Genomic DNA, 287,585 nt, shown 5'->3' with positions numbered 1-287,585 from the left:
TTTACATAGGAAAATGGTAGCTTGGCACGGGCCGAGTGTGCCTTTAACTTGCATGTCCCTTGACCCAAGAGGATTCAGAATCAACTAGAGAGGTGACTAAATATATCCCATACATCTGGGCACAGTGGCATACTCCTGTAATCTCACCCATTCAGGAGGCTAAAGTAGGAGAGTGGCAAGTTCAAGGCCAGTCTCTGCAACTTAGTGAGACCCTGTTTCAAAATAAGAAATAAAAAGGGCTGAGGCTATAGCTCAGTGGTGGAGAACCCCTGGGTTCAATCCTCAGTACCACTGAATAAATAAATGAACTCAATACATAAAATTAAAATTTTATATTTGACTTTGGACTAATTTAAAACCTACTATGGGTGAGAAGATGACATATTATTAAATTCTGAATTTAATTGCAAATGCATTTTGAGTGTGTTCACTTTCTATTGTTGCCTTAACAAAGTATAACAAACTTAGCACCCCTAAAACACAAATTTATTGTCTCGCAGGTAAGTAGGCCAGAATTCTAAAGCTGCTCACAATGAGCTGTGACCCAGGTGCCACATGCCCATGTCCCTGGCTAGAGGTCCTGAGAAGAATCTGCACCAGACTCAGGTTGTTGGGGGAATTCAGTTCCTTGCAGCTGTAGGTGGAACCAACCTTGGCCGGTTGTCAACTTCAAGAGGCCATCCATGTTCCTGGGCTTGTGGTTCCTCTGCCTTCCTGCAGGCCAGCAATGCAAGGAGAAGCCCCTTCTCAGGCTTCTAATCTCTCCAACCAACCTCCACTTTTGCCTAATATTTCTTTCCTTCTCCACTGCAGTTCTGTTTCCCAGATGAAGAAACTTCTGTTTTAAGGGCTCGTCGAGGGATTAAATTGCTCTCACCCAGATAAGCCAGGCCTATGTCCCACCTTCAGGTCCAGAGCATCATCTGTGAAGCCTCATCTACTGTAGCATCACATGTGTGCTTGCAGGTTCCTGGAAGGGGATGTGGGGCATCTTTGGGAGGTCATCCCACCACCTGTGACTTGAAGGAAATTAATTTAGCAGAAAGATTCAAGAATATTTTACTAAGCCTATGAACAACACTGGAACATTTAAGAGTTAAATATTCTCAAAAATTTAATTCATTCAATTAACAAGTGATATTTAAATAAATGATTGTTGACTTTTTAGGTTATAAGATATATAAGAAAATGATATATAAGAAATGCCCCAACCCCAGCAATGCACTGGGTGTGCGGTTGGGGTTATCCCCATTGCCCCTCTGATTTCAGGTCTTGAAGAAAATGATATTCTCCATTTTCTTAAGCAGAGCCAGTGAGGTCCTTCAATGTTGGCCAATACCTTTTTCTCTAGGACTCCTTTGCCTTCATTCTATTTAAGATTGAGATGATTTTCCTTATTCCAAATTATCCACTCTTCAGCTGGAAAGCAGCTGGCTCTGGTCCTCATTACTTTGGTAGAAGAGGTCAACTGTGATGCTTGGAAGGCCTGACACAGTGCAGTGCCCCCACTGGCGTGCCATTAATATTTTCTGTACCCAAATGAGATGCCTCTAGCATCTCAAGGACAGACTTGATTTCGTCTTGCTGACTCTGAAGCTCAAAGAAAAAGCTTTCTTCATAATCCTCAGTTAACTAGAAACTTAGATTTGTCCATTTGCTGAGTGCACTCACCAGTTAATTGAGGCTTTATTGAAGGAGAGGTGATAAAACAATGCACAGTGAGCATTCTGAAGACAGTCTCCAGTTTTTCTCTCTCATCTATCAGCTTGATGTTAGCTAAGTGTCAAGCTAATGCGTGTGTACACTTGGCGTGCTTAAGAGTGCTAATGAGGGCTGGTTCTGGCTTTGCCTCAGGATAATGGTGTGGTCTTGGGTAAGTTACTTATCCTGTCTTAGCATTAAACTTGTCTTAACCTAAAATCATGATACTAGTACTTACTGCATAAGGTTTTGTGAGATTAATGATAATGTGTATGTAAATCTTTTGGCATGCTGCTGGGCAAATACCTGATTGACAAATACTAATTACTATCCCTAAATATTGTTTTCTGTTACTGTCAGCTATACCTCCCAAAGTTCATAGTGATTCTCATACAGTGCTGTGTTAGCAATTCATTCTAATAAAACGAAAATGTGACAAGCATTTCCAACAGTCATGGAACCTTAAAGCTATTGAAATTGTTCTGTGCTAAAAATAAAGCCTCCAGGATTGATTTTCTTTATAGACACAATTAAATGGCACTTTACTGAGAAAATGCAGGGGATGCTATTGATTCTTTATTTCAACAGAGCCACATTTCGAAGATGAAAGTCCAGGTGTTCAGGGAAGCAGATCTGGTTGTCCCAACCAGGAAAACTGGCCCTAGCAAGGATATTTTGCAGTGCCTTATTGGGTCCTTCTCTCTTGCCTCTCCTCTTGCTCAGATGCTCTTGGCGAACGTCTTGCCTCATTCTACCCTGTTCCTAGGCCTGGCTTAAATGTCCTGCCTAGGAAACTCCCACATAACACATGGCACCACATCCCTCCTAGGCAAGCCCTCTCTGTCAGAAGCTGAGCAGTAATTACCTCCAGGAGACACCCTCTGGGGCCCTACATTGTTTCACCCACGCCCTTTTCCTGACCGTCAATTCCCTGTAACTTCTCCCTTTCTCTGGAAGCTCTTCAGGAGTCAGGGGACAAGAGCTGAGTTATTGTGTGCCACCAGTCCCAGCCCATGCAAGATGTCCAACTCGTCTTCAATTCAGATGAATGGAATGTTCATGGAGAAGCATCGAGAGGCCTTCTTATTTTGGTGCCCTGAGGTGCTTCTCACTGATGTGGCACCCGTTGTGAATATTTTCAAATCAGCAGCCAAATGTTGCTTGTTCCCAGAGGCCACTGGATAAACAGGAACTACGCTCTGGGTTGGAGGGATGTGTGGGGCGAGGAGGAGGAGGAGAACGACTCTCAGTAAAGTTGAATCCGGAGATTCAAGCGTGTCCTGAGAACATCCTTTCCCCTGACCTTCTGCTGCAATGAATTGTTTTCGAATGCAAGTTTTCCTATCTCGGCCCAGCGATTTCACCAAGGAGCTGATCCCTTCAACTATTTGGCCTATGATCAGATGAGGACATGGCTCATCAAGAAGATTTCTAAGATATTTATTTCTTGGATGGATAAATCATTTTCTGTAAGCATCTAGCAAAGTGGATGTGAGATGGTCTCCTGATTGGCTAAGCACCTGCCAACACACTCAAAGCCAAATGCACGATACACAATAATATGATGCTGTTTATCCATCCTTTGAATCAATGAGCCATAGTAATTTACAATGAAAACTATCTCACCCATGCTAACTTGAAGTTCCTGATATATATATATATATATATGAAAGCATAGAAAAATATACATGAAAGTATAGAAACACACACACCATATATATATATATATATATATATATATGATATATAAATTAAGTTGTAACCAATGTTATACTAGTAGCTCCCAATTCAGATGAGCCGCCATAGAGACGCAGTGGCTAATGCTGTGGAATCCCCTCTGGGGCTCACTTGGTTTTGATTGGGTCCTCCATCTCTGATTCCTAATTCATGTGAGAATGGTTGGGCTCTCCACAGGAAACACAGGAGGTGCTGATTTGCTAGAGGATCCAGAACAGTTCTAAGTTTCTGCTCATAAGCGATAGCCATCTCAACGTATTAAATCATATTTTCTATGAGGATATGAGATTTACTGAAAAGCACATTTGGTTTTCTAAGTTCTTTCTATACATCGCTGTGGTTTTTGCCGTCCCCTCCACACAAAGCAACCAAAATTAAATGCTTTTTGCATCAATTAACAATCGTCTGGCAGATCCACAGAGAACGTTGTTTTCAATAATGCTCGCCAGAGTCAGAGCTCCTACAGAGCTGTCCTACAAGAATAGCTCCTTTCCATCTTTTATTTCCTTCTCTGTGAAAATGGATTTTGTGTTTTGTGGTTTGTTTGTGTCTTGTTTTTACAACTAATTTTCTTAATATCTGAATATCCATCTCTGGGTTCCATAATGAAAGAAGAAGGTCCAGGAAAAGAAATAGAAAGAAACAAATTTAGGCAGAAAAAAAATAAAAGAAGAGAACTCAGATGAAGATCTTACTAAAAGGAGGAAGACAGCCTCGTGGTTACACAATTCCAGATCTCAGGATAGACTGGAAAATCTAAGGAAAAGGAGCATTTTCACCTCCTCCCTCCCCGCCAAAACATGTATCAAAGAAATTAAAGACTTGGCCAGAAATAAAGTACATAATGGCAAATACTGTCTTTTATGAAGGTAGTGAAATCAGTGAGAGAGTTTATAAATTAGAAATAGAAGTATTTCCTGCAAAGTCATCTGATTATCATTTTGGATTTCTTTGGCATTCTGATTGCTGTATTCTTCAAACAAAGATGCTTATTGCATCCTTCCCCCTGACACAATACGGGAACTGAACTTTAGACTTCTTAATTTGTGCTTTCTTTCTTACCATAAATTACTCCTGGCAGTAAAAAAATCAGTTTTAACAATGAAATGATTACCCAATCAGAGGGTCACAAGCAGTTAAATCATTCATAATCTATTTGACCAATGAGAAAGGGCTAAATGAAAGGTGACACAGAAAATACACTTGTCTGGAACTTTTAGAATAACTTCACCCCTTTTTGTCTTCCACCAAGAAGTTATTCTGAAATTGAATATGAAAAAAAGCAATGAGACCATAGTTACCTTAGAGCCACTTATATATACTTTAAATAAATTAATTGAACAAAACATAAGTATTAATTTTCAAGCTTTCATGCATTTATTATAATTGGCAATACTCTATTTTTTGTACCTGGCACTATTTAGTTCAATCTGCTGGTGAGTTGTGCCTTCAACACAACTGAACTTGATCTTTTCAGGTCCCCGGGTTCATCTTGGTATAGAGCAGGCACTGTGTTAAGCATTTAACATATATTATCTGACAAAATGCTGGCCACATCCTCCATTTATATAAGAAAGGAAGACATGAGCCAATTTATAAGAAATGGAAGCACAATTTGAGCCTAGGTCTATCTGAGTCCCAAGGTCTCAGCATCTACTCTACACTTGGACTGATACCTTTGTTCCCAAAGAAGAAAAAAGTTTCCTTCAATGGACTGATCTCTAACAGAAGAACAGCGTGATTTGTTTACTTAGAAAATTTAGAAAATATGGAAAGTTAAGTCTCACAAAACAAGAATAATTCCAGAGAAACTATATTCAGTGATAATATGGGCCTTCTGTTAATATTCTGCTGGTTTCCTCCTTCATTGCCTATTGCACTAGAAGAATGGAGCCACTATCTGCTTCCAGACAGGGAAATAGAATGGGGCTTTTGTCCCGAAGCCTAATCAGGTCCCTACAAGAAGGAATTCCTAAGCTTTAGCCAATTGTTTGGATTTGTGAAGGGGAGTTTGGAAATGGGTTTAAGGGGAAGAACTAGTAAAAGCTGAGCTCTTATGCATAAGAAAATTTAGGTTTTTATTTCTTTGTGCCTAAGAAAGAAGGGAGCAGAAAAGAAAAGGGAGGGGAAACGAGAGAGAAATGAAAGGGGGAAGGGAGCTTTCATTCCTCTCTTGTGGTAGAACAGCCAAAAGACTCTTAACTGGAATGTTTAATTTTTAATTTCAGGTCATTTCTGGTTTAAGATGCAGCTCTTGGGATCTCCTGCAAAGTTGACACAAAAGGGCTTGTGTGAGTGGTTATGTGCTCATGGCAAGAAAAGTGGCTGTGTTCCATTTGGGCCAATGACAGGACTAATGACAAATTGCAGCAAAACAGGAACACAGAATCAGCATTTAGAAGAAGCAGGAGTCAGAGCCAAAGGCAACCACAGATGATGGGTTACCTGGAAATTCCAGAAAATCACTAGGGAAATCGCCTGATCTCAATAAGCTATAGAAGGAACAGAGACTTGGACTTACCTTTCCAGATTTTAAAAGGCCAAATAACTGCTATGTGTTAGTCTAAAAAAGAAGAAACTTTTTATATATCTTATATTACCTTAGTCATTTACATTACCTCTAAGATTCCAATATTATGTGATTACCACCAAAGAGTGTTTGCTGACATAAGTCTATAGTAAATACCACAACAACATACTCACCAGAAAAAGCAAAATTAAAGACAATACTGTTTCTTTTTTTGTTTGTTTGTTTATTTGTTTGTTTTTGAGAATGAAGCAATGAAATTCCCTTTCCTCTCTCCTGGGGATCTGAATTAAAATTCCAACACTGGAAAGTGTTGAGATTCTAAAGCTCACCCCATAGCCCAGCAATTCCACGCCTGAGAATATGCTCAAGAGAAATGAGTGCACATGAACATCGTAAGTTGAGCATGTCGATGCAGGAGTCCCTGCTTGTCATGTACTGGGAAATGTATGTTTTCCAATTCTGAGAAAAATCAGCTGAAAAAAAAAATGGGAAAAAGTATCATAATTCTCCTGTGAAAACTAAAGCCTCACAATTTGCACAAAGATGTTAGAGATTTGGAAGAAATCCACTGAACCATGCTGAAGGCAAGATCAGGAGTCAGAGGCTAAGGTTCACGTCCCCTGATCCAATTCACCGACATGGTTATAGTCACGGCCTCTTTCAAGTAGTGTACACGTCCCCATCTGCATCCTTGCAAGGAAAATAAACATTAGCATAGTCGTATGAATAGAATTTTTGACAGATCCTGTGAGTGTTCCAAGAAACCATACATTTCGGAAGAAAAGAAGTCCAGACATTGGCAAGTTATTTGATGACTACTAAATAACGTTTGCTGGAATTTTTCAGTATTTCAAATACTGCCTATAGGCTACAGTTCTTTATAAACACTTTACCAAGATGAACACAAAAGAGACGCGTACGTGAAATGTCATGTAATACTAAGAGAGGCTATCAGAAATGAATCCAAATCTGAACTAGCCAAAGCAGTAGCATTTTCAACGACAAGTCCAAAATCACGGCAAGCAGACAATAGATTGTCCTTATTTTAAAAAAGCAAACGAGCTTATATGAGGCAACAGGGATCCCAACACCCAGATTGAAAATGCTTTTCGTAGCAATCAATGATTCAACCAGTATCACATAAAAAAAAAAAATGAAAAACTTACATCTTGAATATTTGTCATGAATCAAAGATCAGGATGACCGTATAAGGAAGTGGAGGTTTGAATGCTTAGAAGTTTTAGTTTAAAAATAACTTTTAATCCTGTGTGATATTATCTTTCAATCTTTAAAATGCATATTCAACATTTGCTTTGGATTAATGTTTCCTTCTTTTAATATTCCCTGGTATCAAATTATTTGTAAAATATAACTACATTTACACAACACTGAAATAATCTTGTCATGGTATTAGTTTCTACTGATAATGAACAGTACCTTTATAATCATATAATTTTTAAAAGCAAAAATACTCTGCAACTGAGTATAAATTTTTACCACAGGAAAGCAAAAGTTCATTATGGTCATTCGTGATGGCTTTAAAACATATAAATAAAATATTATAAAATACAGAATAACTTAGGATTTCAAGAATTCTGATTACTTATTCCTAAATCCCAAATATGACTATATGTTGGGAATTCAGAAACACTACAAAAAGACACATAAAAATTGTCCTAGAAGCTTTTCATAATAGATAAAGCTAGACCAACCCATTCTTAACGTTTTTCCCTAAACCCTACCTCTAATCGAAATGAGACGCACATCCCTTATCAGCATGATTCAGTGAAATACAGCCAGTCGGCTACAGGCCAATCAGTTCACACAGCTCTATTTTACCTAGAAAGAACATTAATGTGTAACAGCCAATCGAGGAAAAGGTCAGAGCACCTCCTCATCTCTACTTCCTAAGCTGCCCCAGCTGCTGTGGCTCCTGCCCATTTCACCTGAGGTCTCCTGGTTTTTTAACTGTTCTTTTGTCTGCACGATCAACTTCTGCATTTTAAAATTTTGATCTCATTTTATTTTTGACACAAGGAAGTGAGAAGACAGACAACAAAATGGCAGAAACGTGTGCCAATCATATATCTGATAAGGGCCTATGATTTTGAAGGCATTTTAAAAAACTCATACTGCTCAATGACAAAAAGACAAATAACTTAATTTTTAACACAGGCAAAGGATTTGAGGAGATGTTTCTCTGAAAAAGAGATCCAAATAGTTAATGAGCACATGGAAAGATGCTCAGGGATATTGGTCACTGTGCTAAGTATAGAAATATCAAATGAAATTTATCCCTGGCCTCCAGGGAACCATCAAGGGGCCACCTCTACCTGCCCATGCCCCTCACCACTGCAGGCCTAGGTGTGAAAAAGACCCCTTGGTCCAGTTATGCGCTCTCCCCAGCCCATGGCTCCCACTACCACCTCCTCCAGCATTTCAGCACTTACCTGAGCCAGGTGTGCCTCCCATTGCAATTCCTAAGACTTAAATTAGCATTTCTAAACCAGTATTTCTTCACTTTAAGGCAGGAGGTAAAGTTAACATGGGAAATCTGAGTTTCCATTATGGAAAACACCCAGGGTATTTGGGAAAGCATTTTTAGTTAACTTAGAAGTGGTGTCCTCATTCAATGGGAAGCTCTCTTAGCACAGACCCAACTGGGTCCTTATTTTGGTGAGTACTGGCCATGTACATAAGAAAATTAAGGGATGCATTCCTTATCATTTTCGGTAACTCCAAAAGAATAATACCTCTAAAATACATATTTCAGCAAGCATAATTTGTACATTGTTTCATCACCTTTGTTTTGGTTTGGATGTGAGTTGTCCCCCAAAGCTCACATGTGAGACAATGCAAGAAGGTTCAGAGAAGAAATGATTGGGTTGTGAGAATCTTAAACCAATCAATGAATCAGACATCTGATGGGATTAACTGAGTGGTGAGGAAGGCAGGTGGGGTGTGGCTGGAGGAGGTGGGCATTAGGGGCGTGGCTTTGGGGTATATATTTGTATATGGCAAGAGGAGTCTCTCCCTGCTTTCTGATCATCATGTGAGCTGCTTCCCTCTGCCACACTCTTCTGCCATGATGTTCAGCCTCACCTTGAGTCCTGAGGAATGGAGCTGGCTATCCTGGACTGAGACCTCTGAAACCGTGAGCCCTCAAGTAATCTCAAATAAAATTTTCCTCCTCTACAATTGTTCTGGTTGGGTTTTTTAGACACAGCAGCAAAAAAAAAAAAAAATGCTGAATTAAACAACCTTAGAAGATCACTTTTGTGATGAGTAAATAGAAGGCGCCATGCTTTAATCTCACACCAGCACCATGAAGTCTGCACCTGCACAAACTTTGGTTTTGTTTACATAGTTATGAGTGTGACACAGGATTGCACATGAGGTCAAAGACTGGATCTTCCTACTGTCTCTTACAGTAAGACACCTGTGACTATGCCTTCCTCAGAGACTTCATACCCTATACCAAGAGCAACCTGTCCTACCTTTGGGACAACTTAGCCAAACTACTTAGTGTTTCCATTTCTCAATATCTTCAGCATCCAAAAACCAAAATTATTTGTTCATCATCTACTGGAAAGAACATTCTTATACTAAGTTCTAGTCCTACTACCAAGAGACTTTAACAAATGATATGGTTATTTGTGCCACAGTTTCCTCATTCACAAAGTCTGAAACAGCATGACACTGACCCCTGGCCATGGCCAACTGGACAATTGTGGAGTGCTGGCCCTGTCTGGGAAAACCCAAGCATTCTTTTAGACCTAAGAGCCACTGTGAACCTTCATGGGTTGTTGTGTTAAGAACATATAAACCTGTGAATGAAGGGAAGGGGGATATCTTCCACCAGGGAAACCAGGAAAGCCAGTCATGGACAAGCGGAAAGCAGTATGAGAGACCCATCAGATCTACAGGGTCATGGTTCCAGTTCCAGTCCATGGGTGAGGTTCCGCTCACTGAACCCCCAGGCTCTGGAAAGTACCCATTAGCTTACATTCATGTATCTCTGATGCATTCAAGCAGGTCTCTATTACACAAAGTCCCGTGTTTCCTAATAACTAGTATATATCAGGACCACATCAGAAAAGGTGGAAATATCCAATTTAGGCAATTGAGAAAGTTTTTCATCAATGTGTTAGGGTCTGTAAACAAGTCAAGATGGCGCCTGGCATTTTGCCAGAGGGAGTGGTTTGTGAAGTAACGCCAGCGAGCCATTAAGTGTGGAGATTCCTTATTGGTTGACTGCTGTATCTAGTTTATGTTAATTAAAATAAGCTGTGTGGAATGTATATATACCCCTCCTGTCCTACAATAAACGGCTCCCACTCCTGCTGTATCAATGCACACAAGTTGCTCGTCACCCCCCGGCTATTTTGCTGCAGCCGGACTGCGGCATTAATGGACTATTTGCAAAGTTATGAGCAGGTTGTTGGGAAGCTACAAGGAACAGAGCAGTACCCTGGAGAGGGTACCAACTTCACCAGCTCTAGGGCTGGAATGCTGACTGGGTAGGGGAAGGTGACCTGATCTGCTTCTCTGCCCCCCTCTGTCTGGCCCTTTCACCACTGATCCCCACTGGCTGGACCCATCTGGAAGCCAAGAGCAAGCGAGCAGGGAGAGGTACAGAAGGGCCAAAGTGGGTGAAGGAGTAGTAAAGGCACCCAGTACTGGGGTGTCCCCCAGGCCAGGGCTGTTTCTACTGTACCTCATGCGTCTTACAAAGATAAGGTCTCCAGGTTCCCAGATCACTTTTTATTAACTCACCAATATTTATTTCCTGAATCCGATGTGCCTGGTATTATTACATTGGGTGACATAAATGCATTGACCTCAGGTTAGACCAGCTTCATTTCCACAGGGTCTGCTCCTATTCTTATGAGGACACTTGTTTAAAATACAGAGCTTCGCTGCCTTTCCGTGGGCTGGTGTGAATGTCCCTTTATCCTTTACATCTTATTCATGTCAGACAGCACTTGAGAGTGGTGGATCGATTGAAAATATTTTCAACAGTAGAAAATATGGTATCTTTGTCCATTTGTGCTTCTTTACAAAACTGAGACTGGGTAACTTATAAAGAACAGAAATTTATCTTCTCGCAGTTCTAGAGGCTGGAAGTCCAAGAACAACTTGCCAGCAGGTTCAGTGGTCTGGTGAGGGCTGCTCTCGGCTTCAAAGATGGCAGCTTGTGCTGGCCCTCTGGAGGGGAGGAAAGCTGTGTCCCCACCTAGTGGAAGGCAGGAGGGTAAGAGAGCTGAACACCGCAGGAAGTCTCTTTTATAAGTCTTAATCTGATTCAAGAGGAAAGAGTCTTCATGGACTAATCACCTCCTAAAATCCCTACCTCTTGAAATTACCACATTGGCCATTAAGTTTCAAAATCGGGATTTCGGAGGGGATACATTCAAACCATAGTGTGTACTTAGCTTTTGTAATTAAAGTTCTAATTTCCCAGTGGAAGAGGAAAGCAGTAATTTACTGTACACACACACACACACACACACACACACTCAATAATGTAAGTCACACAAAAATTTACATTAGAATTGCTTCAAGAAAAACTAATACTCGCCATGCTAAAGATACATTTACTGGTTAGCCTGCAAATGGTCTTACTCATGTTTTTACAATCTTCCTGAGTTTTGCCTTTTTGCAAGACCCATCTTGTCAGGCCTGTCTACGTTAAGGAATCTGGGTTCACCTGTAAGAAATCTGGCTTTTAATCCCACAAACAAGTTGTGATTTCATTCATCCATCTACTTATTCATTCATTTGTTGTCATCCATTTAACTTTAACAGCTTATCTAATATGTGCCAAGAACAAAATGAAAATATGGAATCATAAAAATGAGATGTTATTACACTCAAGAAGCTCCAATAGGGGAGAGAGTGTTAGCAAGGATAATAAAACAGCATTACAGGACTCAAAAGGAGCTGTGTAATGAAGCCATGGAAAGACTTGGAGGAAAATGAAGTGCACTAATTGCTAATTAATTACTAAGTGAAAGTCGCTAGTCAAATGACTACATAATGCAATTCCAACTATACGGCATTCTAGAAAATCTTAAACTATGGAAGCAGTAAAAAGATCAGTAATTATGGTGTGAAGGACAGGGAGAGGTGAACAGGCAGCATGCAGAGGGTCCTCTAGGGCAGTGAAACCATTCTGTACTATACTGAACGGTGAGCTCATACCATCATGCACCATCCAAATGCACCTGCAAAATGCACACCACCAAGAATAAGCCCCAGTAAACCAGGGACTTGAGGTAATGGCAATGTGTGGGTTCACTGGTTGCAGCAAATTCACCATTCCGGTTCAGGCTTCTGATATAGGGGAGTCTTTGGGGTGTGGAGATGCAGGGGATATATGGGAACTCTCTATACTTTCAGCTCAATCTTTCTGTGAACTCAAAATTACTCTAAAAAAAAACCTACTCAAAAATAAAAGCTATTACCATGTGTTTTAGAAATCGTGAGAGGAAAAGCAATTTATTCTGCCTTTGGAAACTGGAGAACAATTCATAGAGGTCATAAACGTGAGCTAAACTACTTACCTCCTTTTTCTAAGTTTCTTCAGTTTCCAAATACAATAATTATTTATTCATCACTCACTAGAGAACGCATGAACTTTAGAGGCAGACAATCCTTATTCTAAGCCCTGGTCACACCACTATGTGACCTTAGCAAATGACATGATTATCGGTGCCACCGCTTCTTCATGTATAAAGGCAGAAATGAATAATTGGAGGTAACACCATCTTGTACAAGTAGGTTTTCTCTTCCTTTTTTATTTTTTAATCAACACCTAACAGTCATAAATAAGTCAATTTTCCTAGGTTCTGGCTTTCTAAATTCAAGTGCCAAATTCCCTGTGATCCTGCCTTCATGTATGATTTTTTGAGGCAGATGAGATAAAAATGTGGATTCTCTCTCTGCTCCGAGTTAGAACGATACAGTTGACCTAAAGTCAGCTCCCAGCTGGACCCATCTCCAGGTCTCTCTCCAGCAGGACTTCTCTCCCTGCTCCACCAGGTTTTCCTCTTCTGTCCTTCCCTGTCTCCTGGAGCCCTGTCTGTTGAATCTTCTCGGAACATTCTGTTTGGTTTTCTAGGTTTAAAACGACCTATTTTGACCTCCCTACACCCTTGGCAGGTCACCCTACTTATTTCCTTTCTTTCAAGACTATCACCTGGAAAAGGCTTTCTATTTCCAATTCCTGTCCTTCCATTAACTCTCGAAACTATTTTGATCCGATTTTGTGGACTCTTCCCCAACTTTATCAAAATTGCTCTTATCAAGGTCACCAGGGACCTTCACGTGGCGACAGTCAGTGACTGATTTTCAACCTGGACCTTACGTGGTGGTGAATCTCTCCTGAACCCTCAAAAGACTTTCTTTGCTTGTCTTCCAGGACAACACACTCTTGGTTTTCCCTCCGACCTTGAAAGTTGTGCCTTCTCGGCCTGTCTTTCTGGGGACCTCTTATCCCCCTGGCCACTTAACCTTGGAAATCTTGGGCTCCTGCCATGGACTGGTCCTCTTGGTCTATGTGTTCTCACTGTTCCGGTGATTTTGTCCAGCTGCAAGACTGAAGTGGCACCTGTATCAGCATACATAATGCCAAGATTCACGTCCTCAGCCCTGCCTTCCCCCCATTCCATCTCACATCCAGTTGTTTCCACAGTGTCTTTGAAGCTTATCTTACAGATATCTCCCCTGGACACAACACAATTGAAGGTCTGATCTTCTCTCTCCAGACTCCTATTCCAGCAGCTCTCTCCATGTCATGGATTTTAACTGCAGGGTTCTAATGGCTGAAGCAAAAGAACAGACTTTGGGAATCATGCTCGCATCCTCTCTTTCTTGCATTTCTGACATTCAACCCCTAGCCAACCTCTGGCCCCGTCCTTAAACTGTTTGAAAAAAACTGACCCCTCTTTGGCCACCACCACCTTGTCTGTGTTGACCCGACTGCTCCTCCCTACTTCTCTGATGACTATGAGAACTCCCTAATTCTTCTACTTCCACTCCTGCCCTCCTTTAGGCACGACAGTCAGTCTGGGATTGTGAACGATGTGTCGGATCTTGCCGTGGCTCCGCTGGAAAAGCCTCCACTCCCTCCCATCTTGCTCCACGGAAAAGCAAGGGTCTCTTGTTACCTGAGAAGGAGCCACCTGATCGGGTTGTCCAGTTCCCCTCTTGGTTCTCTGCTGACCTCTGCTGTCCTCTGTATTCCTCTGTGCTCCCTGTACTCCAGCCACACCGCGGCCTGAAGTAACTGGTGTAGAAAGTGAAATATGGCACCTGTTCTGTGAGATTGTCTGATTGTGGAGTCAGGGTCTGTGGTGAGCTGGATAATGACTCCCCAAAGATGTCCACGTTCTCATCTCTGGAGTCTGTGGATGTTACTTGATGTGGCAAAGGGGGACTCTGAAGATGTGGTAAGTTATGGGTCTCAAAGACAAAGGGTCACCAGGGAACTTTCAGAGACGATGGGTACTACCACCCTGATGGAAGTGAGGGCGTCAGGGGTGTATGGGTGTGACTGAATTCATCAGATTGTAAACATTAAATCCGTGCAGTTCATTTATATCAGGTGTAGATCAATAAGGGTGTTCTGCTGTTGGTTTTAAGTTAAGGATTTTGAGATGGTGAGGTTCTCCAGGGGATGTAATGAAATCACAAGGTTCAATAGGTGGGCAGAAGGGCAAAGGTAAAGGAGGAGATGGGAAGGTTCTTATGTACTGCTGCTGGGAATCCAATGAGACAATCAATTTGGAAAAGTGTTTGGCATTTTCCTAAAGTAAAATGTACACCTACCATATGACCCCAACATTCAACTCCAAGTTATTTACCCAGGAGAAATGAAATGTCTTGCCCACACAGGAGCTGGCACATAAGCGTTCATAGAGCTTTATCTATTCCTGATGGCCAAGACACGAAACAACCCAAATACTCCTCACAGGTGAAAGGGTAAGTTGTAGTAGCCACACCATGGAATGTGACTTTTATTCTTTAGGAGCAAATTATTGATGCACACAACAGTATGGATAATTCTCAACAATTACTGAATAAATGAATCCTGTTTATGTAACTGAAAGCATATCAGCTGTAGCCAGGGGTGGAGACAAGGTAGTGAGTGGGAAAGGATCTGAGGGTGCATCTGAGGATGATGGGGATGATGGAGGACTTGACCACGGCAGTGGTTCCTGGATGTGCCGATCATTTTCTGAATCTGTGTCAGAGTTCATCAGATTATATTTTCAATTAATGCAGCTCACTATACATAATTATGGCTCCATAAAAGTGATTTTAAAACCTCAATAGAATGGGAGGACTGTAGATCAGGACAAAACTATCAAATTATATTACAAATATATGAAATAATTCCACTGAAAGGGGAAAGCTACGGATCTAAACGAGTCTTAAGACTAAGGTTAAAGAAACTTCCCATAGCATGTGCTGCACTGGATAAGGTTGTTTCCCACAGGGATTTGGGTTTTCAGTTCCAATGCTGCCATATGTACATGTGAACTGGAATTGAGCATTAAATAAATGGGTGGCAGACAGCAGGATCCAGGTTGTCTCCCTGCTGGAGTGGAAGTTACACATAAGCAAGGGAAAGGAGGTAGAATGGTCGTGCCACCATGGGTTGAGGTCAGTGGCATCAGTGGGAACCCATGTCTAGCTTCACAGAGATGGATACCTACAGAAATCCTCTACACCTGCGTAAGTACAGCTGGGGGGCACATGTGCATATGTTTCCTTGTTCTGTCAGCTGAGAGGGTCCAGAAGTAGAGAAGTCCATATTTGGGGTTCTAATACCATTCTTTAATAAGAAGAATCAGGCTGCGGGAGGAATGGTTGCTTCTTGGACCAAGGCAAGAAATATATGAGGTGAGCCTGGAGCACTTTTAGTGCCTGAAAGTAAGGAAGTATTAAAAAAAAAAAAAAAAGACTGGTCACATCCCTGGGGGGTTATCAGAGGAACACAGGAGCCAACAGAGAGTTCCCCAAATGCCAAAGCTGGAACCAATACCAACTACAAAGTAAATATATCAGTATCAGATTCTGATACACAGTGCAATACAAATACCCACAGCTCCATACTGATACAAATATGTTGAATAACTGGATAAATGAAAGATCATAGGAATCTCCTGTGCAGTAATGCGAATAATTTACATAAATCCCACACCATTGAGGGGATGGGACATGGCTCCCTGCTCCTTTAGTGTGGATGGCACATGGTGACGTTCTTCCAAAGAGTGTGGTGTGGACATGGGAAGTAAGCAGAGGAACTTTACAGTAGAGAAACCTGCAAACGCTACCTCAGCCAGGTGATCAAGGTCAATGTCAACAGGGATGAGCTTTCTAGAGATGGAGAACTTCATCCCTACTGAAGTTAGAGTGTGCACTGTTGACAGGATCTGCTGAGAGTAACTGTAATCTAGTCACGGAAAAAAAAAAAAAAAACCAGGTCAATTCTTATTAAACAACTTTCCACAAAATCTCTGACCCACACTCCTCGAAACTGTCAAGGTCATTGAAAGCAAAGAAAATCTTAGAAACTGTCAAAGTAGGCAGAGCCTAAGAACATGTTACAGTTGAATGTCATGTAGTATCCTGGAACTGAAAAAGGCAAAAACTAAGGAAATCTGAATAATTCTAAGGAATCTGGTCTGTGGTTAATAGTAAATTATCAATACATAAGCAGCTATTAGTAGAGGAAGCTGGATGTAGGATATATATTTCTTAGGAACTCTTGGTATTCACAATTTTCATATAAATTCAAAATTGTTGAAAAATAAAAAGTTTATCTTTTTAAAGTCTTCTTGTGTTAACAGCGATAGAGAGGGATACTACAAAACAATCAGGACAAACCATCAAAAAAGAGACAGTAATCATGACCGTCATGATCACAAACATGACCCTGAAACATGCACAGCAAACCTAACGCAAGTGCCAGGAACGTGGCACACAGCCCAGAAGCAGGGGGCTGGCTGTGATGCACGTCCAGCAGAGACAGAGCCATCCGGGAGGTGAAGTGACCTGACTTCCCCACCCCAAATTGTATGGAAATGAGCTAGCGGAAACCAGATGAGGTCTTTCCCCCTGTTCTTCTAGCAGGAGGGACTCACAAGAACTTGAGATCCCAAGGAAATAATGACATATGCTCCCCCATGAGGCAGGTCAAAAACGAGGTCCCCAGGTGCCAAGTAGCTCACATTGCCGACAGCTTCTGCAGAGCTGAGCCCCACACCCAGACGACTGGGTGCAGCCTCCTGCTTCCTTCACCCCTGGAAGCCTCCTTCCCACCCTGACCCAGGGGAAAGAAGACAGGAGAGGAAGAGGCTCCCTGTGGCCAGGCAGGAACTCCCCCTGCAGGCCTCTCTGTGGGTCATGGAAAGATGGGGTGGCAAGGACCCTGCTTCCCCTTGTATTTAACCTTGACCTCTGTCCGTCTTCCCAGTGAGGGCTGTTCGTGAATCATGTCTTCACAGAGTGATGTGACATTCATCCCGTACACCTGGTGATGACAGGTGTAGACGCAGCTTGGGACCCACAGTTAGAAATTCAGAAAAGATCCATCTTGCAGGACAGTCACCAAAACCAAAACTAAAATCAGTACTTAAGAAAAAAAAAAACTAACAAAATAAATAGGGCTATTGGAAAAAAATATCTATCTATCTATCTATATAAATATAAATATATATTATATATGTCAGCAATGAATAAGAGACCATAGTGACAGATACTGAGAATAAATTTATACCAAGAAATTTTAAAGATTAGATGGAGTGGAGTTTTTTAAATACATAAGTTTCTAAAATTGACTCCACGATGGATAGGAAAACATGAGTAATCACAACCATTTTAAAAATTCAATCAGTGCTCAAAGTCCCCCGCACCCATCCACCCACAGACATCAAGCCCAGATGGTTTTGTATACTATGTTTTTTCAAACCTTCAAGGAGCAGATAAATAATCCACCTCTTATTAAACTGTTTCAGAGACAAGAAGAAGATGATCATCTACCCAACTAATTTTCAGAGCAATTTTTAAGACTAGTTTTATGTCAAACTGCACAATTATGGAAAGAAAAATTACACACAAATCTCCCCTATCATCATGGATGAAAGGCCCTTACTTAATAAAAATATTTGGTTTTCTTACCCCTTCTTGTGTTTTGCCCTCCCACCCGAGTCTCCTGTGGACAGGCTCCTGCCCGTGGGTGTGGGGGATCAGTACAGTCCGGCCGGAGGACGGGTGCTGGGAATAAGGCAGGTGTGGTAAGGTCCTGGGTCTTTAGTTTGTCTCCACATTTCCTTGCTGCTTTAACTCATTTTCCTCCTTCTGGGGTCTGTTCTTACCACAGAGGATCCCACCTGATCCTTCCAGAGCCACATGGAGAAATGGCCTCACTGTCTGGGCTTCTGCTCAAAGCAGGGGTTTCCATCCTTCATTCTGAGCTCAAAGGCTTGTCCTAGTCCTTCCCAGAGGCAGGGTCAGGTCTTGGAGGCTCTAAAACTCTCAAGGCCTTCACCCAGCATCATCTGAAAGGTTTGATTTGCCTCGTGACGACTCTGAGAGGGTATGTGTCTGATGATGTTCACCCTTCTCCCTTAGAAGCCGTGGAGGAGTAGAGAGAAGCTGAGATGGAGGTGACCAAGGGCAACTTCAGAAAGTTGGTATCGGGGAGAGAGGAAATCACACAGGTGATAAGCTCCGACGGGGAAGCTGGAAAAGTCAGTGATCCAAATATAAATACGTGGACCAAGCTACAGAGACATCCTTTTTAGCTGACTCCGCCTTAAGATATCCTCTTAGGCCACCTAGAGCTGCTGTCGCCTGTTCCCTAAAACCTTGTGGGTGGCTATGGGACCCTGTAGATAAAAAATGACAGAGTGCCCAGTTCATGCAATTGATGGCCTCGTGGAACAGGGTGCTGCCCCCAAACCTCCATGCTTCTCACTGTGGTGCCTTGGGCAGAATAAACAGAAACCACGCTGCTGGCCCCCAACCTGTGAGGCCACAATACTTTTCAGAGCTCTTCACAAGCTTGTAGGCCATTGGAAAAGACCAAAACAGGACTATTGTACAGGATCCCCTATAGATACCAAAAAATCCAAGGATGCCCAAGTCCCTTATTAAAAATGGCAGAGTACTGACATACACCCTACTGACACCTTCCGGTATATTTAAATCATCTCTAGATCACCTACAATACCTCATACGATGAAGCTGCTGTGTGAATAGTTATTATGCTGCGTTGTTGTGTAGACAGTAATTACAACAGAGAAAAGTTGGCACAACACAGTAGCCATGCAAGAATTTTTTTGCAAATATCTTCTATCCATGGTTATCTGGATGCAGACATGGGGAGCCCTGGATGCAGGGCTGACTGTATTTACTTTGGTAAGGCGTGCTGAGACCTCAGCACCTAGGGGCTAGAAAAGAGGTGAAAAACTTCTGAACCCAATGAAGTAAGAGCTGTGGGACACAACCCAGCTTTAGAGGTTGACTCAGAAAAGGCGAGTCCCATAATCCAGGCACGTTTTCCAAAAGTTAAAGATAAGGTCCATGGAAGCAAGGGCTTTTTGTTTGCCTTCTCTCTTGTTCATTCCTGCATTGCCAGGGTCTACATCAGTACCGGGAGCAACATGGGTGTTGGTTACATCGTTGTTATCCAAATTAAAATTCTAATTCTGGAAGCAAGCAGGAGTGAATGTCAATTAGGTGTGAGAGAGCGATGCTGATGAGCGTGTCCTAGACAAATGACTAGGGACCATCCACAGGATCTCGTCCAGGTGGCCACTTCATTAGTGGTGGGACAGAAGCCACTAAATATTCTGCTATGCCAAAGAAAAATGATTCACAAGTGAAAATGTATCCTCTAAGCACTGACTGAATTTTTAAATGGTTGTTGATTATGCATGTTTTTTCCTATCCATCTCTGAGTCCATTCTACAGAACTTTTGGATTTTGAAAAAAAATCCATTCCATCTAAACTTTAAAATTTTTTGGTAGATTTAGCTCTCTGAAATTCTTTTGCAACTCAAATATATCTTTTAAGAATATCTCAAAAACTCCTTTCGCCATCCACCCTGCAACACATTTTTTTAAAAATCAGATTAACGTCAGACATCTCGCGCTGAGCCTTGTCATAAGATAATGAAAGCAAGGAGGCTTTGTCTACAGCAGGGTTTCTCAACCTCACCAGGTGATGCCTGGGGACACTGGCACACTGGGACACTGTCCTGTACACAGCAGGTTATTCAGCTGCTTCCCAGCCTCCACCCTCGTGCACATGCACAGTTGGAAACGATAAAAGAGTCTACACACCTGATCCAATGTCCCTCCAGAGACAGGGGCAAAGGGTGACTCTTCTCCCTTAAGAGAGTCTCTGGTCTACCGATTTGAGAGCAAAAATGATACTGCCCACCAACTTATCATTCAAATGTAAAGCCCACTGACATTTTCAGATTTTAAGCAAAGTCAAGTACACCATTCTGAAAGGGAAAAAAAAGAATTTCTTAAGGATATATTGACACCTACGAGGTCGTCAATCAAAAACATTCTGAGAATGAAGGGAAAGGAGAAGGGAGCTTGCGTAACAAACCACTGCAGCAACAACCCCCCTTCTCGCCGTGTGTCCATCTCTTTCCACTTGTGTCGCATAGGATTCAGGATTCAGAACATCTTAAACATGAAGATATGTCTTTCTCCAATTCTGGAAAATTCTTAGCTACCACCTCCTCGAATATTGCATGTTCATCACCACTTCTCGAATTGGACACAGAAGACATTCCTAGGCCTCGCTGCTGCCAGGAACTGCATGTCACTGGGTTTAGGCAAGCTAATGGAATCCTCCCACATATAACCCTCTCTCCTCTTCGCACAGGCTGGAAGCAGAATACATCAAGATCCGGAAGGACAGCAGCACCACGAGACCAAGCCTCTGTACCTTAGTCACCCTGTAAAGACGCACTAAACTCTCACATTGGGGGTGGTGTGTTAGTCAGCTTTTAATCACTGTGACCAAAAGAACTGAGAAGAACAGCTCAAAGCAGGAAGAGTTTTATTTTGACTCTGAGTTTCAGAGGTTCAGTCTGTGGTCATCCAAGTCCATGGCTCTAGGTCCAAGGTGAGGCGGAACAGCATGGAAAAAGGGAGGAGGAAAGCACACAGGACATCGATGCCAGGAAGCAGAGAGAAAGAGCACAAGTTCCCAGGAACAAAATGTAAACCCCAAGGAGACCCCCAGCAACCTCCTTCCGCCAGCCACACCCAACTGTTAATCCATCCGTTACGGTCTGGATATCTGGTGCCCCCCAAAAGCTCATGTGGGAGACAAGGAAAGAATGTTAAGAGGTGAAATGATTAGATTCTGAGAGTGAAAACCAACCAGTGGATGAATCTACTGAAAGGATTAACTGGGGGGTAACGGTAAGCAGGTAGGATGTGGCTGAAGGAGGTAATTCCCTGGGGTGTGCCTTTGGGATTTATCTTTTGTCTCTGGTGAACAGAGCTCTCTCTTTCTCTCTCTGCTTCTTGTTGCCATGTCCTGAGCTGCTTTCCTTTGCCATGGGCTTCCACCATGATATTCTGCCTCACCTTGGGCCCAAAGTTACAAAGTCAGCCATCTATGGACGAGACCTTTGAACCAAGAAAAACTTCTCCTCCTCTGCATTGTTCTTGTCAGGTCTTTTGGTCACCGTGATGAGAAAGCTCATGAAAACACCCTTCAAATGGATCAATTCACTGGTCGGGTTCCACCACTCATAATCTAATCATTTACCTCTATGCATTTTTGCATTGTCTCACACATGAATTTTCGAGGGACACCTCCTGTTTAAACCCTAATAGATGGAATAAGTTTTATTGTATGAATCAAATACATTTTGAAGTATGTTTGCTATAGCAGTCAGGATTACCTTAAATAAAAAAGTACAGGGTACAGTGTTAAGGTCTGTAAACAAGTCAAAATAACACCTGGTATTTTGCGAGGGGAATGTTAGAGTTTGTAAACAAGTCTGGATGGCGTCTGGCATTTTGCCAGGGGGAGTGGTTTGTGAAGTAATGCCAGCGAGCCATTAAGTGTGGAGATTCCTTATTGGTTGACTGATGTATCTAGTTTATGCTAATTAAGATAAGCTGTGTGGAATGTATAAATACCCCTCCTGTCCTAAAATAAACGGCTCCCACTCCTGCTGTATCAAAGTACAGAAGTTGTTCGTCACCCCCCCTGCAGTACAGAAAATAGGGAATCCCAGGAAAAATTTCTAGAGGAACTGCAAAAGAAGTCCCAGGATTATAACTGGGCAGTGATGAAGGCAGCAAAGCTAATCCTGATTAGAAATGGACCGAGATCTTCACAAAGGTGTCAGTAGAAAGGAAGAAAGAGAAGGAGAAGGTGGAGTGGGGCGGACAAGAGCTTGAACACGTGAAAAGCAGGGCGAGAGGTGTTTTGCATCGACAGTGGAGCACACAGGAGGAAATTCTAAGGAAGCCAAGAAGAAACCGGAGAAAATCTACTTGGGAAGATAAAAAGTTGACGCAGAAATGTAAACATAACGTCCTTTGTGGCTCATCAGGGGAAATATTTACACAGTCACAGTGCTGCAGATGCTGGATCCAGATCTAGGCGAAAAGTGTGTTAGATTCCTACCACGGGGATGTGTGTGAGAGACGTGAAGAACGCCAACTCCCCAGCCACCAGCCTGTGAGGTCGCCAGATGACGCAGATGAGGTGGGGAACGGAGAAGCAGAGAAACAGCAGCCTCAGTGTCGACTGAGGGCAATCGAGAGTCCGAGGAAGAGTTCATAATGGTAGGAAACAGCTGCCATCTCACTGGAAGAGAAAGTCTGTCTTCAGGACAGGGAGGGGAGAGTGAAGGGACTGTCCTTTGTCATTGTTACCACCACACTACCATTTGTGTTTTAGAAATACACATGTGCATTACTTTGATAAAAAAAAAAAAAATGAAGAGGTGGTTGGGCCCGGTGGTGAATGCCTGTGATCCCAGCAACTCAGAAGGCTGAGGCAGGAGAATCAAGAGTTCAAAGCCAGTCTCGGCAGATTAGGGAGGCACGTAGCAACTCAGCAAGACCTTGTCCCTAAATAATATAAAAAGAGACTGGGGGTGTGGCTCCGTGGTTAAGCATCCATGGGTTCAATCCCCGGTACCAATAAATAAATGAAAAAATGAATAAGTGTTTTTTTTTCTTTTTTTTAAAATAAGAATAGAGCATACTTGTATCAGGCTTTTCTAGTTCTCAGCCTAGATGTGGTACACATCTTTAAAAGAGGTTTATATTCAAAAAGGGATAAATTTACCTTCATTGCAGGAGGTTTAAAAAATTAATGTGCCTTTATTGTGCTTTTTGTAAAATTAAACAATTACTTGAACATATAATATATATTTTGGGTGTGGTGTGTGTGTGTGTGTGTGTGTGAGTGTGTGTGTGTGTGTAAGGAGGGTGCATGCATTTTAGCCACTAGAATGACACTTTAAATTTTGGAGAATAACTTGATGAATGTTTGAAGCAATGGTGAAATGTTACTGCAGTCTATATATTGAGGTGTGAAAAGCGTCTTTCTATAAAAAAGCAAACAAACAACTCTCCAGCAGGCACATCCACGCCTGCAGTGAGAAGCACTTTAGGACTCACCTCATCCCTCAGGAAAGGTCAGTGAAGAAAGGACAGATGTGCCCGGGGTCGGGGCAGGAGCCCGTCAACAACATGGCCCTTATGCCAAAGAAGCCAAACTCTCATTGCATCCCACGGTCAGAGCATGGAATGCACCTCGCGTCCAGACGGTCAGCTCAGGAGACGCGGCAGTGCAGGGCTCAGCAGTGACTGGAGAGGACAGGAAAGTCGGAGCTGGCGGGTTTCTGTGCACCTCGGCAGCAGCCAGGCCCCGCTTGAATCCTTCCCTTTACCATTCTGTTTTCTGCCCTTATTTGTCTACCCACTTATTCCTCCCTCCCCCAGTCTCTTAGCCAGGGGGCTCTAAGAAGGCAATAGGTCACTCTGGATCCTTTCGTTCGTCTCAACAGCTCCTGGGAGGAACTTTTGTTAGAGTGAAGGGAGTATCCTCACTGCTTCTGGGAAACTCCAAGGTTCCAGCTGCCCATCCCAGGCCCTGCCTGTGGAGTGCTTGGTGCCACTTTCAGAGCTCAAGTGTGCTGCCACCAAGCGAGGCAAAGTCAATGGGGTGAACCAAGAAAGTCTGCACGGCCGTCCAGACGCGTTGACACTGTGCTGCACAGGGTCACCTGAAAGTCAAGCAGAAGATAATGCCATTCCATCCTGGCCCAAGCCAGCTCACGCTGGCAGTGAGAAAGCAGTCGCCTTGGGAGACAGCTGCCATCTCCCTGAAAGAGAAAGTCCATCTTCAGTGAAATCTGAGAAGCTACTTTAATTCAGAGACACCAGAGAGCTTGCCTTCTGCTCTGGGGTGGGGTAGTTCCTTCTTTTAATCTGTAGGCACAAGTGCCCATATTGCTGAGAGAATGAAATGAGCTAATTCATATAAACCTAAGGACAGTCTGGGGGACGCTTAGTAGACAAGCAGATATTGGCTTTGGGGAAGTTATTTTCATAAAGTCCCCAGTATTCCTTGGAAAGCCTCAGGCCATGTGGCTAGATGGCACTGAATTTTCCCACTTCCAAAAGCACAAAATGAGTCAATCAAACCAGTCCATTTGGCCACAGAATAAGTTAAGCAATATTGTACCAGGAATCCAGCAACTCTGGGAAACAGCTTGCCAATTTCTGTAAATACTAAACATGCAACTACCCTAGGACCCAGCAGTTGCACTCTTGGTTATTTTCCCCAGCAAAATGAAGACTTTGTTTGGATGAAAACCTATACAAAATGTCTATAACAAAGTCTATTCATAAGAGACCCAAACTGGAATCCACCCAGATGGCCCTCAGTGGATGAATAGTTAAACCAAACTGTGGTTCACCCTATGGACGACCACTAAGCAATAGGAAGGACAGGACAGTGCATCCAGGCAGTCAACCCGAGTCTCCAGGGAGTCATGCTGAGTGCAGGTGCCAGCCGCAGGAAGCACACAAGGAACTCTGTTTATACTGTAATAGTGAAATGATAAAACTACAGAAACGAGGAAGAGAAGACAGGGAGTTAGAGGGATTGGGGACAGGAAGGAAGTCAGCGCGGCCACAAACAGGCAACACGGAGAGCCATGAGGCAGTGGATATGTATGTACTTTGACTGCAGCAAAGCTGATGCCCTGGCTGTGATGTTTAATTCATCTTGCAAGACGTCATCACAAGGGGCTCTGGGAAAAGGGTGTGTCTTTGCATTATTTCTTACAATTTTATATGACTCTATGACTTTCTCAAACTAAGTAGTTTAATTAAAAAGAAACAAATAATTCCCCAAGTGATTTGTACATGTCACCGAGGTTGAGGACCACAGATCCACTCCCCAGCTATTTGTAGGTCTTTTCCTATTCAGTTACAGCATTTTTAACCTCTAGATTCTTTTCTAGGTCCCAGTTCTCTAGTGAAATCTTCCATTTTGTCACCTTTTCCTTGACTACATTAATCATGATGATAATAAAATCCATATCTGATCATTCTAGTATTTGTGTTATCTACAGATTTGTGTGTATTGATTTAGCTCCTCTGTCTTGGCATGCCTAGTAAGTTTTTTATTGACTGCTGGGTATTATGTAGGCAAAACTGTAGCAGCTCTTGCTGCTATTATCTTACTTCAAGGATGACTCACCTTTCTTCTGTCAGGCAAGTAGGGAAGGGAGGATCACCTGCATCCATTTGGGAACTGAGACGATGCAGGGCGGTTTTCTAGTCTTTGTGAGGACTCTTCTCCTAGTTTGCCTTCTGTTCATGGGGCACAGCCTCAGCCTATGCAGTTCCTGCATGTTCAGGGTTTTTGCTTTCTGGAGGACACCCCCAGCTCAGCTCCCTGCTACCTCTGCAGATGTCCAGACCCCTCCACGTGGCTTTTACTTGGGTCTGCCCTCTCTGAGCATCTTGTGGCACTGGACTTTTCTACATTTGTCAGAGTCTTTCTCTCAGAGATGCTCTCCCTTAGGTAGGTAAGTTGGTTTAGTTACCATTTCAGTGTGGTTAGCTTTTAATATATCTCCATTGTAACAGAGTTTTTATCTGCATCTACTTTGCTGCGAGACCCTGGGAGGATAATGATTAATGATAATAATAATGTACTATGGGAGTTGAAAGAAGGATTAGGTTTGCTTTAGCTCAAGCATTTTAGGACTCCATGACTCTAGTGGTACACCCCAAAGGAAAAGTTTTGTTGTGTTAAGTTTGGACAGAGCATTAGTGAACATTCATACTTTTCAAAGGATTTAAAAGAATTCAATAATCACTCATTTTATCTGTTATCTCCCTGGTCCAGGATTTCACATTTAATGGTTTCAGCTACCTTTGACTAATCATAGTCCAAAAATATCAAGTGGAAAATTCCACAAATAAGGAATTACTAAGTTTTTTAATTGCATGCTGTTTTGAGTAGCGTGAAGAAATATCACACCATCCCTCCTGTTCTGCCTAGGATGTCAATCATTCCTTTGTCCAGGGTATACAGGCTGTATATGCTATCCTTCCATTAGTAACATAGGAGCTATCTCAGTTATTAGGTCAACTATCACAATATTTCTGTACTATGTTCAAGTAGCACATATTCTTAGTACCGGCCTCAAATCATAAGAGTAGTGATACTTCCAATTCAGATATGCCCAAAAAAAAAAAATCATGAAGTTCTTCCTTTGAGTGAAAAGGTGAAAGTTCTCAATTGTATAAGGAAAGAAAAAATATATGTTGAAGTTGCTAAGATCTATGGTAAGAATGATTTTTCAGTCCATGAAATTGTGAACAAGGGAAAAGAAAAAAGTGCTAGTTTTATGGTTGTGCCAAACAGCTGAAACTTATGGCCACAATGAATAGTGCTTAATCAAGTTGGAAAAGGTGTTATATTTGTGGGTGAAAGAAATGGACAGAAAATGTGTTCTATTGGTGGCAACGTGTCATGATAAAAAGCATTAGCCTATGGAGAGACTTCAGCCAGTGATTCCTCTGAAACACACAGCATCAAGCCATTGACTGTGGTAAGGGTTACTTATACAGACTCAGGAATAGGTTCGGACTGAAAAAAATATAAAAAGCACTGGAGAGTTTATATCTGCCAATGAAGAAGCTGCTGCCACATTCCCAGCAGACTTGAAGTATTTGATTAAGGAGGTCCCCAGTTATGATTTCCAAGATGAAATCACTCTCCTTTGCAAGAAAGCGCCCAGTCAAACTGACATCCATAAAAGATCCACCAGGGCAAAAGATATGGAAATGGCAACAACCTCCAACTAGAATGTTTTCCCAAAAGGTTTTTTCAAAAACCTCCAACAATAGAGGCTCCTCAGCCATCAACATCAGCTGCCCCTGACATCCAACCACTGACACTGACATGACTCAGGGATCCAGGATCCCTTGAAGCAAGTGTGCCATCAGGAGGTAAGTCAGAGCCCAACACTACGTCACCGTGCCTGTCGTTCACTTCACCTCATCTCGTCACACAGGCGCGGTGCCAGCTCTCGTCACCACAAGAAGAAGGGAGAGGACAGCACAATACGGTATTCTGAGAGAGACCACACTCATTACCTTTATTAAAGCACATTGTTATAATTATTTTATTATTATTTATTAGTTTTAATCTCTTGCACTTAATGCATAAGTTAAACTTTATCACAAGTATGGATGTACAGGAAAAAAATCATAGTATATACAGGACCAGGCATTACTCAGGGTTTCGAACATCCAGTGGGGTTTTGGGAACCCTGCAGACAAGAGGGAACAACTATACTTGAATGTGGAAAGTGATAGGAGCTTGGCACAGTTGTACATGCTGCAGACTCATGTATTCCAAAGGGTTAGGTCCGAAAGTCTACAGTAAAGAGGATATGGACCCTGGTAGGGTGTAAAATGCATGCTTGAATAGCCCTGGAGTATCCAAGAGAGTTAGGTTAACCATGTAGAAGACTGAACTTTCAACTCCATTCAGGTAAAAAACAAATCTCAGTTTTCCCCCCAACTTAAAACTTTCTGGGCTGGGAGAGCTCAGTGTTAATGCCCTTGTCTAGCATGAGTGAGCCACAAAACAGAAAGCAAAACTACTATTTCTTCAGCTGAGCAACAAAATATCTAGTTTCTATTTGGAGGTCATATCATATTTTAAAATGAATACTTAAACAATAAAGTCACATTGATGCTAACAGTGCTCGACAGGAACTGAGATTGTTAGAGAGGAGCATGACATTCCCCAGTCAGTGACACTGTGGTGGGGGGTGGGCTTCAGCTCATTGAGCAGCATGACGATGGAAATTACCAATGCTGGAGTTTTTCCCCACTTGTGTACAATTAAGTTCTTATGAGTTAAATGTGCATATTATGTGATCTCCACTGTGACAAATAATGAGAGAAGATTCAAACCATGATGTCATATACATATAAGTAGTGGAAAAGACTTTAAGTTATGGGTTAGAAATTATAGACTACAGATTCAGTTAGCCAGAGCACTGAAATTCCTACCCATACCACTGTTTGTTCAAGGATTTAACATAATAATCCTATGAAAAGATGACAAAGAAGTGGTCTCTTTTGTGCATCTATTAGTATGAAGTGTCATATTTAAACTGTCTCAGCAATTAGCAAGCTTTTACTAAAGAAGCAGAGGATCTAAGAGGGAGACCAGCTCATTGATGTGGATCTATTCTCTTCACCCAAGATGGCCTAATTCAAAGCTACCATGTTCTGGAAAGCTGTAAATGTGCTGAATTTGGGAATCTTCACTGTTATAAGCTCTCTGTTGTGTTTTGTTCTCTGTTTGAACTTACACATGCAAAGCAAAAAACAATAGTGAAGGTGTTGCTGACTGACTACCCACACATGCACACTTTGTGTATGTGTGTGCACACCTGTGTGTGTTAGTGATCTTTCGCTATGACAACACACCTGAGAGAATTCAATGTAAGGAGGAAAGACTCATTTTGGCTCATGGTTTCAAAAAGTTCGGTCCATGGCCACTTGGTTCTGTTGTTTCTGGGCCTGTGGGAAAGCAATCCATCATGGTGGGAGGCAATGACAGGGCAAAGCTTTTCACCTCATGGTGAACCAGAGAGAAAGAGGGGCCAAGTCCCAATACCTCTTCAAGGACACGCCCTCAATGACCTTACTCCTATCACTAGGCTTTACCTCCTAAAGATCTCGCCATCTACCAGTAGTACTTTGGGGATCATTAAGATTCAGACCATGATGTCATACACATGTAAGTAGTCATCATAAATATGAGAGTTGACTTTAATGTGTCAACTTGACTGGGCTAAGGGACGGCCAGAGAGCTGGTTTTACTAAACGTCTGTTATTTCTGGGTATCTGCAGGGACATTTCTGGAAGAGATTAGTATCTGAATGAGTCGACTGAGTAAAGTACATCACCCTCTCCAAGGTGGTGGGCTTCAGACAGCCGGAACACAAGTGCCGAGGAGGCGCAGCTTGGCTCTCCCTCCTGAGCTCCTCCACCCCCCACAACCCGTGACATCGCACACCAGGTTCCCAGGCTCTTGGGGACTTACAGCATCACCAACCCCCTTCCCCAGGCTTCAGGCCTTTGACCACAGGCTCCCCTGGCTCTGAGCCCTTGGATGCAGACAGACTCACACCACCAGCTTTCCTGCTTCTCCTGCTTACAGAGAGCAGGTCCTGGGACGTCCTGGCCACGATGATCACAGGAGCAAATTCCTATGTGAAACTGAGAGAAAGAGAGAGAAGAATGTGTTCTTCAGGACCTTGACTGATACAATCTACCTATGTATTATCTACCTCCCTATCCATCTATTTATCTACCTATCTCATGACACAGGCATCACCTTGTGACAAAAAAATGAAAAATACAAAAATAAGGTAACCCCCGACCCTTCTCCCACACCAGGCAAGGACAAGGGTAACCAAGTGGGAAGATGCTCTTGGCCTAGTGAGTGGAGCTGTGAATCCAAACACTGACCCATATTTATGATCACTAGAGCAACGAATCAGAGACACCACTGAGAAACCATCATGCGAGGGAGAGCCACAGCTCTTCGCTGCCTAAGTGGAGCTTGATTTAGACGTAGAATCACTGACAAGGTCATATCTCAAGGTGAACAGGCACATGCATACGTGACCGTGACCAAGCTTCACTGCAGCCACTCAGGCCGGCTCTTCACGTGTCTCCTCTGCCTGCCTGGATGCACCACGCCTTCCCTGGCCTCATCTAAATTAGGCTCCATTATACAAAATGGCATCTGAAAGTAGCAGTTGCTTCTGGGTGGTGGTAGCAACATAGAAAACACATATCTTGTGTGGGACAATTCTATGAAGGGACTTCCCTCAGTCTTTCAAATGGAGACGTCCACATCTTCCCCGAGCACCTGTTCTTGGGGGATTATGGCTTCTGGGTCTATTTGACATCATCATTTCCAATAAGGTGGATCTTAAGAAAGACTTTGGAAGCCTCATGGGATACTTACAAGCCAATAGGAGTGTCAGGTGGCCTGTGAGTGGCACTCACTCTACTTTATCAAATGATTGCTACATTGATGAAGATTTGTGATACAGGTAAAGATGTCAGTTAAGGGACAATAAAGTCATTTTATTCTTTCCTCTTTATTTTTTTTATTTGTTCATAAAAAAAAAATAGTAGGTGTTGACCAAAGCTGGGTCACATGCGGTATGACTGCATTCAATCATGCAGATGAATTTTCCAAAAGAAAGCTCTGTGTGGTCTTCTGTTGCACCTGCCTCCATGACTCCTCCCATCCCTTTAAGCACATTTGATAGATACTTTGCTTTCAGTCAACTTCAGTGTTAAAGTCCACTCTAGCTTTTCCCATGGAAAGCACTGAGGTAACTGGGTCCTCAGGTAAGTGCAGTTCACAAGCCAGCTTCCCCCCACAGGACTCAGGTTCCTGCCTCCTGCAGTTACGAGTCACGCCACCTGTCACAGACAGCTGCAGTAGCTCTTCTGCCTTTGAAACCTCAGGTCTACTGTGCCCATGTGCTGGATTAGGACAAGGACAGACATAAAAGCCACTTGCCTTCTGAGGCACACTGATTGGAGAGACAGATCTCCTCGCCACGTGGAGCTGGATGGGAGCCCTGCAGGGTGCCAGGATCCTTAACCCGCGGTAGTGGGCCAAGACTGAAGGGACGCCAGAGACGCCTCCCACCATAACACCACCGCTTCCTGGCTTTTCTGCTTGTTTCCTCCTTTTCTGTGGCTCCCTCTTCCTCCTGCATCCTCTTCCTTTTCTTCTTCCCCACCTTCCTCGCCTCTTTTTTTCCACATCTCTTTCCCTCCTGCTTGTTTTGTCCCCTCCCCCACTCACACCTCTTGTACTCCCTGCCCCGGGGCCCTGCTCAATGTGGAATTCCCTTGTTATTCCCTCAAAATCCCGTGTTTGTCCTGTCTTTGGACCTTTGCTTATCCGTAGCCAAGCACACCAGATGTTCCAGGAATGCTAAGACATAATTATGATGTGAAACCTTAGTTTACCAACTAAACACCAGTTTCACCAATTCCAAATCTGAGGTTTAGTAAGAAATAAAATATGGCAAGGGGGGGGCAGGAGGCCACCGAAATCTGAACTATTTACTGCTGAGGAATATAAATAAAATCTGTAAGTATGAAAGTCTCATGCCAGATATTTGTGAGATTTTTGGAAGAGGAGAAGGCAAAATAGGCTTTTGTTGATTTAAAGATTTCAGCAAATATCCGGATCATTGGTTTGAGACCAACATAAACCATCTGCATCTTAGCCTGACCTTTGGCGGTGTTCATGCTTGGCATTCTGGGGGAGGAGAATTTGTTGTGAAAAGACTGACTTCACATCATCAAAATTAAAAACTTCTGTGTTTCAAAAGATACCATTAAGAAAATGGGAAAAAAATGACCCATGGAAAGTGAGAAAATATTTTGTAAATTATGTATCTGAAAAGGAACTTGCACCTGGAATATGTAAAGGTGTCTTTCAACTCAACAATAAAAAGACTTAATAACCCAATTTAAAAATGACAAAGGACCTGAATAGACAATTTTCCAAAGAAGAATATGTACAAATAGCCGATTTTCATAGAAAAAATTTCATTAGTCGTCAAGGAAATGATAATAAAAACCACCAAAGAGAAAGATGCCCACTGGGCCAGCCGGAATCTCAAAGATACAAACGTGGTGAGAACATGAGAATTCAGGGTCCTGTCCAATTGCCAGTAGGCATGTTGGACATAGTGGAGCTGCTTTTGAAGATAGTCAGGCAGTATTTCAAAATGCTAAACATAGAGTTACAATGTGAACCAGCAATTCTACTCCTGGGTTAACACCAAAGAGGAATAAAACCATGTGCCCACACAAAAACTTGGAAGTTCATGACAGACATAATATTCATGATAGACAAAAAGTAGAAACTACTGGAACATCCATTAAATGAAGAATGACTTTTTTTTAATGTGATATATCCATATAATGGAAACTTATTCTGCAATTAAAAAAGAAATGGAATTCTGATGTATGCCGAAACAGGAATGAACTGTGACAACATTATTACTAAGTGAAAAAAGACAAAAGAACTATATATATATATATATATACACACACACAGTATGTGTATGCATGTATATATATATATATATGCATATATGTCTATATATGTATATATGTATATACATAGTATTTATATTTATATAGAATGTGTATAAGACAAATCTGAAGAGCAAAAATGTAGATTTGTGGTTTACCTAGAGCTAGAGATGAGGGAGAAGTAAAGAGTTTGATGGAAATACTTTTTGTGATAATGAAAACATTCTAAAATTGATTGTAATGATGATTGCACGAGTTTATGAATATACTGAAGGACATTGAATTATGTTCTTTAAATGGTTGAATTGTATGGTATTTGGATTATATTTCAGTAAAGTTTTTTTTTAAAAAAGACTTCCTGAGACATTATAAAACTGACCCTACAACCCCTCATCCCAAATGCCAGTAATACCTCTCTGCCATTGTGACCAACTGAAAAAAAAAATGTCTAAATTCCTCCGAAAAGGGGAGCATACATACTGATCCCTACTGAGAAACACTGAAAAGAATAATGCTGAACAATGGGCATATAAACACACACATTGGAGATTTCCAATGCTCCTGCCAAAAGGAGCTCATGCAATAACACAAGGCTTCTTTGCTGTTCTTTCTCTAAACATCAGGGAATGCAAATCAAACCCCTGCAAAAATAAAAGAAACTCCCCTTTAAAACCATCCTCCGTGATTCTTTCAAAAATGCATGAACAGGGTGACATTGAACATGACCTCACATTGATTTTGCCGAGGCTACTTTTACAAAATACCAACAGTTTTAGTCTCTGAATGGATGTGTTCACAAATTCAGAATCTAGAGAGGAATTTGTTCACAGGCTATACACGTGTCAAGGACAAAGTGCTTCCACAGATCTTCAATGGAAAGCCATCTAAGATGTATCCACAAACCTAGGCCAAAGAGAGCGTGAGGAAAGAGCTCAGCTCAACCTCATCAATGCTTACGCAATAAAAAATAGTCATGCATTGAATAAGAAAAATCCAACAAGTGAATTATTTCATGAGACAGAGCTAGAAGCTGCCTGAATGTGGTACCATTATCACATTCATATTGGTTTTGTATTTTTATTTTTGGAAAACAGTGAGTTCCATTGTCAGGCTTTGGAGTTTCATTTTTCAGGAGGAGGAGCATGAGGAGAAGGAAGAGGAAAGGAAGATGACCCTTTATATCGTCAAGGGTTCCAGATATAAAGCCCCATTCCATGCAGAATTGAATGCTGTAATTGGGGTGGGAACTAGGGTGGAGTCAGAGGTATCCCTTTATGTAGGACAATGGCTAATTCTCCATCCTAAATAGCAAAAGACCTGAGCAATATGTGTTTCCGTATGTGTGGTCCTCATTCGATAACTTGGGCTCCTCCTAGACCTCCCTACATCAGTCAAGGTCTCCAGCAGAGGCCCCAAGGTAGCCTGAAGGGCTCAGGAGGACGCCAAGCCCTCTCCTGCACACGGTGTGAGCTTGGGGACACAGGTGCTGTCTGGGCTCAGGGCAAGCCCAGTGACTTCCATCACGCCTCAGGAAACCTTTCTCAGGAAAGCTCAGCAGCTCCAGGGTGAGAACAGAGGCCAGGGAGAAAGACAAGCCACCCACAAAAGGGGAGGTTTCATCTCGGGCCAGCTGAGACTTCATGGCGCTCCCACCCCATCCAGCGCTCCATGGCCAGGCCCCCCCCCTTATTTGTTCCACACAGGGGAGGATGACTATTTTTTTCCAGCCCGCTGAAGGTATATTATGCTCCTCTTGGGGGCTATCAAGTGACAGGGCAAACTGAAAGTATTTCTTCAGGGACTTCACCCTGCAGAGGGAAATCATAGGAGTGCCTGTCAGTAAGCGCCTGAGGACACTTCACAACGTGCTTTGGAAGTTTCTTAGGCGCCCTCGGGGTTAAGAGCGAATGGATTTCCCGGACCCTTGACAGATGGTCAAGCCAAGATAGGGGGGGTCAAGTCTAAACTTGGAAGTTGCAATCGGACTTTTTAAAGGCATTTGCACAGCAACAAAGGTTTCGCTTCTGCTAAAACAATTAGAGGCCGGAATCATGTGTTTCAATCCAATTTTACTTATTAGGTCAGCATGAATTCCAGCTCTTTACCCGATGGAACCATCCTCAGCCATGAATCCATTTCCTTTCAGGTCCTTTGGTTCCGTAGCTCACAAGACCAGGAACCAAAGCTCTGCTTGTAAGAAGAGCAGGTGACAAAGTGCCAGCCACCTCTCACATGCCACTGGCAAGTCTGATTCACCTGGGACTCCCAAACAGATGCTTCTGACTTTAGGAACCATGTTTCTCGAGCTAAGGAATGTGAACTCATTTGGTGCTTCCAAGTTGGCATTTATAGCCACAAGCTTACCTACCCAGGAAACTTCACAAGTGAAGACCTGCCTCACTAGTTAGAGCTTTGACCCATACCTTAGGATCATCTCCCAGCCTTGGTATATGGAGCCCATCTAGTTTCTGTAGCCTAGACCAATAGTTCTCAAATTTGGGGGTTCAGGTCACTCTTTACATTCTTAAAATTAATTCATAGCTTCAGAAAGCTTTGGCTTATTGTGCTATAATATTCATCAATATTTATCATAAGAAAAATTAAGACAGATAAAATATTTACATATTTAGTAATTCATTTAAAAATAACAACAATGCATCTTGTGTAAGCATACGCAACACGTTTTTAAAATATGACCAATAGTTTCTAAAACAGTGACACTATTTTACATTTTTGCACACCTCTTCCTGGAAGACAACAGGAGTCTCACACTTGTTTCTGCATTTGATCTGTTGCAATATGTTATTTTAGTTAAACTATATGAAAGCTCAACAGATATTTAGCTGGGAAAGGAAGGAGTTTTCACGATCTTCTTAGATAATTGTAAGAGTACAAAAAGTTCAACAGATCATGGTTTCTTAAAGACATGAAATTGTGCTGATGAACTTCTGCTCAGAGATTAGTTTAACACCCAGAGGTCTGTTTTGCATTTTGAATGGGCCTTTTATTCATGCTCCATTTTACAACATCACACAGTGGTTGTGTGTAAAATATTGGTTCACTAAGTTATGAACATTTTCTAAATGTTGACACATTTCAATATTTCAGCATCAAAAGAATCACATTTGTTAATGTCACTGCTGATTTAATCAGAATTGCCTTGAAAGCTGGGAAGCTGTCAAGCTAACAGTGATGGATGAAGGCTTTTCAAAATTCTATTTTTCTTTGTCTGACATTCTCTGGAAGTTTTTTTTAATTTTACCACTCGCAACAAATCCAGTCAAGTTGTTTTCCTTGAAATGACCCGGGTCACCTTTTTCATTTTCAAGAAAATATCTACAAATACCCAAGTCTGAGTGACTGCAGTTTGTCAGCCATTCCTTCAAGTGAAAATGGTGTCCCATGAGGAAAGCAGCCAGTTCAGATCCACATCCTCGCAGGATGATTTCTTGGTACTCAGAGGAAGGGTCTCAGGTGGTTTTCCTATTTGGTCATCCAGAATATCGAAAAGATGTGTGTCAAAGTTCAACATTTAATACAATTAATGATTTTATTTAATTGCTTTGTCAAGAACTTTTCTAATTGAAACTGGCCTTTCTTTTCCCTGAGAGAATATTTACTAAAGAACTTGAGGACCATGAGTACAGTTTCATGCCACTCTCAGGATTCATGCCAAAGATTCATCAGAATTTTATCCACCAGAGCTTCTGCATCATCCTGCCAATATCAGCAGGTAGGAAAAGATACAGAATGCCTTAGGCTTATCATAAAAGCAGTGTTGACACCATAAGATCACAGAATCCCAGGAAAGGCTTTGGGAACTCCCTCCTTTCTTTGAAAACCCCTGGCCTGTGTCAAAGGATGGTCTAAGGGTGGCTCCATCTCCCTCTCAGCCCTACCTTGGTTCCAGAGTACCTGAGACGGAGGAAATGCAACTTCCTCCAGTTACCCATCGACATAAAACAAAGACTAAGAAAAGAAACAGAAAACCAAATGATCAATGGGACCCTAGGATCCAGAAAGCAAGCCCCAGGGAAGACAGAGCATTTCACTAGACTCCTGTCATGGAAAGTTACTCCTGAGCAAGACAACCAGATCCTTCCTGGGAACGGTAATGGACGCAGAAATCCTGAGCACCACCCCCCTCCTAAGGGTTATGACATCTCGATCCCATCCTGCACCTTTCTTCATCTTGTACAAAATGTGGTCCAAGGTCAATTAAGGGTGTTATTGTTCCCATTCAGTGAGTAATTTGCAAAGGACAAGGACGCTTCCTCCAAGATTTCCCTTTATCCTAAGACCAGCCTCTCAGGATCGTTTTCAAGTGTCTTTTCCACATTTCCCCAGAAGTCATTTTAAACATTTTCTTTTAAAGAGCAATTTTTTTTTAAATTTTAAAAGTGTATCCTGTATATTTCAAACACACTTAGAAGCTTTAATATAATTGGGCGGAGGAAGCATTAGATCGATCGAGATGGCTCCAGGATCTTGGGTTTTCATATAAGCAAACCAAAACCCCACTCAATGTAGGCAATAAAATAAAAACTCAGGTTTAACCAACAAAAAACTGCAAACTAACCTCTAACTAGAGACTTTACCAATCGGAAACAATCCACCAACCTACAACTCATTAGGAACTTTTCGGTGTAGCCAATCCAATTCTTTCTCTGCCTTGCTTCTGGGAGCATGTCTGACAGCCTTCCTTACACACTCCCTCCAGGGAGCTCTGGCCCCCTGAGGTTTCCTGTTGCCTGGCTCATGAGTCCCCAAATCCCCAGATAAAATTAAAATGTCAACGTTCCAGAGTTTATCATTTAACAGAAGGGAAGAAAAATAATATGTAGGCTCTCTCTGTATCCTTCGCCTAGATCAATAATCACTAAGATTTAACCCTATTTGCTTCATTTATCCCATTCCTTTTTTTCTGTGTTACATATTTTAAAGCAAATTTCAGACATCGTGTTATTTTACTGTACATAATTCCAAAGGTATCTCTAAAAATAGGGCCTCCATGTAACTGTATAACAAAATTAACAGCCATTCCTTTGTTTCATATAATTTCTAGTCCATTAAAAATTTCCCAGTTGTCTCAAAAATGTAATTTACATTTGGTTGAATCAAATCAGAATCCACGAGCTACCTTTGGCTCTCCTGTCTGATGTCAGTTTTAATCTAGCATTATCTTCTCTGGCCTTTTTCTATGCTAGTCATGGACAAGATGCAGGAACCAAATCAGCTCCCTATAAAGTGTCCCACGTTCTGAAATTGCCTCCTTGTGATGTTAACTGGTTTCTGTCTCTGTGTTTCCTGAAAATGTGAGTCAACCCTGTAAATTTAATTAGATTCGGTTTTTTTTTTCTGTACTTGAAGAATATTTCATGTTATGCTTTGAGCTTCACACTCTGTCACACCAAGAGGTATGGATGCCTAAATACTGCACTATGGTGATAAGTGACGAATCTATGGGTTCCAGAAGTGGCAATCTGGTCTCCTTCCCCCAACACAGCTATCAAGCTCATCGGCCTTTCAGCTTAGTGCTTCATCTATTGGTGGTCATCAACTGTTGTAAAAAGGTAATTTCATAATTCCACCCCTCCTTCATACTTCTAGTGGGAGACCTTCTATAATAAATGACTGTTCCCCTCATTATCTAGAGGATTCTGATAACCTTGATATAGCACATTGGGAAAGACAGAATCGATGCCTAATTCTTTTCCTCTGGTTTCCAGGGTTTTTTTTCCTTATTTTTATTGGTGCATTATAATTATCATAATAGTGGGATTCATTCTTACACATTCATACATACACTGACATCACAATATGATTTGGTCAACATTGTTCCCAATTTTGCTGCTCTGTTTCCTCTACTAATCTCCCTTTGATTTTCATGAGATCCTCCAACAACACCTTTTTTTCCACTTTTTCTTCTCTAGCTTCCACATATAAGAGAAAACATACAGCCCTTGACTTTCTGAATTTGGCTTATTTCACTTAACATAATGTTCTCAAGTTCTACCTACCTGCAGATGACATAATTTCATTTTTCTTTGTGGCTGAACAAAACTCCATTGTGTATGTATACCACATGTTCTTTATCCATGCATTCATCGGTGGACACCTGATTCCATACTTCTGTTACTATAAGTCATGCTTCTATAACCATAGGTATGCATGTATCACTGCAGTATGCTGACTTTAATTCTTTATGATAATTACCAAGGAGTGGTGCAGCTGGTCATATGGGGGTTTCATTTCTAGTCTTTTGAGGAACCTCCTTACTAATTTCCATGAAGGTTGTACTAATTTACAATTCCACCAACAGTGTAAAAGTGTTCCTTTTCCCCTCACATCCTCTCCAGCATTTATTATCGCTTGTTTTCTTGATGGCTGCCATTCTAACTGGAGTGAGATGAAATCTCCGTTTAGTTTTAATTTGCATTTTTCTAATTACTAAAGATGTTGAACATTTTTTTCATATATTTGTTGGTCGTTGCATTTCTTCTTTTTTGGTGGGAGAGGAGTACTAGGGATTGAACTCAGGGGGCACTCAACTACGGAGCCACATCTCTAGCCCTATTTTGTATTTTATTTAGAGACAGGGTCTCACTGAGTTGCTTTAGAACCTTGCTTTTGCTTAGTCTAAATTGGAATTCACAATCCTCCTGCCTCAGCCTCCTAAGCCACTGGGATTATAAACGTGCACCACCATGCCTGGCTGCATTTCTTCTTTTGGAAAGTGTCTGTTTTTTTAATTGTTTTAGTTCTTTCTATATTCTGAATATCAATCCTCTGTCAGAAGAGCAGCTAGCAAAGATTTTCTCCCATTCTGTAGGTTCTCTCTGTGCAGGAGGTTTTTAATTTTATGCTATCCCATTTATTAATTTTTAGTATTATTTCCTGAGCTTTAGGAATCCTACAGAGGAAATCATTGTGTGCACCTATGTGCTGGAGTGTTGACCCTGTGTTTTCTTCTAGGAGTTTTATAGTTTCTGGTCTAATTCCTAGGTTTCTGATCCATTTTGAGTTGACTTTTGTGCAGGATGACAGAGGATCTAGTCTCATTCTTCTATGTGCATAACCAGTTTTCCAAGTACCATTTGTTTAAAAAAGACTGTCTTTTCTATAACTCATGTTTTTGTCACCTTTGACAAGAATCTGATGACTGTAACTCTATGGTCTTTGTGTCTGTGTCTTCTATTCTGTTCCATCCATCTATCCATCTGCTTTTATGCTGGTCCCATGCAGTTTTGTTACCATATCTTTGTAATATGATTTTGAAGTTAGATAATGTAATGCTCCCAGCATTGGTTTTTGTGTTTTTTGTGGGGTTTTTTTTGGGGGGGGGGGGCTTATAATTGTTTTTATTCTTCCAAATGAATTTTAGGACTTTTTTTTCAAGTTGTTTGGAGAATGTCATTGGTATTTTGATAGGAATCGCCCAGGATCTGAAGATCACTTTTGGTATTATAACCACTTTAACAATATTCATTCTGCTTATCTACAAACATGGGAAGTTATTTCATATTCTAGTATCTTCTCCAATTTCCTTCTTCGGTGTTTTATATTTTCACTGTAGAGTCTTTTTCCTCCTTGGTTAGATTTATTCCTAGGGTTTTGGTTTTTTCGTCTCGTTTTTATTTTTGAGGCTATTGTGAATGGGATTGTTTTCCTGACTTCTTTCCCAGCAGATTCATTGTTGGTGTGTAGGAAAGCTATTGATTATTGATTTTGTATCCTGTAGTTTCCAGATTTTGTAGTAAGTTGTCTTTGGTCTAGCTACTTCAGGATGTATTCAATGAGTTTTTTTTTTTTAAGGATCATTTTGCACCCATGGGTTTTCATACAGTCAACATGTTTCAGCCAATTGTATTCCTTATTCACTTTAATATTTAAAGAATCCCATCGTTGCCAATGGGAGTCCCTTCTTGGTGGTCCTGTGGACACGCACTATTAGCATTTTATAGCTTACTTTGTGACACAATGGAACTTTCCAGGGTCATAAGGTACATTTCCCTCCTGACAACTGGGTACAACTCTTCTGTAGGATTCTTACAGCTTTTCTGTAGGAATAGTATTTTGAGATCATAATCTTGGTTGATGAAAAGTGCATGTTGATTATGTTCTGTCATCTTATTTTAGTCTATCAGTGTATAAATCTAGAAATAGGTCATTTTGACATAAAAATATTAAAGGCTCACGATAATATTTCCTGTTCAGAAATGACAGAATTTTTCTTGTATTCTTTAATTTTTATACTTGTGCCTCTTTTATCTTACACTGAAAATGTTGCTTCTAAACACTTTTAGCATAATAATCTACTTACATTATCTTTCACTAACAAACCATTGAGTAGAATTTAATAGTATTTTGTTTCTTTATGTCTCCTTAATACATGTATCACTAAAAATGTATAGTCAAAATGCAACGTTTTAAAATTAATTGAATTAGATAATTGTTGAGAGCCACAGCCGAAGGGGCCCCAGTAAACTGAGATGTTGAGAGCCACAGCCGAAGGGGCCCCAGCAAACTTCCAGCTGCCGGCTGATGATTGGCTCACAGCGGCCCCAGCAACATCTAGCTGATTGGCTCCTCTGTGGTGATGCTCATTGGGCTGTTTCCCTGCCCTTTCAGACCACGGAGCTGCTCATTGGGGGACTTTTTTGGCTCCGCCCACGTGACTCAGCCAATAGGCCTCAAGAGCAGGAGGATTGTGGGAGGTGGAGAGGCTGGTGTGGGGGTGAGAGGCTTGTGGGAAGCCGGTGGTGGCAGTTGGGCTCTGAGGGTTTTTCCTGAGGAGCTGTTTTGTTTGGCGTTTGTAGTTCTAAAAATAAAGTTAGTTTCTTTTGACAAGTGGCTCCTGAATTGTGCCCGGCCAGACTGCGGCAGATAATTATTTTTTTCTCTATGGTTTATTTAAAAACTACATGTTAATGTTCATTTTATCTTGTTTTCATTTTCTCTTATGCATAGTTTTTATAGATTTTTTAAGCAAAATTACATAATAAAAGATATATTCAAGGGTGTTTCACCTCCAGTTTTCTCACACATGCTTTCTTACTTTACCCATGGGTTTCTTGGTATTTATTTTTTCTTTTCAATGTTTCTTTATTGCTTATATAGCAAGCAAAGAATTACATTTGTATCTCTATCTTTTCTGGCTCAAAAGATAAATGATATGTACAATTCTACTCCTTGTTTACTGTACTTATCTATCTATAAAAAATAGAGATTACTTCACATTCATTTACAGAGTTCAAATCCATTCTTTAATGGCTGGATACTTTCCCATTGTATGGATGTGCCTTTCTTTATTGGACTAGTCCTTATCCACCTCTGCCAGTGTTATCCCATTCTGCATGCCCATCAGCAGTATATCAAAGTGCCTGCTCCCCTCAATCTTCCCAATTGACCATGTTTCCAATATTTGTATTTTTTTTTTCTGAACTTATTGATAGGAAGAGACCTGGTTTCAGTTTGTATATCCTTATTTAGGAGTGAAGTTGAGTACTGTTTTTCATCTGCTAATCACTTATTCATTTTCTCTGTGTATTCTTGGTTTGTATTTTCTTGCTCATTTTTAGAAACTCTTTTGAAAGTTTCTAATTATGAATTCACTTAAATGAAACCCCACATGATATTACACCTTAGTCCAAGAAATGCATCTACAATCCATTTCATTTCTTAAGTTTTGTCACTGTGCCAGCCATCTCCTGACAGTGAGTTATCTCCTTCACCGGCCGCCCTGTTCCGATTGCAACTCCCTGCCCTGCCCACAGCCTCTCTTCCTTCCTGGCTGTGCCCTTCTCCATAATCCTCCTCCTCGTCAGGCATGCTCTCTGTTCTACTTATTTATCTTACTCATTATCTATCTCCCTCCTCTAGAAGGCAAGACCTCAGACAGCAGGGACTTTTAAAAACCTGTATTATTAGACCAAGTCTAGCAGAGCTTCTGGCCTCTACTCAACCAAGAGCCTTGAATGGATGGGTGAATGAGTGGATTGCATTACATTAGAGATAGAAAGTTATAGAAAGCAGCAGTACAGGGAAATTTAACACCACAAAAACGTGGAAACTATAAAAGATCACAGAAACTAAGCAATGAAATTGGCAAGATTGACTCAGTAGCTATATACTGTGTATCAAACTTAAAATCATGCAATAGAAACTGTCCTTCACTTTCAACCAGCCACAGTACGTTTGCATTAACTAGTCACACGTTAGGCCACAGAATCGTCTAATATTTTTATTGGTTTGTTTGTTTTTGATACTGGGAATTGAGCTCAGGGGCACTAAACCACCGAGCCGCATGCCCAGCCCTTTTTTATTTTTTATTTTGAGTCAGGGCCTTGCTAAGTTGCTTAGGGCCTCACTAAGTTGCTGAGGCTGGCCTTGAACTTTCCAACTCCTGCCTCAGCCTCCTGAATCAGCTGGTATTATAGCATGCACCCCTACACCCAGTTTCAATGTATTTTTTAAAGGAGAGTTGGTACAGAGTATTTGTAAAATTGCTATAATAAAAATGAAAATTAATAATCAATGTATAAATAAAAAAGTATCCTCCCTTAAATAATTACTGGATCCAAGAGAACACCAAAACTGCAATTACTAATTATTTACAAAATAAAGCATCGAGAACATGACATATCAAAACTGATGAGTTTCTACCAAAAACATATAGGAAATGCTAACAAGGAAAGAATGAAAATAAAAGAACTCAACACTTGATTTTGGAAGTTATAAAGTAGAATCCAAAACAAACTTCCACAAAGCAGGATGAAATTGATGAAAAACAAAATATTAAACCAGAGTTGGAATAAAAAAAAAATTATAAGTAAATCCAAGTGCTAGCTCTTTGAAAAAGAATATAGAGAAATTTCCAGCAAGTCTACTTAGGAGAGAAGGTTTTTTTGTTTGTTTGTTTTTGTTTTGTTTTGTTTTGTTTAAAAAAAAAAACTCCACAGTTATATAATCTAGGAAAAAGAACCACAATTAAAAATTACAATAAAATGCAATGGTCCCTGCTTTTATATGTTAACACTTGCTGAGGGTTTCTGTTGGCAGGCATTTGACTTCCTTGTTTCAGCTGAGTCTCTCAACAGCCCAGTGACATTGCAGATGGGTTGCCTTATCTGCAGATTTACTGGGGAGAAATACCCCAGAGAGACAATTGGGAAGGGTATTGGAGGAGGCAAGGCAAGACATCAGACCAAGACAGGGAGAGGGGCAGAGAAGAAGGAAGGCACCCGGGGTCTGAGGGGTTTAGACAGCCAAAATGCAGAGCTAAGGGAGCCCCAACAAGGATGGAGAGACCTAAGAAGAAGAAATATAACATATAAATCCAGGGAGGGAGGGCGCCCACCAGAGGAGGACGCTGCAGCTCGGGACCTGGACGACTCTGCAAACCTGATTCATCCTCCTCCCAGCAGGACCTCTGAGGGGCACCTGTCGGGGCTGCCACAGACCCTTACAGAATGTCCTCTGGCTTCTGCTAAAGCTCCCTGCCCTGGGAGATGAACGTCTCCTTAAATATGACAAACGCACCTACATTTCTCCATATATTTCCAATATTATGCTCCATGTTGGAAGAAGGGGGCATTTCTCCTGAAGTCCACATCAAGACTGGGGTACCCGCTGTCTTTGCTCCTGTTTAATAGCTTATGAGGTTCTAGAAAATGTGATATGTAAGAAGAAGAAATATAACATATAAATCCTGGGACAGGGAACAAAATATTTGTAGATGACATGATCATCAAACTGGAAACATCCATCTCGCTCACTAAATTAGGTAAAGGTATGATGGATTGGTGAGATTACGAAACCAAAATTCGTCCAAAGAGTTAGTAACGTCAAGCTAGAAAAAATAGTTACATAAAATACAAAACACTCAAGTACAACATTAACAAAATATTTATAAAATCTATTTGAAGAACACTATAAAATTTTCCTGAGGAACATAAAAGACACTTAAATAAAGGGAGAAAAAGTCAAACTATTTCTAGATGAAAATATTTAATGAGCCAAGATTTTCAGTTCCCCCGACTTAAACTATTAATTTTATCCAAATCCAACAAAATATATAATATAATTTTTAGAAGGCTGGAAATCATTTCTAAAGTTTATTTATTCTTTTCCCTGTGCAAGAAAACTTCATAAGTTAGCCATAATAACTTTGAGCCAAAAGAAAAATTATTTTGGAGATTTATTCCACTTTATTTTCATGTATAAAAGTGGCATTTGTTAAAATAGTACTGGAACAGGAATAAAAATATAGCTTAATGGAACAGAAAAAGAAATCCCAGACAGAGGTCAATGAACAGAAAATATCATTCAATTAAAGACATGGATTACTCAAAATTAGTATCAAAACAACTGGTTGTAAATAAATAAAATAAAAAAATATTACCTCAATGGATACATCCAAATGAATTCCAAATGTAGAGCAGGAAATAAAATTCAAAAGAATCAGAAAAAAGAATAATAAAATATTTAGTAACTGTGGAGTAGAGGAAAACTTTCTCAACAGTAACCCAATGGCAGAGACGTTAAGGGGAAAAAAATACTTGATTTGACCAAATAAAATCTTAATATATCTGTTTATTCAAAACAATGAAATAAAAATAAATAAATGTAACAAATTGGGGGAGATCGTTCAAAATCTACTTCAAAAGTTAAATGGTCATGATATTAAGAGCAAGTATAACTGAATACACATTCTGAGACAACAAATAAGTAGTGGACAACATCACAAAGTAAGAAATATAATGCCAAAGAAATTATGTTTAATGTGCTTACCTTTCTATAAAGAAATATCTGCTAAACCAATAAAATCCATCATTGGAATTTGTGTTTTAAAAGATGAGACTATCCTGGCATGGGGAAGAGAAAACGAGTGCTCCTGATACACAGGTGAATGTGAAGTGGGTCAATACTCATACCAGCTAATTTGGCTGTGTATCTGAACAACCTTAAATTTTTAGATTTTCTCTGAGGCAACAGTTCTTCCAGTAATTCATCCAAAGCGATTAATCATAAATATATGGGGAAAAAAACCTTGCCTCTTAAATAAACATCTCCTCATTGTTTTTGGATCATGTATCAATGAATTATTACACATGTTTTAAAAAGAAATAGTCAAAGCACTCATTGCTCAAAATATAATTTAATCATGGGTATATTTTAAAATTTTAATACCAATACAGCCATTGAAAAGTCAATGGCATAGAAAGATGTTAATGATATTTTTTTCAGATACAAAAAGTAGATTACAAAAAGATTATATAATATTATAGAATACATATGGAAAGATAGGTATACATGCATAAAACAAAAATTAGAAAGATGGTTTTAATCTGAGTGGTGAGATTAATTTTAGTTTCTTCTTTTTGTTTCTCTTTGCTTATTTTTGTTTATTATTCCTTATAATAAACATATTCAGTTTTCTAAAAAGCCAGGATTGAAAGCATTTTTATAGATGTCAATGATTAAGGTGAGATCATACTAAGTTACGGGGGCCCTAAATCCAACAGCTGCTATCTTTGTAGGAGAAAAGACAGGGAGGCGTGGACATACACACAGTGAGACCATGGAGGATCCTGTGAAGGTGAGGTAGAGACTGGAGGGATGCATCTACAAGGCAAGGAATGACAGAGACATCAGGCAACCGCCAGAAGTTAAATTATCATAATTAACTGAAACACCTCTTTCCTGAATAGCCTATCTGTGATGATAACAATTTCAGAGCAGAGTGGAAAGGAAAAAAGTCCATCACCTGTCCAAACCAATCTCCCTTAGAATGCAGAATTTACAACATTATTGTCCCCTGGGAAACTTAGACTTTAAAAAAAAAATGGGACCTCCAGTCTCCAAATCTCTTGGTGCCACCCCCACCCTCAACTTCGTCTATTTTAGATTCTGTATCCCCCACTAGATTTATCCTCAGGTCTCTATGTTCCAAGCATGAATCAAATATGAGTTCTGTCCATAATTCTGTCTTGTGCATCTGACATCCACTCCTGCAAAAGTTAACTTTCCAAGGAAGTTGATGACCACACATTCCCACTCCCCACAGTTCATTTTCTGGGTTTTCTATGATATATCTAAATATGCTCTTCTTTGATTCTACACTGCTTACAATTTAATTCTAGAACAAGTGGATTATTGATTTTCTTCCACTTGGAAAAATTGTTCAGTCCTGGTTTTTCATATATTGTTTCTACCTTATTCTTTCTCTACTTTTCCCCCCTGAGATTTCAAAATATGGATATATGTATCTACTCTGTATTCTACATTCTCATCTCTATTTTCCATCCTTTCTTCTGTTTCAGTCTGGTTATTTTTTCTGATCTGCTCTCCAGTTCACTAATTCTCTTTCTAACTATATATGCTTATTATATTCTCCTATTATATTCCCCTATTATAGTCTCTAATCTTCTTAAATATTTAATTCCATCTAATGATGTTTTATCACAATGACTGTAGTTTTCATCTTAGATGGTGTATCTTTTTCTTCTAGGTGTTTGATTTCTGACTTTTTTAACATCTTCCATGTCTCTTCCTAACATGTACAAATTTTTCTACTTTTCTGAACACATGCACTTTAGGTTTCAATAACTTATTTAATACCCTTAGTTCTAGTTGTGTAATTTGTGTATCTTTTTCTATTGATTGGCTTTTCTTTTTCTACTCTTTTGCATACCTAGTAACTTTTTTCATTAGATGTTAGCCATTATGAACTGTAGCTTGTTGTATGGTGGATGGTTCTGTATTTCTAGAAGTATTCTTGACCTTTATTTTGGAACACAGTGAAGTTACTTGGAAATAGATTGATTCTTTCAAGACTTGTTTTTAAGCTCTGTTAGTGTGGTCTTTGGTTTAGAACTAACTTTGCTCATGTACCCAGATAACACCTTTCTAAATCTTCTACAGGATACCCATCATGAGGGTTTTTGTTCTAGCTCAGGGGATTATTCCCAACCCTTTAGGGGTGCCAGGGATTCTTCCCTGTATTCCTTCTGAGTAGAACTTTCCCTGCCATGGGGAGTCTCCTCACCTCCATACTCAGCTGAGGATCCTTCTGGAGATCTCCAGAACTCTCCATTTACCTCTGTCCTCTGCATATCACACAAGGTCACTTACAGCTTGCTTGTTATCTCCATGCTCCTTGCTCTTAGACCTCTGGGTCTGAGAATCCTCCCTGCACTGTGACCCTATCAGTCCTTTGTACCTAATGGGCCGGGAACACCATACAGTGTATCTTTTGTTCCCCTTTCTTGGGAAACCATTATCTTGTGCTACCAGATGTCTGATGTTTGAAAACCACTGTTTCATATATTTTGCCCATTTTTTTTTTTATTTTTACTTTTCCGGGCAGAACAATAGGTCTAATCTTTGTTACTCTGTCTTGGCCAAACACACAAGTCTTTACTACTTAGTGAGCCGCCCAGTGCCTCGGTGTAAATGTTTTTATGTAGCTATTCTAATTGTCTTGGCTGGGAATGTCCTGCCTGGTTTTGAAGTCCCCTGTGGCACTCACCATGGTATTCATCTCCCCTTGCTCTTCTTAAGTGTATCTGCCGAGTTCCAGCCATGGCTTAAATACACTAATTCTCCTAAGCATGCTTTGATCTCTTTATTTTCTCCTAAGATCTACGGTCAGGCATTCTGTCGGTCCCAGGGGCTCTCTGTCTCACTGATAGCTCTCTCAGCACAGAGCCTCTGTGAGAATGGCAGTCACGTTTATCCTCTTAGACTTCAACCTCTGACTTTTGTGTCATCTCACTTTTCCCTGTTTAAAACGTATTTCATTAAGATAATTTGTTACACCTATTTGCTTGACATGACACATCTGATTTCTCCTTTCTGTCTCTTCATCCATCTCTGAGTACTTTATCATAAGCATTAGCCACACTGTAACCCCCATGGGCACCAGACAATCCCAGCCCATACCCCAGGTCCTGAGTCCCCAGACACATCCCCACAACCAGAGGCCAGCTGAGTGCCAAAACGAAATGTATCCTCCCTTTCCCACTGACATCGGATAGCAGCCTGAGAACCTTCTTAATGCATAAGCCATGCTTGCTCACTGGGGACTGTGCTCACATGATTTATAGTTATTTTTGTAATTTCAATTACCTTTATGATCCTTCTTCCCGATTATTAGTCCTCTGTTTTCACAGCACCCTTCAGTCTGCTAAAGTTCTTTCTCAAACACTGATTCTTGTTGTGTGGTGCAGAAGAGAGCCCAGAACCCGGTTCTGAGCCCACATTCTTCAAAATTACACATACCAACCAGGACCCTAAGGAATATATATATTTTATCCTTGAGGACATTTGATGTAAAAGAACACTATGATCCACGCCGGGGCTTTGGCACACCCACTTTTTACATATCTGTACTCTTCTGGGAAATTCTGGACCTCATTTTACTGGGAGAATTATTTTTTACCTAGTTCATAGACGGGGCATAAGACTGCTCAAGACCGCCTCGGGTTCTGCCCTTGGTTCGGGCTTCCTCTTCTGAGAACTGGAAGGAGTCATGGGGGGAGTGACCGCCACTGGGAGTGACCGCCACTGTACCACATCAGCCAAGTTAGGAGTGAGCAATGATCCGGAAAGGAGAGTGATTCAGGAAAACATGGTGGCCGTGACAAGTGGGAGGCACCTTTGAGTCCCTGAATTCCCGCTCTGAGAGGGTCACCTCCTCACTTCAAGTTCCAAAAACTGTGTCCCCTGGTGCCTCAGGTAGGCTCCCGGCTCCCAGAGTGGGAGGGAGGGTGGGAAGCTGGAGAAAGCCTGGAGCCCCCTGAGGCTTCCAGAACAATCATTTCAGTGGACTTCACCTGACACTTGGAGAATCTTCCTGAGTGAATGAATCGAGAGAGGAATGGGCGGCATCGTTTTCAGAGATATCCAAAATATTTGAGTATAATCAGAAGGGAGGAAAAAACAGATGAAAGAAAAGAGGAGAGGAAGGAAAGGGGGAGTCAGAAAGAGGAGGAAAGGATAAAATTATGGAAAGAGGAAGGAAGGACAGAGGGATGGAAAGGTGGAACGGAAAATGACACTCAGGAACGGTACCATCCAAATGTATTTCCAGGAGCTTTGTATGATTTATGTGTTTAATGGTCACTATGGTCTTAGGAAGAAGCGTTCTTCTAAGGATTTCTCACATTACAGAGGAAGCAACTGTGTTGCGGACAAAGAAAATAATAACAGTGTTAGTGTGAAGGGAGTGTCTGCCCAAGGCCAGGCAATGGCAAGAATGTGGACAAGTGACTGAGAAGGCATGTGGCCATTTGGAAATGGAGGCTGATTGGTAGAATTTGGGCAAGAAAACCTGAAAAATGTTGGAAATGTTCAGAGGGACTTTAGGAGAAGAACAGAGAGAAGCCACAGTGCTCTCAGAGTCAGCGGGCAGGTCCAGAGCACCTCTGAGTTAGGGACTGCATCACTGCCCGTGAAGTGTATTCAAGGACAAGGGATGGACAAACCAATCCTACAAAAAAAATAAATAAATAAAAAAGTCCATTCCTTTGCCAGAGACCAAAGGAACTGGGAGATCCCCAACCTTATACTGGAAAGTGGAAAGAAGCAACATGAACAGTTAGCAGATGGACATATGTACAGGTCCATGGGATGAATATTTACTTAGGTAACAGCAGGAACTGGGCACCATGCTACAAAATGATCTTTGAGAGTAGCCCACCCAAGAGGAAAGTACAATGGAGAAGAACCTAAAATTCACAGAGAAATAGTTACCATAAGCCACACTTGAGTACTGTGAATCTGCAAACTACATCAAACTAAGTTACCACCTTGATGTTCAAATTCCTTCAGACTGTAGTCAATTTGTGAACTCGAAAGAGCAAACCAAATATGATCTCAGATAGCTTCCTGATTTATGTTGGGGATTATTTGTATAAAAGTTGAAATCTCTGCCTAAAGGATTGTGTCTTGTATTCATAAAATTTTTTAAACATTATATAACTCTTTATAATCAAATAAACAGTTGGAATAACTGAATGTGAGGGTCATTGATTTTTACTTAGGCTGGTAATTAAAGCCATTAAGCTCATCTGCTCGGTATGCCAAGGAGTGATGCATTGATTATCAATGAATCCTAGCACACATAACCTTCGGGTAACTAAAATATCCTAAGTAGAAGCTGACTGTCAACCTTCGGGTAAACTTGGGGGCTTCATCAAAAGGAACCTGTGAATTTAGAATCAACTGAAGAGGTTTTTAGAAAAAACACAGATTAAGTTCTGATCAAAAGCTCAGCCCTCATTATGGAAGCAAGGGAAGATGGCAACCGAATAGAGGAACCGGAGACAAGGGCCTGATGCAGAAAAGCAGGCGGGTGTGAACACTAATCACCTGACTAAAACTGTCCAGTCAGCGTGAATCACGAAGCCATATTATGTAAGTTTCTATTTTACAATGAAATAAGCCTCCCCCAATTTCCCCAGGAGCACTGCCAGCCACGACGCCTTGGCCAGGTTTAGATTACTTTGGGAGCCTAAAATACTAAAGTTCGCATCTTCTAAAAGAAAGAGCACACAGCAGAGGAGGGAGGCTGTGGGATTTGTCAGCTCTGAAAATTTGTTGCACAGAGTCTGGGAAGAGTGGAAAACTCAGAGTGAAGACGTTTGCATCCCACCCTAGATGTTGGTCTTTTCCCATGATCTTGCCTCCTGATGCCCCAGGATGCCATGGGTTTCTGTAGCCCGTGACACTGGGAGCAATGAGAACAACGGGAAATGAAGGTAACATTTGCAGAGGACCCAGCTTCGTGACAGGCACTTTGCTGCCTGCTTGCATCTGTGACCACGTCTCATTCTCCAAGAAGCTTGTGGTGGGCTTCCTTAGCCCCCATTTCAGAGATGAGCACATGAGGGCTCCGGGGGCCCTTCCTCCCTCATCTCATGCAACTCTTGTGAGGTGTTCTTGAGCCTCAGTTGTTTCAACTCAGAGTCAAGCAAAGGCTGAATATTTGGAGAAAAACCAAATTCTTCTCCAAAGAAAGGTCTTTCTGTTTCTTCCATGGAAACCGCATATAGTTACTAAAAGGAAGGAGCCAGAGGCTTTCTGCTGAGTGCCGGAACTCAGGCCCAGTAATGAGCAGTCTCCTCCAGTGGCCTGGCCCAAGAGGGTCAGACACACAGGACACTTCCTGAGCAAGGCAAGAGACACAGTGACATATGCAAGATCAAGTGTGGGTGACGAGGACTCCCCGGGGAGACATAGCATGCCAGGGCAGAAGCTCAGCGTTCCTGCATTTTTCTGGGGTTCATATAGGTTGTTTTAGGATCAATCACAAAGTAATTATTCACAAGGGGAAGTGTCTTTCTGAAAAATTGCTAGCAACAAATTGATCTTAAAGTGTCAGGAAAAATGGGACAACATGGAAAATAAGTGATGAACAGAAGCAAAAGTACTTCGATATTCTGTCCTATTGTGTGACCATGGTAATATTCCTGTGCCAGTTACAAATGACTTATTACTAATGCTGTTTGCTGGCTATGTCTTGGTGTTGAATTCATTTGCCTGTTGAAGTTATGGTAAAAGATCATTAGAGTCAGGTGTGGTGGCACATGCCTGTAATCTCAGCTACTTGGAAGGCTAAGGCAGGAGGATCACAAGTTGGAGGCCAACCCTGGGCAACTTAGACCCTGTCTCAAAATAAAAAGGGCTGGAGATGTAGCTCAGTGGTAAGGTGCTCTTGGGTTTAATTTCCAGTACCAGAGGGGTTTAGAAAAAGTGATTTGCAAAGAATAATTGCAATTATTGGTGTCTGTGGATAGATGATTCAATTCAAATATATTTCTTAGGAGCCAATAAGCAACAATTAATATTAATGGAATCTCCATCATAACTAAGCCTTTGTTCCACCAGTGCCACAGAAAAGAACTGACCATTTTGCTGGGGAGACCTACATAAACATTAAGCAGTAATTGAGCCCATTATCAATAGCATAGTCATTAACATTTCAGGAACAAGATGAAGAGTGATTCCCTAAGAGTTAATGAATAGTCCATTAAAGTGGTTCCAAATGATGTGTGAGTTTTAGAAGTGAAACAGAATTTACAGACTAGACTGTGGTGCACTGTGAATCTCCAAGAGCACCAGCAGGCAGTCTTTCCAGAATTGTTAGAGGGATGGAGTCTTTATTTATGAAGCATTTTAATGAAAACCACATTGAGAAATGCTAGCAATGGAAAATTTTTTTTAAAAAAATACAGAAAATGACAGAAGCCCAATGTGAAATAAGATAAAATTGTTCAAAAAATATATTCTGCCACTCTCAACACCCCAATTGTAGCCCATAAATCACAGAACAACATAATATAGCCACCACTGCAGTTTGCAGAATTTTAGGGTATTTTCATGACCTTGCTATGCCAGCCATTAGCATCAAGGGAAGCAATCTGATGGCTCATTGTCATTGGCTCTTGCAAAGCTATAAACATCCCAAGACCCCCCTCATCACCATAGCAACCTTATCCCTAATTACCAATTGCAACAGCTTTGGTGCAGTAGTCTCTTTTGTGCAAATCTCTTCTGCAGAACTATTCTGAGGCACCCAGAGTAGAAGTAGCAAGAGCACCATCTGCTGGACATGACTATCTTCTGCAAGCTCCTGCTGAATTGGAGGCGCACAAGCCAGGCCAGGCCAATACCCAGAGCTCCCAGCTGCAGGAATCCCACCCAAACTAATCCATCTTGACTAAGAAGAATCTGCACAGCACAAAACTTCCATTATTATCTCAATGAAAAAAGTCCCAAACCCAGCGGCAAATTATCAAGACCTAATAGAAAGTCAAGACAGGAAAGTAGCAACTAGAACATGAAAATATATTTTATCTTTAAGAAACACACTTGATCCCAGCGGCTCAAAGGGCTAAGGCAGGAAGATCATGAATTCAAAGCCAGCTTCAGCAACTTAGCAAGGCCCTAAGCAACTTAGTTAGATCCTGTCTCAAAATAAAATTTTAAAAGTGGCGGGGGGGGGGGGGGGGGGGAATAGGAGTGTGGCTCAGTGGTTAAGCGCCTCTGGGTTCAATCCCTGGTACTAAAAAAAGAGGGAACAAACACACGTGACCTGAAAAATAAGTTTCTACTTTAACTATATCCTAGTTTTCTGATCCCACAAGTTCCCTTTGATGCTTAAATTTTTTAAAGATAAAGTTCTATTATCTGTATCAAAAGGATACTTATTAATGCATTGTGTATTTTATTTATTTATTGACTGTTTATTTAGAATTTTTTATTTCTCTGTTTTCCTGTGCTTTTTGAGAGCATTTTTTAAGTTTGTATTACATTTGGCTTAAATCACGCACTCATGGTGAATATGCATATATTTTGTTCTAATGCATGTCTTGATTTTGATGCCCTTTTTATTTTCCTTAAATACTTCAGATATCATATGCATTTTCATATCTCTGTCTCAGCCAATTTTGTATTCATCTGATTTCTTATCATCTTTAATCTTCCATTTGGTCCATAGCTTTTTGAATTTTTGGAGACAAGGCAGACGCTACTTACAAAGATTTTCCTCTTTTTTATGATAACTCTTTCTCAAAGCAGTGCCAGGCCTTCCCATGCAACCTGATCTCCACAAAGCCTTATTTGGAGTGTCTGTCCATTTTCATGGAGTTAGGTTGGTTTTCCCTTTATACATCCTTGAACAAAGATAGTTCTATGTGGCTCTGGAATTCTTGGGTTCTCCCTGGGCCCTTTCAACATCTCTCTGGTTCTGTGTGTGTGTGTGTGTGTGTGTGTGTGTGTGTGTGTATGTGTGTATTTAGAATCCTCCTCACAGAGCATAAGCTAAGGGATTGGTTGATAATAATCAGTTTCATCGCTCAGAGAGTTAGGCAACTGAAAAAAGTCTTGGGGAGCCTCGGAGGCAAAATCTACCCTTGAGCCACCTCTTTGGCATGTTTTGGTGAAGTTTTCTCATCAGATCTTATCTTTGGTTTGACCACACCACGGGGTTACTGAGGGATATGGAAAATAATATTCCTATAGCTTCTCAAGAAAAATGTGGAGGGAGGGGAAATTAGCCCAACATTAGTAATGGGTCCTGAGGGAAAAAGCAAATTTTCACCTCTTCCCAACCACAATGGGTCCTGCAGGGAGGAGGCGAGTACCAAAACCCTGGGCCTTGGACTTTCACCCTTTCCCATTGCAGATGAATCCTAGAAGGAGAAAAGCAAATGGTGGAGCTCTAGGTCACAGTGGGACTCAGAGGAAGGAAGATAACCAGGGAACACTGAGTTGTGAGCTTTTCCCAGCGACAAGGAGTTTCAAACTTTCTACCACTGCCTTCCTGAGTTAAAACCTTAACCTGCACAACCAGGTCCCTGACTGTGCAAACGGCATGTCCACAGTCTCCAATGATTAATTTAAAACAATAAAATCCAGACTCCTTCCATGACCCGGGGCCATTTCCTGTACCCAGAAAATGAGCCCTCTCTTGCCTGATGGATGGACGTCACTGCAGAATAAAGGAAGCTTGCTGATCCGAGGCTGGCCTCCCACCTCCTGCCTCCGTCATTTGTGGGCCATGCGCTTGCAATTACCACGGACTGTTCTTGGCGGTCTTTCCTCCTTCTTTCCAAAACTTCTAGAACTTTCTGGCTCTGCTTTTCACCAAGAACTTGTTTGGGGCATGCAGCCTCAGGGAGATACACCATGCTCTGAGTCCCCAAGGGAAGTGCTTCTAGGAACCCTGAAAGAGACACAAGTGTCACCGCCTGCCCTTTCTCCAGAAGGGAACGGTAGCTGGCGCTCATACATCCTGTTGGTAATTTTTATTTGGATCTCTTGAATCTACCAGAGGAGAGTCTTAGGAAACCAGTGACTTGCCCTGATCTCAGTAGGGCAGGGATGAGCAATCCTGAGCCCCTGTAAATCATGGACCCCACAGGGTGACCGCGGTGGTAAAATGAAATGAGGTGGCAGCACAGGCCGCGTGTCCCATCTAAAAGGCCCGTGGAAGGCTCTTCCGGTTTGTTTTCCTTCTGTCCCTGGTGTGAAATGCAATTTCAAGATGACAAAATTTTCCTCTGGTGTTTATAAAGTATAAATCTCAAATTAAGTAGCTCACCATATACAACACTTGCAGAAACCCAATCGAAGACATTTAATATCAATCTCCATTAACTGACGGGAAAGCCCCATAAATAAATGGAGGAAAGTGTGAAGATCTCATTACAAACAGAGATAGAGACAGTTTTCTCCTTCCCTGAGGCAGAAAAGTTCCACAGTCTCAAATGTTTAAAAATTCACCTTGATCTTTTTTCTTTCATTCCTTTGAAAAATTTGTTCTGATAAGAGTCTTCAGCTTTTCTTCTCCAATATTTACCACCTGGAGTTTCTATTAAGCTTCTATTAACAACACACACACACACACACACACTCCCTCCCTCTCTGTTTCTCTCTCCCTCTTTCCTGCCTCCCTGAGTCCCTTGGTGAAACCTTGAAAAGATCCTGTGTGACTCCTCTGGAGAGCCCCTGCACTATTAGCCCCTGCACTATTTTATTGGTAACGGACCGTGATGTTCTGACTATGAAACTGTGATGGAGTCCATAACAGGTGTGAACAGCCTCCTTGTCTCCGTGCATCCTCCAAGAGCTCTTGGTTGCCTGTAAATGAAGTCCAGCTCCTTACTGGATTCTTCACACTGGCCCTGTCATTCCAGGCTGATTGTCTGCAGTCTCATCCTCCATGACGTCCTGTCCCCCTGGGTGACATACTAGTCTCCAACACCCCGGCCTTCCAGACAACGCTGTGGCCTGTGGCCATGGTGCGTGCTCCTCGAGGTGCCCTCTCTGAGCACCCCTTCTCCACTTGATGCCAGCCTTCTCATCCAGAAGCCCCTTACCAAGGTGGGCTGGTGACGCCCCCCTCATGCCCCCTGTGAAGGTCAGTCATAGAGCCTGCCCCCTTGTCTTGGTGGAGCGTGAGTCTTCCCAACAGAACGCAGGCTTTCAAGTAGTGAGAGCCTTCGTCTGTATCCATCACCCCAGTGCCTTGGATGCCTTGTGATAACCTCAGGATGTAGGAAGGGCCAGAATGTCATTTGAATTTTGTGAATGAGAACAGAAAGTATATCCAATGGGATTAGATCCAATTGTAATTGGAAACAAATTCTCCAAATAATGTTTTCTCTTTTTTAAAAGCCGAGGTAGAAGGTCTAAAGAGCATTTGGTGGCCTTGGGGCCAGAGAGACAGGGTTCTCCCACCCTGTTCCACCTCTGTGCAAACTGCTTTGCCAACATTCACCGGGGGCCCAAGACGGCTGCCCTAGCTCCATTTATCAGACCCACATTCCATCCAGCAGGAGATCGCAAAGGAAGAAAGATCCAATTAAAAACACTTCCTGGAAGTTGTACTTGCCATTTCAACTTCCATTCCAGAGACCAGCAAAATGACAACACTCAGCAGAGGACAGGCTGGGGACATAGAGCCTTTATCTGCAGTTGCTCCTGCAAACTAAACACATAGTCATGAAACACTCCACCAAGACCCTGAGTACAAACACTTGAAGTTCATCATGAGATAAATTAAGGCGCCATGAATTTAGCATTCATTGGTTACTGTGCCTTCAAGCGTATCTCCCCATACGTGTTCACAACTAGGAGTCAAGTTTAACTGAGTCGTGTGTTAAGACGTTGCTCCTGAGATCACGTCAGGATGGTTCTCAGCAGGCTTGCTCTCCACAGCTGTGGTTGTTAAACATAGAGCTCCACCGTCTCCCTGATTATGCTAACGGAAAACAACTTATGATCCAGTTCCATGACGTAATCGTAATCAGAAGTTGGCCTGGTCATGTTACCTAAAGACGTGGCAGCTGCAGTTCCCCACTCCCACACTGGGTCCTCCCCATGACCCTTCCCTCCTCCGACGTTCTCACCCTGAGACTGGCACCATCACCAGCCTGGTCCCCTGTTGAGACCAAGTTAAGATGGCGCCTGGCAGTTTGCCAGGAGTGGTTTGTGAGCCAACACCACCGAGCCATTAAGATGGTGGAGATTCCTTATTGGCTGATTGCTGTATCTAGATGATACTAATTGAATCAAGCTGTGTGTAATCAGTTAGGTATATATACCTCTGCTGTCTCGTAATAAAGCGGCTCTCTCCATACCTTGAGTGCCTGCTCAGTTCCCACTGAGTTTCTCTGCAATAAAGCAGTTCCCGCTTCGACCTTCAAGTTGCTTGTCACCTCCCGGTTGTTTGCCGATCCCGACTACGGCAGTCCCTAAGCTCTGCTGATCTGATCCTTCCCTTCACTCCATCACCAGGGTTCTCAGCTCAGGCTGCCCAGTCACCATACCTTCCCCGTCTCTGGTCACAGCCCCCTTCTCTGCTGTCAGAATGACCACCAAGAGTGAGTGTGCGGCTCTCCTGCTTTAGACCTTGCTCACCCTCACACAATCGGCCCTTGCTCCTAACTCCACCCCGCTAGCAAGAGAACCCTCTGGATTCTGCAGATCTTTCAGCGACAGGCCCTGGTGCTTCCCTTTCAGTGCCCTAGATGCTACTTTAGGGAGCCTTAGCCACTCCCAGAATTCCAGGAGGACACTGCTTTTCCTCTCTGTCCCATCCTCTTCCTGCCTTAGCCTCTCCTGGATGCCCTTCTCAGGGTGCTCGACATCACTCCCTGGAAAAGCTCCTTTGTCTGCCCTCCTGGGGAGCGAGGACCTCCTTTCACCACGCCCATAAAACACCTGCGTTCATGATGTACCTTATCACAACAGTTTAAAAGGACGCTATTTAATGAGTTCCTGTAGATTGCCAGACATTTAGGAACAATGATGTTTCCTGTTTTTGTTTGCATCCTCAGATTCTTGCACAATGTCTGGTACATAATAGAATCTCAATGGAATGAACAAGTAAGCCAATAAATAAGCATCCTGTTGCATTTATGCCTGCATGATCTTGTACAGATGAGAATTGTTGGATATATAATTCAATATTATGGTTTTGTCCTCCTTGAATACATAATAAACTTTTTAAAAGTTTCATATAGTTTGATGTATAAAATCAAGCACACCGTAGTCTTGATTTTTTTTTAGTAAACCTCTATCTGCCCCATACTTTCAAAATGTTTTCCTATTGCTAGACATTTGTATTAGCTGTATTTTTATATTGTACTTCAGACTTTGATGAACATCATTGCCCATAGACCTTTGTAATTCAAAGCATTCTTTAGAATAGGTTCCTAGAAGCAGAATTTCTAGAAAGAGAAGCACTAAGTCAATGGACATGGATGTTAAAGGTCATGGTGAATATTGCCAAGTGGCTTGTCAAACCCATTTGGATGCACACAAGCAGAGTATGAGAGTGACATCTCATTTTAAGAGAGGTCTAAGCTGGCCAGGAGGCATCCACAACAGAATGCAAATAACTGGAAGAATTTGTGAATCATCACACACAAGTCATTTTGGATGGCACATGGAAAGTTGACCCAGAGAGGAGTAATGAGAAACAATGATAGGTATCTTCACATACTTGCTGCACTAGCATGAGGAAGAGGAAGCAGACTTCAGTATCATTCCCCATGAACAGCGCTAAACATTTATTGAGCATTTGCTGTGCCGGGCCCTGTGCTATACATCTGAGCTGTCATAGTTACTGAGTCTTTATTTTGCAGATAGTTAATTAAGACTCAAAGAGCTTCTGTCACATCCTAATCACAATGGAAATCAGTAATCAATCTGATATCATAAATCCAAGTTGCAATGATTGAAAAGCTCATATTTTTAACCATGTCACCAAGACTTCCCAAATGCTTGCATCAAGGTGAACCTAAAATAGAAAACAATGAAAGCAGATTCTTGGGGTCTGTGGGGTATAGACAGAGATAGCCCTATTTAAGCAAGAAAATTTCAAAATTCAAAAATACTCTGTCTTCTCTTCAAATATTTATGTACATTTTTGCAATCACTATGGGAAACGATATGGCAATTCTCAAATAATAAAATTACTGTATGACCTGGCAATTTCACTACCGGGTATCCATTCCCAAGACCTCCAAGAAGGATGTAGGGATACAGTTTGCCATGACTTTAGCCATGTTGGTCAGGACTGCCATTTTGCACACCAGAAGACCCTAGTGTGCATCTCGAACCCTGAAGGACACACAAAGTCATAAGATACACAGGTGCGTGTGTTATGCCAGCCACAGATGCCTGGACTCCTTCTTGACATTGGACATATTTGTATTAGAGGAGAAAGCCAGGTACATTCCTGTAGGCTGCAGCCCACCTTTGTCTAGCTTAGCATAAAAATTCCTCCCTCCTACCTGGGCGCGCGGGAACTCTCCTGTCTTACTGCCACCTAAGACACTCCTTTGTCTATAAGTCTCCAGTAGGTGGCACTTTGGACCATCCTGGTTCTTTCTGCCTCTTAAGTCTCTCAGCATCTTCCACTTTGGGCCATCATTTCTCATACATCAGGACCAGGTCTTTCTGAAACGAAGTATCTTGAAGTCATATTTGCACACCCACGTTCACAGCACACCCACTATTCACAATAGCCAAGGCATCATGCCCATCAATTGATGAATGGATAAGCAAAACATGCTCAATTCATAGAATGGAATATTATTCAGCCTTTAAACAGAGGAAATTCCATCACATGTCACAGTACGGATGAACTTTGAGAACATGCTAAATGGAATTATCCATCAAAAAAAGACATCTGATTCCATTTATGTAAAGTAGCAAAATTCATGGAAATATAAGAATAGTGGCTACCAGGGATGGGGAAAGGGGGAGAGGTTTAATGGGCATAGAGTTCCAATTTTGCAAAATGAAAACTTTCCAGAGATCACAGTATGAATATACTTAACATTTCTGAGCCATACACTTAAAATGATTCAGATGGTGAATTTGATGTTATTTTTACTATGATAAAAACTATGTACATTTTTTGTAATTTGATATTATTTTTACTATGATAAAAACTATGTACATTGTGTTTGTCATAACAATGTTCCCTTCAACTTGCCAATAAAAGTTACCCTGTAGAAAGACGTGTGATTTTTATCTTGTAGCTTTGCTTGTCCCTGCATATCCTATGCCCAGTTGGAGGAGGATTCTCTGCATCATACTTCTGGGGAAGCCAAATCCATTGTTCCCCAAGGGGTCCTGTGATTTCCAGAGAAACAAGTAGCCACTTGCCTCCTACTTCACCACCTCTTCCATTTAAGGAATGATCAATAACTTAATGTCAGCCTTGAAACTTCATGTCTTTCAGCAGCAACTGGCTTTCTAAAAAGGAGATCCTAACCATGACATTCCTCCAGACCCATAGCCATAAGGTTAACCGGTAGAATGGGAAGTTCTGCAACTGCTGTTTTAAGCTTCTCAAAAATTATAATAAGGGCTTTGGTTTCTTCTGGCGCCTCCTCTCCCAGCCTGACTCTCAGTCTTTGTACTGAAGCATCTGGTCACTAGTCCACGTCTTTCATCAGTGTCGTGGATGAAAACATTGAGAGCATACACAGACACAACGCTGGGAAGGCTGCCAGACAAAGATCTAAAGTGACTTTGACAAGATGGAGTGATAGATGGGATCTGGAATTCAACGTGAAACTTACTAGAGATGAATGTAAAGTTCTGTACCTTCATCCCCAAAAGTCCATTGAAATGATGTGCAGGACTTCTAAGCCCCAGATAAGGTAGGAATTCTACATTTCCTATGGACAGAGCAGGCGAAAAGGGAAGGGGAGGGTCATCCAGAAGACCCCCCCCACCCCGGCCCAGTCGTATGCCTAATGGGTAATGGGTTTGAGAGATAGCTGTGTGTTTTAGTCAGCATTTTTGTTGTTGTCACCAAAAGACCTGAAAAGAACAATGTGGACGAAGTTCATCTGGGGCTTGCAGACTGGGAGGTCTCAGTCCATAGAGGGCCAACGCCATTGCTCTGTGTCCCGAGTGGGAACACCATGACGGAAGGGCATGGTGGGGGTAAGCAGCTCCAGACAAGGCAACAAGGAAGCAGAGAGCGCTGTGCTCACCAGGGACAAAATATAAACCCCAAAGATTCACCCCCAGGGACCTACTTCCCCCAGCCATACTCCACCTGCTACCACCCAGTTAACCTATTCAAGTGAATTCATGCACTCGATAAGTGAAGGTTCTCATGACCCAATCAGTTCACCTCTAAACTTTCTTGTGTTGTCCCCCACATGAGTTTTGGGGGGAAAATTTATATCTAAACCATAATGGAGGAACCAATCTCTTAAATATTTTATGTTTTAGTGGCTACAGTTATGTTGTAGTTGTCCCTAAGTTTTGAATATTTAACATCCATGGCATGTCACATTGAATCTCAAAATATATAAAATTTCAGTTATTAAACTCTCTGTGGGCATTTGTCTGTAATTAACAAAAACCAAACAGAAGAGCTAACCGTGGCATGTACTCTATCCATACAGGAACTGGGAGGATGAATGGTTTCTACCTACTTTGGCAGGCTGCATGTTGACCCTAACATTGGACTTGGATGTTTGAAGGATAATTTAGGGTATAGCCTTAAGTTACTGACCCCTAGTTCTTTGCTTGTGGCTGTAAAAGATATTGTCCCTCATATTTTTAACAGCCCCCTCAAAGTGAAAATAAGACCAAAAAACGGGGTTTCCATGAACACCTTGAACAGGCATCTGCATGGCTCCAACTTCAACAATATGAGTTCCCCTTGAAGAGTAAGACTTTGATTCAATGAGAGATGATTTCCTGTAGCTGAGCAGTGCACACCTGGTGTATATCCAAGCATGTGTGTGCATGCATGGGCTCAGGGGTTTCATTGATTCTGACTTATTTCCTCACTCTCCAGGGCTGGCATTGTCCTAGAGGAACTGAGGTGTATTTCTTCCTCCTCGGTACACATGCTACCTCAAAGTTACCCCGAATTTTTATTAAAAATGGATTCCAAGGAAATCCTTTCAGATTTCATACTCCCCAATGAGAAGGAAATCAGTTGACATTCTGATCCCATTTTGGTTTTGAGTCATTCTTTCCAAAGAATTTTGTTTTCCAGAACCAACGACTATTCATTTGCTATGATTTGGATATAAAGTGTCCCCCAAAAGCTCCTGTTAATACAGGAGTATTCAGAGATGAGATTAAATTATGAGAACTGTGACCTAATTAGACCATCCTAAGTTTGGAACGATTGACTGGTGGTCACTGTAGACAGGTGGGATGTGGCTGGAGGAGGTGGTCACTGGTGGTGTACCCTGGAAGGTGCACCTTCCCTGCAGCCCCTAGCATGTGAGCACGCGCGCACACACACACACACACACACACACACACACACCTCCACTTTCTCTCTTTCTGCCATGAGATGAGCAACCTTCTTCTGCTGTGGATTCCCCCATGATGTTCTGCCTTACCTCAGGTCCAGAGCAATGGAGTCAGACATCTAGGGACTGAGAACCCAGAAACCGTGAGCCCCAAATAAACTTTTCCTCCTCTGCGTTGTTCTTGTCAGGTATTTGGTCACAGGAATGAAAACCTGACTAAAACATTTCACATCTACCTAACTTCTTTTTTTCAAGTTACCACTGTTTTGTATTAGAGCTCGTAGCCAGTATAGCAAAGCAAGAAACAAAATTAAATCTTAGGAAATTAAAAAATCTGAAAGGAAGCTGTTGTCATGACTTCAGCCATCCTCCTTCCCCACCCCCACTTTATGAATACTGTTCTTATCCTCAGGAAACAGAAACTTGCCCGTCCTTGAGAGATAGAAACTTTCTGGTCTCTAGTCTCTGTTCTCTCCTTGAGAGATAAAGACTTGCCCATCTCTGTTCCCAAGAAACAGAAACTTGCCTTCTTCAAAATCAGGAGATGCTTGCCATGCCGGTCGCAAGGGCTACACCTGCCCTTAATGGGCGGCCATGATTCTGGCCTGTAACATGTAACGCTCAAGGGGGGTTTCTGCTGCTCTCTGTCTCTGCCTTGTGTAGCCTTATCAAGTGCCTGACAATAAATCTGCTTTCTGCCTCTGTCCTTGGTGTGTGTGTGATCAGTCCTTGATGCCAAGGTTTGGATCAGGCTCTCCCCTCCAGGGTGTGTGTGTGTCAGTGTGTGTGTCAGTGTGTGTGTGTGTGTGTGTGTGTGTGTGTTGCTGGGGATAGGACCCAAGGCCTTTGCATGCCAGGCAAGCACTTTACCAACTGAGCTGTATCCCCCACCCTCCCTTATGGTGATTTGAGCTGCTTCAGGACCCTGGCCTGAGGGCCCAGGACAGTCCCCACACGCCTCCCTCCACTCACCAAGCCATCTTCTGCATCCCTACCCGGGCCTCATTTGGGTAAGTGACTTTGCCCTTCCCCTCCCCTCCTCCTCTCTAGAGACAACAGTCAGCTTAAGTCTTGACTCAGCACCAGAACTCTCTGGAGACGGCAGTTAGCCTGGGGCCTGTGAATCCTGGGGTGGTGACCCCCCTTCACTATTGTCCCCTCTCACTCTCCTCTGGCTTCCTCTAAAGCCGGGGACACCTGCCTCTAGCCACTTCAGCACTTCAAGTCGCTGTGGGGACTCCCAATCCAAAATCCCATCTGACTCACCTCTCGGTTGCCTCCTGGCTCACTTAGACCCCTCCGTTTGGCTCCAGATCTAAAGACCCATTGACTAATTCGACTTTCCACTCAGTCATGGCCCCTCTGTGACTTGGACAATAAATCCAAATGGCCACCTAATGGCACCTTTGATCCCAAAATTTTATGGGATCTTTATAGCTTTTGCGAGTGCTCAGATAAATGGGAGGAAATGGAAGGAAGGCAGGCATTCTCTTTTCTCCACTCTAAGCCTTCCCTCTGCTCCTCTTACGTCCCTGCCCAGCTTTTACTTGCCTCTAAGGCTCCAGATTCCTCCAGAAACCCTACTCTTATAAAAACAAGGGACCCAGAACCGTCCTTCAATCCCACTGACGAGCCTCCCCCTTACAGAGTTCCACCCACCCGCTCCCTCTTCACCACCAGCCCAGCCACCCCTCAGCCCTCCGTCACCTGATCTTGCAGGCTGCTCAGGAACCTGCCCCTTTACTCCCTCTTTGTCCCTGTGCCCTTCTCTCAGTGATCTCTCCAAATCGAGGGACGCCTAGGGTCCTTGACCTTCAACCCTGCCACATATATACCAAGGAGTTACAACCCATAACACAGGCCTACAACCTCACCTTTCATGATATGCACATGCTCCTATCCAACACCCTCCTCCCAGAGAAGCGCAGACGAGTCTGGAAACAAGCCCACAGTTATGCTGATGAAGTCCACCACACTACACCTGCCCATGAGCACTGAGTAGGTCCTTACCAAAACCCCAATTGGCACTATAATTCTCCTGAGGGTCAGACAAGAAGGGACCAATTCATCACCTGACTACTGACAGGGCAGCTCATAAAGCCATCAATTATGATAATCTCTAAGAGGTCATTCAGGATGAAAACGAAAACCCTTCCTCCTATTCAAACCACCTGACTGAAGCCCTACTCCAATATACCAACTTAGATCCCCAGCCACCTGAAGGTCAAAACTTACTCATGACGTACTTTTCCCATAGCTTCCCAGACATTAAAGCCAAACTTAGAAGCTGCAGCAAAGTCCCCTCACCCCACAGGCTCAAGTACTTGAGGTAGCCTTCAAGGTGTACAATGGCAGAGATGGAAAATCCAGCAAGGTTAAATATCAAATGCTAGCCAAAGCATTTCAGCAACCTCCCACTGCTACCACTGCCCATACAACCCACAGAAAACCCTCCAGAACATGCCATAGGTGTGGTCAGCTGGGCAACTGGGCCAAATTTTGCTCTAATCCTTGCTAACCTCCCAGTCTCTGTCCTAAATATCACCAGGTGGGCCATTGTTGATTGCCCTCTTGCCCAGAGAGACAGGAGGTCACAGCCCCACTGTACCTCAGACAGACCTTCTGGGACTGGCTACAGACAACTGACAGGGTCCAGGATCCCAGCACCCGAAGACCACCATCACAACGCAGGACCCAGGGTAACCACTGTGGCAGCAGGTAGGCCCATCCCTTTCCTCTTGGACACCCAGGGTACATTGTCAGTACTTGTCCAATTTGGGGGACCCACCTCTACCTCCACAGCCTCCACTCTCGGGGTAGAAGGCAAACCATATCAACCACTAAGAACCCCACCTCTCACATGCTCCATTCACGAGATCCCTTTCTCCCACTCTTTCCTCATTATTCCCCAAGCCCCACTCCCTTACTAGGTCGACATCTCCTAAGTAAATTCGGCTCTTCCATTTCTTCTCTTGCGGGGCTTTCTCCCAGACTCTTCCCCACTCCCACTCCTCCTCCTTCTAGCATCTACAACCCCCTCATCAATACCCTGGCCCCTATCCTTGGTCAGTCCCAGGTATGGGACATCACTACCCCTCTGTAGCCACACAGTAAGATCCCATCCTCATCACACCCCAAAACCCATCTCTCTTCTCATCCCAATCCCAATACCTCAGGGGACTCAGACCCATCATTATGACCTCCTAGCCAAAGGCCTATTGCTTTCACTTTGTACAGATGCCCCTTATAACACACCCATTCTCATGTCAAGAAACCTCGGGTGCCTTCTGTCCAGTCCAAGACCTCTGCCTCACTGTAAGAGCCACAGCCAAGTAATATGATGCATGGCATTTTTGGTTGAAAGGTGAACACCAGCAAGCCTTTGAGATGATATGATTATGTTAAGATCTGCATTCATATGGATATCAGACCCCTGCTGTCCACCTTGGCCTGCCACGGGACTCCTGGAGAGTTCCCATTGGTTGGGGAAGTGCGGTAGGAGGGAATTCCGGAGGAGGGACTTCCTGTTGCGGTCAGGGAGAACACCGCCTGGGTCTGTCACCAATCGTCCCAGGAGTGTACAGGGCATTGGCGGCAGTTTCAAAAATAAAGTTTGTTCCTGCTTGAGTGGCTCGTGATTTTGTGCCCAGCCAGACTGCGGCACCTCACCATCTCAGCAGTGATCCCGTTACACCCCATTGCTCCAAGTCCATGCACTCTCTTGTCCTCCATCGCCACCTGCACAGCACACTGTTTAGTTCTAAGGACGCCTCCTTCTCCATTCCCTTACACAAAGATTCTCAAGAACCCTTTGCTCTTACCTGGCCTGACCCAGACACCCAGGTGTCCACTCAGCTTGCATGGACAGTCCTTCCTCAGGGCTTTAGAGATAGTCCCATCCGCCCATCCTTGTCAACATCTTTCCTCCTCAGATACATGGAAGACTGTCTTCTCTGCAGTCCCTCCCTATACTAAAGTAAAACCCCCACGGCCAAATTACTGAACTTCTTGGCCTTGCGAGGATATGGTGTCTTCCCCTCTAAGGTTCAGGCCTCTCTTCCTGCAGGGACTTATTTGGGCTTCCAACTAACCCTGTCCCACAAGGCCATTACGATGGATTGAAAAACATCACTTCTCACCTTCCTGTGCCCACTACCAAGGCTGAAGATCTCTCATTCCTGGAATTAACCGGATCCAACGTTCAGGCGTGGATACCCAATCACTCTTTGCTGGCCTGACCTCTTTACGTCACCACAAAGGGCCCCCTCGTGGAGCCCCTCATCACACCCATCAACACTCCCCTCGGCCTCCAGCAAGCCCCCCCTCAGGCCCCAGCCCTTCACTTGCCTGACCCGTCTCACCCCTTTTTCTGTATGTAACTGAAAACCAAGGATTCGCCCAAGTGGGACTATCCTGTGTAGCAGTGGCATTTCTCTCGGAGCGTCTTGACCCAGCAATATGGGGATGGGCACCTTACCTCCAGGTACTGGCCTCCTCAGGCATCCTAATCCAGGAGTCAAGGAAACTGACATTTGGGTCACCCACCAACTGTTTCTATTGGGCCAAATACACCCAAACAAGCTTTTCCTATCATAATTTCTGTCTCTGGTTAACTTCTGATAACTCCGACACATGCAACGACATGGATTGGAAGGGATGTTCCAAATGGTCCTGCAATGACTATCATATGGATCATGGATATGGCTCTTCCTAACAGACTGTCACTTTCCAACAGACAAACCCCCTCCTTCTCCAAACCCCTATGATAGGGTCCTGCCTTTACTTACTTTCAGGATTGATGATTCTTGAGACAGTAAAATGGGAAAAAGGAGTAACTGGTTCTATAGACCTTTATGTAGGAAACTCAGACCCTCATGGATCTACCCAGATAACCTGAACCTGTGACCAAACACCACACACCCCATTAGATATAGGTCATTGATATAGTAAAGGACAGCTCCTGTGAAATCTCCCAAAACTTACAAAAGAGACACCCTCAGACTTCCTAGCTCTAAATCATATATTATTCTCTTTCCCTCTTACACCATATAGTAAATCAGTCCCTTTATAAACAAGACTGCTTCGTATGTGGCCCATGGATGATCCACCTAGATCAGCCATTCTCCTATCCAATGTGGCCCTACCTGCTGAAGTCCAGCTACAGCAAAATAACCGGGGAATGACAAGCAACTTGTGTACATTGATACAGCAGGAGTGGGAGCCATTTATTGTAGGACAGGAGGGGTATTTATACATTCCACACAGCTTATCTAATTACTTCACAAACCACACCCTTTGGCAAAATGCCAGGTGCCATCCTGAGTTGTTTAAAGACTCTAACACCTACCCATCAACTCTTGTATCTCCATTTTCCAAAAATTCTCTGACAGCTGCAGGGCTTAACAGGTCTTACTGGAACACCCCAACTAACACCCACATCAGCCCCCTTGCTCTCTACATCATATCATCATGCGATCAGACTCTTCCATGACCTCCCAGGAACTCACTTCTTATGCCCAAATAGTTCCCTCACAATATGCACCAATACTTCCACCCCGGGCCCTTGCTCTTGATTGTCCTGTCTCCCAGCTCGCTCTCTATACTTCGGCAGAGATGGCTGTATTCATTTTCCCTCCATCATGACAACGCAATCTAAGTGGGCAGTTGTCCTACCAGACCTCCTAGGCATTAGTCTAACATCCTCAGTGGTAACCCTGGGGACAGGAGAGGGAGCTCTTGGACATAGCCTTAACTTGGCCTCCCAATTGACCAACTTGGCGAGGAAGTAGCCAGATCCATGGACACTTCAACTGAGGCTATCCGCCTCCTACAGGCTCAGCTCCTGTCTCTGGAAGAAGTCACCCTACAAAACAGTGGGGCAATAGACCTAATAATAGCCGAAAAGGGAGGCACCAGCCTTTTCCTTGGAGAACAATGTTGTTACCATGTCAACCAATCAGGAAAGGTGGAACAAACAAACCTTACAGAATCTAACAGCTACGCTCAAACTCGAGTTCTCTGGCCACTCCCTGCTTCCTCTCTCACCAGCCTAGAGAACCCATCCTTACTTGGGGCTTACCCCTTCTGGGATCTCTCTCTGCCATTTCTCTGCCTGACATTTTTGTTATCATGTGTTTTTAAGTGTTTACAGGAAACCATCATGAAAAGAACTAAGACCTTCACCAACCAAGTGGTCAATGAGACGCTTCTAAGGGAATATACTCTCCTGGCAGAAGAAACTCCTCTTGGACCTGCCTCTGCCCCTGTAGCCTGCCCCCATGCCAGCAGGAAGTAGCCAAAGAGGAAGAGACCTCCATCCATAAGCCACCCTAAATTCCCATATTCAAACCAAAAGGAAGCTGTTGGCATGACTACAGCCATCCTCCTTTCCCCACCCCCACTTTATGAATACTGTTCTTATCCTCAAGAAACAGAAACTTGCCCATCCTTGAGAGAGAAACTTGCCAGTCTTTGGTCTTGTTCTCTCCTTGAGAGATAAAGACTTGCCCTTCTCTGTTCCCAAGAAACAGAGCTCTCTCTCACTGTCTGCCTAGTGTAGCCTCATCAGGTGCCTGACAATAAATCTGTTTTCTGCCTCTGTCCTTGGTGTGTGTGTGTGATCGGTCCTGAGCCAGTTTTTTTTTTTTCCAGAAGCAATGATGTTACTATTTGTGAATGTCTTTATTGAAAATCCAAAAGTGTTCAATAAATATATTCCATATTTCTTTATGAACTTTCTTGTCTGAGACCAGCTCCAACAGGGGGTCTCAGGAGACGAACGGATGGTGAGGAGTCGGCGAAAGAGGGGGTGGAGAAACAACACAGACACCAAAGTGAAGGTGCTGATCCCAATCTTTACTTGTGAAGTTGGTCATATATACTTTTCATTTTGGCAGGCTCACAGTACTTTGTGGTTACAAAACAAGAATCATTATTCAAAGAAACAAAATATTATGTAGCTACAATTAGAATAGAAGAATGTATCTTGGCTTATGCATAAGCAAGGATTTGTACTTTCAGTTCACGTTTTGCTTTGAGCTGTTTCTGCTTAGTTAACTTTTAATAATAGTTAGAAATGTCCCAAACTATTGGCCTATACCTTGACTATTCTTTCTTGACTTACTGGCTGGAACCGGTGCCATGGTTATGGCAAGTGGTTGACTTGTTATTAATTTTAATCAAACAGGAGTAAGAGCACAAACCATTGTGCACAGGAACAAGAACAAGTTGCCCAGTAATAAGCACTAATCTGTCTTCTTAACATTAATTTTTCTTCTCTAGATTTTAATTTAATTTCTCAAAACTTCCTTGATAGGAATACAGGGAGTTTTTCATTAGACATTAACAATTTACACTCCACAGCTGAATCATTGCATTTAGAGAAAACAGATCTATTCTTAGAAGTATTTGCATTAATTGGGAAAGTCATGTTTTTTCCTTCATACTTAATGGTCATATGAGAAATCGCAACTATACTTATTAAAGGAATACAGAAATAAACCAGCCCATTCCCAGAAACATGCTGCGCTCCTCCAGAGGATCGACGCCTTGCGCCATCCGCCTCAGTAGGGCCTTGCCATTGCCTGAGTCAGGGGAGGGGCGCAGCACTTTCTTTATGAAAAGCTTTTGTAGTTTGTGTCTTTGGACAAATGGAATTTGTTTATTTTATCAATTCTCTCAAATTTATTGGCATCAAGTTAGTCATGATAGTCCCTTATTGTCCTTTCAATAATGTCTGTGGCCATATTCCTTCTTTCATTTCTGATATTGGTAATTTGTGTCTTCGGCTTTACATGTTCAACCTTCAAAATTCTCTCAATTGTCTTTATTTTCTCAATTGAATAGTTTTTTTGTTGTTGTTTTCAAAGATGTCTTTTTGTTTTAAATTTCATTGATTTCTGCTCTGTATAATTTTCTTTCTTCTACTTTGATAATAATTTGCTTTTCATTTTCTAAACTTTTAAGGAGAAAACTTTGGGTTTTAAGATCTTTGGGTACTGTCATGTGTAACTGATTTAAAAAAAAAAAGATCTTTGGGATTTGAGATCTTTCTCTTATAAGAAGGCATTTAAAGATATCCATTCCTCTCTAAGCAGTTTTGGCTACATTCCATAAATTTAGATACATTGTATTTTTATTCCAATTCATTTCAAAACATTTCTAACCATTCATGTGATCTATGCTTCATCTACATGTTATTTAGAGTTTATTATTTAATTCCCAAATATTTGGGATTTTCCAGCTATCTTTCTGCTACTAATTTCTTGCTTAATTCCATCATGATCAAAGAACTTAATTTATATGATTTTCATCCTCTTAAACTTTTGACACTGGTTTTATGGTCTACATTATGGTCTTTCCTAATGACTATTCTATATTTATTTGAAATATTATGCATAACATTCTAGTTTGTTAACTATTTCTCCTTTCAGTTCTATCAGATTTTGCCTCATGTATTTTAAATCTCTATTATTAGTTGTTCATACATTAGAATTATCATGTTGTCTTCATGAATTCATCTTCATGATTTGAAATCTTCTTTGTCTAATATGAACGGAGCCACTTCAGCTTTCTTTTCATTAGTGATTACATGATACATCTTTGTTCATCCTGTTACTTTAAATAATCATCCTATTTATTTGTAAAGTGAGTAACTTGAAATCTAGCAAATAGCTCAGTCTTGCTTCCTGACCCATTGAGATGGTCTATGTCTTTTAACTGGAGTATTTAGACTACTTAAATTTAATGTGATTATCAATATGGTCAGCTTTAAATGTCAGAGTGCTACCTGTTTTCTGCTTTTTACACTTGTTCTTTATTCCTTTTTTCTTCTTCACTTGCCTTGTTTGGGGTTGGGCATATTTTTAGTTCTCTGTTTTATCTCAAGTTAAAATGGCTTGTTATCTGCACCTCTTTGTTTCTGTTGCCATCCTTCTCATTGTTGTTTTAGCTGTTGCTCTAAGTTTTGCAACATATATATTCAATTTATTTCAGTCTACCTTCAAAAAATAGAATACCACTTCACCTATTGTGTGCAACTTTATCTAAGGAAGTTATATGCAAACGTGGTTGTGGGCCCCGGAGCATTGGGCCCCCCAGTCCGTTTTTTGGCAATGGAGCCGGATGCCTTTCTCCATGATATCATGGGTAAACACTTGGTCCTTGTCCGTTTTTTGATAACGGAGTACCCTCTATGGTGGTTTGAGAACCGCATTCATTAGCCCAATGTCTCCCTCTACGGCATCGTGGGCAAATACTTGGTATTCTATTTCTTTGATACCTAGCTTTGTTAAACCCTCCTCCTATGGGGCAACTCCTTTTAAAATGTCCTGTTTGTTCACAATTGTAGCATGTTTTGGGCCTAGCATCTAAAGCCTGTTGTACTGCAGCTGCCATGACTTGCTCTTGTTCATTAATGTCTCTACATAATTTAATATATGTGTTCAAATCTTCATGTCTCCATGGCTAATGACCTCTCTGCAGCAACGATTTGCTTGGTCATAAGCCAGTTATTTTATTAATGGCATTGCTTGTTCTGTATCCCTAAAAATTCTGGAAGCTGTTTGAATAAGCCTATCTACAAAAATGTCATGCATCATTACTACTTGGCTATGGCTCTTAGCATTATTACACAGAATTTTTCAGGTTGCCATACAAAGCTCCACAGAAATTTTTCTTCTCACAGTTTTGGAGACGACAAGTTCCAGATCAAGGTGTTACTAGAGTGAGTTTTTTCTGAGATCTCTCCTTGGCTTGTGAAAGGCCATCGTCTCCCTGTCTCCACGTGGTCTTCCCTCTGTGTTCCTGTGTTCTATTCTCTTCCTATGAGGACACCAGTCATATGGAGTAGGACCCACGCCAATGGCTTCATTTTAACTTAATTACCTCTAAGGTCTCTATGCATTCTGAAGTACTGGTGTTTAGAACTTCAACACATGAATTTGGGAGGTATATATTCAGACATGAGAATTGCTTTGCAACAAGAAATGTACTATTCTTAGCTTTGAGCCTATGTATGTAATGTTTTGTTTGTTTGTTTGTTTTGTTTTGTTTTCCTGTACTGGGAATTGAACCCAGGGCTTTGTGCATGCTGGACAGGTACTCTACCACCAAGCTACACCACCATAGCTTCTTTGAATATTTTGTTTTCCACTGTTTTTCAAGAATTTGCCCAAGATGTTTCTTTCAGAATGTTTTTTTTTCTGTATTTATTTTTCTTAGAGCTTGTTGAAATTTTAAATCTTTTTTTACTCTAGGAAATTTTATATATAAGTATAAAAGCCCTTACTTCTTTGAATATTTTTTCTGTCTCCTTCCATTTTCCTCTCCTCTACTTTCTTCAACACAGGACGCGTGTTTCTGGTGACTAGTTTAATGTGTGTCTGCAAATTCCATTGGTTGTTTCTGTGTTTGCTTCCATGGATATTTTATCCTAATAAGTATATGTAATTCTATCCTGCCTCTTTGTAAATCTGATAAATTTTTATTGGATGTCAGATATTTTAAATTTCACATTGTTGGGGCCTGGGTTTTGTTAATTTGTTTTGACTCGTTTTGTTTTGTGCTGGTGAGGAGCAGGTTTTGCCTCACCCTGAGTGATTCCACAATGTATAGAACAGTGGTTTTCAGGCTGTGTCTAACCCTGAGTTACTCCATGTTAGAAGCACTTTGCTATAAGTTACTCTGTTTTGAGTGCAGGTGCCAAGATAGAAGGAATTCATACCTTGTTTATGTAAGTAAACCATGTTGTGGAGCAGGTCACTCAGAAAACACCAAGTCCCCGTTTTGTCCAAATTGAAGAGTCGTTATCCTGACCAGCTGGGACTGCTCCCCACGGGACCAAGTTGTCTCTGTGGGAAACACCCTGGAGCCTCAGTGTTTTAGGTTATTTAAAGGCAAAATCTGCAAAAACCACATCCAGCTGCAAGTACAGAACCTGAATTGAGATATTAGTAAAACAATGAAACGTCCTTAATCATATTTTCATTCACATTCAGTTTTCTCATGGGATTTTCCATGATCATGATCAAAAGAGAAATGGATCAAAGTGACCCTAGCCAAATACAAGTTAAAGAATGGATACTAATATTTAATCAATTATTCCTCAATAAGGTATATTGCCAAAGAAAAATGGAGACTAAAGAGAACAATTTGACATTGTATAAGAACTGCTATTTTGTGTTGCCAAGTATGCTATGCTAAGCAATTAGTAATGGGTACAGAGGCAGGGCTTTCCCATGGGAAAAGTGTTTCTTACATGATATAGAGTCTCAGGGCAAAATGGAGGCTGTTTGGCCATTGCCCATACACCCTGGCCCATAACACAACCACCATCTGCCTGGCACCACCACAAGGCACCAATTGATAAATAACTCATACATACCACCTTATCAAACTAAACCAAGAAGTACCTGGATTCGTGGACATCCCAAATCATATCAGGAATGCCAGTCAGGAGCTTATCAACCTCACCAGACACAAGCCCTTCACCTGAGACCCAGAAAAAGAGGAGCCTCCTGAGACTGGACACAGCACCCTGACCCCATCCACTCATCTGTCATCACGAGCCTTTCCCAGGAAATTCACCATGACAAGGAACCTCCAATTCCCTTTTCCCATCAGGCTTCAGCAGAGTGGGACTTCTGCCCATGATGGCCTCGCATGGCCCACTATAAGACGGCCCTCTGAAGCTGAAATTGCCATCCTCTGGACCCTCTGCTTTGACAATTCTATGGAACTGGGTCATTAAATCCTTATCTGACCACATACAGTGACTCGTCATCTCTGCATCTATATCTCTCTCCACCTGGGCTCTAGGCACAGCAACCTGTAACCCTGCAGCTGGCAAAGTACTCCTTATTCTCAGGGCTCAGGTGGCATCCAGCCATCCCTCTTCTGCTGAAAGGGAAAGCCAGATGGTTTTGCCTTTGATTAATGTAATATATATATAATGTATATGACATATATATGAAGTGTTTAAGATATTAAAAATTAAGATTGGGGTAATCCAAGATGGCGGGCCAGAGGGAGGCAGCATTCTGTGTCACTCTGTGACCTGGGACTCAAGTAGTGAGAATACTGCTTTTCTGTCAGCAATATTCCTGTTCCCCGCGCAGGAATCATGGCCAGCCCTGCACGGGCTCCAGGCCTCAGCGTCTGAGTAGGTCTCCCAACGACTTGCCCACACAGGACTAATGGGTGCCTGAGTGGGACCATTGGCATCGGCCCCTGCCAGAACTTCCGGCCACCCACCCAAGCACAAATCCCAGATTCAGCTCCCATGCAGGACACCTGGCTGCTCCCCATACGCAGGAACTCTGGCCTCCACTCCCATGTGGACCCCCATCTAGCAACGGGGAGCTCCCCTGTCGCCTCCATCTTGGGACTCTGAAGCAGAGAAGATAGTCCCCTATGTGCGGTAGCCTGCCTGTACCTGGATACTTCACCCAGGCTCTGAAGACAGCTGACAGCCACACGCTGCACGTCACAGAGCCAGTCTCTGAACTCATCGTCCAATGCCATCGCCTGGCTCTCCCCACCCAACCGACACCCCATCTCTGAAAGCAATCGCCTCCATCTTGGGTCACCTTCATCACCACCTTTAGTGGGGGCAACTCCCACGTTGGAACTCAGGCTGGTCAGGTACCAGTTACTAACTGCCTCCCCCAGCAGTCTCTAACCTGGCACAGTGACTGCCCAACACAAAACAGCTCTTAGCAGGGCAGGTACACAGCACACAAGAGCCCCAGAGACAAAGGACTCTTATTAGGAAGCAGTAAGGGAGAGGGTGAGTGTGATGCAGTTTACAGGCTAAGACCAGGAACTGGGAGGTCTTCAGGTGAGGTAAAGAGAAAAGACCAGGCACTCACATCACAGGAGCAGGCCCCAAAAGAGATCCTTGAGGTGCAGTCTCCTTTTGGGGACTGAGAGGTCCCATACCCCACTTCCAGGTACCCTCCACCCAGGACCGATCCTTCCTCCCGGGTTACCTTCGCCATCCTGAGGGCAGAGATACCAGCTAACAACAAGCGACCCCACCCATGGGATGAGAAAGGAAGCGGGAAAGATACTGATCTCCAACAAAAACATCCTTGTTTCTTCCTTTGAGATTTATTTAAACTCAAGAATCAATAAACGGGATTGATTCAAACCAAAGAGCTTCTTCTCAGCAAATGAAATAATCTGTGAGGTGAATAGAGAGCCTACAGAGTGGGAAAATATTTTTACCACCTGCACATCAAATAGAGCGCTAGTCTCTAGGGTATATAAAGAACTCAAAAAGCTAAACGCCCCCCCACCAAAAAAGCCCAGTCAATAAATGGGCCAAGGAATTGAACAGACATCTCTCAGAAGGAGATATACAATCAGTCAACAGATATATGAAAAAAATGCTCATCATCTCTAGCAGTCAGAGACATGTAAATCCAAACTACTCAAGGTTTCATCTCACTCCTGTCAGAATGGCAGTTGTTATGAAGACAAACAACACTAAGTGTTGGTGAGGAACTGGGGAAAAGGCACACTCATACATTGCTGTGGGACTGCAGATTGGAGAAACCAATTTGGAAAACAATATTCAGATTCCTTGGAAAACTTGGAATGGAGCCACCATTTAACCCAGCTATCCCACTCCTCAGTCTACACTCAAGGCCATGACCCCATCAGGGGAAAAACCCAGGGACTAGCAGAGCTAGAAAGGCCAGGGTATGTTCAAAGGGGGTTGGGCACTGTTCTTACTGCAGAACTGAGCTAGGTCCTGTAAGTCCTGGTCTTGGATCATCCTGAACAGGTCTCTCATTTACATTTGGAGGTCAAAGGAGACTGGAGACACTGTCTGGTGCTCACATGGAATCCCAGGCCTCCACCTGCACCTTCTCCTGTCCTAACCAAAATTGCTGCCACATTTCCAACGTGATGTGCCCCCTGTCAGGAGTGCTACAGTTCCACCTAAGGTCATTGATTTAGGGCAGCAGGATTTAAAACACACCTCTACTTCAGTCCTCCCTTCCTCAGCCCCAGTTCCTCCTCCTGATGCATCCTAAGGGGGACCCCAGGCGCCCTTCCTGCACACACTCTTCCTGACTGACGACGGGTTCCCTTCTAGGGGGGCAGCTCCTGCCCCAGCGCTCAGCACAGCACCCACTGCGCCCCGGCCCGCCTCTTCCTATTGCTCTGCCTATTGGAAGTGTCCTTGTGCTCCCAGGCTCCCTCTTCCAGGAAGGCTTCTCCCACTCCAGTTGACAGACACCTGTCATCCTCTTGCCCTTGGATGCGTTGCCTGTGGCTGAGTTTTCTGTTGTTCAGAACGTTCAAACTGTGACCATCACATTGTTCATGATGAATCATATAATTTTATCTGTTAATTAAAAATAAATAAATACTGTCCTTAACAACCAATAAGAACAGATGGCTGCTGTCAGGCTTAGGTGACAGTCTTCAGAGGCCCCCTGCGGTGCCAAAATCCTTCAGCTCCTGGACTGTGGGGAGGCCCTGAGAATCCCAGGGAAGGGGCTGTGCAGCTGGAAGGGCCCGGTACGCAGCCAAACAGAGGGACACTGACAGATGAGGACAGGTAACAGCGGTCAACAACGAGTACACCAACTTAGTATAAGTCCTGCCAATTACCAGAAGTAATTTAAAATAAGATTTAATCTTACTAAACCATTTTTTAAAAGGAAAAAAACGGAAATTGATTGCTAAATTGTAGGTTCCAGGGCAGATGGGGTCCTCAAAAGACCCTATTTCAATAAGCCTAGTCAATTATTTTCATTTACAAACTCCCAGGGCAAAGAAATCCGTACTTTATCAAGATCTCAGAGAGATTTTGATGTAAATTGGAAATTTAAAAACCATGGCCTTGCCACTTAGCTTCCTGCCCCATTTGTAAACACTTTCAAGGCAGGATTTGTTTCCCAATGGTTTGAAGGTGCCCCATGCAGAGCACATAATTTGAAATTTCAGGGTCAGGTGCTGGGGCTTAGTGGACATCCTGTCTCCATGCTCATTCAAAGGGGTCTGATTGCCACCCCCAATTTAAATATATATATGTATATATACATACACATACATACATATATATATATGTTTTATGCAGCATGCTAGAAATACATACACAAAATCTAAAATTGAAACTCAATTAGTGTGGAAAAAAGTACTTATTACCTGAAATGCATTTTAATGTTTAGTTTTCTGTTCTATTCTGAAGGAAGGAAGATTGGGTAGGGCCAATAAAGTTGAGCTCACAATCCAATGAGTCATATCTCACAGTTTCAGAAACACTCATCTAGGACTCACGGCCTAGTTTGGAAGTGTCAAGAAGCAGCACAGAAAATAGAAGGAGGCCAGTAGAGTAGAGGAAGGGTGGGGGGAGATAGGGAGGGAAAGGATGAGGATGTTAGCCAAATTATAATGTTATATTGTGTGCATGTATGAATATGACAATGAGTTCCAACGTTCTGTATTATTACAATGAACCAATAAAAAGTGTTTTAAAAAGAAGCAGCACAGTGCAGTGGCTAAAAATACAGACCCTGGGAGCAAGCTGCCAAATTCAAGTCCCTGTTCTCCCACTTAACTCTCTTTGTGAATTTTGGCAAGAGTGATGCTTTCTATACCTCAATTTCTTTTCCTACACAATAGGATAATAAGAATAAGTTTCTCCTCCAGCCGGTGTGAGAATTAGATGAGATAGTAATATATAAGTTCAGAAAATTTCTAGGCATCTAGTAAGAGCGTTCAAAGCATTAGCTGCCGCCTCCTCCTTCTTCTTCATCACCACCATCAATGTTGATCCTCCAGTTTTCCTTTCCTAAAACAAGGCTAAATTACAATACCACTGGTGGAAAAAACAAAAGGCAATATCAAAGAGTTTATTTGCAAAGCTGTACAAAACTCCACAGTGTGCAGGGCAGGGTGTAGCGATGCCCTGGGCCCCGGGTCAAGCAGACTGCCCTCCTGCTCCTGTTTGCAGGGGAGGAGTGAGAGGGGCTTCTGTTTCCAGCCTTGGTGCTGGTCCTGGAGAACATGACTGCTGGTACTGAATGGCTCCTTCTGCCTGCCACTAGCAAACACTTTATTTTCCTGCTCACATTTTGTGACTCACTGAGAATCCCAAAGCTCCTAGGGTGAGAAAGGCTTCTGCCAGGGTCTGACTGTTGAGGTTCCCCCCAAATTCCTATGTCGAAACCTCCCCTCATGCAATAGTATTAAGAGGTAGGACCTTCAGGAGGTGATGAGCTCATGAGGGCTTCACCCTCATTTTACCCTTTTGCCATATGAGGACTGAGCGGAGAGCAGCTTTGACCAGAGGATCTTGGACGTCCCAGACTCCAGAAGTGTGAGCAATAAATCTCTTCCCTTTATAAAGGACCCAGACTAAGGTGTTTTGTCATAGCAGCCTAACAGATTAAGGCAACTTCTTTCTTAAAATGAATCCTGGGGACCATATGTTAGTCCATAGAAAGGAAGATTGGGTTTCTTTTCTTATCAATTCATTACACTCAATCCAGTAAGGAACAACCCAAAGGAAGGGTTTAAAAGAAGGGGAAAACAAATTATGCCAAAGGCCAGCATAATTGAACCAACCCCTCCCAGCACCTCAGATACATGGATGGCAAAATTAAGAGACACCTGCTACCAGATGGGAGGCGGATAAATTTCTAGAACTTTCTACCAGTCACCCCAAAAAAAAACAAATTCAGGAAATAAAGAACTGGAGACTTGTAGTAAATGTTTCATTGGTCATGATGATCAAAAGATGATAACACACACACACACACACACACACCTCATTCCTCCTGCTGCTAGGCAGAGCCACGTGTCTGCCTTGCCCTGCTCTGGCTGGGCTTCTTATCCTGTGGGCCCTGCAGCCACGGCCCTCAGGACTCTGCCCATCCTTCACCCTGAACTTCCACTGCCCCGGGTTCTCATCTTCCCTCAGCACGGTGCCTGGAGGCTGCTCTTCCAGGCAGAGCTGTGGAAATCACAGGCCTTGGTCGGCTGAGTCTGCAGTGGGTAGTGTCGCCATGTCCGTGCCTTCTTCTTCTCCTTTCCCAAACTCTCCTTCTCTCCCCTCTCCCACCCCATCATTGTTCCCCAGAAACAAATAGGATGGCTTCACTGGTCAATTCTTTACATGTACAAACACCAAAAGCAGAGGAAACGCCCCTGGGCCACCCCCCTCCCCCCAAACCCCAGCGCTGGGAGAGCAGCCGGCGGGCGAGGCTGGGGACCGCGAGCTGCGGACTGTCCGGCTGTCCTGGAAACTGCGTTGGCCTCTGGGCTTTACCTGGAGGCCTCTTCCTTCAGCTCCTTGTTTTTCCGCACCTCCTCCGCGTGCTTGTCCTGGGAAGAAAGGGAGGGACAGGGCAGGTCACACAGGCTGCCCGGCCTAAAGGAAGGCAGGGGGGCGAGAGAAGGGCAGCACAGGATGGCCATCAGGAACAGCGGAGCAGTGTCGGCCAAGGCGTCCTGGGAGGGGCAGAAGGCGGCAGGTGAGTGAGCCCAGGGACTGGTGCGTCCCAGCCTCCCGCAGGGCCCCAGCCTCTTTCCCCCTCCTCTGGCTACTGTGACAGCTGGACTGGTGGCTTGGCTTGACTTACAACAGGGAGCCGCTGGGGTAGCATGTGTGGGAGGAGCCTGCAGGAGAGCAAGCCCCTCCTGCAAGTCGCGAGCCTGCGACACCTGCCTGAATTCCTGGTCCATCCCCCTTATTGCTTATTGCCCACCCCTCTCCGCCTCCGGCTTTCTTACACTTACGGTAAGAGAGCCTTCATTTGTAGTCCAGCCCAAAGGCAGGCCCCGCCCTCTACGGCCCACCCGCTGCATGGTCAGCTGCATGGCAGGCTGCATGGCCTCAGCCGACTCCTCCAGGTGGGCCACGTCCTCTGATCAGGGCGGGGCCTGGAGGGCGGCTCTGGCACCTCCTGAGCTCGGTGATGGCAGCGTCTACCTGCAGCGCTGCGTCCTGCCTTTGGCAGGTGCTGGGTAAATGACCCCCCTTCCAGTCCCTGGTATAACCACGTTCAAATGGCAGAATTGACCTGAAGTAGACCCATTGAGGCAGCCCAGGCTCCCAAGCCAGACCTTAACCTAGAGCTCTGTCCCTAGAGAGGCCCTGGAACTTCCCATGGGTTGGAGGCAGAGAGCAGTGTAGGTCAAGCAGTGTTCTCAAGCTCCACCATGTGTCAGCATCACCTGGGAGCCTCTGTGGTCCCCAGAGACCAACCCTAGAAAGCCATGGTAGTAGGTCTGTGGCAGGGTCCAAGTATGTGTAGTTTTAAACTTTGCACCAAATAATTCCAGGGTAGACCATTGGTGACCCAAAGCCTGGCCCAGAAGGTGTTCGCACCCCACCTGCTGTCTCCTCCAGTGAGTAAAGGTGAGTGGGATCAAGGTCCCAGAGAAAGACGCCCTCTCAAATGTCTGTGCTGGCACCTTGCTGCCTGGAGTCTACCTTACCTCCACAGCTCATGTTCCCCAGTGTGAACCTTTCCCATTGCTTCTCAGGTGAGCTCCCGGGCCCTGGGTTTCCAGCCTCCCTTTCCTTGTCTCCAAAGGCCCTCTCAGTGATGAAAGCCTAGTGACACAATGATGGGCTGATCTCCCTAACACAGACAAGCAAAGAGCCACCTGGACCCGGAGCTGAAGCACTGGCTTCTAGTCCCAATTCTACCCGTGTTAGCTGTGTCACCCAGCGCAAGTCATCTGACTCTCTGACTGGTTTGCTCATCTGCATCAAGGATAATGCCTGTTCTGCTTACACCATGGACCTGGGAGGCATCAGTATAATGAGACAGAAGTGTTTGCAAACAGTCTTTCAAACTCTCTATCAATCATGGGACCAGCCTCAATTATTTGTTTTGGACTTGGCCTCTGAGCCCATGCCCCCTCCTATTCTGACTGCAGATTTTGATTTTTTCTTCCAGAGTTTGTCTCGAGTCACCCCCTTATTAATTGGGGAAGCCTGAAATCAGACCCAGATTGCTTCCCGCCCACAGGGTACTTGCTGCCCCTCATAGGATAGCATCAGAGTGAGGGGCTGGCACGTGCTGACCAGAGCCAGGGCCTGCACAATGTACAGATCCCTGGAGAAGCAACCAGATCTTTCCAGTACAGTTTCTAGGTGGATGGGCGGGAAGGAGTGGGGACCACGCTGCTCACCATGGGACGAGGCCACCGATCGGGTCCCGGGAGTCACCGCGCAGCAGGCGGCTCCTGGAAATAAAACACAGAGCTGGAGCTTCCCAGGAGCTGCAGGAGAAACTGGGGCGGCCTTGAGACTCAGGAAATGAGGCCAGCATGTTCTCCAGCGCAGCACGGGCTGTTATGCTGCTGACACGGGGGACCAACCCCAGTCTCTCACATTTCTCATATTCAGGTGACACCGTTTGGTTTATTGACAAATAGCCTCCTCGTGGAAAGAACCTGAGACTCACTTGGTCCATATCAAAAGGTCTGGAGAGAACTGTTTCCTGCTCAATGGGCGACTCAGCTTGTCCTACCTGGGACTTCAGAGTCAGCAACCTTCATTAAATCAGTTCATTCAAGGATGAAGCCCGGGATGCACAGCCATGTGTCTGTCCCTACTCCCTTGCCTTAAACAAGCTTTCTCCATTTAATGAAGGATACAAGGTCCCTAAGACCATGAGAATTTTTAGTTGTGTTACTGCAGAAAATCCCCTGAGGAAACCCGGAGCTTGGTTTGTGTTTCTTGCCTGTAACTTTCCAAAGCATCCCATTGAGCTCTCTAAGGATCCTGCCTAACAGAACTATTTCCATTACTGCTGAGGCTGCTTCCTCCTGAAACATATGTAGGTCCAAATACACTTGCCATGGAAGGGAGGCGGAGCACCCCAGGAGCCTCCTTTGGAATCCAGGACCATTTACCTTCTCTTGCAGCCGTTCCAACATGGCGGCGAGGTGGGCCTCCCGGTTCTCCTTATTGGATTCCATCTTCTGGGCCAGTTTTTCCTTAGCCATCTTGATGAAGTTGTTGTTTTCCTCAATGGCTTTTTGGATCACCTCTCGCTCATGCTCCCGTTTCTCTGCTAGGTGCTTCAGGAGCTCAGCCTCCTGGTACTGAGGAAGCACAAAGGGAGAGAAAGGCTCTTCAGGGTAAAATCCAGACTTCACCACCTTGGATTAAGAGTTTAGCACTCAGGACACGTGCCTGCCTCACTGAGCTTGCCTTCCCACCTGTGAGCAGGAAGCAGGGACCTTCCCGCACCCTCCCACCACCTGCAGAGCTTCCCACAGCCCTTGATGTTTCTCAGTTTTGTTCTAAATATCCTCAGGACCATCACCACCATCATATTAATTAATGAATTCACAAACACTAGATGATCTCATACTAAGTTCCAGGTATTATTCTAGCAAACTAGGAAAGAAAGAAAAGGTCTAGTAGAAATAAGAAATACCACCTAGGTGCCCTTCAACAGATAATGGATTAAAAAAATATATGGTGTCTATCTACAATGGAATATTATTCAGCCTTAAAGAAAAATGAAATTATGGCATTTGCAGTTAAATGGATGGAGCTGGAGAATATCATGCTAAGTGAAATAAGCCAATCCCCAGAAAACCAAAAGCCGAATGTTTTCTCTGACATGCAGATGCTAATTCACAATGAGGGGGTTGAGAAAGAATTGAGTTATCTTAGATTATGTATAGGGGAATGAAAGGAGAGGAAGGGGTATGGGAGTAAGAAAGAAAGTAGAATGAATCAGACGTTGTCACCCTATGTACATATATAACTATATGACCAGTGTGAGTCTACATCATGCACATGAGAAGTTAGACTCCATTATACATGATGTATCAAAGTACGTACTACTGTCATGGACAACTAATTAGAACACATTAAACATTTAAAAAATACATAAATAACTAAAACCCAGACTAGCATGTGAGAAGAGCCTTTAAGAGTGGAGAGGAAGTGCCCCAGGAGTTCCAAAGAGGAAAGGATTGTTTGCTGCTGAAGGATGAAGAAGAGCTTATACCAAGATGGCCTCAGAGTTGAGCCACGAGCATCAGTAGGGAACCCAGAAGGCCGACTGAGGAAAGGCACCATGGCCTTGTCCCCTCCCTCCCAGTGGAGAAATTCTTACCTTAAATCCCTAACATTTTTTACCGTGTTACTCTTGTCACTCATATAAGGCCACCTCTGGGAGACAAGTGGCACAGTGCGTTGTCCTCCTGACCAAGCTGTGAGCTCCTGCAGGACGGGAGCCCTCACTCCTTTCTTTCCCTTATTGGAGCCTCTTTCTCTGCCCTGTCCCCGGGAGGCCCTGTCTAGATATGGCCTTACCCCGGCTCAGGGCCACCACCCGTCTTCTCCAGCTCCCTCCTGCCCATGCTAAGATGGAGCGAAGAAAGACAGGGGAGCACTTACCTTCCTTCGTTCCTCGGCCGCCTCTAGTTTCTTCTGGATCTCTTCCAGGGATGGGTCTCGCCGCCGGGGAAGGGAGGCGTTGAACTCGGGCACCCCATCGAAGGAAGGTGGCTTCAGGATGACTTCGAAGGACTGGCCCGAGGTGCATTTGTTGAGTTCGATGACTTCCATGTCCGAGATGACGCACCAGTTCAGGTCTACTGTGTCTGCTGCAGGATGAGAGCGAGGGCTGCTGACCTGCTCAAGAATAGCTGGGCCCCCTAAAGCATGCACACGGACCCGGAGAGCTGGGTCCCCATGGCAAACCAGTGGCCAGGGGCCTGCTTCTGTCCTGAGCACTGCTACCTAAGGTCAGAGGGCTGATAGGGCCCAAGGCCCATAGCCACAGTGAGGCCCCAGGCTCCTGGAGTAGGGCCCTGGGGACATGTGAAGTCTGACACCAGCCACAGCAACAGCAGCTGCCTTGGCGTCTGCCTCTACCACCGGCCTCCTCCGAGGGTCAGCTCTTGCGCCCGTTGTCCTCGCTGGTGACAGACAGTGGTGCATTTTACCCACTGCCCCCCCAGGCCCCTCCTCGTCCCGCTACCCACTGACCGCTCGGCCTGTGGACCCTGACTCCTCCTACCCTGTTCTCTTCTTTCTGTCCAGTCAGCACTGTCTTTCCGCTGGCTTTGACCTTTCCTCCTACACTGTCTCCCACACCAGCCTAGACAGAAAAGACAATCCCAGGTCATCCAAACCCGCCGTCTCCTACTGCCAGGCCAACCCACCCCTTCCTCACAACAGGAAAGAGGAGGTGACCTGTCCCCCACACCCAGCAGGAGACCCTGGACCTCCAGTGTCTGGGAACCATCTCTGACACTGGCCCTGAACAGTGCAGCCACACAGCCCAGGCAGGAAGCCCTCTTCCCACCTCCACACTCTTGGACATCTCTCCTTCCCTAGGAGACCCCCCAACCACCCCGTGTCCCCTCTTCTCTTCTGGTTTGTTCCCGAGGGTGGACTCTCTGCCTGGTTCCCCTTGGTGTTGTTTGTTCAAGAAATGAACAAAGGTGAAGCTAAGGGGGAGTGCTCTCGGGAGGGCTGATTCAGAGCCCAGCGGCCAGCTAGTGCCCCAGGCTGGACCCCTGCAGCTCGGACCCTGGCACTCTGGGTAGGAGCATGTGCACGGCAAGGAGAGTTTCACGAAATGGGGGCTGGGGACTGCACCCCCATGCACAGGAGGGAGCCTCTACTCCTTTCTTCCCCAACTGAGTCCTCACTGACCTTCATATTTGTAAGACGACTTATTCAGAGGGTCAGCCAGGAAGCAGGAGCAGAACAGGGACACCAGTGGGAGCTCCTTCATCTTCTCCTTGTAGGCTGCGGAAACATCAGACAGGTGAAGTTGGGGACCCTGGCTGGCCTCAGAGACCCACGTGCACAAGAGTTGGCCTGGAGTTCACCCAAGCCACCTGCACCCACACCTCCCATGTCTGGAGCCACCTCCTTAGGATTCCGGCGTGTGATTCAGCCCCTCATCTGTCCCCTTCCAGAGCACCCAGTGGCCCCATCTGTCCTCCAGTATTTCTCCCCTCCTAGCACCAAATGCCAGGCACCCTCAGGTGTAGACCCCAAGTACCACCACCAGCCCCCAGCTTGACCCCGGGACCCAGCTGTCTGTCTCCCCACGCCCACCCTGGATGGGCCACTTCTTTGGCATTGGGATGTAGGAAATCCGTGCTCCATTCTACCAGAAGCACTGAGTAGTGCCACACAAAGGGTGGATAAGAAGACAGCACAGGGAGTCCGCAGTGTCCCTCTGCTGCACACCTTTGCTGGGTGCCACGTGGGGCTGCTCTTCCTGACCTTCCCAGCACAGTGGCCAAAGCCAGCGTGGCTGCTGTCCATGAGGCAGGAGTGTATCTCCACCACCAACAACTCCCTCTGCGTTTGGAGGTCACAGTTCAGAGCCGCCCGGGCCACGGGGTGACCCCTGTCCGTCCCTCCCCACTTCCCTGGAGCTAGTGGACATGCTTTTGTGCTCGGCATTCTCAGGCCTTCTCAGCAGCAGCCTGCCCAGCACAGAGCCGAGTGCTCTTCCCTGGTTTCCTTTCACAATTGAAAACGTAAGTGACTGCAGAAATACCACATGGGCATTCGAAAAACTTTAAAAGAAAAAATACACCGATGAGCAAAAGGAAGAAAAACTTCAGTTATGATCCCACCCACCCACCCCCCGGGGACTGAGAGGGTCAGGAGCCACCACGGTGCGACAAAGGCTGGGACGAGAAAAAAGCCCTTCCTCCTCGTGGGAGACACCTCCATGCTCTACCCCTGTGCTCTCTTCCAGGACCTGTGGTTAGATCCGCTAAAGCACAGAGGCAGAATGTTTGCACAAGAAGAAATTGTTTCTGGGGGGAGAGGGGGTGGCCAAAAACTCTAATTGCACTTATTTTTATTCATTTTCAAAGTCATTACGTTGGGGCCAGGCGTACTGGTGCATGTTCGGAAATCCCAGCGACTTCAGAGGCTAAGGCCAGAAAATCACAAGTTCAAGGCCACCCTTGGCAAATTTATGAGACTTTGTCTCAAAACAGAATATTAAAAAGGAGCTGGATATGTAGCAGTGACACAGCACCCTGGGTTCAATCTTCAATACCACACACACACACACAAAAAAAAAAAAATTAAAAATTTAAAAATCACTGATTTGGGAGATGGCACAGCTGGGCAATACATTATTGGTTTCCCACTAGTGTGGTTGTGGGTTATCTGACAGCCGAGTTTAGATGATGATGTTGGCCTGCATTACTTTTCAGAAACTTGAAGGCCTGTTTTCATATTACGCGTGTCTCCTTTTCTGCTTAACTTTGGGGTCAGATCCTACTTGGCCCTGCAAGTAGACACGTCTCTGTGCGTCCATAAATCATTATGTGCAGAGGAATAGCCCATGCTTCCGTGCCATGTGGGGACCTACCTGCGAGGGTCATGTTTGCTGGGATCTGGTGGCTGATCTGACTGAAAGTCACAGAAAGCGTCTCTCACCAGCTCAGGACAAGGTCACACCCTGAAACAAAAAAGAAATAGTTTACCACTGACAGATTATCAGCCTAAGGAGGGTCTCTACAACAGCACAGGAACCTCAGGGGTCCTGCTCTTGCTCTCACCCCCAGGTCCTCTTTCCACCAGCTCTCACTTCCCCAAACACCCACCCTCTTCCGCATCACTGGGTCAAGGTCAGGCACTAATGCCAGTGTCACCATTGGCTTCCTTGTCTTGAGGCCTGAGTGCGAACTTGAGTTTCCCAAGCCCCTGTGAACAAGGGGTGTTCCTCTGTCTCCCTGGGCAGCTCAGTGGCCTTCCCAAGGCAAGGATGCTGGTGAATTGCCTAGAGGTATTTTGAAAAATAACCACCCCTCTGAACTTCTGTCTCCACACCCCACCTGTGTCCAGCCAGCTCCGACACGGGGTGAGAGGGAGTTGGACAGAGATGTTAAAACCTTTTCAAGATGGCCTCTCTCTTGCCCGCCCTCCAAGAACCACTGGCCCAGGCCCTCCCTGACCCCACTAAAAACACCCCTGGACCACGAAAAGAGAAGGATCAAGGCCCAATGCCATCACACTTGGTTGATTCAGAGACACAAATGGACACATGGGGGCTTTGTGGGAGCCGGAGATGGGCTCCCTACTCAGCATGAGGCCAGGGGAGCCAGGGAGGGACCCCAGACAGAGCATAAGGGACAGGTCAGAATCTGGCAGAGAAGGCATTCTGCCAGAGAACTGCTCAGGCCAGGGTCAGGGTGAAAAAGCTCAGTGTTCTGGGGCTCCCTTGAGCTGGTTGCTGCCGGAGCAGAAGGTGAGAAGGAAGTGGGACAGGAAAGGAGGTGGGAGGAGCAGCGAAGGCACTGCCTGGAGCTCACTGAAGACAGGAACCGCAGCTCTGGAGAGTGCTGTCACCCAGGCCGCTCCATCTTTGACCACAGGTACTGGTCACTCTGCCAGTGGAAGGTGGCACGAGCCAGCAGGCTGCCTGCCCACATCCTCACGTGGCTAAGTGACACTGAGGCCAAACTGGAGCCCCTTCCTCCAAGAGCCAAGGTGCCTTCCCACTAGGGTCCAGGATCCGAGCTCCTGGGAGTGGCGGGGCCAGCTCTGGGGTAAGAGCTAGACCAGTGCAGAGAGGATGGCAGATGTCAGCTCTTGGCTAGTCGTGTCACAGGTCCGAACCTTGCTTTTCTCACCTTAACTCTGCACAGAGTTGTACCAATTATAAGAGAAAAGCCTCCGCCCTGCACCAGCACACAGAATGCGTCATGGATGTCAGGGGCCTTCCCTCTGCGTCAGGGTGGTCCTCCCCACAGCCCTGCAAGGACTGTCGTCTCCATTCTCAGCAGAGGAGAACGAGGCTCAGAGGGTCTGTGTGACTAGAGAGCACGCAGACTTGACCTAGATCTAGCTGCCCACGAGTACTCGGTCTCCTGTCTCCTCATTGTGCTGGGTCCAGAGGCCCCTGCCAGGCCTCTCCCGAGCCACACAATGGGCCTTCTTTCTCTGGTATCAGGCTGGTCCTGATGGTGCCGGGGGACCCGAGCGGGGAGGCAGGCCTAGTGCCTGGATGTGAAGTCCCCGGTCAAGAGTCTGCAGCCTGTACCATCTGCTCAGGGCCGGGCTGTCTGAAGGCGGCGGGCTGAGTGAGGAAGCTCTTGCCAGGAGAGGCAGCGGCCTGGGACCTTCACCTGGGTGATGGATCGGAAATGGAAGAGGAGGAGGCAGAGAAGCCCACCTGAAGAAAGAAGGGGAGCTGAGCAGGGGCAAGCACTTGGCCCGAGCAGGAATGAGGATGAGGCTGAGCTCAGGGAGCACTCGCACCCACAGCATCCCAGCTGAGCTTCACTGAGCCAGAGCCAGGGCCACAAGAGAGCCATCATCAGCTTCACTTTCAGAAGAGGAACCTGGGGCTCAAAGAAGTTAAGATGCTACACTAAAGTCACACAGCTCTGAGGTGGCAGAGCCAAGTCGAGCATCCCCATCTTGTGACTTCTAAGTTCCTCCCTAGTGGCCAGGGGAGGAACTAGATTCTCACTACTGCTTCCTCCGTGGTCCTGAGGACTCAGGGAAAGCCAGTCTGGCCGAGGGCTGTGGATTGATTTTAAAATGTGCTCTGTATTGACGCACATGCTACATGGAAGTTACTGTGCTAGGGGTCTGGGGAACATAGAGAATGTCAGGGAGACAGAGGAGGAAGACCAAGGAGGGAACAGGAGATGTCACAGAGGTGAGCGGCAGTGTGCATGGTCAAGGAATTGGTGACGGCCGTGGGATCAGAACCTGCATGATAAAAAAGGTACTCATCGAATGTTTGCCACGTACACACCCTTTTACTTTAGTTTTCATAACTGTGTGGTGAAGTAGGAATGCTATCTGCATATTATGAATGAAGAAACTGAGGGTCAGAGAGGCCAAGTGACATTTCCATTCAGTAGAGAGAGTTGAGTAAGATGCATCCACATCTTAATGCTAATGACTGTGAATGTGGTCTTATTTGAAAAAAAAAAAAAAAGGATTTCCTCAGATGTCATTAAAGATCCCAAAATGAGATCATCTCTGATAACCCAAGTGAGCTTTAAGTTCAATGGCAAGTCCTTATGAGTGACACACAGAGAAGCCATACAAAAATGGAGGCAGAGATTGGAGAGAAGAAGCCTCAAGCCAAGGAATGCCCAGGGTGACCATAAGCTGGAAGAGGCGGGGAAGGATCCTCCCTAGAACCCTGGAGCAAGCGTAGCCTGCTGGCACCTGGAGTGTGGAACCCTCACCACTGGTTTTGTGGTAAGGTGCTCCAGCCCTAGGAAACCAGTACTCTCAGTAAGTAACAAAACCAGGAGCCAAAGTCACGATGATTCTTCCACCGAATCTCAGCAACCAGCATTTGTACCTGGTCTGATTTGTTCCTCAAGAGGATCTGTGTACAAGTATCTCAGGGTACATGGGACCCTGAAAAATCCTCCTGCTAATTGCGACATCATTTCTATTTCAGCCAAGATCTGAAAGATCTGCTGCGCCTGGGATGCTCTGAGGAAAGACCCAGAAGACACAGGGGCAGAGGGTCGGCAAGACCTCCCGGAGAGCACAGCAGTGTCAAGGAGCACCCGGCCTGAGAGGAGCCTGGCGGCACCCTAGTTAGCCTCTGGCATTAGCGGTCAGTGGAGCCAGGACAGCAGCCTCCCCAGCGCTCAGCCTGCTGGTGTGACCTCAGTGTCATCTTGCACAGGCGGTTCAACAGTCATGCCATGTCATGCCACAGCAAAACACAGCCTCGTGCAGGCTCCCAAGCACCTTGGAGGAACACCGACTGGTCAGTCAAGAGGCCCCCCGGGGCTGGGCATGGATCAACACAGCAGGTGGGAGAGGACTTCAGCTTCTGCTGGCACCGATGCCAGTGTGGCCTTACCCCAGGTGACGAGGGGCCATCGTGCCATTTAGGTGGAATGCCTAGGGTGGTGAAATGACTTTGCATCTTGACAGTGGGATGAGTGGTGGACTGGGTTTGTTCAGAAGAGAGGGGACCCACTGGGTTGATGCAAGGTAAACTGGGATTGAACACTAGAATGGGACAGGGAACCCACAGAGGCCTCCACACCAGCGAAGGAGTCTGTATCTTGTATTCAGTTAGAGGGGCTTTGGTGTCCTTTGAATGAGAGGAGAGGGCAGGGTGAGGCTTACAGGGACAGCAGTAACCACGGCTGCCATTTCTTCAGCATCTACTTTGTACCAGGAAAAGCAAAGGCGTATCTCAATTTATTTTTGAAAACGAGGAAATGGCAGCTCTGCACAGTTGGGTAAAGGATACCAAGTCACACAGACAGTCAGAAGCAGAGTTGGGATTTGAGTCTGTGTGGGTTCCCTCGGGAAGCCTGCTCTGGGCGCAGGTTCAAGTACAGGCAAAAGGAGATTTAGCAGCAGTGTGGGCTTGGGGAAAAGATTAGGAGGGGCAGGCTGGTAGTGTTTTGTCCAGGCAGGCTGGGGACCCGCCTGGGCTGTCACTTCCATCCCACCCAGCACTGCTCTCCCACCTACAGATGTGACCCATACACTTCCCCAGCTCCAGCTTCTAAGCAGGTTCAAGTACAGGCACAAGGAGATTTTTCCAGGCATCCCCTGCGCCTAGAAAAGCAAGTGAGCGTGCCTTTTTATGGGTGGAATGAGCCATTAGCTTCACCGGTACATAAATTGGTGAGTGATCATCCCACCAAGCAGAGAGTCCGCCAGGAGGCCTCAGACACAGAGGGGTGAGTTTTGCATGGGGGAGGGCATGGCTGCTGGGGAAGCCCTAGAATCAGGGAAGATGTTGATGAGAGGGCTCTCATGGCAGGATGGTGGGATGGAGAAGATGCCTAAAGTGAAAATATCAGTACCTGCAATTTCCCTTGCACACCAGAATGTCAGAGGTGAGGAAATCACCGAACAGATGCGTGATCACAGAATGGGGGAGCTGTCTCGATCCTGGGGAACAGGACAGACTTTCTGATGAGCACGCGGTGAGACACAACAGGCCCAGGTAGGCTAAATGTCCTGCATCGCACACAACAATCCCACGCAGGAAAAATACCCCATCAGAAAGGCCAGTGACTTCCTCCTGGGGACAGAGGTCCGGAGGTCACACAGCAAGTTGCTGCCAGAGAAAGGCCAGAAGCCCAAGCATCTGGACTCCAGTGTTGGCACCTTGCTCCTTCACACTGCCCCTTCTCCCCTCCAAACACCAGGCTGGATGAGAGGAACAGCCCGCCCCGCCCCGGGGCCAGCAGAGCAGCATCCAATGAGAAGATGGGCCTGCAGACAGGACGCCACAGGGAGCCTCAGCAGGACCTTGCTCCCGGCTTTCTACAAGGTGGTTAGTAACAGGAGCAGGCAGAGGAGAGTGCTCAGTGCTCAGGCACCACCTGGCGCCGCCACCCGCCAGCGTGCACACAGCCTCCCAGGTGCTCCGACTGCCCACGTGGCACAGTGAGCCGCACTGTTCTTGTCACTCTTAAGAAATGCCCAAATAGCACTCTCAGGATGCGTCCAGGCCCACGCGGACTATTTTTGAGGGATAAGCAGCTAATGGATGCCCAAATGGTTTCAAGAGAGCTCTCCTTGGCAAGGGTCCTGGAGGCCAAATATAGGAACTCTGGCACAGAATTGGTACGGCAGCTTCACGGTGGGGGAACCACGAAGGCTGAGCCAGGTCCTCCAGCCACAGGCAGAGTGGGAAGGGCTTCTTCCAGCTGTGCACTGGACCGGCCTCTTAGGAGACCAGGTCATGTTCTGTGTTCACCTGGTATTAGCTGCGTAAGTGACCTCAGGGTCACATGTCTTCACATTGGACTGGAATCGTGCCATCTCAGAACAGTAACCTAGCGTACTTCACGCTGACCAGGGGCTCTGATGTCTGATTTGAGTTTAAAATCAAAAGGAGTTAAATCATTTTTTCATGAGTGTGGTTTTCAGTCTTTCCACACTATTTATTAAATATTGAATTCCATGCCAAGTCCTCTGTTAAGTCCCAGAATAACCCCAGGTGGGGAGTCTTAGGGAGTTCTGCAGGTGCTCTGCAGGTCTCCAGCAGGGTCCTCTGCAATACTGTGGACCATGTCATCAAGGAAGAAGGAGGGGATTAGAGTAAAGACCATTTAGGGACGAGTGAGTCAGAGAGGGGGCTGGCAGACTGAACGGTGTGTGATTCACTGGCTTTGGGGACTGGTAGTATCAAACCTCCCCTTAGGTTTGCTTTTCAGGGCTTCAAGAGGAGTCGCGGACGGTGGAGAGCTTCAGAACGCAGCATAATTGTGCTTCTAGGAATGACCTGCTGATGACAGCAGAACCCTGGAGGCCTAGGTCTGAAGAGGCCCTCCAGGTTCTAATGGCTATGCCGAGAGGAAGCCATTAGACAGCCCCAAATAATCCCCAGTGATGGGACTTCCCAGGCTATTTTTTAATCTCCTATTCAATATACACAAGAGACTCAGCATAGCAGAAGTCAAGTTCAGGGTGTGAATTTTTATTCAGGACAGGCAGAGAACTGGGTTTGTGAGTCAGGCTCTGGGTGGGGTCCCAGAGTCAGGAGCAGTCTCAGGCACTAGCGCCCGAAGCAAGCTCTGTAATTTCACTCCTGACAACGACATGGATGTTTGACAGTGCACCACGGTTGACCAGCAGCTTCCCGGTGCATGTGTGTGCTCATGCATCTTACACAAACTGCTTCAGTTGCAAACATACTAGCCCTGAATGTCAGAAAGATCTATGTGACACAGAAAAGAAAATAAGTACTTGCACCCTGGTGAGTTTACACTCTCAGCATTTCCTTGTGTTTTTTTTTTTCCTGTGCCTATTATGTTTGCAGTATTGTAATCCATGTGTATACGTTTTACCATTCACTCTCCCTGAAACCTATGAAGTAGATATGATTAGACCCATTTTCCCGATGGTCAGTTTAGCAACTTTGTTTCCCTGAAGTGGGACAAGGAGGAAGGGAGAGGCATAATTTGAACCAATCTTTTTTACACCAAATTTCATGCTGTTCCTGTCAAAGCTCCATGCTGTTCTCAAACCCAGCCCTGTCCCTACATGGGAGCAAGGACAGCTGCCCATGGCACATGGTTGAAGTTGACTATCTCCAAATTGCCTCCCTATCCTGGGTGACCTCATGCTTAAAATTCTAACCATGAAGCTGTCCTTGGGTTCAGCTATGGCCTCAGACAGTCCCCATTTGAAAGCCTACACCTAACCTATCAAGCATAATAAATTGAGTCATTTTCATATCTGGACAGAAAAAGCAAGAGGACTTGTCAACATCCCCAGAGGGTCAAGTTCTTTGCCCATTCTGCAGCCCCACAGGTGGAAGGAGTCATGGGGATCTCTAGATTTTTATTTCCCATCTCTTCTCAGATGAAGAGACAAAGGGTCTAGGAAATCTAGTGCCTGTCTGAGGCCCAAGGAGCAGAGTCCTCCTTCCAGCCCAAATTTAACTACACGGAAAGAAGCCCCTTCTCTTTTGCAACATCATTTTTTATTTCTTTGTTCTTTCATTCTTCTCCAGCGCTTATTTCTTACGTTACTTTAATTTTAACTTTAAATGGTTATCACTTACCACTATAAGTATACAAGTGAAGTACAAGTATAAAATGGTGTCCACTGATTTTCTTTGTGTGAGATAAAAGATTCAACAAAATTTTACTTTCTCTCTCTACAAACCTGGCTCTGTCAGAATGATCTGGATTTTTCAGTTTTGGGTTATCATTATCGATTTCTTTTTTTTTTAATGTTATTCACTCAACAAATATTTTTTTGAAAACCTACTGTATGCACTATGCAAAGTAGTAAGACTACATGATCACCTCACTCAACATATCCCTAGCCCAAGATATTTGACATTTTTTGCATTTGGCTTTGTAAATACGCTTACTATAATTAGACGTCTCTAAACGCTATTGTTCTGGTTGTTCATGACCATTATATGTCCTTTTTGTATTCAAGTTTTTTAATCTGATCATTTTTGACTATTTACAGTACTTCTTGGAGTAATTTTCTCCAGAAAATCCTCATGGTATGCTTCTTGGGAGTGTCTGTGTCTGAGATGCTGAAGGTAAGTGGCAGGCAGCCCTGACCCTGGGTCGGCAGTCCCTGTGCGTGTGCAGGGAGCAGTTAGCCTTGGATGCTGTCTGTCCGCTTGTTCTCACATATGCACTCTGCACTTTGTACTTCGCTCCCTTTTCTGGTCTGGATTTCAGGCACAGACCCCCTGCCCAGCCATCCACCGACTCCCAGCACACTTCCTGTCCTCCTTCCCCCAGATTCACATTCTCCAGCTTGTTCTATGAACTCTAGATTTGCCGGTGCCCTGTCATAAACCAGGCCAGCCACTGCAGGCTCCCGCCCCTTTTGATCTGTCTTGTTCTTCTGCCTCTCATCTCTGACAGCAGGACCCAAAGCAGGCAGGGCACACAGCTCTAACGGAAAGGAGCAAAAAGCTTTGAGCTTTGGTGGGGGAGAAAGGCAGGTATGTACATGTGAGTGGGGGCAGGTGGGACAGGAATATGTGTGGGGTGCATGTATCTGTGATCCTCCTACCTTCCTATTGGGACTATAAATGGAAAGGGTGATTTTTTGGATGGGGGGGGAGGTCCTTGTTCATTCTCAAACAAAAACAGAAAAAGCAACCTTTCCCACACTGTTACATTTCTAAATATAGCAAATGCTAATTTAATAAGCAAGCCAGGTAATGCAGGATGCATGTTCATTTCTCAAGCTAACAAAGAGTTCGGTCCTCTAATAAGCAATATAAAAATTGCATTTTTCCCCATTACATAATTCCACCCAAATTTCTATGCCTCTTCCCCCCCCCAAAAAAAGAATCATTTCTTTCCATCCATGACTTCAAACTTTCTAGGAATTCTGTCTCCAAATGAAAGTCCTAGGGTAAGCAGGAAATAATATAAAACTGTAAAAAGGGACATAGAAGGCAGGATCTTAAGTGTTCTGGAAAACTTAGTCTTTTCTTTGGTTATGATCTTGATAATTTGAAATCATATATGTAAAATCAAGAATGACAGATCTGAACATTCCTGTTCTTCTTGCGTGGTCAGTTGAAGGTGGACTCTGACCCCTCCCCTCCTCACCTGTCCTGCTTTCTTTGCCCTGTGTCCTTCTTTCCTGTTTCACTATCTTATTGGATCCCCATTTGTCAATCTGTGTTGCTCTGTTTTAAATACTGTCAATCAACCCTCTTTCCTCCTAGAGAAGGCGCGTGGTTTAAACTGCCTGGTCAAAGGAGGGAAGGTGGCCAGTCTCACCTGGCGCTCAGATCCCTTTCATGGAGCCAAGATGGAATCTAGATATGAACCACTCATCCAAGCAAAAATGTGAGGAATACCCCTACCCCTCCACCAACAGTAAAACCCAGAGTCCTGCTCACCCATGGAGACACATTCCAAGATATCCCACAGGTGCCTGAAATCCAGGATATACTGTTTTCTCCTCTACATACATACCTATGATAAGGCTTCGTTTATAAATAAGTCACAGCAAGAGATTAACAACCATAGCTAGTAATAAAATGGAATGATTATCAGTATATACTGATAAAAGTAATTTAAAACTTGCAAATGGCTAATTTCTGGAATTTCCCACTTAATATTTTTGGACTTAATTGCCCACAAGTAACTGAAACAGAGAAAAACAAAACCGTGGATAAGAGGGCACTGCTGTATGTCTGCTAAACCCTGGACCCTGGGGGAACACGCTGGACCAACCTTTAGAACACAGTATCTCACGAAAGAAACAGTCTCCCATTAAAATAACACTTGGAATGAACTGCAACTTTCAGGCACTCATTTGGTATCTGCCAATGAGACATATAGTGTGCAACATACAGTGTACATCCTGATCGGACACATACACGTGTACTCACAAATACACACGTAACTGAAAATGCATTACTAAGTAAAAAGGCACAGAATACATAATATACCCATTATATTGGCTGTGTTCTAATTTTTTTTCAAGTCTACCTTATCTCATATTATTAAAAGAAATACTGGTTATCATCCACAAAATTCATTTCATAATCTACTAAACAGGTCTTAGTGAGGAAGACTAAACCTATCTCCAGGGCAACGCAGAAGTCTCCTCTAATGCTTCTCTGCTGGTGGTCATCCCCTTACTTCTTGAATGGCTTCAGTGAGGGAAACTCACTTCCCACAAGGAAGCATGCTCTCTGGTGAAGCATCTAGCAGTTAAAGATCCTTGCTCACTCCAAAGCTGCAGGTGTGGCTGGGCGGAGCTGGGGATAACAAGAGGTCTGGGACGAGCTGGCAGGAGCTAGGCAGCCTCAGAGGGGCTGGAAGCACTGTTCCCAACAGCAAGGCAGGGGCTCCGTGAGCTACAGGAGAGGACAGGGCTCTGGGAGGCTCCGGTTCACTGCTGTGGAGCCACAGATCAGAACTGCCCCTTCTGCGTGCCTTCCACTCCAGCACTATGATCATTTCCACATCTGATGTATGATCTCATTCCCCCTGGCACCCGCCCGTGGGAGAGCTCTCCTCCCCCTAGAGGGGGCCTCAGCCTCCATGGAGACAGATTCCCCCACATTCCCTCCGACCTTCCCACCCACCCACCCCTCAGGGCTCCGTCAGGCCACTTCCAGTGTCCCCCAGTAGTGTTCTCTTGTCCCTGGGACACAGGGGCATCCCTGCCTGGGGTATGCAGACAAGGGCACCCCGAACACGTCTGACCTACCCACCTAAGACTCCCTGGAGACCTGCCCAGCTTCACGACCATGAGGCTCCCCCACACCTGATCGCATCTTCCTGGGAGAAATAAAACAAAGACAGCACCACCACGTGGGACTGAGTCGGCCACTGGACTTCAAAGCTCTGGGTCCCGGGTCCCGGGCACGAGAAAAGGAAAATGCCTAAACTCCTGGAAGGGTGGGGGTCTGAGCGAGGAAGGAGGGCCAGGGCGTGGCAGGCCTGTGCTCCTGCAGCCTCAGACTTTGAGCCCGCTGGCCCCGCCAGGTAGGATCAGGTTGACCTCAGGGTGGGGCGGGGCCAGGCGGAGGGGATGATCTCATTGCATCCTTAGGACCAGGAGGAGAAAGTAAGGTGGTGGAGAGACAAGGAGAAGGATGAAAACGGGAAGAAAGACCAGGAAAGCCGAAACTGTCAAACACAGGGCAGCTCCAGGCTTGAAAGGGGTCTTCGGGTCAAAAGCAGTTCCAGGGGAGACCAGGTTCCAAGCCAACCCTTTCTCCCTCAGCAACAAAACATTTTAATGCAAAAATAACTCACCAGGGACCTCCCTCCGACACTGCCTCTCTCCTGAGCTCTGGAACAAAAGTGAGGATCCCACCCTGGCCCCTGCCCCTCGCCAAGCACCGTCCCCTGCCTCGCCCTGCTTCCCCCAAGGCTTGACAAAGTTTAAATGACTGAGTGAAACCAAAGGCAACACAAAGGGCCCGGACCCTCGCCTCTCCTCTCCGTGGCTGCTGTTTTGCTTCTTTCTTTTGTTTGAAAACCTCCGACCCTTTGCATCTCATGTCTTCTTACCTGCAGTCCAGTTCGAAGCAAGCGAGCTGCTCTCTCCTCACTCCCTCAATTAGTGGTACCCTGGGCTTCTCTCAACATCAGCACCACTGCTCGCCTCTCGCCATGACATCACCTCCGAGCTCTCTGATTGGCCAGCAGTAGGTTGCTTGGCAATTGGACAGTCTCCTCTGGTGGAGCGGGGATTGCCTGAGCGAGTAACTCTTAGCAGGCCAGGGAGTGGGAGATGATGTCAGACAAAGGGCTGCTTTCCCCCACTGCCCGTGGAGCCGGGGAGGTAGAGAGTGAGGGTGGCGAGAGGGAAGGGAGGAAGTGGTAGGGGGAAGGTGGGGGGAGGCACAGCCCGCACACTGGGGGAACCATGAATGATTTTGGGAATCTTTAGCTCCTTCAAATCTGGGGGTGAGAGAATATGGAATCTAGAGAAGCAAGAAGATAGAACAGATGAACCCTAAAAATAGCTTCCCAAAAGGCTGGATGCCTGTTTCCAGCTCTGTCAGAAGGCTGGTGGGTTAGGACAGTGACTCACAAGGTGGGAAGGGGCTGCAGAGAGCCCAGGCCTGGAGCTGGCAAGGGCTTCATGCAGGGCTCCCAGGAGAGCAGGGCTTCCCCCTGGCGGCCCTCAGGAGGTGTCAGCCACATCTGTGTTGTGGCTTTTGCCCAGGACCAGTGGGTCCTCACAGCCCACATGACCAGCCTGGGTCTACCAGAGGGAGCCACAGGTAGGAGCCCAGACTAATCTTTACCCTGGAGGTTCCTAAATGTGGTGGGATCCTGGGGGAGGGGATGGTCATCTACAGTGCCTTCCGTGCCCTCGGGGAACCAGGGAGCCCCTGATGCAGGAGGCTCAGCTGCTCACTGTCAGCCTGTGGGCAGGAGGGGGCAGGTGCAGCTGGAGGGTTGAGGTGCCCTGCAGAGCAGGACTCCTCCTGGGGGCGCCTCCATGTGACCATCCTCGCTTTCTACCGCCCAACATTCCTCACTCAGTTTTCTTGGGAAGGACTGACTTTCAATTGTGGCAAAACATTCAAAACGTAAGTTTTGCCCTTTTTCCAGTGTGGGGAATCAAATCCAGGGCCTTGCACATGCTAGGAGAGTCCTGTACCACTGAGCCTCATCCCAGCCCAATGACATTGTTAAGTATCCCATTCATTCAGTGGCACTATATACAATCAGTGTTGTGTGACTGTCACCAACCATCTCCCGAAGTTTTTCATCTCCCCGACATTCATCAGTAACCATTAAAACTGCCCCTTTCTCCCTAACCTCTAATCTACCTTCCAACTCTATTAATCTGCCTGATTCTAAGTATATCATACAAGTGACATCATGTAGTGTTTGTCCTTTTGTGTCGGGATTCTTGCACATGACTTGATGACTTTGAGGATCATCCCTGTGTAGTGTGTTTCAGAATGACATCACCTCACCTCAGTATGACATCATCTCACCTTGGTATGACATCACCTCCCGTCAATGCCATCATCCTCACCCTCGACCACCACACCTCTGGTCACTGAGACTGCACATAATGATTAAAGGTTACCTTGAACTCAGCCCATGCTTTGACATCCTTTTTCTAACTACAACAGCATTGTCGAGGATCTGAAGGTGGCCTGCTGAATGTAGAGGACGTGTGGAATGTTTGCTCTGCGGAGACCCCGGCCTGCTTCCCACAGCTGGAGCCCAGGCCCTGCGGGCTTCTGCAGGAGGGTCCACATGGACATATGTCTCCCAAGACGACTCCTCATCAGGACTCAAGGACGCTTGTCAGGGGACCTGGGGGTGTCAGAATGACCGACAGCCCGGCCTGACGTTGGGGTTTGCAGCGCATGCAGCTATCCTCTCCTGAACTCTCCCCACAGGCTGCAGGGACAGCAGGAGAGACGTCATTCTGCTCCACATTCAGTGAGTGTCCTTGAACAACACACTCTCCATGCGTTGTCACAGGCCACCACCCAGGACCCTCAGGCCAAGCTGGCCCATGTCAGAGGGAACTGAAACGCCTGAGGGTAGCAGAAGCATTTCCTTCAGGGTGTGGAGGCAATAGAGGCCGCACCGCATGCCAAGCCGGGATCTAGAATCTAAGCAAACCTCAAAGGCACGTCTGCCCTGGCTGTCAGGAGCCCTCTCTCCTTCCCCACCTGCCTCTCCTCCCAGCCCTGAGGAGCTGAACTCCACAGATCTGCTGGCTCTGAAAAGTGAGGGAGGGGGAGCGGAGACAGGGGGTTGCCATGGTGATGGCAGCCAATAAGAGATCCTCTGCTGCCAGGGAGGGAGGCACCGGGTGGAGCCCCCCATCCTGACTGGGAAGGAGAGTGGGGTGGGGACAGTGGGGGTGAAGGGGAGCAGGACATCACTACCCGAGAGCAGAGACCAAGGGGGAAAGAGGAGAAGTGGGGAGGCCTGCTCCATTTCTCTCTAGCTGCTGTTTGAGTGCTAGGTTGTGGTGGGCAACACACACACACACACAAAATCTGTACAGGGAGCATCTACCCCATTTATAACAAATAGACACTCTGCAAACAAACTCACCTGTTAAGGATGAGGCCTCAATTTGAATGTTGGGGCAGAGAAGGGAAAATAATATTGGAAAGAGAGGGAGTGAGGGGTGGGCAGAGCTACTGCCTGGAAATCTTCCCAGTGGGAGGAGAGTCCTGGGGCTTCCTGGGGTGAGGCAAAGCCACCTGCAGCAGTGATGAATAGAAAAGCACACAGCTAGTAGGAAACTGGACAGGGACAGGCATCGGGGACAGGCATCGAGTCCAAAGGAAAGGGGTGAGGAGAGACCAAAGGAATCAGCGAGGTCAAAGCTAGGAAGCTTGCAAGGGTGGCACTGAGACCAGGGACGGAGGAGAGGCTGGGCAGGGGCTGAGCTCGTCACACCTTGGTGCTCAAAGCTCCCAGGAGCTTTGCTGAAGAAGACGAGGCCAGAGACTGTCCCTGCACCTGCCGAGTCAGTGTTGGGTGGGGCGGGTAGGTGTTTAATGGTCAGTGTTGGGTGGGGTGGGTGGGTGGTGATTGGTTCCCTAGGTGCAGCCTCTGGACCTGTCAAGGTGCGGGGGGGCCCCCCCAGACACGCAGATCCACGCCCCTGCCTCTGCGCAGACTCTCACAGCTCCTCACAGCTCAGGCTGCACTGTGGCAACAGCATTCAGACCTGAATCTCCACACACTGCCAGGCTGCACCGTGGGGACCCGATTCATTTATCTCTAACCAGGAATCCAAAGGCAACCGCTGCCCAATGACCTGATCACCCTGTAATCAACACTTGCAGCCACTGAGGCACTAGGAGCACCCCGTCCCCAAAGGGACCCCTGCCTGTGACCCAGGTAGTTCTACTGAAGACCAATTGGGTAGTCTCCCTGGGGATGTTCACGGAGCCTCTGACCTCTTTCTAACCCTCAGAAAATGGGGTGTTTGCCTGACTTCAGAAGACCTGATCAACACACGTGTGTCCCTATCACTGGCACCAGTGCGATTTGTAAAAACATATAACATAAATGGGTGTTTATTTTCTGCCTTTACTTTAGGAGGAGACAAAGGTTTGGGGGATTTATGTAGAATTAGTTGAACTGACAATTCTCAGGAATTTACTTAACACTAAGGAAAAACATGTACACATGACGTCACTTTTTGAAACATGAATGCTTATTTCACTGACTCAGAAGCCCCTGCGACGCCAGTGGCTTACATTTCTCTCAGTAAATTGAGACACAAATAAATGCAGTCAATTAGAATTTAAGCAATGTGTATTGTCCGTGCTGTTTGTTTATGCCAACGATTAGATTTGTAAACTAAATTGCATTGGCAGATAATGTTTATAACAAAATATACTCTGCTTAGAAAAACAAAACATTTATCAAGTAAGCTAAGACCTGGATGTCACTAGAGAACAGTGCCTGGCACAACTACAGGCTTAATAAATGTCAGCCATTACTGTGATTGTCATTAAGTACAACACAGACTACCTATAAGTCTCAGTCGTGCAAGTAGCAGAAGCCCATTTCAAATTTGTTTTTTTAAGAAAAGTTTATATTAAAATTTAACAGTAAAACATTTAAAAATACACAATCCTATTAGAAAATGGACAGTGGATATGAAGAGAGGTTTTATCAATGAGAATATACAGATAGCATATACACACATGAGAAGGTATTCAACAACACGCCAGTAAGGGAAATACAAGTGTAAGTCTCTGGGAGCAATCACAACATACTTATTAAAAGAGTAAAATAAAAGTAGTTGCAACACCAAATGCTAGTGAGTGTGCAGAGAAACTAGATCAGTGAGATGTTGCTGGAGGGAGTGGAAAATGGTACTCCAGAAAATAGTTTGGCAGATTAACACACACTTACCAGATGTGTTTGTCAGCTTTTCACTGCAGTGACAAAATACCTGAGATAACTTAAAAGAATGAAAGGTTTACTTTGGCTCATGGTTTCAAAAGGATTCCATCCATGGTTGGCTGGCCCCATTGTCTCCGGGCATGTGGTGAAGTGGATCATCATGGCGCAGGGCCAGGGTGGAGCAGAGCTGCTTACCTCCCTGCAGCAGCTGGGAAGCAGACAGAGTGGGGGTGGGCAGTAAGGTCCAGGGACAAAATACACCCTTCAAGAGCAGCCCCCGGGTGACCTGCCTCTTCCAGTTAGGCCCCACCTCCCAACATTTCCTCTACCTTCCAATAATGCCACCAGCTGGGGACCAAGCCTTCCACACAGGAAGCTTTGGAGGACATCTCAGATCCAAACCACAACACCAGGGGACCAGGCAATTGCTCTCCTCAGCATTGTTCCCGGGGAAATGAAAACTCATATCCACACAAAAATCTGTGTACAAATGTTAGAGCAGTTTTATTCATAATAGCCCCAAACAGGAAATAATCCAGAAGGCCCTCAAGAGGTGAACGGCTACACAAACAGTAGATCCACACCACGGATACTTACCGATGGGCCTTAAAAAGGAATAGACTCCTGCTGCAGTGACTTGAATGATCTTTGGGAGTTATGCCAGGGGGGGGGGGGGGGGGGGGAGGACGGCCTGTCTCAAAGGGTTACAAGCTATTTGATTCCATGGATAGAACAGTCACAAAAAGACCAGATGACAGAGGTGAGAAACAGATTGGTAATTATCAGGGCTTAGGAATGGGGGCGGAGGGAGACTAAAGAGGTATCAGATAAAGGAATCCTCCTGGGACGGAGCAGTTTTGCATCTTGAGGGTGGCGGCGTCTACACAAATCAATGTGGGGCCTGAAATGGCCCAGGACGCACTCTACCACTGTGGGCTCCTAGTCCTGACATGGTACTGTAGTTACCTAAATTGCAACCCTGGGGGAAACTGAGAGTAGGGAACATGGGGCCTCTCTGTACTATCTTTGCAAGTCCTTCTGAATCTATGATGATTTCAATATAGACAGTTACCAAAAAAGAAAAAGTAAAAAAAGGAGTCGAGACTATTTCATGGAACCCAAAGATGGTTCCACCCCAGAAATGAGTCAGGCAAGCAATCACGAAGCAGCTCTGCATCTCTGTCGCCCCCCAGCCCATCCCGGCCCGCTTGGCAGAGACGCCTGCTTCTCTGCAGACCACCTTTCTGCTGTTTGTGCCCATGGCTGCCACTGCTAAGTAGAGGCACTGGCATCTTTGTAGTCAGGCCACACAGAGAAATCCATTTGCTGTCTCCTAGATCCGATTCAAAATTCCCAGAAAAATAAAATCTTCCAGCCCTGCATGGGCCAGGTTTCCATACCAAGGTCCACGGCAGAAGGGCCCATGTGCATTTCTACCTGCCGACACCTGCTCCTCCTCGGCTCCTGTTGCACACAGAGGTGAGGCTTGGGTCCCAGGCAAGGCCCCTTTCTCCTCCAGGAGAAACTCATCCAGCCTGTAGAGGAAATGCAACCACCCACCCTGAGTCCCACCTGCTGGGAACCCTGGGAGGAAGGCTGGACACAGCCATATCGCCTTCCCACTTAAAAACAAAAGAGGCAACTCCAGGCCCACAGCCACGCGTTGGTCACCAACTTGAGGTGCACATTAGCTCTGGCAGGACACCTGACAAAGCTCATGGCCGTCTGCATGTTGACCCCTGCTGGCACCTGGAGCGGGTCCCTTGGTAGCCAGTGGTGCCAGTCCATCTTCTGTCCATAAAGATATTGCCCTTCTCCAGGGTCCTTCACAGCCACCCTGGGGCAACTTTGGGGCAGAATTAACTGGCTGTGGTTTCCTAACTCCTTCTGCAGGGAGCTGGCAGCCTCCAGGACTGGGCCTGTGCTCTCCCAAAGGCCTGAGATGCCTAGCAGTGCAGTTGTGTCCATCTAAAGACCCTGTTGTCCAGGCTACGGTTTTCTTGGCAACAAAAAAACCTGTAAAATCTTAACTGGCAGCCCGTCGATTTAATTTAGGGAGTCTGCGTTTGCTCAAAGCCGTCTCCAGACAGCTTGCTAAGCAGGACAGCCAGAGCTGGGCTGTGCCTGTGGGCTTCAGTTCTTAGAAGGAAGCTGGAGGGCTGTGCCCGAGTTCCCTGCCTAATGAATTTTGCCTTCGGGTGTGGAGGACACCAGCAAAGAAATTCTGCCTCTGCCGGGTTGGCTCTGTGAGCTTCCCAAACCAGGTCCTAAAGTACAGTCCATGGCGAGAGGCATCCCACCCTGGTCTTGCAGGAGGACACCACAGAAGGCGTCGGAAGCACATGGGAAGGATCAGGGTTCCCCAGGTCCCCCAGCCCTTCCTGGGTGTCCTTGTTCCAATTGCCAGAACCTCCGTTTCATAATTGGCGTGCCAATTTTAGTTCTGGATGTAGGTTGCTGCAGAGTGTAACAGCTGCAGCTCAGTCGGTCCTGTGATTACCTTCTAGGATGGACTCTCTGTGGTCTCCGATCCTATACCATGAGCAGAGAGGCCTTCAGGAGCAGGGTTGCATAACTGACCTGATTGTCGATATCCTTTTGCAGTGACAGTCTCAAACTTGACACTTCCCCGGGCACCTTGCTGAAGCCCCAGGGGGTCTCCAGCACAACCTGACATCCTTCATCCTGACCTTCTGAGCCCCTAATGCCTCAGTCTCATTAGAAAAATTCTCCAAGATCCAAAACCCATCCAACACTCATTTCACTAGTGATTTCTGTCTGATGGTCACCGATGGCCAGCTTTCTGTTCCAGCATCATGGAATCCAAGTGTCCCCACCCCTGAAATGGGTCAGCTATGTGGTCAAGTGCAGCTTCATTTCCTGGTTGCACCTTATTCCAAGTTCATTTGGTTATAAATGAACAGGAAACTACTCCAAATTACCATGAGCAAAATCAGAAAATTTATTCAAGTTTAAGGGAACATCACATAGAAACCAACACACAAAGGACAGCTGGGATGGAGCCAGGAATTGAAAGCTAACAGAACCTGGAAGTCCCAGGCTCTATCTCCCGAACTCGTGCTCTCCGTACCCTTTCATCCTGTGTCTAAAAGGCTATTTTTCCTCCCACCTCATGACAGCCTGTAAACAGGCAGAACTCCCCAGCCCTGACCATTCTGTGTTTCCTAGCTTGGAAAGACAGACCAGTCTTCTCTTTATCCCAACTCCAAAATATCCAAGCAAGAGAATCTCTCTGGCTCAGCTCAGGACAGATGCGTGTGTGTGGTGCCTGGGATTTGGGCCAGTGGGTTGGTGTCCTAGTGCAAATCTGCATGGAATGAGAGTCCTGCTCTGGGTGAGGCCAAGTGGGTAGTGGAGGGCCAGTAGGTGCGCTGCCTCAGGATTAGCAATCACCGATGAGACAGGAATGTTGTGCACATCATCTAAACGTCTTTGAACACAAGGTCACTGCAGAACACTTGAATTAGGTTGGACTGAGAAAACTGGGGTTGGGAAGAATGTTTGTAGTACCCGTGCCCTCATCTGTAGCTCTAGAGTTGCCTCTTTCCCCACACAAAAATTCCAGGGGCTGAACACTCCAAGGATGCAGAGCAGGCAGCCCACAAGTGACTCTTCAGCAGAGGGTCAGGCCCTGGGACATGAGGTGGCCACCTCCCCAGCCAGCCAGTTCTGCCTGTTTATACGTTTCTCTGTGCACAGGGTACTAGAATCGGGTGCTGGAATCAGCACTAGGGTCATCCTGACTCATTCCCTTCCTGCCCTGCTGAGAAGCACACAGAAAACATGGGGAAAGGGCCGACTTGGAATCCTCCCTTATAAAGGTTTAAGGACTTCAGAGACTTGGAGGATCATGAAAGCAGGCTTCAAAAAGGGCATGATAGAAACACACACACACACACACACACACACACACACACAGTTAACAAAAAGCCACTGTGACTTTCACTCACCTTCCGGTGTAGTTTAGGACCTGATCCTTTCTGTTCAATGGATCCAAAGCCAGTTTAGGTCAATGATAGATGAACTTAAGCACAGTAATCTTGAAAATATATTTGCCCATGAAAAATCAGCTCATAACCAAAAATCCAAGAAAACTAGAAATGATCATAAGCAGAACACAAGAGGCATTCTTGTATTCCAGCCAAATAAGTAGGGCATTAGAGGAAAAATAGAAACAGGTAAATTAAAGGAGGTGTGACGAGGGAGGAGGCTGGTAGATTTGGAGGTCACTGGAATATGGATAAAAAGTCTGTGCTTCATATCGTGCTTTCCAGAGAGAACGGTTATCAGTTTTCTCATTAGGAGAAAAAAAAAATCACATTTTCAGCTGATTTTCTAGAAAAATATCAGTGTTTTATTATCTGGACAGATTGTTCTTGATTAACTTGAAATTTGCGTGAATGATCCACTTCTGTGAGGTTCTTCTGGAAGTGACGAATCCCATCAGAAGGGATGGAAAAGCCATCAGGGGCTGCTTGGGGCTGCATCAGGGTTGAGCTTCGGTGAGGGTGGAACAGGAAGGGATTTGGGGGGTAATGGAAATATGCCACATCTTGACTGTGGGAGTGACTACATGGGTTTATATATTTGTCAAAACTCTCCAACTTAAAATGAATATTTTTGTTGTTGGTGGTGATGGAATATATCTCAATAAAATTGATTTGAAAACAACAGAATGCCGTGCAGTAATGCAATGTCTGTGTCTGTATCTAGACCTAGATCTACGATGAGAAAAGGAATGCTGCCCCAGGAGCACTGTGGGCAGCACCATCCTGAAACGGAAGAGCTGTGCCTTCCCTCTGTCCATTGAGGACAGCAGCAGAGCCAGGGGCACAAGACTCCACATGGTGGCCTGGGGCTGCAGGTGGGGATGGGAGGTGGTCAGTTATGAGATGAATGAGCTCTGAGGGTCTGCGATGCAGCACATGATTATAGTTAATATTTAAAACACTTAGCATGAGAAAGCACATGTCAAGTGTTGGGGGGTGATGGACATGATAATTAACTTGATTTCGGAACTCACTGGACAATGGACATGTATAGCAATTCACATCTTACACTTTAAATGTATATGATTTTATTTGCCAGTTATATCTCAATAAAGAAAAAAAAAAGAAAAGAAATGAAAGACTCTCCAAAGCAGACCATGTGGACAAGGCAGGTGGACTAAGGGGCAGGATCTTTCTCATGGCAGGGAAAGGAGGCGATTCAAGCCCTGAGACAAGCCTGGGCCCAGCCTGGAGGTTGACAGGGCAGACTGTAACGGGGGCTCACCTTTGTGCCTGGGGGTTGTGCTCAAATAACAGGGCACCAAACGACGGGTACTCAACAACCCGCACATCCCGCCAGGTTTGCAGCTTTGGCTGAAGTTACCAGTCCCACCCACTCTGACCCGGAGCATTTGGGGTTGGGGGCACTTCCCTCTCTGCCCTCCGCCTTGGCCCCTGCTGCTCCTACCCTCTGTACCAGGATGGGGGCTGTGCAGGGGGTGAGGGGGAAAGCATTGGTCTTCTGAAGATGCCCTCATGGGAATGAATTTGTCACTCCTTGTCATCCTCTGGGCCTTGCAGGTGTCTAAAGGTGACTATTTTTCTTGGAGCAAAGAGTCCTCCCCCATGTCCTGACCTTTCTTCCCCTGCAGGTCCCTTGCCGGGTGGAGGGGGGTGTTACGGTTTAGATGTGTGGTGTCCCCCAAAGCTCCTGTGTGAGACAATGCTAGAAAGTTCAGAGGTGAAACGATGGGGCCCTAAGGCCTTGACCTAACCAGTGCATGAATCCCCTGACAGGGATGAGCGGTGGTCACTGTGGGCAGGCGGGGCGGGACCGAGGAAGCAGGTCAAGGGGACGTGCCTTTGGGGTTCACAGTTTACCCCTGGAGAGCAGATCTCCACCCTCCCACCTCTTCCTCTCTCCCCTCTGAGGTGCTTCCCCCCACAGCACCCTTTTGCCATGATGCTCTGCCCCCACTTTGGTCCCAGAGCAATGGAGTCAGCGACCAGGGACGGACCCTCTGAAACCTTGAGCCCAAGTAAACTTTTCCTCCTCCTCTATGTTGTTCTTGCCAAGTCATCTGGTCATAGCCACCACCACCAAAAAAAAAAAAAACCTAAATCAGAGGGGTGAGTACATCTCCTCTAGCTAATCGCCACGCTCTCTAGCAGCCCCTGTGAGTTGGGGCGGGAGGTGTACACTCAGCTTCTTTATGTGAGGTTCCTCTTCTCTTGGGGCAGCCCCTGGGGCAGAATCTAAGTGTCAGGACTCACAGGCCACTTCTGCTTCCCGTGGGGATCTTAGACCCATGTTGCTCTAACAGAGCTCGCAGGTCAACCCAGCAAGGTGCAACCACATTTGGGGCGGCCTTCCTAGACTCTGACATGGGCACTGCCAGTCCAACACCAGCCCTCCGGTGTGATTCCTCAAGCCTTGGTCACACCGGTCCACTGTAACCTCCCAGCTCCCAAAGTCGCGCAGCAGGTGTTCCACGTAGTTCATTAGTCATGGAGCTGGAGAGAAACACGTCCTTCATTCTCCAAGGCTGTTCATGCTCAGGGTGGGAAGGAGTTGAGGTTGGTGGCTTGGGAGGAACATGGATCCACAGCATATCAACAAGGCTCCTTCCAGAAACACTCCCTCTGACCCCGGCTCTCCCCTTAGGTTTCTCCTCTTGTTATGGGTTGAGGAAGAGAGTTCATCCGCATCCCTTCCACCTTATGCTTCAGAGTCCCACTCCTCACTTTAAAACAGGAAAGCGGTTGGTCTTATTTTCTTAGAATCTCAGCCTGAAATGACACCACTAAGAGCTCGGACATACTGACTCCTGCACAAATCAGGTCCTCTGCTAAGTTCTTGACATAGATCATAGGTATCTTATACTAGACAAAGGCACCATAGACATATATTGGAGAAAAGATAGCCTCTTCAACAAATGGTGCTAGGAAAACTGGAAATCCATATGTAGCAAAATGGAATTAAACCCCTACCTCTCAACCTGCACAAAACTCACTCAAAGTAGATCAAGGACCTAGACATTAGACCAGAGACCCTGCACCTACTAGAAGAAAATGTAGGCCCCACTCTCCATCGTGTTGGCTTAGGAACTCAATTCCTCAACAAGATTCCTAAAGCACAAGAAGTAAAATAAAAAATTAATAAACAGGATGGTATCGAACTAAAAAAGCTTATTCACAGCAAAGGAAACAATCAAGAATGTGAAGAGAGAACCTAGAAAATGGGAGAAATCTTTGCCACCTACAACTCAGAGCATTAATCTCCAGGATATATAAAAAATTTCAAATAACTTCACACATACACAAAAAAACATAACCAATCAACAAATGGGCAAAGGAACTGAACAGACACTTCACAGAAGAAATATGATAGGTCAACAAATACATGAAAAAATGTTCAACATCTCTAGCAATTAGAGAAATGCAAATTAAAACTACACTGAGATTTCATCTCACTCCAGTCAAAGTGGCAATTATCAAGAATATAAGCAACAATAAATGTTGGTGAGGATATGGGGGAAAATGTACACTCATAAATTGCTGGTGGGACTACAAATTGGTGCAACCACTCTGGAAAGCAGTATGGAAATTCCTCAGAAAACTTGGAATGGAACTACCATTTGACCCAGTTATACTACTCCTCAATATATACCCTAAGGACTTAAAATCAGCATATAGTGACATGGCTACATCAATATTTATAGCAGCTCAATTCATAACAGTTAAGCTATGGAACAAACCAAAGTGCCCTTCAACAGTTGAATGGATAAAGAAAATTTGGCATATATACACAATGGAATATTACGACACCATAAAGAAGAATGAAATTATGGCATTTGTCAGTAAATGGATGGAACTGGAAACTATCATACTAGGTAAAATAAGCCAGTCCCAAAACACCAAAGGCCAAATGTTCTCTCTGATATGAGGATGCTAACACACAGTGGGGGTGGGGGGGGGCGGGGAGGGAACAATAGAAGTACTTAGGGTTAGAAACACAGGAATGAAAGAAAGGGAGGAGGGATGGAAATAGAAAGATAGTAGAGTGAATTTGACATCACTTTCCTATGTTCATACATGAATACACAATCAGTGTGACTCCTCATCCTGTACAACCAAAAGAATGGGAAGTTATACTCCATGTGTATATGATATGTCAAAATACATTCCACTGTCATGTATAACTAACTAAAAATAACAAATGAAAAAGATTTTAAATAAAGAATATGGTTATAGAACTTGATATGCAGGATGTCTTAGGTGTTCTCTAGAATGGAGAAAGTGGGTTGAGAGGGGGTTGGGCTGGGTCATCTCTAAGGCCCCTTTCCATGGTGTCACAGAGGCTCTCAAGGAGCCCAGAAAGCAGAAGGCAGAAGGAAGAGGGTGCCCACCTCTGACCCTTCTCTCCTTGGACTCTGGTGCATTTCAGTAGAAACCCAAGGGCAGCCATTGGGAATCGGCCCAGCAGGCTCTGAGCAAGAAGAGGGAAACAGAGAAGGTGAGGACTCCGGAGGACAGAGCCGGGGAAGAATTCACTCCAAGGCAACAGAAGCACACTTACTGCTTCATGGTGATGGGTTTCTAATTTTGCCCAACCACCCCCCAAATGAGCTCTTGGTCCCAATCCATTATAATTTAAGGTCCGTAGACTCTGAGGGAGGGTATAAGGAAGTCTGTGGATCTGCTTCTGGGATATATTGTGAAAATTGACTTCAGAGTGCACCAGAACCAGGAAAAGAGATTGTCAATCATCTTTCCCATCGTGGTGCTATTTCCAGCCACCCCTCAGCATCCATAGAGGATCGGTTCCAGGACCCGTACAGATACCAAAATCCACGATGCTCAAGCTCCTGATACAGATGGTGTATAATTTGCTATAACCTACGCCCATTTTCCATATACTTTAAATAATTTTTAGATCACTTATAATACCTAATCAATGCCTACATGGCATTTCATTTGGATGGATTCATTGTAGTATCCAGCCCATGGGAAAATTCAAGCTTTGTTTTTTGGAACTTTCTGGATTTTCTTTTTCAAATATCTTTGATTCACAGTTGGTTAAGTCCAGGGATGCGGAATCCAGGGATCCATGAAGGCCAGCTCTGTGTGTGTGTGTGTGTGTGTGTGTGTGTGTGTGTGTGTGAGAGAGAGAGAGAGAGAGAGAGAGAGAGAGGGAGATAGTTTATTACTTGGTTGTCATTTTTTATAGTGTCTTCACTGATCTGGGCCCAGTTCACCCTCTTGGACCAGAAGGGCCTGGTACCATAGAGATAAGTCACCACCTCCGACAGAGCTGGTCTGGAAAGTGAAATGAACCAAAGCCACCAACCACCGGGCCTTCCCAGCCTGAGGGCACACCCTCCCTGCCTAGAGAGAGTCCACCAGACACAGGCACAAAGAGTGCTGTCCATGAGGCAGGAGGATGCAGGCCACATTGGGCATGACATATCACCCTGGCTGGCTGAGCCTCTGAGGACTCTAACGATGTCTCAGACTCCAAGGGATGCTGCTGGACACATACTCCAGGGACTCAAGGCAGCTACAGGTCTTTAGGTAATGAGTTCATGGCTGCAGAAATCAGATGATTATCACAGCCTGTCCTCGTACAAAGAATGACTTCACTGGGCTGGGAGCCAAGAGAACAGAAAAAAGGAACCTGTTCCTGATCACATCTTGAACCTCCTCAATAACATTCAATGGAACCCTTCCTTCAAAGGAGGAGCATCAAAGAGAATTTATGAATCCCCCGTCAAAACAAACAAACAAAAACTCAAAAAACCACTACGTGGGGTATAGGACACTTTTTGAAAATTGGTTATATACAAAACCACAAAGCATCAGCAATTACAAATACTGGACATTATAGACTGTATTCTTTGACTTCAATGAAAAAAAAATATTTGACTAGAGTTAACTAAAGATAACCTCTAGACCAAAAAGTAAAATCTTCTGAATCCTCAGAAGAGACAATTACATACTCAGAAACAAAGCAAACAGACATACAATAAAATCTAAGAAATTTAGAAGTAAACAGAATTCATAATATAAAGTTGGCGCAAAATTAAGTCACCAAGCTTATCCGTCATGCTATTTCTTATAAATAGGCTAAACTTGCTTTAAAAAAGAAACCACTAATATATTTGATTGATACATGTAATTTTAGTTATCATAGCATTATTTGTAAAAGTAAATATTAGAAGTAATCCTAATTTCCTTTGAAAAATCAAGTGACCAAGTAATAAGTTCCATATAGTGGGACATCACACAACTCTTCAAAAGAATGAATTAACTCTACATGTGCTAAATAAGACATGCTCTCCAGTATGTATCGTGTTTTTAAAAAGCAAAATGAAAGTATTTGTAACCTGTGATTATTTTGTGGATTTTTTTTTTTAAGGAATGTGCTCATTTTTAGGATATCTCTGGAAAGGTCCACAATAAACCAGCATTGGGGGCTTGCTCATGGGAAGAGAAAATAGGTGGTTGGAAACAGAGGAGAAATGCTTTCACTATCCTCCTTTTGAATTTTGCATTTGTACCCAAGTGACTATTACTAATTTTTTAAAAATTTAATGAAGAAATTTTTAATAAACTTTTAATTAAAACTTTAATTATTTTAACTTAAAATAATTAAAATTAAACATTTTAATAAAGAATTGACTAATTGAATTGGATTGACTAGTAATTATGCATAATGTTTTAAAAGTGATCAAAGAATTACCACTAATGATGGCTCTGGTTCTTTAAATGTCCCAAGAACATGCCACATAAACTGTGCCACAGCAAAGAGGAAACAGGAACAAAAGTAACAGAACACTGGAGCAAAAGCCTGAGGATAAGATGTGTAGTAGAAGAAAACAGTATGTGCACCAAGAAAAGAGTCCAGATAATGCTGCTGGGTTGAAAACATAGGTCTTACAACGGATTGGAAAAAGATAATTGCTCTGATTTTGTTTAAATGGGTAAAGAACCCAGATAATCCAGAAAGAAATAAAAGAGGCCATTGGGTACATGAAAACATAATCAAAATCCCAGTAATGAAGGGAATGAGAAAAAAATAGATTAAATAGATTCATGGCTACCATCCTGTACTAGATCATCAAAGATGGAAAACAAGTCTCCTAGGGTATGAAGAACTGAATGTTCTAAGAGACAGTCTACCACATTTCTGAAGGGCAATTGGGCAATGTTTGGGTTTTTTTGTTGTTGCTGCTGTGTTTGCTTTGTTTTGTTTGCAGTGCCTGGGATCTAACCCAGGGCTTTACTGATACTAGTCAAGCATCTTCCCAGTGAGCCAAATCGTATCCCCCGGGGTGATGTGTATTTTCATCTTGACATGAGACTAAGAGTCTCTAAGGAATTGATTGGACAGGAGTTCTCACAATACAATTGCATTCATTACTGCCTTGTTTATGATAGTGACCTGGGCATTAAATATATATATATAGTATACCTAGTACAATTTCTTGCCAGTAAAACTGAGGACATGTATTTATATGCTGGTTAATGATGCACTTAGGAACTGTCCATTTGGTTGAAAATTCTGCAGCCACTAAATACTTGAAGTCTTCCTTCCCTCTGGTACTGAGGATTGAATCCAGAGGTGCCCTACCACTGATCTACATTCCTAGCCCTTCTCATTCTTTTATTTTTGAGACAGGATCTCGAATTCTTGCCAAGAATGCCTTTGAATTTGCCATCGTCCTGCCTCACCGTCCCCAGTCGCTGAGATTGCAGGCATGAGCCGCAAGGCTCCTACAGTAGAAGACTATTAAATGCCAAAGGAAAATTCTAACAGTAAATGAATAAAGAGGGCTACAAGAAATAAAATGTGATCTAATTTACATAAAAATCTTATGCTTTTAAGTTTTAAAATATAGGAAGAAACTGCATCAAAATGTTTTAAAATTATACCCTATATAGTAAAATTCTGGATCAACCTTTTTACAAATTTTAAATAGACATCCATTACATTTACCCACCAAGTGTGAGTGTGTGTCTCCATGTCTGTACCTGTATCTACAACACCTTGGCACCATTTGTTCTTATCTACTTTATTTCCATCTCTAACTCCTCACTTCTCTATCTAGGCAAAGAGAAGTCAAAAAGGAGGGACATCTCCGCCCCCCACCCTTCCAGGGTTTAGGAAGAGTTAATTAACCCCTAACTACCTCCTTAGCTTAGGCGGAGCAAGCACTGACTTTAGATTGGCTGATGGTGACATCATGCCAGTGGCAGCAGCCAATCGTGGCGTTCCTACCTAGGAAGTCCCAGATGCCTCGGTGTGGGGGAGGGGGAGTGCCTGGGCTCTGGAGAAGGGAGTCCCCCTGTGCACGCTGCACCTGCGCTCCGTGCTCCTGCGTCCCGCTTACCTGGACATTGCGGGCTCGGGCGTGCGTGTTGTGCGCACAGCCCCCGCCCGGCTCCCCTCCAGGCCTCGCGTCCTCTCCTACCCCTTCGCTTGCAGCTTCACCAGTTGCTTTCAGGCCACCGCTGTCGCTTGTTTTCCAGCGGGTGACCCTGGTTCCTAATCAGCGAAGGCGACTGCTGTCTTTTGTTGCCTGGCGCTTGGCCTCGTCTGTTGGGACGCAGCCCAGCGGTTCCGTCCCCTCCTGGCCTCACAGTTGTCAAAACAAAATCCCGTGGTGGCAGAGCACCAAAAGGCACTGCGTGGCCGAAAGTGACTCTCGTTTTCTTCAGGTTACCTTTTTCTGGCTGCCAGTTGTAAGCTTTCTCGTTTACAAGACAAAGGAAGAAGTTGGGGGGGGGGAGGGATGCATCAGCAAAGGGTCCCCAAACCTCCGTGGAGAACAATATTGACTGCTCCCTCCCTTCGAAAATACGAAAGATTGTACAAAGTTGGAATTGCACCGTCTGGAGTTCTGTGTTTGGCTTTCGTCGAGAAAACATTTCTTTATGTCTTAAATTTGTTTTCTTAAAGTGGCTTCATAGTGTTCCGTCATATGTAATAATTCACTTAAGTCTTCCCCTACTGGTGGATATTTGGGTTATTTTCCACTCCTATTTTAGGTCTGTCACGAACAAGGGAGGCTCTTTTGTACATTTTTCTTGTGCCAGTGTATGAATTATTTTCTTAAATACAAGTTTAGTGAAATTGTCGTTTTACCTAAAATATTTTGGTTAGCTTTCTTGTTACTCCAAATTAAACTTAACCTAATTTTAGAAACAAAATTATAGGTAGAGTTATGCCTTGTTCTGGATTGGATTGTGAATGTCCCTCAAATGCTAAAGGCCTGGTCACCAGCCTATGGGGCTTGTTGGGAGGTCAAATATGTCATCAAAGAGTTTTTCAAATGTAAGAAGAGACCAAATAAAAAATTGGGCTCAGAAAAAAAGTATTAATTTATAAATAAACGTGATTTAGACTTCACTTTACCAGTTTTGCAGTAATTCTAATGTTTTCAATTGGATCTCTTCAGTTTCTTGGCAATAATTATACCAGCAAGTTTGCAGTGCATGTGACAATGAACTATATATAAATTATTATTATCATATAAATACATATTTATATAAGAATGAATATAAATACATAAAAATAAATATATAAAATAAATATATTTTATACAAAATGTATATTTTTTTTACATAAGAAAATCCTTTTATAACTCACTTTGAATTCCTATCTGAAATTATTGTCAATCCTGTTTTCTTTCTGTGTGGCTCTGTATTGTTCAGAACCAAATTTCTTGCTACTGTGGTTCACTTGGTCATTTAGTTTGAAGTATTTTTGTAAGCAGTTGATTATAATTTGTCTTAAAACTCTAATTTGAGAACCTTAGTTTTTAAATAAGAACATTTAAAAAATGCTTATTTGTTGGCATAGCAACAATGACTTTATTTTGTGGATCTTTATTTACTTGATGTCAGTCTTAATGCATGTATTCTTTTTTCTTTTATATTTTTTTCATATTTTGGAGGTAAACTGTGCTATTTTAAAAGTCTCTCAAGTGTTTTAATACTCCCTTAAAATAAATGTTCAGTGAACTTGTTCCAGCATCAGAGTACAGAATAAAACAAAATATTTTTTTAAAAAATTCTTGTCCTTTCCACCCCTTTTCCTCTTTGTGAAGTAGTTTAGAAACTCTATAATTTCCTTGCCTCCAAATGTTCAGGGTCTGGTTAATATGACCTGAAGTTATCTAATCAGATCATTGTTATTAAATTATACTAAACAGTATACATCATTTCTTCCAAGAAATATTTTTTGACAAAGTTAAATTATTCCAAGTACAGTTCATTGGCGGTTTTATTTTCTAAACCTTTACATATTTGAAATCTTTTTTTTTCTTTTTGTCTTCACAAAACTCATCTAGGTATAAAATTCCAATGATTCACAATCTTTGCTCAAGATTCTATGCTTTCTTCCCCATTTATTTATTTTTTGGTAAACCAAACCCATTTTTATTCTTTTGCAAATAATTGATTTTTATTTTCTGCCTTCCATCTTTTTTCTTTCTTAAACAGAAAAGAAAAGCCCCTCTCCCAACTTCTGGCAATGCTGCCTGAATTTGCCTCCATGTTTCTTTCCCAGTTTCTGGCTTGTTACAGTTCTTCAGACGCTCCCTCCACCGGCCTTTTACTTGTAAAAGTATGTGAATTTCTTACTTGCCTTCTATGGTTTGGGTCTGGAATGTTCAGCAGCTCATTTCCTTCTATCTTCAAAAAAAAAAAATTTACAAAGTAAACTCTGCTAACTGGGAGGCACAAACAACACAACAAAAATTTAGTTATTTGCAAAAGAATAAAAATGAGTTTGGTTTACCAAAAGATAAATCCACTGGCCATCAGTAGGACCCATTGGATGAAGATATGCATAAGGCTGAGGGCAGGTGGATGCCCAGTACCCTCCCAGCTGCGCTCAGCATCAAGTAGGGTGATCTGTCTAGAGGTGGGATCTTCTGTGTCTACAGCTCTCATAACTATGAAAAAGCAGACTTATTAGATTAAAACATAAGGAGCTGGGCTGTAGCTCAGCGGTGGAGCGCTCGCCTAGCACGTGTGAAGCACTGGGTTCCATCCTCATCACCACATAAAAATAAAATAAAGATACTGTACTCACCTAAAACTAAATAAATAAATAAAACATAAATAGCCAGCTATAAGCTACAGACCTGCATGCATGCTGGTAAGGGTTCTTCCTATCTTTGTTCTACTGCTTTGAAGAAATTATACCTCCCAGGATGCTAGATGTGATCATTGGTTCCCTCTCCTCTGACCACCGTTTTCTTGGGCTTGCAGTAACTGAATGGATACAGCAAGACAAACAGAAGGGAACAGTATACCTGACCACTTAAAAAAGCAGTTCAGGGCTAGGGATGTGGCTCAAGTGGCAGCGTGCTCGCCTGGCATGCATGTGGTCCGGGTTTGATCCTCAGCACCACATACAAACAAAGATGCTGTGTCTGACAAAAACTAAAAAATAAATATTAAAAAAATTCTCTCTCTCTAAAAAAAAAAAAAAAAAAAAAGCAGTTCAGACAAAAAGTTGCATACAAGTAGAGAGTAGAAAGGTGGTTACCAGAGGCTGGGGATAGTGGAAGCAGGGATGGGGAGAGGTTGGCCAAGGGGGACTAAGTCATGGTTAGACAGGAGCAAGAAGCTCTGCTGCGCCATGCATAGTAGGGTGGCCACAGATAACAATGATATATAATGTCCATTTCAAAAAGCTAGACGAAAGGAGTTTGACTGTTTTCACCACAAAGAAATGATAAATGTTTGAGGAGACAGAGATTCTTACCCTGACTTGCATCTATTGAACATCTGTTCAGGGAGCAGCAAGGGACAGACTCCCTTCCCTAGAACAGGGCTGAATGGAACCTGGCTACCCTGGCCCTCCAACTCATTTCCATGTGCCTCTGTGTTCCTCCCAGGTCTACAGTGTTCCCAGACTGTCTGTTCTCTGCACTACATTATGCAAATCCCAGCCAGCCAGTATCCATAGAAACCAAATCTCCCATCTTCCCCAGCCCGCTCCCTGGCAAAGGAAACCCACCGAAGCAACACCCACAAACAAGGACAAATACCCCAGGGCAGGAAGGCTTCCCTTACCATCAGATTCAGTCCTTACTGACCTGTCTTCCCACCCTCTGGTTACTGTTGGAAGGAGCAGGTGGGACAAGCCAGGGCACAAAGTTCTGTTCTTTCTGAAATCCTGAAGGGAATATTAATAAGCTCAGTTTCTCCCATCACTAACGATTGTCTTTGTCCAATCCAAATCACTATCATTAAGATCACCTTCACTGGGCATGAGCCAGTATTTGACATCATCTTCATGCATACAGCTACATGAACCATTTTGGAACATGACAACACAATTTCATTGTGCATGATACGATGACTAATTTTATGATTTGTAAAGATCTGCTCCTCTCTAGAATCTTCTGCTATGCCTAAAACATTATGACTCTTTTTCTCCAGGCTCAAAACAAGGCAAAGCCTCTGGTACCACACCCAGATTCTTAAAGACTGTAGGCAGCTGTCCTCTCTTCTTTGGGAATGACACGGGTTGACCTGGGGAAAAACATGCAAGTGTCCAAGTTGCCCTCTTTACAGAAGTTCAATGCTCTACCAAAGCTTCGCTGGACCAGGGCCAGGAGTAACAATAGTGAACTCAGCTGTTAATATTTGCCCAACTTCCAGAGTTTTACACACTTGCTCCCTTAAAGTCTATAACCACCTTAAGAGACAGGAACTCTTAGGTCTTTTCCACATGATGACACCAAGAGGCAGAGGGGCTGTCTCCCCCCAGGGTCACAGTGGTGGTCAGTTTGAACTCTGGGCGCCCAATACCATATCCAGCCTTTTAACCAATGGACACCTTTGGGAGGACAGAGATTTAAAAAAACCTATGTTGAAGTCTTAGATTTAAGGTTTCCATTTAGCTTTTCTCCTCTTGGTTTTAGACACCAATTATAATGCAATATTTAAACAAAAACCAAAATCCACCAATTGAACTGAGTGCATGAAAACATCCCAGACAAACCTCCCCCTTGAGAAGGGAAAACTATTTTAATAACGTGCTTGGAGTTTTCTCCTCGTGCTGGGTTGCTTACAGATACAGTATGGGACAATCTACATTTTAATTATAGTGTGCTGGGCAGGGAGGGGCAGAATACTCTTGTAGGCTATGTGCCATACACAGAATCTCTCTGTAAAGATAAAAAACACTGATAGGAGGGACTGTCTACTAGGAGAGCTGAATGTGCAGAGGTGTGAGATTGTTCTAGTACATTTTGTACCTTTGGGTTTATTGCCATGTAAACAGATTAAATATACACAAGCACACATGTACGTGCGCACGCGACACACACACACACACACACACATACAAATTAAAGGCAAATTACTGCTTGCCTTTTTTTGTAAGTGCATTCCAGGTTTGTATGTTTAACTCTGAAACCTATTTTTCTTGGTTACTACAACCACTTTTCCACGTTATTGAAACTTTTTTCACAAATGTTAAGTTGTATAGACATACTCTTGTCAAAAAACTGAAGGAAAGTAAGCGTTCCCAACATAACTTCCACATCTCAGCTTCTCACTTTTCTTTGGGATTCATCGTGATTGTGAATCATAATTTCAACATGCAGAACATCCCACGTGCTGAAGAATTAGCCAACAGTAATAAGCCTATACTAGGTTTAGGGTGGAATACTCGGCATTTTTCCAAAGTCTGCCTCACTGGATCCCTGAGAAGCCTGAGGCAGGTACTGTCACCCTCTTTCTACTTGCAGCAGATGTCCAAAAGCCTCAGGTAGCTTCTTCATCGCAGGGTTGGAATCTGGGTCCAGGATCCTGACCCTTGTTCCTTACCAAATGCTGCCAGTTGTTTTGTGGAGTAGTTGAGGACAGCTTGCCTGACCTGCAGGTCATACCTCTAAAAGGTTGCATGTTGATTAGTGACAGAGATATGTTCTGAGATGTGCACTCTTCAGCTACTTTGTCACTGAACATTGAGTGTGCTTACCAAACCTCGATGTCACAGCCTATTGCACATCTGGGCTGTGTGGTACAGTCCCCGCTCCAAGGCTGCAAACCTGTGTGCACGCTATTGCAGTAGCTCAGTCAGCCACTGTGACACAGTACATATCTAAACACAGAGAAGGCATAGAAAGATGATAATCAGAATTTTTCAGCCCCATTATCATCTTGCCCCTACTTTGTATTTATGATCCGTCATTGACAGGATGCATCCACACAAGAACCACCTACAGTGGCCTGGGACATCCCTGGACCTAGGACAGCAAAGGTGATAATGATGTAGTCCCTACATTCAAGCAGAGAAGACAGTCAGGTGCCTTCCAGCAGGAGGGGCAACACGCAATAGCAGCCCGGGAACCCTGGGCAGGAGCTATAACAACAGAGGCAAAGTGGGCAGAAGCCTACTGGGGAGAGTTCTGTTAATATCTAAGGTGTTGGGAACACTCCTGCCGGGCACCATCATTAACCATGGGGCTTACTAGACTGCCACTGTTTTGATAGTTAACCAACAACAATCCCATTCTGCCAAAACTTCACCCTTCAGAAGCAAGAAGAAAGGAAGAAAATGGCTATTACACACTGAGTTATGACCAAGTGATCACTGGTGCCAATGAGCAAGTTCAAGGAGCCAGGGGGGACTCTCCTGCTATTTGCCTTGGCACTCACAAGTCTGCTCCCCAGGATCCCACCTAAAGGGCACACAATTAGGGGTTAGGGAAGATCTGCAGATGAGGACATCAGCCCAGGCAGGTAAGAAGTGTGCCCTGAGACATCAGCACACAGGTGGTGCAGCAAATATAACCAGAATAGTCCGAGTAACCAACAGCAGGTCACTGTGATACAAATGGCCCTGTGAGTACCAGGCAGTGTGGGTGTGACAGCCTGGTGTTCTGGAGTCATGTGAGATGGAGCCAGGACACCCAGTAGAACAGAGTCCAGCCACAGTGAGCTCTGAAAGCTGCAGTGCAGAAATGCACATGAGCAGGTCAGGAGTGGGGGCCACTCTGGGTGGCCATTGGAGACCAAAGGATGGTGCATCTGGTGGCAGCACATAGATGGATTCAAAAGGAGAATAAGACAGGCAGTGTACAGTGCGCTGCTACCTCTAGGGTGGATGTCGGAATGAGGAGTAAGAGCACAGGTGGGAGAGTATTCAAGGAAGACCCTTGGAGAGGGGCTTGCTGCCAACAGGATAGCTACTTTACCATGAGCATATCCAGATCCGAGGCCAGATGGTCTCAAGGGCAGTGTCAAAAGGAGGATTCCTAAGATCTGTAAGCAACCGAAAACAAAACAAAACAAAAAAACAGACTGGACAATATCCAAATTAAAAAACTAAGGGTTTCAAAGGATGTCACCAAGAACGTGAATGGACACACCTAGAATGAAGAGGAAAGTTTATAAGTTCTATATCTGAGAAAGGGACTAGTCTCTAGAATACATAGAGAACCCTTACAACTCAACAAAAAGACAACCCAGCTAAAAATGGGGAAAGGCTCTAAAGACAGTTCCCCCAAAGAGATATACAAATGGCCAATAAGCACATGAAAAAGCTACTGGGTATCAGCATCAAGGAAATGCAAATCAAAGCCAAAGCCATACCACTTCACCGCCACAGGAGGGCTAAGCCAGAACTCAGATCACAGTGCTGACAAGGGTGCTGTGCACCCGGAATCCACACACACTGCTGGTGGGAGTCAAAGGCTGCATCGGAAAACAGCTTGGCGGTTCCTCAAAAGGTTAAGAAGAGTCACCATAAGACACAGCATGTCTATGCCTAGGTGGACACCAAAGAGAAAGAGAGACAGATCCACAGAAAAATCTGTACACAGATGTTCCCCGCAGCACTACTCAAAACCAACAAAACGTGGAAACAGGCCAAATACCCATCAATTGGCGAACAATAAAACACAGCACATCATTTCAAACAACGGAATATTACAATAAGAATAATACTACCACATGGAAAAACTGGCTTTCAAGAACACCAAAAGAAATAATGTCAAAAGAAAAAGCACATCATTTTTATTTCTTTGAAAAGGAGACCTAGGGTATCCAAATTATCCTATATCTTAAAAAAAAAAAAAAAAAAAAAAACAAACAACTCGTAACAGCTTGGGTGAAAATAGTTTTAAACATTTATTCTAACCAACAAGTCAAGCTGATCATACAGAATCTGTACTTGACAGGTTAAACCCCAGCAGAGCGCACACACTCATAACTGCTTGGTTCCCAAAGTGCCTAGAGCTTTTTTGGGGGGCGGGGGGCTGAGAATCTGACACAAGTGAGCTCATTTGCCAACTGCCAAGCTGGCCCCAGTGGCATGTCACACCTGGTCCCCCCACTAGTTACATAACCAATGTGCACAACACACTTATAACCAGGACTCCTAATTGCTGTTTAGAACATCAGCTGTTATGAAGTGGGGGATCCAGGGTGGAACGTGCCCCTAACTATAACACGGTACCCACGGGACAGTGTCTCCTCCCATGTTGCCAGTTCCCAGGACACAGTGAGCTGGAAATTAGAAAGCATTTGCAGGCATGAGAAAGGAAAGGTGGAGGTTTACAGTGGAGAGGAGAAACAGGATGGAACCCAACAGGGAGCAAGCTGGCTGAGGTCAGTGACACACGGCAGTGAGGACGAGGGACACTGCTTTCCTTCCCACTGCACAGCACCTATCTTCCGAACGGCCTCCCTCGGACCACACCCTTCCTTTCTTCCTAACTGGAAGGGGCACCTCTTCCCTTCCCTTCTCATACTTTCACCAGAGGAAACTCACCCCACAGTAATTATGGGAGGACACGGTCTTCTAGTCCCACTGTCTAGTGTACAGATGAGGAGAGTGAGGCCCAGCGAGGGAACAGGTGCACAGCATGATTTTAAGTTTGTGAAGTGCTCTGGAGCTCTTGGTTCAGAGATTAGCTCTTGATGTACAACCAGGTAAACTGGAGTTGATAGATAGGGATGGGCAGCTTTGCCTCCTACCTTACAGGACCCCCAGGAAGATCCGTGCAAGTTTTAAATTAGTAACATAAAGCAGTAGCTAAGCTGAGCCCTGCACTGTTTGCTGAATTCCTGATGTTCCAGCACTGGAGTGACCGCAGCTCCTAAGCTAGCCAATCCCTAGACAGCCACCGGGCCTGACGGCTGCCTGTCCCGTGAGTCCAGCAACCTAGACCATGGAATCTCACCACTTCCTGTAGCAGGCTCTCTGCCAAGTCAACATCTCCTGTCCTAATCATCCTAAGGCAGGTGCAAAAAACGAGGAGCCGTCCTCACACGCCAGAACCCACTGCAACTACTCAGGACTGCTGCCCCACCCATTCCTTCCCAGGAAAACCACAACACAGGCTTTGCCAGCACCTTCCCCTCTTTCCCTTTGCATCTTGACTGACCCTAGTGCTTTCCTGTGTGACTCCATGTGGCATGGCTGGGAAATGAGTGACAGACTCTTTCCAACAGCAGTCATCTCCTGATTAATTGGCTTAACCATACCTGGAAAATAATAAAACCTACATTTTAAAACAGGCCTGTTCTGGAAGTAAACATTTTCTCCAGAAATTCTCAAATGAGGACTTAAAAATTCACACCCTGGGTAGAGCCTGGACCCAGTGAGGTACTTCCTGGATGGCTTTTAACTGAACAGAGAAGGGACCAAAAATAAAGACGAGGCATAGGGCCTAGAGTCACAGAAAAAGGCAAGACGGAATGGCAGAGGATGCTGGCACCTCACAAGAGAGTGGGCAGAGGTGCCGAGGCCGGGGGTGGGCTTCAGGAAGAGGCAGGAATAAAGCAGGCCCACGGCACAGCATCCAGCAGGCCTGGGCCCGTTCAGACGTCCAGCTCTTCCTTTATAGTGATGCGCAAGGGGCAGATGCTCAAGGGCTCAGGGGGCCCATCACCCCGCGCACCCCCAAGGTAAAAGTAGGGCCGCACCTCCCCAAAGCGTGCATGGAAGGTGTATAGGTGGCAGTTATGTTCAGCATCATAGAAGGACAGCTCGCCCTCTTCGCACTCCAGCTCCACACGTAGGCGGCGCGGGATGGCCAGGACCAGGGGCGAGGTGGCTGGGTCCGAGGTCACACAGTGGTCCCCCTCCACACCCTGCGTGCGGCACACGTACCAGAAGCCAGAGCGTGTGTCATGGTAGCAGCTGTGTGAGTGGCCTTCTGCACCTGTATCTGGCTGCACCCGCACCACACCCACCCGCCAGCTCTGCAGGTCACCCAGGGCCACCTCCCAAGCATGGGAGCCCTGAGAGAAGGTGCAGGAGCCCAGCAGGCAGGGTGCTGAGGAGAAGCGCTCTGGGTTTTCCACCTGCACGCGGTAGCCATGGTTGGTGACGCTGGTGAGGTCGTCAGACACCGAGAGCCAGCCTGCTGCAGTGTTGGGATCGAAGCTGAAGGGCACTGAGGGCAGAAGGGGGACAGTCAGCAAACCTGATACTCTCCCACCTGCCACACCAGGTGGTGTCCCCAGGGCCCCAAAATGACCACCTCAGTTCTAGTTGCCCTGGGTTGATGGGAATCATGGGTTCAAATGTATCCGCCAAAAGGTACGTGGAAATCCCAGCCCCCACCCAGTGGCCCAGAATGTGCCTTTATTTGGAAATGGGCGTTACTGTAAATACAGTTAAGACAAGACAGATTGGAGCAGGGTGGAACTTGAACCCACCTTAACTGTGCCCTTATAAAAAGGGGAATGGAGACAACACGAGGGGAAAAGCCATGTGGCAGAGGGCAGAGGGTGAGGTGCTACAGCTGCAGGCCAAGGGCAGCCAGGCCTGCCAGCCAACACCAGAAGCTAGAAGAGACACAGAGGGTCTCTGCCACAGGTTTCAGAGGACCACAGCCCTGCTGTCACCTGAGCATGAGCATCTAGCCTTCACAACCATGAGAGAATGGGTTTCTGTCATTTAAGGCACCCCGTGTGTGGTCCTTTGGTGACCTTGGACAGAGAAGGCCTTTCATCATACACGGTACAGTTCTGAATAGAGGAAGTATTTCTCTTTCTGAAGAGGACAGAGGGTCAGGGCCTGTATAGGAAGGTGGTCTGCCAGGAGCGGCTGCAGCCATCAGGTAGGAGGGCAATGACCAGGGTCAAGGGCCTGCTGGGAGGCCAGTGGAGAGAATGGGCAGAGCCTGGCAGAGTGGAGCTTGGCAGCTCTGTGATAGCATGAAGTACCTTCCCTGGGCGCGAACACCTCCCTGCACCCCCTTACCAGACTTGATGGAACTGATCATCTTCTTCCACACGCGGTACTGCAGGGAGTCCAGGTACCGGCAGGGGTTGATGAGCATGCCGGGCTGGATGGGCTCTGGCTCCACGGTGCAGAAGAGCCTGTGGAAGGAGGACTGGGCATGGTGGGTGCAGTTGGGGCAAAGCACCTGGGCTGGTCTGGGTTCACTGGAAATGGGCAACAGGCCTTGCTCCCTTGCCTCAGGCCTAGGTTTCCTGGCCGCCTTCCCCAAGACAAACCTGGATTGGTCCAGGAACCGACTGAGCTGCCACACCCTTCAGGATTCAGTAGGAGGGCTCATCCCGCCCCAGCTGGGAGAGATAGAAATAGGAGGTTCTCCAACACGGCTGCCATCCTTGTGGACAGAAATCACACTTACACATCTGCTTGTGGGATGTGTAACAAATTGGAAGGGACCTTAACAGTGCTCTACTCCAACAAAACCAAGAGGTCACAGTCCTTTGCTTGAGCACCGCTGGTGACAGGGAACTCACTACTTCCCCTACTTCCCAAAGCCCTCTTTTTTATCTTTGGACAGCTCAGACAGGGACATAGTTCTTAATTATTCATCCCAGAGAACCCAAAGCCATCAAGGCACACGAGTGTGCAGGACAAGGGCCTGTCCTGAAGCTCTCAAGGGAGGAGGCTGGTCAAGAAAGATGTCTAAATAAATGTTAGGTGGCCACAGAGAAGCATGAGCAGATGCATGCTGCTCTCCCTCCCCTCACAGTGGCTGGAGACCCTCCATGCCAGCCAGAATTGGAGAGCCTCAAAGAAAGGTCTCTCCATCTGGCAGTCCCCACCACTCCCTGCAGATCCCACCAGCTGGCTGCGTTACCTGCCTGGCCCTGGAGCCACTGGATTTTGCACCTTTGGTGTTTCTGCCTGCTCTTCCCCTCCCCTCTACCAGACTTGGCAACTTACCGGCGCTTTCGGCTCTTGTGTTTCTGAAAGACACAGACACAGAGAAAGCATGATAAGTTTCTGACCTCAAGAGGAGCCATGCACCCCATGTTTATGGATCAGAAGACTAAATATTGTTAAGACATCCATTCTCCTCAAGCTGATCTAGGTATTCAGCAGAATTCCTTTCAAAATCCCAGGTACTTTCTTTGTAGAAACTGACTCTAAATTTCATATGGAAATTCAAGGAACCCCAAAGAGCCAAATAATCTTTAAAAAGAAGAGTAAAGTTGGAGGACTCACACTCCCCAATTTCACAGCTTATTATAGAGGAACAGTAGTCAAGACAGTGCAAGACTAACATGTGGACAGACGGGGAGATCAATGGAAGGAACAGAACTGAAAGTCCAGAAGTAAACCCTCACATTCACTGTTAGCCAATTATCTATGAGGGCAGCAAAATCATTTAAAAGAGGAATGGTCTTTCCAACAAATTGTAAAAATTTTTAAAGTACACACTAACATGTCAAAGAATAAAGGTGGACCCTAACTTTATGCCATATTTTAAAAAATGACATAAAATACATCAAAGGCCTAAATATAGAGCTAAACCTGAGAAAGAACTTGTGCCTAGAACACAAAGAATTTTTAGAACTGACAAAGAAATGACCTAATTAAAAAATGTATAAAAAAGTAGAATTGATACTTCTCCAAAGAAGACCTACAAATGACCAATAAGCACATGAAAAGATGCTAAATATCGTTAGCCATCATGAAATGTAAATCAAAATAATGAGATACCACTTCAAACTCAATGGTATGGATACTTATATATATATATATATGAGTTGGCAAGGATGTAGAGAAAGTAGAATCATTATTCACCGCTGATGGGAATATAAAACAGTGCACTTGCCTTGCAAAAGAATCTGGCAGCTCTTCAAAGGGTCAGAGTTACCTCCAAGAGAAATGAAAACATGTGCATATAACTGGTATATTAGCTGGGTGTGGTGGCCTATGCCTGTCATCCCAGTGACTTGGGAGGCTGAGATAGGATCACAAGTTCAAGGCCAGCTTCAGCAAGTCAGCTAGACTCTGCCTCAAGATTGAAAAAAAAAACAAGCACTAGGGATGTAGCTCAGTGGTAAAAGCACCCTGGGTTCCACCCCCAGTACAAAGCAAACCAAAACCCTGGTATATGAATGTTTATAGCCCCATTCCCTACAAGAGCAAAAAGTAGAAACAACCCAAATAATCACAAATTGATGAACAGATAAAATGTAATATACAATGGAATAGTATCATTCGACCATAATAAGGAAAGAACTATTAGATGCTAAGACATGGATGAAGTTTCAAAATATGCTGAGTGAAAGAAACCCATCACAAAAGGTACATATTATATGACTCCATTTATGTGAAATGTGTAGAATAGGCAAATTAGGTAGACAAGAGAGACTGGTGGCTGAAAGGCACCAGGACAGGAGGAATAGGGGAGTGACAGCTGAAGGGTTTGGAGCTTCTTTTTGGGTGGATGAAATAAATCTGAAATACAGATTGTCATGATGGTGGCATAACTGTACAGTGCTGAAATCCCTGAACTGTATGTTGTAAATGAGTGACAAGCTGGGTATAGTGGTTTGGGGCTGTAGTTCCAATGACTTGGGAAGCAAGAAGGTCACTCGAGCCCAGCAATTTGAAGCCAGCCAAAGCAAGAGTGAGATCCTATCTTTTAAAAAACTAAATAACAACAACAACAAAAATAGGTGATTTACACAGTGCAATATATAAATTATATCTCAATACAGCTGTTATTTAGAAAAACAAAATCATAAACCAAAATCATTGGCAGGATGACGATTTCCTTACAGAATCGTCAAGGAAAGAACCAATTTAAATCCATTGAGTGATTCTGTAATCAGTGCCCTCTGGAGACAAAGCATATCATGGCTTGACATGAGGTGGTCAACCCACAAAGGTCCTCCCAGGATGGGACACACTGCTGGAACACAGTATTTGCCCCCTGTTCCAGAAGGTGAGCTGTTGTGAAGAGGATAGCATGTCGTCCTGATCATCCTGATTTACAAACCAGCCTTCAAGTAACAGAAACTTCTCTGTGGGGCCCAAGGATGCAATCAACCAAAGTGAGAAAAAATAAACTCAATGGCATTTGTTTTTTTAAGTGAGAATGGAATCATTCTCAAGAGAGAACAAGCCATATTTAAATATAAAAAAAATCTGATTTTGAAAGACCCCGTTTACTGGGGGTAGAGAGAGAAGAAACCAAGGATGGCACAAAAGCAAAGAGAACAGGGAGAGCGAGAGAGAGAGACAGGGAGGGCAGGGGAGAGAAGAGGCTGGAGACAGCACCCCCTCATGCCCCTGGCCTCTGACAAGCAGCACACCGATGCCGTCAGCCAGGAGGCCACAGGAAGACTGGCATGGTGGGGCTGGTGACCATGGTTCTCTGGTCCCTGAATATCTGGCCCCATTAAAGAACGTGGCGGCCGCGCTCCTCACCATGAGAAAAGAGACATCGTCTTCCTTCAGTTCCATCTGCAGCCGCTCGATCTCCTGGGCCAGCACCTCCGTCTCTTCTGTGAGTTGCTTCATCTTCTCATCGGCCAGGAGCTGCTTCTGCCTGGTCTCCTGGGCCACAGCGTCCAGAACAGCCTGCTCCTCCACCCTCAGGAACTCACGGAGCTTGTCGAACTCCTGCCGGATGCGACCTTCCAGCCACGCAGCCTCCACCTGCAGCAGAGAGCAGAGTCAGTGACTCAGACCTGGGGAGCCTCTGCTGTCCCCGAGCTGGTGACCTTCAGACTTTCAGAAAGAATCCTATGTAGAACCTTAGAGATGAAGCATCGATGCAAGACTTGACTAGCACAAATTTATAAGTTTAAATTTCAAATGGGAGGGCATAGAAGCTGTTTTGATAACTTTTTAGAAATCTCTGTTCAAGCACGGTGGTGCATGCCTGTAGTCCCAGTGATCTAAAACACTGAGGCAGGAGGGTTTCAAGTTCAAGACCAGCCTCAGCAACTCAGCAAGGCCCTAAGCAGCTTAGTGAGACCCTCTTTAAAAAAAAGAAAAAGAAATCATTGCTTATTGATGATAACCCTAGTCCTGCAACCTCCTCACACACAACAGTCTGTATCTCATTTGGATTCTCAATAGCATGGAAAACCCTATGTGACAGAATTACCCTATGTGTGAATTATTTCAAATAGCAAAAATTTTTAAAACTTGTTTGCCTTCAAATCTTTTGCCCTTAAATATGTCTGATCCAGAGGTTTACTAAAACAGTGGGAAGTATTTAACACTCAATCATAAAAATGTGGATATTCTAAATCATAATCACAAAAAATATTAAGAAAATGAGACCCAAACCATACAAATACTCAGAGAAAAAGCAAAGAAATACTTCTTGCCTGAGAATAAGAAAGAAATTGCTTAGCATAATGTGAAACAAAAAAGACTCAAACAATGAGATAAATGAATGTATATAAAAGATAAGCTTTAAATGGCAAGACCTTATAAGCAGGGTTAAATACATGTATGTAATTCCCAAATGACTACTATATAAATGACCTCCCCCCCAAAAAAAACCCTGAAAATAATTCATTGAAAAAGAAATGACAAACTGGGAAAAATGTTTGCAATATATTCAACAAACTAGTATTAGTCTTAATATACAAAGCACTCTAAAAATCCAATGGGAGAAAAGTCAAATATTCCAAGAACAAAAAAAGGATATGAATTGGCATTCACATCATTCACAGAAGAAATCTATACTGTGAAAAGATGGGCAAATGAGAACAGACCTCCTAAGAAGAGTTGACTCTACTGATTCTTCTCACACAGGACAAGAAAGGATGGAGCAAAGAGGAAAATTTGGCAAGAGCCGAGGCAACACTAGCCACTGTCACACCGGCAGGGACAGCCTCATGGTAAAGGGGTAAACGACAGAATATATACTCAGTGACTTGGATTCAAAGAATTTAACGGGAAAAGCACCCATCCAGCTAGAACTCTGGAGGCCTCAACCTGACCACCTTAAGAACCCTGGCCTCCACAAGAAGCCTAAGAGCTCTCTGCTGCCTGGCATAGAGAGATGGATGCACCCCCCTTTCCCCCAGTCCAGCCCCACACCCACAAATGTAGGTATTCTGATCATGGAAATGTACAGGGAAGCATTCCCCTGGTGAGCCAACTCCCGGGGGGTAACAGGCACCTTGTTTCCCACCTTTAGAATGCCCAGCAATCTCTCTTAGGATCTAGTAATATAGCTAATACATGTGCAATGTCTAGCTGGTATGGCAATGCTCTGAGAAGCCTCTGTGTTAGAGGCTCATCAAACCTCGACCTTGATTGCAGGCACATCGTTCCTAGGAATAAAGGAACTTATTTGCTAGATAACTACAATGTTTCACCAAGCTCTGCTGCTCCTGGAGCTGCCCGCCTAACAGTAACTTCAGACAATGGACCTTCTTGAGAACTGCACAAAGCTCCTACATTGCATACTATAACTGTAAAATATAACTGCAGAATAAGCAACCTTACTGATACTCTAAACAATAATGTAGTTATGGTACTAATGACCAAACATTATTGGTATAAATAAACACTACCACTTGGACACCTTCCCTGCCTCTGTACCTCGTCTCTGTGTCTCCCTTTATTATTTCTTTACACACAAAACCAGCCAAACAGCTTTGGCCATGACGACATGGGTTACAGGGCAGAAATGAAGCCTGATGACTCCATGACAGCACCAGAAGAACACCACAAACGGTGTCCTCTAGCAATGGCAGGCTGCAATCTCATTTGTGGACTGGAATCTCAAGTCTGTACTCATGGCTCTGATCTAAGATGATCAAATAGTGCCACTCTGTCAACTCAGCTTCTTGGTCTCCAAAACATGACAAACGTTGAATGGCCTCTCTCTGTGGGCACTCAGATGCATTACCTTATCTCAAAGTTTCACAAAAATCCTAGGAAGAGGGAATTTCTTTCTACAGGTGAGTGCATGAGTTTGGTGGGGGCCTAGACACAGGATTGGATTTACAAGGTCAGCCTGCAGCTTACTACCCTGGCCTCTGTATTTCACAGCCCCGACTCCTGCTCTGCTCCTCCAGCTTGGGACAGGCTGGTTTCTGACTGTCTCGCTGACCCTGGCTCTGGTCTCTCACCTTCTGAGAGATGACTGCTTCTAGTAATTACCACTCAGCTGCACTCATCTCAGCCACAGCTGACACACCTGGTTTGGGCTGCTGCGTACTACAATGCCTGAGTGGCCAAGGACTGGGCTAAGGGAAGCCTCCTAATATCTAGCCATGGAACCAGCCACAAGCTCATTACTGATCCTCTACAGGTGCCCAGAACTTCCAGACATTGGGAATGTGCTCACTTTCCTTGTATTTTGATGAGAGGGGACAAACTAGAAAACAAGATAATGAAGTGTCTTGAAGAAAATGAGGGAGACTAAAGCAGGGTAAAAGGGAAGGGCTAGTCTGGGTAGCAGCAGGGAAAGCTTCCCAAGGGATGTGTAAGCTGAAATTTTAAAGGCATCTTTGACTATAGGGCCAGGGGAACAGCTTTAGCTCATTTAAGGGACAGAGAAGGCCACAGAAGTGGCAGAAGCACAGAGCACCAAGCCACAGAACAGCAGATGAACTTGGGGCAGGCAAGGAGCAGATGACAGCCTTGGCCATGGGAAGGAGTCTGGACCGCAGTCTGGGGCACGAAACTACACTAGGCGATTTTAAGCAGAGGAGGCACAGCGATGTGCTTGGAGAGTGGAAAGAACAGAACAAAGAACAGAAAACCAAGAACAGAAGCAGGGAGCAGGCCAGGAAGGAGGCGCAGCAATGCAAGTGGAGTTCGATGGACATGTATGGTTCAGAGACAGGGAACAGGGCTGTGGTGGTGGATTGGACACGGCACTGAAAGGAATCACAGGAGCCCAGTCGGCGGGGGCCTGCATGGAGTGAATGGCGAAATGCAGCACACACTGAGGTTATTCTTAAATGACAGTGCAGTGGCATGGGTGGCTTCTTAGGCCATGCCTGTGCTGCTGGCGTGCCATGCCCAGGTCTTCAGTGAGGCAGTGTAGCCCAGACAGCAGCTGAGAGCAAGGCTATATGAGACTTCCAAATCCACAGCTAGCCCACAGGCAGCATCAACAGAGCCAAGGCCAACCCTCCCCTGCTTCTCCGTGGCTGCACGCTGGGTCCAAGCACTCACCTGATTGTGCTTGGCGATGGCCTCGTAGGAGCGTCGCATGGCCCAGAAGGCCTTGGCTTTCTCCCGCAGCGTGCACTCCATGTTTCTACACTTGGCCTGATGTGGGGAATGAGAAGAAGGCAGGGAGGCAAATTAGGACTGGAGGCCAGACAGGGAGGACAAACACCACATTTATAACTGGAATTCCACTTTGACAAGAGCATGAAAACAGCATTTACTAAACCTGGTCCATGCCAAGCCCTTGGGGCACAGCTGAATGTTAGTCCTGATCTCAAATCATTCCTTTATAATGCTAAGGGCCCTCACTGTCCTGTAGCCCAGCTCCTTTGTCCTATGCCTGGTACAGGGAACAGGACTGAGGAGGTAGAGGGGCCTGTTGTCTCTCAAGCTGGCCATAATGCAGCACAGAAGGGTATCCTGCTCAGCCTGGGACTGGTCCAGGCTGAGCTCTGAGTCCCTGAGCTGTGGGGATAAGACAGGGGGAGGGACCACAGGCTCCCTTTGAAATTTCCCAGACTGTACTGGTCTGAAGTCACTAACCTTAGGGGGTCTGACCTGACCCCCTTATTTCCCATCAAATGAAGTTATTTCCCATAAGGCCTTCTCTAAACACTTCCCTCCAGACCCCTCCTTCTCCTGATATTCTCATATTGCTTAGATCACGTGACAGACTTTAATTATCAAATTCAAATATTTATCTCTTCAGTAGTTTTGTTTTTTAAATTTTAATTATTGCTTCTGAACTTTCTGGACTCCCTGAAGAACACTGTGAATTTTAGGTTGGATTCCTACCTTTTCATCTACATTGTGAGAAACCTTTTCATATATTTTCTTTTGGAAAAATAGTAAATATTCTAATAATAATAATCTAATATTACTAATATTAGATTAATTCTAATAAAAATAATAATGATTCTAATAATAGTACTGGTAAATTACCATCACCATTTATGGAACACCTACATGTAGCAGGGACAGTGCTAATTACTTAATACCAGTTTCCTACCCGATAAGAGAGATACCACTATGGAGCTCATGGGTTGACAAATCAGTGCATGTCAAGGGCTGAGAAACGGGCAGGCACACAGTATGTCCTGCAAGGTCTAGCTCTTAGTACCAATAAGTGCCACTTGTGAGCCAAGAAATTCTCCTATCAGATGTTTCAGGTTTCTTAATGTACAGCATAAATGCTAAGACAACCTCATCTAGATCTCATCCTTATCCAACTCCAATTTGTTTTCCAGATCTTTCTTCCCCCTTGATATGCAGACTCATCACACAATAGGTGTTTACCATGGTACCTACTGCTAGGACCTCTTCATTCAAGAGCCACAGTGGGCAATTGAGACTCCCTCTCTGCCGGGGGCACAGGCTTAACAAAGAGGCAATGAACATCCTCTATTGCAACTAGGGATCTGCCAGGCTTGAATTGAAAGCTGAGGACCCAGAAAGTAGTGAGTAGTTAGGAAAGGGTAGAAAGAACTAGAAGGGGAATGTCTTAGTCCATTTTCTGTTTGCAGTAATACAACAGCATAGGTTAAACTATTAGGAAACAGGCTGATTCTGGCTCAGAGTTCTGAGCTGAGACTTAGGGCCATGTCTGGTGATAGTCTTCCAGGATAGCTGAGTTCCAGTATGGGTGAGGGCATCACACAGTGGGAAACAGGAAGTGCATGTGAATCCTGTTTCTTCCCCTCTCATAAAGCCACCAGGATGGTGGGAGCTCTGACACTCCTATCTAATCCTACTCAAAGGCTCCACCTTTAAACACCAGTCACATTAAGTATCTACCCTCTTAATACCTTGCAATGGAGATTAAATGTCAACCTTTGTTTTTGGAGAGGATGAACCACATGCAAACCATGGTGGGGAGACCTCTGAAGGTGGCTAAGAGTAATTGGAATCCCTTGGTTGATACTTCTCAGGCTAATTCTGAGAAGGTAGCCCCGGGCAGGGGACCAAGGCTTCGGGACCTACGTCAAAGTCCAGAGGCATGTATAAGAAAGGGGTCCAGACAAGGCAGTTAGAGGCCTGGGCCTCCGAGGGAGTTTGGAGTGGGTCTGGTATTAAAAACACTAAACTTGAGTTCTGACCCAAGAATTTTACCATTTTTACCCCAAAGCTGCAAGAAGTGCATGAATTTTCCCAAGTTTCCATTTTCTCATTAATAAATGTAACTATCTTCACAGTCCCCTGGAAGGGTCTGTGTTTGAGTACTTTGTGGATTTGCAAGTAGTCTAAGAGAATTCTTAGTGTTTTCGTTGAATGAGGAACCAAAAAAACCCACCAAGGTAAGCCCATCCTGAGTCACCTCATACACAGTGTGACACATGCTCTTGGTTCCTACAACATCAGCACCAGCATATGTAAATATGTTAATGATTACCAGGCACTAGTCTGTATGAGTGTCATGGTCTTGGCCTATCGAGGGAAGAGCAATACACTCAGCAGGTAGAGGGTGTATGGGTGCTGTAAGCTGGCCAACCATGTGCATCAACTGAGTTTGAGTTTCTGAGCTCTTCAAACAGGGAAGCTTTGACTCCTGAATGAAGGCAGCACTTGGAACACAGTAAAGAGAATCAATCAAAAGGATCTCTGCCAAGAGTAGAGATTTAGTTTCAGCAAAATAAAATCTTGTAATTAATACTTTAACTGGAATTGTATAGATCCTAATTTTGCTTAGACTTAATCTGGCAACTTCCTTTGGTTTATTGCATATCTGTGATATAGGCAAGAGCAATTTATATGTTTTGTGTTTGTGTGCACCTACGTGGTAACATATTTAAGCCACACTGTTGGAACACTTTTTCCTTTAAGAAGAGCAAGCATGTTGTTCAGGTTTGAGAAACACTGCGCTCCAGGACTTCCTAAGGTCCCCCAAGCACTTGTGTTCTTTCTAGAGCTCTGTTTAAACATTTCTGTTATATTCCAAAATCTCCTAAGTCCTTCTGGTCATATCTCACTGTATTGAGGACACCAGGCAAACTCTTTAACATGCCCTTGGATGCCCTGTGGGATCTGTCCCAAACTTCTTCATTCCTCATGTAGAATGTCCTTCGGTCATTGCAGGCCCCAACCCAATGCCCCCACTACTGCTACTGGCCTTCCCTTACTCCTCTGGGCCTTCAGGTCTTGTGAAATCAGTTCTTCAGAGGCTCCTTCCCATGCCTCAACAGACGAAAAAAGCAGGCTTTCCTCTTAGAATGTCCCATCTTTCACTGAAACTTCAATTATTAGTGAGAGTATTCAACTGTGCCTGTCAACTTCACCCAGGCAGGGTGTCTAGAACTGGACTGTATTCTGCTGGACACACTGTGCCCAGCACATTGCAGGTGTTCAACCTATCTACTCTCCGCACATTGACAATGATCAACAGCCACCCAGATGCCTGCTTATCCAAACACAGTTGGCTGCCCACAGCTCTGGGAACAGAGCACCAGCAGCACTGAGAAGGCTCTCTCAAAACCCATGACCAGAGCAGGGACCAAACTAGGCCCCGGGAAAGTCTAGCTACTAGTTCTGTGACTTTGGCAGTTACTTAAACTGAGACTGTCTTTATACTGTACCTCATTACACTGTAAGATAGGGATAACGCTACTACCTGCAGCAAGCTGAAATGCCCCGCAACCCTGCAAAGCCCAAGTTCTAATCACTACAACCGTGAATGTTATGGCAAAAGGGATTCTGCAGATGACGGAATTAAGGATCTTATTACAGGGAGATTCCTCTGGATCATTTGAGTGGGTCCACTGTAATCACGAGGGCCTTATGAGAGAGGTGGTAGTCAGCCAAGGAAGGCAATAAGATAACTGAAGCAGAAGTCAGAGTCATGCTCCCTAAAGATGGAGAAGACAAGGTAACATGTTCTCCCCTGAAACCTCCAAAAGGAATGCAGCTGTGCAGATAGCTTGAATTGGGGCCTTCTGACCTCTAGAACTACAATCAACTTATGCTTAGATGGTGGCCAAAGTGATCTGTTTTCTTAAACATCCTATCTCATCACAACCCCCGTCTGAGAATTCCACAGGGCTCCCCACAGCCAGCAGGGCTTTTGACCTAGCTCCTTCTCACATGGCAGTGGGATGGGAGGGGGGATCCCACACTGCTCCCCCCAGAACCACCACGCATGTCCAACCATGCAGAACCATGTCTTGTCTACTAACTCCTGACTTCCCCTCTAAAACATGAACTTCATAAGAAAAGGGGCTATCTCAGGGACCTGGGCACCCAGAACAGGTTCTGGCACACAGGAGGCCCTCAGCTGACTCATGTTTGTCTGGTAAATGAATGAGTCGCACCCTGCTTCAGGCGGCCCTGGACTAGACCATTCCCTGCCTCTCAGGCATCACCCTGAGGGCCCACTGGCCTGACACAAGGCTCCATCTGCATCTCCATCCCGATGTAACCACTGATACTCTCTAGGTGCCTGGAAAGTCAGGTTTCCTCACTTCCAGACCCTTCCAGACACTACTGTCTCTGCCACATACCCTCACTCGTTCCCCTGGCTAATACCTCCACAGCCCTCAGGTCTCTCCTGGAAGCTCCTTGAGGGTGAGCATTCTCTATCTCATCTCCTGCAGCTCTTCTAGGACCTAGCAGGGCAAGACATCTGCTAATTAAGAAAGCTGTCATGGAACCTCATGCTTCCTGGCCCCAGGTTCACTACTCTTGAATCCTGGCTTGGGGCTTGGCTCCAACCTGGGGAGTCTGTGAGTGTTCCTGGCCTTGACTCCTGTCCATCTCCTGATCTGAAGCTCTGCCAGCCCCATGAGAATTAGTCACACCTTGACTCATGGTCCCACTACCTAGACCCCAGTTCCCAGTGAGCCCAGCACTTTCTTCATCTGTCTCAAATCAGTATCTAACACTTCTGCCAGTGGGAGTGCATAGGAGTCACAGGGTTACTCAATCAAACATGCATAATGATGGCACTCCTGAGTTCTCTTTTACTTGTCTATGCCAAAATGTGTGTGGAACTATAACAAACTTAAAATTATTCCTCAATAAAGGCACTGCAAAGAAAGGAGAGGGGGTGTGTGGAGTACCTCCTGGACACAGCTTCCTGCCAGCTAATCAGTGTTCTCCAAACTGTTGGTCTGATACATGCATTAGTACGTGATAAAACAAATTTACTGCTTCTTTCCTTTTTGAGTGCTGGGGATGGGAGCCAGGACCTCACACACGCCAGCAAAAGCTCTACCACTGAGCCACATCCCCAGCTCCAAATTTTAGTGTTTTCACATTGTGTAACTTCTTCCAGAGTACAATGGGCATTTCCAGAATTTTACTTTTATTTTTTTACTATTGATACATATATATGGGTGATGTAGGGTGCGACTCATTCATTCACAGACAAACGTGCCGAAAACGAACGTGTTTCTAAGGGCTAAAGTCTAAATATTTCTGAAAAACTCTTAGCTAGGTTAACCCTTATTTCCTAATCACTTTTTCCTTTCTATAACAAAGACTTCTCCACATTACTTTTACCCTGTAAGTTGTTCCCTGGTTTACAGCTATTGGACCTCTAGGCATTAAGATGGTAAAAGAATGATAGAGAATCAACCAGTGGGCCTGAGCCAAGGGCCTCTCCCCGCAGTTACACAAACTTTGGGATCAGCTGAGGACGGTGACTGAGCTGCGGAAACCTTAAGGCTCTACATCCCTTGCCAGGTCCTGGGCTCCTCTCCCACTTCTAAACTGAGGGTTCGTGGGCTACCCACACTGGTGCAGCTCAGAGGGACCTGGCCACCGCCGCTGGCTGGGCCAGGCCGCTCAGAAAGGGGCGGGGCTGTCTGGAGAAGGTCGCTGACCCTGTCTCCCACTTCCTGTTTGCACTCTCTGACCCATCCTGGGCCGGCCTTGAAGACGGCAGACCCAACAGATAACCACATTCGCGGTGGGGGTCTTGAGGAAGCCCCGGAGCTGGAGCGGGGAGCCCGGGAGGCCTGAGCACGCGCCGCGCTAGCAGGCTGGAGGGCGGAGCCCGGGTGCAGGGATGCGGTCCAGCCCGGGCCACCACGAGTGCGCTGGATCACTGGGCGCTCACCGCCACTCTTACCCGAAAGTCGTGGGCAGTGTCCTTCACTGGCTGCATGCGATGTCCCCGGTGGCGGGGGTCGGCCTGGCATGAGCAGCAGAGCAGCTCCTTGTCCTCGAGGCAGAAGAGACTCAACTGGCCGCGGTGCAAGCGGCAGAGGCGCGGGGATCGCGGGCCTGCCCAGCGCGCGCCCTCGGCCTCCTCGCGCAGCAGCTTCTCCACCAGGTTGTTCAGGGTGTGGTTGGTGCGCAGGTCGGCGGGCGACGCCCGGTCCTTGCACACGGGGCAGGTGGGCGCCACTTGCACTTCCCAGCAGCGGCTCACGCACCCGCGGCAGAAGTTGTGGCCACAGTGCAGCGTCACCGCATCGCGGAAGGGGTCGTAGCAGACGGCGCAGAGCAGCTCCTCTTTGAAGGAGCGGGAAGGCCCGGGGGACGCGGCGGGCCCGGGCTCCATGACCCATGAGCTGCGGGATCCGGGACCCGTAACTTTGGCTGGGGTCCCTCCTACCCGCCAAGCCGCAGACTGCGGGGCGGTGGGCGGTGCCCCACCCCTTCCTCTCGCGGCGGTGAGCGGCGGCGGCGCTGGCCAATCGCGAGTGGCGTGCTCGGCTGGTTCCGCCCCACTTCCTGTTTGCGCGTGAAGGCGGGAAGAGCCGGTCGGGCTGCGGAGCCGGTTGTAGCCGCCCTCTGCCGACGGGCGCGTGCCCTAGCCGCGCTACGCTGCGCGCCCTAGTGTCACTGGACGCCTGCGTCCTTATTGAAGTGGGAAATGAAGTCTAGGAACCCCTTCCTTAACCGAGTCATGGAAACCTCTGGCCCGCGACATGGGAGACACCTGGGATCCTGACTTGGTTCCGAAGTCGTGGCTTCCGTGGGCTCGCGCTTAGAGTGGCGGTGCCTTCGTAAAGGCCTGTCACTCAAGCCCTCGTCCATCACTTCTTTTTGGCCAGTCTTGTGGCCTGGAGGCAGCAGGCGAGGAAAGCGGGTGGTGGGAAGACCTCTGAGAAGACGTGGTTCTCGCCCCGGGGTTGAATGAGTGTTTCAGGCTGTGGCTGCTTGTGAGGATAATGACTGTAACTTACCTCGTCCCTATGCAGTGTGAGGCTGAAAGTGAGGTAAGTGTGGAGCGTGCTCCTGACACCAGGCAGGTCTCCCTTAAAGCAAAGGAACCAGAATCCAAGCTGAATTCCTGCCGGGTTTGCCGGGCTGAGCCCCTGCGACTCCCCTTTCCTGCATCAGTGTGATTATTTTGCAGCTTTCTCATGTAGGATGCTGTTCACATGCGGTGCTTCTATTCCTGGTTTCTGGACTCTTGGTGTTGGGCATCTGTATGTCTTGAGAGCAGAGGCACTGTCTGAATTTTCCAAGGATGTTTCTATGGTGAACAACTTTGGAGGACAGAAATAATTTCTCCTCCAGACAAAGTTCTGGCAGAAGTAGTCCCCATTATTGGTTCCAGTTTCCTAAATTTGGGAGTTTCTCTTCTGTAATGCAACCTACTGGGGCCCTCATCACAAAGACTTGTGGGAATTGAGGCTCAGGAAATTGGTCCAGTAACAATGCTGACTACACTTACTGCTGTTAAGAATTGTCCTTTGTCTCTGACCCAGTGGACTCATATCTCCTACCATCGTTCATGAATCTGTAGCAAGCTAACTGCTTGCAAGTAGGATAAAATTTCAAACCCTTTACAGTTCTAGATAATTTTCTTCCAAATTTTTTCAGAATAGCCCTTTCCTCATAGGGAATGCACATCACTGATTTTCATTGCCTTCAGTATTTCTTATATGTGATCTATATTCACCTGGGGTGCTTTGTACATGGAGATACCCAGACCCCATTTCATCCTTCTTACCTGTCTTGGCCAGGAATCTGCATTTTCATGTGATCACCATGTAATTCTCAAGCACACTAAAGTTTGAGAGTCATTGTTCTAGATCTTCTCACCCAACAAGTTGTCAGGTGTCCAGTGATGGTTAGTGGTTCAAAAATGAATCTTAGGGCCTGGGGTTGTGGCTGTGCAGTGGAGTGCTCGCCTAGCACTTGTGAGGCCCTGGGCTCGATCTTTTAGCACCACATAAAAATAAATAAATAAAAATATTGTGTCCAACTAAAAAATAAATATTTTTTTTTAAAAAATGAATCTTAAAAGCAATATCTAAAGAAAGCCACAAGATGGGGCTGATAATCTTGTACTACATTTACCTCCCTAGAAAATGCTGTCATTTTCTTTCATTGTGTCCTTTTACCATTTGTGCCACTTGTTCTGTGAAACTATCTATATTGCTATCTGTGGGTTTCATTCTGTTCTTATATGATTTTCTTTGTTTTGTTGCTATTTTTCTCAGATTCTGAGTGGGACCACAAATCAAAACAAAGATGTAGAGTAGAAATTAACACGTACCTTTTTAACTAAAAATCAAAAGTTAACACTAGAGCAATGAGGTTCGCCAGTCCTTTTGAAAATAGGGAAGGGTTATATTCCAGACTCTAGCACTAGCCAGGGAGGGACATGACCTAGGGCATATATTTTACTTTTCTGATTTCCTTTTCCTTAACTGTATAAGGAAAGGTAACATTAATTGCTCCAAGTGTATACCAGATCAGACACTGAAACTGTCTAATTCTTTACATAATTTCAGGTAGGAGTGACAAAGATTTTATCTAGAGATCAGAGAAAAGATCTCTAGATAAATTTCGGTGACTATAACAGTCTGTCACCAACTTTTCTTTCAGTAGAAACACTTTATTCAGAGGTATTTATTAAATTTCATGTCCTCAGTATAGTAACTAAACTACTACAGTAATCTACAAAGTTCTCATTTTCTCTAACTCCCCCTACCACATGTCCCAAGCCAGGCACAGCTATATTTCCAAACTCCTTGCCATCATCTTGTAAATCTATATAGAGAGCAACATTTTTTTAAATGTTGTTAGGGTATAAAGAGAAGAAAGACTAATGTTTTCTGTTGCTATAATTGAGTACCACAGACTGGGAAATTTATCGAGAATATAGATTCTTTAGCTTACAATTCTGGGGGCTGAGAAGTCCAAATTCTGGAAGCATGGTGCCAGCCTGATAAGGGGCCTCTTACTGCATTTTAACATGGCAGAGGGAAGCAGGGCACACATACCAGTAATCCCAGTGACTCAGGAGGCTGAGGCAGGATTGTGGGTTCAAAGCCAGCCTCAGCAACTCTGCAAGGCCCTAAGCAGCTTAGTGAGACCTTGTCTTACCAAAAAAAAAAAAAAAAAAAAAAAAAAAGCTGGGGGTGTGGCTCAGTGGTTAAGCATCCTGGATTCAATCCCTGGTTCCAAAAAAAAAAAAGTGGCAGAGGACATCACATGGCCTGATAGCTCAGATCTCTTCATCTTATAAAATCCTTATCTAATCTGAATTACCTACCAAAGGTGCATCTTCAAATAACATTGGCATATGAATTTAGAGATTAAGTTTCCAACACAGGAAATTTTAGAGGACACATTCAAACAGAACAGAGAAGAATGTCCTCTTTTCTTTTTAAAGCAGTGAACTAGAAAGTAACTACTGCAAATAAAAGGAAGAGATTGATTACATAAAAAAGCAAACCCTAACTATATGCTGCCTACAGGGAACGCACTTTACACATAACATACAAATAAAAGTACAAGGAAGGAAAAAGATAGACCATGTTACTGCCAATCAAAAGAAAGCTAGCATGGATGTGTGTATATATAGGACACAGCAGCTTTCAGATCAAAAAATTATTACAAGGATAAGGAACCCAGATGCTGAACAAGGAAGGTAGTGGCAGGGCTAACAATAGCACCTTCAGGGACAGCCAGCCAGAGCTGCGGACCTAATGGAGCTCTTTCATCTGTTCTCAAGGACATCTTGGTGGACAGCATTTTAGTCTGAAACTTGGGGAGAAATAGTGATGACTTAGACCTTGGACCTTCTCTGAGGACTACACCATGGAAACATGGAAGATATGGGGCTCCTAGTTGATCTGAATAAATGCAGGGATACCTTCCATGACAAATATGAGTGTTTGGGGCTGGGATTGTGGCTCCATGGTAGAGCGCTCACCTAGCACGTGTGAGGCCCTGGGTTCGATCCTCAACACCACATTAAAAAATTAAAGATACTGTGTCCAACTACAACTAAAAAAAAAAAAAAAAGAAAGAAATATGAATGTTTAATGTGAATGACAAGGGAAATATCAGCATAATAAACTGCTTGCCTCCAGATTTGGCTATAGATATCTTTTATTTTATCCATATGTTTTTCATTTCTTGATCATTTATCATCTTTTAAGATATGCATTTGTAATATGTGACATGAAATATTTTAATAAAGGGATGGATTATCTCATAACAGGAAATCTGGAGGCAAAAAGGCCTCAGGGTTGGTTATGTCAGTTCCCTGGATTCTTCTCATCTTTCTAGTCTGCCTGTGGCTCTTCAGGTTAGATAAATAATAAAATGATAGCAGCAGCTCCAGGCATCTTATCCTGATATGAATCAATGACAAGAAATTGAATTGACCTATTTGTTCCCAGTTATGTCTCATTTCTAGAGCTAAGAAACCTTTCCTAAAACCATCTAGAAGACTTCCTCTCATACCTTATTGTCCCGAACTAGGTCACATGCCTGCCTCTAAATTCGTCATTGGTAAGGGGAGTCAGATCTGTATGATTAACTTCAAATTGCTGGATTGACCCAAGTCACACTGCAGTAAGAAAAGGAATAAAGATATGTAGAAAGGAGATAAAAGAAAAGGAAAAAAACTATAATTGTATATCTGAAAGCTCTATGGTCAGATTTACTCCCCAAACCTGTTTTTTTTTTTTCCCTCCAGGAAAAAAAAAATTTGAGAAATCTACAAATCTTAGGGTTACTATAAATTCACTCATCTGTGAAAACTGTCTCATTCTGATTAAAGCTGAAGGTCACTACACATGTATTTTCAGATTAGATAAAGCAAAAGTGGGTATATTTTAAGGCACATCCCACATGTTATCTAAATAAGAGACAATATCAAACTGAAGATCCCAGGAGAAGACAAGACTACCATGAACATCTTGCAATCCATGATCAAAGTACTGAATTCACCAGACTGAAGTCATTTCCATATACCTTCCCATGCCTACTCCTACAAAGTTTCCCGTAAAAGAAGAGACCGGGATCCCCAAAGCACTTCTTGCTCTTGAGAGAGTCTGCACTGTGCTCTAAGAATGCGTGTCTTTCCTTTTGCCTTTCAAATAAAGCTCTTCTTCTTTACTAAAACCTGATGTGTCCTTCAATACTTTTAGGTGATGTGTCAAGAACCTAGAAGGTTCGAATAGGCATCTCTGCCCCTGGATAGACCTCTTTGAACCCCCTTATGGTGACAACATGATGAGGGGGTGGTCATTGAAAAGTGTTCACTTACTATGAAAGAGAGAAAAATCACTTTTATGCAGGTTTTAGTATTTACTTAAGGGGTGTTTCCCTTAAAAGCTCATGTGAAAAACAATGCAAGAATTTTCAGAGGTGAATTGATTAGATTATGATTGTGACCTAACCAGTGAATTAATCAACTAATATGGATTAACTAAATATTAACTGTAGGCAGGTGACTAGAGGAGGTAGGCCACTGGGAAATGCCTCTGGGGGGTTACATTTTTCCTTGGTGTCCTTTCTTTCTGCTCCCTAGTTGATATGTCCTGAGCAGCTTTCCTCCACCATGCCCTTATGCCATGATGTTTTGCCTCATGTTGGGCCCAAAGCTATGGATTCAGCTGACCATGAACTGAACTTCTGAAACCATGAGCCAAAATAAACTTTCTTCTCTATGTTCTTGTCAGGTCTTTTGGTCTCAGTAATGAAAAGCTAACTAAAATAGAAATTGGTACCAAGAAGTGGGGTCATGCTATGACTAACCTGACTATGTGTTTGAAAAGCCTTTGGAACTGGTTTGCAGGTGGGGGAACTTTGAAACATTTTGAGATGCAAGCTAGAGATGCTTTAGAATGTTGTAAATGGAGCTTAATGGGTTATTCTGGTAGAAGCTTAGAATGTTGTTAGGACTATATATACTGAGCTCATGATGTTTCAGAGAAGAGAACTCTATTGGAAATTGGGCTGGAAACCATTCATGTTGCATTCTGGCAAAAAACTTATCTACATTTTGCCCATGTCTTGAGACTTTCTGTAAAGCTGAATTTAAAGGTGATCAACTAATTAATCTGGCAGAGAAAAATTCCAAGTGTATACCAGATCAGACACTAAAACTGTCTAATTCTTTACATAATTTCAGGAAGGAGTGACAAAGATTTATCTAGAGATCAGGGAAAAGAAATTTTGGTGACTATAACAGTCTCACCAACTTTTCTTTCAGTAGAAACACTTCATTCAGAGGTACTTATTAAATTTCAAGGGGGCTGGGGATGTGGCTCAAGCGGTAGCGCGCTTGCCTAGCATGCGTGCGGCCTGGGTTCGATCCTCAGCAGCACCACATACCAACAAAGATGTTGTGTCCGCCAAGAACTAAGAAAAAATAAATAAATGTTAAAATTCTCTCTCTCTCTCTGTCCCCCTCTGTCTCTCTCTCTCTCTTAAAAAAAAAAAATTAAATTTCAAATCCTCAGTAGTAGCAAGTCCTTCAGGGGTAGTATGAACATTGCTGTTGGCTTTTAGCCAAGTTACTATGATAATCAGGAACAGAAAGATTGGAAAATCTTGCAGTTTGGCTGTGTGAGTAAAATTGGGGCTAATGAAAGTGTGTTTGTTAAAGAGAACATAACCATTAAAGAAATACCAAGTACTTTATCCAGAAACAATTAGAAAGGTGGCTTGAGGACATCTCAGGAATTGATAAGACCACAGCCATCTCAGGCTCAAGAGTATAAAAGTATAAAATTGTTTTGATAAAGACAATGAGGCACCCTGCTTGTACAGGGCCTAGGAAATGTTTTCACCATAGTCAGCCACCCAGGCCCTCAGAGGATGCTGCAGCCATGGCTCCTACTTGAGATGATGGTGGACCTTGGCATCATCCATGTGGTGCTGGATCTGCAGGATGCTGGAGTTTAAGAGCTTCTGCTGGGATTTCAAAGGAAGGCCCGGGAAGCCAGGCAAAGTGTAGCAGGGTCATATCCCTGTGGGCTGCCCCTGAGGAGGTGATGCATAAAGATGTGAGAAGGAAGCCAAAGCTGCAGTGAAGACCCTTGGGATTAAGAGATGTCAGTAACACAGGACACCTACTGAAGGGAGCTGCAGGAATCAAGCAGAAACAAGCCAAGAGAAAGGCCACGTGGGCACGACCAGCAAGGCCATGTGGTGAAGTTACACAAGCCCTTCAGAGAAACAGTAAAGCACCCTGTCCCCAGATGCTGGATGTGGAGCGACAGGACTTGTTTGTTCAGCTTTTGTTTAGATTTCGATCTTGCTTCAGTCCTGTCCCTTCCTTCTATACCTCTGTTTCTTTCTTGTGGAATGGAGATTATTATGGTTTGGATGTGAGGTGTCCCCCCAAAAGCTCATGAGACGATGTGAGAAGGTTCAGAGGAGAAATAATTGGGTATGAGAGCTTTAACCCAGTGAATTGATCCCCTAATGGATTAGCTGAGTGGTAACTGAAGGCAGGAAGGGTGTGGCTGGAGGAGGTGGGCACTAGGGGTGTAACTTTGGGGTATATATTTTGTATCTGGTGAGTGGAGTCAGAGTCAGTCTCTCTCTCTTTCTCTCTGTCTCTCTCTCTCTGTCTCTCTCTGTCTCTCTCTCTCTCTCTCTCTCTCTCTCTCTCTCCCTCCCTCCCCCCTCTCTTTCTCCTCTCTGATCTTCCTATGAGCTGCTTATCTCTGCCACTCTTCCGCCATGATGTCCTGCCTCACCTCGAGCCCTGAGGAATGGAGTTGGCTGTCTGTATTCCAAGACCTCTGAATCTGTGAGCCCCCAAATCAACTTTTCCTACACTAAAATTATTCTTGTCAGGTTTTATAGTCGCAGCAGCAAAAAAAGCTAACTAAAACAGGAATGTTTACTCTGTGCCACTATATTGGATATATATAATATCCAATTTGCTCTTTATTGGGGAAAACATCCGTGAGTTTGCCTTGAGTCTCGGATGAGATTTTGGACTTGGACTTTGGGGTATTTCTGGAACTCTCAAGACTATGGAGACTCTTGGAAATGGTCTAAATGTGTTTTGCATTGTGAGATGGGCATGAGTATGGGGGTGTAATGTCATGATTGTGATATGAGGTATCCCCCAAAAGTTCATGTGTGAGACAATACAAGAATCTTCAGAGGTAAAATGATTAGATTATGAAAGGTATAACCTAATCAGTGTATTACTCCACTAACATGGTGGTCACTACAGGCAGGTAGGTATGGCTGGAGGAAGAGTCACTGAGAGTATGCCTCTGGGGTTTATATTTTGTGAGCACATCTCTTTGCTTCCTTGATGTCATGTCACATCCTAAGCTGCTTCCCTCGGCCATGCTCTTCTGCCATAATGTTCTGCCTCACCTGGGGCGTACAGCAATGGAGTAAGCTAACCATTGACTGAACCTCTGAAACCCTGAGCCAAAATAAACATTTCCTCCTCAAAGTTGGTCTTGTCAGGTTTTTGGTCACAGTGATGAAAAGGCTAACTAACACAGCAGGCAACTACAGGCTCAGGACAGTTGCCAATGTTTACAAATTGGAAGATTTCACATAAAAATTTATAGTTCTACCTTTGCACCTTTGCTATTTTTTTCATTTTTAGATTTTTAATTGAGATAAAACAGCAAAAATTTATCATCTTAATCATTTTTAAGTATGTAGTTTGGTGGTATTATTTTCTCATTCTATGCAACTGGTCTCCAGAACTTTTCACCTTGCAAAAATTTTCACCAAAACCCATTAACCAACTCCCCAATTTCCCTTTCCCACAGCACCCAGAGACAACCATTCTACTTTTTGTCTCTAAGAATTTGACCATTGTAACTCACATAAGTGGAATTTATGTTATTTATTTTTTTGTGTCTGGTTTATTTCACTTAGCACAATGTCCTCAAAGTTCATCCATGCTGTAGCCCCTATTGTTTTATCATAGACTGAATAATATTCTGTTGTATGATATATGAAATCAGACTCCCACATGCAGTTTATCCACTCGTCTGTTGATGGACACTTGGGTTGCTACCCATTGTGATTAATGCTGCTATGTGTTTGGGTATATAGATGTCTCTTTGGGACCCAGTTTTCAATTCTTTTGGGTATATGCCCAGAAGTGGAATTACTAAATCATACAGTAATTCTATTTTTACTTTTTTGAGTAACCGCCATCCTGTTTTCCATAGTGACTGCCTTATTTTTCATTCCAATTGCTTCACATCCTTGCCAACATATATTACTTTGCAGTTTTTTTCCATAGTAGCCATCTTTTAATGAGAATAAGGTGATATTTCATTGTGGTTTTGAGTTGCATTTTCCTAGTGATTAGTGATTCTGAACATCTTTTTAAATACTTCTTGGCATTTAGAAATCATATTTAGAGAAATGTCTATTTGAGTGTTTTGCCCATTTTTAATTGGATTATTTGATTTTTTTTACCAGATTTTCAGTATCTTTAATCACAAATCAGTATTATAATGGTCAGTTTGGATGTAATACCTATGATAAAATAATTATGAAAAGTATTGTATTTACAGTAAAACAATTGTTTTATATAAATGAGTCATTGGATATGTAACTTCCTTCAGTAACAACTGAGTGGACCCAATTCTACTCTCTAAATGGACCAATTTTATGATTCTCCTGGAAGTTTTGAGTTGGGCATAGTTCCTTGGTGTTCATTTCAAGTGATCAAAGCTTAAAAGAAAATCCCTAGAAACCAATAATTGGAACTAGACCTCCTTAGGATGGAGTAGAGGTAAGAGTGGGGGAAAAGGACACTAGATATGATGCCAACAGGATGATGCCATCTGCTTGGCTTCAGAGCATTCTGCACTCAAGGTCAATCCAGAGCCTATACATGTATTGTCACCTCTCAAATGCCCACAACTGCTATATTTATCAGGAAAATGAGAGAGGGGGCCCAAGGAAGAATCAGTCCCAACAATCATATGAACACTTCTAAATTTTCAATACCAAGGATTAATTTCTGAAGTATAAGCTTATAACCAGAAGCTGTCCAGTTAGCCATTAACTGGAATGCATGTGCATCATCGCCAAGGAGCCCTTGGGCTTACAAAACCATATACATCTTATTTGTCTCTGATTTTAAAATAATCCATTCCCTTGTTGGGTATGCAGGTAAGCAGTGGATAAAGTGGTACATCTGCAATACCAGCTGGTGCTAAGGATTTCAATGCTTCCAAAAATGTGACCTAGAGAAATTTATTAGGCACCAGACGGGTTCTTTCCTCTAAGTCAAGATGCCCCCATTTAAGTCACTTTTGAACTCTGTTTCAAGCTTACATTATGCAAATTCTAGTTGTGGTTGAGGACAGTCTCCAAAAGTTTTCTTTTTCTTTGGACTCTGTCTTTTTCTACTGTGTTTTCCTGAATGATCCTTGAATCCATATTTACATCTAGTCCCAGTCATCTTTCCTGTAGAGGTGTTGTAGAGTTGTGATTTTCAAAGGTCTTATTATACTGTTAAAAACAATAGTCTGAGAGAGTCCAGGTATCGACTTCTCAGGTCCACTTTCACCATCTGATGGTGTTTGCTAGCAACTGCCAGTGCCTGACCCAGAGGGCAAAATGTTCTTTAGCAGGGAGGAGGGGAAGGCGTAGAGAGTCTGCGGGTAATGCAGCATGGTTGTGGGTTGGTACTGATTTGGCTTTGTACACCTTGTTCCCCAGGCAATTCAGACTGCATTCTCTTCAGCATCTCTGAAGCTGACCGTCACATTTTTCAATGCTCTCTGAAGAATTTTCTTGAATGAATGTTTGAATTGTTCCACATCAAAAAGATCAATGTCTTCATCTGGTTCTGTACTCATCTGAGTTTGAGTACTTCCCAAACTTTTTGGTGCCAATGAACTTGAGTATAAATGACATCTGCAAGGGCTGCCTCCTTGAGACTCAAATACTTCTCACACAGCAGAACCAAGTCTTGAACGAGACATTCCTTTCTCTGATGGAACTTATGGTCTGCAGTTGGTTAACAGATTAAAAAAAAAATCCCAAGCTTTTAAGATTCTCATCATTTCATACATGGGGATTTTCAAGATGGTCCTCCTGATAAACTGGGTAACAGTCTCTTCCATCTCTTGGGCACGAACCCCATCTCCAGCAGTGCCCTTAGCAATGGTGCCCACCAAGGCACCTTCAAAGCCACCAATGGCAATTCCCAACACCCTAAGGCTCCAGGGTATAAGGTCCCACAAGGGCCAAGATGGTAGTCTGTTGTTGAGTAAGAGATCTTTATGTATTCTAGATTTTACCCCATGTCAGATATATGATTCCATATTAACTCCACATCAAATATTTTCTCCCATTCCATTGGTTGTCTTTTTGGTCTGATACTTGTGTCCTTTGATGAACATTTTTAAGTTTGATGTATTCCAACTTATCTTTTTTATTTTATTGCCTCCGCTTTTGATGTCATATCTAAGAAAACATTGCCAAATCCATTGTCATGAGATTTTCTCCCTCCATTTCCTTCTAAGAGTTTTATTGTTTGACATCTTACATTTAGGTTTTTGATCCATTTTGAGTTATATTTTGTATTTGGAATAAGGAAGATACACAAATTAATTATTTTACATATGGCTATCCAGTTTTCTTTTTAAAAATTTATTCTTTCTAGATATATATGAGTATATTTTGACATATTATACATGCAAGGAGTATAACTTATTCTAATTAGAATCCCATTCTTGTGGCTTTACATGATATGGAGTTAATACTGATCATGTATTCATATATGACCATAGGAAAGTTATGTCCAATTCATTCTACTGTATTTTCTATTCTCTCTCCCCTATTCATTCCCCTTTGTCTAATCCAATGAACTTCCATTTTTCCCCTCCCTACTCTTCCTTGTTGTGGGTTAACATTCACGTTGTCAGAGAGATCATCCTTTCCCCATTGTGTGGTCTTAGCACCTTAGTTAGAATCATTGACCACATAGATTATAAGTGTTTATTTCTGGGCTCCTTATCCTTTCCCGTTGGTTTGTATATCTGACCTCATTCCAGGAGTATATAGTTTTGATTGCTGTAACTTTATAGTAATTTTTGAAATCTGAAAGTGTGAGGGCTTCAGTGGTGTTTGGGTTTTATAGATTATTTTGTCTATTTGGGACCCCTTGATATTCCATATAAATTTTAGGGTTATTTTTCGATCTTTGCTTAAAATGCTACTGAGATTTTACCAGGTTATGGGGTCCTGCAAGGGACTGCATTCAGTCTATTAGTTGCTTTGAACAATGCTGACCTCTTAACCATATTAAGTCTCCAGTCTACAAACACAGTATGTCATCCCATTTTTCTAGAATTTCTTTCAGCAGTGTTTTATTGTACTCAGAGCACAAGTCTTTCACTTCCTTGGATAAGTTTATTTTTAAGTATTTTGTTCTTTTTGACGCTATTGTAAATGAAATTGTTTTCATAATTTCCTTTTCAGATAGTTCATTGTCCACTTTGCTTTTATTTAAAAAGAAGAAGAAAATCTGGCTCCATCAGCTGACATTCCTGCATGGCAGCAGGTTTTGAGCTGATCAGCAGCTGCTCCTTGTAGGAGGACATTTGTTCTCCAGTTTGCTACAGCCCCTGTCTGGCCAGCTTCCCCTCACATTCCCTGCCTGCCCCCTGCAGGCATTTGTGCCTTCTACCCCTTATTTAGATCATCCACAGCGGTGGGTACACACTGCTGCTATCCATTAGGAAGGAGCTAGAGTGGTGGAACACTCTGGAACAGGCAGGCACCTTGACAACTGAACAAAACAAAATCAAATCTGATTTTCCATGCTCCTGAAATGATCTGTAAGCACCCAATTAATTTATTGCAACCATTCAGAATAGAAAAACTTCAGAAACATATTATGTGTGTTTTTCTGTACAACAGAATGCAGGATACAAAACTATTCTTTGTGATTTAACAAAATAGACAGTAATGACCCCATCCTGTGCTGGGTGATAAACTCCCTCAGGAGTTAGTGAACTATGTAGAGTTGTTTATCATTGCCTCGTAAATGGCCACAGACACGCGTGTTCCAGGCTCTTGCATTTGCTAGGGAATTTTTGTTTTTCTTCCCTTCCTAGAGGTTCTTGCTACCAGCAGTACATCTGCCTGTAGCAGTCTGCCTCCGCTTAGTAGCTGATGCTTTCAGCACACTGTGGGCTGGGACCAGGCAGCGAGGTTTACTAGAACTGTCAGAGTCAACAGTGGCAAAACAAGTTTCCTGTAGTCTCATCATTGCTTCACAGCTTACCCATGAGGTGGGGTAACAGAAGAGCCCACCCACAGATGAGGTAAGGGACTGAGAGTCAAGAAGACCAAAGCCACAGAAGTCATAGAGCTGACTTGGAGCAGGCAGGACCCTGCAGCTACAGTCCTCTGGCCAGCTGGGGAGCCACAGGGCTGGAGGCACTGCCCATCACTATGGGAGGCACTTGACCTCTTGGCACTGAGCGCACTCTGTCTGTTCTTTAATGGAGAAATAAAAAGCACTTCTGCCTTTTCTGTATCCCTCTCCCTCTTGGGGGCCCAAATCAACAGCTCAGCAGCTTAAATACATTTTCACTTTTCCCAAGGAATTTCATTTTCGATTACATCCACGAGGCACCCCCTCCCCTTCATTGCTCTGTGGGAAGATTTTTGCTTTGTTCATTTATTTTAGATTTTTCATTGTGAACATTTTAAAATACATTCAATATTTGGAAAAGACCAGGATAATTAACCCCAAATGCCCATCATTCATTTTCAACTTTGCTGTTTTCTTTCGTCTCCCCCCTCCACCTTTTTCTTTCGTTCCCCTGAAGCCAGAGAGGTGGAACATTTTAAAATAACATTGTTTTGTTTTCAGGAACCCATTTTTAACAACAGGCCATAATCTCCATGGATTGTCATGTATGAGTTATAGTACTAGCAAAGAAATGTACATGCACCACTTCTCATCCTTTTAACAACCCTCAAAGGTAAATCCCCTTTTAGTAGACGAGGACATTGAGGTTCTGCCTTAATGTGTGGCTAGAACAAAGGCTACATGATGGTGTATTAGTTGGGTAACTCTGAAGGAAAAAGCAACAACATTGTTTTCTTCTTTCTACTCTCAGACCCCACACACCAGTCACTTTGGACAGCAGGTGTTAAGTCTCCCTACCAACAACCATTCTCTGATGTAGGACACCAACTGGATGTCCTCTAGTTCAACCCAATGTTGATGCTCACTAACTGGAGATAAAACCAGATCCCGAAGGTTGAGCTCTGGGACACGCAAGACTGCTCCCATTTTAGATGCCCAGCTGCAAGTCCCAGGTTGTGGCCCATGATTCTGACTGTAGACCAGGGCTCCTATGATCCTTCTCCATGTGTTCCATTAATTTGCTAGAGGAGCTCACAGGACCCAGGGACTTCCATTTGCCCATTTATTGTAAAAGATAATACCAAGAATACAGATGAACAGCCAGATGAAAGAAATGTGAAGAGGCACAAGAGAGGAAGTGTGGACATTCTAGGCCCTCTTTGGGATGCCACCCTCCAGCACCTCTGTGTGTTCACCTACCTGGAGGCTCTCTGTCTTTTTGAGTGTTTAGGGAGCTTCATAGGCATGATCAATTCCATCAACCAGTTACAACGGCCCCAGGTGATCACCTCAACTTTTCTCTCCTATCCAGAGGCTGGGGGAGGGCACCCAATGTCCATCCTTCTATCCTGCCTCAGTCTTTCTGGATATAGCCCCCATCCTGCATTTATTTAGGGGCCTCCTACCACTAGTTGTCCCGTTTGTATACAAAAGACACTTATTATTTTGGAGATTCCAATGGTTTTTAGGAGCAATGAGCCAGGAACCCCTGGGATACCAAATACGTATTTCTTACTTCACAGTATCACAGATGCAGTTCCGGCTATATAACAGAAAGGTCCCAAATGTAGTATCCTGAGCATGTTAAATGTTTCTCTCTTTTAAAAGTTCACCTAGGTCCAGATCTTGCCCAGGGTGAGCATGTGGCTGGGTAGGGACCCAGATCTCATCTCACCTCACTCAGCCATTCTCAACATCATAGACCAAGATAGCTGCTCCAGGTTTTCTTGTCAGCTGGAGGTGGAGAAGGGAATATTGGACAGTGTGCCCATTCCCTTGAAGGGCATGATCCTTAGGTTTCATGCATAGTTTCTACTCACCAACCACTGTCCTGCATTCATCACATGATCACACCTGTGAGGGAGACTGGGAAATGTAGTCCAGATTTTGGGTAGGCTGTGACCTAACAAAAATTTAAAATTCAATTATTAAAGGGAAGGGAAAGAAAATGGATACTGGAGATTAGCAAGCAGTACTTTCATGAGTGGGATAAAAGGGTTCTTTTCAAGTTCAGAATGTGGTTTTGAGTTCTTTATTTTGGACTCAATTGTGGCCCATTTTACTAAACTCAGTGGTTTCTGGTTAAACTGGAGATAGGCATCCCTCGATTAGGGACTTGAATCATTTTGCCCTTGTCTCCATGAGTATTTGCTTTGTGCATTTCTGTTCAGAACATTTATAACTATACTTTCCTTTTAGAATAAAATTTATTCTAATAGTAAATTTACATTATGTAAATTAAATTCTCTCACTCTCACTGGAGAGGCTCCAGTTACATAGTAACAGCCCCTCCAATGATGGTTTTAGATTCAGCTCTGCTCTTTCCTACTTTTATGGCCGTGGACACATTTCTCTTCTCCAAGCCTCATTTTTCTTTCTGCAAATAATTCCATCTACCTCAGCTATGGTTGTAGAGGTCAACAGAGGATAAATGAAGGTTCTTAGCACACAGTGAACATTCGGTAAGTTTTATCTGTGTTCAGATATGTGTATAATCTCTCCCACTAACTCTATGCTGTTTAATTCCTATCATTTCTAAAAATAATAACTATAGCATTTTTTAGCATTTTCACAGCTATCATATTTAATTTGTGCTTTACAATACCTATGAAATAGGTAGATGTGTTAGTAAGCTTCCCATCACTGTGACAGAATGCCTGAGAAAAGCAAGGAGGAAAGGTTTATTTGGGCTAATGGTTTCAGAGGCTTCAGTCCGTGGTCAGCTGGCTCCATTACTTTGGACCTGAAGTGAGGCAGAACATCATGGCAGGAGGCTCTATTGGAGGAAAGCTGCTCACCTCCTGGCAGCTGGGAAGCACAGAAAGAGAGAAGGAGACGACTGGGGACAAAGGTCCTCCTCCAAGGACCTACTCCCTCCATTTAGGTTCCACTTTTTACAGTTTCCATCACCTCCCAGCAGTCCCTTCAGCTAGGAATCCCTTCATGGATTGGTGCATTGATGAGATCCAGGCCCTCACGAGCCAATCACTTCCCCAAACTTCCACCCCTGGAGGTTGCTGCATTAGGGATCAAGCCTTCAACACAGGAGCCTTTGGGGGACACTTCCTATCCAAACCATAACAGTAGAGCAGATAATACTATTCTTCTCATCTTCTAGATTAGTAAGTACAGTAGGCCCCCCTTATCCAAGGAGGACATGTTCCAAGATCCCCAGTGGATGCCTGAAATCACAAATAGTGCTAAACCCTATATAACCTTTCTTCCTATCCATACATACATGATACATATGTGAGAAACTTTAATATACACATTAGTTAGGTGAGAGATTAACAATAATAATAAAATAGAACAATTATAACAACACTATAAGAAAAGCTATGAAGGAGAAAGTTATGGTCTCTCAGAATATCTAATCATGTCCTCCTCGTGCTTCTTTTATTGGAAAGTGCAGATAAGGGGCACAATGTGCACAAGCTCAGAGAGTTGGATTCAGTTGCTCAAGGTTGCAGCCTCTTCCCTCTTGGTGGGTCCTTTGTTACCTTAAACCAATCACAAAGCGGCCCTCTCTCAATCCTCCCCCAATTTCCCCATGACAGCCAAGCTCTTCACAAGAGTTGCCAGCATGTGCTACCTCCGTGTCCTCTTTCTGATTCTCATCAGCGCGCCCCATTTAACTTGTGCCTCTGCACAATTGCTCCTGGATAAAGCCTGACTGGCCTCAAGCTCTCTGTTCTTCTGACTCTTGCCCTCAACAATCATCCCTGTGTTTCCAAATGCCATCCCCAAAGTTTGTCACCTGTGCAGGCTCCTCTGGTCTTGATGACTCCCAGGTCAGGGGTGGGAGCAGGTTAGAAGAGCCCTTTCACAGAAGTCCAGACAACAAAGAGGATCTGAGCCAGGGTGGGGATGACGGAATTAGGAAAAAAAAAATTTAAAAAACAATGATGCTTGGAAAGATTCCCACGATGTGGAGACTACATGGCTTTGGGATTCCGAGGGAGTCACGGATTCTAACAGTGGGTGCTTGGGAGACACTCAGGGATAGGACTGCAGGGGAAGCTATTGGGGCGCGTCTGATGCAGGTTGTAGACCTGAGCCTGTAGCGAGGGAGGGACATCTAAACGGAAAGCCCAGTGGCTAAGGAATGTTTGCTCGGAATCCTTTTCCTGACACTTTCTCTGCCTAGTGACGCAGGCACCATCCCCACCAGGGCCTCCCACATTGGCAGCAGAGTAGATAGAAGGAGAAATGTTGCTTCTCCATGATGTCGGTCATTATCACATCTACAAGGAGCCGTGGTAGTGTATTTTAGAGCACCAATATAAAATCATAGAGTTCCTGACAGGTTGTTTAAAGGATAGGGGACAGGTGGAAATGTGTGACCTGTCACCTTTGAATCTTTTGGCTACACAGGAAGAACCTAAGGAGACCTGAAGGAAGAACTGGTCACCTTGGGAGTTTCTCAAGGTCTCTATATTTTAAAAAACCCTATACTCCTATGCTTCTTGGAGCTAGGTTTGGAGCTACAAAGAAGTTCTGAAGAATTGAACAACTGCTGAAAGCAATCTGAAATCTCCCTGAATTAGGTCCAGTAGAGATGAAGTTGTAGTTAACCCCCATGGCCACATAGGGGCAGCACACACAAACGCACCTCTTCATGAAGTGGTCCCATTGGCTTTGGTCTTATTCCCACTGCACCATCTACCCTCCCGCAGACTCTCAGAGCCTCACTCAGGGATCTAACTTTCTTAGCACCTGGCCTTCAGCCTTCAGCCTTGTATGCTAGGATGGGAGGGCCATCTACCTCCTGATGCCCTCTGGAGTCTCCAGGCCGTGTTGTCAGTTACCACCTCAACGTCCCAGCACCTTCCTTCCTACTTTCAGCTTGCCCTATCCACCTGCCTTGTCTCTCCAAGTCCTAGTCAAAGTCTTTGACCTGACAAGCTTTTGACCACTGGCAGCCATAGCTTTATCTTTAAGACTGCAAGTGATTGCACAGAGTGTGACAAATCTGTGAGCATAATGACTAAGGAGAGGAATCCAGCAGCTGCATATAATGGGTTTTGAGTGCCACCATGGGGCACATTGTTCAGGCACCCGATATCCAGTTGATGCAGAGTAGCATCCAGGGAAAAGCCACTGGTTGTCCATTGATAGGCTTTGAAAAAAAATGTTGACTTTCTGGTTTTGTTAACAATCAAGTCTGCCTTTTAGTCTCAGAAAATGGGGAGAATTCAAGGCAATCATGTGGCATGAGTGCTTCCTTAGCACAGTGGTCACATCCCGGACATGTTTGCCAAAAGCCATTCCTCCTGGGATGTCTGATCTACTTAGTTCAGGGAGGAAATGTCTTTGAAGTAGCCATATATGCCTGGCTGTCACAGGTGGCTGAGCAGCATGACACAACTTATGGAGTCATGGGGAAGGGACTCTGAAGAAGAACTCTGAAACTGTGGGTGACAATGAGTGCATGCCTGCATTTTGACCTTCTGCAGAGTCCAGTTCACCTCCTCCCACTCTGGAGAAAGTCTGGGATCTTTCCAGAGGGATGAAAGAAGTGTTGCAAGTTGCCCTTGAGTCCCTGCTTCAAATCCCTCTGTCCTGAGTAACCAGGTGACCATACCCTTTTTTTAGTTATCCAAGTGAACTGGCATGGGGAGAGACCCCAGGAGAAAACTGTCTGGCTCCTCTGACACTTCCCCCTCTGGCCTCTGAGCCTGCTAGTCTCAGCTCAGGCACTTGGTCCTTAGTATTTAGGTAGGAACTGAACCAGTTTTGACAGCGCCCTGGGTATTCACCTGATCTTTCCTTCCTGCAAGGGGCTGAGCCTAGTGTGGATGCAGAGACTGGGTGCTGAGAGCGTGACAGGTAACCCTCTTCTACTGCAAAGCCAGCCAAAGAAGTGTGGCCTCCAAAAGGCCACCGGAGGAGTGGGAGGAGGAGGGAGAGGCGGTAGGAACCGGGGGCTCTTGAGGAGCCCATTTGGGTCAGGGGGACGGCAGAGATGGCCCCAGGTCAGCCCGGCAGCTCGGGGAATTGGCGGCAGCGTCTATTTCAGAGTTTATGGTAAGAGGCTGGAGCAGGCACAGACTGCACACCCCACCCTTTAAGGAAGTGGGGAGGAGAGCAGCAGGGGTGTGGTTAACGACTGGGAGGCGGAGGGGGAAAACACCAACCTGTCAGCCCTCTTACTCAGCCACAGCCTCCGGAGCCACCGCGCCGTACCTGTCGCAGACCCCGACTCACCTGAACCTGCGCAGCCCCCGACTCACCTGGCCGCGCCCGAGAAGCGGTCTCCGGAGTCCGCGCCTCGCTCTCGGTGAGCTTCCTCTCGCGATTCGCGGCTCAGCGCCGGCTGGAGACTCGGAGGCTTGACCGGGTGGAAGGGGCTAGAGCGGGCGGCAGTTCCGGCATCGGGGTACCTGGTACCAGGAACTAGGGGTTCCAGGAAGACGCGCGACTGACCCAGAAAGTGGGAGTCGCGGTGCGGTGCACGCCCCGAGCTCTCTGGCCTTCCGCTGGGGGCCAGGGGTTCTATTTTTGGAGTTAATTTGAGTCTCAAAGGTGTTTCCCCGTTCTGTGCTCTTGACATAGGCAGGGGAGCTGGGGCCACCGGCACGAAGGAACGGAAAGCTTGTGCCTCTAAAGGTCAGAGTCAGAGCCGAGAGCCAGTTGGGGGCTTGGGAATCCAACTTAAGCTCCGGCCTCGGACCTCGGCCCTTGCCCCGCCCTGCTCCATTCTCCCGGCCCTTCAGCACCCCCTGGGGTCACATTCTTCACCCACCCCATCCCACTCCACTCTTCCAGGTATTTCTTGTCTCCCTCCCAGTTTTCTGAACCCAGAGCTCTGACTGGAAGCAGGCTGGGCACTGCAAGGGGGACTCAAGCCTAACTCCCAACTCCGGGTGTGTGTGCTTGGTTCTTTCTGAAGCTGTCTTCCAAATACCCCTCAAGGGTTAAGCTCTGGGCTGCTTGCTCCTGCTGTCAGGCTGTGCGTGGGCAAAGCTTTGGGTGGGTGAATATGGAGCATATGGGTGATGTTCTGAAACCCACCAAACGCTGCCACCTGCCCTAACCCTGGGCCATATGACACCAGAATGTCCCCACTCCCAAGGGGCAAGCTCCAACTGAGATCATTTAAGGAACCAAGTTGGGACCTAGGGGTGGCCTTAGCCAGCAGGACTTGGAAAACAGAGGCAGAGAGGTTTAGGCAGACCTGCAGCTAGGCTGGCCTAATGAGGGCATGAACAGGGTAAGGGGTGCCAGGAGTTTCCTCCATGTCCTAGCTGTTCTCTGCTCACCTGAAGGGCTGTTGCAGACCTAAGCACTGCTGGGGGTAGGAGGGCAGGGGAGAGCAGGATGCAGCAATGAAAAAGTGACTCAGGACAGAAGAGAGAAAGGAAGCAGTCACTCAGAAGACCCAACTTTGGCAGGACAGTCTGCATTCATTCATTCTCTTACTGGCTTCTCACCTGCAACCAGGTACTGAGGCTAGGTGCAGGAAGGCAAGGTGAGTCTGACATGTCCCTTGCTTGCCAGGACAGAGTGGGGAAGAGCAGGGCATGCCATGGGAAGAGACAGAGTGCAGTCAATCCAGTGCTTGGGTGGGAGAGCAGAGCCAGTCAGGGATGGCCAGGAAGGGTTCCTGGCACAAGTGGCGCTAAGTCAGGACTGAAGGATCCATAGGAATTTGCCAGGAAAGAGGAAGAGGGGGAAGAAGACAGCACAGAGGAGGGAAGTGCAAATACCAGAGGCCAAAAGCAGCAAGTTAGAAGCAGCTTGACAAATGGTGGAACTGAAAGTAGCTTGGTTAGTTGGGAGCCTAGAGAGCGCAGGGGCGAGGGGAAACTGTGAGGTAAATTGAGACAGCTCCCCAGAGCCTCTGAAGGCATGCTCAGGCTGCCATGGCAACTCTTGTTGGAGCAAAGCTTGGGACCTGGAGCCCAGCATGAGACTTCCCAGCATGCCTTCAATTCTGGGATGAAGGTGCCAGATTTAGCAAATAAAAACATGGGACACTCAGAATTTAATTTCAAATAAGCATATTTGAATATTTGTTTTCAGTATGTCAATTCAACTATTTGGGACATACTTACACCCATACTTATGCTTATTCACCATTTAGTTGCAATTCATATCTAACTGGGTGTCCCGTATCTGTCTGGCAACCTTTCTCTAAGTTGGAGTTCTTCTGGGAAGTCAAAACTGGGAACTGCCTTGCTGCCCTGAGACCGTCTCAGGATACACTTATCTTGTAACCAAATTCTCCCGGATTCCATTTTGGAGTTCCATCACTGAGTGACCTCTGATGATAATGATGATGATGGTAGGGAAGAAAATCCATTCCTTGGTCAGCTCATTTGTCTATAGAGCTGGAGGAGGGTGGTGCCTCAGAAAGAAACTGGGCTTCAGAGCCCTCTAGGGCTGGATTCAAATTCATGGAAACCAGTTAACTTCTCTGAGCCTCAGCTCCTGCTTATGGGGAGGATGGGTGATAGTGCATTATGGAAAAAGTGGTCCATACTAATTTTTATGACACATTCACAGAGGGTGACCAAAACAGCACCCACAGAGTACTTGGAGCATCCATGAAGCCCTCAGACTATCCTGATTGGGGGGATAGTCCCTGGGCAGGGAGGGGGCTGGTGTTATTTTCTCAGGGCTACCATACCCATCTACATGGCCTGTTTCAAGAAGAGGAGATACCCAGGCTTGTCCTTGGAGGGTGGCAGGTAGGCCAAGTGGGAATGACTCAAAGCCCAATTAGCTGAAGGGAACTGTGAATGAATTAAAGGAGAATCCACATCAGACGCCTAACAATGCCTGATGCTGACAAATTCTTCATAAAATGAGGCTTTGATTATTCGTAGTTTTATAATGAGCTCCTTATTAGAAAAGTGGAGCTCCGGGATGGAGGGAGGAAGGGTGCCTTGTAAACCAGGCTTTGACTTTAATAAGACCATTTGTAAGGACAAATTAAGGGTTTCCTGAAATGGATCCTGGAGGGACTTAGAGTCTGTTAAGAGAAAGAGGAAATGGAAAGTGTGTCTACCTTGTGGGAACTGCTGGGTTATAAAGTGTCCCTCTTTCCAGTGGTAAATCTCCCCATCCCCCTGCCCAGCAATAAGTATTTTTGTCCCTAGTCTTTTAGGGCAGCATTTTCCAGGAGTGTTCAGAAAGACTCTGTGCCATGAGATAGTTAGAGGTGCCCCATTGGCAAAACATTCAAATGAGGTGTGTCATTCATACTGGCATGGTCAAGGTTATGGTAAGTGATGCTGAGTAAAGTACGCGTCACTGGTTTTATGCAAGCACTCATTGAAGGCAGCCTAGAAACCTTGAAAATTTCTAAAGGACGTGGCATTAGGCATGTAGCGAGTGTGGATGGGGGCACAGGGCAGGTGTCACACAGGACTTCTGAAGGTATTGTTCCTCCTCTACCCAGGACCAGCCTGTCTCATCCTGGACTTAGTTGTGTCCACCTCAGAGATCTTTGGGGAACAAGCTCTTGTGTGCGACTCTCCTGGCATCACCATCCTCCCTTGAGAGACTCTCCCTGTGTTGTCCTAACTCTTCCCCTGCAGCTTATGCCCCTGTCCCTGATAACAGTATTTCCACATCCCTAAAGATGCTGATAAGGCTAGGGGAGGGGGTATGGTGGTCCTCCCATGGACCCGGTGTGGGGTCTCTCAGATCTAGTTTTCCCTATGTGGGCCTGGCCCCTGGGTGAATGGTGGTTACACAGGGGAGATGGGAGCAGAGAAGCACGGGAGCAGAAGTCCTTTGTTTGAGGGTATGGTCCTGAGCAGTCTGGCTTCATGACCATTCCTCGTAGAATGGACCAGTTGCAGGGCACAGGAGCGAGAGCAGGGGCACAGTCTCTACAAGCCTCATGTGTGCTTCCCTCCTAAGCAGGCCAGTGGTCAACAGCCCAGGCTAGGAATCAGCACGCCTGGATTCCAAGCCCAGCCCTGGGACTCTCTGTATGACCCTGGGCAGGTCATTTAGCTGTAGTTTCCTCATCTGTAAGATATCCCTATCTTATGGGGCTTTGGAAAGGCTGGGGTGAGATAGTATACACTGGGGGCACACACCAGAGATGACACTAGCATGACCCTAAGCAGATGGCTCAGGCACTCCGCTGTTTCAGGATCACCCCAATAGTGCCAGATCAGGGGGACTATGGGGGTGGAAGAGGCAGGTCTTCAGGGGGCTGTGACATGTACCAATGAGTACAGACTATTATTTCAACATTTTGACACCCAGAGGGCCTATTCACAATTTAATATCCTCAGCTGCACATGAAACATTCAGTCCAGTAACAGGCACATGGTGGGTGCCCATGAGTGTTAGCTGTTCTGTTTTGGCTTGTAGCTGTATCTGAGCTTGTGGGAAGCACTTTATTTATTTAGTTAGTTATTTAGTTCCTAAGGCTATGGGCCACCTTCTTGGAGGCAAAGACATCTTCCCTGGGAGCTGCCTCATGGGCACACATCAGGCACTTAACAGTATTTACTCCTGCCCGTCCCCCTCCCAGTCCACTGCACCTTGGGAATAGACAGGCCTAATTGACTCTTTAGCCAGCAAAGCACTGTCCAGCGATGCCCATCGGGAACTGGAGCCCCAGTGATCATTGAAAGTACTCAGAGAGCTGACAGGAGAAAATGGTGCCTGTCCTTTCTGGGCCTCTTCATACTGTGTGCAAAGCTCTGAGCTGTGTGAGGGGGTGGGTTGGGGGAGGGGACAGCTTTTTGAGTCACTCTGCTGTTTCCCAAGGTATAATTATTACTCACGATGACAGTTTGATTAAGAGAGCAGACTCCAGGCTGCATATTCTGATGCACTTTTTACCTAGATGCAATGGGCAGATGAAGAAAACGGCATGGTTTTATTTTTAAGAGACTCTCCAGGTGGGCTGCAGGGATGGGCACTGCTCTAGGTTTTGGGGTCTTGTCCAGCTCTTCTCTTTTACCCATGTTAAGGGTGGGATTGGAGCCAAGATCCACAGCCACCAACATCCATGGAAGGAAGAGGGTTCCCCTTTTGCATCTTGGCTAGGGTCACTAACATTTCCCCCCTCTCCAGTAATCTCTTTCTTTAATGTTCTGAGTCCCTACCCCTAGAATCTGGCAACAAGAAGATCACTCACTGACCACAGGACAGGTCTCCCTCCACAGTGGGCCAGCCCTCCCACCCAGGCTTAGGGCTCTCCATTTTCCACGCTCTTTCTCTTGCGGAGGGTCTTCCACCTGACACTCTGAGACTTCCCCAGCTAGGGCAGTCCCTCTGGTGCCCACAGGGTTCAGGAGGCTCCTCTCAGCCCCTCTGGGAATTGCACCCAGGGTGGTTTTGATCTTCAGGGGTTCCTGTCCCAGCTGTGTGGGAAAGGCCAGGCTGCAGTCCTGGCCCCTTGAGGAGGTAGCATGCCTTGTCCTGGTTTCTAGTTAGTGTGCTTTGTTCTCCTGACCACTTCCTCAGGCACCCAAGGCTCCTCTTTGTTCTGCAGGAGTGTGTAGCTCTAGAATCTTTCCATGGGGCCTCACCACCCACCACCCCAAGTGCCTGCTTCTTATGGGTTCCACGAGAGCTGATTCTGCTGCACTCTTGGCAGCATCCGGTCTGTCCCCTTGCTGTGGCACAGGTGGTTGGCGCTGATGTACAGAGCTGTCAGTTGAGGTCTTTGCAAGGGACTCACCACAATTCCCATTCCTGAGCCCCATATTCCACTGCAGCCACAGGCGGGGCTTTCTTGGGAAGTGGAAGGAGGGTCCTGCTCACAGCCTGGGCACTGGCTTCTTCTGCCTGCTAGCTGTGTGACCTTGAGTGTCTCTACTCTTCTAAGCCTCCCTTTCATGTTTGAAAATGAAGACTTTGTCCCACCTCTTTTATGGGGTCCTTAAAAGAAATATACTACTTGTGTGATGATGCTCCAAAAAAACTCATGGGAGTTGGTTCAGGGAATTGAAAGAGTTTGGGGACAGAATGATGTGCGGGCCTGAGTCTTGACTGATTTTTCCAGGTAATGGAACTGCTCTGAACTGTCCTCTCCTCCTGGAAACTCATTCTAGCCCTTCATTGAGTGTCCCTTCCCTGCACTCTCAGAGTTCCATCTTTTCATCCCAATTTGAAGGAGTCTGTCTGTCCTCGCAGGTTTACAGTCTGGCATGGGAAGCAGCGTGTGGAGGTGAATAACTGGCAATATGTGAATTTGCAGTGGCATTACAGGGGCACAGGGTGCTATGAAATTAGACGACAGGAAGACTGGTTAAGAAATGTGACAGAGCCTCAGGGGGGTGGCATTTGGGAAAGCTCTGAAAGGACAGGTAGGATTCAGCCGTGGGAACTTGGGAGGGTGATGTGGTCAAAGAAGAGTGTAAATAAAAGCAGAGGTGGAAAGGCCTGGTCTCAGTGACTCATTTGGGGCGGAGCCCAGGGTGGCAAATGACAACAGAAAATGAGGGTGGAAGTGAGGTGGCTGGATCTGGAGGTGGAGGAGTGTGGGACAGCATGGGATTTTATCGGGAAAGCGGTGGAGAGCTGTTGGAGCTGTTGCCTTGGGTAGAGGGGCCTCGGTCAGATTCAGGAAGTGGTGTGGAGTGGATTGGAGAGTCGGGAGCTTGCGCTTGCTGGATAAGGGACTTCGCAGTGGCTCAGGTCCTGAGAGTGAATATGTTGTGTGGCTTGGGTTGATCGTGGGGTCTGGATGGTTTCTGTGTATCAACTGGAAGCTTCTACTTTCTCAGAGCCGAAGTTGGTTCTTTGACGAATTAGAAAACTATAGGCTCGTGGGAACATCAAGCGGTGTAGGCTCTATAGGTAATCTCCCAGTTCTCCTGAATTCTCTCTTTCTTCCATGTTCTCGATTCACACCTAAGTCCCTTTGCGGAACCTCACCTTGGAGGCGCTGGGTGCTGATGACTCCCAGGTTCCGCCTCCCCCAGGCCCTCCTTGGCCTCACTTGAGAAGCTCATCTTAAATGCTGCAGCTTGGAAATGAGACTTGTCTTTCTCCCCAGAGCATGTCCTCCTCCTGCAATCTGCCTTTCCCTCTGCGTGCTTGTTCTCCCACAGGCTGGGTCGGAAACCATGGCTGTCTCTCCCTACCTTTCTGCCTTTGCTCTTCTCTGCTCATATCTTCCCCATCACTAAGTCCCACAGATTCTTTCTTCATGCCTCTCATTCCTTCCTTCCTTACTCAAGCCCAGGCCTTATTACCTCATGTTACTAAATAGTTCCTAAGGGCTTCTCTTCGGATCCCTCGAAAGTTCCCCAGTGCCCCTAGTCAGATCTAGATTCCCTTAAACTTACCCTAACTTTAATATCCCCTTCTAACCCAGTGTCCCCATACTTTCCAAAGGAAGCCCTTCACCCCAGCCAGCCTGCTGTGCTCACTGGTGACCATCAAACCTCTGCAGAGTCCTGGGTCCTGCCTGGAGCACCAGCCCTGTCTGTGTGCCCCAGCCCCCAGTCCTGCATACTCATCCCTCAGGACTCCGTGGCAGGCCCATGCGTTCAAACCCGAGCTCCACTGCAGCCTCCAGGCTTCTCTGTGTCCCCTGAACTCCCAACATATATATCAACTCAGCCGGCTGCTAAATTCCCCCAAGACAGGGAAACACTTTTCATGTTTTTCTCCTTCCTTCTGTCCTCAAATTGCCGGGCTAGGCGATTCCATTTCCCTGGGCCCAGAAGTAGGACCCCGCCCCCGCTGCACACTCACGCCTGCTCACCTGCACAGACACCCTCAGCCTCTTCCGCATTCCCTGCACTGCGCGTCACAACAGCCAGTTGCGACATCCACACGGCAGGGACCGTATCCCAAGCCTCTTGAGTTCTCGCCCCAGGGACAGGATGCCCTCCTAACCCCTCCTGAAGGCGGAGACTTCAGTAGCCCAGAGAGGAGTCATGGGTCTGCCCCCAAGTCTCCCCATCTGTGAGGTCCTGCTCTCTCTTCTCTTTTGTCCTCTGGTTTCGAGCCCTTCTGGGCCCTGGTGAATGACAGGAGACAGGAAGCGGGTGGGAGTGAAATTCACCCCAACTGAGGGTGAAATTGCAGTGGGAAAACAGGAGAGAGACTCCTGGGGATAGGGAAACAAGGTTTTAGTGACTTGGACTTTGACCTAGCAGTGTGCACAGACTTGCCATGGTCCCTGGACTCTGAGCCCTCAGCTCCTTCATTCCCAAGAGGTGAAAACACTCCATGTACATTAACTTCCTTATCTACAGAGGAGGCTTCCATTGTCCCCAGTGTGACCGCTGGGCCCTCTGCCTCCATCTTTTCCTGACTCTCCTTCGCCCATGTGCTGAACACTCAATCCCCACCCCCACTGGGTTCTCACCCAGGACCCCTGGGGACATGGGTCAGAGATCTCTGGGTAAATGGCTGCTTCCTGGCCATCCTACCACAAGCTCCTGGACGGGTCACCTGAGAAAGCCTGAGTGAGCCTTAGGATTCTCATTTGTGTACATGATAGGGGGGTTGGGGACTTTTTAACAAGAGGAAAGCTTTCTTCACAGCAGATCGTAGGTGGAATCCCAGTATATAACCCAGGTGAGAATAGACCCATCCAGAGCTGAAGTGGGGAGAGGAGATGCCCCAGCTCCTCTCCATAGTGGCCCCTGGGGTCATCTTATGAGGTCTATGTTGAGGGGGGGTGTATACATTGTTAGGGGTTCCATTAATTATGGGGGGACTATAAATGTTGAAGTGGGGTTATATACATTGTTAGGAGTAGTGTACATCATTGGAAGGTTGTATGCAATGTTTGGGGTGCAGTATGCATTGTTAAGAGATCATTTATTTTATTAGGGGTACACCATTATTGGGGGTTTGTATATATTGTTGGGAGACTGTATACATGAACCTCTGAAAGTAAATACTTTTTACCTCTGGGCAAATGCAAAAGTTCATAGCTTTCATCTGACTCTCCAAGGAGCGTGTGATCTTTATTAAAGATTAGGAAGGCCTCTTATAAGATGTTATCAGCATTACAGACCATTCATACCCATGGCCATAAACTTGGGCTGCTCTTTAATTCCAGGCTGAAAGCCCAGTGGACGACAGAACCACACTGTTCTGATGGCCATGATCGCCGCCCCAGGATGTAGCCTGGTGCCAGACACATGGGCGTCATTCAATGTATACAGCATGCACCTGAGTGTTCTCCTAATAAGGAGGGCTTTTTAAAAAAGAAAAACATTAATTTGAATATGTAAACTTTTTAGGATAATATTTTATATATTATTTTAGTGATGGACCTTTTAAATCACACACTATATAAAATAATACATCATCTTAAAAATACTGCATTCCCCAATGCTCCCTGAAATGGATGGCTTTGAGCAGTTTGCCCATCTGTGATGCCAGCATCCATCTCAACACTAGAGTCCTCCTATATCAGCTCTTGGTTTGCACATACCTCCATTCCCATAGTCTAGGGAGAACTGGCTGTTTCTTATTAATCCAGAAGGTGTTTATTTTTTAATAACAGCCTTTTTGAGAAATAATTCACATTCCATAAAATTTACCCTTTAAAAATGCACAATTCATTGGTTTTTCAGATTGTGCAATCATCACCATTACTAATTGCAAAATGTTTCATCATTCCAAAAGAAACTCTGTCCCATTAGCAGTCAATCTCTCCAGCTGCTGGCAACACTAATCTACTTTCTATTTTTATGGAAAAACCTTTTCTGGTCATTCCATGTAAATGACCTTTTGTGAATGGCTTCTTTTATGTATCATGTCACTCTTTTTCATTGATGAATAATATTTCATTGTATGGATATGCCACATTTAATTTACCTTTTCATTCACTGATGAACCTTTGTGTTATTTCCTCTTTTTAACCATTATAAATAATAGGTCTATGAACAATCATGTGCAAGGTTTTTTGTTTTCATTTCTCTTAGTTATATACATAGGGGTGGAGTTGCTGGGTAACATAATAACTCTGTGCTTATCATGTTGAGTAATGACCTAACTATTTTCCACAGCATTTGCATTATCTTCTCTCTCCACCAGCAGTGCATCGTGGGTCCAATTTCTCCACGTTTCTGCTGATGCTTTTTGTTGTCTGTGATTTTGATTTTAGTCAAAGAGGGATCTTAGTGGGGATGAAGTGTATCCTATTATGATTTTCACTTGTGTTTCCCTGATCACTAATGATATTGAGCCTCTTTTCATGTGTTTGTATGTCTTCTTTGGAGAGATGTCTATTACAATTTTTTAGAAAGTTTTTATTTTTATCCCAAGTGCCCCCCCCAAAAAAGAGGTTATTTTTGATGCCCATAATCTAACCACTTAGTTCATTGCTTTTACAAAATGCCCTTCTATAGGTTTGTTCATGACATTTAGCATTGGTTTTGATAAAAGTCACTGAATCTATATCATAGTAGTACCCGACCTGCTTAAAAAAAGACAAACCATTCTATCAAATGACCTTTGTAAGCACCCCAAACTAACAAAACTACTGAAGTGGTTCCAGGCTAATACTTTTCCCCAGTCTATTTTTGTTTAAGATAAAGCAGTTGAGAAAGCAACCCATAATATGAAAGATCTGTAAGGATTGACTATAGAATTCCTCATTTCTGACAGACAGTTAGGGAAGGAGAGGTTTATCTTATATTTTACCATATGTGACATTGAAACACAAATGGGGGTTGGATAGAAGAATGTGGATGTGGGTGGATGGAGGGATAGTGGGTGGGTGGATGAATGGATGGTGGATGGATGGATGACAGACAGATGGATGATGGACAAGCAGACCAATGAATGAATGAACAAGAAAAGGGATGCAAGCCAGTAAACCAGTGAGTGGAACAGCCACGGCAGTCTTTCCCTCTTTAGTCAAGATTTCCTGGGGGCTGGGGCTGTAGCTCAGTGGTAGAGCGCTTGCCCAGCACAGGTGAGGCACTAGGTTCAATCCTCGGCACCACATAAAAAAATAAATAAATAAAATAAAGTTATAAAAGATGCTAAAAAAAGGTTTTCTAATATCCACTTAGAAAACTGGCCTTAGCCTTTAACTTACATTTCATAGAACTGTATATAAGAGTTTTAAAAATAGATTTGTGGTTACAGTTTAGAAGTAAGATGCATTTTCTGTTGCCTCATATATCTTGACTATGTTCCTTTAAAATGGGGGAACCTGAGGCTTCCCGGTTTCTGGATGTGGTCAAAACTCTGTGATCAAGTGATGTAGCTTCAGATTCTTTGTCACTGGAGAGGACCTTGGTGTCGGTGATTCACACAAGGATGTTGGGTTTGTCTTATTCAGGTCCTGTCGAGGACTTCTGAGTCCCTGCTCTTTCCCCAGGCCCCTTTCCTTCTCCCGCCTCGGCATGGGACAGTCTGGTCATCTCAGAGACCAAACTCACCATGATTCACCACCAGTTTCCACAGAGAGACTCCCTTCCCGTTCTTCCCCTTGGTCCTCCCGAGAAGACATATGGGAGCTGGCAAAGGGAACTTGAAGTCTGGGGTGAGAGTGAGCCAAGCAAAGAGGAAGAATATCAGGCAAAAGATAAGAAGGGAGCTGTGGCCAGACATGAAGACGTGGCAGACATAGTCCCACTCTCCAGAGATGACTTTTAACGGCTCAGACCCTGAGGGAGAAGAAGGGACGACAATATGGCTCTCTGGAGAAAGCTTGACGAAGCAGCTTGAAGGGCAGGTTCCTGTGAAGTTGGTGCTGGGAGCCGCGGTGGGGGAGCAACTGCAAAGGGCAGCTGGACATGGCCGGGACCCCTTCCTGTTCCAGTGGGGTGCAGGGGCTTGGAACTAGGGCTTCAGATGTGCGTGGATCAGATGAGCACCCAGACCCTTTCCGCAGGACTTTAGTCCACTTCTAGGTAGAAGTGAGTGTGTTCCAGTGGAGTGACAGCTAGTCCTTCCATGCTATGTCAGAGTGTCCGCCTGTCCTCCAGGTGAATGTTTCCCTGGGTTTTGAACATCTGCAAGGAAAAAGCCCTTATTCTTCCCCAAAGTCATGCTTCCTTTTTCAGGGGTGTGGAGCTGGTGGCTTTGAAGCAGTGTGTCTGGAGACCACCGCATACCAGTCAGCCCTCTGTTTAGGTGGGTTCCACATCTTCCAGTTCATCCAACAGTGGATGTAACGGGGCCTACGATGTTCACATCTGTACAGAAGGTGTGCACATTTGTTTTCTTGTCAGTACTATTTTAACAATGTGGTGTAAGGACTATTTACGTAGCACAAACACTGTATTAGGTATTATAAGTAATATGCAGATGAGCTGAATGTACAGGAGGATCTATACAGGTATGCAAATATGGAAATACTGTGCCATTTTATATACGGCAAGGACTTGTGCATCCATGGGGTTGTTATCAACGGTGGCAGGGGGGGGGTGTCTCAGGATCAGTGTCCTGTGGACACCAAGGATGACTGTATTTACTACAGATCAGGAGCTATGCTGAACACTGGGGATGCAGAGGGGAGCAGGAAATTCCCCTCAAGATGAAATAGCCATGCACACAGTCATGTGAAAACCAATTGTGCTGCCAGACAGCGGTGCAAATGCCATGGAGCCACCAGGCCAGAGCTACCAGTGTCCCCAAGGCAAGGCTCAAAAGGCATCACAGATGAGGAAAGGTTGTGAAGAGGTGATAGAAGTGACCTGGAAAGAAGAAGGTGGTGAGGTGCTTTCTAGAATGAAAGCACACGTCCTACTGGGGACGCTGTGAACAGCCCAGGGGGCTGGATCTAGCAGGACCATGGTGGGAATAATACTGGTGGGATGCAGACAGGCCTTCTATCATGGTGGCTTGCCATTAACATTATTCTCCAGCATCAGGGAGCTGTGGGATGTGTAGGATAGGATATGAAGCTGTACGAGTTTTCATGCAGAGGAGAGTCAGTGTTTTGTTTTGGAGAGGAGGACTCTGGCCCCAGGCCAGAGGAGTGCTTGTGCCAAGCACAGAGAAGCTCTGGGTGGGAGATCTGCAAACAGGCATTCTGGGGTGTGGCCAAGGGCAGCAGGCAGGGCCCGGCCTGTGCACAGCCACAGGAAGTGCAAGCCCTCCAGGGACATGGTCAGGTCCACAGTGCCTGCTGCCTGCTGCCTGCTGCCAGAGAGGCTGGTGATCAGGGCTGGTCCCAAGGAAGAGCCCACTTTCTGCTTTCTTCCCCTGTACTCGTGTTTGCAGTAGGGGTATGGAGAGAACAGCAGGCTTGGCCAGGTGAGCAAGATGAGGCCTGCCTCCAGCAGGAGGCACGGAGGGTGAGACGTGCTTACTCCACAGGATGGGGAACCCACAAAGAGCACACCTACCTGGAAAGCAAGGGGGTGGCCAGGCATGTGTTTTTGCCTGAGAGTTGGAAGGGCAATTGCATAGGAATGCTGAAGCCAGAGGATGTCCAGGACAAGGCTCTGGGAGAGGCTGAGGGCTTGGGCAAGGACAGAGGCTGGCATCCTGCCTGCCCTGCCCCCTCCCCGAGCACTTGGCTGCTGCATCCAGTTGTGCCTGGCACATGTTTTCTTGAGATAAAAATTATTTTTCACAAGTACACGCCTTGCTAAATGGAGCGGTGGGAAGGCAGGGGCCTTGCTTTGTGCCCTTTGCCTCCTAATCCAGCAAATGTAGAGATTCACAACTTGCACTCAGGGAACGTTCATCCAGATCTGAGGCAGTTTTAGGGAAAATACCTAAGAAAAAAGTACAAATGTGGAGATGGTTTCCAGTCCCTGTGGGAACAAAGGATATCCGAGGGATTCAGATTCAAACAAGATGCACAAAGTCTCATCAGCTGCTGAGGGGAATGCAGGCACAGGGGAGCCCTGGCCCTGGGATGAGGCCACTCAGATGGAGAATGTCCCAAGAAAGCATATGTGATGACCCAGGGGAGCAGGAGGCAGCGATGGCCACTTTACTGACCACACAGTGCCATAAGGTCCTCCAGTGTAGAATGGGGGTCATGCTTCTTCAAGGTATCAGAATCACCTGGAGGATCTTTAAAACGCAAGTCCACAACTCCAGCTCCAGGGCTTCTGATAGCATGTGGAGGCTGGGGCTGAGAACTGTACTTCTGACAGGGTGGCAGGTGGCCTGAGGGTGACACGTTGGGAACCACCTGGGCACAGGCCCTGTAGGACAGCACCTCAAGTACCTTTCCACTTTCCTTCCTGGGAAATGCCCTTCTCACATTCCTGTGCCTGTCCACGGAAGGACTCAGATGGCCACGTCTCCCTCTTTCACTCAGGTTTGCTCCTAGAGTTCCAAAGATGGTTCTGACGCCCATCCTGGTTGAAACACTCTGCCAACTGTCTGCCCACGGTGCCCTGATCACCAGGGCAGCTGCCCTGGATTGCCTTTGTCCATAGTGTCGCCTCAGTCAGGACCCCTCCCCTGGATTCCCACCTTCCCCCTGAATGGGTTCCTGTTCCTGACTCTGCTGGGACTTTCCTTCTGCCTTACTGAACCCTATATTTTAGATATGACTTTCCCAGTTAGATGTGGAATCCGGGGGTCAGAGTCAAGGGCCCCCGCCCCTCATGGGTCACAGTGGAGACCATGTTCCACGAGGGTTGGCTGACCGCAGAGAGGAGCTGAAAGCAAACCAAAACCAGCCAAGAGCAGTTTGCATTGGCCCTTGCTGGCCACCTTCTGGAGAGTGACCTACAGAGGCCTAGGTGATGGGGAAGGGGTGGCCATTGCAGAGCCCACCATGAGATGAGGTGGCCCAAAGCCAAAAGGGTGGGCTCCTCAGCCTCGAAAATAATGCAATTACTAATCTTCTTACTCAGGGAACTGCCACCCCCAGAGCTGTATTAGGAATGTTTTCCTCAGGCAAAGAAATGTGCTGTCTTTGGTATCCAAGCCTGCCTCAGGAATTTCATTTTATGATTGATCCCTCTTTTTTTAATTGTTGACTTTTTTCCCTTCATTCCTGTACTTCTTCCAGATCCTTTCCTTCCGGATCTTTCCGTCAACACAGCCAAGCCTTCCCCTGCATCCCTTCAACACTCACATGACTTCCAAACATAGTTGCTCTGCACCAGGCCTGTCTTCATTTCTTGTCCCTCATTCCTCACCAGCAAAGCCACCATGTCCTCCAGGTCCAATGGTATCCCCTGACGTGCAGACCCCACAAGACATGAGTCCCAGAAACCTGAAAGGTTCCAGATGCATCTCTGGGACACCTGTCTAATAAAATGGCAGCGTCATCTTGGAGAGAATTCAGTTCACATGATGTCCTTGAACTCGTTTCAATTCAGCTTCTTCACAGAGATGCTCTTGGAAACCGCCCTTCACCTTGTACCTAATTCATTAACCATTAGCATTGTCCCCTGAATTCTGGCCTTTCTCTTAAAAAAAAAAAAATCCCTCTGAGTACATGACTCAGATTGGAGAAAGGACTCTTAGTCTTGGTTTCTGATCCTGTCTTTCATTTTCCAGGAAAATGGCATGTGTGTCCCCTCAATTATTTGTGTGCCCGCTCTGCTATGTCCCTCAGGGCCTCCCTGCCCCAGCACAGAGTTGGAGCTGATATTTTTGCTTTTTAAAATGTGGATCAATAAGTCTCCCAGTTTGGGGTGGGGGACATTGGTTTTCACTTAAGCAGTTCTCCAGTCTATCAGGGAGGCAGGCCATAAGGCTTGGATCGGACTCAAGCTCAAGGCATGGCCCCTCTACTTCCCAACCATGTGACCCTAAGCACTTCTCAGCCCCTCTCAGCTCAGCTTTCCTACCTGCTAAATGCTCGTGGTAATCATGTTTTTCCTACAGCAATATTACAAAGATTAAAAGGAGATATTGGCATTCATAATGCATTATACGGAATAGGTACCCGATGCATTAGCTATTCTGTGTTTTGGTGGCCACCACATCACTAGAGGACAGAAATGTGTGTACATGAAAGGTCAGTGGGGCGTGCCCCTTGCCTAGCTGACCACATTTGGTGCAAACCCCAGCTCCTCAGCCGGTGTCAGCCCCAGGGCCTCATCGTGCTGGTTCTAGGGCACTTCCTGCTCTCCATCTCTGTACTGACCTCTTGTTTAGCCAAGTCACTCCAAGGTGCACAACTCAGCTTTTTCACCAGTGACCCAGGAAGTCACAGACCAGACAGAACACTGATGATTTTGTGGGCTTCAGAGGAGAAAAGGAGAGAGGGAAATGTGTGATGTGAGAGCGCGTAGCAGTCACCACTCCTCTGGCCCCTCTCTCCTCCTGCCTTTCCCTCCTTTCACAGAGCAAGGCACTAATTACCCCCCACCCCGGCTCCTGGAGCCTCACCTTCTAGCTTTAATAGGGCAAATTTCTACACAAATACTTTTCTTCCTAGAGGGACTTCTGTCCCCATCTCCTCTTCATCTCTTACAAGTGTTTAAATAAAGATTCTGTGTCCTTGAGGCAGAGAACCCCGTGCTGACATCTGGGTGGACTTGAGAGGCAAGTGGCAAGGTGGCGGTGAGGAGCTGCCCGTCACCGGGATGGAGGCCTCAGTGGCCTGGAGAACAGCCACCGTCTGGAACTGACATCCTGGACATTTTGGCAAAGTGAGCCAAAGTGGGGTGCAGATGGCTGCTGCTGTTTGTGAGGGGAAGGGCTGCTTTCCCCAAACTGCAGACCTGACTTTCCGACCATGGGACTGGGTAACTTATTCATAAAGAATCATAGCACTGACTTTCTGGTGAATGAGGAGATGGAGGAGAGGTAGGCTGGGAAACAAATGAGACCTCCGGCAGGCCTGACACGATCACGGGAGGGTGAGTCAAAGAACTGCAGCAGGAGCCGCAGCTCCAACAGCTCCTCGGAACCCAGGGGCCCGGGCCCTGGAGGCCACAGTGAGGGCTGCAGGCTGCATCCAGGAACTTAGGGAAGCCAATCACCGGTTACAAAGTGACTGAGCCTGGCAGGACCCTCTGGTCCCCAGATGGTTTTCACCTCTCTTTCCTCTGTCGGAAGAGGTATCTCTTCTACCCAAGCGTTCCTCATCCCCTCTTGCTTCCTCTTTATTCATGTTCACTCCTTGAAGTCCTCCCCAACTTTCCGCCATATCACATCTGTGAGGCTGCTGGCCCCCTCTTGCCTGGGTCAGATTTAGTGGCCACAGCAGGCACCTTCCTCCTTGTCTGTGAGTGAGCCTGCAGACAGCCTTGACTATCTTCAAATCCATTTTCAGCCCTGTCTAGTGACCTGGGCAGTATCTGGCACGTAATCAGTTCTCCACGTAGCTTTTAGACTCCATTCAACACGTCATGAAGGGTGGTTCACTGCGATCCCGGCGTCAAGGACCTGATTCAGCTACATGTCCGGTGCTCAAGGCCTTGGTGGGTGTTGGAAGCACTTCTCCACTTGTAGCTCCAGTGTTCCATTTGCAGATGGGAAAGAACCCAAGAAAGAGGCTGTGTGGGTCTCATGTTTAGTCTGTTCTCCTAGAATTCTTTGTTACCTGCTCCATGCTGCCATAGGAGAAAGTAACATAGAGTCTCCTCTCGTCCCAGAGAAAGGGAGTGTCACAAAGGACTGGAAATGTCCCCAGTGAACAAAGCATCTGGGGGAAGAGAGTGGACTGCTCAAAGTCAGCTAGTGCGAACTCCTTCTTGGAAAGAGGTTTTATTTTCCTTCAGTGCCTGCTAGAAAGTTTCGTCTCAACCATGTATACCATTGTTGGATGCTTCTTACTGCTAGAAGGTTGTTCCTCTCACTGAGCCGAAATCTCACATGCCCTAGTGTTAGAACTGCACTGTGCAATAGCCCAGGATAGTGGCTGCTCCCTACGACAGCCCTCAGAGAGATAAGAGGGCCACCACCCACTCACTCTCTGATCTCGGCTTAACATAGAAAGTTGCTCCCATTTCCTTGTTTGCTGTGGTGGTCCAGATGCCCTGCCTCTGTGGTCCTCCAGGGCTGGACAAATGATTTTGTTACCATCTCGAAAAGTCCTAGCCAGCGATAGACATAACCACAAAAAGCAGAACCTTTCAGCTGGTGGTTTGCAGCCTCCTGCCATGGCGAGCTCCTATCTTCTCCTCTATACGTGAACTTTATGTTCTGCAATACTTTTTTTTGCTAATTAAGTTTAATAAGTAAAATGCATCTACAAATCCCTTCATGTTTGAATTCCTCAGCCTGACATTTATGACCCTGCAACTCCTCTGCGGTTCTCCTCTGGCCCATTCTCCCAACCTTGCTCCTCATCAATCCTGTGTTAGTCAACTTGTGCTGCCATAACAAATCATCACACCCATGGTTTCAACAGCAGACCTTTACTTTCTCCCAGTCCTGGAGGTTGGAAGTTCAAGGTCAAGTTGTCTGCAGGTTTGCTTCCTTGGAAGGCCACTTGCCTTGGCTTGCGGATGGTTGTCTTCTCCTTGAATCTTTCCATAGTCTCCCTCTGTGTGTGTCTGTGTCCTAATGCCCTCTTCTTCTAAAGTCACCAGTCAGATTGGACAAAGGACCTGGACCCACATGAACTCATAGTATCCTAGTCACCTCTGTAAAGGCCCATCTTCAAATGAAGCCGTATGCTGAGATACTGGGGGTGGAACATATGAATTTTGTGGGTCATAATTCAGTCCAGAGCTCTCTGTTCTACTTTCATTTTCTAGTTATGCTGACCTCACCTCCTCTTTTCAGAGCACACCCTTTATTTCCATCTCTATGCCTTTGTCTCTGCTACCCTCTTGTCTTCCAGGGATGCTCTTCCATTAATCTCTGATGCTAAGCATCGTCCAGTCTGCTTAGATGCCCATGGAGATAGACAGACCATTTCTCCTGATGTGTCCCATTCTGCTTGCTTCTAGAGACTCACGTCATAGCAAGGCTGTCTTGTTTCACAAACTGAAGGTGCTTTTCTTTCCAATTCAGATAAAATGATCTCTAGATAAAAAGAGACCTGAGTAGCATATGAAAAAAAAATAAATAAATAAATTCAAAAATCCTAGAAGGTGAAACCTGATACCCTGAAATCTGTCTATTGGAAGGTAATGCTCTTGGGGAGCAGTTTTTTTTCTTTTGAATTGCTTCTAATTAGTTATACATGACAGTGGAATGCATTTTGACACATTGTACACAAATGGAGCACAACTTCTCATTCCTCTGGCTGTACGTGGTGCAGAGTCACACCAGTAGTGTAATCACACATGTATATAGGGTAATAATGTTGGTCTCATTCTACTGTCCTTCCCATCCCCACAGCCCCACCCCTCCCCTCACTCCCCTCTGCACAATCTGAAGTTCCTTCATTATTCCCCACCTACCCGCCTCCCCTTATGGATTAGAATCTGCTTATCAGAGAAAACATCTGACCTTTGGTTTGTTTGGGTTTGGCTTATTTGGTTTAGCATGATATTCTCTAGCTCATTCATTTACCTGCAAATGCCATAATTTCATTCTTCTTTAGGGCTGGGTAATATTACGTTGTGTATATATACCACATTTTCTTTTTCCATTCATCACTGAAGGGCATCTAGGTTGGTTCCATAGTTTAGCTACTGTGAATTGAGCTGCTCTAAACATTGATGTGGCTGTGTCACTGTAGTATGCTAATTTTAAGTCCTTCAGCTATAAACCAAGGAGTGGGATAGCTGCTCAAATGGTTGTTCCATTCCCAGTTTTCTGAGGAATCTCCATACTGCTTTCCAGAGTGGTTGTACCAATTTGAAGATGATGGGGAGCAATTTTAAGCAGAATCTGGCCCTATTCCTGTGCTGCAAATACTCAAATGGTTCTTCATTTGACCCTGATCATTCAGCAGTCCTGTGATTTCTACCTGTTTCATCTGCAAGACAGAACACTCTTAAACAGCACTTGCCAAGACCTCTCAGTTGAAGCAAAATCAATAGAGCCTACTTTTCTTATTTCAAAGTATAAATCTTTATTTTATTTTCGATTTTTATTCATTCTGATTAGTTATACATGACAGTAGAATGCACTTTGATACATCACACTTAAATGGAGTATAACTTCTCAATCTTCTGGTTGCACATGTTTAGAACCACACTGGTCGTGTAATCATGTACGTACACAGGGTAATAATGTCTGCCTACTTTTCTTACCACTTCACTTTCCAGCTCTTCCCCAGCCTGTGCACACCTCCTAGAACTTCAGCCTTGTGCATCATCTCAGTGCTGTTGCCTAGTAACAATATGCTTAGCAACCAGTAAGGGAAGTGTGATCACACCTCCCAGCATTGTACTTGGAGCACTGCAGACAATACAAACAGTTCCCTGGTTTCTCTCTGCAGCTAGAGGAAGGTAACTGTCAGAGGTGGCCAGCATTATGCTCCAGAGATAGTGCTCATCATCCGGGGGCCTGAATTGGTTGCTGTTTGGCTTTTACTTGGCATTGGGTAATATCTTTGTGGGGGCGGCTGGGTAGGTGGTTCTTGAAGGGCCGGATCTCTCTGCTTGCACTTGTTCTCAGGATGCTTGCGATGCGGGCAGGGCAGCTAGCAGAACCCTCTCTGCTCCCACGCAGCCCTGCCCTGCATTAAGCCTTTGACCCACCACCCCCAGCTGCCTTGCTCCCAATGTCTCATCTACTTCCAGGGAGTCCTTCTGAGCTCTGGCACTGCCCGGCCCCTGCCTGGTGGCTCTCTTGCTCTCCCAGTGCCCTGGGTCTGCCTTTTGGATGCTTCTCTGTGATGCTGGACAGCACCAACCTTCTGGTTGAGGCATGTCCTTCCCTCTCCCTTCCCTCAATTCATGTGCATCCCAGCGCCCAGTCTTTGGGCCAGACAGTATACAAAGTGAGATGAGGCCCCCCACCTCCTGCTATCATTGGCATCATGATTAAAAACTGGAGACTTCGCTGGGGATTCCTGGGAGTCTGTGGTGTGACACAATATAGAAAGGCAGAGTGTCTGAGTCTGCCATGTGTGTTCTATATCCAGATATTTTCCTTTACTGCCCCTTTGACTATGTAATTTAGACCATGTTTTATTAACCTAAGTCTTAATATTCTACGGGAATTAAAACATTTTCCTCACAAGGGTAGGATGACTACTAAATAAAGTAATAGAATGAACCCAGCAAAATACATGGCATGTGGCTGCTGAATTTTTTTTCAGTTGACAAATTTCTGGAATATTCCCTTCCTTTCCTTCCATCTCTACCTCCCCATTCTTCCCTTCATGCCTGCCCTCCCTTAAGCGAGACCAGATTTCTGGCTGGATGCCCAAGAGCAAGTTCAATGCCGTGGCCACGATGCTCAGCTCTGGCTCTGCCGTGTAGCACCTCTGATCTTGGGCCCCATGCTCAATGCCCCAGAGGTCCCCTTCATTGGCTGTGGAGTGGAGCTACGGGCCTCTGACTAGTCAAAGACACTGAGTGGTTGCAAGGTTCAAGGAAGATGGCATGCACCAGTGTCCTCTACACATTTCAAGATGTTTACAAAATTTAGAGTCATTTTCTTGAACAAACCTGTTGCTGTTTTTGTACCTGTGTAACAGAGAAAGACTCCAAAATGCCTAAAGTTCCCTTAAACTTATCTCAACTTTTGCAAACTGAAAGATGCAGACACTGGCCCTCTAAAGCCCTCAGCGGGTAAACTAAATCCTTCTTCACAGGCAGTATTTGTCGTGTGGCCGTCCCAATGGATTGCAGCAACACTTCCCCTCTTGTTCCCTGAGGTCCCACGACCAAGATGGCTGGTTATCACCTCGTCAAAACCTCAGTCCAGACACTGGCTAGAGGCTGCTTCTTCTTCTGTGTATTGTTCTATCCTCGCAGTAAGAAAAACACATGAGTCGGAACATGCCCAAGGCAAGAGAGCAAAGTGTCTGGAGTTTATGGCATGAGTACTTGCACAGTAGTTAAGAGTTTAGAAGTGACCTGAGCAAAAGCTGGATTCACAAATGACCAATACCTGGAGCCAGAGGTATTCAAGTAAGTGATGTATGTGAAGTCAAATGAAGGAGTAAGAAGTAAATAGAATTTGGATGTTGCTGGATATGGAAGGTTAGGAGTCTGGCCAGGAATGAGCAAACATTCCAGAAATTGAACTTTCTTTTCCCGGGATTTCGGGATGGTTTTCTTGTGACAGAGAATACTAACAGGTAACATGGGGGATGTCAGACACTCTCAAGTCTCTGATTTTGCCTGAAATATCTATTTTAAAGCCCTTGGGAGGAGGGGTGCATCTTCAGTCAAAGACTTGGCTACCACCTATTCTCCAACCCGTGACTTCTGGGGCAGGAGAGATGCACAGAGCCTTCTATTGTAAAGCCAGGAACTCCTTCTTCATAGTAAAGTTGGAGAACGTGCATGTGATGCAGGGGTCAGCTGTGAGCTGCCTTATAGCCAGCTTTTAGAAGATATAGATATTGCCGGGTGTGGTGGTGCATGCCTGTAATCCCAGCAGCTTTGGAGGCTGAGGCAGGAGGATCACAAGTTCAAAGTCAGCCTCAGCAACTTAGGGAGGCCCTAAGCAACTCAGTGAGACTCTATCTCTAAATATAGTATTTTTAAAAGGGCTATGGATGTGGCTCAGTGGTTAAGCACTCCTGGGTTCAATACCTGGTATAAAAAAAAAAAAGAAGAAGATAGAGGTACTTGGTATGGAGCCGTGGGAAGACAGATTTGATGTTGATTTGCCTTGGCAGATAGATGAGTAAGACATAAAATCAAAGAATGTTAAGCTAGAAGAGACCTTGGCAATCACCCACCAATCCCCTAGGTACAGGTGAGAAAATGGCCCCTGAGACCTCAGCAAGGGTTAATTTGGGATTTTGAAAGTATTTCTTTTCCTTTTCAAACAAAAATACAAATGTGAGACACAGGCAAGCAACTGGCCTGAGGTTCTGCTGCAGTGTGGAAGAAGCACTTGTCTGGTCCCCAAATCCGTCTCCTTCCATCCCTCTACTGGTCCCAGCGGGATTCCATCCGAGGAGAACTGAGTCTGGAAAAGGATCTTTTACGATAGCAGCGTAATCATGCTGCCAACGGCTCTTCACCATTTAAAACTTTAAATAATCAACACTTCACAATTTCCAGGATAATTTCAGGAACAGTATCTTTTGAATAAAACATAGACTTGTTCTATGGGGGATGTTAAACATGAAACGTCAGTGGTAAGCCAATCTCCAAACACACCTGGTTCTAGGGGGTTAAAGCCACCTGCTGGAGGGCCATGTGAAGGTGGCACTTGTGTCTGATTTTCGTCAGCCACATCCCACGTAGCCCAGCCACTGGAGGCAGGGAAACAGCGCTAATGGGGTGGTGAGAGCGGTTGGAACGCCGTCCCCCGCACAGGCTCCTGTCTACAGCTTTTGTTCCCAGGGTCTCTTCAATAAATATGACTCAGTCTGCTGCTGTTCGGGCTGCACTTCCTCCGGGCTGGGAGCTGACAGCAGCAGCTCTGTGGGGCCAGTCTGGCTGACTCAGGGCCCACTGGCGGGGCTGCTCTCCTCTCCACTCTGACCAGCTTCCTCTACCACGGCAGCACGGCTGGCCCTCGGTGTGTCTCCCCAGCCCCATCACACACAGGCTTGGGAAGCTGCCAGCTAGCTCCTTCCCACCCACCTCCTCACATATAGGATTCCTAGTCTCTTGTGTATGCATGAGGCATGGAGGGCCAAGTACGGGTCAAAACATCTTCTTGTGAAAAACAAAAACAAAAGGCAGGAAAGGCCTCCCAGCTGTTCTCCCTGTCCTGTTCTGGATACCTGTCGGAGCAAGAGTGGGGGAGTGGGGGGTGGGGGGGTGGCGGGAAGGGGCGGGGAAAGGGTCATCTGGGCCAGTTCACACTTGTGAACCTGCCTTCGCCCCAAGATTCAGCCAGGATAGGAGCTTTTGTGTATTTGGGTGTTTTCTAAACTCAAGGGGGTGATTTCTAGAACAAGGGCCGTAACATATTCCACAACGAGAATAATAAAAAGCAAATGCATAAGAGGTACGCGGTGTCCTTCCCCTAAGCTAGCGGAGACCGTAGTCACCACAAGGGCACACAAGCAGAGAGTGGCATGTTCACAAGACCGCCTGCCTGGGTTAAAGAGGACTCAATTTCGAAAATATTTATTTAGCAAAATAAACATTTTTTTCCTAAATAAATCCAAAAAGATTCCACAAATATTTATTTAGTACCCACTAGGAGGGAAACCCAGACAGTCTGTAATACAGATTTTCCTTGAGCTGTGCTTTGGCAGACTGTTGATGGTAGAGGCTGTGTTTTGTCAGATACTCATGACACGGAGGGTAGGACAGCTAGGGGCCACCATGGTGAGCCTGGGAGTCCCCTTAGCTCTGGGGACTGGCATGCCCTGTCCAGGAAAGTGCTACTGCGTGCCAGGACATCCTAAACGCAGTGCCTGTTGCCTGGCCTCTGCTGTACGATTCCCTTCCTCTCCTTTCCTGTGGTAAGGAGGGGCCCCGCGTGGCTTGACCGTACCCGCACGTGTTGTCCTGTGGGTCTGAGTACCCCGAGTCACTCACTCAGGTGTGTTCTCCGTCTCTCATGTAGACACCTGTAGTAGTTGGATCCTCAGGACACATGTCTCTATCCACCCCTCCTGGCAGACCCAGGCCACATGGGGCGCTGTCATGGCTGAGCAGTTCTAAGTGATTCCGCTTCAGAGGCGCGATTTCCCAGGGCTCAGCTGTGGGAAGGGGAACAGCCTGGGGCACCAGCTCATTTCGCCCCTTGGACCCGGCTTCGCGTGGCTTTGCACAGCACTGTAGGAGCAGGAGATTCGGCCCGGGCAGCAACAGGCCTACTGTGGGAGAGGAAGCCAACACGAGGCATCACCGCCGGTGGACTGTCACAGCACTCTTGGTTGCCGGTGTCAGAAACCCCAAAGGGGGGGATCTGCTGGCTTGTGTATGCAAATTAAATGAAGATCCAGAATCAGCTGAACCCAAAGAGGACTGGAACCTGGGACTTAGACGTGGCCAAGAACCTCTGAGTCTGTCCCTCTGCCTCTCAGTCTCCATCTCACGTTCCTCTGTGACTCGCGGCACACTGGCTTTATTCTTTCAGAACAGCATCTGCCATAAGCAGGACCATGGCTGCTCATTGTGTCCGAGCTCCAACCATCCCTCACACAGAGAAGCGTCTTTCCTGAAGCCACATTTTAAAAATGCCAGGGAAGAACTCTGATGGTGTGGGCTAAGACCATATGTCCATTTCAGGAGTAATCCTCACGGCCAGGAGGGAGAGGTGCTATGTTTGCTTTAGCTCAGTTAGTGTGTCCCATCCTGTGTCCAGACCCCAATGAGGAGGTGGAAGAGATGACCTGCCATGATGGACAGCCTCCACCAAAGGTATGAGGTGGGCGCTAGAGGAGGAATAGTTCCCATCAAGGAAGTGAGTGAAATTCTCTGAAGCAAGGGGAGGAGGCGTTGAAGGCAAGGGAAGCAGTTGAGGTCCCCTGCAATAAATCTGCAAGCTTTGGTGGCTTGTGTAGCAGATAATGATCCACAGATGCAGGTATGGACCACTGCTGGGAGGACTGTCAAACTTGAAAATGGAGACCAGTGGTGACATCGAAAGTGTTTGGAAATTGGGCTGGGGTGGTGGCTCAGCCTGGCATGTGCAAGGCCCTGGGTCCCATCCTCAGCGCCACATAAAAATGAATAAATAAAATAAAGGCATCATGTCCAACTACAACTACAAAATAAATATTTAAAAAAGGAGAAAGTGCTTGGAAATTGGCCACATTTTGTCAGTGCTGAGGTCAAGTAAACCTTTGCAGGAAGATGGGTAACAAGGTCGTGCAGTGGCCCTCAGTGAATCAGCTCTGGGCTGCTGTGCTGGCCGACGTACCGCTGCAGGGTTTGACAGCAGTGGCTCGAGGAAAGAGGTGACCGAGCTCGCCCTCCTGCTCATGTTGGCCTGTTTGTGGAACGTCACAGCCAGGTCACACGTTTGCTCATTTTTCCGCCGTTGCTGAACTGACTCAGGGTCAGTGTCTGTGACGTCCCATGGAATCACCCCTGGTTCTCAAGGATGACTTTTGTATTCTATGGCTTATGTCTGAAATTGAAGAACCACCTCGGCCTGTCCCTTCCGTCTTCCAGTAGGAATGCCACCCTGATGACCTTACTCTTAGGATTTCTGACCTCAAGAACTGTAAAATAAATTGGTGTCTTCTGAGCCACCAAATCTGCGGTTAATTCACTACACCAGCTGCAGGAAACTAATTGATCTGCCTTTCTGGAAAGCAACTGGTCATTGTGGATCCAGAAATAGAAAAGAGTTTATGACTTTTGACTCAGTCATTCTACTTTTACACTAAGAGATTCATTATATTATTATCTTTAATAGCAAAACCTTGGAGTCACCTGAGAATCCAGTGGTTGTCCTCATCTCTATTGCAGTGACAGCGTGGCTCGAGTTAGATGACGTGACCTGCTCACTCATGGCCACCGCCCACTGATGACGTTGCCTCCAACAGTGTGTCGTGATCACAGGTGGGAAGGGGCGGCCTATATTACAGAATAACTGTGATGGTAACTTTGCTGTCAATCTAGCAATTTCACAATGACCATGCCTGGCATCGGGCCAGAGTTGAGGGTAAGAATAATATGGTCTGGTCAGAGTGTTATACCCATATTCATTTCCTCGTTTTGATGTTATAGTCCAAAATGTCACTATCAGGGGAAGATGGATCATGAGTTCACAGGATTCTGTGTGCTATTGTGCAATTCCTGTGTGTCTATAATTAACTCAAAATGAAAAGTAGAAAGAAATAGCTACAGGGTAAAAAATCCTGGGAAGCTGCATGAATCTGACCATGGAGGTGGTTATTAATATAAAGACTTCTCAGAAAAGGTGATGTTCTTGTTGAAGAGCTGCAGTCAGTAGCAAATTTTTAAAAATGGAAGTAACTCACATGACCTTCAGTGGGTGACTGGTATATCCATTCAGGGAAATACTACTCAGCAATATAAAAGGATGGAACCACAGAAACACATAAACACCTAGATAAATCTCAAGTGCATTATGTGAAGTGGATAAAAGTCAATCTTGAAAGGTTATATGCTGTTTGATTCCATTTATTAGCATTCTTAAAAGGACGATATTGTGGAGACAGAGAACACACGATAATTGCAGAGATGAGGTGCTGAGTGTGACTATAAGGGAGTCCTTTCATAGTGATGGAGCAGTTACGTGTCTTGATTGGGGTGGTAGTTACATGACAATGCCCGTGAGATGAAATTGCACAGAACTACATGCACACACATACATGCACACAAACAACTCCATGTGAAAAGTGGTGAAAATGGAATAAGGTCTGTGGTCTGGTCAGAGTGTTATACCCATGTTCATTTCCTGGTTTTGATGTTATAGTCCAAAATGTCACTATTAGGGGAAGATGGATCATGAGTACACAGGACTCTGTGTGCTATTTGTGCAATTTCCTGTGCGTCTATAATTATTTCAAAATGAAAAATCGAAAGAAATAGCTACAGGGTGAAAATCCTGACATTTCTGTCCCCTGGGCTTTTCTTACCACCCAGATAGTTCCTCATCTTCTTCCCATCATGGCCAGACATCTGCTCATGGACATGTGGAGAGGGAGGTGAAACCAGCCTCCCACCACAGAGGGGAAGGGAAAGCTCATTTCCTCCCAGATCCTCAGTGCTTCGGGCCATCTCGTGCCTGCCTGCTCCCTGGCCAACGTCCGGGCACCATCTCCCAACCACCAGCCTAAAGTTGGCTGTGTTTGTGAGACACCGGTGATGCTGCGCCACGTGTCAGGAGCCAGGCTGTCTTTCTCTTTGCTGTCTCAGTGCCAGGCATCACTTTGCGGGTTGTATGAGCGGGCCAGGTAAAAATGGCAGCTGGTCTCATGGAGATTACAGCAGGTGGTCTGGATGCAGACTTCCTGCCTCACCTCTCCTGTGACCTCTGAAAATCTCTTATTATCTTTGAAGCTTAGTGTTTTGTTTGTTTGTTTGTTGAGGGAGGGGTTACTCATAGCAATTGGATTAACTAAACCAACCTTCTTGGATCCCTGTGCAGCCACATGAGAGGTTTCGCCTAGTACTAAGCACCGTGTCTTAAATAGGAGCTGCTCTGTGTTCTCTCTAGGTTTGCCCGTCCTCTCTGCACTCTGCTCCCTTAGGCACTGCCCAGAATCGTCTGAATTCCAGCAGGTTATGCACAGGGCTAAGGACATAGCTCAATATGGAAGGTTCCTTTGACTCAAACACGGCACAGTTCTGCCAAGCTCAGGCCAAATGAAGTTGTGAAGGAGAAAAGGAGGAATTCTTTTTGTCTTTCTGTTGATATTTGTGTCATATTGTTTTGAATTCTCTGTGCTCTGGTGCATATAAGTTTATGATTGTAACTTCTTGGTAAATTTTTTCCTTTTTAACATCTTAATTTCTCATGACTGTGCTAAATGGTTATTTTATATATATCAACTTCCTTTCATTTAGTAATGAACTGATTTATATTTTTCTACCTCTTTCTTTCAACTATTTTGTTTTAAGATTTTAGATTTAGTTCTTGGAAGATTCATGTTTAATTCACAATTAATCCAGATTTTTTAAAAAATACTAAATCTAAAGATCTTTATATTTTAATGGGAAATGTAAGCTATTTATTTTTAAAATTTATTTATTTTAAAATAGTTTTAATTTTATTTACTTATTTTAAAAATTCTGATACATTTGAATGTCTCTCCTTTATAATACACTTGTCACCAATGTGGCAGTAGTAAGAGATGGTGCTTTTAAGAGGCATTGGGCTATGAGGGCTACTTCCTAGTTAAGGCCTTTTCAAAAGAGGCTTCAAGTAGCTGCTCCCATGCAGCTTGCCAACTTGCCCTCTGCCTTCTCCCACATGTGTGTGGGCCCTTGACTTTGGACTTCCCATCCTCCAGAACCAAGAGAACAAATCTATTTTTTATAAATTTCCCAGTCTCGGGTGTTTTGTTATAGCAGCACAGCATAGACCAAGACAACTTCTCATATATTTAGTACATTCCTACTGTATTATTTCACATTTCTATTAGCTGTGTTTTATATTAGACCTTCCCATGCTCTTGCTTTTATTGGATTGATTGTTATTATTTCCTCCTCTTATTGGTTCTACTCTCTTGGTGGTTTTATGATTTTGAACATGGACTTGAATTGAAAGTCTAAACATGGGTTGATTGCATTCTCTTCCTCCTCAAGGTGGAATGGCTTGGTGAGACCTTGACTCTAGCCTTTCTGCCCCCTTCTTCTAAGCTATTGTCAACTAGCGTTTGAGTGTGGCCTTCCTTTTCACATCCTCACTCCAGGTTAGCAAGTGTTCTGCCTCTCAGCTGCCCTCCAGCTCCTCTACTGGCTTTTAGTCCTCAATGGCTCTGCTCACTGCAGTTCTTGATTTCGACTCTGGCTTGTGTCCCCTGCCCCTTCCTCAAGGTTGGCGGAGGACACGTGTGGATCGTAACTGTGAACCGGGAAGGGAGTGAACTTTTCACGTATTTTTGATTGTGGAAATGTCCTACCCAGTGTTCCTTGTTCCTCTGCCTGAATCGTTTGTCGCCAATTCCGGATTTGTTTCTGTTTTAATTATTTGGGTTGGAATTCCCGCTGCACTGAGCAGAATAGCACAGACTTTGGTTCTTAATTTTTTTTCTTTCTTTTTTTAACGGGGCCTGGCTAGAGGTCAGGCTTCCCCCCCTGTGGGGAACTGGCAATCAGTGTGTCTAGAGCCCGACTTTGTAGGGCAGCTGTTTGTTCTCTGTGTTCCGTCCCTGCCTCTCAGGGATCTGAAGTCTGATGTCACCATTCTGTGTGCACATGAGTCCCCAGCCCCAGCTCCTGGGGATGATCCTCTGATACCCCTGGGGCCTCCCCAGCTTCATCGCCCACCCCCTGCTCTGACTTTGAGTGTCATTTCTGATACCTGGAGATTTCCTCGGTGCCACCTGGTTGTGACTGAGGCTTTTTTGTTACGTCCGCCCCCACCCTCCGCCTGCCCCGAGCATCCATGCATTTGGAGGAGAGAGGCCCAGTCTGCATAAGGTCCATCTGTCAGAGCCACCGTAACCCACACATGCCCACACACCATGGGTGGAAGTTCACTTCATTAATTCAGGCAGCAAATGTCACTGAGGGAACTATATCCTAGGGCTACCGGGATGAGGCAAGAAGAGACAGAGTCCTCCCCACCCTCCCAGAATCCCTCATCCGGAGGGGCACACAGAATTGACTCCAATAGCCTAAATAAATGTGACTCTGCAGCTCTGGAAATGCTTCCAAGACAGTACCTTCTGTCAGGGAGACCTGGTCTGGCCATAGGTCAGGAAAGAGGCAGGGAGAGGTCTCAGAGGCCAGGACGGCTAAGGAGGGCCAAGCTACAGGGCCCTTCCTCCTCCCAGCCCTCCCACCTTTACCTGGGAGCTAACCTGCTCCTGATCAGGGAGAAGAAAGCCAGGGTGATTAAGTCTTGAAGGGCAGGGTCAGTGAGGGGGCAGGCCTTGCCCAACATGAAGCCCAAACGCTGTGAAGCAATGGCACGGCTCACGCTGGGTTAAGAAACAGAAGGATGAGCAAACCTGCGGGCGCTGCACCTGCCAAAGCTTGACAAACGGACTGGGGTGTGGGGATTAAGACTCCATTTCCCTTGCCCTCTGGGTCTAGATTTCGGGATTTCTTCTTCCAGATGATATCAGGAAGAAGGAATCTTAGTTATTCTCTAAGTACAATGTGTTGGTCTTTGAATTGTCTGGGAGGTGACGAAGGAAAGGGCAGGCAGGGTTTGAGATTTTAGAGGCAGGAGAGTCCTGGACTGGGAGGGGCAAAGCTCACCCTCTAACTGGGGTGGGACCCACCTTCTCTGTAAAATTGGGAGGGTGTACAAAGACTGGAAGGACCCTCTATCTCAGCACCCTGCATTTCCAGGGCTCCCAGGGTTGCCTCCTCCCTGGGCCTGGAGCCTGACAGCCCCCTGCTGCCTCACCCTCCCATTGTGTCCGGAGAATGCAATCTGTGTGCTCTGAAGGCACGTGCAGAGTGTGTTCATGGCTTACTAACCTGGCCAGGTCTGCATGACGGGAAGGGAAGCCTGGATCTCACTTGGAACTGCCTTTTATGCATACAAATTGCTGACCAATCCCCAGCAGCCTGTCCTAATCCAGGTCTGGCCCAGAGCCTCTGATCATTTTGCTGACCCAGTTCGTCATCCTGGAGGCAGGGCCTGGAGTTGAAGTCAGAACCTCTGGCAAGGCCAGGATCCTGCCCACGTGTGTCTCCTTCTCCCCTCCCTCTCCAGCCCTTCCCTGAGGCCACCTTCTCCCACTCCGCTTCCGGGGTGTGATTCACGGGCAGCTCCCTATAAGCATGGCAGGTATGTGTCATTTCCGTATGCCAGAGAGACAGAGGCAGATGGCACTGTCGACCATTCCCGCTACTTCCCTGGCCTGAGCAGGGCTGGACAGTCGCATCCTCCTAGGGATCTGTCCTGTCCTCGGCACCTGTTCCCACCGGCCCCTCCTTCCCTGACACCTGGAGTCTTTGGCAAACCAAGACCCCACCCACTCACTCCCAGCACTGTCTGTTTCCCCACCAATGCTCCCCTGAAACCCTTTGCCCTTGCCCAAAGCCCTTTGCAGCGGCCTGTCCCATGCTGAAGGAGAAAAAGGACCAGTTCTCCAAGTCCCCTACTGGCCATCTCTCAAAGGAACTCAGCAGACCAGAGTGAAAGTGTCAGATGTGGGCAGAGAGCCAGCCCCACACGAGGCCTTGGAAGTGAGGTTCAGTAAGCTTTGTAGTGTCACAGATCAGGAGCATTGTCCCAATTCTTGGTGGCAAAGGACACCTGAGATACCCACATGGCCAGAGGGGGCTGGGAATTCTTGTATTTCTCCTGCAACAGCGTCAACTCCTGCCCTGCTCACGGTGGGGAGTGGGAGAAGGCTCGGTGCCTGTTGCTGGCTGAAGGCCCTCAGTCTGTGGGGTGTAGGACGTGGGCCAGCTCCTTCTGTCATGTCGTGGCACTTCTGTGCTCTTGGGCCCAGTTCTTAAGATCCTCTTGAACCCACTGCAAAGGCTTTGGGGCAGCAAAGGTGAAGGACCTGAAGAGGACATCTTGTGAGAACTCTTTGAAGGATTTGAGGCATCTTAGAATGAAAAAAACTGGGAAAGCAGATGAGCGGTTTTCTCATAGCTTAGGTGGCCACGTTGGTCCCCAAGGCAGACCCAGGAAGTTACAGAGAAGTATTGGTTGTTTTTTTTTTTTACATATTTATTTTTTAGCTTTTTAAGTGGACACAATATCTTTATTTTACATTTATGTGTGTGGAGGATCGAACTCAGTGCCTCAAGCATGCAAGCCCCCTACCACTGAGCCACAACCCCAGCCCCCTACGTTGGGCTTTCTAAGGAAAGCTTCCTAAACCTTAGATCTTGGAGCCCGTGGAAGAGGCTGAAGAAATGCTGAGACAGTGAGTCCCCTTTGTTACTAAAAGAATTCAAGCAGAAAGTGGCCAAGAGGGAATGCCTGTCTGTGCTGGGCTCAAGTGTGGCCAGGGTGACCTCTGACAGCCCTCTCCTCTCTGAGCCTCTGTGACTCTGATTGGGATCTAGCAGAGCTCTGTAGCCAATCCCTGCCTTTCCCATCACAGACTTCCTCTTCGGAGCGAGGCAGAGGCCCAAGGTGTCACCCAGGCCTGCATCTGGGGTGGGTTATGTGATGACTCTTGGATGAAGCCCCAGGAATGTCTGCCCTGGGCTGAGCTGGTACAGTCACTTAGCATCTCTGGGACATGGATGTGTAAATTCTAACCGGTCGTTTCACCACCCCCGGTCCTGTGGGTCACGATGACTCTCCCTTGCGCTGCAGAGGAGGAAGTGAGGAAATAGCCAGGCCGCTGCAGAGCTAAGATTAGAGAGCCTGCTGCTGTTGCTGCTCCCAACATGCTCCTGCGTGCAGAGTAGCCAGGTGCTTGCAAGCTGCCAAGGGTCCTGGGGCCTGGCGCTCTCCATACGGCCCACATGTATCCAGCTGGCTTTCAATCCTCATGACTCCGAAACAGCTGCATTAATATTGCCTTGTTATAGGGGAAGAAGCCCAGCCTGGAACCGTTGGCAAAGGGCTTGTGACATGGCTGGCCAGGGGTGGAGCTGTGGCCTGCCCCCAGGATGCTCTGTCTATGCTGCCAGCTGCCAACAGGAGCTGGAAGTGAGCATCCAAGGAGGGTCCTGTGCACCTGCAGAGCACAGCTCAGGGTCTTGGGCAAAGCCCATTCAGCTCCTCACTCACCAGTGAATGAGAAACTCCTCTGGATGTTCCAAGTCCCATGCCATATATGACTTGGAAGTATGTCCCATGCTCTTCCAATTTATGAGAAACTGGTAGCCCCAGAGTGAACGTATCTGCAAGTTGTACCATGAAGGGTGCAAGAGCTTATCCTACTGTGGGTGTGAAGAAAGGCTTCAGGGCGGAGGTGGCACAGTTAGGTGGACTTGCAGAAAGGAGCCCTGGATAGGCGAGAGATGGGGTGAGGGGAGCAAGCTGCTGCATTCAGGGCTAGAGGAACCAAAGAGAGGTTTGCCATGAATTCTTGAGCTAAGGGAGCACTACTGACTTCCCCACTTTCTCTGCCCTTCCATGGGTGGCCCCAGCCCCAAACAGAACTTTCCAGACCAACTTCTCACCTGACTTGACGACTGGCCTAAACTTGGTCCCTCATTGGCTGATGCTTCTCCCCCAGTCAGCTATGGATTCCTGTAGATTCCACCTTGGGAATCTCCCTTCACCTGTCCCTTCTTTCTCTTCAGTGTTGTCCCCATTCTTGGTAAGACTCTGTTCTTGCTAAAATCAATGCACGGGCCACCAAGATGCTGCCCCAAGGGTCTTTTCCTGCAAGTCCATTCCTTACTGTGGGTAGAGTCCCCATAACCTTTGTAAACCCTGGCACTTTTGACAAAATTGTTAGCAAGCCCAGAATTTCCTGCCACCTTGTCCCCATTCACTCCGAGTTTTGCTAATAGCTTTGCCACCCTGCTCCTCTTCTTTACGAGACCGTCCTCCCTGAAGGGCTGGGCTCAAGCAGTGCCACTCTCCATGAGGTAAGATTAACTGCTTGCACTTGCACGGCCCCTGTGTAATCTGTATCTCTCTTGTACTTTCCACACTGCCGAGTGGCGTTATCTGGTGGAAAAGTCTGCCCACCTCCATGTTGGTTTCTGGGTCATTCTTTCCTGGTCTTTGTATTCTCTCTTGTCCACCCACCAGGTAGATACTCAAGAGTGTTTGTTGAATTGATTGTCATCTCAATCTCTTCAGTTCAGCCGAGGGAAGGCAGGAGGAGACAGGAGACCATACACATCACTTAACCTTGGCAGCTTTTTGGTCATTGTTGTTGTTGTTGTTGGAAAAGAAACAATTAGCAAGAACAGGGACCTGCCCAAGACCTGCTTGCTTTCCTCCATGATCCAAGGTATATGCCATATGTCTCCTTCAGAGATGGTACTGTGTGCCAGTTAAGGACAGAAGAGCCAGATCTGCCATTTCATAGCTCTGTGATATAAGACAGTCCCTTTGATCTGTCCATGCCTCACTTTCCCCATGTGCATCATGGCTGGAAAACAATAGTACCTATCTCTTTGCTTTGAGAAATAAATGTATTAATAATATTTGTCATTGGCACATTTAAAAAAGTATAAAATAAATGTTTATTATCTTAAGGTTATTATTATCAAAGCCTGTGTCCACTCCTAGACACAACAGACCCACAGCTTAAAACTGGAAAGGCTTGAGATGACCCTGATGATGGGGACCATCATTGGCCTTCCTCCCACCAACCTGAACCTCAGGATTGGAATATGGAGCAAGATGATGAGGGACTTAATGCTTACAGTCCTGGGGAAGGACACCAAATGACACACACATCATTCCTTGTTCCTTTTTATTTTCTTTTTTTTTTTTCTTGGGGCTGGAACCAGGAGCACTTAACCACTGAGCCACATCCCCAGCCCTTTTTATTTTTTATTTTGAAACAGGGTCTCACTAAGTTGCTTAGAACCTCACTAAGGCTTGTTGAGGCTGGCCTTGAATTTACAGTCTTCCTGCCTTGGCTTCCCGAGTCGCTGGGACTACAGGCATGCACACCATGCCTGGCCATCATGCCTTGTTTCTGTGCATTTCCCTTGACACCGAGACATTGGAACCTGGCTGGCCTGCCTTTTATGACTTCTTTCCTCTGCCACATATACCCTGGTCCAATCAAGCTTCTTTGTCAAATAGGACATGACCTATCTGATACTCTACTTTTCTTTGTCAAATAGGACACGACCCACCTGATACTCTACTTCCTGTGATTGGCAGGAAGTCTGAAAACCCAAGAGGTGACTCATACCTCTCTGGTCTTCGAGTGACATAGAGCTTGGAGTGACTCCATCCCATGCTCAACCTGAGAGTTAGTTCAGCTCCCCTGGCTTCAGCCTCCTCAGCACCCCTCACACCCCCGTCCTCCATCTCTTCATCCTGGGGGTGGCGGCTCCTTCTGTGGGGCAGGGCTATGGATAGCTTCTCCACTTCCTTTTATGCTAACCTAGTTTGTCTCCTGTGTGGACAGCTCAGTCTCCCCAGCAACGTCCAGCTTCCAGATTTGAGTGCTGGTGGTTCTTGTGGTGGTAGGCCAGCCTTCACCCAATCAAATCTGGGAAGTCTTTCCACCAGCCAGATCCTGCTCTGCCCCAAATCCTACAGGGTCAGAGGCCAGGATCAGAGCAGGCATCTGGGCCTGGCAATGGTGTCTAGTGCACTGAGTTCTCCCCTACCAGCTAACCTCCTTTTCCCAGGCAGATATTTCCTGAGCAGGGGTCCTGTGCAGGTCAGTCTTTGCAATATGCAAATTGCCTGGGACTGACCTATATGTCCCCTGAGAATACAGGAAGTCTCATGTGAAACAGAGAACATAGAGTAGAGATTGGGAGAGGACCGGGCCTGAGGCTTCTGCTCCCAGTATGTCATGGGTGTTAACGTTTGTGTGTGACAAGAGCAGGCACTAATGGGCAGGGACAGGGGTGGGATATGTACAAAGGGAAGCAGTCAGGCAGCCTGAGAAACAGAACGGAGAGGAGAGAACAGGAGGGAGGGAGGCCATCCTCTGCTTGCTTGGCATTTGCAAGCTCAATTTGAGGAGGTAGAGAGTGCTGAGAACAGAAAGTTCCAGAAAGGTCTGGACTACTTCCATTTTTAGAGGCTCTCTGGGTTATAAAAGAAGAAAAAGAAATGCCAAAATAGGGCAGCAGACCGTGTGATGTATTTTAAATGTTGACTTTTACCAATTAATAATTTTATGCCCACATGCACACACACGCGCACACAGACACACACGTACACAAATTGACTTGAACGGTTTCATTTAGAAAAAATGTCCATGCTCATCTATTCCATGAGCCAGAACCAAGTGGCTTTCTGGTTTGGGGAGTTGCCCGGCAGCCTCAGCCTGAGAGATTCTTTAAGGGACATAGGGAGGTGGGTTTTTTAGACCATTAAAGGAAAAGTCCCAGGTGCTGTGTCAGGATAGCTCCTGGATCCTCATGACCCGCTGGGGCCCAGGAGGGGCTGAACAATCTAGGTGTGGAAGCGTCTGGGCCTTCCCAGCTGGGTCCACCCAGTCAAGTATCCATTTCACCAGGGAGACAGGCTGTGGGCCCCCAAGAAGACACTCTCTCCCTCTAGGCACCCTAAGTCAGGCCCCTGCAAGTGCAGAATGTGTTGCTGGGGAAGCTCCTGTCAGGGTCTCGGATTCCTCATCGGGAGCCAGGAGACAAGCAGCCCCTACAGAATGGAATGCCGAGGACTCAGGCCAGGCTGGGCCTGCTCTGGGCCCGGGTTGGCAAGCCCAGGCTGCCCTTGTTTCCACCTGCCACATAGCCTTGGGCCGTTCTCTCCCTCAGCTGCAGGGTGACCGTATGACAGTTGGGGACTCATCAGAGCTGATGCTCACGTGGGGTGAGGAAGGGAAAGAGCTGTGTCCCCAAACACACTGCTCTCTCTACTTCCCTTCCACTGATGAGGATGTCCTCCATGGCTAAACTTTGGCTCCTTGGAGCCCTCTTCTTGACCTGCTAAACCCTGTTCACCCTGCTATCATTGCTGCCTAACCAAGGTCCTCTTAGTAACTGTCCATCCTGATTCCCTCTCCCTGCCCTTGGCTATAAGTCCCCAGCTGCTCCTCTGTGGTTGGAGTTCAATCCCCCACAGCAAGTCTTGGCTTCTTAGTAATACTCTTGAAAAAGCCTCTCCTGTTGAACTCCATCTGTTGTGATTTCTTGTGCACTCAACACACGTAAACTATTAACTCAGGTGCTTCACAAACTTTCTTCTCTCCTGCTCTCGGAAAAGTTGCTTGGAAAGGAGATTGAGGTCTGTGGAGACATCACGTGTCCCGCGTGGCCAAGGCGTCCCTGTGAGGGACCAGCTGGCCAGGCTCCCTGGGTCCTGGGAGTCACTTTGCTCCCTGGACCTCTGGAAAGATAGACCAGGACTGCCTTGAGTGGAGAAAGTCGGGGAGGGCAGGCGGGAGCTCTCAGGAGCATCTCGCCTCTCCTGGCCCTCCTGTGCTCCCATCCCTTGGAAAGGGCTGTTCCGAGCTTGGTTCCTACAGAAGCGTTCTCTGTCATTAGAGGCGTTTCTCAGCATATCTATTTTGGAGCTGCAGCTGGTTGCTTCTCAGAATAAACAGAACTGTGATATGGGGATAAAAGAAGAAAGGAACCTCATCTCCTCTTTGTGTTTTTGCTTGTCCCAAAGCTTCCCAACCTCCTCTTCCCTCTTCTTAAAGGTCTTGCCCCAATACCCCTTCCTCCACACTCCCTGCTCTATAGCTCTTCTTCTACCATCTTATAACCATAGGGGCCCTTCATAGGCATGTAGGGAACCCTGCTGTGGCCAGGCTGTGTCCTGGGCTCCGAGGCTCTAGGCATGTCTACCTGCAAAGACCCCATGTCAAGTGACACAAGGATTCATATACAGATTGAGTGGTCCCTTATCTGAAATGCTTGGATGCCAGAAGTATTTCAGATTTTGGAAGGTTTAGATATAAATAAGGAGTGATCCTGAGAATGGGACCCAAGTCCACAGGTGAAATTTATTCATGTTCCACGTAGACCTTATACTCACGGTTCGAAGGTAATCTGAGACAATGTTTGAGTGCATCTGCATTTTGACTGTGACCTGTCACATGGGGTTGGACGTGGAATTTTCCACTTGTGGTGTCGTGTCCATCCTCTAAAGGTTTTGGATTTTAGAGTGTTTCAGATTTTGGGATTTCAGACTGAGATGCTCAACTTGTACTAAGGACTTCAATGGAAGAATGTAAAAGCTGACCCAGCCTCTTCCTGCTGCAATGAGGCCACTGAGGTCCCCTCCTGGGACTGCTGAGAGCTCAGACAGGGCCATAACACCTGACCACACTGGCTTTCCTTGGGCCTCCCTCTGTCTTTATCAGCACAGCTGTGTTGTATTAAAGTCCTAGAAAAGGGAGCCGCAGGGGACAGAAAGATAAACCAGACTATTGTTTGTCTCAGACAAAGCTGGTTTGCCTTACCCAGGGTATTTATGGACTGAAATGGCTCCCAGGGAAATTAGGGATGCTTTCCTGAATCTGGAGTGAGAGGTTCTGGTCATGAACAAGCAAAGGAATAGACTTGTGTGTAGACACATCTGAAGCCAAGTCATTTGTCATCTTCTAGCACCTTCTACAGCAACTGGGTCTGGCAGCCTGTGGGGACATGTGAGCTTCTCACCTCTGCGTTGGTCCCAGGGTCCCCTGCCCCTGTGCTCAATGTGTTTTTTCTTTGGTGAGTTGTGCCCAACTCCACTCACTCCCTGTCCCTTCTCTGCTATCCTGCCCTGTGGCTTTCCCCACAGGCAGCTTGAGAGCACAGGAGGTGGTAGTCCTGGACACTAGACATGGGGCCTCAGACCCTTGTCCCTCCCCCGGAGTGGTCAGCCTCCTCTTGCTCTGTGGTCTCACTTCTCGTCCTGAGCGTCAGGTGGCCCAGCTCCTCTGCTACCAAATGCAACTCAATGTGAAGGGGGCAGCTTGGACTCGTGCAGTGGGTTTCCTCTCGTGGTTTTGTTTTATTTTTAAAGATGAAAACTGTGGTTGGACTTCTAAATGAGCCTTTAGAAACCTCAGTGGACAGGTCATAGCAGAGCTGTCTGTCTAGAGGTGGCCATGGCTTCCTGAGTTGCAAAGGGCCACACTCTGGGCATTTCCACTGCCTAGGAGGGTCATAGGTGTGAATTTCAGCGTCAGTGGAAACAAGACTGACTCTTGCATGTATAGTGGGAGGAGAATGTTGAGACAAGAACGTGGCTCCTGCCACTCTGGAAGGCAGCATGGAGATTCCTCAAAAAACTAGGAATGGAACCTCATTTGACCCAGTTATCCCACTCCTCAGCAGGTATTCAAAGGATTTAAAGTCAGCATTCTACAGTGACACAGCCACATCAAAGTTTATAAGAGCACAATTCACAATAGGTAAGCTATGGAGCCAAGTGAGGTATCCTTCAACAGATGAATGGATAAAGAAAATGTGGCGTATATACACTATGGAGCATTACTCAGCCATAAAGAAGAATGTCTTTATGACATTTGCTGTTAAATGGATGGAGCTGGAGACTATCATGCTAAGTGAAATAAGTCAATCCCCCCAAACCAAAGGTTGAATGTTTTCTCTGATATTTGGAAACTAATCCATAATAAAGTGGGGAGGAGAAGATGGAACTTCTGTGGATTAGATGAAGGGAAATGAAGGGAAGGGTGGAGGAGGGAATCAGAAAAGGAAAGACAGTGGAATGAATCTGACATAACTTTCCTATGTACATATATAAATACACCACAGTGGATTTCATCATTTTGTATATCCACAAGACTATAGTCCTAATTAGAATAAGATATATTCCATATTTATAGAATTATATCAAAGTAGACTCTACTGTGATGTATAACTAAAAGAAAGAAAGAAAGAAAGAAAGAAAGAGAAAGAAAGAAAGAAGGAAGGAAGGAAGGAAGGAAAGAAAGAAAGAGAAAGAAAGAAAGAAAGAAAGAAAGAAAGAAAGAAAGAAAGAAAGAAAGAAAGAAAGAAAAAGGGTTCTAAATTCAAGTGAATTTGGGAGCATCAGTTCCACCATTTCTGAGCCCTGTGGCCTGAGACCTTACACTAGTTATTTAGTTTCTCTGAGAGTCCATTTCTCCATCTGTAATATGGGGATATTAACAGTATCAGTTTTAAAGAATAGCACATTTTTTTAACTCAATGCATCACTTTTCTGAGCACCTTTTCTGCACCATGTTCTGGTCCAGGAGTGGCTTACAGCCTGGGAAGGACTGTCACAGCTCTGTCCTGAGGAGGCTTGTAAGTTCTGCTTTTATGTGGAATTCACAAGAAAGCATATAGGCATTGCTTAGTACCATGCCTGACACATAAAAGGTGCTTGATAAACAGGTGTCTTTAATTCTTTAGATTAGAAGCAGGAGAGATGGGCCTTAGGATGAAATTTTCTAGAGCTATAGAATAGTGAAAATCATGCCACCTCACTTCTGAGCACCTGAGGGAACAGGGAGTGTGACGTGGGACAGGAAAAACCTCCAGAGAGCTCAAGGCTACAGCTTTTAAAGATCTGAAGAAATGTCACATTGAAAGGGATTGGAGAGGACAGATGTCCACCCACCAGCTAAGAGAAGGCAGGTTTGTGCTGGAGGGAGAAAGGCTGGGAAGGAAGGCAGTGAAGGCCCAGGCTGAAGGGCAGCAGGGGCTAGAGAGGGCTTTGTTGTTAGCCTGCAGGCTGCTGGGGATGGGTTCCAAACTTTTTTCATACATGCATAAACTCTGAAAATTTTGCATAGCACACAAGAGGTAAACTGGAAGGTATTTGGAACCCCAAAGAAGACTGTGTATAAGCCCAGAGTATCTAGGATTAGTTTCAATCAGATGCTACAAGACTCGAAAATGCACACACAATGTCATGAAGGAGGAAGTCACTCACAGATCCCTAGTAATAGGTGCCACACAGGTCATGTAGGGACCCTGTGTGGGTCAGGAGGCTGAAGGAGCATTTATTGCGGTTTCCATGGGAAGGAACAGGTACAGCAGGGTGAGTAGGTTTAGGATTGGCTGGAGTGGATGATTCGGGCTCTGGGGAACAGGGGATGTCCCCAGTTGCCTGGTACCTAGCTGGAGTGCTTAGGGTAGGTGGAGATTGAGCCAGAAGTGACCTTAGAGTTCAGCCTGACTTCCTCTTCAAAGAGACCTGAGCCTAGGAGAGATATGAACCACTCTGTTCAAAGTCTCATGGTTAATTAAACCAGGTACCTGGAACTCAAGGCTTTCCCAGCATTCCACGAGGTTGTAAGGCACTGGAGGGAGCGGGCATGGAGACCTCAGTTGTGGGAGTGCATGGACACTGCGATACAGAGGCTCAGAAATGCCTCCCGCCAGCCGTATTGCAGCTCCCTGAGGCACTAGGAAGATGGGGGCAATAGGAAGGTAGGGGCTGTAGGGCAGACCCTGCCAGACTAGAGAGGCTGCCCTAACTCCAAACCTGGCCTGGACACACAGGGAATTCTTAGAACCCAAGGTCTTAGAGCCCGGATGCAGCCTGGGATGAGACCTCTATCCAGTCGCAGCTGAACCCTGAACCAACTGCTTCTGCTGAAATTAGGCTCCTTTTCCCACCCATTCATTCTGACTGGTAGGTCTAGGGTAGTTATGTGTTTCTAATGATTTTATCGAAGAAGCATCTGAACTCTGGAAACCAGCAGACCAGATGCTCTCTGAGACCCTTTGGTCTGGGCTAGTCTACGTGGGTAAATCATCACCGCTGAACCACAGAGAGGGCTGGACAGAGGAAGCTATGCTTGAAGGTCACAAGCTGCTAGGCCCCATGGGCTGAGAAGCAGAACTCCTGCCCCTGGGGCATTGCTCTTCCTCTGCCCTGCAGCAGCCCCTTTCTCCCCAGCAATGAACTGGGGACGCCCACTGTAGGTAAGATGTGCCTATTCACATGGACATCTGGTGCAGCATTTGCCCACATGACCTGTTTTTTCCCAGAAGGGCAGTGGGCTGTGGTGGTGAGCAGGGAAGCCTGTGCTCTGGATCCTCCTTCCCCTCACCTGGCACACAGCCAGGCAATTAGACACTTGACAAACGATGGCGATGTTGACAGCCGAGAATAGAACACAGAGTGGGAGGTTAGTCTGCTCAGCCGGTGCTGTGGGCACAAAGTGGATGTGGTTGCCACCTCAGCTGGAGGATGAGCAGGGACCAGAGTTCAGAGTGGATGGAGCACCGGACAGGAGCCACACATGTGGGCTGCAAGACCATGGATAAGGGTCAGGGCACGTGACCTTCAAGGCTCATTGAGCTATCAAATCCAGAGACCCCAAGACCTAGACCAAGAGAAGAGGACAATTAAGGACAGATTCAGGCTGGGCAAGTGTGGACAGGGCCACCAGGCGTGGCTGTCTTCCTGGTCCCTCCTGGGAGTGGCCTTTCAAAGCTTCTAGCTGCCGTCACTGATGTCACCAGATCTCATCAAAATTGATGCCTAGAGGTATCTTGAGGTTGGGGCTAAAATGCACATGAAAAGCAGATGATCCTGGTACAGAAAGATCTGTGAACCCCAAATCCTTGTGTTTTCTATGGTTTTGTGTTTAGAACCAGAGACTGGCCGTGCAAAGCCAGAGCAGGGAGGGCCAGACCCAGACCCGGCATTCCAAGGCAGCCTGTGCTGGAAGTTGTGGAAAATTCCTTCAACACGTTGTCGTGAAGACCTCTCTGGCACTGAAAATGGTTTAGCAGTGGCATAGATGGGCTGTTCTCAAAAAGATGGATCCCTCCGTCCAAAGCATTTATGCAGATTCTTGAAGGAACCCGAGGATCTGTGATCATGACCAGTAGCTGGCATTGGAGACGTGTAGTTTACAAATAAGTGCTTTATATACATGAGTATTGCTAACCTTCCCAACAGTTCTAGGACAGAGTTTCACATGCCCAACCTCAGTGGACAAGCACACTGAGATTTGGGGAGGCACCAGGATTTGTCTCAGAGGAGCTGACTGATGAGTTCCCTCCATGCCCAGAATGTGGAACTTGCCCTATCGAGAGTCCCTCCCTAAGCAGAGCCCGAGAGGCTTCTTCTTGCTCAGTTTCTGGCTCCAGTTGAGTGTAGGTCTTAGCCCTTTCTGAGCCAGTGTCTCCTCCCTATAAAGGGGCCAGCATCATCTCCAGAGTTGGGAGGGAGGAGGGAAGCTGCCACATGCAATGTGTGAGAGGGACAGCATTTGTACTGAGGCCGCCCTTAGACGAAGACTCAGGGTCTGGGCAGGGAGCACATTGGCTCAGGCCGGGAGAAGCCTTGCCCAAGGGGGCAATCCATGAAGGGCAGGGCAGGGCAGAGAGATGCTGGATGTGGTAGAGAAGCTTCTGGAAAACAGCCCTCTTCTGTTTAACTCTGTACCTAGGGTCATCTGTACAGTCAGCCCCGAGGGCTCACATGGTCCCCAGCAGCCACCAGGGGCAGACATGAGTAGGTGGGCCTCCTGACAAGCTCAGAGGTCCTTTGTCCTATGGCAGCAGAGGACCCCGACTCTGTTCCCTAAGGCCTCAGCTTTGTACCTTTGGAAGTCACGTAGCATCTCAGCTTCAGTCTCACCTGTCAACAAAGGAAGTAAAACAAATGATCTGGAACCCCTTGAAGCTCCAGTTCCCACTCTCGGGGAGCTCGCAATCTTCGTTATTTCCCCCCTTGTCTATATCCCAGTATCGCACATCTTTCCTTTCCTAACTGCTCCCTCGAGTCTTTTTTCTCTTGCCTAATCTCCTCGATTCTGAGATGAGAAAGACTGAGTTCCAGCAGATGGACAAATGCGATGTCTTACCCAAGTTATCTGAGTGTCTTTCTGGAATGTCAGTTGGATGTGATTCCAAAGAATGTAAACTCTTATCATTTTCATGACTGTGTGTGTGTGTGTGGGGGGCACATACTAGAAAATTCCCAGTCAGCAGAAAGAGAACTTACTCCCTTTGGTGGTTCTCGAGCACCTGGATGTGGACCTACTCCGCCCAACCCCCCACTCGCCTCTGCTTGCTCCGCCCAACCCCCCACTCTCCTCTGCTTGCTCCGCCCAACCCCCCACTCTCCTCTGCTTGCTCCGCCAACCTTGTCTGCCCCGGAAGGCGACCCACATGCAGTCCCCTGAGCCTCTGGGCTCCGTTCTCTCCCTCTGGCCTTCAGACTGTGGTGAGCTGTGAAGTGGGCTGCTGTTCTTTTTTCTGACTTCCTGTGTTCTTCAGAAACCTCAATGAACGAGAGCTGAAGGAGGAAAGGCCAGGGACCGTTACACCAAACGCCAGCTTAAATCTGATGTGAGCTGAATCCATGACTTTGACAGATAAAACCCATGATTCTGACTACTCTGTCCCCAGCTTGGCTGCAGGGCAAATGCAACTGCTTGGGGGCTGGAAGTAGGGCCTAGGACCCTCATTATTTTCGGACTTGGGTCAAACTTATCTAAAAGAGAGCTAAAGTGATCCTTTACCATGGAAGCCAAGCCAGCATTGATGGGAAAAACTTAATTTCTTCTCTACTACAACTGCTTTAATTTCTCTATTTCCTCTTACTATAAAACTCAGTTGTAAATATGCATGTTGTCAGCTTTTTGTCGCTGTGACAAGAACTCGAGAAAAACAACTTAAAGGAGGAAGAATTGATTTGGCTCGCAGTTTTGGAGGTTTCAGTCCATGGTTGCTGGCTCCATGGCTCTGGGCCTGAGGTGAACTAGAACCTGATGGTGGGAGGCTGCAGCACAGGAAAGCTGCTCAGCTCAGGGCAGCTGGGAAGCAGGCAGAGATAGAAGAGAAGGGGTAAGACCCAGGGATGAGGTGTAGTCCCCAAGGACATGTCCCCAAGGACCCACTCCCTCCACCAGGTTCTACCTGCCACAGCCTCCTCCACCTCCCGGGATCCATCCAGCCATCAATGGATTAATTCATCAATGAGGTCATCTTCCAGTGACTTCCAAAAATATCCCACCTCTGAACATTACTGCACGGGGTTCCAAGCCCTCAACTCACAAGTCTTAGGGGGACGCTTGATATTTAGACCATAACACCGTGGGAGTACATTTATATAGTGACTGTGCATATAACACTTGGAGTTTGCATATTCTTTTAATTGAATATGAATTACTTTAATTGAACTGTCTGCTTATTAATTACTTAATTATGAATGAAGCTGTGTACCCAGGTGAGATGGTACTATGGCAAAAACATGATGTTGCTTCTTTTTTTTTTTTTTTGGAATGATAAGGTATCTGTCCACAAACTCCCATTCTCAGGGTCTTGCTGTCAAATTGTGGTCCACAGGCAAGTCTAAGGGTTGGTTCTTTCCTACCCAGCCCTCTCCAGGTCTAAACTTTTATGCCTGGCTCTGGGTCCATGTGATCATTTTCTTCTATAATTCTTAAAACCCCAAGAGTTGTCTTTCTACTGTTCATGTTCAGGAGAGTGTCAACGAGATTTTCTCTTTTATTTCACTCTCTAATCAGGGAGGAAAACTACTACTCAGCTTGAGCAGTGGTGGGGAAGTTGCTGGAGAAGAGCTTTGTGCTGGGGGGTTTCTTGGGTCTGTACCCAGACTCTCCACTTGGAACTTTCACGGCTGGAGTTTCAAAAGACCAAAGTTCCCCCAAATTTTCTAAGCTGTGAACAATTGAAACTGTTTTTTTTTTTTCTCTTTCTGCCCATTTCCCAATAAAGGGCTTGTGTAACCAGAAGAAACTGAAATAGAAACCAGCACTGTACTCTGCAATCAGAGGCCCAGAGACGCACAGGCATTTACCAATTGTAACCCATTAAGATCCGTTGCAACACCAAGCTTGGTGCAGACACCACGCTGGCACACTGAACGTGTGGTTTCGGAGGAAGGGATACACAGTGTGGGGTCTGCCACCTGGGAACTGGGAGACCCCAGTTCCAGCTGAGAGCCTGCACCACTTAATCTCTCAAACTCAGTTCTCACCAGTGAGGCAAGGACCAGAGCAGTAGCTCCTCATTCTCACTGGGAAGGGCATTAGCATCACCCCCTGGAAAATGGGGAGATGGTTGTCAAAGGAGACAGATCTTCTAGAACACGGAATTAGTAAGCACTAGAGGTCTAATGTACTGTGATTAATCACACTGAATTATGTACTGGATATTTGCTGAGAGTGGATCTGACATGTTCTGACTACACACACACACACACACACACACACAGTAACTCTATGGAGAGATGAATATGTTAACAACCTTTATCGCAATTTTCAGTTCACTATGTATATGTATATCAAAATATCACACATTGTACGTACAATTGGACATACAATTTCAACTAAATTTAAAACAAAAAATGAAGCTGGGCATGGTGGTGCACACCTATAATCCCAGCTACTTGGGGGACTGAGGCAGGAGCAACTTAGTGAGACCCTATCTCCAAATATAAAATAAAAAGGGCTGGGGGATGTAGTTCAGTGGTAGAGCACCCTTGATTTCAACCTCCACTACCACAAAAAATTTTTTAATTTAATTAAAAACTATTAAAAATCAAAACCAGGCTTGATGGCACATGGCAATAGTCCCACCACGTGGGAGGCAGAAAGAATTGCTTGAATCTAGGGATTTAAGGTCAGCCTGGGCAACAAAGGAAGGCTGTCAAAAAAATGTTTTTTAAAATCACAAATAGAGAGGGCTGAGCCCATCCACACAGGTCTGCCCTCCAGTAGGGAGCTCAGACCTGGGAGGTCGGAGCCTCACCTCTCCCGGTGACACACTGAATGTGGTTGGGGGAGGGATGCACAGTGCTTCTCTAGGTTTTGTTTCTAACCTGGAAAGTTTAGAATCCAGAGCCTGCAGGGCACTTCTCTGTGTGTGCTGTGGGGTGAGGCCTCCTGGGTGGACAGGCCTGGACTCTGGCTTACTGCCAGGCCCTTCATCACTGCGGGGCCGGGCGGCAAAGCGCCCTCGTCTGGAGCCCTGTCCAACTCCATTGGAGTCCCATTTCTGCTCTTTACTTGCTGTGTGACCTTGGGAGTTACCTGCTCAGCCTCTGTTGCCCCGTGGATGAGACAGGGGATACCGGCATCTCCCTTTTGAGCTGTTATTAGGACAGAATGGACTCATGGTGCAGGTGAAGTGGTAGGCTGGTGCAGGGCGAGGGAAGCACTCTGTATTATTTCTCAGAAATGAGGCTTTGACATCAGGGAGGGGTGAGAGAAAGGCCCAGGTGGGGCTAGGGTATGAGGGCTGGAGAGCGACCCACAGTCGCAAATGTAGGAAGGAATCTTGAGCCCTTGCAAGACACTCTGGGCTCCTGACGGACTGTTTAGAATCAGGGACCACTCCTATGGTCTCAGTCTCTCCCGTCAAATTTCACTGAGATGTCTCTCTGCGTTGTTTACCCCAAACCTGATTTTTTGATAGGATCCAGAAATTTCCATTGTAGGTGCCATATGGGCTCTCTAGTCTAGCTTTGTGGCAAGAACATTGGCCACCCTCTCCATGGGCTGCATGGAGAGCACAGGAAATCAGACCACAAGAAAAGGCTCTAGAGGCAGATGCACAGGAAAGGGGGACAGCTTTATCCTTAGGGACAGACTGTACATATTTTTAAATATATTTAACCAGTATAACAGTAAGAGAACTAAGATCTTTTAATTGCATGTAACTTTAAATATAGATGTGTTTTATGTAGTTATAATAAGTATGTAAATCCCATTCTCTGTCACTTTACATTTTTATATAAATCTTTTCATGTGCAACTATTCCCCCTATTCTTTTCATAGTAAATCATGATTGGTATTGCTTAGCTTTTCCCCTGAGAATTTCCCTGAGCACTTTGTCTGGGTTCTCATGATTTCACTCTGATCAGTGGTACAGGTGTGAACATCTTCATGCAAATGACCCACACCCGCTGTGGGGTATGTTTTCCACAGGTGGAGGACCAGATCGACATGTAAGTTATTTTACATTTAACTAAGTTGTTCTTCAGGAAGCCAGTGCTAGGTTCATTGGCAACTGTACCAGTTTCATCATAAGCCATAAATGTAGGTGTTTTTTAAATATTATTTGTCTTTAGGTCTCTTGGCTTGTTTGAGGAGTTTCTAGTGATTCCTTAAAGTATTTTTTTCATTTGCAGTTTTAACCCCTGAGGGGTTTCCCATGTATTTTTAATCTTCCCAAGTCTTTCACAAACAGGCGGCATCCTGTTCGCTTGATAGGGCATCTAAATTGGTGTTTTATCCAGCTCTTGTTAAAATGAAGGCTGACTGCTGCAGTGTACAGATGGGGGTATTGTCAAATTGGATGTTTTCCGTGTTTGTTTACATGAAGCAAGTTTTTGGTGTAGACTGCATTTGCAATGAGTGGCAGATTGGAGGCTGGCAGGTGGAGTTGCTTGTTCAAGGGATGTTTGTGTTGCTTCTACGGTGGTGATGGATGCACAGGACAACACCTGTGCTGTTAGACCATGTTTGTGCTTTTGGATTTTAAAAAAAAAATGTACTGAGTCCTCTTTTAACCACCAATTGTTTTGAGTTGTTTCTTAAATGTATCCTATGAGATGCCTTAAGAAAGCTCTATGCCTCTGACATTGCCCACACCTATTAATAGTGTTGAAAGCCCACATTTCTTCCAGGGCCACATGGCTAGATGCTGATGAGCTTACAGAGAGAAGTTTGGGTTCTATCAGAATTCTGGAAAGCAGGTTTCTCTTGGAAAAAAAAAAAAGCAAGCTCCTCTTGGGCACAGAGACAGAAGCGCAGGCAAGCTGAAGACTTAGATCCTGTAGGATTGTGGGGTAAGATGGGAAATCTGAGTTCTGGTCCAGGCTCTGCCACTTAAGAAAGGAGGCCCTAGGCTGGCTGGCTTTGTTGGGATTTTTCTTATCCTCAAACTGGGAGGGACATCTTCCTTGGGAGACATTGGCAAATTAGCAAGGATACAAACATATTAATGGGCAACTGTGATTCAGTTGGCCTTCCGTATCTGAGGGTTCTGCATCCATGGGTCCAACCAAATGAGTATTGAAAATGTTTGAAAAAAAAAAAAAACTTCACCTGTACTGAATATGTACAGAGTATTTTTAACTTGTCATTATTCCTCAAATAAAAGAGTAAAACGACTATTGACATAGCATTTACATTATATTAGGTATAAGTCATCCAGAGGATGTGCTTAGGTTAGATGCTAGTACTGTGCCATTTTATATAAGGGACTTGAGCATCCTTAGATTTTGATATCTGCAAGGGTCCTGGAATCAATTCTCTGCAGATATTGAGGGACAACAGCATACATATACAAAGATCTTCCTCCCTTCTTTCCTCTGTGTGTTGCATTTTATTTTAAACCTTGACCTGTTTGAAGAAATCAGATTCATCTTTTTTTTGACATGGCAGCCCAACCATCATTGGAAATCTGTAATCCATCCTGCCTTCCCCAGACTCACTTCTCCCTTTGGTCTCAGGGGTTTGCATCCTGTGCCAAGGTCCCTAGGCTCCCACGATCCAATTTCCACACCTAGAACACAGTCTCTTAAGCCTCTGGGCCCATTAGTGGGCAGTGCTGAGCTGGGTCCAAGTGTGCAAAGCCCAGGGGAATTACTATTCTCCTTTTAGGGGTTTTCTAGAAACCCCACACTGCATTAATGTTTTTGTTTTGGGCAGCCACATCACAGTGACTAACAGTGAGTTTACAGTTAGCTTTAACCCTGTATTTTTAAACCATACTGCTGCTCACACCACATCTTCCTCATCAGAAACTGGGGAGAACTATTTGTTGCTGTTTGCCTTTAAGAAGTCCTCATTTATTCCACTTTCTAAGTTACATTTTGTTACAGTGGGAATGTCTTGCCAGCTTGTGAGGACTTCAGGGATCCTTTATTTATTTGTTTGTTTGTTTATATTTTTTTAGTTGTAGATGGACAAACATCCTTATTTTGTTGATTTGTTTTTACGTGATGCTGAGGATCGAACCCAGTACCTCCCACATGCGAGGCAAGCGCTCTACCACTAAGCCACAACCCCAACCCCAGGAATCCTTCTTGATCCATGGCATGAGTCATAACTTCTCCCAATCCTGTGTTTAACTTGTTGCCTCTCATTTGATGACTACAAACTCCTTCATACCAAGTTAAAAGGTGTACACGAGGGGCATTTAGAAGAGTCGCTCTTTCAGGTTAGCATGGACATTTGATCAGCAGTCTTGGAAGAAACCATTCCACCACTTATGAATTTTCCTATTTATCATCTGGCCTTCTCCTTAACTTTTCAAGCAAATGGGGAAGAACTCAGGCAAAGATCCAGCCAAAGCATTGATTCATCACGGCACCAAATTTCCCTGCCTGACCACCAACTCTGAATCCCACTCAAAGAGGGAAATGAGATTTTTTTCTGAGTTTGGTGGCAAAAGCTGAAAGCATGATTCAAAGTGGAGAGTCTAGTTTGGGGTTAGAGACGACAAAGAGTGTGGCTTTGAAAATTACAGCTTCTAGGAGATTGGACAGTAGCAAGTTCCTTGCAGAAGGGCCACCTCTTGAGTTGTGAAGCTTCTGTGTCTCCTGTACTTCACTGTCTTGCAGTGCTGGGTGATGACACCACTATAGGAACAAATGGACATCAAGGGTCAGATGCTGGCTGGAGACCAGTGACCCAGAAATCTGCACTCCTTGCCTGGGTTCTCTCACTGTCCTGGCAGTGGTGGGCTGTAACCACCTCTCATGAGTGGTTGGTGCTCATTTCTCTCCAATTCTGCTTTCAGTGAGGTTCCTCTTATAGCTTAAAATTGGCCAGAGAAACTTACACCAGAGAAATTGGCCAATGCTACACATTGAGGCCTCCTACCTCTGGTTTGCCGGTGGCTAACACGCACCACCCTATCCTAATGGTTTCTACTGTCTCCCAGCTCACCCTGGTGTTCATCTGTTGCCAGATTTATATTTTTTAAATGAAAAATCTGCTTTTCGGCAGAATGAAGCTCAAATTTCTTAACATGTTGCCATCTTCTAGCCTTATTTCCCGGAGACCCCTCCCTATTCTCTTTCTCAGCCTGACATGGGATCATTTGGTTTCCTCATCTTGCTGGGTCATGTTTTCCTGAGGTCTCCAAGCCGGTCCTGAGTTCTGTCCTGAGGTCCTCTCGTGCCGTGTCACACTGTGGCTGGTGTGTGAGTGTGTCGTCTTTTCCCTCTGTTCTGGATGAGAAGGGTCTGCCTGTTAGGCAGAGACCCTCTTCCCTCTTCTGCTTATCCTCATATTCCCAAGCTCTGGCATGACTCCTGAGACACAAGAGGGTAGACAAGGAGAAAAGGGAGGAGAGGGCACAGGGGAAGAGGAGAAAGAATGCAGGAGGAAGGAGAAAAGCCATTCGTGCGTGAACTGCCAAATAAAGAGCAAGGGGATTGTGAATTTTTGAAGGGTCTGGAAAGCAGTGGAACCCAGAGATCAAACAGGAGGAGAGCTGAATCTGGCCAAAGGCCTTGAACTAGCGAGGGAAGCAGAGGTCCCCTCAACAAGGAAGAACAGGGTAACATGTCTCATTGCTCCCCTCCTGCCCTCCACAGAGCCAGCCCTGAGTCAGCTGGCCCTGGGTGGGCTGTGCTGGCAGCAGAACTACTCCTGGTGGATAATGGGCCCCGGGGTGGGAAGCCAAAGACGTGGTAAAGTCTCAACAAATGCTTTTAGAATTATTCTGAATTATAGCTGGCAGTAATCACAACCTTTCTGGCTCCTTCCTTCACAAGGTAATGGGGAGGGATGCCTGGAGAGGAGGGAAGGGATTAGCCCAGTGCTGGGCTCAGGGGCTGGCAGCAGAATGCCGCCCTGCTGGAACTGGGGACTGAAAGGGCTTGGGCAGTGAGGGGGCGCCGCATGGAGCCAGCAGGGCCCAACCTTGCCCAGAGACACAGGAACGGCTCCCTGACGCTGCAAGGCCACTCACAAGGAGTTAAGTGGCTGCACCCAGCAGGCCTCTGCAATAGGAAAGGCCTGTGTTCCCCATCGTGTTGATGGGGAAATGGCAAGGGAAGTGACTCAGACAGAGTGGAAATCAAGCGTGCCTCTCGTGACACTCTGACTTCAAGCTGGACCCGAGGGACTGGTGCTCCGTCTGTCTCCTGTGAGCTTCCTTCCACAGAACATGCTTCTGAGTGCTCAGGCCAGAGCAGTGGCCTGCATGTGAGCACAGCAGGAGGGAGGGTGACCTTCCTGGGTGGCGGGTGGAGGGAGGGAGGAAGGTGGGCTTTGGGGTGAAGGCAGCCTCCTAGCTCTGGAAGCTGAAGAGGCTGCGGTGACCACCCAGTCCCTCACTTACAAGACCAGGTGTTCTTTTAAGAAAGGGTCTCTGTAGTACATTTCCAGTTCTTTCTTCTGCCAATTTATAAGCATTTTAAAAACATATGAGCCAGGGAATTTACTGAAGTAACCTCTGATTCTCCAGAAAAATTCTGAAGAATTCAGCCTTATGCCCCAAGAAAGGAAACCAAGGCCTAGAGGGGTCAGTCACCTTGTCCAGATGCACAACTGGTAAGTGGCAGATGTTTCCAGCCCCAAATTACCAAAACCTGTTGTTCTCCTTTCATCAATGAATGAGCATCGTAAATCCAGGAAAAGGTGGACAGCATGATGTGAGAATAGGACTGTCCTTCACATTGAGCTTTATGATGAATTTTCTGCAGGGTCCTTATTTTTTTCTTTTTGCCTGGACACATGAAAACATCAAGGCCACCATCAACCTACCAGCCACTGTTGGGGAGCCTTATGTTTCCAGGCGTCAGAGCCAGTTAGCGGCAGAGCTGTGACATTACCCCATAACCGAGGTAGCAGGACATGACACCCGCTCCCAGCATTTGATAATTAGCATTAATGAGAAGGGAGGTGTGACGTCACGGAGAAGGTTCACACAGCTGATTCATTCAAACCTGGATTTAAAACCGATGTCCTCGGGGCCTCCATGACGCATCACTAGGACATTACTGTGGACTTTGAAGTCAGGCAAAATGCCTGCCACTTGCCACCTGAGTGATCTGGACAAAACTGTAGGCCTGTTTCTTCTCTCAGGCATGACAAGAATATGACCTACCTGCAGAATTTTTCTGGAAAATCAGAGATTATTTATGTAAACTCCCTGGCACACAGTATATGTTCAGTAAGGCGTAGCATTACCCTACAATGTCTACAAGGGCACGAATTCTCTTTTTCTGAGATGTTTACCCCTGTAGCCCTAACATCTTCCCCAGGCCAGGAGCTCCAGGTACCATGACAACCTGTGACATCTCCAAGGTCTGTACATCCTGCCGCAGTCGCCTCTCCTTCAGGCAGGTCAATGTCTTGCCATTCAGGAAGAACATAACTTATTTTCTTCCTGAAGCTTCTTGGACTCAGAGATTCAACAGCCTCCTTGAGTACCCGTTGTAGGTTAGGGCCAACAAGTTCTTATAGGCAATCAAGACCTTTCCTGTTTCAATCTGGGCCCATTTCCATGTGTTTGTTATTCTTTGTGACTTTGGCAGACCTGAGGGCTAGGAGGCAAGCTGGCGCCCAGCATGGCTCAGGGCCAGGGATTTTGCTAAGGCCACAGCATATAGGCGCCTCTGACACCACTCAGTGGATCTGGGGCAGACCAGGACAAGGGAGGAGCAGGAGCCAGGGCTGGGAGAGCCAGGAAAGAGGTCTGGAGAAAGGGGCGGGGCTTTGTCTCACACATTGAGGGTCAGAAGACTGCAGTTATGGAAAACCAGAGACGGGCTATTGGTGAGAAATTCAAAATTCAGGCAAAAGTCAAAGGAACAAGCAAGATCGCTTGTCAGGAAGAGGAGCTGGAGCCTTCTAGAGGATTGTGCTTACCTCTACCTGACTCAGCATTCAATGATAAATGTTAGAAGCTTGAAATCAGCCATGGAGGCAATATTTACACCATGGAAATTGGCAAATGCTGATAATCAGAACTTCTTTTTTCTTTGTAGAGAGTTATTGGCAGGAGGGAATATGGGAATTGTTTTAGTCAGCTTTTTCACTGTTGTGACTAAAAGACCTGACCAGAAAAATTATAGAGGAGGAAAAGTTTGTTTGGGGCTCACAGTGTCTAGAGGTCTGAGCCCATAGACAGCCAGCTCCATTCTTTGGGGCTAGAAGTGAGGCAGAACAACACGGCAGAAGACTGTGACAGAGGGAAGAGGCTCACATGAGGATCGGGAAGCAGAGAGAGACTCCACTCACCAGATACAAAATACAAACCTCAAAGGCACGCCCCCAATGCCCACCTCCTCCAGCCACATCCTACCCACCTTCAGTTACCTCTTAGTTAATCCCTCTCAGGGGATTAATTTACTGATTGGGTTAAGCTTCTCAAATCCCAATTATTTCTCCACTGAACCTTCTTGGATTGTCTCACACATGAGTTTTTGGGGGACACCTCACATCCAAACCGTAACAGGCACGCATGCAAGATTTTGGAAAATAGGCAACTAATAACTGTGATGAGAGAGACTCTCTTTTGGATGCTGTTAATGAACATCAATTTATGTTTTCCACTTCATGGTCACAACCTTTCCAAAAGGAAAATAGAGCAGGTAGCCGTGTCCCCATTGTGTAGATGGGGAAAATGAGGCAGAGAGAGGTTAAGCTACTTGAGTTAGGTCTTGGAGGTAGTCAGAAAGTGAGGTGGGACCCAAACACAGGCAGAGTGAGCATGGGGAGTGTAGAGGGGTGAGTTCTCCAAGACCCCAAGGATAGGTAGCCTGGATCTTTCTTGTGTGACTCCTCTCAGGTACTCTTTTTCTTCAGAGAGTTTGGGGAGTTTATTACAGATCTGTATCTACTAGTGATAGTTTGGGGTATCCTTGAAGAAGCAAAGTGCATAGTTTACACTAGGCCTCACTCCTGATGCTGTACTTCCTATTTTTTGGACAGAAGCATAAATACCTGTGTCCACCATTACACTACCATAGTGAATAGTTTCACTGCTAAAAATTCTTCATTCTCCACCTATTCACCTCTCCTTTTCCCCTAACCCTGGAAACCATTGATCTTTTCACTGTCTTTATACTTTTACTTTTTCTGCAATGTCATACAGTTGGAATTCTACTTTGTAGCTTTTTCGGATTAATATTTTTACTTAAAAATAAATATTTAAGGTTCTTCCATGTACTTTGTGGCTCCACAACTCATTTGTTTTTAGTTCTTATATCTCATTGTATGGATGTACCACAGTTTGTTTATTCATTCACCTACTGAAGGACATCTTGGTTTCTTCTGCTTTTTGGCAGTTATGAGTAATGCTTTTACAATTATCCCTGTGTACATTTTTGTCTGGACATGTGTTTTCAGTCCCTTTGTGTAAATACCAAGTAGTGTGATTGCTAGATCTTATCATAAGAGCATGTCTAGTTGTGAAGGAAACTGTGAGGCTGTTTTCCAAAATGGTAGCATCATGCTGCATTCCCACCAGCAGTAAAGGGGAGTTCCTGTTGCTCCACATTCTTGTGTCCTGTTTTCTCTTGAGTTTAAAAGCACTCTCTGCTTCTGTACCATCAGCTGTAGCAGCTTAGGCACAGAAGCACCTGCAGGTCTAATACTGTCCCCTCAGACTTTGCCCTGTCCCTATCCCAGGCATGGACTTGTAACTGTCCCACACCACTCTGCTTCCACACTCCACCTGCCAGTCGATACATAGAACACTGAAGATGGAGTTTCCCCAGGTCCTACCAGTGAGATCTCTGAATTCTACAGACATTTTATTCCTAAATATTCTCTCTCACATTTTTACCAGGATATTTTAGGAAGTCACTGAAGCGTCTTGTGTGTGCTCACTGGAGCATCCCCCTTTGGTAAGAATGCTGGATGAGTTGAGGTGACACCTCTTGGGGCTCCCAAAGCTTCAGAAACACCAGTTCCCTTCACGGAGGCTATCTGGGAGCATGCGGTATAAGCAGCAGATATGGGTACGGTGCCCTGCTTTCCAGCTCCGAGAGATGTTCTGACGAGCATGACATTGCAGCATTTCAGGCGACCAGGTTTCCCAGTGGCCATTGGGGAGCCAGGCTGTCGGCCATTATACAAAGTACCAAAGACTGGGTGACTAGAACAACAAGCTTTTATTTCCCACAGCACTGGAGGCTGGAAGTCAAAGATCAGGTGTGAGCATGCTCAGGTTCTGATGGGGGCCTTCTTCCTGCTGACACATGTGGCAGAAAGAGGGTGACAAGTTCTCTTGGGTCCCTTGTAAAAAAGACTCTGACTGATCCCATCCATGAGGTCCACCTTCATGGTGTCATCACCTCCCAGAGCTTCCACCTTTCCAACACCAACACCTTGGGGTTAGGGTTTCACACATGAATGTCAAGGAGCACATCAGTGCATTGCAGGTGCTGTCTAGTCCCTGGGGACAGACACCATATGCCACTCAACTTCCTCCTCCTGACACCTATCTCAAATCTTCCTCATAAAGATTAATTCATACACAGAAATGCCCAATAGACACAGCAGACCCTGAAGCGAGGGCCAGCTTCAGGGTGTGTAGTGTTTACCTAGTTATAGGTGGTGACCTGTTCTCATCCCCATTTGGAGTCTATGCTCTTTAGAGACAAGACATCTTCTCGTCTTCACACCCTCTAGCAGCATTTCCCTCTTCTCCTGGGGTATCTCCTCGGGCCTCACTGTTTCAATGTTCTCCCTCAATTCCAAGCCGCCACCTCTGCATCTTTGTTAAGGAATGCCTCTGTTCTCCCCTGCATAGAACTGGCTGGAAATGCTGGGGACAATGGCTGGACGAAGCAGAGTCTAAATGTCCCAGGTCTCTCACTGTCTGGGTGGGGTGTATTCCGTCAGGCTCCTGGGATTCCCAGGAGAATTAATTAAGCTGTTCAAGGATCCCTTGCCAGACAGCTCTTTTGTGGCTCTCTTGCCTTCCCTTCACACATTCTGTACTCTCCGAGGGGTATTTCCTGGGGTCACCTCTCAAACATCCCCCCCTAGATTCCTTGTGGCAGTTCAGGGGGAACTGAGATCCATCCCACTGCACGGCAGACACTGGCGCCTGGACGTGTTCCGTGATGTCTCTGGGAAGATGGAGTGGACACTTCCGTGATGCTGGGTGGACGGTGTGTAGACACATACATAAAGATATGCATGTATATTGGCTGCCCTGAGAACTCTGAGCCTGGTGTGTCCCCTTGTCCATCTGCCCCTCAGCTGAGGGACAAGCCCTGCTCTTCCCCTCATCATTACAATATCTCTTTGAACCTTCCTAGTACACATTTGCTTTTTAAAATAAATGGTTCCTCAAAGCTGCTGACTGTCTAAATCTTTTCTTTTTTTTAACTAGTGCCCAGCATAGTATGTCTAATTTTTTTAAAAAATCATAGGCTGTAATTCCACTTTTTAAATGTTTGACCCCACATTTGTTTTTTAATATGGCCAACTCCATCATGTTTCCCCCAACTTCTGGTCCAGAAATTTCCCCCCACCCCAAATCATAGTATCTTTTGAGATCTTTTTCTGAAAGGGTAGGTTTCACCATGAGAGCTGAGCTAACGCCAGGTGAATGTTAGGACACTCCTAGAAATTTAAAATATACTAGTGTTCAAACCTCAGTGGCCCTTCTGCAGACAGGACCCAGAGTTAGTGCTCTTTAAAGCTTCCCAGGTAACCCCAATATGGAGCTTCAGTTGACACCATCAATCCAAAGCGTTTCCATCACTTCTTTTGGACACACCCTATTTAGACCTGTAAAAAGTAGGTGCTTGGAAGTCCTATTGGATCCAGAGGACAGGCCCAGTTTTCTGAAATTTGGGGTGAACTACAGATTCTTAGGATTCTTATAGCTTGATCTGCATCAAGCTAGGCTATCATGAGAACTGGATTAATCTTAGAGTCCAGCCCCTCCCACCCTACAGAATACCCTTTCATACATACTGGGGAGAGGGTGGGAATTGTCCTTCGTGTGCTGAGGCGTGCTCTATTTGGTGAGTCCCTGGGATCCAGGCTTCCTATCATGAAAGCTCTGGCTAGCAGCTGAGGCTGTGGACGGTCAGGCCATCATTCAAGAGCCAGGTTCACCACCTAGCCCCTCTCTTGCCTTCTCTGTTCCAGGTCCCTCGGAGCTGTCCATTCTCCAACTCTGTCTCTTCTCTGCTTTCTCCCCCTTGTCCCTGTTTCTTTCCTGCTATTTTCTCCTGTCCCACTTCTTACTTTTCTGCTCCTCTGTGCCTTGGAACCAGGCTGTGGCCGCCTCCTCTCACAGCTGCATTTGCTCCGTGTGGGCCCCTTGCCTAGGAGCCATTGTTGAGGGGGAGAAATGGGAGGTAGAGGGGGCTTCCAGAGGAGAGGGCTGGTGTGCTTGGGAGCTCCAAGTCCAGATTTTATTCCTGAATGTTCATGCATCCTGCTTCCACCTGCTGCAGCTTCTCAAGAACATCCAAGAACGCTGGATGCCTTTAGGGGAGATCCTCAGGAAGAGGAGAAGAGGTCATTTGCTTGGTGGCTGCACCCGGGGGGCTAAGGCATGAGGGCTTCTAGGCACTCATTTCAGGACTGTCTCTCTGTTGACTCCACAGGACTGAGATGTGCTGGTCCTAGCTGCTGTCTGAGAGGATGTCCGGGGTGTCCGAGCCCCTGAGCCGAGTAAAGGTGGGCACATTACGACGGCCTGAGGGCCCCCCAGAGCCCATGGTGGTGGTACCCGTCGACGTGGAGAAGGAAGATGTGCGCATCCTCAAGGTTTGCTTCTACAGCAACAGCTTCAACCCTGGGAAGAACTTCAAACTGGTCAAATGCACTGTGCAGACAGAGATCCAGGTAAGCTGGAGATCTGTGCGCTCTGTTTGTCTATTCCGCCCTCTGCTTCCTGGGCAGTTGAGCGGCACTCCTTCAGCCCAGCAGGCTCTCCTGTACTGCCTGGCAGAGGGAAGTTAGCACCAGGAGAGATGTTCTCAGCTGGCGTGGCCAAACTCCTCTCCAGGTGTGCAGCTCCACTTCCCTAAGGGCCTGGGGGACAGATGCTACAGCCTTGGTTTGAACCCCTGATTGTTTGTTTGGTCTTTGTTCAATTCATTTCAACTCGTTAAGAATTTATGACATTTGAGGCTCTGCAAAGGACTTAAAAGCCCCCTCAAATATTCTCCGATGGAATTGGAATTAGAGGCATATGCAAGTGAGTAAATTTTCAAAAAAAGCTATCTAAGATTTCTGCTGGACATTGAGAGGATGGAGCTGGTGGGGCATTTAGAGGACAGTAATGAGCTAGAGATGCCCTGGGCTAGATGGGCGTCACCAGGCCCTTCTGCCAGAGCAACAGCTCAATGGGCTTTTTCCTACTTAGGGTCCTAAAATCTGTTAACGGATCCAGGTACACACCTTCATCAAGGCATCTAGACCCCAGGAATTCAGTTCAACTTAACTAAGTCTATATGAAATTGTCATCAAAAGCAGAGTTCCAATATTCTGGCTGATTTCACCACCTACACGTATTGAACAATGGCTACATGGGAGCGGTTAGGTGTGCCTTTCTGTACTCAGCATCTCATTAAATCCTCTAATGGCCCCAAGAGATGGATTCAGTGAGGATGCATCTTTCCTCTGCCCAGAACATTCCTTCTTGATAATGGAAGGGAAAGTCAAATGGGTTCTCAGAAGGCGGCTTGGAGGATCTGTGGTTTGAACAAGGAAGCAGGGAACTCGGAGGAAAGGCACCCAGCTCCGGGGCAGCTGCCTGAGCTCTTGGCCATGGCATTGCCAGACCTTCCCGTGTCCTGAAAACCCGAGCCTCTCAGCTCTGTGTGCGGCTCCTTTGGTTGGTGCTGTGGCAGCTTGGCCACGTCGCCATCCCACCTGCCGTGTGTTACGGCATGAACCTGCCTCCGCACACCCGAGCAGAGAGTAATAGATTAGCCCACTGTGCTGGCCAGTTACCATTGTCGATTCTGGCTCGGTTGACTCCTTCTGTTTCCTGTAACTGATTTGATTAGGGCCTTGATTATTTGTCTTACGGTTTCTGATATGGGAGCATAAATGTGCTTGAGTTTAAGCCCTGGCCCCCTTCTTCCAAGGGGGACGTTTTCCTATCTTCTTAACCGTCCACTTCATGGATCTTCCTTCAGGTATGTCATTTTCGAACATAGCTGATGCCGTCCACTGTGAGCCTCACTAGCTTAATTTTCAGAAGTTAAAACCTGATCTTCAAGTTTGAGGAGCACCTCATTGACCTTTCGTGCTGAGAAGCAGGGAACATCTGGTTGGTCCAGCTTGGGTCAGGTTTTATGGAGTTAGCAGTGAGAAGGGCCCTGAAAGATGGGTGGGATTTAAAGCAGAGACTCTGGGGTAAGAAGGGAGCAACACAGATAGAGGCTGGGAGGCTGCTGGAAGGTGAGTAGTCTGGTTTGATGGAAGCATGGGATTTATTTAGAAAAGCTTCTCAAGTCAAGGCCAAGGTGGAAATTGAGGGCAGATAATGGAGGCCTAGAACATCAGGTTGGAAATTTGGAGTTGGGCAGGCACTGGGGAACAGCACCCAGTTTTTAAGAAGGGGAGAGAGATTTTCTTAGAGTTGTGTGATGGCCTGGTGGATGTCTAAGGGGAGGAAGAGCAGGAGGCCTACAGAAAGGGCAGTAAGGCCCAAGCTCAAGAATGGCTACCAGTTCTGGGGGCATCATCTGGAGGAGTTTGGGGACAAAGGAGAGGCAGCAGCAACAACAGGAGGAAGGAATTGCCTTCTAGGAGTTTACATCCAAGCATTTTGATTTTTCCTGCTTCCAGTGTCTCCTGCAGGCTAAAGGTCACCTTATAATGTCATTGCTTATTACAAACATCTGTGGCCATAAAGCCACTTGGACTTCCAGCCATGAGCTGCCCTATCCTTAGTGGTGTGTGGCCTTGGGTCCAAATGCTTAACCCATCTGCACTTTAGTCTGCCCCCTGGGGACCATGGCCGTCTGCAGCCTTGGTAGATGAGATGTACCTAGTGCACAACAGGGTCTCAAATAATTGGAAATATTGGTTGCATGGATGGGATTAGATGATTACCCTGCTCAAAAATCTCCGAGGATCACTAATTGCCCAGAGAATGAAGTTCAAGTTGTCTTCTTTGGGTATTTATCCATTCATCTTCCTTATTTTCAAACTGAGAAGACAATCACATTAGTGTTTTAAAATAGCACATGGTGTTCTGAAAGATGTTAATGAGGTTGCCCTGGAGAAAGGGTCTAATCTCAAGAAAGCCTAGAAGATACTTGGTTAAACAATTCTGAACAGAATCTTTTATAGCAAGCTTTCTCAGAACCTTTAGTAAGCTAATATGCCCAGTGAGTCTCTGAGACAGGGGCTCAGAAGTATTGTTTTCTTACCTAGCTGTTTCTTATTGGCCTAAAGAAATGCTCTAAATGCTCTTTTAAAAGTTGGTCCACAAGTCTTCTGAAAAATCATTCAGGGAACTTTTCTCCCCAAACCCTGGCAGCAGAACACAAAGGGTTAGAGAAAGAAGCTGTCAAATGGGAAGTGGGTTAGGAAGTGGTGGCTGTTGTGTGGGAGGGAGCTGATGAGGACCTGGACTAAGGGAGCGTCACTGGGAACAGAGAAGTCAACAGATCTGTGTGCGTCTCGGGAGGCAGAGTCAACAGAACTTGATGATTAGCTGGATGTAGGGAGGGAAAGAAAGGAAGGAGACAAGGATGACTCAAGCTCTTGCCTGGGTAGCTGAATGGGAGCTGGCACCATTCATTGAGATAGAAGCAGAGAAAGGAAGGGCCTGGAGACTCCAGCTCCACTTGTGGTGTCTTTGAAGTGTGTTAGAAGCACCTCCACAGAGCAATGTGGGCCCGGAGCTTAGGAGGGAGAAGGGACTTGGAGGTAAGGATTTGGGCATGGTCATGCGATGGAGGCCAGGCAAGAGGGCAGAATCAGCCACGGAGACTGAGTTGAGCAAGAGCAAGAGATCCAGTTGGGAAACCCGGGGAAATCGATTTCCAGAGGACTGAGGAAGAAAGAGAAGCAAATGAAGGAAAAGAAGAGTCCAAAAAAAAAAAAATGGAGAGAACAGTCAGGGGGCCTTTAAGGAAGGCGTGTTTAGCAATGTCAGGTGCTCAGAGAGGTCAAGTCAGGGGAGGGCAGACATAGGGTCATTGCCTTCAGCCACAGGGTCATGGGCGACTCTTTGCTGGACAGTTCCAGTGGAGAGATGGGGGCAGGAATCATTGTACAATGATGGTTGAGTAGAGATGGTGAGAATAACCAGCATTTTACAGTTTTGACCATGAAGTGAAGGAAAGAGGAGAAGGCAAGAGAAACGAAGTCACCAGCCCAGGCAATACCACATGTGGTAGTCCTCGAGCGGAAAGGTACATGGCAGGTTGGAGGCTGAGAGTTCCTGAAGATTGGCTTCTTAGAACATGTTAATAGTTTAGATCTTTACTCCATCCCTTGTGGGAAGATGCTGATATCATTTAATCGATATCCAGAGAATGTAGGAGATGGAAGTGACAGGTTTTGGTGATGGATGGGAGGTGCAGGAATGAGGAATATGGGGGTGTGAAGAGTGGCAGCCCTGGTTCAGGTGGACAGGGCCCCTTCCCTAAGATGAAGATGAGGAACGCCGGAGGAGAGACTGGGTGAGGAGTGACGTGTTCCCCAGCTCAGTTTCAGATCTTTCAGTGCGACTGAGGTGCTTTAACACTTTCATATGGAAATGTTGAGTAACCGTTGGTGCATGTTCCGGAGGGGAGAACTAGTGTGGGCACAGACAGTCGAGTGTGGTCAGCCTCAAGGTGGTGGCTGAAACCATGGCTGTGGATGAGGTCACTGTGGAAAGAGTCTTGAATAATTCCATCTTCCATTCCACGAACAGAGTTGGGTGCCCATGCCTGGCACTGTGCTGGCCGTGGCCTGGGGCAGCAGCGTACCCCTAAACACAGGTACACCCTCTGCTTTCACAGGGCTTCCTGGCCAAGGGTGGGACCGAAATTGACTCAAACCGAAGCACGAACGTTTACAAACTGAGGCAAAAGCTCTGACAGGAAGAAACAGGGCTGAGGAGAACAAATAACACAGAAGAGTTGGGTCTAACACCAAGGACTAGCTTTGCCATTCAGAGCCCACTAGAGGTGTCCAGTAGGGAATGTCCAGTAGGGAACGCAGGCCTGGCATCCTTGACTGAGATTCTCCTGAAGCAGTGCCTCCCTCCCTCTCCTTCCTGTCAGCCTCCTTTCTCTAGCTTGGCTTTGACTTCAACCAGTTTTTCATATCCAGCTCCATATCTTCTTTCACCATCCTCCCAGTACTCAAAATGCTGCCAGCACTTCCAGATTTGCCAAGCACATGTCCTTCCATAAGAACACTCCTGAAATTCCAACACCCCCCACTTGGCTGCATCTGATCAAATAGAAGCAATGGAGATTCACCCTGGCACAGCCCCTGCCGGAGTGTGTTTCCAAAACATGGTTACTCCAGGCGTACTTGCTGACTTCGTAGAGTTATCTTTATTCCCAACTTACTTCTATGCAAATACAATAGACTCATGATGCTTGCTCCGTTCAAAATCACAAAAGTACCCCCCTGGCTTTGGTCCCTAGGACCCCTCAGAAATCAGGTAGGTGCTGGAGAGACTCAGCAATGTTCCAAATGAAAACCATACTTGGCTCTTCTTGATTTTTCCACTTCCCTTTGGTTTGCTATTCAGAGGAAATTGTGTTTGTTTGGGAGCTTTGAATCTCTGTAGCAGGCAGAGGCTTATATCACTCTATTTTCTTCTAACGTGCTAATTTGCTTGTCTGGGAAAGGGGCTAAAATGACATTCTGAAAACAACTGGCAGAGCATCGCCCAGACGTGCCCACACGGGGCGTCTCCTTCATGATCATGATTATGCGCACGCAGCCCCCCTCCTCTCTCTCCCCTTCTCCCTCTCCTTTTCTTCTCATTCTCTTTTGGGTGGGAGGGCTGACTATATGTCCTGGTTTGTCTCAGTCCCAGCTTACACATAATGTCCAGGGATAACCATTAGGAGTGTCCCTGCCAGTCCCCAAAGTACGATGCATGTGAGGTTGAATTGTTTGGTCACCTGCTTCTAAGTGCCGTGTTCTGTCCTCCCCGTGCCTGGCACACTGACTGCCTGTTTCGTGGTGTCTTCTCCCTCTGGCTGTCACCGGCAGACCCACTCTCTGCGTGTGTGCATCCCTATCATCAGACCATCTGTTTCTCTCTCAGGAGGGCAGTAAGCAAAAAGTGGGCATTCGTCTGTGATACGGTGCAATGCAGAATTGCCGGCAGGACCCCCACTCCTGACCTGTCCCTCAGCCAGCCTCCACTAGGCTGAAAAGCCACGTTTGAGATCCATCTTCATTTTTTCCTGCAGCATCACTGCACTTGGAATTCATTTTGCATCCCCAGGAGGGACAGGAACTCAAGCCATTCTGTGTCCTTCCTGTCCTTCCAGATGCATTCCCCACACCCACAGCAGAGTCTCAGGGGTGGTCCCTGGGTGTGGCTTCCCTGGCACGGGATGAGGGCAGAGTCCAGTTCCCAAGTGTGCCCTATGCTTGTGTGACACCATCAGTTACCCAACTTAGCTTCAAGCTTAAACCGCTCACCTCATGTGGCACAGTGTGCTACGGACTGGATGTTTTGTGCTCCTCCCCAATTTACATGGTACAGTCCTGGCCCCTGATGTGGTGGCATCTGGAGGTGGGGCCTTTGGGAGCTACTTGGTCAAAAGGCTACATTGCACCTAATACTGAGTGTGACAGCATCAAAAGGTGGGGCCCCATGAATGAGATTAGTGCCCTTACAAAGAGGTTGAAGGAAGCACCCTCTTGCCTTCTTCTCTGCCCGTGTGAGGATGCAGCAAGAAGGCACCATCTTGGAACCCACACCAGACAGTGAATCTGCTGGTACCTTGATCTTGGACTTTCCAGCCTCCGGGTCTGTGAGCAGTAATTCTCTGTTGTTTATAATTTTCCCTCTTAAGGTATTTTGTTATAGCAACAGGAACAGGCTGAGATAAGAGGTAATTAGATTTAGATAAGACCATGAGGGTGGGGCCCCCATTATAGGATTAGTGCCCTTATAAGATGAAGAGAGGCCAGAGCACACTCTGTCTTAGCCATGGGAGACACAGCAAGAAGGCAGCTGTCTGTAGGACCCTCACCAAGAACTGGCACCTTGATCTTGGACTTCCCAGCCTCCAGAACTATAAGAAGTGTCGTTTAGGCTGTCCTGTCTGTGGTATGTTGTTTCAGCATCCCAAGGGACAGAGACACAGGGCCAGCAGCTCCCTGGGTTTGGAGGAGCAGTCTGGCCTTCAGACCATTGGTCCAGGTTCTCGATTTCCAGAGCATTCCTGCTACCCTCATTCAGATGCAGCTAGGGCAAGGCCTCAAGTTTGGGATACAAGGTTGGGGTACAAGAGGAAAGGAGGGGAGGGCTACCTGTCCTAAAAGAAAAGCTACCCTAATGAGAATAGATGGAATGATAGAAGGCCAGCGCCCCGTGCATGAGAACGTCACTGGAACAGGAGAGGAAAGGCTCAGCCAGGAAGCCACAAGCTGGTACCACACAGACATTCAGAATAACATAAAAGAGGCACACTCACAGGCCTCCTCCTCTCTGCACCCCTCCCCATTTCCTGTGAGTGCTCCTGGCCACCCACCCACACAGACACCTACGGAGGCAAGCACAAGGCAAACATGCAGAATTCTGGGCCCCTCTGTTTATCTGAATGCTTAGATTCATGACATCGACAAATTAGCAGTCAGGTGTCTATGCTTTCGCTTCTATTTTTAACCTGGTGGTTGCTTTGCTAAATGTCCTTGTTAGAGGCTTTTATCACCTCAAACCGAATGCTTTCAGAGTGATAACTTATGCTAACTTTTATTATTTTGTTCTTCCATCACTTTTTTTTAAAAAAATTATGCCTTATGTGTTGAGGACATGGAACTCAGATGGCCTTTGAATCAGTTTCCTATTTCAGTCATAACAAATTACTACAAACCCGGGGCTTCAAAAACACAGGAGTGGCTCCTTTGCAGTTCTGGAGGCCAGAAATCCCAAATCAAGGTGTCAGTGGGGCCGTGGTCTCTCTGAGGGCTCTAGAGCAGATCCTTCTCTGCCTCTTCAGCTTCTGATAGTCCAGGTATTCCTTGGCTAATGACAGCATTGCTCCCGTCTCTGCCCCTGACTTCACACGCCCTCCTTCTCCTGTGTGTCTTTTATAAGAACATTGTCATACGGGTTACGAGCCAGAATGACCACAGTCCAGAATGACCTCATCTTGAAATTCTTAACTCAGTTACATCTATATAGACCCCCTTTCCAAATGAGGTCACCTTGAGGTTCTGGAGGTTAGGACATAGGCATGCTTTTGGGGACCCCCATTCTTCTACTCCCGATAGCTGTTTTCTCAGGATCACTGTGTTTCACTGGTTTCTGCCTGTGGGCTAGCACAGACCAGGACATACAGATGTACAGAGCTAAGTGTGAGCTCTCTGCACACTCCAGCCAGACGCACAGCTGGTGTTGGAAATGACCGTTGAACTTGGCTGACGCAAGTCTACCCTCCTCTCCACGTCCCAGGATTCTCAGCTGATGGCCACCTGCAGTTGTGTGCCCTAATGTGAGGCTTCCTGTGATGTTGCCAGGCATGTGACCCCTTAGGGTGTTGCCTCGTCACTCTTCAGGTGATCTCCTCCGGTCCCCTACCTATGAGTCTAACCTAAGTGGTGCCACCTGTGTGCCTCTGACTCCAGTCTCTTCCCCACCTGCCAGGTTGCCGTCTCCACTGACCGAATGTGCAGAATCAAACATCACCGCCCGTCTTCTCCTCAGTCTTTTCCGTTACCTGGCGCTCCACTCTGTGCCAACCGTGTCTCAGGCCTGAGAGTTGTCCAGACTCTCTTCAGTCCGTTGGGAAGTCCTGTCAGGCTCCACCATCACAAACACCCAGATCCTGACCCCCTTCAGCCACCCATTGCCTCTGGTTCCCTCTTCACGGCTTCCTTGCGCCTACTTCTGGTCCTCACTGCAGAAGGGAAGAAGGAAGCTGCGGCTGGGCTGAGTGAGGTGCTGGGGCTGAAGCCCTTCATGGCGCTTGCTCTGAGCAGAAGGAAGTGGTTTGGATTTTTTTTTTTTTTTTTTGCATTCTTTCTTTCATGCAGCTGGCATGTCGGCATCAGCTGTGACCATGACCTGATGGTCCCACAGGATCATTTATCATTTACCACCCTTCCCCCACCTCTGCTGCTCACCAACAGCCTCGGGTCCCTTTCTCTTTTTTTTTTTTTTTTTTGTTTTCATGTTTATTTTTTAATTATAGGTGAACACAACGTCTTTATTTTACTTTATGTGGAGCTGAGGATTGAACCCGGTTTCTCACTCAAGCTAGGCAAGTGCTCTACCTCCAGAGCCAGAACCCCAGCCCCCCTTGGGTCCCTTTCTAAAGACTGTTTTCTTCACCCCACACCCCTTCCTTGGAGCTTGGCGGGTATTGAGTGACTGCGGCCCACAACTGTGGCCCCTACCTACTGGGTTTCTGCCTAGGCACCAGCTCCCACTCACTCATTGGAGAGATGCTCCATCCCCAGGTCTCAATCATAGACTTCCTGAGCCAATCAGTTCAGCTCTTCAGGTTGACTTGACCTTTGGGCCAGGTTAGGCACCTACTGTATGCCAACCACTGCACTAAGCTCTTTATGTATCTGTGATCCACATAAGGCCGGCCAGTCTTAGTACAGTGTCACACTCCAGAAAATGTTAGTCTGACATCTAAAAAAAATTGGAAATACATTTAAATCTTTGTTGTCATCGCTTGAAAAGGTATCACTGGAAGATCACTGTTAAGATAGGTACCAAAATTTCTTAAAATTCTCATAACCATTTACCAATTAGAACTAAAATGACTGTTGGTATTTGTCTTATCAAAGGTCAGACATAGACTGTGGTTTTAATTCATATTGGAAAATGTCTTCATTAGTTTCCCAGGGCTGCTATCACAAAGTCTCACCAACAGGGTGGTTTAAAACAATGAAAACGGATCATCTCACAGTTCTGGAGGCAGGAAAGCCAAGAGCAAGACCTCAGCAGGGCCACGCTCCCTCTAAAACCTTAAGGGAACCCTCTCTTGCCTCTGAGCATCTGATGACTTTCCAGCATGCTTTGGTGTTCCTTGGTTTGCAGATGTGTCACTCAAATCCCACATCTTCACCTGGCACTCCCACTGCGTGTGTTTCTCTCTACGTTTCCAAATTTCCCCCTTTCGGAGGATACTGACCATATTGGATTAGAGCCCACCCTAAAGTTTTCATTTGAGCTTGAGTAGTCTGCAAAGACCCTATTTCCAGATAAGGTCACATTCCAAGAACTAGAGTTTAGGACTCCAATGTGTCCTTTTGCAGGAACAAAGCTCAATCCATAACAGTATCTTGCTGGATTCATAAGCAAAGTCCTTTGGAATCTCAGGGAGAAAACAAGAACTCTGTCAAGGGCAGTCAGGAAGGGATTTCCAGAGGACCTAGAGTATAGACTGGGCCTGAAAGGATACCTGGGATGACTGGGAGATCTCCAGGAGAAGTCAGGAGAGAGAGGGAGCCAGGCAGGAAGAAGATGTGGTCAAGAAGAGAGAAATGCGATGGCATGCTGTGGTGAGGGCGGAAAGACCAGCCCTGGAGCTAAGCACTTTGTGGGTAAGAGGGGGAGACAGGACTGGGAAGAACACCAGGAGGGACATTCCAAAGGGCCTTTTAATTAATCCTAATGCTAAAGAAAGTTTGGTTCTTATCCTGTTACCATTGGAAAACAAGGAACCAATGGGAATTTTCAACTAAAGTCACTTGCTTTAAATTTGTTCTCAGTCTCAGAGTGACACCTTTTTGGACAGAGTTGAAGCAAGTCTCTCTTGAACCAAGGCTTAAGTAGATCTTATTCATTAAAGGTTGAATTCTGTCATCTTTAAAAAGAGGAGTGTTTGGTCTTGGTAGGGCAATGAGTAAGGAGGGTGAACTGAATCAAGCCCAGAACGTAGTCTACAAGCCAGAGTCTCAGTGGGGCTCCCAGGAGGCAGTCCCGGCTTGGAGGCCTGGGTGGAAGAAGTGTGGACGAGGACTCTCACAAGATGCACCTGGAAGCAGGAGATGCAGGATCAGCTGGGGGAAAGCTAGGCTGTGACACAGTCCATTCCACATGGAACTCTGGAGCTCTGGAGCTAGGGCAGCTCGGTGACATTGTCCCAGTCAGGATGAAAGGACAGGCCTTGATGACTATCTATTGACCAGTCACTGTGGGTGAGCCATCCCCCATCAGGGATGTGACCTTAGGCAAGGACCATTTTTTGTGAAAGAGTGGAGGATGATGGGGACCTCATTTATCACATTGTTTTGAAAAAATCCAGCCACTGACATACAAAATGTCTAATAAAGTTCAAGAAAAACAAAAAGATTAGGTGTTGCCTAAAAACAGATGAGCTTGAGAAAATAGACCACAGAGGTACAGGGGAAGTACCTCGGTGTGATCGATGTGGTTAAAGACAGAGAAAGTAAATGGAGAAGATAGTGCTTGGATGACCTTTCTCTTTGGGAGCATAGTCCAGTGTCACTCAATGACAGGAGAAATATATCTCGAGGTGATTTCATCCTCATGGGAACCCTGTAAAGCACACTTACACACACATCTGATATCACTATATGGTATAATCTGTGTGACTGCTACCCTATATGTGGCCCATTATTGACCCCAAACACCCTATGTAGTGCAAGACTGTAAGTTTTCCTGCACTTGGGTACAAGACACCCAGTCATATTCTTTCTTTGTTTCTGACCTACAAGAGGAAGAGCCAGAGAACCGGGAGAGAGGAGAAGGATTTGGTGGGAGGTCTTCACGCTATTTGGTAAAGCAAATAAATCATCATTAGCCAAATAGAAAGAGAAGCCCTGGAAATGCCAACATTTGCAAGAAAGCACCAGAAGGCTTCTCACATCCAGGCTGTGCACCAAGGGCAGGCTGAGTGCCTGGAAGTTTCATCCAGGGCAAACAAGGCCTTCCTGCAGGAAACAAATCCTGGGCTTATCCAAAGAGCAACTGAGAAAACTAAGACCATTTTTTTTTTTTAAGAAAATCGTGTTCCATATGGCAATTGAGTGAGTAGGTATGCATCTTGTACTGTCATTTAGAGAAAAGAAATATTGACTCATTAGTGACAGGTGAGGAGCAGTGGGTAGAGCACCCATGTTGCTGCTCCCACCATTTGAGAAGCTGTGCAGGTACCAGAGAGCAGCAGGGAGCACAGAAGACAGGACCACTACGGGAGGCAACACAGGGAAGGTGGCCCCAAGGCCCCGAGCTTGCCCTTCCCTAACTCCTCCCTGAAACTCAACCACTTTCTTCTACCTACAAAATATAAGTTCCTCCACAGCCTACGAGCTCTGCATGCCGATGCTGGAGCCCACAACTTGCTCCGCATGGTGTGAATGGGGTGGATCCTTGCAGATGGTTTGAATGAAGACCCTTTTTGCAGCTCAATAGAGAACAACAGGGAGGAGACTGTCCTATCTTGCTGAAAGTGTGTCAGAATGGGATTCACACCCTGGTTTGAGAAACTCCAATGTTACTGTTCTTTTTGTGTCACTTGTGGTCATCAATCTTCTTCTTTCTCACCTGTCTTTGTGCCTAAAGGATCAGCCCATTTTGCAATGCAAATTCTGCAGTTCATGTAGTCTTCACAGGTTGGGGGCACAGTCCACGGGACACCCCTCCCCTCAGACCCGAGATGCTGGCTCCAGCATTCCCAGACCACCAACACTTTTGATCAACTGACTATGGATGTGGGAGTTCCCACTATCTGCTTAAGTTTCACCAAACCAACTCATAGAACTTAGGAAAGTTTCATACACGTGAATGATTTTAGTTTTGACCAGTCAAAGGAAGAAATGCATAACACAACGTCCAAGAGGATCCCAAATATGAAGTTTCTATGTCCTTAGGATACATCACCAATCAGGAAGCTCACCTGAGCACAAGTGTCCAGGGTTTTCTCAGGGTTTATTATGGGGGCCTGTTTGGATGGTTGAGTGGATCATTGGCCACACTGAACTTAATCTCCAGCTTCCTTCCCTTCTTCAAGGTCAGGCCATCATGTGGCTCAAAGCTCCAACCCTCTAATCACAGAGTTGGTCTTTCCAACTTGAAAGCCTGAAACATGGTTGACCAGGACCCATCCTGAAATCATCTAGGGTCCCTCTCTGTTCATTAGCATAGATTCAAGTGTGGTCCAGGTACCCACCATGAATTTCAAAGGCAATCCTTTCACTTGGGAATTTCAAAGGTCTAGAGGCTTCTTCCCCAGAACCAAGGTCAGAGAATAAGAGAATAGCCAGATTCTTGACCATACAACCTCAGTGACCAGTGGTAGTCATGTTGGTAGTTTCCCTGGAGCATCAGGTTTGTCCCTGATAAGAATCTTCCCAGTACTGGACAGCCTCCCAGAAAGTGTGTTTCGGCTTAGAGAACTCCCAAGTTCTTCCTTTCCTGGGGCTGAAATCTATCTTTCTAAGAGCATCTGTTAAGCAAAGAGTTATGAATTTCCACTCCAAGGACCTAGAGTTACCCCACTATCTTCTCTACAGAATCTTTCACTTCCAAGAAAGAAACCTGGAAATTTCTTGCCCAGGGGAGGTCCTGGAAAGTTTCACCAACCATGAAACGGAGAGCTGGACTCTGTGCAGCCCCTCTCAGACACCTCGGAAAGCAGCGTGGCTCTGTCTGGCCTGACAGAAGTTTTATTTATCCCCTTGATATAGGGTCTTTCTTTCACATGTGCTAGGTCCTATAGGAGTCTCTCCTCTCCTTTTATTTTGTAATCATTTCAAATTTAACAAAAAATTGGAAAAAGCAGCACTAAGAATCCAAGTCACCTTCACTCTGGTTCCACAGTTTTTCAATGTCTTCTGCCTTATTTACTAGCTCTTTTTCTTCTTAAGCACATTCAAGCATGCCCTTCATCTTTTTTTTTTTTAACTATTTGAGGGCAAGTTGTAGCAATGTTGCCCATTATTAAAATGATCCAGTGTTTATTTTCCCCAAACAAGGGCACTCTCCTGCCAAGTTCCACTACAGCCATGTAAATTGGGAAGTCAGTGTTATTCTGATACCACCACACAACCCACACCCCTGACACCATCGTTCAGCCCATATTCCTGACGTCACTGTGCAACCCACAAACTCCATCCAACTGACCCAGCCATGTCCATGTCTCCCAGTCCAGGAGCATACATTGCTGTCCTATTTCTATGGTTTTCTCCAATTTGGAAGAGTTCCTCAAACCTTTGTTCCTCAGGGACTCTGGGGAGACTCCTCACCCTGGGGTCTCATCACCAGACTTGGGCCTCAAACTCCTGGCAAGAACATTTCAGAAGTGAAGCTGTGCTTTTCTTGGCGCTTGGAGGCAGGAAGAGTGCTAGAGCTGCCTGTCCTAAACTGGGAGCTGCTAACCTGGATAATGGGCCATTCATGTCTGCCGGGTTTTCTTTGGTATTTGGTTGGTGTCTGAGGAGCAATGCCCTGAGACTGTCAATCCCCTGCCCACCATCAGATCTCCACTCTCCAGCCTCGTCATTCTTTGATGAACCCTGCGCTGATTAACCAACACTGAGCTTGTTGCCAAACGGTGATTTCTATTTCCATCCTTTTCTTTACAATTACTAGTTGGCCTTCTACTAGGAAGAAAAGCATTCTCTTCTCCCCCATTTATTTATCTATTCAGAGTCTATTTTTTCCATGGGATGTAATTTCTATCATCATTTGTTAATACTTAGGTTGTCCCAGATTTGGCCATGGTGGGTCCCTTCAAGCTCATTCTGTCTCATTGTCATGTATTCCCAACATCCTCTAAACATTTTCTCTTTTCCTGGCACAAAAATGATGTTTCAGGCTCATCTTGTACTCTTTTCTTCTGCCCCAGCCCTGGAATCACCCATTTCTCCAAGAAGCCTTAGATAACTTTCAGTGAAGAAGGGTATTTATCTGGAAACTAAGACTTGATGGTTGGTTTGCAAATCACTATGGAATGTCCTTGCCCCTAAGCCCTTTTGGTAAACAAAGCTCAGTCTCTTTCTCTCTCGTTGTCTTCAACTGTGAGTCAAACACTATTTCTAATTCCAGTTCCTTGTACGGGGTCCTCTCTAGCCTTTCCCTCTCCATAGTTTGTGTACTCCTTCCAGCAGTAAAAGTCTCCCAGCATCCACATAGATTTCTTCTTTGCTCAGCCCCCTGGGTAGAGCCAATCTCCCAATCACTAGCGACTCTGCTGGCGGTGGGGGGGCCCTCAACCTCAGCACTTTGACCTTTGGCCCTGCCACCACCTCCTAGGGAAAGAAAAAGAAAAGAAAAAGAGGAGTGGAACAGGAGGCTCCAAAATTTTGTTTTCCCAATCTAGTGTATGAAGCACCAGACTTTGCATGAGGTTGTTGTTAAAACAATGTTTCATTTGTTTGTGTTTTTAGTATTTACCTTGAGTCAAGTGATAGTCTAAAGAGTCCTAACTAATTTAATTCTCACAAAACCATTCCAAATACTGACATTTCCCCCCATGTTCTAGATTTAAAAACAAAAAATAAATAAACAAATAGACAAAAACAGACTCCAGAGAGCATCAGTGTTGTCCCAGGACATCTAGCTGGGCACTGGCGAGTGGCTGGGCACTGCTGGAGTGGCACCAGGGCTGGCTATTCCTGACAGTGGCTGTGCTGCTGTGCTGCTGTTAGTGACTTGAAAGGAACCCTCAGCTCCCCGGGCCTCTTCCACTTGCAGAGGACACACATTTGTTCATAAAATAGAACAGAGATTTCAAAACCAGTGAAATAGCTTGGTTGGACTCATCTTCCTGCAGGTAACCATGATAAAACCAGGACAAAATTTTAAAGCCATCTCTAAGGACTGAAGAGTGCCTACAGCAAGCAGAGACCAAGAGGGACATCTGCTCTTGTGACATGGACTGGATGAGTGAGTGGGAGTGCCTGGTTTTCCTTTGGAGGACACTCTCCAGTCTTGGAGGGGCGCAGGCACAAAGCAGCAGCCTTGCTAACCCGAGGGCTAAGAGGTTAGAACCCCGGGGCCAGCAGAGCAGTAAGAAGGGAGTCGCAGAAAGGGCGAGCAAAATAAATGATCAACTTTTAAAAATCCCAATTTAGAAAAGCATCAAATACACCAACCACTTAGGACTAACACCTATAACTGGAAATTATAAAGCATGACTTAAAGAAACTCAAGAAAATATAAATAAACAGAGAGATACCATGTTCAGAATTGGAAGACTTGGTGTTGCTAAGAGATCAATCCCTACGTCCCCACCCCATTAAATTAGAGATTTAACACAGTCCCAATCATAATAATGCTACAAAGTTCTGGAAAAGAAAAAGGAAAGCTGTTTCTAAAATCAGTATGGACATGTGAAGATCTAAAAAACCAATAGTCTTGGGGAGAAACTGAAGATTTATCCCATTTGACTTTAAGATCCCTAAAACTACAGTAATGTGTACATTTATGGTATCAGCGTGGTGTGAAGAAAGATCAATAGAAAGGAGTCAGAATTCAGAAATAGACCTAAATTTAGATAGCCAACTGATCTTCCACAAAGACAGGAAAACTATTCATTTGGAAAGGAAAGTTAACAACCAATGCAAATGACTGTGGAACTATATGAACAAGTGTTTTATCCCTGCCTCACACCACACAGAAACATTCATTTAAAATGTATCACAGACCTAAAAGTAAATGTTAAAACCATGAATCTTTTTTTAATATTTTTTAGTTGTAGGTGGACCCAATGCCTTCATTCTTATTTATTTATTTTTATGTGGTGCTGAGGATCAAACCCAGTGCCTCACCTGTGCTAGGTGAGTGCTCTACCACTGCTCCAAAACTATGACTCTTATAAAAGAAGACACAGAATATCTTCATGACCTGGAGGCAGGTGAAGATATCTTAGGATGCAGAAAGCACTAACCATAAAAGAAATTTTTGATAAATTATAGATATCAAGACACTAATATGGAAATGATTACAGATCTAGAGAAGATATTAATAAAATAGATCATACGAAATACTTTTAGCTAAAATGTATAAAGATCTCCTAAAACTCAATCACGAAAACACAACATAGAAAAAGGGGCAGAAGACTTGAACAGACACTTTACAAAGAAAGAGTGTGAATGGCCAATACACACGTAAAAATGTGATCAATGTCATTAGCCATCAGAAGATGCACATCAAGGCACAATAATATACTACTAGCCCTGCCCCTCAAGTGGTTCCCACACCGATCTGCTAACACATGCATGCCGTGCCTCAATTTCCCTACTGAGATGACACATATTAGAAAGACTGACAGCACCCAATGTTGGAGAAGGCGCAGGGTAACAGAAGCCTCAAGTCACGATGGAAACACAAAAGTGGAACAAGCGTGGCAGTTTCTCATAAGGCCACACATACACTGACCTAATAATTCTACTCCTTGTGTCTATTCAAAGGCATAACAGCATCTACACACAAAAATACTTGTAAATTAGTTTTCATAGCAATTTAATTCACAATGGTCAAAATTAGAAATAGCCCCTATTTCCAAGAGTAGGGGGCTAAATAAACATATTGTGTTTTCTTTATAAGGTAGAACATCACCCATTAATAAAAAGAAACACATTACTGGGGGCTGGGGATGTGGCTCAAGCGATAGCGCGCTTGCTGGCATGCGTGTGGCCTGGGGTTCGGTCCTCAGCACCACATATAAACAAAGATGTTGTGTCCACCGAAAACGAAGGAAGGAAGGAAGAAAGGAAGGAAGGAAGGAGGGAGGGAGGGAGGGAGGGAAGGAAGGAAGGAAGGAAGGAAGGAAGGAAGGAAGGAAGGAAGGAAGGAAGGACATTACTGATATATGTAACAATGTGGGGGAATTTCAGATATTATCCTTGGTGAAAAAAACTTGTGCCAGACACAAAAAAATGGCACCTGTGAAATGATCCCGCTTACGTTCTGGAGGGGGTGGTTCCTGGGAGGGAGAGGTGGGAGTGAGCCACGAGGGATGACTGAGGAGAGAGAAGAGAGAACTTTCCAGGGATCTGGACAACTGCCTTTCTTAATTGGTGTGTGGGTTTCACAGGTGCATTCATGTGTCAAAATCATACCGTTGAAATTTGTGCATTTTAATGTATGTAAGTTTTACCTTAAAAGAAGAACCACAAAATAAATTAATAGTTGAGTCACAGTTGGAGAGTAGGGGGTGGCACAGATGAAGCAGGAGGGGCAGAATGTTGCTCATTGCTGAGGCTGGGTTGTGTGTACAAGGGAAGCTATTATGCTCCTCTGTTTACCTTACGTATGTTAAAAGATTTTCAATAATAAACAGCACAGGGAGCCCAGCCCTAAGGAAATTAGACATTAGCCTAATCGGGGAGAGGGAAGGCTCTCAGTTTCAACACCTGAAGTGGGAACTCCAGGTGGGGCTCAGGAGGGAAAAGGGGTTCTGGGTACCATATCATGAGGACCTTGTGGACAGAGTGGTACAGATGAGTGGCAGAAGGGGGTGGAGAGTGACGAAACTGTCTACTTCACATCCTCTTACCCACGTCGCTCTCCCAGTGGGTACTCTAGGTCAGAGCCCTCTTCCACATCCTGAGCCTCAGTCGATTCCTATGCTGATTTGTTACAACTGATGACATGTGCATGCCGAGCCTCAGTTTCCCCAGCTCTCTCACAGAGCAGTAGTCAACTTCTCTGTAGTAGTCAACTTTCTCCTGAGGGGAAAGGGAGGTTTTAGGCTGAGGGTCTTCTAGCATCCTGGTAGGAGGTAGCTGGACACACGCGTGCGGTTGGGCAGATGAATGCCAACTGGGCATTCCTTCATAGTCATATTATTTTAACATTAGCTTAACATTTTCCTAGTGGAGATAGGAAGAAACAGATTTTCTTCTGAGAAAAAAAAAAAGATGTCATATCTCCTTCTTTTTGTTCCAATTAAGAGATTAACTGCATTTCATTTACTAAATTAGAGAACTTCTTGGGAGGCATGGTAAAAAATAACAACAACAAAAAATCATGGAATCTAAATAATAAACTGCCTCTGCTCTTCCTGGTCAGAACAGCTACTGCCTGGGCATGGATCCGTCTCTCACACTGCCAAGCCATCCAACAGGATAGGTCAGTGCCTGTGGGCTTCTAAGTTTGCATCTGAGCCATCTCTCTGCTGTCAAGAGTGGGCTCCGGTCACCCGTTACGTGTGGAACCACATGAGAGGCTTGAGGGAAAATGTTGCAAAAGTGATGTCGGAACCAGACAAGGCCTCAGAGGTTCACATCCAGGCAGCCAGCTGCCCGAGTGGCCCTCCTGTCAATCCAGCTCTGGCAGTGGCCAGGAAGCTAGGACATCAGGCTGTGGGCAAGTGGCCCAGTTAACTAGAGGCCACCCTTCGTGTCATATTTTCACTTCCTATGACCATCCTTCTTGTGTGGGCACTGACAAGGCGAGTCTTGTCCTTCTGTCTCGCCCTCTCCATCATCCCAGTGAGTCAGCTTGGCCTAGTAGAAATCTTGATTCCAGCAGGCCAGGGTTCAAAATCCCAGCCTAATGCCATGGCTCATGTGACCTACATCAGTTTCCTCTTTGTCACACAAGGACAGTGATACCTGCTTGCTTCCCCATGTGAAATCATGTGTGTAAAGTATCTTGCAATGACTGGTCAGTAAGGATGGTGAACTTGGGAAACATTAAGAAGGTGCTTTTTACATGGTAGGTGCTCAGTGAGTATTAATTGGTTCAACTGGAGTGCAGTGCAGAAGCACAGCACCTGTGCTGTCTCCTCAGTTCTGACTCTGTCTCATTTTGGCTAAATGAACAGCATTTGTTCATTCACCACCTACAGCTCACTGTGTACCACATCTTGCATTAAGTGCTAGGGAATCAGAAACAAATAGATTGTTAAGGCAGAATCCCACCCTAGAGAATCACACCCTGAGGGGCCCAGCAAGGAACACCCCTGAGTTGTGTCCCTCTCTTCTCTGCAGGAGATCATCACCTCCATCCTGCTAAGTGGGCGGATTGGGCCCAACATCCAGCTGGCTGAGTGCTATGGACTAAGGCTAAAGCACATGAAGTCAGATGAGATCCACTGGCTGCACCCCCAGATGACGGTGGGTGAGGTGCAGGACAAGTATGAATGTCTACACGTGGAGGCCGAGTGGAGGTAGGAATGTGGGGCGGGGAGGCCCTGGAGGTCCTCCCCACAGCACTCCCCATCCTCAGAATCTTCTAGAAAATCCAAGTGGCATCCTAGACTTAGACCTCCTACAATGTCTAATGCATGCATTTTCAAAGCCTGACGTGGACTCACAGTAGATCTGTATCCAGAAATGTCCCCAGTTGGGATACTGTAGTGCTATGGTGAAGGGGAGCAGAGGGTAGGGAGGATGGAGGGACCCACTTCCTCCTCGAGATTCGAGCTTCCCTGCATCACCCAGAGTCTGATCGCCCTATCACAGGTATGACCTTCAAATCCGCTACTTGCCGGAAGACTTCATGGAGAGCCTGAAAGAGGACAGGACCACGCTGCTTTATTTTTACCAACAGGTAAGAAGTTCCTCCAGAGCCCCATGGCACCTTCCAGTCCAAGTGTATCCATCCCCTCGTAGGAAGACAAAGCCCAGGTTTTGGAGGGCCCCACCCAAAAGCCCTGAGAGCTATGCCTGAGAGCCATTGTTAGCTGCTCCAACCTTGGTGCAGACCAACCTGTTCCATAAGCTCCCAGCTCCTCTAGGATGTCCTTGGCTTCCCAGGTGACTGGGCTAATGAAGCAGGAAAAGCAGGTTAACATACAGGCCCTGGGGTCTTTCATACCTGGCTTTTAGCCAGCTCTGCCATTTACTAACCTGGTGTTCTCAGAGACTTCATTCACCTGCATGAAACTGTCTCCTGGTTTATAAAATACTAATACCTACTCGATGGGGTTATTGTGAGGATCAAATGACATCATTGGCAGTGTGCAGGTAAGCTGTCTCTGGGAAGACGAGATCCCTCGTTTAGAGCACCTGCCAATTCCCATGGTGTAAATGCTCCCGCCAAGACCTGATTCAAGCTACCAATGGGATATCCACCAGTTCACAGAACTTCTCAAGATGTGAGAACAAGCTCTCTTGAACATGAATTGCCAAGCCTCTTTGACATGCCATAGCATTAAATAAGTGCCCAGCACCTGTGCAGAGGAAGTGCAAAAAGGAAGAGTGAGCTACTGCCATTATTTTCCAGCTGGTCTCAGCTGCATTCCCCTCTGGTTTCCTGGACACTAATCCAGACATTGCTTGGACCATGGATGGCATCTATTCCTACCTATCAACAGGGCTTTGGAAAAATTGATGACTCCTCCCCAAATCTAGGGTGGCGGAGTTCTCTCCAAATTGGGGTGGGGTGAAGACTCTGGAGCAGGGAGAGAAGGTGTATGAAAGTTCCCCAGTGAAGGGGCTCGGGGACCCAGGGGGCAGAGGCAGAGCCAAGAGGAAGCTCCCATCCTGCTCCCCATCCCTGCTCAGTGCTTGTCTATGGTTGGGTGGGCATGAGACAGCTCAGGGGCAGGAGTGTGTCACCTCCTGGGTCTCTGCTCAGGGAAGGGGGACGGTGAGGGTGTGGGTCTGACCTGTGATCTTTCTCTTGCCAGCTCCGGAATGACTACATGCAGCGCTACGCCAGCAAGGTCAGCGAGGGCATGGCCCTGCAGCTGGGCTGTCTGGAGCTCAGGTAAGTGGCCTCAAGGTCTCTCCTGGGAGAGTGTCGTGTTGGGTCCTGGACTTTCGAGGTGGAAGTGGGAGTGGGCACGTGAGAGCTGGGAAGAGGAGGAGAGGAAGCCAGCAGAGTGGGCCTCTGAGGTGCTCGCCATCTGGTCCTTGGAAAAAATGGGACAGAAAAACCAGCTCCCTCTGCTCAGTCCCCACCTCCTGCCCTGCCCTTGCCTCTGGGCTGCCTGCTTCTCCCTCTGTCCTTTGCAAGTGTTTCTGCAAATGCTTCAGAGCACCAGGCCAGGCCCTGGGGCTGTTGGAATGTAGGGGTGCCCATCTGTGCTGCCCACTATAGCACCCCAGCTCCAGGAGGCACTCTGTGTGGAATTAGCACAGCATTCGGCGATGTCCTCAAGCTCACAGTGTTTGGGAGGTGACAGATGTGTACACAATTAATCACAATACAAGGCAGAACGAACATGTACCACTTCCAAGTGAAGCCATTAACCTTGCCTGCAGGCAGCAGGGAGAGGGGATTTGAACTGCTCCTGGAAGGAAAGAATACCTCTTGGTTGGCAGATAATGGCACCCAGTGGGACATGCATTCTAGCCCACCCAGGGATGGAGGAAGAAAGGCACAGGACTAGAGAATGGGGGTGAGGTGAACTTGGAGAGAAAAGATGGCTGGCATCTAAGAGGCCATGACAATGGCAGGCTAATGATATCTTTGGGACAACAGACACCATGTGCCCTCGCCTGCCTTCCAGGACCCCTGCAGTCCTATACCCTGCATGGCATCCTATAGTCTTCCCCTCTGAGTTAGACAGTTCTAAAGAGCTTATCTTTTCCTTTTTGTTGGTGGATCTCACACTTAGGGCTGTGGTATCACTTGGAGACTCCAGTGAATCACCTGTCAGTCATCACTTAGTGAAAGCAGCCCAGAGGGGATCCATTTGCATTCCACTTCACATTTTTACACCCTCCAGTCATCCCAAACTGTTTTTGGTTGTTGTTTCAGTGCCAGGGGCCGTGCTAAGAGGCTGGAGGACCAGGCTCTGAGAGAGAGAGTGGTCAGGAATGGGCAGTTTAGAGGGGCTGTTCTCTGATCAGCCCCGGACTGCTCCCAGGACTGTTTCCTGAAAAGGACATGCTGCCTTATGTCTCCTGAGTCTCCGCAGCATCAGATAGAGGTTCCTATACTTACCGGTGACCCCTGAGGTCAGGGAGTGTGCTGAGGGGAAAGGGCGTGGGAAACACCTGCTTTGTAAAACTGATTTTTCAGGTCTGATCATTTTTAAATGAAAAGGGTAGATAGAATGCAGTTGTATGTGGAGTTGGGCTATTTTAAAGTGAAGTTTTGACTATTGTCACTAACAGAGTCAGATATGGTTCTGAAAATCATACCATGAAGTCGACTCTTCCAGGGATGTGACTCTTGCTTGAAAATCATGGGTAACAGTCCCTTGTCCTGTTAGCCTCACAGATTATACACCTTGCCTATGGATAACAACACCACCAGGAAAATAGTACGTAGGGACATGAATCCTCTGTGGACTCAGATCAGATCCTATCCAGAGAATTGGGTGTAATGATGTACAGCACAGGTCAGAAGCTGGGCTTTCTGGGCATGCATCCTGGGGTTTGCATTGACTCTGTTATCCTGGGCAAGTCATCTGATCTCCCTGTGCCTCGGTTCCTTCATCTGTAAAATGGGAATGATGGAACAACCTCACCGGGTTGTTAGGAGGAATTAGTGAGTTACTATATTTCAAGTACTTACAACCATGACAGGGACTAAAGTGTTCTGTAACTGTGTGTTTACTTGGCTGACATTTTTCTCTCAACCCTTATTTTATTTACTTATTTGTCTCCAATAGACTTTTGATCAGAGAAGTTTTAGATTTGCAGCAAAACTGAGCAGATGGCACAGAGTTCTCCTGTGCCTCCTATCCCATACCCGCACAGCACTCCATCATCACCACTCTGCGAGTGTGGAGCAATTGCTCCTATTGATGCGTCATTATCACCCAAACGCCACAGTGCACATGAAGGTTCTCTCCTGGAGGTGCACATTCTCGGGGTTTGGGCAAATGCTTGCATCCACCACTATGATGTCATACGGGCTAGTTTCACTGCCCCAAAAATGCTGCATGTCCCCCCTCTTCATCCCTTCCTCCCACTTACTCCCCGAAACTGCTGGGCTTTATATTGTCACTTTGTTTTGCCTTTTGCAGAATATCCTATAGTTGGAGTGCAGCCTAACTGATGTTTTATTGATCTAGTGGAGGTGCTTACAAATGCCAACTATATTATTTAAACTAAATCTCCTGCTCTAAGTTAAAATGTGAAACTCATGGCCTATATGCTAGAAATAAGTTTGAGGAACCAAATGACTTATTCCCCTGTGGCATCTTAAACAGACTTGGTTTTCCCCAGGTAGGAAGACCCCCTGTCTTACTGTGCCTGGAGTTCAGTGGCATCCATTCACTGGGTAGCTCCATCCCCGGGTCTCCCAGCATGCTTATTTTCCTGTGAGTGACAGCTACTTATGTTGCTTGACAATATATTCAAAGACACCATTTATTAAAAATTGTTCAGGACATAATATTTTATTTTTTATGCTCCTATTGGAGGTTTCTTCTATAATTTCTTGCTTTCGATGTTCTTGACCCTGTGATATGAAAATATTTTCCTAGATTTCTTTTTCTAGCTTTATAATGGTTTTATTGCTTATATTTATCTTTAATCTATATTTATATTTATCTATATTTAGAAAATAAATATTCTAGATAACAGTTTGAGGTGAGGATCCAACCTTCCTATTTTCTGAACAGGGTGAGCGGTCTGAGCTCCTTGCTTTGGGGTCATAAGTTACTTGCTTCTCTCTGCTTATAGTATTAGTAGCACAAAACTGGTCCCAGATGCCTATAGGACACCCGGCTTAAAGGATTACTGAGTTATTATTTTTTTCTTCTTGGTACTGGGGACTTAACCTAAGGGTGCTTTATCACTGAGCTACATCCTCAGCCCTTTTTATTTTTAATTTTGGATCTCACTTAGTTGCTGAGGCTGGCCTCTAACTTGAGGCTCTCCTGACTCAGACTCCCAAATCACTGGGATTGCAGGCATCAGTTACTTTAATGTAAGATTGGACAGTGTCTGCAATAGTCAGTGAAATGACTAGACACAGCAATCCTGACAGGGAAGGGAGGCTGGCATATGCAGGGACATTGGCTACTTGGTCTCAGCTGAAACCACCATTGCTACAAATAAATACCACAGTCATGCATCAGTTACTAATGGAGATACATTCTGAGAAATGCATCATTAGGTAATTTCATTGTCACGTCAGCACAATAGAGTCCATTTACACAAACTAAGGCAGCTATTACTCTAGGCGATGTAATCTTATGAGACCGCCATGATATCTGTGGTCCATTGTTGACCAAAAGGTCATTATGTGGCATCTGACAGTACATACAAGTTTTCATGAATGCATATATTTTTAGGAGAAATGGGACTTGAAGAAGGTGTGTCATATATTAATAGATGCCACCTCTGGTGGGAGGATCATTTCAGAGACAGAAAATAGGCAAAAAAGAAAGTGCCCAGGAACCCAGGACCTGAAGGTGCAGATGATGTCCCCGTCCCCGGGCTGACGGCCTGAGAGTTGGCCTCCTGGGCTTGGCTGTCCTCGGGCACTGTGGAGAGAGCCGCCATTTCTTCCTCAGCCTCAGAGCCCACAGCCCAGGAGCTGGGTCTCCCAGAGCACGAGGCTGGTGCCTTTCTGGGAACAAAGTCTGTGGGATTTCCTTGTCCTCGCTGTTTTCTGAAGATCCAATTTTACCCCCCTGCCACCTTGCTCTGTCCCCATGAATCCCACCTCTGGCAGGGGAAGGGGCCCCAAGGCCAACGCCTGGACATGAGTGCCCTGCCCTGGTGGCCTCCTTCTCCCGCCACCGACTCTCCTCCCCGTGACTCCTTTCTCTCCAGGCGGTTCTTCAAGGACATGCCCCACAACGCCCTTGACAAGAAGTCCAACTTCGAGCTCCTGGAGTAAGTGCGGGGCGGCCTCCCGACCCCCTCCCTTCCTTCCCTCCAGAGCCTCCTTTCCCACTCAGTCCTGGACCGGAGCCGGGTAGTCAGTGCCTTTCTCCTGGTCCCCAAGCCTGGTACACCCTCCTGACTGGCCAGAAGTCCTAGCTGGAGGGAAGGAGAGCCAAATGCTGCTTCTGTTTCCCTTTTTCAGAAAGGAAGTGGGACTCGACCTGTTTTTCCCAAAGCAGATGCAGGAGAATTTAAAGGTGAGAAAATCAAAGGGTGAGGGGCCCAGAAAACCCTGCTTTGTGCAGATCCCCTGGGCTAGAACTACAAGGATTGGGCTGAGGATCCTCAAAGAAGCTGGAGCATCTGTGCTGCCTTGAGCCAGGACATAGGACAGCCAAGTGCACCCAGTGGGCCACTTCTGTGGCGGAGAATCAGGACGGGCTGTGCCTCGCTCCAGCCTCCCAAGAGGCAGCCTGAGCCCTGGGAGGCCGACTTCCCTGCCTCCCGCACAGGGTTAGGGTGGGCCCCGCCCGAGACCACTGAGTGTGCTTTGGGGAACAGGTCAGTGTTGCTGTCATGGCAGGAGCCCTGGGGGCCTCTTCCAGCATGGGCATCCTCTCAGTGAGACCTAGTGGAAGGACAGGTGCCAGGAGGGGCAGGGCCTGGCTCAGCACTGCCGACCTCTCCCCAGCCCAAGCAGTTCCGGAAGATGATCCAGCAGACCTTCCAGCAGTACGCCTCGCTCCGGGAGGAGGAGTGTGTCATGAAGTTCTTCAACACCCTGGCGGGCTTTGCCAACATCGATCAGGAGACCTATCGCTGTGAACTTGTTGTAATGACCACCCTCCTCATTCTAACTGGCAGGCTAGGGGGCCAGAGAGCTATTTGGGGGACAGGAACAGAGCTCGGGCAGCAGGGCCCTGCTGTTACCTGCCTATGGCAGAACACGTGTTAATCCATGTGCCGAGCAGGGAGCTAAATGTTGGCCTCCAGCTGTGGGAGATGAGCAGGGGGGCAGTTATCCAGAGGGGTGAGCTGTGTGGTGGGGTGTAGCTTAGTGAGCCTCTCTTAGAGTGTCAACACACCAGGTGGCAGAGCAGAGGTAACAGTCCCCTCTCTCCTCTATTCCAGCAAGGGTGGAACATTACAGTGGACCTGGTCATTGGCCCCAAAGGCATCCGCCAGCTGACAAGTCAAGATGCGAAGGTAGAGAGCACTGAGGCCGCGCCAGCCCCTGGCTCAGGGTCTTAGATTTCCGACTCCTTCTCTGTTTGCCCAATCATTCTTCTTCCCCATTGCTGAGAGCAGAGAGCCACGCCCTTGGTGTGAGCTCTGTGGACAGTGTTTGGGGATGGCAGCTTGGGCAGATGCTCCTCATTGCAGACATAGGTGCAGAGAGAGAGAAAAGGACGTGCTTGGCGTTCTCCTGGTACAGAGAGAGGAGTAGCTCTGTAAGTGGCAAGGGGAGGCAGTTCTGGGTCCAGTTCTGACTCGACTGCCACCTTGACGTATGACCTTGGGCAAGTCCTGCCTTTCTCCACACCCCGTTTTCTCTTCTGAAAGGTGAGGGGCTTGGACTCAATGATCCTTCCAGACTTTCCTCCCTTCATCTGCAGAGAGACTCCCAGTCACTCCTCCCTCCCGCTCCTCACCCATCTGTATTGCCTGATCCCAGCAATGGGATGCTCTTAAGGCCCCCTTCTTCTCCACAGCCCACCTGCCTGGCTGAGTTCAAGCAGATCAGGTCCATCAGGTGCCTCCCACTGGAGGAGGGCCAGGCTGTCCTGCAGCTGGGCATTGAAGGCGCACCCCAGGTGAGCACCCCTGGGCACCTGGAGGCTCTTCAGGGGTATCACTATGGGTTAGGATGCCCTTGGGTCAGACTGACTGTGGCAAGTAGGAAGCCAGGGCTTCTGTGGCTTTGGGGATCTTGTTAAGAAAACTGCACCCTGGGGCTGGGGATGTGGCTCAAGTGGTAGCGCACTCGCCTGGCATGCGTGCAGCCCGGGTTCGATCCTCAGCACCACATACCAACAAAGATGTTATGTCCGCTGAGAACTGAAAAATAAATATTAAAAAAAAATTCTCTCTCTCTCTCTCTCTCCCTCTCTCTCTCTCTCTCTCTCTCTCTCTCTCTCTCTCTCTCTCTCTCTTTCCTCTCTCTCTCTCTTAAAGAAAACTGCACCCATGCCTTAACAAGGTGTTGGGGTGATGGTTGGTATTTTTATTTTAATGTCAGGAAAGAAGTGGGGTCTAATATTGACCAAGTGAAAAATGATTTATAGTTCAAGATCCCAGGGACAGGGGGATTTCATGGTGGAAGAATCAGAGACCTCCAGCTGCATCTATCTCTCCCCTGTCTGTCCCTGCTCCTCTCTGCTTCCCATTTCTCAGCTTCTGCTTTACATAGAGAGCACCCCACGTGGTGCAAGGCATCCTGCTTTCTCACTGGTCTTCCCAGAGCTCAGGGTGGTCAGTAGGAGGGAGCACAAGCACGCCCCCTAGTGGCGACATGGAAGGCCAGCAGAGCCCAGAGGAAGCATGGGTTGGGGTTGGGGGTCCTGCAGCAGGGCTGGGGGTGGAGGTCCTGCAGCCTCTCTAGCAGCACTAGGGGGTACAGTGTAGCCAAGGCTTGAGGTCTCACCTTTGGCTGGCTTTTTCTCTGCAGTCTCTGTCCATCAAAACCTCATCCCTGGCAGAGGCTGAGAACATGGCTGACCTCATAGACGGTTATTGCCGGCTTCAGGGGGAACATAAAGGCTCTCTCATCATCCATCCCAAGAAAGGTAGGTCTCCCTGAAAGGCGCAGTGCCCAACAGTGGACAGCTGCACGCTGAGCCAAGCCTGCAGGGCGATGTGGAGGCATGGGGGCGCAGAGCCGTTGGCCCTTGAGCTAATGCCTTCTTCAGGGGTGTGGGGAGGTGCTCAAGCAGCCCTGCAGGTGCTTCCTGTGGGGCCATCCTGGGTCGCCAGCTACAGGCCCTGGTCCTGCTAGTCAGAGCCTCGTAGAGGCCAGCTTCTGGAGGAGCTGCACTTGTAGTACAGGGAGAGCAGAGCCATTGCCAGGACGTGGGTGGACCTTCCTCTGTGGGACTCTGTTTTGGGATCAGGGTCAGCAAGTCGGTCTGAGGTGGATCACGGGGAGCTGGCAGGAGGAAGCCTACAAGGAGGATTCTGATTCTGGCCCAAGGCCTACATAGCTTCCACCCTGATGCTGAGAGGGGACAGAAGGTGGGGAGGGGTCTCCTTGTGGAGCAGTGATAGGCCCTCCTCCATCCATCCAGGACTCCGTGTCCCTGGCTCCAATCTTCCCTCCCCTCCTCTCTCTCCAGATGGTGAGAAGCGGAACAGCCTGCCCCAGATCCCCACCCTGTGAGTACAGTGGGGAGTTGGAAGGGCCCTGAGCTCAGCCAGTGTGTGCTGGGAGGAGGATGGACAAGCAGGGTGCCCCCACCCCCTCATTTTTGAGAGAACTCAAGACCCAGGCCTTTCCCACAGCGTGTTGTGCTCCCTGCTGCCCCCTGGTGACATCCTGGGAGGATTGCTGCTGTGCCCCATCCCTAGGCCCAGGCCATGCCCCTGCTGGGCTGCTTCTGCAATGGGGCCGGTGGGTGAGGGGGGAAAGCTCTGGGGGAGCTTTGCAAGCTCTGTGTTCATCTGCCTCCTGCCCTCTCTCCTCCTGCAGAAACCTGGAGGCGAGGCGGTCCCACCTCTCAGAAAGCTGCAGCATAGGTAAGCCTGCCCACCCTGCCCGCGGCCTGTGCCCACCTCCCCGGGCTTGGTCCCTCTGCCTGCTCTTCTGACCGTTCCCTCCAAGGTACAGAAGACAACCTTTCCTAGCCCTTCTCAGTGCTGGCTTTAGAATATCGCCAGTTGTAATAGCGAGCAGATATTGAGTAGTCAGTGCACACACTGAGTTTGTCATAACGAGAGGTGGCCCCAGACAAAATCACAGACCACATGACTACAGGCAGACATTGATTTCTCACAGTTCCAGAGGCTGGCAAGTCCAGGGTCAAGGAAGCAGCAGATTCAGATGACTGCCTTATCACTGTGTGCTCCTGTGGTGCAGAGAGAAGGAACTGTGGTGGCCATTCCTCCTCTTATAAGGACACTAATCTTGTAATGGGGGCTCCATCCCCTGACCCCATCTAATTGCCCCTCCAAGCCACATATCCTAAAACCATCAAATTGTGAGTTAGGGCTTCGAGACACAAGCACCCAGTTCATCATAATGGTGTTAAATGGGTAACAGGTGTGTTTGAAGGAGATGGATTTGCCCTAGATAACAAAACAAGAGACTTGTGTCAAGGCACCCCAGGCTCAGTGGCTGCCCCAAAGCCTGGGACTGGAGCCACGGACTTGCCCAGCTTCCCCTTCAGCACCCTGACCTCTGGCTGCGCTGGGCTCCGGGTGGGAGCCGCACCCCGGTTCCTGGCCCTGCCTGATGAGGCATCTCGCCCGCGGGCTGGGTGTCCTCCTGTCGTTCCAGAGTCAGACATCTATGCAGAGATTCCTGACGAGACCTTGAGGCGGCCGGGAGGTAGGTCCTGGACCCCGCCAAGGCCACCAGTCAGGGGTCTGGGAAGTGACATGATGAGGACTCCCGGGACACCACCGTGGAGCTTCCTGCCCTCCCTTCCTCCTGCCCCAAGTGTGCTCAGGCAGCAGGCAGCCTGGGCTCCTGTGGGTTGAAAGCTGAGGTCCTCCCCTGATGGATCACGTGCTTTTGTGTGTCTGTGGGATATGGGGGTTCTAAGAACATGGACCTGGGACCCAGGAAACGGGGTGATGGCTCCTCCATGGATCTGAGGCAGTGGAACATTCTAGATCCCCTTTCCCAGCCCAGCCTGTGCATTTTGGCTGACGTGTTATGGGGTTCTGGGGCACCAGGGGATGCCAGCTAGTCTGTGTGCCCAGGGCCTGTGTTCTCCATCTGTGCAGGTCCACAGTACGGCATTGCCCGCGAGGATGTGGTTCTCAACCGTATTCTAGGAGAAGGCTTCTTTGGGGAGGTGTATGAAGGGGTCTACACAAACCACGTGAGTCCTAGACTCTTCCCGACTCTTTGTCCACCTGTCTGGGGGTGAGGCAGGCACTCGATCCTGAGGCTATTGGAGGTGGAAGCCGTGACATGGAGGACCACGGCTTATCCACGTGGCTTGGAGTATTTATGAAATACTCAGGGAGTGATGGGGAGGATAGTCATTCCCAAGGAGGACAGAAAATCACTGGGGATTAAAACAGAGGCAGCCCTGGAGAAAGGTCGCGGTGGCTTTGGTAAGAGAATACACGGAGGGCAGGAGGGTGGACCCAGCCAGGTGGGAGTTCGTCCGGGGCACCTCTAGGTGGGCAGGCTTCGCCTTTGTGGCCATGCTCAGCAAGCCTGGGGAGGGCAGCACCAGGGTGTGGGGAGGGAAGGAAGGAAGCACAGTTTGAAGCCAACTGTAGAGAGAACAGGGCCAGGCAGCCCGCATCTCCTGAAGGCCTGGCGTCACCTGCTCACCAGGGCAGATCACACGGCCCCTCGTCTCAGCATCCTGGTCTGCACAGCAGGGCTTGAGCTCTTTGATCTCCAAACCCCATTCTGGTTCTAACCCAGCCTGGTCCAGAAGAAAGGGGAAGAAGAGGAAGGGAAGGGGAAAGAGGAGAGAAATGGAAGAAAGGAAGGAAGGGGTGGTGTGTCCTGCAGAGGCCAGGTCGCCTCGCCCCTCAGCAGTCGGCAAAGTCCGTGGGAAGGCCCTGCGGAGGCCAGGGCGGGAACGGTTTCCTTTGAGCACTAGGCTGGACCAAGCTTTCCTAAACCCCCTTGTTGCAGAAAGGGGAGAAAATCAATGTGGCTGTCAAGACCTGCAAGAAGGACTGCACCCTGGACAACAAGGAGAAGTTCATGAGCGAGGCAGGTAGGCACGCCTGGGCGGGGCCCAGACTCCCTGGCCCTCTAAGGGAGGGGAGAGGGGAGGGTTCTCCTACCGCTTTCCTCCATTCTCCTCTGTGACCTCCCGCTCCCACTTCAGTGATCATGAAGAATCTCGACCACCCCCACATCGTGAAGCTGATCGGCATCATCGAAGAGGAGCCCACCTGGATCATCATGGAACTGTACTCCTATGGGGAGGTGAGCTGGAGGAGGCAGGCCAGGCACCCTGAGGATAGCTGGGACACCAAGGGACACTTAGAGCAAAGGACGCTTCTCCCAGTTTCCTGCCTTCCGTACTTCGCAGAAGCAGAGGCCCTGTTGATAGAGGAAGTCGCCAGAACAACTTGCTGACTTGGGGTTTGCCCCCAGAAGAAGGGGGGTCAGTGGCTGCCAGCAGCCCTGGCTCCATGCTGGGGTCCTGACGGCACCTCCCTCCCCACAGCTGGGCCACTATCTGGAGCGAAATAAGAACTCCCTGAAGGTGCCCACCCTCGTCCTGTACGCGCTGCAGATATGCAAAGCCATGGCCTACCTGGAGAGCATCAACTGTGTGCACAGGTGGGTGCACGGGGACAGCGGGAAGCCAAGCCCTTCCCTGACCCCAGAGGAGACTGAGGAGCAGGGCCAGGGTCCCACAGGGAGGAGCTGGAGTCCCAGCCTGGGCCCACGCCCAGCAGCTTAGAGCGCTTGAGCACCTCTACAAAGTTTTCCTCACTAAAAACCAAAACAGTTGTGGGACAGAGAACTGTCACTGGGATAGCTCCAGAGCAACTCCATAGCTCAGCCTCTGACTAAAGCTGAGACTTTCTGCCCCTCCCCTGCAACGCCAGGAAACCCCCTCCCACCTTCTCAGAGCTCCACCTCCTCCAGCCTGCCCACTTGGCAGCAGGGGGTCCAGGAAGAGGATCTGGGCCAGCAGAGCACTGGGAGATCCTGGGGTTGAGGCCCAGCACCACTCTCATTCCCCCTGGGGCTGTGGAGCTGTCCCTTCCCCACCTGGCCTTGTTCCCATTCCTTGAGAGGATATGGGGAGGGGAGAGGGGAGGGTTGCCATGGAAACATAGCTCCAGGAGATGACCTGGACACTTACCAGGTGCTTCCCCACCACTGACGTGGCCTGTGTGGCCTTGTGCCTCGCCCTATGCAAAGCCACACAGGACGTATCCATTCATTCAGTGAGTATTATGGAGTTCCTGCTGGGTGCCAGGCACTGTCCTAGGTTCTTGGACAAAGTTGTGACTAAAACAGACAAACCTTGTCCTTGTGAAGCTCATGTCCTAGCATGAGAGTCCGGTACACCCTGTCGGTAGCTGTAGGCTAAGGGGGTGGAATGATGGGCCAGGCCCCTCGGGGTACTTAAGCCTGCATGCTTTCAAGTCAGCTTTTTAACCACGGAAGCAGACTTTTGGGAGCAGAGCTGCCTGCGAGAAGCCAACAGGCCCACTGGCTTGGGGTGGGGAGCTATGCCAGGGCCAGGGCCATCAGTACCAGTAGCTTCTCTGGGAGGCTGGAGCTCAGCTCGCAGGAAGCTACCTGTGTGCAACCTCTTCCTGCACTCACCTGCTGGGAACCTTCCTTCAGCTCTCCCACCTGCCCCAGGGTCCTAGGCAGTGCCTCACCCTGGTCTCCACATCCTTCTCTAGGGACATCGCCGTCCGGAACATCCTGGTAGCCTCCCCGGAGTGTGTGAAGCTGGGGGACTTTGGCCTTTCTCGATACATTGAGGATGATGAGTACTACAAGGGTGAGGGAACTCCCCTGCTTTGTCCCTGAAACCAAAATCCCAGAAGGAGCCTACAACTGGGCAGCCCAGACCACGGGCCTCTGGACAGTAGGCTGTTTTTCTGGAAAATTCTGGATCTTTCCTCCCTTAATAACGCCTGTAAACCTCTTTGCCCACCCCAAGCCTCTGTGACTCGTCTCCCCATCAAATGGATGTCCCCCGAATCCATTAACTTCCGGCGCTTCACGACAGCCAGTGACGTCTGGATGTTCGGTACGAGGCGATTCAGGAGGGTGTGGGAAGGGGCTCAGACTCTCCTCCGTGTGGGTGGACCAAGAGGAGGATGATCCCGGAACCCACAACACCCCAGTTCACTGTGGCCACTGAGAAGTCCCAGAGCGGGGGAGGTGGTGGTAGAGTCAGGGGTGACATGAGCCAAGGGCTGCCCTAGAAAATCTGGGTCCATCCTCCTGTAAAAGGCTCTGATGAGAAGCATGGACCCCACCAACCAGCTCCAAGGATAAATGTGGGGACGCCTGGAGGGGAGTTTCAAACACAAAACTCAGGTGTTTCACGTAAGGAGAAGCAGGGAGTGGAGAGTGCCCAGCTGGGTGTGAATGGACTCCCTCCCCAAACACAGCCCTTCAGGTTACCTGCCAGTTCTCCCACAGCTGACTCTAAACCTCATCACTGTTACCCCCATTTTCCAAATAAGGAAACTGAGGCTCAGACCAGTAGGGGGCTTGCCCGTGATCATACAGGCAGCAAAGGGTGGTGCCTGGCCTACTACTGCAGCTCCTAATCTTCCCAAGAAGGTTCTGGGGTTCCAACGTGGCCACCTCCTGATCCTACAGAATCCAGACAGCTCCATGTTGAGGAAGTCAGGGAGGGGAAGCCCTGGTTCATGTACCGCAGATGTAGGTCGTTGGTCCCTTGAGTGGACCACCATGGTGGGTAAGACCCCAGTGGCCACAGAGGGGGTTGCAAGATAACACAGATGCTCCCTGCTGGGACCGAGTGCAATGGCCATAGTGTCCCCGGGGTGCCCACTTCCCAGCAGGGTGCCTGACCTTCTCCCTCTGCCCTCAGCCGTGTGCATGTGGGAGATCCTGAGCTTTGGGAAGCAGCCTTTCTTCTGGCTGGAAAACAAGGATGTCATCGGGGTGCTGGAGAAGGGGGACCGGCTGCCCAAGCCTGACCTCTGTCCACCTGTCCTTTACACTCTCATGACCCGCTGCTGGGACTATGACCCCAGTGACCGGCCCCGCTTCACGGAGCTTGTGTGCAGCCTCAGGTGAGCATGGGCTGGGGAGCTGGGGGGGAGATGGCTGGGTTGCCCTAGAGGCAAGCTGCTGCCGGTGGCACTGAGAGGTTTACAGCTAAGTCAGTGCACTCAGGGCTCCTCAGGCCTGTGCAGCAGGTGGCCCCATTCCCATCTGCTGAGTGGAAGGGTGCAGGTTCAAAGTCAGTGACTTGCCCAAGGCAGTGACAGGAGGGCCAGGACGTGTACCCTGACCTTCCTTCTGATCATCACTGAGCCACATGACCACACTGGATGAACGTCGGGGACTGAAAGGCTGAGGCCAGTTCACTATCAGATATGAGCTCAGAGACAAGGCCCAGCCCTGTGCCTTGCTCATGCTGTGCCCAGAAGGTATTTTCTCTATTGGAATCAAAAAAGTCTGGTGCAGCCAGACATGGTGATACATACCTGTAATCCCAGCAGCTTAGGAGGCTGATGCAGGAGGATCACAAGTTCAAAGCCAGACTCAGCAACTTAGCGAGGCCCTAAGCAATTTAGTGAGACTCCATTTCAAAATAAAATATAAAAAGGGCTGGGGATGTTCCTTATTGGTTAAGCACCTCTTGGGTTCAATTCCTGGTACCAAAAAAAAAAGGGGGGGGGCTGGCCCAGACACCTGTGGTCTGCAGAGTTTGGCTGGAAAACACCTGTCTCCTGAGTGGGGTTAGGAGTCTGAGGCCTTATCTTTCTCAGTGCCAAGACACCTGTCCCCCCGGTACTGGAAGGTCACAGGTGAAGGGTGTTGTCCATTTCAGAGGTCCAGGAGTCCCCAGTTTGCTTGGTGGCATGCCTGCCATCAGTGTTCCCAAGGGTGGTCCCCTTCATTAGGCATACTTTAGCAAGGAAGTCAGCCGACCTTCTCTGTAAAGGACCAGATAGTGAATCTTTGGGGCTTCTGTCGAGTCTGCTCATCTCTGCCTCCACAGCTTAAAAACAGTCATAGACAGTATTGAACGAGTGAGAGTAGCTGTGTTCAATAAGACTTCATCTGTGGACACTGAAATTTGAATTTCTCATAATTTTCATGTGTCATGAAATATAGTTTTCTTTTTATATTTTTTTCAATTATTAAAAAGATGTGATAACCATTCTTAATTTGAAGCCCCAACATAGTCTGCAAAACCTCTAGCGTAAAAAGCCTCTCTGGCTGGGTGTGGTGTTGCACGCCTGCAATCCCCGTGACTCGGGAGACTGAGGCAGGAGAATTGCAGGTTCAAGGCCTGCCTCAGAGACTTAGTGAGGCTCTAAGCAACTTAGCGAGACCCTGTCTCAAAATAAAAATTATTTCCCTCCTTCATTGGCTCTCCTGATTAATTCATCTGCGTTTGTCCCTCACGAGGGAGATTGGAGAAGCCAGGGAGTTCCGGGAGAAATGCACTGAAAGCTGTACTTTGAGAGAGCAGAAGTTCTGAGTGAGGAGGGTGGGGTCTTAGTCCATTCTGGGACCTGGAGAACCAGGGGAGCGTGATGGGGTGCCTGAGAGGAGAGGTGTCTCCTTCGGAGGCACTGGGCCAGCCCCCCGCCATGATGCAGTTTGAAGCAGGCTTCTCTGATGCAAAGGAAGGATACTCAAAGACCCAAAGGACCCCAGCTGCCTCCCCCAGGTCACAGTCCCTTCTTTAGGGGGAAGAAAGGTTTTGATTAGTGTTTCCCAATCTTGTAGGGGTAGGAAGGGCTGTTTTAAAGGTCAAATTTTGAGAATTCTTCCATGTAATCATAATTTTAGAATCCTTTGATTGATAAAATGCATTGTGTTTGAAAACACAGTAGCAGGCAGTATTCAAAAGTACGTAACACTCATACCCATTTGAACATGTGGATTGATGGAGCCTCTGCAGTAATTCCAGAGGCCTCTGGGGTCTGTGATGCCCAGGTTGAGAAGCACTGAATTGGGGCAGAAAGATGAGGGGCACTAGAATAGCTAACAGGTGGGGGTTGGGGGAGGTGAATCCACAGCCCATTTGCTGACATCAGAAACCAGATGGTGGATTGTTTAATGACAAGTCAAACCCAGGCCTTCATCATGAAGTTGACTGGGGCACTGGAAATCTAAACAGGGGACTGGCTCCAATAGCAGGCACAGGAGGGCAGGAAGTGTGGGGAGCTGGGGATACAGCAGCCTTCTGCTGCCTGGTTGGGCTAAGTCTGGCTCTCCAGGGACCTCCTCCTACCTTGGACCCATCCCTGTGGTCCTCCCAACTTGGTGCAGGGTGCCCTCAGGATCCATACCCCAGCCTGTCTCAGAGGGGTCCCCCCTTCAGAGGAAACGTAAGTGAAAATGGGATCAAGGCCCTTGTCCAGGCCTCTCCTAGTTTCAATGTAGTAGAGAGGAGTCACCGGGAGTGACTCGCTTTGACCCTGTCTCTCACCCTGTCTGACCTGCTGCCTTGGCAGTGACATTTATCAGATGGAGAAGGACATTGCCATAGAGCAAGAAAGGAATGCTCGCTACCGACCACCTAAAATACTGGAGCCCATCGTCTCCCAGGAACCCCCACCCAAGGTAAGCCAGCCCCTGGCCTTGCTATTAGTCCCATGAGCCAAAACAGAGCCAGGGCCTGTGTGACCCACTGCCTGCTCAATGTAAGCAGGATGCTTTCCTACAATCCTCTCTCAGTTCTGCAACTCAGCTATCTATCAATCACCCCTTGTCATCTTCAGGCCCTGGCAGGTGTCATCTGAGACAGCAGATACCTTGTCATTTCTCAGAACTTTCCCTTGGGAGGCTGGGCACTTTTCTTCTGAGAGCTTCCTAGGGCTAAGTTAGCTCGCCCTGAGGATACATGGATGGAGAGCATCCTGGGCCCCCGAAGTCCAGTGTCTGTCCATGCTCTCCATGGCAGCTTGGGCTCAGTAACCAGAGCCCCACTGCTCCACCATCATGTGGGGGGAGGGGTCCAGAGACCATGCCTGTATTTGTCAGCTAGAGCTGCCATAACAAAATCCTACAGAATGAGTGGCTTAAATCACTCACTTACCTCTCTTCTGGAGGTTGGAAGTCCAAGGCCAGGCTCTAGCAACTTTGGTATCTGGTGAGGGCCCCTTCCTGGCTTTCAGATAGCCACCTTCCTGCTGTGTCCTCACTTGGTGGAGAGAGAGAGAGAAACCTCTGGTCTCTCCTCCTCTTCTTCTAAGGGCACTAATCCCTTTATGGGGCCCCATCCTCATGAACTCATTGAACCCTAATCACCTCCCCAAATCTCTGCCTCCTAAACCATCACATTGGGGGACAGGACTTCAACATATGAACTAAAGGGGACACAAACATTCAGTCCATAATAATGTATGATCTGAACCGAGGTCTTTTCTCATTGTTCCTCCTGCCAGGCATGTGCTGCCCTTTCCCTGGGGCCCAATGCAACTTTTATCTCCATGAAGTTTCTGTGAGTCCCTGAGCCCTCAGTGACCTCCTGCTCTGAATGCGGCTATCCATGGCTGGTGTGTCAGGCACTCCCACATACAGGGAGGCTGCACACACAGAGGCCATTAACCCCTCCAATTAGCCATAGCCCCTCTGGCAGAGGCCAGTCCCTGTGACTTCCCATCTCTCAGCATGTAATTGGTTCTCAGAAGTGGATGCAAAATGATTTAATGATAACCTTGTCCACCATTGCTCCTTCATTGTGAATGAGGCTGAGCTATATTCAAGCTGATGCTCCCCTTAGTGGGCCAATCCATTCATTAATGGGAGGGATGCAACTGACACTGCTCTATGTCCTCTTTTCCAGCCCAGCCGGCCCAAGTATAGACCCCCTCCACAAACCAACCTGCTCGCTCCCAAGCTACAGTTCCAGGTAAATGTGTAACCAGGGGGCTGGGAATGGCCAGGCCCATCCCTTGTCAGGTGCTTCTTGAAATTCCATTCCTGTGCCATTAAGGAGTAGCAGCCATCTGCTCAGACGATGAAGATAGCTGGGTTGACTCTTCTTTGTTTCTTTGTTTGGCTCTTTGATGTGAGTTTGAACTCACATCAAAAGAATAGCAACTCAGTCCTGCCAGACTGTCCTCAGCTAAGCAGACCTTCCTGCAGCCTAGTCTGTCTATCTGCAGTGTCTGCTGCTTCGTGTACCTGCTTGTAGCTCCCTCCCCATGTCCAAGACTTCCCTGGCCTCCTACCCTGAGCAGAGCCTCTGAGAAGTAATCCCAAGGAACTAGGGATGGATGATGTCCCCAGAGAATGGAGTGGATCCCTGAGGCTCCCTGCAGAGGTCCTGGCCAGGACCTAGGTAGCCAGTGAAGGGAGCAGGGTTCCATCTGAGCCTTCTCCACCTCTGTCACCACCAACCATGGATCTCATCAAGGCTGTAGGTCCCTGACTCAGAACGCCCCTGTCCTGAGTCCTTCTCTTATGACTGGGTAAGAGGGAGCCCGGCTTCCTCTCCGTCCCTCTTTCATCCCCCCATCAGAGTTGCCGTTCAGAACTAGAATATCTCAACCAACAGCAACAATGTCAGTTTACTGATGCTCCTTACTGGGGGCTGTGTCCCAGATTTGTATATTTTCTCCCAAGGAAATGCCCCATGCCTGAGTAAGCCCAACCAAGAACCAACAGTACCAATATTTTCCTTTATGTGAAAATAAAATGCTTTGATTCAGAAGGTGGAAGCAATGTCCTTAAAAACCAAACATATTTAAAATAGTGTTGTTATTTAAATTTTACATATAACTGTATATAATTATTGATAATTACATACACACACATACACACACACACACACACACACACACACACACAGTTGGCTCTCCATATTCATGGGTTCTGTATCTATGGATTCAACCAACCAGGAATCAAAAATATTAACATAGGAAAAAATCTCATCTATACTGAATATGTATAGACTTTTCTTGCCATTCCCCTAAAATGACTGTATGCCAGCTATTTGTTCAGCACTTACATTGCATTAGATGGCAAAAGCAATCTAGAGATGATTTAAAGCATACTGGGAGATGTTATGTACGTTACATGCAAATACCGTGCCAGTTTGCTCAAGGAACTGGAGCATCTGCAGATTTGGGGTATCTACAGGGTGTCCTGGAATGAATCTCCCTCGAATATGGAAGGACAACTATGTGTGTGAGAATTTACTTATCCATGGACTAATCATAACTGTCAATTTGTAACATAACTAGGAAACATAACTGTTTGGAAAAGGGCCTGAGGGAGGAGTCATGGTCTCAATAGCAGCCTGCCTGGACCCTGTGTGTGCAGAACACTACTGGGGGAGTGTTAGGCAGATAAGAGGCCACGATGCTCCACCAGGTGTCTCCAACAGGGCCAAGGAGATGCCACACCACATTCTTCAGCAACTCTGAGAGAGCAAGTCTGTGTCCCCCATGATGCTCCTGTATCACTTCTTTGTGCTCCTGTTTGTAGCAGCTGATTGTCCACCCCCTTGCCTTGTCCTGTGCCTTGTGCTTCTTTGCTTCTCCTGAATAGGTCCCTGAGGGTCTTTGTGCCAGCTCCCCTACGCTCACCAGCCCTATGGAGTACCCATCTCCCGTTAACTCGCTGCATACCCCACCTCTCCACCGGCACAATGTCTTCAAGCGCCACAGCATGCGGGTAAGAGGGCACTGCATGCTGAGTCCCAGCCCGGACTGAGGAGGCTGCTGGAGGGAGGTGGCCTGGGATACTAGGAACATCCTCAGCCTCAGGGGTGCCCTCCATGCTTCTGTGTGCCAGTCAAGTCATCGAGGTGTTCTGTGACTCTTCCCTTTGCAAATACATCAGAGTTGGGATGAAGTTAGGCTCTGCTCCTGGGGACACCAGCTGGACACCAGCTGGAACTGCCCTTGTCCACACTGATGCTGTGGCAAATGATGTAAAAGTCTCTTCCTTTTCTGAGCCCCAGAGGCAGGGTGTTGTGCAGTATGTGGAGGCTGGTGGGTGGAGTGCAGCCAGGCCTGGTGGTGCTGAAGAATAAAAGACCCTGGAGGTTCTGCCCTACTCTGCCATCCTGCCTGATTGCTAAATCTCTCCTCCATCAGAGGAAAGAAAGGCTTCCTGGTGGCTGCTTCTCCTGCTGCTGCTTTTGTAAAGGTGTTGCTGGGTGGGAAGGAGCTTCAGGGTATTGTGGTTACAGGCTTATGAACTGCTAGAGAGGGGGCTAAGCCACCTCCCCAGTGATCTCTTTGTCATCAGTGACTGTGAGACCCTGACTGCTTTGTGGAATATCTGTTGATTGTCAGATCTTATGTAGCAAAACCATCTTTGCTTGAAAGCAGATGCTCACTTGCCACCAATCATCTCCTTTAATGCAATGACCTCTTGCCATTCGTTGTCGTGAAATCTTGACATATTTTACCAAATTGGGTTACAAAACAGGCTAAACTCATTATTTTAGCTCCAACTTGTTTATATGTCTGATATTTCAGGCTCAAGATATATGTCTCTAAAAATTTGGGGGCAAGGGAATATGTGTTTATCATAACAGATTTGGAAATTTTTGGCAAGTATGTTGATATATGTCTGTACTGTTATTCTTTATTTAGTAAAAATTTGAATGCCCATGGTAGCTTCAAATTCCAGGCAGCGAGATCTGTTGTGAAATAAATTTTCCCCAACCTACCTCGTTTTTCTCTCTCACATTAATTTAAACAATTTCTGTCTTTTCATATGCTTAACAATAATAAAACTATGGTTCTAAGCATGTACTATAATTTAGGCAGTATGCAGTTTCTCTACCCTTCTGCCCTCGACTCTTTATACATAATTAATTAAATTTTAGGGAGCTTTCCTTTAAAAACTGTGCTTTTAGAAAGAAGCTGTTTTGTACACGTGCGGGGCTGCGTGGCCTTTGTCTAAGCCCTGCTCCGCTGGGAGGATTTTGTTCCGTTCCTTAAAGACAGACTGTGCCGCAGGAAAAAAGACCTTTTGTGTCAGAGGTTTAGAAGTAATTGCCAAGAAAAAATCTGCCTGCAAGAACATAATGAGCACTTCTTTAATCAAACAAAAAAAGATTAAAAATATAGATCAGAAACACTGAGAAAATTCTCCCCCAGGCGAAGCGCTGATGAGGTCCCCTGCAAGGCATTTGGAAACATTAAAGGAACGCTCAGAGATGGTAACAACATTTTTCCTCCTGACTGGCTCCATGGCCTGGCTCATCTGGGAGCCTGTGGGATGCCGCAGAGTCAGGGTGGCAGCATCTCCTTCCGGGAGTCTTCCCAAGTCAGTGCTGAAGTTCCACAGGCCACGTTGTGTCTGTGCGCTCGCGGGCGCTGTCCAGGGTGCTGAAGGAGGAACACGTGGTTTTGCTTTCAAGGAGCTTACAGTCAGTCAGAAGGAGCAGGTCAAGTGCAGGCTCACGGGTAATGTGAGCCAGAAAGTTGTGGGGGCCACGAAGCAGGTGTTCAGAGGGGAGAGTGACTCCTGCCTGCTGCTGGCTTTCAGCTGGGCCCTGAAGGATGGACTGGAAGAAACTGGAATGTAGGGATGGAAGAGGCAGGGGCAAGTGGGGTGGTGTTTGAGCAAGGAAGGGTATATATGGAGGTGGGGGAACGAGGCTGGCAGGTATCGTGGCTCATGAACATCATTTTAAAAGACAAAGGGAGTGTTCACTGTCCATAACCTGGGAAGAATACCTAGAGCGCATTTCAGAAAAACCAGCCTAGAGATTCAAGGTTGTAAAGGCTCCCATTTTTTCCTTTGGTCTTTCTATGAAATTGAAAGACTCGTTCTGTTGAGTCTTCTAATATTGGTTCATTAAAGTTTTTGCTGAGATTAAGCTTGGAACACACAAAGCATGAAAGAGGTAGCATTTGTAAAATTATACAGTATTTTCTGGACTCCAGTAACTGATCCTTTCTGCATTGAATCTTTCTCAGTCTGTATATTTTTTTTTCTTACACCTAGAAATTCTTATCTCTGTATGTAGAACCTCAGGCACTTAGTTCCTTTTTATCACTATTTGTCAATAGCCTGGGGCAGCCATACCATGGTGTTTACAAGTATTGACACTTAACCAAGGATATTTGTGGCCTCAAAATTTGTTCATTTTTGAGTATCAGTTCTGTGCCTGCTTCAATTGCTTAATGAGTACTTATTCCTTTTTGTGTGGCTATAAAAAAATGCCCGAGGCTGGATACTTTATAGAGAAGAGGGGTTTGTTTAGCTCATAGTTTCAGAAATCCAAGAATAAGACACTGACATGTGCTTAGCTCTGGTCAAAGCCTTCTGGCTACATCACAGTCTGATGGGTGGCATCACGGTAGGAGCACATATAGGAAGGAGAGATCACATGGCAATACAGAAAACAAGATCCCAAGAGGAATACATTTTTCATAGCAGTCCCCTCTCTCAAGAATTAATGCACTCCTTCCACACCTGGCCCACTCCCATGAGAGAGCATTAAACCATTTGTAAGAGTGGCACCCCCACAGCCTAGTTATGTCCCACCTGGCCCCACTTCTTTTGGAGATTCCAACACCTCGGCACTGCCACATGGAACCCAGCCTCCATCCAGCACATGAACCTCTGGGGGGCAAACAAAGCTTAAACCATAGCACTCTGTCTCTGTGAAGTAGATCATATATATTCAGCAATCCCAGGGTTGTAAAATACCCTTACATTCTGAAATCTGTTTTCTTTTAAAGAGGTCTAGCTCAGTGAACCTCAGCTGAGGTGTGTTGCTTCTGCAGGGACACTTGGCAATGTCTGGAGACATGTTTGTCCCAGTGGGAAGGGCTGCAGGTACCTAGAGGGTGGAGGCCAGAGGCTGCTTTACATCCTACAAGGAAATTTCCTTGAAATAAAGGATTGATTGTCTGGCCCCAACCCTGGCCTAACTCTTGTTTACTGATCCCCATGAGAAAAGGAACATCTTCTATTTTAAAATCACTATTCTCCCAGCACCCAGTTCTATGCCTGCTTCACAGTATTGCTTAATGAGTAGATACTGAATAGATCATTGAATAAGGAATATTTTAGCAAAAAAACCTAACTTGTAGGGAAGGCATTATTAGAAATCAAGATTGGTAACTGAAGCTAAATGAACTCTAGGTAAACTGTCCCAATACAGCTGTTTTTAGACTATATTGTAATATTCAAGTTTGTTTTATAGGGTGTACTGGGAAACTATCTTGAGAGGCTTGGCAGGGATTGTAGCTTTCTAAAAAGTATATAGAGTTTTTCTAGAATTTTCTTTATGTGATTTGTGTGTGCACTGGCCACTTTGAAGGAGAGGAACTGTTTGAGTTCATTTTGTGCTGCTGTAACAGGACCCTGGGCACTGGGTGATGGACGATGAACAGAGATCCATCTCTTACAGTTCTGGAGGCTAGGAAGCCCAGCACCAAGGGCCACAGCTGGTGAGGGTTTTCCTGCTGTGTCATAGCTTGGCAGAGGCATCACCCATGTGACGAAAAACAGTATGGGAAAGTGAGGGAAGGAGGCCTAACTCGTGATTCTGTCAGTCTCCCCTCCTGTGCTGGTGGCACTGACCCACTCATGAGGGCAGAGCCCTCGTGGTCTAGTGGTCTCTTAAAGTCCCCACCTCCCAATGCTGTTGTGCAGGAGATTAAACATCCAACACATGAACTGTGAGGACCACGTTCAGCTATAGCAGGAGCTGGAGTGCCTGTGGGCTTCCTTGTCATGGCTCAGTCCTGTCACTGGCAAAGGCTCCCTGGGGAGTACTCAAAGGGCTGCCCCTGGCACTCTCCCTCTGTCCCGGATGCCAAGGGGATCACTGTACAGCAGGGGGAGAGCAGAGTAGTAGGAGGGACTAAGCAGATAATTACACAATTGAACCATAAAAAGGAGGAGGGAAAATAGAAAGACACCCGCGCTTTCTATTCAGCAGCTCGGTCTGTAGGTCCGCAGTCCCGCAGGTGAGTGAAAACAGGGTGAGGCTAATAAAGCTGGGAAGAGGAAGCACTTGCCTTGAGACCTGCAGAGCTTTGCTTCTTTAAATTTCATTCTTCATCCTGCCTCTAGCTCCTACACTTCTGGCCTTTGGTTAGATAATCCTGGCGGCTACCTTAACAAAGCTGAGTGGGACTGCATGCCAGGGAGCTGGAGGCCACACCTGTGTCCCGTGAAACTTCCAGGACTGCCACGTGGCACTTAGATGGAGGGAAAAAAAAAACCAAAGGGCTTCCAGAGGCTGGCTTTGCATTTCTAAATCTATTAAGTGACCGCAACATCACCAATGCCAACCGAGAAAATATAATGGCAAAATGTCATTGACAGTTCACGTGGCAGCTTGAGTACGGTGGGTGCATATTTAGCAGTGTGTGCTGGGGTTCGTCATTTCTGCTGCCTCCGGGGCTGTGTGTGAGACCCGGATAATAACTGTCTGCCTATAGGGCTGCCGGGCTAGGAACAAGCTAGAAAGAAGTGGCTGCAAGGCCGAGGCTTGTGGCTCCCCTGAGGCTCTTCTGGACACCGTCCCTTCTCCAAGCCTGGGATGGGCTCATTGCATCTCTCCTTTCTCTCCGCTGTCCTCCCAGGAGGAGGACTTCATTCGACCCAGCAGCAGAGAAGAGGCCCAGCAGCTGTGGGAGGCTGAGAAGATCAAGATGCGGCAGATCCTGGACAAGCAGCAGAAGCAGATGCTGGAAGATTCCCAGTGGCTGAGGCAGGAGGAGAAGTCCTTGGTGAGCCTGTGCGGAGCCCCCGAGGGGTTTCCCTGCTCTCCCCGTGCCCTCTTCGCCTCCCACTAGCTGGGACAAACGCATGCCGTGCATTCTGGTGTCTTCGGTCCCAGAACCCTAAGTTGTTGCCTTTGGTCTCCTCTGCAGGACCCTATGGTTTACATGAACGATAAGTCCCCATTGGTAAGTCACCTGGAGAGGCCTCTTTTTAGTCATGGCCTGGGAAGGCCTTGTCTCCTCAAGAATCACCAGTCCCTGGGCCTGCCTGTCTCCTCCTTGGGGCTGCCCATCTTGGGACCCTCCCACCCCATGGCCATAGTCTCTAATCACACTGTGGAGCAGGGTGAGGGAGGGGGGACAGTGGGTGGTCCCCAGAGCTGTAGAAGTGACCGTTCTCTTCCCTTCTTTCCTTGTAGACCCCAGAGAAGGAGGCCGGCTACAGTGAGTGTTCCTGCCCTTCCTTGGGGAATCCCCACCCGGGTACCCCATCTTTGTTCACTGCCTGTGCAGGGGGCAGCAGAGTATGCCTGCAATGTTGAGAACCATCTATTTGCCTTGTTTTAATGTGGCATGTGCAAAGGGGGTCAGCTCAGAGTGGAGAGCTGCTCCCTGCTCCGCCCACCTCCTCGGTCCTCTTCTCCGTCCATCTCCTGCCTGCCTTTATTTGGCAGAGTGGGTGATTCTCGCCTTTCCACTCCTCACCCTGGTGGAGGAAGGTTAAGTAGCTCCACTCACGTCCCCCACTTCTTAGGTCTTCTCCAAGCCCAAGGGATGAACGAGACCAAGCCTAGGAGATCTCTCCAGAAGCCTGTGTGAAGTCAGGGAAAGGAATGGGAGGAGCTAATGATAATGATAAGAAGAGCAAGGACAGTGGACATGGAGAACTTAACACAGGCCAGGCACCAGCCCAAGTCACAAGTATTAACTCATTTGTATTGTAGCAACTCAGAGACGGGCAGTGTGTCTCCATTTTACAAAGAATGTAACTGAGATGCCGGCTGGTTGATAACTTGCCCAGGGTCACCCAGCTGCTGATTACATGGCTCAGGGGTGAGCCTAGGCTCTCTGGTTCCAGGTGACTTCAGAGCTAACCCTCTTATTCTGCAGATGAAAATTGAGACCGGGGGAATACAGATGTGCTGTCCTGGGTGGCAGGGCTCTTTGGTGGCGGAGGTGTGAGCAGAACTAGGTGTTCTGACTTCCATCCTGTGCCTTCCCTCCCAGCCGCTATGCAGGGCCTGTGTGTGTCTGTTCATCAGAGTGGACGTGAATAGCAAGGCTCTGCTGGTATTTCATTTCCTTGAGCCCCAAATGCTCAGGGAAAATCAATATAGCATCCTCACAAATCTACCCATGAGCAGCTGCTACACCAGGGTGGGGGCTCCATGGACCCCCATTGCCTACAGAGGGTGAGGCTTCTTTTTCATGGGTGGCCAAGGCCAGAGTGTTGCTGTCCCTCGGGCCTGTGTCCATCCAGGAGGAAGCACGTCAGAGCTGGAACTCCCATGAAGTCACCCCATCTCTGCTGTGACTTTGATTTTTTTTTCTTTCTATACAAAACCACGGAGGCCAGCATGCTCTTCCCCTGCCATCTTCCTGGGATTGGGGCCTAATACCCCCCGAGTCTCCTGGTAGCCGAGGAGAGGGCTTTGCTTGATCATCAGCGTGAATGAAGGAAAAGGCCAGCTGCTGAGACCCCTCCGCCCACTGACTCACTCACTGTCCTTCCCTTTGCAGCGGAGTTCACGGGGCCCCCACAGAAGCCACCGCGACTGGGGGCACAGGTAGGTGTTGGCTCCCCCAAGGCTGGATGTGAATTGGAGTGGGGATTCCCAGGACTGAGGACGATGGACTTTAAAGACAAGCGCCTTGCCTCAGGCTGCCTCAGCTGGTTCATGTAGAAGCAGGGGTAGAGCCAGGCTCCTGTCCTCACTGCCTGACCCGGAGGAAAGCTCATAGGTGCAGCCCTGGGGGAGGAGGAGTGGCCCCTTTCTCTCTTGAGCCTCCCTCGAGCTCTGGCACCACCCCCGCCCCGTCCTTGCAGTAGCCTGGGTGGCCACTGGTATTCTTTGCTCTAGAACAGTGGTTCTCGATGTCGGCTGCCCATTAGAATCACCTGAGGGGCACTGACCAACATGGACCTCAAGGCTAGGTGATGGTTCCCTGGGTCTGGTATGTGTGAGGCCATCACCAGAATGTGATTAGGCTCCCTGGCTGGACAGCCACTGTCCTGGAGGCAGAAGGGAGGGATACACGCCCAGGAAAGGTCACTTTTGCTCCACCAAAGAGGCCTTCCTGGAGGGCTGGTGGCTGAGTTGCCTACTCACAAAAGAACAGCAGTGGTAGCAGGGTCCTCCCAGGTCCCCCAAGCCTCCTCTGCTTCTTGTCCTTAGTCCATCCAGCCCACGGCCAACCTGGACCGGACCGATGACCTGGTGTACCTCAATGTCATGGAGCTGGTGCGGGCAGTGCTGGAGCTCAAGAATGAGCTCTGCCAGCTGCCCCCCGAGGGCTACGTGGTGGTGGTAAAGGTGAGAGCCAGGCAGAAGGGACCTGAGGAGGTGGGGCTGTCACCCCTGAAGAAGGGGGTGGTGTCTCCACCCACGGTCAAAGGGAAGTTGGTTCCTGGAACCCCCAAGAAGTGCTCTGGCCAAACAAAGCAAACAGGGCTTTCCGGAAAAGAAAACAGCAGGCGGTAACAGCTGCCCTGCGCCTTCCTCCCCTCAGAACGTGGGGCTGACCCTGAGGAAGCTCATTGGGAGTGTGGATGATCTCTTGCCCTCCTTGCCATCATCTTCGAGGACAGAGGTAGGTGTCCTATCCTAGATGGTGTCGAATCTGTCACTTTTCCCCGTACCTCCACCTGTTCCTAGTCGCATTTCTAGCAGAGGCCCCTGGGCCACCTGGGCAGCCCCATTTCTGTCCATCAGGAGACTGCACAGCATGTGTGGGCAGCCACCACCAGAGGGCCGAGAGGCCCCCAGGAGCCTGGCCAGCTTCTGGGGTGAATTTCCTATCCGGGTCTCAGATTGCCATGGAGTCTCATTGAATGCGGATGTCCAAGAGGGCACGCCTGCCTCCCCTCCCCACCCTTTATCCTTTATCTACTCACTGGACCGAGGTCAAGGTGAATGTGTCATTGAAATCCTGAGTTGTCAGTGAAGCCTTGGGAATCCCAGTGTCCTGCTGACACAGCCCTGTGATGGCCATCAGGGACCTAGCCTGATCCCTGGGACCTGTGAACGCATTATCTTACAAGGCTAAAGTGGGTTGGGGATGTGATCAGTGTGAGTCTCTGGAGAGGGGAGATTATGGGGATTACCCAAGTGGGCCTGTGTCCTTATTAGTGGGCAGCGGGGGGAAGGTCAGAGAAGGGCTGTGATGACAGAAACCAAAGGTTCAGCTTCAACATGGGGAAAGGCAGGGAACACCCTGCCCAGCTCTAGAAGGAACGCAGTCCAGTCTGCACCTTGGTGTTAGCCCCGTTGGGCCCGCTCAGAAGTCTGACCTGCAGAACTGTCAGGGAATGACCGGTGCTGCTCGGAGCTGCTGGGTTTGTGGTCATTTGTTACTGCAGCTGTAAGAAGCTGATCCAGGGCCACTGGACATTTGTCGATTGTCCGTCTGGAAACCAAACGTGGACCTCCCATGGAGCCCTGGGATCCTCTGCCTCTCGCCGCCGTCAGCCATCCACCACATGATCCATGTGGCATGTGGCCCATCCCATCACCACCCTAACCATCTGCCTGCTCAAGGCAAGACAGTGCAGGGACACTTAGGACATTTCTCAACCTGCCTCTGGGTGGCAGCAGTAGCCCACAGAGGAGCCCCAGCTAGGCAGGTACCACCAGAGGGCTGAGGATGGCCACCAGGGACCTAGCCAGCTTCAGGGCCAATTTCCTGAGGGGAGGTCAGATGTGATGTGATCGCTCTCTATCTTAGGGATGACCATGTACTCACTCACTCATTCAACAAACATCTCTTGTGTTTCATGGGCTCAGTGTGTTAGGCTCTGGGAATTGGTGGTTAAAAAAAAAAAAAATCCCAGATCTCTTGATTTGACAGTAGACAGATACAAAACGGCACAGGCCCACGGACCCTGACCGTTCACTTGAATGCTGGTGGCGTGAAGGGTTGTTACTGTGACCGAATGGCGTATGGGGCTGGGTCAGGCCAGGCTCACACATGATTGGCTAGGGGTTGGGATGCCCACTCCAATCTGTATGGGGGGCTGGATTCAGCCAGGCCTAGACCCACCTTGTCCCCAGGGACTTCTGACTACCTCAGCCAATACCCTTCCCCACCGCCAAGCGCCCCGCCGCTCTGTGTGCTCTCCCTACAGATTGAGGGGACCCAGAAGCTGCTCAACAAGGACCTGGCAGACCTCATCAACAAGATGCGGCTGGCGCAGCAGAATGCCGTGACCTCCCTGAGTGAGGAGTGCAAGCGACAGATGCTCACGGCCTCCCACACCCTCGCCGTGGACGCCAAGAACCTGCTGGATGCCGTGGACCAGGCCAAGGTCCTGGCCAATCTGGCCCACCCGCCTGCAGAGTGACCTAGGGTGGGGGCCACCCGCCTGCGTCTTCCACCCCCACCCATCATGCACCTCCCCTGCCTTGCCTTTGGTCACGTGGTCTTCTCAGGGAAGGCCCGGGGTGAGGGGTCCTTCCCTCACCACTTTGCACGACCCCCTCCCCGCCCCACCCCAGACTGTGCTGTTCAGGCTGCAGCTGGATGGAGGGGACTCTGGATATGGACGCAGGGTGGGTGTGACACACATGGTTCAGAGGTCACTGTTGCCGCCAGCTACTCCTCCCACCCCAGCCTGGGTGCTGGAGCCTCATTGGGGTCACAATGGTGTCCCTAGCAGCCAAAATGGCTTATGCATGGACATGGCGGGCCCATATGGGAGCCAAGCTATTTCTTCTCCTTCTTCTTCAGCCCTCGGGGATCCCCTGATGCACAGAGGGGCCAGGGAAGGGCCTTATTTGGGGGGGTCAGGAGGCTTGTAAGATGGGGGATGGGCTGGCTTTCTTGTACAGTGTATATTCAAATTTATTTAATGTGAGTTTGGTCTGGACCGACAGCTGGGTTCCCTCCTGATGGGGAATCTGGGACACAGTCCAAGAACAAACTGATTGGGAATTCTGGCACAGGACACTGTGTTGTTATCACACCAAGTATCAGGGGAAGGAGCAGAGAGACATCGGCCAGGACTGGACTTTGGACCACAATCTGCTCTCTCCCGGCAACCTCCTCTCTTTCTCCCTTTACTTCCCTGCCTTTTCTTACTCGTCCTCTTCTCCCCACCCCTCTTTTCTCATCTGATCCCTTCCTTTCTCAAGTGTTTGTGTTGAGCCTTCTTTTACCTTCTTTCTATCAGATTTGTGGTTGAATTAAACTCGTACCATTTGCTTTGTGGTTTGTTGGACTGTGGTGTTGGTTTGATGTGCCCTTTGTGGGAGGAGGCTGGCCATGAACCACAACCCACCAAGAGATGGATGGTGTGGTTCTTGGGTGCAGATCAAGGGCTGATTGACGCTGGGCCGTGGCCAAGGAAAGCGCCTGGCAGTGGGACAGGTGTGCTCCAGCCCTTTTGCCCCAACTGGACGATAGGGTGCCTGACTCAGGGGCCACTTTCCAGGAGGGACCCAGGGCAGTTTCGTCCATGTGGCATCCCTCTTCCAGCTGCACCCAGACCACTTGGGCTTTGGGGGTGTCACACAGCTGAAGGAGCAGCAGACTTGGCTTTATTTAACCACTTTACTCACATGCGAGATGGATGGACAGGAGACATGAACAACACAGGGAGTGTCCCTGCAGCAGGAGATCACCTCTGGGAGCCTCAGGTAGACAGAGAGACAGTGGGGGCAGGGAAGGGGGCTACTACATTCACAGGAGTAGGGAGGAGCGAGGCCAGAGGGCCACTGAGTGGGGGTCTCAGAGAGAACTGAGGAGCAGGGCCTGGGCCAGGGTCACAGGTAGGTAGGTCTTTCCAGATGTGTGATGGAGTGTTGTGTGCTAAGGAGGAGGAGGTTCAGAAGGGTAGGACCCCAAGACAGAAGGAAGTCAGCAGTTGGCCCTACTCTGCTTCCTGCCTGGGGCTCCACACTGTCTGCACAGCCTGGTGTACACCTCTGGTGGCTGCTGAGGTCCTGCCCTCAGGGGCTGGACAGAGCTCAGGAGAGGCTTGACCCATGGGGCTCCGCATTCCTCAGAGCAAGAACAAGCTGCACAGAATGGCCCAGAGCAGGTCAGACATGGCGAGGCTCTGGGAGGACAGGAAAGGCAGGCTGGAGGGACACCCCGAGGGCATTGGCATCACCCAGCAGGCGTGGAGCCCAAAACGTTCAGTGTTTCCCCTCCACCACGCACAACATAGAGTGCCGGTGCCCCTCACCCTGTGCTGTGCTAGGTCCTAGGGAGGAGAAACTAAAGGGTCCCTGGCTGGGAGGAGCTCAGAACTGAAGGAGCTTGAAGCAGAGATCCCCAGCTCCAGAGAGGTGTGCTGACCGCAGACTACAGGGACCAGGGTACTGCGGAAGAACAGCCAGCGATGGCCTTCCTGCTTTGTTCACTGCAGGTTCATGGGCACACGGCGCCCACAGCGGTGGCTCTCCGTTCTGGCTCCTCTTTGCAAGGAAGAGGGAGGCACAATGCCTCAGGGAAGCCCAGGGGGTGCTGAAGGTGCTCTGGGTGGAGGGGAAGGCCCAGCTCCACTGGCCCCCCACACACCTGCTCCCTGCTCCCTCTGTAAAGTCCCTTGTTCCTCGGCTGCTACACCACACACCTCCAAGCCCTGCAAACTCACACTGAACTGCTTCCTCAGCCTGGTTTAAAGAGCCCAACCTGCGCTGCCAGCCTCCCCGACCCTGGCCTGGGGGTTCCCCTGGGAATTTTGGGCTCATTCCTAAATCTAGACCATTGCTTATAGCCTCTCCATCCCCGAGGCAGCCTCCCCTTCCCCCATGTGCCCCTCCCTCAAGGCGATATTGTTTCTCCTTGTGCTAGTCCCACCCCTCTGCAGGCCAGAGTCCTCCTTCTATTCTAGCTCCTCTGCTTCCTAAACCGGGCTTTCTGACCAGCAGATTCCCAGTCCTAGGTGCAGTAGCGCCACAGCCAGTGGCCCAGAAAGACCTTCAGAGTGGTGCTCTCCCCCCAGAAGCACCGCAGGCAGATGGCGCTGGCCCCCGAGGGCACTCTGGAGGGAGCTGCAGTTAAAGGTGGTCATTGCTGGCTGGCAGGACGGCCTTGGAGCCGACACAAGGGACATCAGATCATTCCAGCCAGGAACGGAGGCAGAAAGAGCCCCAGGGTTCCCAGGAAGCAGACGATGATGAAGAGCCAGAGGAAGATCCTGTCGATGACCATGGCAACACACTTCCAGTCTTCTCTCACCTGCGGGAGAAATGGGCTCACAGTGACAGAGGCCAGGCCTCAAGAAGTGTTCCTCCCATGCTCAGCCCCTGTAGGGACAACCACAGGGCAGCAGCAGCTGTCCCCTGAGACCCGAGGGGAAGCTAAGACTGGCACAGGTGCAGAGATGGGGTGGAGGGAGAAACAGAGCTGGCCCGAGCCCCATACCACCCTCTCCTGTGTCCCACCCATCTCACCCTCCACACTGCCGGGGCTCAACAGGTTCTGGGCAAAGGAACTAGAGGGACACAGAGAGGTGCTGGAACCATCTAAGGAGATGGACTCCCAGTGGCTGCAGTGATTCAGTGCAGAGAAGGTAGTGGGTGGGGTAGGTGTGACTCGGGGCAGGTTAGGGGGTGGGTGGGCTTTGTGCAGCTTGGACTCCCAGCCCAGGCCAGGGATGGATGCCTAGCTGCTCCCAAATTAATGATTAATTTTCTCATACACTCAACAAGGCTACCCAGTGATCCTCTCCGCCTTTCACCCTTCCCTAAGTTGATAAGAGAATGCTGATGCTGAGCGCTAGATAAGGCAGGGGCTGTGGAGAGGCCCAGCCTCGTACAACCAAGAATCTGCAGGGTTTGTGGTTGACTCATGAGCTTCATAAAGGGCCTGATGAGCAAAGAGGAGAGGGGACCGTCTGGCACAAAAGAGGAAGGCCACTGCCCCAGAGGCTAGCCCACCAGGCTCTCCTAATGCCCCCTCCACCTCCCACCCCTGCCAGCTCCTGTAGGTAGTGGCATAAGCGTGGCACTGCAGAGTCCACATCTGAGCACGCCCTTCTCTGCTCGCTGTCTCCCAGTGAGGCTGAGCAGGGACATTCTTGACCTACTGCCAACAAGTGTCCCAAGAGCCACCAGCTAAATGTTCTCTCACAATTGATTCCAGACTCTTTGGAGCCATGAATGAGGGAGGCCAGCCCTCAGGGAGGGGACCAGGTTGGTCTAGCTACCACCCTGAGGTGGGAGGGTTCCCTGCTAAGCTGGTAGGGTCACCCAGGGGAGGCCCTCACCCAGACCGCACGCACCGAAGAGTCGGCATCCTCCGACCGCAGGTGGTCAGCAATATAGTGCACACCCTCCAGGGCTTTCTGTATGCGAGGCGACAGCAAGATCTCAGGCTCCCCAGAGGGAGCCGCGGCCCTGGGCCCTGAGGCCTGTGGGGGCAGACGTCCCGGGCCACAGATGATACCCCTGGAGGGTGCTGGGCGGCCTGCACACCCCCATCTGCCTTTCTCCTCCTCCTCCTCTGCCTCCTCTCTCTCCTCTGCGTCCATGTTGGTCTCCAACCAGTAACAAGAAGGGCCGAGTTTCAGGCCTGGGGAGTCGTGTGGCTCCAAGGGTGGCAGAGGCCGGTTCATCAGCAGCCACCGGGGCACACGTCCCAGCAGGGCCAGCCGCACCCAGCGGGGCATGCTGTGGGTGCTGGGGGAGCGGTGGTGCACGTTGAGCACGAAGACGGTGATGACGATGGAGAGGGTGACGAAGGTCATGGTGAAGAGCAGGTACTCGCCGATGAGCGGGATGACCAGCGAGGTGGACGGGATGATCTCCGTGATGAGCAGCAGGAAGACGGTGAGCGAGAGCAGCACCGAGATGCACAGCGTGACCTTCTCGCCGCAGTCGGAGGGCAGGTAGAAGACCAGCACGGTGAGGCAGGAGATGAGCAGGCAGGGGATGATGAGGTTGATGGTGTAGAAGAGCGGCAGCCGGCGGATGAGGAAGGCGTAGGTCACGTCGGGGTAGATCTCGGCGCAGCAGTCGTACTTCTTGCTGTTGTAGGTGCCCGTGGCGTTGATGATGGCCCACTCGCCGCTCTCCCAGTAGTCCTTCAGGTCCACCGTCTGCTCCATCGGCTCCAGGTCGATCTTGGCCTTGTCATAGGTCCAGGAGCCAAACTTCATCTTGCAGTTCTGCTGGTCGAAGGGGAAGAAGGTGACGTCGATGCTGCAGGAGCTCTTGTAAATGGCTGGGGGCACCCAGTGCACCGTGCCCGTGGAGAAGAGGTGCGCTTTGGTCATGTGGGTCACCGCAAACTCCCCGTCTGCACTGCGGAGAGAAGACCAGCTGGGGGCTCTGCACACCCACCCGACCCACCCAGACTGCTGCAGAGAGCAACCCGAACAAGGCAGTTCTCAGCTGGCCAAGTGTCCCCTCTTTTGCAAGGGTATAAAATTTCCCCAGAAGACGAACATAGCTGAGTTTTATTTTCATATAACATTATGTTTTAATTGCAAAAGGTGGAGTTTTGAAGAACACTGGAAAGTACCAAGAATTTTTAAAATACCCACTATTAACATTGTGATATTATACATGTCTATTCTACTGTCACGCAGCCCACGATTCTGATGGTTTTGCATATTTGAGGTCACAGGGTATATGAAGTTCCTTTGCCTGTTTTTATTCCTTTAATATTTTAGAGTGATGATCTTGAACTGTACTTTCCTAGCTCACAGTGAGCAAGCAGCCTCTTAGGTAGAAGATCATGACTTTTCCACCTGGACCTTTTGTTCTTTGCTCAAGAGACCTAAGATTTTGGCTAGTGAGGAAACTTCCTGGAGTCCATGCATCTAACATCAACCACTAGGGCCCCCCCCAGGAGGCAGCTTGGCACCAACAGGAGGCTGGCTGGAGTGCTCAGGGAGGACTCAGCCAAGGGAGGGAAGGGAGCACCCCAGCAGAGGGCCCTGCAGGAACAAGAAACAGCTGGGGCCAAAGAAAACCTTAACAGTGCTCACTGGGGCCACCAGGTGAGCATCGTGGGGACTATGGTCGATGAGGTTGGGGACTTTGTGGGAATGAGTATCCAAAGACCCACAAGGACTATGGGGACACTGGTGACCAGTCAGATGGGACTTCTTCAACTCCCCCTTAGCTTCCTACGGTCTGTCCTAAAGCCCAGGGAATCAGAATACAAGGGAGTTTCCCAAGGAATAGTTCCAGGGTAGAGAGACAGACTGGCTGGAAACAGGAACTTTGAAAGAGAGTAACAAATACATCAGGCAAAAAGTCAAAAAGAAAAGAAAGAAAAAGAAATTTAAAGGCATTTTGGTCATTTCACATAGTTGCCACTAGATGGCAACGTGCACCCATTTGGGGGAAGGAACAGTTCTGTTGATTGGCCAGAGTGCAGTGCCTGGGTAGAGCAGACGTTTCTTTATGTGTCTACGAAAGTTTGACTGGACTTTTCTTGAGAAAATCGAGTCTTAGTGGTCACGGCTTTATTGACGATCCTGAAATGTGAAGTTGTATCTGACCCTAGGACTTTGCTCATATCTCTGCCAAATGCACAGGAAGCAGAAACTAGAATGTTCCTGGGTGCCAGCTCCTGGGTACAGAGCAATGGGGTTGGGGCATGAGTCAGCAAACACAGGTACCTGGGTGTCAGACCGGCCAGGTCACCCAGTGGCAAGTGTGTGTTTACAAAGACAGCTTAGGTGAGAGGGCACTGGGCCTGCCCAGAACCAGACAGTGTAAGGAACTGGTGTAAGGAACCGCTGACCTCTCTGGAGGACCAGAAATGGACCCTCTCTCTATGTTTTATTGTTCAAAAATATCGTTTCCAAAGTAGAATCCGAGGGATTTGGAAGTACTGAGTAAGCTGGTTTCTTTGCTGCAGGACTTAAAACAACATTTAAAACGCTATTGTGCTCTGCTGGCTTCCAAAGCCCCTGGCAGGGGGTGACAGACATACAGTGCGATACAAAACCGTGACCACAGAACCTTGTCATAGCTATTCATATCTTAAGGAAGCAGCAACCTGCTTTAGAAAATGGTTTTAGACAATCATAACACCTTCTTTTAAATTTGCTTTTTAACTTCTCAATGAAGAATTGCCTGATACCAAACATACTAATAAAACTATAGATTTCTATTTCTCCTATGAAAACGTCTATTAATTCGTTGATTTTTGCCCACTGGGATTCTCTGTAGACTCCCCCCGCCCTCCAGCTTCTGTTAGCTTCTAGTTTTTAGGGTGAGATTGATCCTTTGGGTCTTGAATCCAAGGCAAGATAACATGATTAAAGAAAAAACATACCCAGTGAGTTTGTCCTTCAAAGGAGCTACTACAGGATGCCACTTACCTGGTCAGACAATATTGCCATCCTTTAAAATTTCAACTCTTAGGCGTTTTTAGAGAGCCTGAACCACATTTTCCAAAGGATACTCAGAGTTGGCCAATCTGTCCCACTGTCACCGTGTACAAATGAACACATCTTCAGTGCCCAGTAAACGTTGGTGTGTAGGAGGGAGAGAACAGGATGAAAGGAATAAAAGAATGCAGAGGAGGGGGTTCTCTGCTAAGCATTGAGAGGGAAACGACGAAGCCCTCCAAGTCCCCTTTACCGCCCTCCTGGGGGTCTGCCCAGGGCTCCATGGCCTCCTACTTGTTGTAAAGGACAATGTCAGGGATCCAGATCATCTCTGAAGGCACCCGGAGGGAGGTGATGTTGCCAAAATCAGCTGGGTTCCAGCGCAGCTTGTAGTCGCTCCACTCCTGTGCAGGGGAGGGGTCCCATCACTGCCACGCCCGGGAGGGGCCTCTGTCGACCTAGGCTGGGCCAGGGATTCAGGAGCCCCCGGAGCCCTGCCCAGCCCCACAGAACAGAGAGGCTGCGATGCCAGGAAAGGGCTCTGGCCGAGGAACCAGGCTCACCCTCCCAGATAAACACCCTCCTCGCTTTGCCCCCACCTCAGTAGCTAACTCGCAGGCAGGTGGGGTCCCCAGCCGTGCCCTGGTCCTCTCTTGCCTCCCTGGCTGGCTCCAGTGAGGCACTGCAGGATGTGAGCTGACTCACAGTTTCCGAGGTGGTGAGACTCTCCATCCAGGAAGAGGCTGCAGAGACAGCCGGCCCGGGCGTGCCGAGCAGGTGGAAGTGAGGACCACAGAGGGGAAAAGCCACCTGCCAGAGGCATGCGGCTGAGGCTCGGAGCTTTTTGTGACCTCCAGACTATGTTCCAGAGACCTCCCTACCCAGGGGCCGGCCCAGGAGGGAGCAAGAGTCGCTCTGGACTTCACTCCTGCTCCCCCCAAATCACGTCCAAGCGAACCTGTGTTTCTCTCCCCGGATCAGGTCTTGTTCTCTCTCCATTCCATTCATCATGTCTTCAGCTCCAACCAACATTTTGGGGAACCCACGTCAAGTTGGGGCATATTACTGTGGTAGTAGGTTGAACCACATTCATTTTACAGATGAGGAAAATGAGGCTCAGAGAATAACATGCTCGGCATCTCAGGCTAGTCAGAGGTGGTGACGGATCGATGGCCCAGGTCCCATGGCAGTGTACGTCCTCACCTCCTGCTCGGCCCCTGGCTCAGGTGAGCAGACCATGGGACAACTGCCGTGACCTAGGTTCTAGGCCTGCCCCACCACACACACAGTACCTTCCTAGCTCTGGTCCCCAGTTGGCACATCTGTAAAGGTGACTTCCTGACCCTCCGGCAGCTCTGGGATGAACAGTATCCACTCAGAGCCTCTGGACCAAGGTCTAATTTAAACTAAGTCGCTGAAACACCACACCCCAACACCATCCGGGGCCCTCTGGGGGACAGGGATTACAGAAAGGACACTGGAGGGCCAGGCACCCATTCAAAGAACTGAAACAGAGATGCCAATCAACATTCTGGTGGGTGTGGCTCTCTGCGTGTTAACCTCTGCCCAGGGACAGTCAGGTGCTGGTGGGCAAGCCATGGGCAGGGCACCAGCTCCTCTTTCTCACATTCTACTGCCACCTCCATGTCGGAGGCCTTCAGAGCAGCAGAAGAGAGCAGGGGGGGTAAGAAGGGAGGGAACGCACTGGGCTTCTCATGAGACCTGTGCTCTCGTGAGTCTGCCCTAGGAGTGGCCCATCCAGGAGGCCCACCTGCTCTTGGGCTGTCCTTCCACTGAGAGGTGGGGTCTATGGCCCTTCCCTGAATCCAGCTGGACTCCTGGACTGCCCTGACCTACAGAATACGGCAAGATGGATGCAGGGCCCATTCAGGCCACCAGAGACCAGCAGGTCCCACTTCTGTCTGGGGACCCTCCTTCTGGGAGCCCTGAGCCACAGGTGGGAATCTGACTTCCCTCCTGGAGACACCGCAGAGAAAGACCCCGAGAGGTCCTGGGCAGGGCCAGGAGGCCAGCCAGGCCCACCCTTTCAGAACCTTCCAAACACCCCTGCTGTGAGTAAAGTTGTCCTTCACCCTTCAGAACAGGACAGCCACCAGGCAGACGCTCCCAAGCAGTCACCAGGCAAAGCAGAGGAAACCACTCAAACTCCTGACCATGAAACTGAGATAGATAGGAGGTGCCCAAGTGGCTCTGGATGGCGATCTTCGGGTTTGTCAGGCAGCACTAACAGGGACACAGTGTTCTTTGGTAGAAGGAGCAGAGCCAGGCACACCTGGGTGCCCCCTTTACTGGCCCAGCCGCACCCTGCTTCTCATTTTCCTAAGCTGTAAAATGGGCAGAATGAGACCTCCGTGGGGTTTTGGTGACAATGCAGCCTGTCCCCAAGCAGCAAGGACTATGAAAGGTCATTTCTAAGAAAGGCATCTCTGGCTCTCTGGTGACATGTACAAGGAGTGAACTCAGAGCCTGACCATGCAAGCACAGTCCTCTGGAGAGGCCACCTGCAACCAGATGACCCAAGTGGCAGGTGTCACCCACCGTGAACGCAGCAGCTTGCCCTGGTCAGGGAACGGTGCAGGGAGGGACGGGGCCCGGCGATGACTGTCCCCTCCCTGCGGGGAGAATCCTCACCTGCCTCAGCCAGACGTTGGTGGTCATCATTTGGTTCTTCTCGTCCTGGCCGGCAAGAGAGAGAGGGCAACAGAATCCAGAGCACAGGGTGAGCGAGAGGGGCTGCCGGGACCCCCACCCACAGGAAGAGCCTCTGCGTGGCACCCAAGCCCAGCGTCCCTCCCAACACTCCCCTGGACTCAGATTCTTCAGGGTCACACAGAAAACCCCCTGCTGCCCCCTGCTGCCCCAGAAGGGGATCAGGGAAGAGAGGGGAAGGGGCTGGGGCAGCCCAGGAGGAAGGGGCTGAGGTCCCGGGGGAGGGGGGGGGGGCGGGGGCTGCAGGGGGGGCCCTGGGGAAGAGCCTGGGGTCTGGAGGCGGGTTCTGAGGGGCCCGGGATGGGGAGACAGGCCCACCACATCAATGAGCTGGGCAATGGACAGTCCAAAGCGCACGATCACCACGTCCGAGGTGTTGGGCACCGGCCGTGCCCAGCGGTTATAGCCCCTGAAGAGGTGTTTGAAGAGGCGGTCCTCGGCCTGGGTGTGGGGGCCTCGCTGCGCCCACGCTGCGGGATGGGAGAGAAGAGGAGGGGTCTCCAGAAGCCAAGGAGGCAGCGGGCACGTGGCTTCCCATCAAAGCAGAGGCCGCCATCTGTGTGAGCGTCAGCTTGCTCAGCTGTCAGGTGGGATGCGAATCCAGATCCCACCTCAAACCCTGTGGAGGACTCGCTAGGATAATGTCCATCAGAGCTGGGCACAGCCCCGAGGCCACGGTGCACTCGCTCGTGCTGGCCGCCAGCAATGGACGTCAGGACCTGTGTGACAATGGATAACGACGCCAGGGTGCTGCGGCAGGGAGGGGGAGATCCAGCCCAGGTCCCAGGTAAGCTGCAGGGAGGGGACCTGCCCCATGACAGCAAGCCTGGTGGCGAGCAGCATTCGTCCCACCCAGTCGTCAGAGGAACCAGCAGTGCCGGCCGTAGCCCTCGCCACTGAGGGCACCTCCCTGAGTTGCTCCTAAACCCCTGGCACTTGCCGCTTCTCGTCTACGAGGCCAACCACTGTCGATGGGTCTCTCGGGGGTTTTCAGTACTCTGCCAACGGCTTCGGCACACCAAGGCTCTGCCACTGAGCCAGTGGACAGCTACTGCTCCAAACCCAGAAGCGCAGCAGCTCCAGCTGGGACCGAAAGCCCCGCAAGGACAGTAACCACCACGTGTGTGTCCTGGGTGCCTGCTGTGACCCAGGTGCTAGGCGCAGGCTTTCCTTCTGTCCCCACAATAGCTCCGGGAGGTCCTCAGCACTACTTGTGTTTTGCAGATGAGCAATGCTGAAGCTGGGGACATTCAAGGTGACACAGCTGCTAATATCAGCACCGTGACAGCCCCTCTACCTTCCCCCTGGGGAACCAGGCACCAGCCTATGACCTCTAACATCCTTGCGGCCTTGAGGACTGCCATGAGACCACCTGCAGGAGATCCCCCCACCTGGCAGGTGAGCACACAGCGGTGAAGTCCCAGAGATAAGGCAGCCACTCACCTGCTGGGAGCAGAAGGGGCCACCACAGGCCAAACTTCATCCAGGACGGCAGTGCAGAATGGGAGGGGCCCATGGTCTCAGAGGAGGGACTGGCTTCCCCTGCACATCCAAAAGAGGGCCCGTCCAGCTTGCTGTGGTCTAACCTGGCAGGGCGTCACCGAGCTGGCATGGCAGGGGGCCACTGGATTCTGCAAGGCTCCTTCTGCTGAACCTGACCAAAGCCAGAGAAGGACTCCTGAGTCATGCCTCTCGACACTCACGGAGGGGGGCAAGGCCTGCCAGGAGCACTGGGCTCCCAGCTTGACCGAGTCTCCCTCCTTCCAGAGTCAGCCGGCTGCTCTCCCTAGACGAGGCTGACCTACCAGGGGGCACCGACGTTCCCATCACTCTGCTTCAGCACCTCATCGGTAAAATGGGGAGAATCGCACAAGCTGGTCCGCAGAAGGACGCAGGCACCAGTCACAGTAGCCTAAAGGTGGAAATGGTCCAAACGTCCACCAGTTTATAAACAGACGAAAAAAGCCGTTGGATGGATGCGATGGAATGTGATTCCGCCACAACAAGGAATGAGGGGCTAACACAGGCCACCACGCGGAGGAAGCTGGGAAACAGCCCAGACCCCAAGAGGCCAGTCACAGAAGCCCCTGTAGGATGAGGACAGGAAACTCCACAGAGACAGAAGGACGACCGGGAAGTGGATCTGGGGAGGGAGGTGGCGAGGGATTGCTTAAACAGCACTGGGGGGTTCCTTTTGGGGTAACCAAAAAGTTCTGGAAATACACGGTGGTGATGGCTGCACAATTCTGGGAGCATTTCTAAAGGGGGACTTCTGTGCTATGTGAAGTGTACCTTGAAAACGCCGTCGTTAAAACATACCTTCTGGATTAATAAGAACAGCCGTGAGGACGGTGGTGTGTGCAGAACACAGCGATGAGATGGAGGCAGCGTCAAGAACGGTGAACTGCTTGACTTGTTGTGGCAGCGAGAGTTGGGGGATGCAGTATTTTAAGTCTATATATTATTGTATGTCCTATGTGGTTTAAAACTTGTCACTAAGGTAACATATTAAGTATTACCTTTCAAAAGTTGACCCATCCAAATTAGTATTTTTTTTAAAAGAGCTGTTTTTATTGGGAGAGAAGATGCCCTCTGCTTGGGTACCCTCTGCATACACGGTGCAGACATAGCACTGGCTTTCAGCACAAGCTGTGGGAGCAGGGCTCCTTTGGGGATGGTGAGAATGTTCTAGAACTAGATAGTGGTGATGGGTGTAATGGTAAGTTTTATGTTAAGTGTATTTTAAACAAAATTTCTAAAAACAAACAAACAAACAAGAACAAGGATAAGAGAGTGCTTTAAAAATGTAAGCCACCTCGTGCATAAGGGAGTTAGAATAACCGTTACTGGAGGCATGGAGCCACATTCTCCTTCTCAGCCCTCCTTGTCCCAACATCTCAGCAGTGAGTCCAGACATCACCCATGATCTCCTGCTTCTCCCAAACCTGTCACACTGCTCCCTTCTGCCCTCTTGGCAGGAAAGGAGAACTGGCCTGGAGCTTGCAAATGTGGCTCTGGGTCCTGGCCAAGTCGCTAGGCTCTGCTGGGCTTCTGGCTTATCCTTCTCCCGCCCTGCCTGTCTCCAGGACAGGGGCAGGGAACGAGCAGGATGGCTGTGCTCCTGGAAGCTCCCGGCCCTGCAGTGGCTGGGCTGGGCACGCTGCTGCTGGGCTTGTCAGAGCACCAGGGCCCAGGGGCACCATGCAGAGACAGTTGGTGCCAACTGGGGAAGAGAGGGTGTGGGAAGGGTTTGAGGAGAGCGTCAGTTTCCTGCAACTTCTGAGACTTATTTATTGCAACAGGCTCTTCCAGGGTGCGTTTTGGGGCAAAAGGCCTCCCCACATCATTCTCCCCAGGAGGTTCCAACCCAGAGACTCACTAGAAAGTGAGATTCACGTTTGTCCCCTGTCCCCTCGAGAGAATGCTGCCCCTTACCACCAGCCACCCTTACTCCCCTGGTGCCACACTCCCCCACTGCTGCCCTGGGCCTTCCTGCTTCATTCTACCTCTCTTAGAGGTGACTGGGTCCTGCCTGACCCCCAATGCTTCCCAGAGGTGGCTGCTCTGGAGAGCTCTCCCAGAGGGGTCCCCACATGGGAGGGACAGGGGTTCTGGGAAGCGGCTCCCACAACAGCCCCAGGCTCAGACCCCTCAGGAGCTCCCAAGGGAGCGCAGCTTCATGTACTCACCAACTAATGGTCCCCTGAGTGCCACTAAGGTTTGTGCAGCGCCCACCCACCTGGGATCGGCAGCTTCCCTGACCCTGGTGAGCAGAGCCGCTTGGTCCAGGGTCTCTAGCCCTCACAGGGGACTGTCCCCCTTCCTCCAAGAAAACCCTCTGCAAAGAAAGCAGCGTAGCCGGGCTCTTTCTAGGGAAAGCTCTCCTTGCTGTCCTGCCCTTTCCTCTTGTAGCCGTTTCCTCCAGGTACGTATAGATCACCTGCTAGCTCAGGGATTAGAAGCCATTTTACTTGTCTTTGACACTTCCACACTTCCCAAATTTCCACACTTCCCAAATTTCCAACCATAAGATGCATCAGTTACTTAATACAATAGCATGTTTGTTTGTTTGTTTTTATAGGCAGCGATGCCTGCTATGTTTGGATATGTTCTCCCCCAATCTCATGGGGAAAGGGGGCTCACAAAAAATCACATAAACTCCATCCAAACAGAGGGCAACAACCCAGGTCAAGTGTGGGAAAGGGAAGCCACCCACGCTCAGATGAATAGATACACAAAACATGGACTGTGCACACCGTGGAATACTACTCAGCCTTTTAGGAAGGAAAATTCTGGTACAACATGGATGAAATAAGCCAGACGCAAAAGGACAGATAGTGTACAGTCCCACTTACACGAGGGACCTGGAGTCATCAGATGCACTGAAACAGGAGGTAGAATGGGGGTGGCCTGGGGCTGGGCAGAGGGGAGATTAGGAGCTGCAGTGTGGAAAGATGGCGAGGTTCTGGAGATGGATGGCGGCAATGGTGGCGGAGCAGCCTGGATGGACTCACTGCCACTGAACCTCCCGTGGTTAAAGTGGAGGCTTCTGGAGAAGAGCGGAAACCCCTGCCGTGCGCTGGCTCCTTCAGGGTGAAGGCCGGGTCTGTCCCCAAGCCTCCAGCCCAGCCCGCTCCCAGGACACCTTTTGCCCCGAGTTCCAGGTACGCAGAGCCTCCTGGGAAAGTACCAGGGAGGAAGAGGCCCTGGGAGATGGATGGGGGAAGCCAAGGCTGGCCAGGGAGTTTAGGACAAGACGACAGAAGACATTTACTCTCGTAATCCGATTGTTTGCTCTTTATTGATTTCTCTCTCCGTGACCTTCATCCCTTACCAGGACCAAGGATGTGCGGGGTCACAGGAGAGAGAACTGAGCTACTTGGCCTCAGAGGGACACAGTGGACACAGGAAGAAGACGACTCTGGGGTCTCATCTACTCATCCCCACCTGCTGTCGGGCTTGATCAGATTCATTGAACCCCAGTGGTTTCAGAGGCATCCAGGGAGGCCCCAGGTGCCCCCAGGCTTCCCTCCTAGGCTTTAGACAATTCCTCATGTTGGGAAGTCCCTCCCTGAGTCTGATTCTGGGTAAGTGCCTGAGAAGCTTGAGTAGAGCTGAGCTGAGCCACCAGCGGCTTACCTTCTTTACCACCCCGGGAAGCAGGTGGCACGTCCCCTCTGTTCTCTGTTCTCTCTAGAACACCTGACAACACAGACCAACCTGTCTCTTCCTTTCTCCTCTTTCATCCTCTCTACTTGGAGGACCTCAAGTGTCCCAGGCCCTGGGACAAGGGTCACCTGGGGATGTCAGCGGCTTCCATATCACCTCACCCCCACTCTCACCCCCCACTGGAAGTTTGGTTTTTTGTTTTGTTTTTCATTTTGTTGGTTAAAACAAAGAGGAACATAAAATGCAATTGCTTGCAACTATCATGGCACAGGCATGAAGACTGGCTTCTTTCTTTTCTTTTGAAGTTAGAAAACAGGGCTAGGAAAGTGCAGGGAAAGAGGAGGCCAGCCTCCCTGTGGGGCTGACCCCTGAAGGTTTTCCTGAGGTCAGCTTGTTTATGCCACTTGCAGGTTCAGAAGGCATTTCTGCAGCTTTGGGCTCACCCCACCCCCAGGGGTGTGTGGAGAAGAGACATTACTACCTCTTACAAGTAAAATAAAGAGCCACACTCAGAGAAGTTGGCTGATTTGTCCAAGTCCACATATTTTAAAAGTGATAAAGCTGGGATTCAAACTCAGGTCTTTAGCTTCCGAATTATAATGTGGTGAAACGCTCCCCAAGAACGGCAATTGTGTGAGCACCTCAGCCAGAACTTGCCTGTTCTCTGTAACTCCTGGTACCATGACTGCTATTGCTAAGCCATATCAAAACTGAGGTCCGTTAGAGAGGGTGAGAAAGGACAGGTGCCCATCCCAAAGCGGGGCTCGCCTGGATCCAGGGTGCTCCATGTGCAGATTACTAACTCCTTCCGACCAATATCATGGCTGAAAATTCCACAGTTATAATCTGTTTCACCTTTTAACTAAATGCATTAAATAAAAGAAAGGTTTTTTTCCTCTTATTAATGAGACTGGGAATCCAGGCATACTGAAATTGCATCATTTAGAGATGCGAGGAGAGATGCTCAACTCTCTGCAAGAATGTGCAGATGAGATACCACTGACTCTAGAGGATATATTCCTGCAGCATGCCTGAGATATGCATCCTTTATAATTAGCCCACAATGATAATTTCATTAATTTGTCACCAGAAACCAAAGTGGAAATTGTTCCAGGTAATTGGCAGTAATTAGAGTCAATTTCCACAAAGGTATTTAAAGAGAAAGAGCTCTGGACTCTGACCCCCTCCATGGCTGGAATGGAAGTTTTTTTGTGTGTGGGGGGGGGGAATCACAGTGGGGGTTACATTCCTATCTGTAAGGTCTGGGTAAATGGGATGCACAGAGAAGCCTTTGCATAAAAGATGGCATGGGCCAAGTGCTCAGACACCAACGTCCCCATCCATCGGGCTGATGTTCATGGTGTCCCTGTTTCTCCCTCACACCCCCACACTCCATGCAGCCTCTCTCACCCCCTGGATCCTGGTTTCATTAAGTCAGCGTAACTTGAAATCCTATTCCCCGTCCATCTTCATCCTACAGCGGGTTTTCAACTTCTCACCCACTGAGCCATATTCTTGCACTTTTCACAAGCACCTCTTCCTCCCCAAAGTCCTCTTGGGTCCCCCAGCCTCTCTCTGCCATCCAGAAGCCCCACACCTCACCCCAAGCAAGGGAGTCCCAGCTCTCCCCTAACTGGCAATACCATACCCCAGGGGAAACTCCGTGACTGGAAGAAATGACACTGTTTCTCCTTCCAAACAGAGCGCTTCAGGGATAGCATACCTCCAGCTTTGATATCTGCTCTGCATCACAGAGGTTTAACCTCTCAAGGTCAGGTACACTCTTAAAGGTCATCTGCACTTCCAGCCTCCCATGCGGGAATCCTCCCCACCTCCAGCCTCCAGAAATCCCGCCGTGAAGGAGTTGCTACCTCCCGACTCAGTAAATACCACTGATGGCTATTAAGCTTCATGCAAGATTTATAGAATATTTCCTGCATGAATAAATACATGAGCAAAAGAGTGAATGGTAGAGATGAAGACATAGAAGCAGATACCATAACGCTGGTGCTCATGGAAACTCAAATAGCCGCAGCAGCTCAGAGGCATTATTGCTCACACAGGGCTTTGAACAGCCCCGACAGGACAACCAGGAGGCTAAACATTTTCCCAGGAGCCGGCAACTTCTGCCACTCGGACATGACTCCCTCATAAACATCCAGGAGCTGCTAGCATTCCTGTGAACCCACAGCCCAGTCCCCCCCTCTGCACAACACCTTTGCTTACCTGTGGTCGCAGAGGAAGGCAGGCCGTTCGAGGGATGCAGAGAGCCGGTCTAGCCTGGAGATTCAGAGTAGCTGACAAAGTCCCCCAGAAGCAGAGCGGCAGGGCCAGAGTGGAGTCTGGTCACTTCGTTTCATGGTCAGATGTGGAAGCTTGGGGGTTAGGAGACACCTTGTTGGACTCGGGGAGACTTGCTGGAGGGTCGGCGTGGCTTCCCGGGGATGGCTGGAAACTTCTGCAGAGTGGCCAGTCTTCCTGGGCTGCCAGCTCTGGGAGCCAGAGAGCTTCATGCAGGTGCCACTGCAGAGGGCATCCTGGAGAGCCAGCCCCAGGACACAGCAGGTGACAACTCAAACTGGACCCTGGCAGAGTAGCAATCCTCCCTGTGCAGACTCTCTCTCTCTCTCTCTCTCTCTCACACACACACACACACAAACACACACACACACACTCACACCCTCTCTGGAGGGGAGGGGGAGGAGCCTGTGACTGTTCAGCCTGTGTCCAGTGAGGACAGAGCAGCTTTGCAGGGTCTATGATGCCTCGCTCCCTGCTGAGGGACCCTCCGCCCCAGAGCCACCATCTGCGCTTCCTGAGCTCACCCCAGGTGAGCCTGCCCAGGTCTTCCGTCTGTCTGTCATAGAGTAATAGAGTTTTCAGTAAAATAGGAGGGAGGACAGAGCCACGGAGCCACCCCGTCTGCACACCTCCCCTTCCCTCCTGTCCTGGGTGGCCCCTCCCCCACAACCAGCCACCTGGGGACCACCAGCTCTCTCATGCTGCTGCCTGGCCTGGCTGCTTGCCTATCCCCACCTCAGCCTCCCTACAAGTGACCTTGCCTTCTGTTGTCTGGAGAAGCGAGGTCATTGTCTCCCAGATCCATAACCTGACCTCTGTCTCTTTTTGTCAAGTATCATACCGGTGCCTGTGACGTTGACCCCTAGCCCCAGGCATCCTCATAACTGTGCCTGTCCCTCCTGGCAGGCCATTCCCTCCTCTTGGAACCTGAATAAGTCTATTCCCTGCCCTAAAGGCTCTGTGTTGTGCTCCCCATGCTCCTGGCTATCTCAGTTCCTGACTTTGTTAAAAGCAGAAGCCCTGGATGGGGACTGCCGAGGTTGGGTTTCTGGTTCTGCTCCTAAATAACCGTGGGATCTTGGGCAGGTCCAACTTTCTGTGCCTCAGTTTCCTTATAGGTCAAAGGAGGATGGGAACAATGGTTTCCACCTCATAGGCTTGTTCTGAGTTAGCGAAAACCCCGCACAGTGCTTATGAGAGTGGAACTGTGCACAGCACGTACACATATACACACATATGAACACACAGTCGTTTACTTTTGTGTATGACTGCTAGTATCGTCTTTGAGAAAATCACAAGGTGTAAAATACAAAATATCCCTTAAACACTCATAGTCTCACTATCCATAATTAATCATTGTTACCACCTCACCATATTTACACTCAGTAGATGTGGACCTTCTTCATTTGGAGAGAGGAAAACTGAAGGAAGGAGGGAAGGAAGGAGAGCGGGAGGGAAGAGTGTCACAGATTGCCTCAATCAGGATTCTTGGTTTCGCGCAACGAAATCCTATTAATTAAGCTAAGCAGAAAGTGACTTTTTAAAGGGTGGTGGTAGCTCACAGTGGCACTTGGAAAACTAGAGGACTCCCCTGGAGAACAGGTGAGAACAAGGGAAGCATAGCCCCACCCCAGCCCAGCCCAGGGCGGGCCCCTAGCCAGGATGGCCACCCGCTGCTGCAGAGCTGGACACAGAATTGCACAACGGCCCTGGTACTGCTGTCACTGCTGAACCTGGAGTCCGCCATTCCTGCTGTGGCTGCCACAATTGATTATCCTCTGCTCCTGATCCCTCATGTCACTAGCTCCCTATGCAAAGGTCAGGACAGACACATCTGATTAACCACGTGCCCTCGAACTAGAGTAAAGGGAGGCTGAGGAAGCAGGAACTGGGATCTGAGGTTTCTAGGTGGAAGGCATGCCCTGTCATCTCCCAGTGGGGTGGGTGGACAGTCCCAAAATATTTTTTAAAAGCATTAATGCTGGGAAGCCCTCAAATCTAGTGCTTTGGCTACTAACATGAATGCACACTCAGCCTTCCATAATCATACTTTGAAAAAAATAGGCTTACACCCAATTGTTATAAAAGTTGTACCCAGAATTTGTTTTAATGAAGTATGGTGAGACATGCGGACATGGAAATCATTGCCACGGAGGAAGGAGTTGATACTCACAGGTCCCTAGAAACGGAGGAGGCACAGCACATTGAGCAGGATCTCACTGAAAAGCCCCATAGTCAGCCAGGAGACAGGAGGGACAAAGGAGAAAGCATGGCTGAGGGTCTCTACTCGCACCCTTGACTGCTGAACCCCTGAAAGCGGGATCTCAGGGGAGATGTGACTTGGTTCATTAGTTTAGCCCCGTGGGAAATGAATGCCAAGCCGATACAGACAGAATCTAAGAAAACACAAGATACCACCATCATGCAACTATTCCTCACACATAAGTGCTGGTCCGAACCCCAACAGGAGGCAGCCCTGGTTTCACCAATTCTTCCAGACTCTCTGGAGATGCCCAATCTTCCTCTAGTCCCAGCACAACATCATCTTGAAATTTTGTTTTCTATGAAATCAGCTATAAAGTTCATCAAAGACAGGCTGCAGATAAAGTAATGGAGTAGGCAGAAAGTGATCAAGTAAGGAAAAAGTATGGGGAGGTACAGTCCACATGTAGTAATAGGTCAGAGCTAGTATTTAGAGCTTTCCTTCCCACCCATTCTCCAGAACAAGCACCTAATCTAGAAAAGCCAAATTGCAATCCATTGCATCATAGCAGGGGTAATGAAATCCAAGGGATTAATATCATCAACTTGCCCGTCAGTGAGTAACTGGAAATCTGAGCTCAGGCTTTGTCACTGCTACCCAGAAGATAGACGTTAGACAGTGGCCCACAGTAGGGGCCACATCAGGAATAGAATCTGTAATTGGAGTCAATTAGTGAGTTTTCAGTGACCCACTGACACTGCACACGACCCGTCCATCTCGGGTAGAGTTTGGGGTTGATCAAAATGACCACTCCTGCACCATGGCAGTCTTTGATGGTGGTTCTGCCTGTGATTTCTCCAAAACATGGGAGTGATTTTATTCACTGTTTGGTGTCATCACGGATGTTGACAATGAGAAGCTTCCTGGATGAGCCAGCTCTCTGAGACTGTAACAAAACAGCTTACGGGAGGAAAGGTGTATTTCCCCTCACACTGCAGAGGTTTCAGTCTGCATCAGTTGGCGATAGGCATAGTTGCTCTGGGGCCTGTGGTGAGGCGGTAGCCAACATGGTGGAATCTTGTGGTAAAGGAAGCTGCTCACCTCATGGTAGCCTGGGGAAAAGAGAGCGGAGAGCAGGACTCACAAAACCCCTTTCAATGGCACACCCTCGATGACTTAGCTCCCTTCCACGAGGACCCACCACCTCCAAGCACCACAGGCTGGTGACTGAGCCTTACCCATGGGTGTTTAGGGGCCACTTATCCAAACCACAGCATTTCCTTAGCTGAAATCTTGCCAACCAAGTTCCAGGTCACTTCTCCTCTGCCCCTATCTTTCCAGCTGATGACCTTCCCTCACCAAGGCACATCTCAGGAAGGAGGCATCCCATGAGTCCTCTCGTATTAGGAGGAAGGCAGGCAGGTGGTACAGAAGAAAATCCATTCCAATGTTACCATCCCAAGAATCCACTGCATTGTACTGATTTCTGGAATTGGGTGAACTGTGAGCTGTTCAATGTTGTAGACGAACCCCAAATCACTAGAAAACATACCCCTATCAGTTAGTCAAAGCCTACTTCAACTTCCTATCCTTGGTTTGGAACCTCAAGGACCCACTTCTACATACCCTCCCCAGGCTGTGGACTAGGTGCATGTTTTGTATCTCCTGCCAGGGTTTTCCCTGTAACTGCTTGCTGAGGCCTATGGGGATCTGGCTG

At 47.0% G+C, this 287,585-nt stretch overlaps 4 protein-coding genes, 1 long non-coding RNA gene and 1 pseudogene across 24 annotated transcripts; 2 read left to right on the top strand and 4 right to left on the bottom strand.

Moving 5' to 3' along the window:
• The first annotated feature begins 63,759 nt into the window (after positions 1-63,759).
• Positions 63,760-69,584, top strand: LOC144370275 (uncharacterized). Its single transcript, XR_013430197.1, has 3 exons — positions 63,760-63,992; positions 65,531-65,700; positions 69,125-69,584. It is a non-coding gene; the product is annotated as an uncharacterized LOC144370275 (long non-coding RNA).
• Positions 69,585-79,707: 10,123 nt separating this feature from the next.
• On the bottom strand, positions 79,708-103,353 carry Stmn4 (stathmin 4). 5 transcript variants are annotated; one of them, XM_078030860.1, is made up of 8 exons: positions 103,113-103,353; positions 102,864-102,991; positions 87,333-87,422; positions 85,640-85,735; positions 84,999-85,079; positions 84,374-84,582; positions 82,870-83,061; positions 79,708-80,325 (listed from the first exon to the last, which is right to left on the bottom strand). In XM_078030860.1, the coding sequence occupies exons 3-8, from the start codon at positions 87,343-87,345 to the stop codon at positions 80,266-80,268; spliced, it is 651 nt and encodes a 216-aa protein (XP_077886986.1). In that variant the 5' UTR covers positions 87,346-87,422; positions 102,864-102,991; positions 103,113-103,353; the 3' UTR covers positions 79,708-80,265. The 5 variants fall into 5 exon arrangements, with proteins under 5 accessions (XP_077886986.1, XP_021590168.1, XP_005337261.1 ...); XM_021734493.3 differs by lacking the exons at positions 102,864-102,991; positions 103,113-103,353 and adding exons at positions 82,144-82,197; positions 98,440-98,559; XM_005337204.5 differs by lacking the exons at positions 102,864-102,991; positions 103,113-103,353 and adding an exon at positions 98,440-98,559.
• A 13,899-nt stretch (positions 103,354-117,252) lies between these two features.
• On the bottom strand, positions 117,253-139,938 carry Trim35 (tripartite motif containing 35). Of its 12 annotated transcripts, none has more exons than XR_013430195.1 (11): positions 139,265-139,825; positions 133,207-133,302; positions 129,481-129,711; positions 126,982-127,004; positions 126,040-126,158; positions 124,755-125,227; positions 122,021-122,087; positions 119,070-120,924; positions 118,884-118,986; positions 117,598-117,754; positions 117,253-117,491 (listed from the first exon to the last, which is right to left on the bottom strand). XR_013430195.1 is itself a non-coding variant. In XM_078030855.1 (8 exons), the coding sequence occupies exons 1-8, from the start codon at positions 139,697-139,699 to the stop codon at positions 121,527-121,529; spliced, it is 1,725 nt and encodes a 574-aa protein (XP_077886981.1). In that variant the 5' UTR covers positions 139,700-139,828; the 3' UTR covers positions 120,963-121,526. The 12 variants fall into 12 exon arrangements, 5 of the variants coding, with proteins under 5 accessions (XP_077886981.1, XP_077886982.1, XP_077886983.1 ...); XR_013430192.1 differs by having other exon boundaries at positions 118,907-118,986; XR_013430196.1 differs by having other exon boundaries at positions 120,802-120,924.
• On the top strand, positions 139,882-267,371 carry Ptk2b (protein tyrosine kinase 2 beta). 5 transcript variants are annotated; one of them, XM_078030852.1, is made up of 32 exons: positions 158,816-159,011; positions 184,972-185,064; positions 217,199-217,439; positions 236,664-236,842; positions 237,138-237,225; positions 238,307-238,386; positions 242,358-242,420; positions 242,614-242,668; positions 243,103-243,243; positions 243,543-243,617; positions 244,124-244,225; positions 245,080-245,197; positions 245,744-245,783; positions 246,097-246,143; positions 246,904-246,954; positions 247,356-247,453; positions 248,230-248,314; positions 248,429-248,529; positions 248,774-248,889; positions 249,975-250,075; positions 250,238-250,327; positions 251,144-251,348; positions 253,752-253,860; positions 255,086-255,151; positions 256,795-256,920; positions 261,810-261,956; positions 262,101-262,136; positions 262,370-262,394; positions 263,691-263,737; positions 264,347-264,484; positions 264,681-264,761; positions 266,296-267,371. In XM_078030852.1, the coding sequence occupies exons 3-32, from the start codon at positions 217,236-217,238 to the stop codon at positions 266,509-266,511; spliced, it is 3,030 nt and encodes a 1,009-aa protein (XP_077886978.1). In that variant the 5' UTR covers positions 158,816-159,011; positions 184,972-185,064; positions 217,199-217,235; the 3' UTR covers positions 266,512-267,371. The 5 variants fall into 5 exon arrangements, with proteins under 5 accessions (XP_077886979.1, XP_077886978.1, XP_077886977.1 ...); XM_078030851.1 differs by having other exon boundaries at positions 184,919-185,064; XM_078030853.1 differs by lacking the exons at positions 158,816-159,011; positions 184,972-185,064 and adding an exon at positions 139,882-140,360.
• On the bottom strand, positions 148,949-150,908 carry LOC120892368 (centromere protein N pseudogene; annotated as a pseudogene).
• A 1,566-nt stretch (positions 267,372-268,937) lies between the features above and the next one.
• Positions 268,938-284,288, bottom strand: Chrna2 (cholinergic receptor nicotinic alpha 2 subunit). The gene is made up of 7 exons (XM_078030859.1): positions 283,591-284,288; positions 277,639-277,849; positions 276,514-276,665; positions 276,118-276,162; positions 273,760-273,869; positions 270,400-271,420; positions 268,938-269,354 (listed from the first exon to the last, which is right to left on the bottom strand). Exons 2-7 carry the CDS (start codon positions 277,709-277,711, stop codon positions 269,229-269,231), a joined length of 1,527 nt encoding a protein of 508 aa, XP_077886985.1. The 5' UTR covers positions 277,712-277,849; positions 283,591-284,288; the 3' UTR covers positions 268,938-269,228.
• Between the last annotated feature and the right edge of the window lie 3,297 nt (positions 284,289-287,585).

Source organism: Ictidomys tridecemlineatus, chromosome 14 (genome assembly GCF_052094955.1).
Source record: "Ictidomys tridecemlineatus isolate mIctTri1 chromosome 14, mIctTri1.hap1, whole genome shotgun sequence".
NCBI classification, from domain to species: Eukaryota; Metazoa; Chordata; class Mammalia; order Rodentia; family Sciuridae; genus Ictidomys; species Ictidomys tridecemlineatus.
The sequence above is the reverse complement of the archived record's forward strand: the minus strand, read 5'-3'. Positions and strand labels throughout refer to the sequence as shown.

Bases quoted from the DNA above. Each gene is read 5' to 3' on its own strand.
- Stmn4 (XM_078030860.1), bottom strand. The intron at 85,080-85,639 runs GTCAGTGAGGAC...TTTTCTGTCTAG, and splicing joins GTCGTCTTACAAATATGAAG to GCTGGTGTGGGAGACAGTGT. The intron at 84,583-84,998 runs GTAGGAGGAGTC...CTCATCCTGCAG, and splicing joins GACAGAAAGAAGAGAACAGG to CAGACACAGTAGACCTGAAC.
- Trim35 (XM_078030856.1), bottom strand. From the start codon at position 139,699: ATGGAGCCCGGGCCCGCCGCGTCCCCCGGGCCTTCCCGCTCCTTCAAA. The intron at 133,303-139,264 runs GTAAGAGTGGCG...TCCCCACATCAG, and splicing joins ACACTGCCCACGACTTTCGG to GCCAAGTGTAGAAACATGGA. The intron at 129,712-133,206 runs GTGAGTGCTTGG...TCTCTGCTGCAG, and splicing joins CCATCGCCAAGCACAATCAG to GTGGAGGCTGCGTGGCTGGA.
- Ptk2b (XM_078030853.1), top strand. From the start codon at position 217,236: ATGTCCGGGGTGTCCGAGCCCCTGAGCCGAGTAAAGGTGGGCACATTA. The intron at 250,328-251,143 runs GTACGAGGCGAT...CTCTGCCCTCAG, and splicing joins CAGTGACGTCTGGATGTTCG to CCGTGTGCATGTGGGAGATC. The intron at 255,152-256,794 runs GTAAATGTGTAA...TCTCCTGAATAG, and splicing joins CTCCCAAGCTACAGTTCCAG to GTCCCTGAGGGTCTTTGTGC.
- Chrna2 (XM_078030859.1), bottom strand. From the start codon at position 277,711: ATGGGCCCCTCCCATTCTGCACTGCCGTCCTGGATGAAGTTTGGCCTG. The intron at 276,666-277,638 runs GTGAGTGGCTGC...CCCATCCCGCAG, and splicing joins GCCCCTTCTGCTCCCAGCAG to CGTGGGCGCAGCGAGGCCCC. The intron at 269,355-270,399 runs GTGCGTGCGGTC...TTTCTCCCGCAG, and splicing joins CGGAGGATGCCGACTCTTCG to GTGAGAGAAGACTGGAAGTG.